The following is a 223,032-nucleotide window of genomic DNA, read 5'->3' on the forward strand; positions in this document are numbered from 1 at the left end:
TTCCCATCTGTGGCTCTCTCATTTTGGGGATTCTGCCTCTCTCTCTCCAGCTGCTGTGATCACTCTGAACTCTGTCCTCTGATTCCTTAGCTGGTATGACTGTGGGTTTCTGTCAAAGTTTTGGCTGCCCTCTCAGGGACTAAAGGGGCCTGGCCTCAGGTGAAAAGCCATAAAAGAATGGAAAATCCACCCACGGATGTTTCCATTTTTCAAATGTGGACTCCCTTCCAGCTTATGCCTAGTTTTAGTTGCTTTCCACTGCCTTCAGAGAGTTATTTTTTAGAGTTTGTCTAGAGTTTATCTGTAGGAGAGTTGGTTCAGTACAAGCTACTGTACCATGTGGAGTGGAATTTGCTGCCCTTCCTTCTGGTTAAACTGTAGGGGCAGGATATTGTGTCTCCCTTTCTCAGGGACCTACAATGTCCATTTCAGTCTCTCTTCTCCTCACATTCTTCTCCCTGCCTGCAGCCTAGGGTTATGTTATGCACTCTGAGAAGTTGGGGAGATTTTTTTCTGCCTCTTTTTTTTTCTTTCTAAATTTTGAGTCCCCTTGGATATTTGAAACTCAAAAGTCCAAGGTTTCAGAACCTCAAAAGCTTTTCTTTGCCCTTTTGCTGAAACTAACATTCCTTGGGCTGTAGATGCCATATGTATGTTTGGTTCCCAAATCAAAGAAAAGGGATAAGATAACAGGAAGTACTGGGATTTGGAAAGTACATCAATATTTCAAAAAAAATTATTCCTCCATATCAGGAATGACACCTATGTTGAGTGATTGTTTGACTGTGGTTTAGTACAAGTGAGACTGAGTGTGTGTGATATTTAGATCAATAGTTGTAAGTATTTAAGCCTTCTTATTTCATTCATTTATTCATTCAAACATGCTTCACTCATTGAAAAAACATTTAGAGACTGCCTATTATTTGTTAGGCCTTGTGCTAGGTACTAATTATGGAATAAAAAGTTGTATTTGTTAAAGACATTTCAGGCATCAGCAAACATTATGGAGAAAGGCATAAGGCAGCCTAGAATTAAATCTTGCCGGCTCTATTGAGCAGACTTGAAGCAATACAGATGCTGTTACTTTAAAGTCATTTGGGATAGTGAAGATAGCACAAAATTTGGATTCAAAAAACTCAAGTTTAAGTCCCAGTTTACCATTTATTAATTGTATTACTTTGGGCCAATCTCTCAATTTCTCTGGGCCCTACATTCATTTTCAATCATTATTAACTGCTGAATGTTGCTAGACTGAAAGCTTTCTCCCAACAGTACCTTTTCCTTCCCCGTTGTATCCTAGCATAGTGTTGGCACACATTAGGTTCTCAATAAATACTTCAACATTAAATGAGCAAGTAAATAATAACTCTTATTGCTTTTTCGATATGGACTTTTCTAGCTGGACATCTTGAGAACTACCAGGATTCCAGGTTAACATGGGAAATGCTCCTCTAATCGGGTTCCTCCTTTGTTCTTCCAGCTCCCAGATATGCTTGTGATGCCTTCCAGAACATCTGATGGATTCTAATAGGCAACAATCAATTAGGATATTGTGCTGCAGAAACAAACGACTTGTAGTCTCAGTGGCTTACAACAGGTCATTTCTTGTTCATGTTCCGTGATCATTACAGGTTTGACGGAGGGCTCAGCTTCTCACAACCATTCATGGACCTAGACTGGGGAGCAGCCACCATATAGAATGTTGCCAGTGGCCTTGCTAGAGAGAAGAGAGAGCTCTGGCAGGTCTTGTCCTAACAATTCAATAAGTGCTGTGGATTGATATACATCACTTCTGCTCACAATTCGTGGGCCAGAACTAGCCATATAGCCTCTCCCAACCACAAGGATCCAGGAAGAGCAATTCTACCATGGGGCCAGAAGGAGAGGACCAGAAATATTGGAGGAACAGCACTGACGATCACCACAGTCCTGCCTTGCAAGGAAGATCCTGAGCTGGTCCACTCAGGCTCATCTAAGGACAGGTCTGATGGGAAATAAGTGGGAGTATCTCTCATACTCCTGGGTCTTCTCACTTCCCTCAGGGTGGCAGGGCCCTACTCTGTCTCAGGTGCTTCACAGCATCCTAGGCTATCAAATGAGGATTGAACTCAAGGAATAAGGGTTAGTCTTTCTGGATGACCCACAGGTGGTGCTCTGGCTGCTCCTGATGGGAGTTCATTTCCAAATGTCAAGCTCCAAGAGTTGTTGTCTGGTTGTATACAAGGTTCCCAAGTTGTTACGGATGGATGATTCTCATCTGAGTAGAGGGATCTGGGTTTCTGAATTCTGACTCTGATCAGTCCCTGAGTCCTGTGAATTGCACCCTATTGACACAGCCCCTCTGTCTCTCCCTCCTTCCCCTGATCCAGTCTGCAACTTCGATCGATTCCTGAGAGGTGTGTGTGTGTGCATGTGTGTGTGTGTGGGGGGGGGGGGATGGCAGTGGGTAGAGGAAGGAAAGGAGATATGATAGGAGACAATGCTTCTACTTGATTTCATATTTTTCCATATCTTTTTCATTTCATATTTGGACCTTGACTATGGAAACCCCCAAACCAAGAATTTGGCTTTTTTTTTCTGGTATTGTCATGGTAACTCTCCCTGGTGGCAAATGATGCCTTCTCTAGCTGTCTAAATTGGTGGGAAGAGGGTTGTTACAGCGTAACAAGAAATACAATGGGGCCCAATAGAATATTACTCAGCCATAAAAAAGAATGAAATAATACCATTTGCGGCAACATGGATCAACCTAGAGATTATCATACTAAGTGAAGTAAGTCAGACAGAGAAAGACAAATATCAAATGTTATTGCTTATAGGTGGGATCAAAAAAAATGATACAAATGAATTTATTTACAAACAGAAACAGATTCATAGACATAGAAAACAAACTTATGGTTACCAAAGGGGAAAGGGGGTGGGGGAGGGATAAATTAGGAGGTTGGAATTAACATATACACACTACTATATATAAAATACATAAACAACAAGGACCTACTGAATAGCACAGGGAGCTATACTCAACATCTTGTAATAATCTATAAGGGAAAAGAATCTGAAAAAGAATATGTATATAACTGAATCACTGTGCTGTATACCTGAAACTAACGTGACATTGTAAATCAACTATAAGTCAATTAAAAAAAAAGTTTAAAAGAAAAAGAAAAAAAAATACAGAGGGGGAAGGGAAATCAGATCAGTTCATATACCAAAATATTATCCCATCATTTATTTAGTGAGTTATTTCCACAATCTCCTTTATTTATTTTTTATTTTTTTATTTTTTTGTGGTAGGCGGGCCTCTCACTGTTGTGGCCTCTCCCGTGTGGAGCACAGGCTCTGGACGCGCAGGCCCAGTGGCCACGGCCCACAGGCCCAGCTGCTCCGCGGCATGTGGGATCCTCCCGGACCAGGGCACAAACCCGTGTCCCCTGCATCGGCAGGCGGACTCTCAACAACTGCGCCACCAGGGAAGCCCCTTTATTTTTTTACATCTGTGGAATATACAGGATTCCTACATATTCTTTTATATATATATATATATTTTTTTCTTTTTTTCTATCTCTGGTAATAAAGTTTGTTCACAAATGCGAGTTGATAGGTGTGTCCCATGAATGGAATAACCAGTGAAGGGGTATGGATGTGGACGGCTTTTGGTAAAGCCAGAGGCTTCCTCAGGCTGCCAACAGCAGTGTGCTTCATACCATATTCCTGCAATTTAGTCTCGCGGCTCTTTGCTCCAGAGAGCAAGTTCTATCTCAGCCACAGGAGGGCCCCTGCTCCCCTGAACTGCCTGTCAGACAGATTGGGAATTCAGAGGTAAAATGAAGAGTGGATTCAGGAACAGAATAAAAATCTTTTTTTTTTTTTTGTATTGGGTTGAATGGAACATTTGGCAATCATCCGAACATTTCCTCAAATTGGTGATGCCTATGGTTGGCATATGCAAAGTATTAGTTTGACTACACTTTGGACAAAATTCCCTGGCCTTGGCCCATCAATGCAAACATACAAAATATCCTGACAAGCTCCCTGCTCCACCCCAATTCACAATCCCACACGGCTGAGGGGGTCACAGGGCATGTTTGGACACTGGCATGAAGGTGCCCTGCTCCATTCTGGACTTGCCAGTGGCGTGTCTGTGAGGCTGTGACCGTCACAGTGCACGCAGGGCAGGGGGCTCCTTTGAAACCACTGGCTCTGGGGCACCTTATAGGAACTCTTATGGGAATGAATGTTACCCTACATGGGGCCAGCTTTCTGCAGCCGTTTATTACAGAGCAGCTGGCCAAACTGTGATCTCACTGTGGCTGCAAACCCACTTAAAATATTAACAGTGATGATAAAGATGAATAATTCCTGTACCTCCAGGGCATATATGAGTTTGCTTATCTCTCCTGTCAGCCCTGAAATGTTGCTGTTCAGCTGCCCGGGAGATGATCTGGTTTTCGTGGTCCTGCAAATAAACAATAAGGTCAGTAGCTCCCAGGTTCTGCAGCTTTTGATGGGTCTGTTTTCTGCAGAAGTTGTTACTGCTCTCTGCAGAATAACAGGCACTGAGCGTTTCTGAGCTAAGCTGGGAGAGAGGGGTTGAGTGAGGTGGGGTGGTGGTGAGGGTGGGAAAGAGGTGGGCAGAATAGAAGGTTAGCTGGGGTTCTCCCTCTCTCCAAGCCTCAGCGAAGCTGGGATGCGGCACAACTGCCCCGGCTGCTGGTACCCATGGCCTTAATCATCTCCAGGGTGGGATGATGCTGCTGAGGCCAAGGGAGAGAATTGCTCCAGCAGGGGGGCCCTCGAACCCAGCTCTTCTAGGAATTGTACAGTCTGGCCACCGCTGCTTCGTATGCTTGCCTGGGCCGGCTTCACTGCTCTCCTTTCTACAGGGGCTGTGAGGGGAACCAGCTTCCCCATTAACTTGGGGCTTGCGTTTTATTGATTGCGAACCCTCGGGATCCCAGTTCTGGGGCCATCTGTGACCTGTCGTGCTGTAATAGCTTGGTTTTCCCCGTGTTCAGCTCCCTCCCCGAGTACTTAGTGTTAAATCATAGGGGGAGGAAGTGTGAGCAGAGGAAAAACAGCACTATTACATGACCCCCGATGAGACCGCTGTGATAGAATTAAAAGCTGCTGCCCTAGGACATTCTAACAGATGACATTGTGAGGTTGCCAAGGTAACCCACCAGGATACAGTTCCAGCATCTTTGGGATTGATGCTGGGTAGGCGAGGTCAGTCAGAGGTGAGGCCCAGCTGCTCAGGGTGTGTCCCCTGGCTGGCCAGTCCATGGCAGTCAAGTGGAAAATCAAGGCTGACCTTTACACAACACGAACGGACCCAACTTGTCTCCTCATCGGCTATTCCAGGTGAAAGAGAATCAGAATACTCCAGGTAATTGTTCAATGTAGGTTACGCAGAGCCGGAAAAGGTCCGGATATGAATGACTCACCCATTCATTCCATATATGTTGATCAAACACCTACTATGTACCAGATAGGAAGCGTCAGAATATCTAGGCGGAAAGGTTGGGAGTTCTAGAAAACCTAAGAGAATGCAGGTCCAAGCAGGGAAAAAAGACATTTAAGACATTTACACATCATTACTACTCAGGAAAAGGTTGAGTGGAAGAAAATAAAAACAATCAGAATAACTTATTAACCCCAAGGACCTGGTGTTAAAAAAAAACATGGGCAAAAATTGTATAGAGCGGAAATCATCTGCTTAAAAGAAGGCAACCTCCTCCTCCAAACACACCAAGTTATGCTGCATGCCCCCCTTTTCCCTTTATCTTCTTTTAAATACTCCGTGTTTACTTTTGAACTACTGGTTAATACCTATAAATGTTATTTTCTTTCTCTCAGGTAAGGATGGGAAAGATTTCAGATGGGCCCTAGCTTGGGATCACTCAAGGCCTTGGGCATATAAATAACAAAGATCCCTCCTTTTGGCCTCATAGGTGGGTGTTCAAAACCATCACTGGCCCCCCCCGCCCCCCCCACTTGTCTCCACATAATACTGTTTGCATCTGGACTTGGGCTGTCACCTGATCTTGTTATTTTCTCCCAGATGGCAAGCCAAGCAGAGGAGAGAGTGGGGGAGATTGGAGGCGGCGGTGGTGAGTGATACCAGCGAGTGGTGGGGTGGAAAGGGAAAGGGGCAAAAAACAAAAACAAAAACAAAATGGTAGTGGGGGGAGAGGGGAGGAACAGAGAACTGGGATGGCTAGGAACAAGCAAACAAGGAAGAAAATCTCTGAGAAACTGTGGTTACAGGAATTCCTGCAAACAAAATAGTGCCTCCTTACCCCCTGGGGGCAGTTATTAGTACCGGAAGGACATCATTAAAACACTGCTGGGGCCTACACCAGCCCTCCATCCTGTGGGCTCCAATGCTTAAGGCCCCCTCTTTGGCCAACCAGAAAATGTAGATGATTAGATTATGTCAGTTGTCTTACTGCAGTCCCCTAATAATAATAGTAATGATAATAATAATATCAACAACAAGAGGATAATAGCTAAGTTATAGAGTGCTTTCCTAAACACTTTACTTGTAAAACCCACCAGAAAAAAGTGCTACTTAACAGAGAAGGAAACAGGAACAGAGCCGTTAAGATCACACAGAAGGTAGATATGGATGAGGGCCTGAGGCCCACCCTGATGACTTGGCTCTAGGGTTCCCGCTATTAACCCTTACACTGTGATTGTGCTTTGTTTAAAAAGCTCCAGGAAGAAAGACTTTTACAATGGGCTCACTGCCTCCCATTTTCCCGTCACTAACAAAGCCCTGGCTTGGCTTTTCATTTATAGAATTGTCTCCTTGGCCGGCCTAAAGCTGCAGGCCAAGATGGTTCCCCAGATCTTCTCAAACCTTCTGGGCGCCTGTAGTAGGTGGGCTAGGGTGTGGCATGAGGACTGTGGCATTGTCCCGCTCCTTAAGCACTGTCTCCCAAGCAATAACGTAGAGCCTGGGGATGGCCCCACCTGTGGAATGGGGAGGATGAATGGTCCACTGTTACTGGTCCTCCCCCGCCCACTCCCGGCCATCAGCGCCTTAGAGGCAGTCACCCTCCAGCACCCAAGCCCAAATTTTGAGGGCTCCGAGTCCCCCACGCGCGCTCCTGACGCACGCAACCTTGGTTACAAGGGGTCGAGAGGGTGGGCGGGGGAGCCACGGACCTCTGCGCCGTGGAGCGGCGAGGGTCACTGGCTGGGGGAAGCCGTGTGCAGCGCGCAGGTTGCCGGCCGCCTGGAGGCGGCGGCGCGGGGCGCGGGGCGCGGAGGGGGCGCGGAGGGGGCGCGGGGCGGGCCAGCTGCTCCCGCGGCGGCTCCCCCGAAGATGCAGCGCAGCATATTTTGCACATGAGTTCAGAGGAAGAGGAAGTGTAGCCGGCGGACGCGCGGCGGCGACGGGGGCGCGTCGGGGCTGAAGCCGGAGCGCGCCGGGCTCAGGGCGCAGCTAGCGGGAGCGCGGCGGCCGCGGGCTCCGCTGAGGGACAGACGCACGGATCGCAGGAGGGACGGACACACGAGCACGCCGCGTCGCCTGCCCCGTCCCCACCCCCTGGCGCCCACGCCTTCCCCGCGCCGCCTCCTCTATATGGCACAAACTTTCCTCCCGGGACGGAACACGCTGTCTCCGGGAGCCCGCGCCCGCGCCTTCTCCTCGGCTTAGTCCAGAACGGTAGGTGGGCGCCTGAAGGATTCGGGATGGAGGCGGGCGCAGGCGGGGCGGGAACCCGGCGGGCAGGGGGAGCCTGGCGGGGCGCCTCCCTGCAGGTTACCGAGGCTGGGCGTGCTTCCCAGGCGCCGGGGCTGCCAGAGGGCCATCCCCGTCCCCTGCACCCCGGCCCGGAATGGATGGGGTCGGGGACAGGATCCATGGGACGCAGCGGTCTTGGGCCAACTTTTTTTTGGGGAAAAAAAAAAAAAATCATCCCTGGCGAGCCATGGGGAGAGGCACCCCAGAGCCTTCTGTTGAGGGTCGTAGGTTCCGCATGCTCCGGGCGCCTAGGAAGGAAGCAGAGGGGAAGCTTCGAGGCTACAGGTGGGTGTAGGACACTGCTGCAGGGGGTCCTCGGCAAAGATCAGGCGGGAGCTGGCCCAGGAATCCAGGTTCAGGAGGGCGCGAGGCCGGGGTGGGCTGGGGTGGAGGCGACTCCCGCTGCCCTCTGCGTGCGCCCCGGGAGGTGCGTTTGTTCCCGGGGCAGCGGTGTTGGACGGGCGGGAGCAGACGTGCCGCGCGTTCAGAGGAAGCGCCGCGGCCAAGGGAGGCTCAGAGCCTCGGGGCGCGGGAAGTCCCCGTCACTGAAAACGGGCATCTCCCCTTCTGTAAAGGGGGTTTCTTCCCTCGTCCTCACCACTTTCCGAGGCCCAAGGGACGCCAGGGTGGCCCTGGGTGAGGGCGGGGTGGTGGCGGCGTTTATTTCAGGAAGCCCCGTTGTCAGGCATGCACACCCCCCTCCTGCGCCAGGGCTCATGCCCTTCACCTAGACTGCCGCTGTCTCTGGCAGCGGGAACCGCGTGGAGGCCAAGGTGCAGTAACCCAGGCGCCCTGCCTCCCTGGTGCTTGCACCTGGCTGCCCTGTGTCGTTGTGGGTGGTCCCCAGGGACGCTGGGTGGTGTCAGTGAGTTTGTTAGGGGGTTTAAGAACAAAAAAGTATTAAAAAAAAAAAAAAAGTCTGGCACCAGTTCCTATGTTTGAGTGACTGCCCTGGTCTCCAGCAACCTGGTTTCCTTCTTGTAATTGGTACAGCTGTTTTCAGATGGTGGGCGCAGTCAGGCGAGGCGTCTTCCAGCCCCTGCCATCGTGTGTCATCTCAGGATAAGTGAGGCCCTGCCAGGAAGGAAGGCAGGCGTAATGTGAGCCACCTCTGGGCCCGTGCGTAGGGCTTGCCCTGCACCCCACGTGTCCCTGGCCACAGGGATTCCTAATTTGTACCTCTGAACAGCTGAATTCCCTACCAAGTTCAAGTGACCCCAGATGTCACCAAACCCCACAGAGGGGTTAAGCAACAAGCTGTTTGGGGCTCTTTGGTGCGTGTGCATGCTAACCTCAGTGAAATCACTTTAACCTCAGAGGGAGCTCTGCATCCTCTTTTGCCTTAAGTGGGGTTTCTGGCCTGACAGCTGTGAGGACACCCCTCTGGCTGCATTTGTATAGCAAGTCGCCGGGTCGCTTTTTCTTTGTTTGTCTTTTGGCTGCATGGACGTGGGACAAATGGAAGAGAGGTGTTGTACCGTTAGCTAATAGATTTGGTGCAGGAACTGAAAGAGAATTAATTGGGAATACGAGTCAGTGAGTTCTTTTTCTCCCTCTTGAGCAGGAATTTTTGGCCTCCATTCAAATAATTGCTTTGTCTGTAGGGAAACAGGCAGAAAATCTTTGGCATGAGTGATGTGAGTTCCTGTAAAGCTACTTGTGTTCTTCCAGTCTTAACTTTTCAGCAGAATCGAAATTATGTGGGCCCATGGCTTGGTGGGCATGGGTGTCTTGCTAAATTTCTAAGTTGGTGGGCTAGGGAGAGGGCCCTGTGACTCTTTCCCCCACCCACCTCCTTTTAAAAAATATAGAAAAGTTGGGGCTTCCCTGGTGACGCAGTGGTTGAGAGTCCGCCTGCCGATGTAGGGGACGCGGGTTCGTGCCCCGGTCTGGGAAGATCCCACATGCCGCGGAGCGGCTGGGCCCGTGAGCCATGGCCGCTGAGCCTGCGCGTCCAGAGCCTGTGCTCTGCAACGGGAGAGGCCACAACAGTGAGAGGCCCGCATACCGCAAAACAAAACAAAACAAAACTATATATATATAAAAGTTGCAAGAACAGTGACCACCCAAATACCCATATCTAGAGTCTATAATTTTACAATATTGGCTTTATTACACATCCGTCCATCTAGTCATCCCTCTATCCATCCATCAGCAACTTATTGTTTTATGCATTTTAAATTAAATGACAGACATTGGTACAGGTCACCTCTAAACGTTTCAGCACACATTTCATTATTTAGAATTCAATATATGTTCATGATTTTCTTAAGGTAAAATTTATACATATGGTGAATTTTTACATACATACATATCTCCATATAGTGAAATGCACAGACCTTGAGGGTAACATTTGCATAACGTTTCGACAGACACCTACACCTGTGTAACCCTCATCTCTATCAAGTAATGTCGCCATCACCCCCAGAAAGTTCCTTCATCCCCATTCCCAGTCAGTCCCTGCCCTCACCCTTTGTTTCTCACGCAAAGTTAGTTTAGCCTGGTCCTGAACTTCATGTAAGTGGAATTCCACTTACAGTATTTATTCCACTTTACAGTATTGTGTAAAGCTTCTTTCAGTCAGCATGTTTTTGAGGTTCACCCATGTTTTATGTACCAGTAATTCGGTCTACTTTATTGCTGAGTTATAGTCCGGTATCTATTTATAATGCAGTTTGTTTATGTATTCCCCTGTTGATGGACACATGAGTTATTTCCAGGTTTGGGGGTATTGTGAATGGAGCTGCTGTGAATATTCGTATACAAGTCTTCCTAGGGACATACGTTGTCATGTCTTGTGGGTAAATGGAGTGGGATTGCTGGGTCATAAAAGAGATGTATGTGAACCTTATGAGAGGCTGCCCGACCTTCTCCCAACATGGTTATACCATTTCACACTCTCGCCAGCAAAGAATACAAATGTGAGATTCCAGATACAACAACTTATCTTCCTAGCCCAAAGTCAAGAGCGTGGTAGACCAGTGTTCTTCTGGGGCCCGAGGGAGCCAGCAATTGGAACATCTGAGACAGTCTGGACCATGCTGTTCATAGCTGGAGGAGCTGAGAGAAATCCCTGACTCTGCCAGTAAATGGGTTTACTCTTAAATTATTGCAGACAGTCAGACAAATATTTTATTTTTAAAGATCTTCAGAGAAGGGAATTCCATAGGGGAACGTCCCCTTGGTTGTGAAAGAAGATCGACTGCTTTCTATATAAAGAAAAGTAAACCCCAAACCCCAAAGAATTCCACTAAACTTCTGCTTCGAAACTCCTGGGGGATTTCTGGCGTAGTGGTCTGGTTGCTGTGAATCTGGTGGAGATTCCCGTTGGATTTCACCGGCTGAGGCAGCTGGCTGTTGAAAGCGGTTGTGTTTGCTTTGTGAGACAGGTCAGATTTGGCTTTTTGAAGGCTGAGAGAACAGCTTTCCTGTTAAAGTGATGTGGCCTGTCAGTGAGAAACATGGCCTGTCAACACCCCTCTTATTGTCCTGGCTGAGAAAATGGGCCGTTCCCTCTCAGGTCCCCTTGCACCTTCGTCCCCGTCTGTGGGCCTGTAGCCAAACCTGGTCTTGGCTGATATAGGAAGTAGGAATGGCGCTTCCTGCTTATGTGAGACCCAGGATGAAGCCTTGACATCTCGCTGAGGTGTCTCACTGAGGTCAGCTGACAAGTGGTACAAAGTCTTAAGACATTGGCCTATGTTTGGGGACTGTTCCCTTCATCCGCCAGCCTAGTACATTGCCTGCCGCAGGGTAGAGGCACAGAATAATTCTCATGGTACCCATCTGGGTGACTGCCTGTCTGGAGGTTGTCCCAGATGTCAGGACCCCAAGACGTATTTTACTAGAGGCCACTTTACTATAGCCCGTGAAACAGGTTCAAAGTGTTAGGAAAACTTTGCCAACTGTAAACTTCCATTCTAGTAGCACCGTTTTTATTTTATTACAGATTTTACTATCGCTGTTGACAAAATTATCATTATAGCTACCCCTTGCCAGGCGCCCATTCTTTGCCAGCCACAGTTAGGCTCGTTACGTGCGTGCTCTGAATCTAATCCTCGTGAGAGGCAAATACTATTATTATCTGCACTTTGGCCTTGAGGAAACTGAAGCTTAGGGAGTTAGGGAACTTGCCCCAAGTTCACATTTTCATGTTTCCTGGACATTAAGGGAAGAGGCTGTGACCTTCTGGTTTCGCAAATGCAGATTCCATCTGCAAGCATAGATTTCCAAATACACGAAGCCGTCGTAGAAGAGAAATGTAAGCTGGATGGGGGATGGAAGTTGGAACAAATGACACACTGGAATCACTTTCTTAAGTCTTTTGCCTTTTTCTTTTTGTTTCAGGCTTTCTGAGATTTGGGGCACCTGGAGCCTGGGTAGAGGTGCTAATTTTGGTGACAATTTAAGATATTATTGGTTGTGATGATTGTAATTTTATCGTAGGGAAAGAAAGACGTGGCCAGCTGTTTGGTTTGAGCGTCTGTCTGTCAGCTCACTTGTGGCTGGGCTGTCCACTACAGTAGCCACTGGCTACATGTGGCTATTTACATTTAAATGTCATGAATTAAAAGGAAATGAAATTTAAAATGCAGTTCCAGTCTCACCGGCCACCTTTCAAGAGCCCTAGAGCCACATGTGGTTATTGGCGAGCGAATTGGACAGAGCAGATGTATTTTCATCCTGGTTGAAAGTTCTGTTTGATGGGGCTACTCTATACTAAGCATTTCTCTTTTGTCCTTCAGTTTAAGAATTGGCCACACTCTTGGCTAAAGCTTAGGCTGTTTTTCACTGACAAAGAGATAAATTTAGCCAGACATTTCTTTTATGTTTATAAAAAGGTTTGTGTGTGTGTGTGATCCTTCCTCCCATTCACATTCAGTTTTTGACATAAATTTGAGTTTCCCTTTTCTCTTGGGCCCCCAAAGGGGCTCTCGTTATTATCGTTGTGTATTTTACCAAGATGCGTTCTCTGAAAAGATCGGTACAGCGGGCAAGCGATGGTCACTGCTTGAGGCCCTGTTAATTTCCTCGCTCTCCAAAGAATTCAGTTCAGCGTTTAAATATGCATTTGTGCGACTTACTCCCTACCTGGGCTGAATTCAGGAAGAAAAAGTGCTCTCAGCGGGGCCAGAACCAAAGAGCTAGAAAATCAGGTCACATTCTATGTGTGATGGCTACCTGCCAAGACTGAGGTGGAGCAGGCATCCTTTGGGGTACCTGGGGGCTTCGTTAGGGGGTTTTCCTGGGTCGGGCCTGCCCCTGTGGTGTCGGGAGCAGCGGAGGGGCCGCTGCGTCGTGTCTGATGGTGCAGGATGGTGACTGAGGGACGTCCCCTTTACGGGGTGTCCACGCTCAGGCTCGGTTCAAAGGAGAGGGGTGCCAGCCCACGGGGGTCAGTGGGGAACCCAGAGCCCCCAGAGCTGGGAAGTCAACATCAGCTATGTTTGATGCTCACCAACTCTCGTGCTACTTTATGAAGCTGTATTGGATGTTTCCACACTTTTTCAACCAGGAAGCCAGCTGCACTTCACTGACAGCGTTCTTTGGCTTTTAAAACAAAACTGTCCCATTGTGTTGTTCCATAGGCAGAGCCCCTGGATGGGCAGCATTTATTCTTTGCAAAGGATTATCAGCTTCCATGTGTGTGTGTGTGTTTGTGGTGTGTGTGTGTGTGTGTGTGTGTGTGTGTGTGTGTGTTGGAAGTCCCAGATTAGTATTTCACCCCGAGGAAATACTTCTGAGGAACCTTCAAGTTTTATGGAATAACTCCCAAATTACTCAGATTTGGAGAAATTTTTGTAATAGACCTTATCCATTAAAGTCAGATGAGAAGAGATTAGGTTAATCACAGACTCTGGTTAATGGAACGTGACCATATCGTGTATTACAAGATTTTGGAAATGCAGAGTACAAGAAATCAGACTGTTCATTTAAACACTTCTTTAATTTGGAGAGGTCTTTGGGGATTTTTCCAGTGTCTTGGGACACTTTATAAGCACCCTTTCGGTGTGGTATAATTATAGCAGGTTAACAGGGATCTTTGTCATGGATAATAAGTAGTACTAGTAATAGTACTAATAATGGTTAACATTTAGACAGCCATTTCTAGGTGCCTGAGCTCTTCTAAGCCCTGTTAAATTAACTTATTTAGTCCTCACCCTGCAAGTGGATTCTGCGGTCATCCCGATTTTATAGTTGAGAACCCTGAGGTTGAGTGGCTCCCTTGACGTCACTCGGCTAGGAAGTAGGGACCCTCGAACTTTAACCGGGCACTCTGGCTCCAGAGTGTCACCAGCCCCTGTGCTGTGCTTTTAAAAAGGCGAACTTGAGAGCAACAGGCAAATATTCCAAAGGCCCTTCCCATCCTTTTCCAGATAATAGGCACCTTTCCTTCTCCGGGAGTCTGTTGATGGAGTAGGTGTTACTGTGCCTCTCTTGGGGCAGGGCATTGGGGTAGTTGTTGTTGAGGATGAAGATGTAACTGCCTTCGAGGAGTTTGCTGCCCCATGGGAAGATGGGGCGGTACCCAAAGCTCCAGAGCTCTCTCCCTTGAGCTGTGGACTGGTCCATCCGGCTGCCCACCCCACCTCCCCTTGGTTGGAGTTAACGCATCCAGGACAAACTCCGGTCTGCTCTGGCCCAACTGCTCCTTTCACGGTGTGCCTGTCTTGGGAGGTGGTCCCTGCAGCTTTACAGGTGCTCAGGCCACAAACCTGAGAGGGGTCTCGGATGCCCTCTTTTTCTCATGCCCTGTCTCCAAACCACTAAGAAATCTCACTTCCTACTTTCAAAACGTATCCAGAATTTGACCTCTGCTCACACCTCATCACCACCTGCTCTCCCTGTTCCCAGGGTCAGAGTGATCTTGTCTTCCTTGGGGCTCGAAACCCTCTGAGGTCTCCCATCTCACTGGGGACAAAGCCAGCGTCCTGACCACGGCCGCCCAGGCTACCCCACCTCCCCAGGCAGGTCCAGGACCTCCCGGCCTGTTTGCACTCGTGGCCACCTGCTCCCTCATCCCAGCGCTCGCCCTGTCACCTTCTGGGGGAGGCCTTCCCTGATCACGCTGTTTTTTTTTTTAAATTGTGCCCTCCCCTGTACTTGCTAATGCCCCTCTCTGCCTTACTTGTCTTTATGTGACATACTTTTTTTTTTTTTTTTTTTTTGCGGTACGCGGGCCTCTCACTGTTGTGGCCTCTCCCGTTGCGGAGCACAGGCTCCGGACGTGCAGGCCCAGCGGCCATGGCTCACGGGCCCAGCCGCTCCGCGGCACGTGGGATCCTCCCGGACCGGGGCAGGAACCCGCGTCCCCCGCATCGGCAGGCGGACTCCCAACCACTGCGCCACCAGGGAAGCCCTATGTGACATACTTTTAAACTTGAACTTCATTCATTATTTTTATGTGTCTGCTCCTGAAAGTAAGGTCCACGAGGGCGGGGTTGTTCTTGTTTTGTTTTGTTTTGGTCTTTGTTTCACTTCGGTATCCCCAGCACTTGGAGCAGTGCCTTGCACCTACTAAGTGCTCAGTGAAGGAGGGCGTGATGGTTAATTTTATGTATCAGGTTGGCTACCACGGGGGTACCCAGTTTTTGGTCAAACAGCAGTCTAGGTGTTGCCATGGGGTATTTTTAAAGATGTGATTAGCATTTGAATCACCCTCCCTAATATGGGCGGGCCTCATCCAACTAGTCCGAGGACTCAGAAGACTGAGGTCTCCTGAGCAGGAAGGAGTTCTGCCTCCAGATGGGCCTGGGGCTCAGCTCTGCACCATCACGTTTTCCCTGGGCCTTTGGCCTCCTGGCCTGTGCTATAGATTTTGGACTTGCCAGCCTCCAAGTCCAAAGACAAGACCTTTAAAACAAATCTGCCCCAACTTCTCTCTCTGTGGATATCTACATAAGGACACATATACGCACAAGAAACCCAGGAGGAAGAACAGGCTTTTGGGGCAGGGTGTTGGGTTCTCTTTGGGGCATATTCATCTGGAAGTGCCTGGAAAGTTCCAGGTGAAGATGTTGGAACGGGTCCGTGGGTGTGTCTGTTGGAGTTGGAGAGCGGTCAGGCTGGGAGGTGAATCTGACAGCTAACGGGGAGATGATGCAGTTATGGAACTTTTTTGAGCCTACGTGCCTCCTTGTATTGGAGGTTCCCAAATTCTGTACTAAGGCACCCCAAGGCACCGCAGCAAGTGGTACTTGCATGTTGGTTGCCACCCTCATTACTAGCCCGAGGTAGTTCACAGGATCAACATCAAAGGCCACCACTTCCTTTTGATGATGTCATATCTTTGCAAAGCTGGATTTGGGGTGGTTGCTAAGAAGATCTTTGTTGAACAGGGGATGAGGGTGGTGGTGTCCAGTGTGATTCTGAGGTTTGAGAAGTTCCCCGGTGCCAAATGGATGCACACATCCCAGTAGTAAGTAATTACGGTAATTTAAGGATGCAGGAAAATTTTTTTTTTCAGTTTGTGTAGTCTGTTCTTTCAAAAGGATGCTAAGTTGTTTATACATAATTATCAATTTGTTTGGACCTGACTACTTAATAAATCGAGCTGTGGGTATTGCTTTTAGCCTGGGGGTGCTGTGAACAAACGTATAGGGACACTGGGGGTGCCATGACCTGAAAAGTGTCAGAGCCTTTGCCCTGTATTGTTCTGGGTATTATATGTAGTGTGTACAGGATAAGGACCAGGGACAGAAAGACAGGGGACAAAGGGACAGGAATGAGGGCTGCACACCAAAAGTTGTATTTCTACAAAAACAAAAGATGTGAGCAAATAAAATATAAGCATTTGTTGATTCAGGGTAGTGGGTACAGAGATGTCTCTTTTTTTAATCCTTATCCATATGCTTGCGGTGGTTGGTAGTGAAAGTAATTTGAAGAGAGAGGCAGAAGGAGGCTGGAGATAGAAATTTGGGGGTGCACTTGTGTTAGGGACGACAACAGAGAGCCTGGGAAGGGAGGGTATGAGGTCCAGCGAGATTCAGGTGATGCAGGGGTGGAACCAAGGGGGTCAGCAAGACCACGTTCTTCTAGACTGTGGTTCTCAGCCCTGGCTAAGCAGCCTAAGAGAGACCCTGGGCCCCTGCGGCCTGGGTGTTAGGAGATTGGAGAGGGTCAGGAGTGGGAAAAGACAGGGTTTGCTCTGAGCGTGTTGATTCTCAATCCTGGATGTCAGTTAGAATCACTTGTGGGGGTGTCTTAAAAATGATGCTTGGGCCCCACCCCAAATGCCTGGGCATCTGGACATCAAAACAGCTGTCCAGGTGATTCCAGTGTGCAGCCAACATTGAGAACCACCGCCATGGCTTTCTCAAGCTTTACTGTGATTCAGACTTTGATGAATTGTGTGTGAAAAGGTGGATTCTGATTAAGTAGGTCCGGGTGGGCTGATCCCAGGAGTGCCATTGCTTCTGGTCTGAGGACCACACTTTGAGTAGCAAGTTCTTCTGAGGGGAGGCTGTTTTATTTAAGGGTGGTTGTGATGGAGGCTAGTGGGAGAGCAGAAAGAAAGGTGGTCTGGATCAGTCTCCACCGAGTGTTTTCCTTTGATAATGTAAATACCCCTCGTATTGCCTTATCTCTTACTGTGTAACATATTACCCCCAAACTTGGCAACTGAAAATAGTAATGAATGTTTATTATCTTGCAGGGCTTCTGTGAGTTAGAAATCCAGAAGCAGCTGAGCTGGGTGGTTCTGACTCAGGGTCTCTCACGAGATTGTGGTCAAGATGCTGGCTAGGCTGAAGGCTGTTCTGGAGCTGAGGGATGCTCCCACTTGAGTGTTGAGTTCATCATGGCTGTTGGTTGGAGGCCTCAGTTCCCTGCCCTGGGGGCTTCTCCATGGGGTTAATAGAGTGTTCTTACAATATGGCAGCGGGCTTCCCCCAGGGACATATCCTACTGACTACACAGGTCAGCCCTGCTCAGTAGAGGAGGGGACCACTGGTGAACGGGAGGATTATTGAGGGATATCTTGCAGGCTGTCTGTGATACATCTTGTTGTCTTCAACTAGGAAATGTAATGCATATGCAACACAGAAAACTTGGAAATATAGAAAACCATAAAGAGAATGTCTCTCATCACTCGTGACCCAGAGGAAAGTTCTGTGAATATCTTTATTTAACCTGCCAGTTAAAAAAAATATGTGGATTTTCATATACAGATACACACATAGACACTTAAAAAAAAGTAGCACCATAATATAACCCCGTTTCATACAGATTGTTCTTTTCCTTGGCATTGAATCAGGAATACTTTACATGGGTCAGTTTTAGTTTTCCTTGGGTTTCTGTCTTAGTTTGTAGGATATCAAGATTTGATGCCATCCGTACAGCTGATTGGATTTTCAAGTTTTCATTTACATTTCTGGGTGGAGAGAGATGTTCTTATCATGTAAAAACTTCTTAATTTGGATCATCAGTTCCTACTTTGGGTGCCTGAATGATGTAATAAACACACTCGAGTCTTTAAATATAGGATTTGAGTGGAGAAATAAAGAATGAGTTTGCCAGCTGATCCAGCATCATTGCGTATAATTGCCCCATCTCTGGTTGCTTGTCATGAGCTGTTGGCAGTTGTTAAAATTAGCTTTACGGTCTGCCTCAGATTAGCAGCAAGTGTGGTAAATGAGGGCTCACTCTTAATGAAACTAATTTGTATTTGAAAATATAACTACATTTATTCCCCATTATTTAAATGTGTGCATGCTAGTTGATAGTAAAAATAAACCTTTAAACTCAGGGATTTTTTTTAAACCCCAGCTGAAAAATAATTGTTTAAGGAGGTGATCTTTTTTTTTTTTTTTTTTTTTTGCGGTACACGGGCCTCTCACTGTTGTGGCCTCTCCCGTTGCGGAGCACAGGCTCCGGACGCGCCGGCTCAGCGGCCATGACTCACGGGCCCAGCCGCTCCGCGGCATGTGGGATCTTCCCAGACCGGGGCACGAACCCGCGTCCCCTGCATCGGCAGGCGGACTCTGAACCACTGCGCCACCAGGGAAGCCCGGAGGTGATCCTTTTTGAAGTGGTTTTCCAGTGTTTTACGTGCATCTGGGGAAGTATTTCAAAACCAGATTAGAACTACTTTAAAATAAAAATTCAAACATTTCAACATTTAAAATGACACAGAACATCGTGCCCCATGGCTGATCAGCTCTTTCTGGAACCAAGTCTATGGGGGTGTGCCCTCTGTTTTATATCACAGCGGTTTTCTCCAAATGCTCTGCACCCCGCCCAGACTTCTAGAACAACCAGCCTCACCGTACCACGTGTATTTCTTCATTGTCTTTCTTCTCCTTCACCTGTGATCTCCTAGAGGGTAGGACCTGGTCTTTCCATTTTTGTATTTCCTAATTGAGGGTGTGACTCAAAAGAGGCCATAATAAATGTTCATTAGATGAATGAATGCACGAACTCGGAACATGAATTCTCTCCCTCATGGAGCTGACAGTTCCTGCATGAAACTGGGCCCACATATACCAAAGACACACCTCCTTCTAGGCTTGATTCAGAAAGAATTGATTTTTCCAGAGTGTCACCAGTTGAGGGATCTTTGCTTCTGGGTCATTTGCAAATGACCTCTCCTTGTAGTGGGTCTCAGAGACCCCCAGTGATGACCTTATTTTCTTCCCTAGTCTGTCTCCAGTCCTACTAATGTTTAGCCAGTTTCTGCTGAAGAGCTGTAAGGATACTTTGGCTCTTTTCCCACTGTCTCACCATAGGAGCGGGGAAAGACCTGTGAAGACCCCTTGGATGGTTTTTCTTGGTGCCTTGATTATAGAGAGACCCATGCACGTGGGTGCAGGGATGTCTTTTGGGAAGATAAAGACGTAAAAAGAAGAAAAAACCCTCCTGTGTGACTGTCGAATAATCAGAGCTGATCCAACCATCACCTCACACATAAAAGAAGTAACCTGGTTTCCATAGGTGTCAATGTGAAGTGACTATAGGAATTTGGAAGGGCAGAGCTATGGGGGTTGGATGGACCATACGAAAGTACTGGAAAAATGTCATCACACACAGGTGATTTTTAGCAAGTGTCCTTTACAAAAACAGACAATAACGAAAGGAGAAATAGCCATGAATAGCACTGCTGGTCATGATTCCCTCCCAGTGAGCTGATGCCCCAGGGTGAGCAGGGGTGGCCGAGCTAAATCCGCGGAATCTCAGCGGGTCTCACCTTCCACGGTGCCTCTCGCGGGTCAGCATCTGGCCACCCTGAGTGTGTTATTCATTAACAGGATCCTGTACTTACCGTGTAACCCAGCGATCCCGCCCCGAGGTATTGCCCTAGAGAAATGAAAACTTAGGTCCACGTCAGAACTTCTACATGAATGTTTACAGCCACTTTTTTTAGAATCGCCCCAAACTGGAAACTCCCCAGGTGTCCTTCCAGCATGAGTGGCTGAAGCAGGCCCCTGACTGCAGGCTTGGCCGAGGAGGCAGCTGGCTGTGGTCATTTGGAGCAAACTTGATGTAGAGGTTACCTGTCGTATGATGAATCACGCCAAAACTTAGGGGCCTAAAGCAGCAACAGCGGTGTGTTTTGCTCAGGGAGGGCCTCTCTTCGGGGCTGCTTGAGCTCCCTCATGGCATGGTGGCTGGGTTCCAAGAGCAGGTGTCCCGAGAGTCAGGCAGTGGATGCTCCCAGTTTCTTAAGGCTCAGGTCCAGAAGCTGGCACTGCATCATCTGACGCTTTCCATAGCAAAGCAGTCACGGAGCCCGGATTCAGGGGAGGTGACATAGGCCCCGCCTCTCGATGGCAGGAGTGTCAAAGGATTTGGGGACCACAGTAAAAAACCATCACAGTTACCGTTTACCTTCTGCCCTACCTTGACCCCCGAGACCCTCCCTGAATGTCTGTGCGGGGCACGTGCAGCTACGCCAGCGCCATCTGCTGGCATCTGGTGAGGCTGTGCCCTTCACTCCTTCCTCCTCCTCCACCTCTCACTGCCCTCCAAGGCCCATATGCAGCCTCTGCCCCAGCTTCTTGTGGGATTCTAATACAACCAGGGTTTGGGAACCTTGCACTGGAAACAGGGAAGTTTACAAAATGTAGATGTAAGGCACTATTATATCTTAGTTTTCCTTCTTTTTTTTTTTTTTTTTTTTGCGGTACGCGGGTCTCTCACTGTTGTGGCCTCTCCCGTTGCGGACGCGCAGGCTCAGCGGCCATGGCTCACGGGCCCAGCCGCTCCGCGGCATGTGGGATCTTCGCGGACCGGGACACGAACCCGTGTCCCCTGCATCGGCAGGCGGACTCTCAACCACTGCGCCACCAGGGAAGCCCCAGTTTTCCTTCTTTTTGTAAGCTAGATTTTGTGACTTGTTTGAGCATAGTAGGGACTGTAACAGACATTTTTGGAGTGATGTAAAAGTCTTTCCTATTTTGACAGGGGTGGGGTTGGTGGAAGAATGCAGGAAGGAACTAGGAGGAAAGCAAATGTGCCAGTAGCAAGCAAGGTAGGGCCCTAACACGAACGAGTAAGAGGAACAAATTCACACTAAGCTTTTGGTGACTGGCAACGGCTTCACCATGATTCCCTTCCCAGAGAGAACTGTGCTTTAGAAGCAGTTGCTTAACCAGGGTTGTATGCCCTAAAATTTGAGACCTCAAGGATTCACTGGTATTACAGTTTTGCACCTGGCTGGTACAGTGTCTGATCACATAGATGATTTCCCAGGGTCTCATTGTGTCCTGTGAGACAAGCACAGTGCCCTTTGGAGTGAACTTGGAACTCAGGTTTGGGATAGTCTGATTAAAACCTTAAATTCAAAGTTATGAATTGGGAGTTTTTCTAATACTTCCTGACATGCCTCCCTGCAACCCCAAATTTGTCTGAGACTATCTTACTCATCTTGATAATCCTCTCCTCCTTTTTTTATGCTGTGCAGGATCCTGTCCTTGAGAGAAGAAATTAAATCATACTAAAGTGTTAGTGGCTACCAGGAGCTTGGCTTGTTGCCCGTCCCAGGGAGATATTTGTGGTTTCAAAGGCAATGCTGAGGTAGGGTGTTCTCAAAGGAATGACTCTCTAATGCTCGAATTTACCTAATAGGATAGCAAGAATGGGAAGATTTTTTTTTTTTTTTTTTTTTTTTTTGCGATACGCGGGCCTCTCACTGTTGTGGCCTCTCCCATTGCGGAGCACAGGCTCTGGACGCGCAGGCTCAGCGGCCATGGCTCACGGGCCCAGCCACTCCGCGGCATGTGGGATCTTCCCGGACCGGGGCACGAACCCGTATCCCCTGCATCGGCAGGCGGACTCTCAACCACTGCGCCACCAGGGAAGCCCAAGAATGGGAAGATTTTTGAGGAAGGGTTTTTTTTCTTGGAGGTCCCCAAATGCTCGGTCCTTTGTAGGGAGGAAGACGAGTGAGTGACTGGTAAGCCTTTGGGTTATTTCCAGTTCTGTTCTGGCAGTGATAGTATTTATCTCACTAGGTTACCTGTTCCCCAGTACTTAGGGGCCTCCCTGTCTGCTTCTGCTTTGCCCCAGTGGATGCCAGGCGGTTTGCTTTCTAGCAGTTAAATATGCAGCCTCTGTGCATATCAGCTATTACATCTGCAGAACTGCAGAGTATTTTACAAGTAATCAGTTCATGCAGATTGCACATAAATCATGTCTGCTCTGGCCCTTTGGACACTAATGTTCTCTTATTAAGGCATAAGTAAGCCTTCCTGTTCTCATCCATCCTTCCAGACTTTTTTTAATTACTGCCAATATAGCCTGGTTGTCGCTTCATCAGCCTGTTCCCTCCCTCCCCGGCCTCGTTGCTTTTGTGCGGTTCATCTTGTTGTTTTGGAGCTGGCCAAGTTGCCGTAGGAAGCTGGGTACCTTGTGAATGGATTGAACCAACGGAAATTCTTATCTCAAAAAGGAAGTGGCCACCACGTTTCTGTTTGTGATATTCTTGACCAGTTAATATATTTGTGAAATACGTTCTGATGGCAGCACCGGTGCCCCAGAGAGGAGGGAACTTAGCCAGGCTCAGTCACAAAAGGGAAACTATCTCCCGCTGAAGTCTGGGGAGTGGATAAAAAGTCGTTTCATGAATGTCATTCTGCCTAAATAAACAGAGAACATTCATTGTTTTTAATCCCCTGGAAGCTCAGCCCACCCTCGTATGCACATCGTATTAACATTTCTCCGTTTTCTTTCCAAACCGCAGCCACGGATCTTTGCTCCGATACACGTGGATTCTGCTTCCAATTTCTGCGGCCCTGCTCTTAGTGTTCAGCCAGTTTTCATTTTGGTCTCAAATGACTCTGAGTCTGGAAGAACCGCTCTGTTCCTGTGGTTTGGTCTAAAACGGAATAAACAGGGACTTTTTAGACGAGGCCTGTAAAAGTACCACCATCTATTTTGAGAGGTGTTTTTTGAATGTAAAATCCTGTCTAAATAATTACCGTTGAGGGTAGAAAGGACTTTGGAAATCGTAACAACTTATTATCCCCTCTTAGAAACCACGGCGGAGCGACATCTCTCTTATTTTTTTTTCAGATGGGCTGACACCATGATGCACTTGTATTGCTTTTCACATCCCATTTTTTAATCATGTATACAGAGTATAGGGGAACTGAGACACTCTGAGGTGTTATTTTCCTCAGATGGGGAGAAAAATGATATAAAACAATATTTTTTTTTAAACATCCTTATTGGAGTATAATTGCTTTACAATGGTGTGTTAGTTTCTGCTTTATAACAAAGTGAATCAGCTATACGTATACATATATCCCCATATCTCCTCCCTCTTGCATCTCCCTCCCTCCCACCCTCCCTATCCCACCCCTCTAGGTGGTCACAAAGCACCGAGCTGATCTCCCTGTGCTATGCGGCTGCTTCCCACTAGCTATCTATTTCACATTTGGTAGCGTATATATGTCCATGCCACTCTCTCACTTCGTCCCAGCTTACCCTTCCCCCTCCACGTGTCCTTAAGTCCATTCTCTACGTCTGCGTCTTTATTCCTGTCCTACCCCTAGGTTCTTCAGAACCTTTTTTTTTTGATTCCATATATATGTGTTAGCATACGGTATTTATTTTTCTCTTTCTGACTTACTTCACTCTGTATGACAGTCTCTAGGTCCATCCACCTACTACAAGTAACTCAATTTTGTTTCTTTTTATGGCTGAGTAGTATTCCATTGTATATATGTGCCACATCTTCTTTATCCATTCATCTGTTGATGGACACTTAGGTTGCTTCCATGTCCTGGTTATTGTAAATAGTGCTGCAGTGAACATTGTGGTACATGACTCTTTTTGAATTATGGTTTTTTCAGGGTATATGCCCAGTAGTGGGATTGTTGGGTCACATGGTAGTTCTATTTTTAGTTTTTTAAGGAACCTCCATGCTGTTCTCCATCAATTCACATTCCCACCAACAGTACAAGAGGGTTCCCTTTTCTCCACACCCTCTCCAGCATTTATTGTTTGTAGATTTTTTGATGATGGCCATTCTGACTGGTGTGAGATGATATCTCATTGTAGTTTTGATTTGCATTTCTCTAATGATTAATGATGTTGAGCATTCTTTCATGTGTTTGTTGGCAGTCTGTATATCTTCTTTGGAGAAATGTCTGTTTAGGTCTTCTGCCCATTTTTGGATTGGGTTGTTTGTTTTTTTTGATATTGAGCTGCATGAGCTGCTTGTATATTTTGGAGATTAATCCTTTGTCAGTTGCTTCGTTTGCAAATATTTTCTCCCATTCTGAGGGTTGTCTTTTCGTTCTGTAAAACAGTATGTTTTTGGTGTTGTTTCAGAATCACAGGCTGGCTGGTAATGGTATCTTATGAGCGAGAGAAAGCAGCCTGAGCGTAGAGCCTCCAGTGTTCAGGTCACGAGTTGAACTGTGCTCTAGATTTCAGCCAGGCTCAAGTCCTTTACGTGTTCTTCAGGGAAATAATGGGGTCGTTTATACTACGGTGTGTAAAAACAACATCACAGGAAGAAGAAAATCATTCCCCCGTTTTTCTCCTTTTGCTGGCAGCTGCTGAAATGGGTTGCGGATTGAACAAGTTAGAGAAACCTGATGACAAACGGCCTGGGAATATCTATTCGACGTTGAAGAGGCCCCAGGTGGAAACCAAGATAGACGTGTCCTATGAGTACCGCTTCCTGGAGTTCACCACCCTGACCGCCGGTGAGGACGGGGTTCAGCCCAAGCCAGGGGTGGGGGGCTTGACAGGGCTTCGGCCCAATCAGCGCTGGAGGGGCTGCCCAGGACACGCTGGGGGGTGGGGGGCTGGAGGCGGGGGGGGGGGGCGTTGGGAGGTGAACTGCAAAGGGTGGGCCTGTTGAGAAGGGCCTGCGCTCAGAAATCCAGATTTTTAGGTGAAATCTTTCATTGTTTTGAAAGCTAGCAACTAATTTACATTGTAACAAATTAAAACCAGGTGTGAGCCAAAGAGTACACTTGGGTGGGTTGCATTTGGCCCTGGGCCCGCTTGTTTACAGACTGTTTCACGACAAGACGCGCGGAAGAGGACAGTCGCCATCTGTCCGCGTGGTCGTCTGCCCATCCACCCAGGTCTCCCTGCCACTTGTCCGCTGGCGTCTTTCGAGACTGCTCGTCCAGCGGGCTTGGCCCTGCCTCACCCCGGTGTCCCAGTGGCCTCCGGGTGACTGGCGAGTGAGGGTCAGTGTTTTCATCCCGAGCATTTGCTGAGCACCGACTGTATACAGAGAGTTGAGGTGGTGCTGTGGGAAAAGCACGCGGCCCGTCCTGGTTTCCAAGACTCGTACACATGGAAAAACTCAGCAGGCTATAACTGTAAGTCGGAAACATGTAAACTATGTTTTCGGAAGAGGAAGAGAACATTCTTCCTTGTGGGAGACCCCTGGAAGCCGTAAGCCCAACCCAGGAGCTTCCTAACACAGACATCTTAAGACTAACTTTCTCCCTGGGCTTCTGTGAATATGTTAATCTTCTAGTAAGAGAAGAGAATTAATGGGAAAAGCCCTCCGAGTCGTGGGTTTGAGCCCTGGCTCTGCCGTGGAGCAGCCGGGCCTGCAGTGTCCTCATTTGTGAAGTGGGCACACACAGACCAGCTTGCAGGGCAGCACTGAGAATCAGGAGAGGCGACACGTGTTCTGAAGCTCTTAGCACGTCCAGCTCCAGCTGGGTTGCTGGCATCACTACCCCAGCTCCCTCCTCCACCGCTTCTGCCCCACCACCTTCGTGCTGAAGCTCCAGGTGCTTTCTGAGCCCCGAGAGGGATGGGCAGCTGGGCGTCTCTGCAGGGGTGGGCCTGGGCACCCCTCACGTCCCCCAAACTGAACCCGGCCTCTTCCTCAGCAGGCTGCTTCCTGCTGGCGCCGTTGATGAATATAATGTCACCGTTGTCCTAAACGGCCAGACTTGACACCTTAGTCATTGTGACCATGTCTCCCCCTCACCCACAATTTCCATTCTGTCACCCAGGCCTCTTAAAACTACTTCCAGAAATGCTAATGAGGTAGCTGATGTAACATGGACAAATCTGAACCTAGAAGCGTTTGGAGTATTTCGTCATCCAGTATTTGCTCAATGAGTATTAGAGCGCTTTCAGTGTGCTGGGCCTCGTAGGATGGTCAAGGAGAAAACCAGAGCATGTGTAGGAGAAAAGATCTGAAGGAAGTATATAACAAGATGGTCGATATTGATTGTTAGGGTGCTGAGATGGTGGGGGAATTCTTTTTCTCTTTTTCATATTTTTGTGCATTGTGGTTACATCTCTTTTATTACTAAGAGGAGTGATTTGTGCCTTTTGCTTTTCTTAGTAATAATTTCCAGGAATATGTCCCGCCCTCTGCCCCCCACTGATTCATCGCTCATTCCCTGAGCTATTTCCCTGACCTTGTTTGTTTCTCTGCTTCCTTGTGCTTGTGCTTCCTTGTCACAGCACCTACATGGCTTGTTTGGATTGAATTACCTTTTGTTTTCCCATTATAAAGTGGATATATGTTCATCATAAAAAGTTAGGAGGGGCTTCCCTGGTGGTCCAGGGGTTAGGACTTCACCCTCCAATGCCGGGGGTGAGGGTTCCATCCCTGGTCAGGGAGCTAAGATCCCACATGCCTCGCAGCCAAAAAACCAAAACATAAAAAATAAAAAAAAAAGCAATATTGTAACAAATTCAATAAAGACTTAAAAAAAAGTTAGGAAAACACTGGAAAAATTCTAGCTGGTCTCCCTGCTTCTCTCCCCTTGTTCCCACCACCCCCAGATCACATCACTCCTCTGCTCAAAACCCTGCCATGACTCCCAGACCCTGAGACACCAGCTTCCCTCTGCCTCAATCTCCCACTGTCCTGCGTGTTCTGTCACTGCGGCCTTGCTGTTTCTCAAATCTCCCAGGCCTCCTCAGGGCCTTTGCACTGCCTGTTCCCTCTGCCTGGAAGTTTTCTCAGATATACCCTGGGTTCAAACCCTTAACCCCCTTCTCTGGGAAACCTCTCTGACTGCCTATTTAAAATTTCACCTCCCCTGACACCCCATCCCTTTCCCCTCTTGATTCTCCTCATAGCGTATGCTGCTGTCAACATGCTTTATATTTCGCTTGTTGTTATTCATTTCCTTGTTTGTTGTTTGCCTTCCTTCAGAAGGTGGAATCCCTTCTCATGAGAGCAGGATTGTGCTTATTTTATCCTTTGCTGTATTGTCGGTGCTTTAAAAAAAAGAAAAAAAAAGAACAGTGCCTGGCACATAATAGATAATCAATAATGTTTGTTGAATGAATCCTCAATGTATATTTTTGTATCCTGCTTTTTTGCATCTTAACATTGTACCATGAGGCACACACCTCGTGGTTCCATATGTTCTGAAAATATGATTTAATGGCCCCTATATGCTTGAATTACTCAGGGTGCTGTAATTTATTTAGGGTCCCCTTTTATTGTTTTATGTTTTGTTTTGTTTTTGCGATACGCGGGCCTCTCACTGTTGTGGCCTCTCCCGTTGCGGAGCACAGGCTCTGGACGCACAGGCTCAGCGGCCATGGCTCACGGGCCCAGCCGCTCCGCGGCATGTGGGATCTTCCCGGACCGGGGCATGAACCCATGTCCCCTGCATCGGCAGGCGGACTCTCAACCACTGCGCCACCAGGGAAGCCCTTTCTGACACTTTTATTCCATGATATATTAAACTCATTTGTGTTTCCTTGAGGGCAGAGACCAAGCCTTTCCCATCTTTCTGTTCATCTTTCTTGTTTATGCTTTCTGGCCGAGAACAGCGTGTCCTAAATAGTTGGGTTCTAGTACACCTTCAAAGTCACTGTTACACCTGCTGATGCGGTTCTCTGGCAGCCTGTCAAGTTTCTTTTCCAGAAGTTCTAATGGGATCATTCATTATTGCTCTAGAGTGGAGCCAACATTTGTTAAGAGCCTACTGTGTGCCAGGTCCCGTGATGGGGCATTAGATCCCTGATCTCATTTTTTTAAACTTTTCAACTTTGCCAAAGTATTATTTAAGCGTACCACACTGCACATCTTTAAAATGTTCAAACCCATGAAGCCGTCACCTCATCAAGATGTAGAACGTTTCCACTGCCCCCAAAGTGTCCTCATGCTCCTTTGGAGTCCCTCCTTTTTTCCAACCCTCTGTCCCCAGACAGCCAGTAATCTGCCTTCTATCACTGATTTTATTTTCTAGAATTTTCTATAAATGGAGTCATGGTGTGTAGTCATTTGGTCTGGCTTCTTCCACTCAGCTTACTTATTTTGAGATTCATGTATGTTGTTTGGTGCGTCAGTGGCTCATTCCTATTTCGTCGCTGAGTAATATTCTATTGAATGGATTTACCACAGTGTGTTTTTCCATTCACCTGCTGATGGACTTTGGGGTCATTTCCAGTTTGGGGCGATTACAAATCAAGTTGCTATGACCATTCGTCTTTTTGTGGTTTCTTATGTCATCTTATCGCCACAGTAACCCAGTGAGGTGTATGGGGACACTCGTTCCTTTTTTGCAGAAGAGGAAATGGACCCTCAGAGAGGTTAAGTAACCTTTCTAAAGATGCAGTGCTAGGAAGTGATTAGGGTGGAATTTGCATATGGATCTCTTGGGCATCTGAGCTCTTGTGCCTTGTAAAGGTGCCAGAGAAATAGGCATTGACACCAGTCAGAACATTCTTGCTAGAAAACTTGTGTTCTAGTGTAGAGACGCATAGGAGTACTCTTCTATAGGGTTTTGGCCATAGGGGATTTTTGAGGAGCACTTGACATGCTTATTTTTCATAGCGAAGGTGGTCATCTGACACGTTAATGAATTTCAGGTTGGGGAAAGGGTGTTGTCCACTTCCACCTGCTGGCCTAGGCAGGAAGGGGACCACGTGCCCTTTAAAACAATCGAGGTCGGAGCCAACATTGTTCTATCTGTCCCTTGCTTAGAGCTCGGTGCTTTTGTGGATGATACTGGGACACGCAGCCTCGCTTGTAGGGCTGGCGGAGGCAAAAAGCAGCGGGAGACTCACAAGTGAAGCATGTAAGCTGGCAAAAATCTCCATTCTGGGTGATTCGATTGGATCTTAAATTTTCAATTAACTCTGGTCGCCGAGGGATGAACCTGCCCTTTGATGGGTTTCATCGCAGACGGAGGCCCAAAAGCATCACAATTTCTGCAAAACGGTGCTTCATTATCCCTCTTCTGTGTGTGTTTTGCCAGCTTCTCTGTGCCAGGCCACTCAGAAGCTACCTGTGTCAGCTCTGTGAGAATCCACTGTGTTTATAACATGCTTGGTGTGGGGACAGTTGGCAGTCAGAGACCTGTAGGATGAAGTTAGTGCCCAGGGCATGATCCTTGCTTGAACTGTCTAGCCCTGCACTGTCTAGTACAGAATTCACCAGCCACATGGTTACTGAAATATAATAATTGATTACCACTGAATAAAATGAAAAATTCAGTGCCTCTGTCACCCTGGCCACACTTCAAGCGCTCAGCACGCACATGTGGCTGGTGGCTACCATACTGGACATCGCAGATGGAGGACACGCCCACCATTGCAGAAGGGTCTGTCGGGCAGTGCTGTTCTAGTTGGTTTTCAAGGGAGGATAACTCTGTGGCAGGTCTGACTCTGTATCCCTAATGCACATTAATGTACCATGTTATTATGAAAGTTTGCCCTTGGGTTCATCACGGACTGTAGGATGACAGCTCATTGATTTCACAGATATTTATTGAATGTTGACCAGAGGCAGATGTTGTGTCCTGAGCACATAAGAGTGAACCAGACAGGAGGTGCTCCCTTGTCTTAGTCAGCTGGGCTGCTGTAACAAAATGCTCCAGACTGGTGGGCTTAAACCACAGATTTTTATTTTCTCATGGATCTGGAGGCTGAAAGTCCAAGATCAGGGGGCCAGCAGGGTTGGGTTCTGGTGAGAGCTCTCTTCCTGGCTTGCAGACGGCCGCCTTCTTGCTGTGTCTTCACGTCTGAGAGAGACAGAGAGAGTCCCTTCTCATGTCTCATTTCTTATAAGGACATTAGTCTTATTGGAGTAGAGCTGCACCCTTATGACATCATTTAACCGTAGTTGCTTCCTTACTCTAAATACAGTCACATTGTGGGTTGGGGCTTCAGCAGTTGAATATTGAAGGGACAATTCAGTCCATAGCACTGGTCTAGCCCACTGGTCTACATGGCTTCGGCATCTTACAGATGAAGAACCAAGTGACTGTAGTACTTGAGGCTAGAGTGCTGGTGATAGAGGGGCTGTGGTGGAAGGTTCCCTTGTTGGAAGATGTGTATGTCAAGGAAGGTTTGAGATCCGCAGGTGGATTTGGAGTTAGCCAGGCAGGAGAATGAAGCTGGGAGCAGGTGATCTTTTCAGGCAAAGGGGACAACCTATGGGAGGGGCCAGAACGTGGAGACAGCATTGCATGTACGGGAAGCTGTAGGTGGTTCAGGTCGGTTGGAGTGTGGCTTTTCAGGGGCCAGGTGACTAAAGGTCTTAGGCCTTGGACTGAGGAGACTAGGCTCTCTCAAGAGCCCTGAAGGATTTTAAGGTGGGGCGAGGGTAGGTGACGTGATCAAATTTATGTTCTGGAAAGCTCGCTCTGGGTTTAGAGTGAAAAAGGATGGCAGGGATAAAACTGGGGGAGAGGAGAGCATTTGGAAACCATTGCAATCATCAGGCAAGGGGTGAAGGTGGCCTCAGCTGAAGGGGTGACAGTAGGGACGAGGGAAGTGAGCGGGGGGGGGGGGAGTCAAGAGAGATCAGGAGGTGATCCCAGGGACTGACTGGCAGGTGAGGGAGTGGGGAGTAGAGGAGGAGGTAGTTCACTGGGCACCTGGATGGCTGGCATGGGGGCCACATGGCTGGATGCTCTGATTCTGTTTTAAAGCAGTTTCTTTTTTAAAAAAATAAATTTATTTATTTATTTATTTTGGCTGTGTTGGGTCTTCAGTGCTGCTCGCGGGTTTTCTCTAGTTGTGGCAAGCTGGGGCTACTCTTCGTTGCGGTGCACGGGCTTCTCATTGCAGTGGCTTCTCTTGCTGCAGAGCACGGGCTCTAGGTGCGTGGGCTTCAGTAGTTGTGGCGTGCGAGCTCAGTAGTTGTGGCTCGCGCGCTGTAGAGAGCAGGCTCAGTAGTTGTGGCGCACGGGCTTAGTTGCTCCGCGGAATGTGGGATCTTCCTGGGCCAGGGCTCAAACCCATGTCCCCTGCATTGGCAGGCGGATTCTTAACCCCTGCGCCACCAGGGAAGTCCAAAAAGCATTTTCAAATAATGATCTCACTCGATCATCCAGGTGGCCCTGAGAGCCAAAGCAAAAGCAATTTTTTTCTCTTTCTTTTTTCAGATGAGGAAATTTCCTTGATATGTAGTAGGTAGTAAGTGGGACCAGAATCCAGTGCTTGTACTGCCTTCACACAGCATTTTTCTTCTGCACGTGAAGGAGAGCTCAGGCCTCCCGAATGGCATAGCAGTATAAAAAATAACTTTATTGGGGTATAACTTATGTACCATAAAATACACCCATATGAAGTGTATGGCTTGATGAGTTTTGGTAAATGTAAACACCCGTGTAATCACCACCACATTCAAGATGTGGAACTTTTCCATCACCCTAGAAGATTCCCTGCCCCCAACACCCGCCCCAGACAACTGCTGATTTGCCTTCTGTCACTCTAGGTTCATCCTGCTTCTTCTCGAGTAACATAGCAATGTAGTCATACAGGGTATATACTTTTGTGTCTGACTTCTTTTTTTTTGCGGTACGCGGGCCTCTGACTGCTGTGGCCTCTCCCGTTGCGGAGCACAGGCTCCGGACGCGCAGGCTCAACGGCCATGGCTCACGGGCCCAGCCGCTCCGCGGCACGTGGGATCTTCCCGGACCGGGGCACGAACCCGTGTCCCCTGCATCGGCAGGCGGACTCTCAACCACTGCGCCACCAGGCAAGCCCTGTGTCTGACTTCTTTAACTCAGCATAATGCTTTTGGGATTCATCCATGCCATTGTATAGATCAAGAGCTCATTCCTTTGTGTTTCTGAGTAATATTCCACTGTCTGGATGTGCCACAATTTTTCAATCATTTTCCTGTTGAACACTTGGGCTGTTTCCAGTTTGGGGCTATTATCAGAAAAGGTGCTATGAACATTTGTAAACAAGTCTTGTGTGGACATATGTTTTCATTTCTATTGGGTAAATACGCAGGAGTGGAATTTCTGGGTTGTTGGGTAAGTGTACGTTTACCGTTATAAGAAACTGCCCAGCTGTTTTCCAAAGTGGTTGTGCCATTTTACATTTCCAGCGGCAGCAGATGAGGGTTGGGAACGTCATTATTTTACATGTGATCATTACAGCTGCTATTTATTAAGCACCTCGTGTTGTGTTAATCAATTTTAAACAAACTAAGGACAGTCTGATGAGGTGGGTGGTATGGAAGGATAATGGAGATCTTGAGTTCGGAGAGGTCACACAAGTGACTTGCCCTAGGCCACCAAGCTGCTGGGTGTGTGTAGCAAACTCCATCATCGAACTGAACAGTAGAGCGTTCACTTTAGGCTGTCTTGATTCCTGAATCGCCTGCAAGTTGTGGTGGGTTTCAACTAAATTGAAGGGCTTCAACATGAAAAAACTGAAAAGTACCTCATGATCCATCGTGTGTCTTCTTCAAGCTCGTCTTCTGTGTCTCCTCTTAAATTCTTCCTTGTGAAACATTCCCATGACACACATTAAAATATCTAGCACCAGTTCACACTGCCACATTTTTAAAATTCCCGTCTATGTGGTTTTCCTGTCTAAGAGGTCTTTGAGAGCGGACCTTTGGGATTTTTTTCTTCGCCATTATGCTGACCAGGCTCATACTTGGATTTTGGCTGCGAGCATTTTAGCCTTAAGCCCTGTATATAAATTTTGGGTGGTTATGAGAATAATACACGGTGACATTAATTATTCAAAACATGTGTATTGTGCAATGAATCATTTAAAGGTCCAGGTTTTACTTCACTTCCAGTCTGGGTAACCTTATCCCTAAACGCGACTGCAGAAGCAGCTGATAATCTTTGTCTCTTTAAGTTGTCCTTTTAATCTCTCTTCCCAACTGGGAGAAAGACTCCGCTAAAAAGATGGATCACAATTTAAGGTCTAAAAACCAACAGATTAAAGTGTTTTGGGGCTAAGAGCTTGGGTGCCTAATGGCTCATTATAAATCCTGGTACTGTTAGCCTGTCTGATTTCATGGTCAAGGGAGGTGATAAGCAAATTCTGAAATACCATCCAAAATAATGTTAACCTCCAGAGAAAGACTGTAGGCCTTTAGAACTAATCCTTTCCTTAAAGCGGTGGTTCTCCAACTTGATGGTGGGTCACAAGCACCTGAAGAGCTCTTTGAAACCCAGAATCCTAAGCTCCAGAATTTCTGATTCATTAGGTCTGGGGCAAGGCCTGGGAATGCATTTGTAGCAAGTTCCCAGGTGATGCTGATACTGCTGGTCTGGGGACCACACTGAGAACCTTCCAGAACCAGATGGACTGCAGATTTCTTTGATCTGAGTGGAGACGGCAGAGAGAAATGGTACTGGTGTGATTTTTAAGTATAAAATAAATTCAATAAATATACACGTACATAATGACCACTCATATTTTATTTCCTTGGAGTAGCTTGCAGTATGTTTAGAAGGACAGCCCATACTCCTAAAACAAAAATACTACCAGTTGGACACAATGATTCTCAAACTTTTTGCTTAAAAGATTCCCATGGCCAGGCTGCACCCCAGACCAGTGAAGTCCCTCTTGGGAAAGTGAGCCAGACCTCAGGGTTTTTTGAAACTTATAGGTGATGCCCTGTGCAGCTGTGGTGCACCCGTGGGCATTTGTGAAGGGCCAGGTGGTCAGTACAAGCCTGGGTACCCCAGCTGGTTACCCTCAGGTGGGTCACATGTACTGAGACTTTGTTTCCCTTCAGCCCTTGGAGCTGTTTGAATCTCCTGCAGGTCACTTCCAGTTCCCTGCAGCCTGGTTTCTTTCTCCAGAGCACTGAGAAGCATGTGACATGGTGTAGTTGGGAAGCCCAGGTACAAACAGTTGTTCTCAAACTGTAGCAACACCAGAATCACCTGGTGGGCTCATTACACCGGATTGCTGAGCCCCTACCTGTGGAATTTGTCATTTGGATGTCTAAGGTGGGGCTCAAGATTTTGCACTTCTAGCAGGTTCCCAGGTGATGCTGCTGTTTGCTGTTGCTCCTACAGGGGACCACACTGAAAACCAATGGGCTAGACCGTGGGCGATAGATTCCCACCCGCAGCCACAGTCATTCTCCTGAGCTGAGTACTCCACATCTCCGCTGTAACTGCATCCCAGCTGTCCCCTGTGGATACCCTGCCTCCCCAGGGTGCCCTAAAACCTTAAATGGTTGTCCGTCAGAAAAGCCAGTCTTTCTAAACTGGCTCCTTCTTCCCCGATCAGTCACCCTGGGAACCTACCCGCTGGTCCTGATGTGGGACCACACGGCCCTCCCTCTTGCCCTGTGTGAACCGCGTCTTATGTGGAGCGCTGCCCTCCCCCCCAGAGCCCCGAGGCTAACTGGGGTCCTCTCTCTTCTTCAAGGTCCTAGAAAAGCTTCACCTCCTCCAGGCTCTCTTCCCCGAGAGCCCAGCCCTTGCGGGTTACCAGCCACTGTGGAGGGGGGCAGGAGGTGGATAGGTTTGGGGGTGAGAGGCTGTGTAGTTGGAAATGAGTGTTTGCAGGGAGGATGCTGGGCTCAGCTGAAGGAAGAGGAGTGAGAGGTGGGTTTAGGGAACGGTTTTGTGCTGGCTAACAGGTGTGCTCCCAGTGGTCTGGGGTCTGCGGACAGCCCCTTCTTGGCCCAGGGACCTTGACTACTGGGTGTCCGTATCCTTCCCTCTCGTCCAAGGGGGAGGTGTAGCCCACCTGGGGGACCGTCGGTATACTGTGGTTTGACCAGCCCCTGCTGGGCATATTAGGGGCCTGTTACACCTCCAACATCTGGATAGGCCTTTGTTTTCATTTACACGGCTCATCACGTCTAGCTTGAAACACTGCACCTTAGAAGCAGGTCTGTAGGCTGCTCTTGGGCCCCAGTGGCCGCGTGGTACAGCCTCCTCCTTGGCGCTTTTCTGGAAGGCTTTGCCTTGATTAGGTCTCTACCACTTCTATTCCCTGCACCCCTTTTCTACTCCTTTGCTGCCCTTGCCTGTCTGACCAGGTCCCATAGAAATGACCTAGATCCTGGGCATATATCCAGAGAAAACTATAATTCGAAAAGATACTTGCACCCCTGTGTTCATTGCAGCACTATTCACGATAGCCAAGACATGGAAACACCCTAAATGTCCATTGACAGAGGAATGGATAAAGAAGATGTGGTACATATATACAATGGAATATTACTCAGCCATAAAAAAGAATGAGATAATGCCATTTGCAGCAACATGGATGGACCTAGAGATTATATACTAAGGTGAAGTAAGTCAGACAGAGAAAGACAAATATCATATGATATCACTTGTATGTGGAATCTTAAAAAAAGACACAAATGAACTTATTTACAAAACAGAAAGAGACTCACAGATGTAGAAAACAAACTTATGGTTACCAAAGGGGAAAGAGCGTGGGGGAAGGATAAATTGGTAATTTGGGATTAACATATACACACTATTATATATAAAATGAATAACCAATAAGGACCTACTTGTATAGCACAGGGAACTATACTCAATATTTTGTAATAACCAATAAGGGAAAAGAATCTGAAAAAGAATATATGTACATATATATAACTGAATCACTGTGCTGTATACCTGAAACTAACATGACATTGTAAATCAACTATACCTCAATAAAAAAAAAAAAGAAATGACTTAGAGTTGACAACCTAGAACGAGTGTTGATGGGCTGAGCTTGAGACTGTGAGGGCGTTGGGGAGGAGTGACACCTGGCTGCAGGTGCCTGCAGGTGTGTGTCCCCCTTTTCGGGGAGAAGCCCTTGGTAGGAAGCTCTGGAAAGGAAGGAAGTGGATTGGGGGATGGGTAGTTATTTGCATTACAGGAGGAGTCTTGGTTTAAAGTGGGTTTCACCATGGGGTTCCTTTAGTGGAGCCTCGAGTGCCCTGAAGTGTTTGTTTTGCCATCCGGAATGAGGTATTTATTACCGCACTAAATATGGTAACTGCAGCTTTAGAACATAACAAGTTCATCTATAACATTTGCAGCTCTTCAGCAGAATCGAATATAAAGTCATTGATGTTGATGGCACATTTCTGCAGGGAAAACAAACAAACAAACCTTGAAGCAAAATGTCAGAAGCCAGGAAGGGGGGGAGGTGGATGGATAGAAGGAAGGCCCAAGGCAGCCCTGATGGTACAGCATAAAGCAGGGAGGGGTCCCCCGTCTGAGTTGGGGGGATGATTTTTTACACCCAAACATTAAGCTCATCCCTGAGGGAGGGTCCTCCTGCTGCAGCCCTTAATCTTAGTGGCAGAAAGGCTTTCTGCTTCTGTGCCCTCTCTTGGTTTGCTGAGGATGCCTGCTGATGACGAGGTGTGCCAGGCGCCTCATATGATGATGATGATGATATTATTATTATTGGTAACAGTAACGACAGTAATGACAGCTAATGAGCCACGCACCATGCTTGGTGTAAGTAAATCCTCAGGGGATCCTGATTTTCGAGATGAGGAAATGAGGCCCAGAGAGGTGACCCAACATGCCCACGGTCACACAGCAAATATGTGATGGGGCTAGAATCAGAACTCAGACTTTCCTTCTTCAAATCCTTCGCTCTTAAGCGGTGTTGGCTGTACCACAGGCCTCTCAGGTACAGCTTTGAGGCTCCGTAGGCTCTGATCTGTCATTCAAAGACCCCAGCTGCGATGGCCCTTCCTTTGACTGAGCCCTGCTCCAGGGAGAACTTACGCGTATGGTTTGGTGACTCATAGCTGGTGGGGATGAAAATAGCAACCAAGGGTGATGCTGTATTAGTTGCTGTACAGACAGGTTAGTCGACCTCGGCTCAAGTAACGCAGCTCTGGCGGTGACTTTCAGTCCTGTGTATAGACGGGGAGGCACAGTCACAGGGCGGTCCTGTGCCAGAATGTTGGTCTCCCTGCTGCCCGGGACCCTCGGGATCTGGGGGTCAGAAACCACGTTAAGATCATGTTGCCCGTAACCTATTAGAATCACCACTGTTCTTATTTGCCACGATCGCGAACGCGGGGTAATAACCCACTGGAGTGGAGCGTTGCCTTCCATTTGTTGCTGGTTTTAAAATTGGGCTGTTTGACCTCTGGCTTGGATTTGGAGGCCAAGTGGCTGTGGATGGCTGCCATGCAGTCCTGGTTTTGTCAGTGTGCCGGGCTCAGAGCTTCTCCTGTGCTGAATATAGGCGCCTCCTTTGCTGAAAATAGTATGGGCCGTAGGTAGGGGAACATTTTTCTTTCCTAGAAAATCGCTGCCTGTGCCTCTAGGCTGCACTGACTTCTGTGAAACCGTCTGTTCCTTCCGATGTAATTTCCAGACTATTAGATTAAACAGTTTCTCCTGCCCCACGTTCAGCTTCTGTTTCCTTTTGCTGTTCATTAATGAATTGTGTGGTGGAGTTTTCATGGACAGGGTGTGTGTATGTTTATTTAATTTCAGTTTGGGCAGTAGCGGTTGTTGGGCCCTGTGAATTTATTTAGTTTCCTGCCCGTGTTTCATTTTTGTTTTTAGTTTCTGTAATTGCTAAGAGTTGGTTGCTTTTTTTCGTTTGTTTCTGAGACTCATGAAAGGAAGTCAGCTGCATGAGTTAGGGGTTGAGGTTCTGGTTGGGAGGTGCGCTAAAAACAGACCCTTCTGTTTTTAAACAGGAGATACAAGGAGTGGTAAGGAAATCGGTTCCCATTAAACATGTCTTATCGCAGATAAGTACACTTTTACAGAGTCTGCGGGGTTTTTTTAAAGATAAATGAGATAATATGTGTGACATGGCTTTAAGCTTTCCTGAGCATAACTACCAAATTCGTCTTCCGTATTGTTGCTTTTGAGAACGCAGCCAAGTCTGCTATTAGTATTTATGTTATTGTTAAATATTCACTAATGGAGGTAATAAGATTAGATTTAAGAGGAAGGAAGGCATTCTTTGCATTCCTTCCTGAATGTAAAAACTCTTCGTGCTCTTTTCCCAGCGACTCCAAATCCAGACCAAGAAACAACACTCAGTCTTGTGTGAAAATGGGCTCAGGGGTGTGTGTGTATGTGCGCAAGCAGTAAATTTCAGCCACTCAAGCCTTCCTTCAGTAAAATGAAATTCCTTGGTGATGACTGTTATCTGTCAAAGCAAAACCAAATTCGTTTTCTATAGGGATTCAGAAAAGCAGCGCTGTGGTCGTGGTCATAACTTTTATCTAATCTGGTTTAAACAGAACAGAAAACAAGTTAATGTTCTATGCACCCTACTAATTATGGTTATTAGTGATATGGCTTCAAAGAAATTTTATAAAGAGGCTGTAGCCAATGTTTGGACTAGCTTTCACTGATGCTTCAGAAGAAAGGAGGCCTGTCGAATTTTTTCTATGAAATATTTTCAAATAGTGTAAAAAGGTAGGTGATTCCGCCTTCAGGTTGCTTGTCACTGTCATTAATTCTAGAGAGTCTTTTCCTCAGTTCTGCGTTTCAGACGTGCCTTAAGCTGTTCCTTGTTTACGGGTCGGATCTCCTGATAAATAGACGTGAGCCCAGCAGTTGGTACTTGCTGGAGTCATCAGCAGCTGAGATTTTTCCCCATTTTGTTGCCTAAACATGCTTGTCAGGTGCATATATATGATTCATTAGGAGGAGGATACATTCATTTGAACAGCCTTATTGGGCCCTCTTAAAAGAGGAAGGGGATGATTTCAGTTGGGCATCTTGGGTGTAAATTCAGAGTTGCTTGGTAAAGCATGAACACAGTAGGACGCCATATGGAGCGTGTGTTCCTGTTGGTGCAGGATCGGTAATATATTCCTAAGGGATCTGGCATGCTTGATGGGTGGACTTTCTTTAATGCAGAAAGCAGTCCCTTCTGACAGGGTTATGCAACGACATCAATTCATTGGATATTTATTGACTACCTAGCTGCTCTTTCTCCGGCTCCAGGCTGGGCATGCAACGGTGAGCAAGGTGGCGAGACCTCTCAATGTAGGAACCAGTGTCTAAATCATCCCCATCCAATGCTATGTCATTCATGTCCTCGCCCAGTGTCTGCGTTCCCTTATCTGGAAACCAGTCCAGCGTGGCCGTAGCCTTAACAGAGTCTGCGTGTTATCTTGGAAAAGCATTTTCCTTGACTCGCCAGGATTTATCTTTGACCTGGCAGGCCCTGCATGGCTGGAGCTTCGTCTGCTGTTTGGTGGGCGCAGGAAAGCCCTGGACGTCTTAGACCGGGTCTGATCCCTGGGCCCACCAACCTGAAGCTTGGAAAACCCCTGGGTTAGTGCCTCAATCAGACCAGCTTCCCAGGGCGGAGGGTCTCGTCTGGGCAGCTTGTGCCTTCAGGCTGAGCTTTGGGAGACTGAACAGGTGCATCCAGGATGCCCTGGGTGTTTGCACCAGGCTTTCAGTCCGTGATGCTTTCTTGGTAAGAAATGGTATGTTGGTCTAGAGTGAGATGAACCTTGTGAAAGAAGAATTACTGCTGCTTCTTCCAATAGCCTGGGCTGAGATAATGCCGGAAACATGACTAGGCGCAGGGAGAAGGGCACTGAGGGTTTTCTGGATGGCCTTTGCTTTATCCCCCAGACGGGTGGCCCAACTCTCCCTGTCTAACCACTGTTTCTTGCCCATCTGGAGACTGTAAGTTCGAACAAAAACGTATTCTTCTTTCTACCTGGTGGTTTCTCACTGTGGACTTCATATAAATGGATTAGACCAAAATAGCTAAAATCTAAGACATCTTTTCTCCTAATACCCTTTATTTTCTTTGCTGTAAATGAGAAGCCAGAGGTGGCTTAAAAGGCAGGTGATGGGGGCTAGTGCCCCAGAGAGGTGAGCCAAACATGGTTGTGTTCTTGAACAGGGCAGAAGCTTAGAGTCCTGGACAGAGCTTGGAGCTGGGAGACAAGTTAATGGAGGTAAAAACAGCTTTAAACTCAACTTTTCTGATTATTGGTTGTGTGATGTTGGGCAGCATGGTAGGTACCCTCCAAGGTGGCCCCCAGTGACCCCTGCCTCCTGGCGTTCATGCCCTTGTATAACCCCCGCCCCTTGGGTGTGGGAGGACCGAGTGACTTGCTTCTAGTGATGCAAGTGATGGGCTGGTACTTCCGAGATTAGGTTATAACAAGATGGTGGCTTGCACCTTGATTCCTCTTGTTCCCTTGCCCACTCCTTCTGAGGAAGCCAGCTGCCATGTTGTAGGCTGCCCAGTGCAGAGGCCTATGTGGCAGGGGACATAGGGAGGCCTCCTGCTAACAGCCAGCGAGGAACCTTGTCCAGCAGCCCTGGAGGACCTGAGTCCCACCAACACCCGTGTACATGAGCTTGGGGGTTGGTCCCCCAACAGACCTCGAGGTCCCTTCCGCCTGAGCTGATGCCCTCATGCCACCTCATGAGAGTCCTTGAGCCAGAGGCACCCAGCTAAGCTGCACCTGGATTCCTGACTCACAGAAACTGAGGTGATAAATGTCTGTTGTTTTAGGCTGCTATGTTTTGGGGTAATTTGCTGCATGTCATTAAATACAGTTAAGTCCCCTACATACGAACGAGTTCCGTTCCGAGAGCGTGTTCGTTAAGTACAACAAAGTTAGCCTAGGTACCCAGCTAACACAATTGGCTATATAGCACTGTACTGTAATAGGTTTATAATACTTTTCACACAAATAATACATAAAAAAATAAAACATTTTTAATCTTACAGTATGGTACCTTGAAAAGTACAGTGTACAGTACGACAGCTGGCATACAGGGGCTGGCATCGAGTGAACAGGCAAGAAGAGTTGCTGGTTGGAGGAGGTGGGAAATGGTAGAGCTGAAGGATCGTCAGCAATAGGGGACGGAGGGCAAGCTGCAGTGTCACTCATGCCTGACGTTGATGGTACAGGTTCTGGTTCCTTGCTGGTCAATTCTGTCTACCCTCTTGAAAAAACGATCCAGTGATGTCTGGGTAGTAGCTCTTTTTTTCTCATCATAGATGACACGGTAGCACTGGGTTGCATTCTGAGCAGCTGCTGCAACCTTCGTGTACCGTTCTACGTTCGGATCCTGTGCCTCAAAAACTAACAGCACCGCCTCAGCTAAAGAAAATCCCCTGCCATTTCCTGTGTCGTGAATCCCTTCGGTTCTTCAGTTACTTCTCCTTCCTCTTGTCTCTCTTCGTCCTTTCTCTGGGCCCCCAATTCCATCAGGTCTTCATTAGTAAGCTCCTCGTGTGGCACAGCAAGGAGTTCAATGAAGCCGTGCTCTTGCAGATCTAGCTCCAGCTTCTCGCTGAGGGTCACTACGTTGCTGGAGACCTCTTTGGACTCCTCATTCACCTTCTCACATCAAATCTCAAAAAATCGTGAACAAACTGCGGGCCATGGTTCTTCCAAACCCCATTCACGGTGACGGCTGTAACCTCACGCCAAGCAAAGTCTGTGTTTTTTTATGATCTTGTTCATGTTCTATTCCTGCCAAAATTGTCGCAAGGCTGTTACTGATTCGTTACTCGCCTTTACTGCCTGACGAAAAGTGTGATGTAAATAATATTTCTTGAAAGTCGCTGTAACTCCCTGGTCCATAGGATGGATGAGCAACATAGTATCTGGTGGCAGATGCACGACTTTGACGTTGGGATGAAAGTTGTCCATGATTGGGGGGTGGCCCACAGCACTGTAGAGCAACAAAAGGATGTTGAATGGGACGTCCTTCTCCAAGCAATATTTCTCCACCTCCGGGATAAAGTGGTGGAAAAACCCGTCCTGGAAATGGCCTTTGTAACCCAGGCTTTTCGGTTACTCTTCCACACAACAGGAAGAAAGCCCTTGGCTATGTTTTTAAGGGCTCTTGGGTTCTCTGAATGGTAAACTAAGAGAGGCTTCAGCTTCATATCGCCGGAAGCATTGCCACCAAACAACAGAGTTAGCCTATGCTTTGCTGCTTTATAGCCTGGTGAGCTTATGTTTGCATCTTTGAAAGCGTGCAACTTGAAGGTTCGTATATAGGGGACTTACTGTAAACTAACACAGGAAGTTTATGTTAAATGTCTTGCTACTGTATGAGAGGCAGCCTTGTGAGTGGTTGAGAGCACAGACTCTTGAGCCAGACTTCAAATTCTGGTTCTGCCACTGATGAGCTGTGTGACTTTGGGAAAGTCACTTAACCCCTCTGTTACGGTTTCCTCATCAGAAAAGGGAAATGTAGTTTTTGCCTTCTAGCCTCTGTATTCTAGGAAGACTAGCTTGAAGCGGGTGGATGAGTTTTAACTGACACAGTCCACACTTTCTGCAACAATGAGTAGAAAGAAGGGACCGCGTTAATAGCTTTTGCGACTCTCTCAAGCCTCTTGGGTGGCTCCCATTGGGCTGAGGGCAGTTTTCCAGAGGAAGGGGCAGCTAACACACAGCACTGGGGGATGGGTGCACGGGTTCCTTAAATAATGACCATCAGGACTTCCCTGGTGGTCCATCGGTTAAGACTCCGCACTCCCAGGGCAGTGGGCTCGGGTTCAATCCCTGGCCAGAGAACTAGATCCCACCTGCCACAACTAAGAGCCTGGTGCAGCCAAGTAAATAAATAAATATTAAAAAAAATAAGGCCATCAACAGGAGTAATGCCCTACAGTGAGTGACCTGCTAGGCCGGAAGCAAAGGACCACTGTTCATTTTTCCATCCTTGTCTTTTCTTTGATGCCATGAGCTGTGTCCATAGCATCTCTAATTTCATGCTGTAGGGCTTGTTGAGCAGAGTGCATCTTTTCTCAAGACTAAATTCTGTGTTTAAGAAAAGCCTTCTGCTTTGCCCACAGTTATTCATCAGTCTAGATGTAAATCAGTCGTTAAGCCTGGCTTCCAGCTGTGAAAGTCAAGATTTGTGACAGCTGAGCCTGTTGATGAAATGCAAATGCCCTGTGGTTACCCTTCAAGGCCCTAGCACTTAGAGAAATTAATGACTGAGAAGGAGTTGGAAGACATGGGTATCCAAAACCATGAACTTGAGAATTGTTCCTCACTGCTGCTGGCATCTGGTCACCCCAGTGACCATGACTACTGGTCAGTAGTAATGAGGTTCACTCTTCCCAAAGGGCCCCAGTTCACTGTAGGCTGTTCACTTGTAGATACAACTGCATTTTTTCTCCCTTTTTTCTTTGTTTCTTTCTCTTTTCCTTCCTTCCCTCCTTCCTTCATCCCTACCCTAAAAATAAGCGTCAATTTTTTGTCTAGGGAAAGAAAAATATATATGTAAATGAGACTAGCTCTCCTCAGTTTTTGAGTTTCTCGTGTCTTCTTTTTTTTTTTAAATAAATTTATTTGTTTATTTTATTTTTGGCTGTATTGGGTCTTCGTTGCTGCGCGTAGGCTTTCTCTAGTTGTGGCGAGCGGGGGCTACTCTTCGTTGCAGTGCGGGGGCTTCCTACTGTGGTGGTCTCTCCCGTTGTGGAGCACGTGCTCTAGGCGTACGGGCCTCAGTAGCTGTGGCTCGTGGGCTCCAGAGCGCAGGCTCAGAAGTTGTGGCGCACGGGCTTAGTTGCTCCGCGGCATGTGGGATCCTCCCGGACCAGGGCTGGAACCCCCGTCCCCTGCATTGGCAGGCAGACTCTCAACCACTGCGCCACCAGGGAAGGCCCTCTCGTGTTTTCTTGCTGTTTTCACTTTCTCTGCTCTCTAGCAGGAAAATAAAATTGCATTCGATTGACATGCTGTCCTGCTGGGAACCCAAGATCTATTACACCATTTCTGTGTCCTCCTGGTTGTGATGAAACGGTGGGAAATCTCTGGCAACCTTAGACGAGATAGGTGCTGGCGGTTCATCCAATATCAGGAAGGACTATAATTTACTCATTATTTTCCCCATTAAAGAAACACTGCTTCAAAGAGTTGAAGCAGCTGATGCCTTGGGAAGATGAGTGTGCTTTAATGGAGATGCCATTAATAATTTTCTTTTATAATGTAATAGTTGCCATTTTTGTGACCAGAAATTTGTTTCAACCCCTGCTTTATGGATGAAAAGTAGGATCAATTAATATTGAGTGATGACAGCCTTCCTGCAGAGAGAAAATGGGAAATCTTGGTGTCGTCATCCGCCTTGTGACTAAGAAATAGCTTTTCTTAATTGTACGGAACAGAGAAACCCAGGGGGATGTAATTCATTTCTCTCTAGCTTGCGATGTAAATTGAAAGTAAGGAAACATAACCACCCACCGGAGTGGGGATGTGAACTCAGCCACTGAACAAGGTCCAACTTGTAGGGTTCGGCGGAGCAAAGAGGACAGCTTCCCCCGTGATGGACCATCTCCATCCACAGCTCCCGTACCGCTGATGGTGTTCTGGAGATTTCTGCCTGGGGGGCTGGCTCCCACATCTTCTTAGGGCTAATTCCTTCCCTCATCCAACTCTCTGCTAAATGCCACCTTCTCCGAGGGACCTTCTCTTACTGTCCTGCCTAAAACGGCCCTTCCCCTTGCTCCATTCACTTTCACCTGCTCCACCACCTGCTTTATCTCCTTTGAGGAACTTGTCACCATCTGAAGTCATACTCTTGTATTGTTTGTTGTTATTTATGGGATCCCCCAACCCTAATGTAGGCTCCCCGAACGGCATGGCATTGCCTTGTTCATTGCTAAGCCTTGGAGCTTTCTTGCTGAGGGCACTTGTTGAATGACTGAATGACTGAATGACCGATTAATGTAAAAATTCCAGGAATGCAGAATAATTTTAAAACTCTTGACTGTGCACAGCAGCCTTCCTTAAAGGTGTATCGTCTCCAGGAAGGTAACACAGTCTGAGCTGATCCTCTGAATGTGGTTTGGTGCCAATTATTCTTGTATATCTCTGCCAATAGCTGGAAGTCCCAGAATGTAACCATGCCACTGACATCATTCCCAAGACCTTCTGGGACGCGTTCTCAGAGGAACCTGTACATCTTCGTGGCAGTGATCACAGTTCCTTATTTGTTCAATGGCTTCTCCTTGCTGGGTTTTAAGCGCCTGGAGGATCGGGGCCATTTCCACCTCATTAACTGCTCTGTCTTCAGCACCACCACTGAGCTCCCTGAGGCTGCCTCGGGAAGTAGTGAGAGACGACGGGAGGGGGTGGGGGGTGGGGAGGGGTTGGAACCAGCTGCCGCTTCCAGGTGAAGTGGTGCAAACTGAAGAGGGAGGTCCCTTCTCCCCTCGCCTGCCGTCCAGTCTCCATCTAGAGCCTGCACTGGCGACTGACCCTGATAGGAAGTCGGCCGGCAAAGGAGAAATGCTGTTTGCAGACTTCTAGTTCACAGCAAAGATCGGGGTCTAGAAGGGGGATTTGGACCTGAGAGATAGCAACGAAATGACCAGCACGGTCCACCCATTCTCATTCTCGGCATCCATGCACCCTTCTGCACATTTTTAACTCCGCGTAATGACAAAACAACTCTGTTTCTATGTAACGAGATGCCACGGCTCTTCACACAAGTGATCTCCCTGTTTCATCATAAAGAGGAGACACAAGGCCCCAGGGGCACAGTGTCCTTCTCTGGGTGATGGGAATTATTTTTCTCATGCGGTCTGCAGGGTACGGAATGTCAGCATTGCTGACATTCAGCATTGCTCAGATATGGATACCGTGACTGTGGGGACTTGGCTTTTGCCCTCAGCCAACACCTCACCTGGCTGGGGTTCATTGCCTGGTGGAATGATCTAGAAATCGAAATCCTTACTGGTTCTCCCCTCCCCCCCCCCCAGTTGCTTTAGTTTTCCATTAATATTTACTCTTGGACATGAAAGTACCAAGAGAAACTCCAGAGACTTTCCTGGGTTCCATTTTTTGGCAACGTCCAATTTCCCCTTGGAAATCGGGATCACTCCCCCCAGTCGGTGCAGTAACTATCTTCTTAGCCTCTGGGTTCTGTGGCATTGGTCATCCAAAATGGCCTAGGGACGGTCGTAACTTCCAGCTCAATGAAACCATTGCTGTGTTGTCTGGTGACAGCTTTCCGTTGGGAACCAAGACCTCCAAACCAGCAGATCCAAAGTTGTGGGACCAGGAAGCAAAAGTTCTACATCCATTAGGTTTTCTTTTCTTTAAGGTTTTTTGTTTTTTGATGTGGACCATTTTTTTTAAAGTCTTTGCTGACTTTGTTACAATATTGCTTCTGTTTTATGTTTTGCTTTTTTTGGCGGCCATGCATGTGGGATCTCCCTGACCAGGGATCGAACCCGAACCCCCTGCATTGGAAGGCGAAGTCTCAACCACTGGGCCGCCAGGGAAGTCCCCATCTATTAGGTTTAAGAGGAGATGAGGCATCCCTGCTCCCAGCCTTGATTGCTGGAAGTAGAACTGATTCAATTTATATTCCTCATCCTGCAGGAGTGAATTCCAACTTGTCTGGATGTCTCCCACCTGGCTCCACAGGGAATGTTGGACCAATACGTGGTTGTTGTTTTTTAACGATGTACAGCATTTTGCATACACAGTGGTGGCTGAGGCTCTTTGGATAACACTGCATCGCATGGTGAATCAGTGGTTTAAAAATTGCATTGGATGGAAGCCTATTTTTTTTTCCTCACCTCTCCTTGAGTGCTTTAAAGTGGCCATCAGACGCCTATAGATGTCCAGTCCAGCATCACTCATCACTGCAGGGCTGGCTGCCTTCCTGGGGGTGTGCTGGCATCTTTCTCATGGCCCCAGGATCAGCCTGTGTTTATCTTGGAGGAAGGGGGCAAGTAGCAGCAGCATTAACTAATTAATCAGACACTGTTTATCAGTCCGTCACCCTGCACGTTGGGGAGTAGCGCTGGTGGAGTGATTAAAAGCGTGGGCTTTGGTGGAGCACAGATCTGAGCCTGAGGCTGCAGACCTAGTGGGAGAGCCGGCTCTCTCATTCGCCCTGTGCCCGGAGTGGGTTCCTTAAGCCCCTCAGGGTCTTACTTTCTTATCTGTAAAATGGTGATATATTCCCCGGGGCTGTTAGAATTGGTTAGAGTCATCAGATACAGCACTGGGTAGCCCCATAGATAAGGCTCAGGAAATGGCAGCCATTTTTTATCACATCAATGCAAAGAAGAGTCCATTAAGAATAGTGTCCAGGAGAACCTGACAGGATATACTGCCCAAGACGGGAAGGATAAAATGATTTTTTGGGGCCTTCCTTCCCTTCCCTGCAAAATGAGGTTGTCCTTGTTGATCCACCTTTAGGATGATGGCAGGTGGTGGTTCACCACCTTGGGTGGGAAACTGCAAGACAAAACAGGTTGGATGTGGTGTAGCCCAGGCCACGAGGACCACAGGCTTCCGAAGAGAAGCTCCCCCTCTGAGGTAGGAGCCTCTGGGTGGGAGAAACTGGTGATGTTTGCTATTAGTAGAGTGCTTGCAGGAATACAGAGTGCCTCTGTGGACCTTATCTTATTTAGTTGTTTGATAATTAGCAGCTGGGTTTATTAATAGGTGTGATAAGCAGATGATCAATTTTTAGAAATCTGGTGCCTTGCAACACCCCACGTTGACCCAGTGTCATGGCATCTTGCCCAGTTTGGGGAGCTGAGGCCTTTTACTCTGGCCAGTGGTGTTGAACTAGCTCTGCTGAAGGAACAGACCGGGGGATTGCATCTGAAGTTATAACGTGTGTGCGTGTGTGTGTGCATGTGTGCACACAGGTGATGGGAAATGGGTGTTATCGACGAGGACATTCATGGCCAACAGTGATTTCCCGGGAATATTTAGGACGGAGAGCAGCCTCCGAGGTCACCCCGCCCAAGGGTGACCCTGTGCGGATAAGGAAACTGAGGCTGTTGGTGGAGAGAGCTCGCCCAGGGCCAGTCAAGCTAGAGGCGCCAGGTTTCTTGGCAACTCCTAGTCTCACCATGGCCCACGTTGGCCGCATTCCTCAGCTTTCGGTCACTGAACATTGTGTTCATTACTTTGGCTTCAGATGGCCCCTCCCGTGTAATTAGGAGAGCAGACCATGGGCCTGCGAAGGTCATCATGTGTTGGGACAAAGCCCACCTCTGATTCAGACAGGAAGTCACATTCACCTGGAGTTGGACACGACACAGTTTGCCTCTGCCTTGCCGAGCTTCCTCACCGAGTCGGGCCGGGTGTCCTTGCAATTCCAGAACGTTCCAGCCGAGTCTCATCCATGCCTCCCGCCATACCCTTGTCAGAAATTCCTGGAACCCTTTGGGCTTCTCCAAGTTCTCCCTCTCCTTTCTGGCCTCAGTTGTTTTGGGTCTTGTTCTGAGAGCTTTTTAAGGATCTAATTTCTCCTCACAAAATGAGGACGGCATGGAGGCTCCTGGCTCTGGGCTGTTACCGCCTGTGTAGATGCTGCCCGCTGCTTCCATATAGTCAGTGTGTCATGAATTCTTGGGTTTCATCTCACAGGGAGGCGGAGGGCTATGTGGGGAAGGGTGTCGCCTCTCTCCTTGGCTCCCTGTCCCAACACCTGTTTGGTTTTTTCTAAAAGGCAAAATCCCAAGTTTCATAAAGAATTATAACACTCCTCATGTCAGGCAAGAAAAAAAAAAGTGACTTTCCTTCCTCAACTCCTAGACAGTTGTTTTTTTACAGCTTAAACTTCTTCGTGCTGTGTCAGCTGTTGGGAAAATGGGAAGGAAAAGAAAAGAAAAACAGTGAGTGCAAGAACCATAAGCACGGGGTGCTCGTTCTTCCCACACCAGAGTCTGCAATGAGATCCTTGAAAAAGATGTTGTCGGTGATCATGTGTGAGGCGAATTCTGAGGCTCCATGTGGGCACTGATGGAAATAATTGAAAAAAAAGGGCACTTATGAACTACTATATATAAAATAGATAAGCAATAAGGTCCTACTGTATGGCACAGGGAACTCCACACAATATCCTGTAGTAAGCCATAATGGAAAAGAATATGAAAAAGAATATATATATATATGTATAACTGAATCACTTTGCTGTATAGCAGAAACTAACACAACATTGTAAATCAACTATACTTCAATAAAAAATTTTTTAAAATTTAAAGAGGGCTTCCCTGGTGGAGCAGTGGTGAAGAGTCTGCCTGCCAATGCAGGGGACGCGGGTTCAAGCCCTGGTCCGGGGGATCCCACATGCCGCAGAGCAACTAAGCCCTTGGGCCACAACTGCTGAGCCTGTGCTCTAGAGCCCGCAAGCCACAACTACTGAAGCCCGTGCTCCTAGAACCCACGTGCTGCAATAAGAGAAGCCACCACAATGAGAAGCCCATGCACCACAACGAAGAGTAGCCCCCGCTCGCCGCAACTAGAGAAAGTCCGCATGCAACAACAAAGACACAATGCAGCCAAAAATAAATGAATTAAATAAATAAATTTTAAAAAAATTTAAAGAAGCAAAATTTTAAAGGCATTCATGTAAATTTCCTAGGCTCACATCTTAATACCTTTCAAATTCAAAGGAAGAAAATGTTTAAAAGTCAAATATTCTACTTTTTAGATATAATTTTTGGATTGAATTTGTGACATGGCAGAGTTGTGCTTTTTATGTGTTTTGCACATTTTAGAATTCTGAAGGAACTTGGAATAACCAAGTTACTGTGCATTTGTGCCTGTTTGAAGAACTTTTATGAAGAAGTGATTTAAAATGGAAGCATGGATCCAGGTGCTACTCCCAGGTCTGTAATCTGCTCCTGGGCAATGCTGGTCAAGGCACCTCCCCTCTCTTACCTCCTGTTTATTGAGCACTTGACTCTGTGCCACGTAAGTCCCTGAATGTGAATTATCACACTAATCCTGTGAGGCAGGTACTCTTATGATCAACAGTTTCCACTCAAAAGAAATGATACAAATGAATTTATTTACAAAACAGAAACAGACTCACAGACTTACAGAACTAAGTTACGGTTACCAGCGGGGAAGGCTGGGAGGAAGGGATAGTTAGGGAGTTTGGGATCGACATGTACCCACTGCTGTATTTAAAATGGATAACCGAGAAGGACCTACTGTATAGCACAGGGGACTCTGCTCAATATTGTGTAACAACCTAAATGGGAAAATGCACAGCGGAATCACTTTGCTGTACATCTGAAACTATCACAACACTGATAATCAACTATACTCCAATGTAAAATAAAAAGTTAAAACAAAACAAAAAAAACATTTTCCAGTTGGAAAGTGAGGTGCAAAGAGGCTACGTAAGCCGTGCAAGGAGACACAGCTTTTATGTCATGAGGCTGACATTTGAGCCCAGGCTGTATGACTTCTGAGCCAACAATGGTAAACCACTGCACACTGTCCCCGCCTTCTGCATAAAATAGGCTACGTATGACATGTGGCTCAGTTTTGCTTTTTAAAAGGATTTGTGGTGGTATATGGGCATTACAGGCTTTGATTTATAACACATTATTATTTGTCTTTGTGATTTATTTAAAAACAGAGTTTTGATCGTAAATTCAGTCCTTGAGTATAACTTGTTCCTTGGAGAAAGGCCGTGCGTATGAAAATGGTTTGCTTTAATGTATGGTTTCTGGGAACAGATGTGAAAATTGGGGGCCACCTGAATTCGTAATGTTAGGTGTAGCATATGCGAAACTTTTCAGAGCTCTTTTTCTTGCCTGACTTTACTGTCAGCTGTGATGTAGGTTCAGCAAATATTGAGTGTATTTACAAAGCTGCTTTAAAATTCTTGTCTAACTTCCAGGTCAGTATGGGATCAGTTTTCATTGATTGTCTTCTTTCTTGAGCATGAGGCACATACTCAATTGATTTTGAAATAACTGTGGATTGTATCCTGGACATTGTAACTGTTATGTCATGGAGACCCTAGATGCTGTTATATTCGTCTGATGAGTATTGATTTTTCTGTTTGTTTGTTTTAGCAGGCAGTTTACTTGATTGGACTTCAACTGTGAACTCTGTTTCTTGGGTGGTGGCTTCAAGTCTCAGTTTGTTCTTTCAGCCTTAATTGGGCTGGTTGGAGAGTACCTGATATGTGCGTGGTCCAGGGGTCAGCCAGAGACATGGACACAGTTTATGCTCAGAATTTGAGACTTCCTCTGTTTTGCTCTCTCTTTTCTGGCATTCCCCCTTCATATTCCAGCAGCAGAAGTACCCCTGGATTCTGTCTTCTGTTTCTCCGAGCCAGTAAGACTGTGGGTTCCTGAGTTTTAGTTGCCCCTGTGGTATAGACCAGGACTTGACCTTGGGCTAAGAGCCGTAAGTAACAAAAACTTGGTGCACTACCTTTCTTCCAAATACCGACTCCCCTTCAGTACCTACCTGCCTTAGCTCACTCTCCAGTGCCCTCAGATGGGGTTTTTTGGTTTTGGGGTTTTATCCAGTGCTTTTGGTTGTCATCTGCAGGAGAGTCAATCTGATAGGAGCTTCCTCAGTCAAACAGAAGAGGAGCTGGAAGGTCAAATGTCAACATCCCCATTTTAATTGGATATTTTTTTTCTTTTTCGTGGTACGCGGGCCTCCCACTGTTGTGGCCTCTCCCACTGCGGAGCGCAGGCTCTGGACGCGCAGGCTCAGCGGCCATGGCTCACGGGCCCAGCCGCTCCACGGCATGTGGGATCTTCCCGGACCGGGGCACGATCCCGTGTCCCCTGCATCGGCAGGCGGACTCTCAACCACTGCGCCACCGGGGAAGCCCAACATCCCCATTTTAAGATGGACAGATGAAAGCACTGAGGGGTTCCATCTCCAAGCTTGTTAATAAGGACTGAATACAAGTTCTTGGGTCTGTAGCCTGGTCGTCTTTCTTCTCTTCTGTCACCTCCCATCTACTTCTCTCCTCATGAGGATTGGCTTAGCAGTTGTCCACTGAAGTTTCCTACTTCAGTGCCATTGGAAAGGTACCAGAGGCCCTGCTGTTGATTCTGATAAACCGATCATTCGTGGAGGGCAGGCACTGTGGTGTGTGGTGGACAAGGTGTGTTTTAGGGTCTCTGATGGATCCAGGTTCATATTTCACTCTGCTGCTTGCTAGCCCCATGATCTCGAGCAGGTTAGCTCACCTCTCTGAGCGCACAGCAACATGGGGTCACTGTCAGGGGGAAATGAGATGACGTATCTGGAGGGCCTGGTACAGAGTAGACCTTCAGGAAATGTCTCTGTGTTGACAGAAAGAGTCCTTGGGCTGTATTTTCTGTGATTCATCGTCCCTTCTCCCCATGGGGCTGGCCTTGACTCTGCAGTCCACGCATTGGTGATGTGAGAGGGGGGAAGAAGGAAAAGCTTCATGTTCAAGGTGAGCAAGCACCTGCCAGGCCCAAGGCCATCCTCGTTGGAAGTCTGGGGGGGGGGGTGGTCTCAGACTCAGGGGTCTGCCCTGAGCTCCCCTCCATGGACCCCGATCCCCCACTCTCCCTGGAGGCACGCTTCCATCCCTCAGTCCCTGGGCTGGGCTCGTGTTGAAGGCTGTACATGTGCCTTTGCAGGGCCTCTCAGCGTTGGCTTGCTTCGCTCTTCCTATGACCAGTGCCCCGTGTTTGTCCCGCTTGGATAAGTGTAACAGCCTTGCAACTGGCTGCTGCTGGCAGCCCCTGCTATTGTGAAATGCTTAGTAATAATGATACTGTCGTGGAGTCTTAACAACAGCATCACAACAGCGACCGCCCGCTTGGATGGCATTTACTACAGGCCAGGCACTGATTGGAACCCTTCGCATATATTAGCTCGTTTAAGCCTCATAACACTCCATCAGCCTTGTACTGTGGTTATACCCATTTTACAGATGAGAAAACTGCCAGAGAGTAGCACAGCTGGGATTTGAACTCAGGTACCCAGCTCTAGAAGCTGTGCCCTCGGCCGCTTTGCTAAACAGATGTGTTTTTTTAACATGTAGCTGGGCGGGTAGCTGGTGGGTAGGGACCCTATTAATCTTTTACTTACTTGGACCTGGAGTAGGCAAGGAACTCAAGGATTCTGCAGGGGCCTGTTGCCAAAGGAACCCCCCCTCAGCGGCCTGCCGTTGGATGTGGTTCAGGCAGGCTGCGGGGTGGGAGGATGGGCCGGCCTCCTGCCAGGGGAGAAGCGGCTGCACGCCAGCCTCGCAGGTCAGCCACAGGAAAGGGAAGCACGTGTACCCTTTTCTGGCTGCGTCTGATTATGTGGCATTTTCTGTCTCCGTTATAAAGATATAATTGCTCCATTGTACTGGGGCTTCGGGGCCTCTTTTAAGTCATCTTTGACGATTGGTGAAAATTGGCTCAGCTGGAATTGGCTTCAGCTAGTCGCAATTTCCTTACCATTTTGAATCCGAGATCTTATTTTAGCCTTATCTTTTTTGTGAGTCAAGTTTTGTTTTGTTTTTAAACCTCAAATGCTGGGTTGTACTTGAAGCAATGCTTCAGCCTTTTTCTCCGCCCCATCACTCTCCTTGGGCTGACCCTGGCATTGAGCATCTAATCGAAAGATAGTAAAGATACAAAAAAACATCTGAAAAGGTTTCTGTGGATTGGAAAAGAAAACACTGTGACGGGGCGTGGGGAATACATTCAACAGCCGTGGGGTGTAGACAGACAGCATCTAAAGGAGCCCTGCTTGTCCACGAGAACTCCATACATCAGAAATTAACAACAGCGAGGGTTTGGAAAATCCTGAAGATAAGTTTCCCAATGAAAAAGATAAAAAGCTTGTCGCCTGAAAGAGAATGAGGTATGAGCCACATACATTCAGCGGACAGAATGTCTAGAAAGCGAAAAGTGTGCTGAGACATCACCCACTGTGGCATAAAGTACATCTCACCCCATTACCATTCCGGGGGCTGGAGTCTCCATATTGATGTTTCTGTGTTTCAAGTAAGCACTTCCTGAATGTTCCAGTCTGTAAGTCTGGCCGGCTTGATTTATGAAGAAATGATGACGATCATGAATGGAAAAGGTTTGCTGAAGAATTAATTGGGGGTTGGTAAGAGTGAGCCTGCTTCTCCCAGCCTCTTGCTCCAAAGTGTTGCTGACGTGCGGGCAGGGAGAGGGCTGAGGGGCGAGATGTTTACAGCGCTTTCCTGTGGGTCAGTCCCTGCTCTGTTTGCTGTGAACAGCTCTCATCCTCCTGGGTTCTGAAGGTGGTTGGTATTTTATTTGAAAATCAGGAATGGGCTTGAGGTCCAGCTCAGAAGGAGAGGAGGGGACGGCTGGTCCCCTAGAAACTGCCTTCTTGATGGTGATGATCAGTGAACAGAAAGGAAGAATCCACTACATTCTTTCTGAACCACCAGTGGGGAAAATGAGAGTCGATGCTGTCAGGGGTCTCTACAAGCTTTGTGATTCAGTCATTTTGGCGGTACTTTTACTATCATAAGTAATTGACTCTAGAGATTTTTATAGATAGTACATCTTTAAAATAGAGTGAAATACTCTAACTTTTTTCATGACAAATTCTGAAGTAAGAATGTGGCCCTCGAGTAGAGCGTTATTCCTTTGCTGGTTCGGATGGCGGGATGATGTGCTTTGAAGGGGTTCCTCACTGCAAGAGCAGAACAGACAAGGCAGAGAGGCTGGAAAGTAAGTTTGGGGAGAGACACAGGAATGTGGAGCCCCGTGTATGCTGTGCTCAGGGGCTGGGGCTCCAGAACTGGGCGTAGGGGAGCCACTGAAGAATTCTGAGCATGAGTGTCACGGAATGCTGGGCTCACCCATGGACACGCGAGCTAAGTTCTGCTTTTGCCTTTCTGTCTCCAGAACATTCTAAGCACTGGGAGAACCAACTTCGGGATCCTGTCAGGGTGGCCTTGAGGGCCCTTCCTTTCTCCCGACTCTGCTTTCCTCACATCTTAGAGGAGTTCGTGTTTCTTTATAAGGATGTGATTCCATTACTTTTATAGATTAATCTTTTTCCTCTCTTACACCTTACTTTGCACTCTCCAGCCATAAGTGCATTTTTCCTGGGAAAATGGGGCTCTCTAGTTGGCAAGAGGCAGACACGCTCAGATCAGCCTTCTGCATAAGATGCAGTGAAACAAAAAAGGCTAGCTGCCCCCGACAGGTATGTGCGTGTGTGCGTATGTGTGTAGATGTGTGTATGTGTAGGTGTGTATGTGTGTGCATGTATGTAGGTGTGTGTACGTGTAGGTGTGTATGTGTGTGTGTATGTATGTAGATGTGTGTATGTGTAGGTGTTTATGTGTATGTGTGTAGGTGTATGTATGTGTAGGTGTGTGTGTGTATGTATAGGTGTGTGTGTATGTGTAGGGGTGTGTGTGTGTACATGTGTGTGAGATAATTTTGGCGATCCTATGATTCTGAAATTTTTAGCATCCATAATTGACATGGGTGCTAAGTTGCACCACTCATTAGATTGTACAGTTTTATTAAAAAGAAGCAAATTACCTTGTATTTGTATTAAGCAGAGCAGGGGAAAAGGAAGATGGCCTTTCTTTCAAGTCATTATTAAGTTTGGAACTGTATCAGAATTTTTTCTGTTTTGTTTTGTTTAATCACACACTGTGTGTGTGTGTGTGTGTGTGTGTGTCCTTGTCCTTCTTAGTTGCCATCTTCTGCTGGGGACATTTTTCCCCCTGGCTCAGGAACTGCCTTGATGAAAGCTTTCAGCAAGCAAATGGATAAAAATTGAACACATTCGTAAGGGATTCTTTTCATTGTTCTGCCTTATATGTTTATTTTGTGAACAACACAATAAAAAAGTCCTGTGAAATATTAAGACTTTCTTACCTCAGAGTGGCATCCTTGACTACTTGCCTTCTTTTATTTGTTTCAGCAGATTTCCAGGGTGACTGCTGAAATTCCCTGAATCTTCCAAAGATAAAAGGGCCTTTCATTGTGTTTGCTGGGACTCCTTTTTCCATATTGGGACTGTCTGGTTTAAAATCATCCCTCTCTCCTTCTTGTGTTAATCTTTAAAAATGATTATAATAAATCATTGTGATAGGAAGCAACTTAGAAAAATGGGGAGGCAGCTGGACTAAAAACCAGGGGATGGATGGATGGATGCAATCTTCTCTTAAAGTTGACTGGTAAGTCACTAAACTGAGCTCCAGTTTCCTGAACCCATATATAACAGGCTGGCAAACTTTTTCTGGAAAGGAAAAGATACTAAATATTTTGGGTTTTGAGGGCAATATGGTCTCTCTCACAGCTGTTCAACTCTGCCCTTGTAGAGTTACAGAATGCAAAAGCAGCCCTACACAATATGTCGACGATAGGTGTGGCAGTGTTCCAATAAAAATGCCCAAAACCTGGCAATGGGCTGGACTTGGCCTGTGGGCCATAGTTTGCCAACCTCTGGTTTCAAAGATTAGAGGAATGAACGTTGCTCTATTTTTTCTTATAGGTTTACAAGGGGGAAGATTAAATATAATGAAAGCACCTTGAAAAATTTAAAGGAGGGATTTCTGTTTCTGGGTAAGATTGAGTAGTTTGAGGCAAACTAATGATCCCAAGAACAACAAGAAAAGCCATATAAAATGTATTTTAAAAAATCATTGTGGGGCTTCCCTGGTGGCGCAGTGGTTGAGAGTCCGCCTGCCGATGCAGGGGACACGGGTTCGTGCCCCGGTCCGGGAAGATCCCACATGCCGCGGAGCGGCTGGGCCCGTGAGTCATGGCCGCTGAGCCTTCGCGTCCGGAGCCTGTGCTCCGCAGTGGGAGAGGCCACAAGAGTGAGAGGCCTGCGTACTGCAAAAAAAAAAAAAAAAAAATCATTGTGTTTAAAGGCATCTGAGAGGTGTTGAAACAATGAGGACCTGTTGGAGGTGGGGGAAGGGTGCTGAGTCTTGGTGCTGAGAAGATAAAGATTAGAGTTCAGGACCGATTTGGAGAGGTTGGGAGGAGTGAGGGCACAGTGAACACACGAGACCCTCAGCTGAGAGCCAAGTCCTAGGGAGAGAGGTAAACCAGCCCCTCACTGGTTCAAGGGATCAGCCCCACCCCACCCCAGCTCCGTCTGCCTAGCGGAAGAAAGGGAGAGCCATCCCCTGAGGAAGATTCATCAGAAGGCTCTTTAATTTTTTTATACGTGATGTCTGATAGTAAGCAGAAGTTATTAGTCATGCCATTGTCACTGAAAAAGCCAAGAGAGAAGCAGATAATAGAAACAGACTCATCATAGGTGATCCAGAATTAAAAAAAAATTTAAATAACTATGATTGATATGTTCAAGAAAAAAAAATTTGGGGACTTCCCTGGTGGTGCAGTGGTTAAGAATCCACCTGCCAATGCAGGGGACACGGGTGCAAGCCCTGGTCTGGAAAGATCCCACGTGCCGTGGAGCAACTAAACCCGTGTGCTACAACTACTGAGGCTGCGCACCACAACTACTGAGCCCGTGCACCACAACTACTGAGCCTGTGCACCACAACTACTGAGCCCACGCACCACGACTACTGAGCCCGTGCAGTGCAACTACTGAAACCCATGCGCCTAGAGCCCGTGCTCTGCAACAAGAGAAGCCACCACAATGAGAAGCCCATGCACCGCAACGAAGAGTAGCCCCCACTCACAGCAACTAGAGAAAGCCCTCACGCAGCAATGAAGACCCAATGCAGCCAGAAATCAATCAATCAAGTTTAAAAAATAAATAAAATTATATAAAAACCTTTTTAGTGGAGAAATCAGATGAAAAGATGGAAAATTTCATCAGAGAATTGGAATTGATAAAGAATCAAATGGAATCAAAGAATCAGTCAAATCTATAAAGAATCTATTCCTGGCAAAAATATCTGAACTTAAGAACAGAAGATCACATATGGCCGAAGACAAAGAGTAAATTGGAAGTTATTCAGACTGAAGTACAGGGAGTTAAAAATGGAGCATACAGAAAAGAACTTGAGAGACAAGTGGGCCACAATGAAAACAATCTAAGATATGTATAATTGGAGTCTCAGAAGGAGAAGGCAAGGACAGAATGGAACAGAAGCAGTATTTGAAGAGCTCATGGCTAAGAATTTCCCCAAACTTGTGAGAGATATCAACCCACAGATTCAAGAACCTGTGCAAACTCCAAGCATAATAAATATAAAGAAAAAAAATAGAGTGCTGAATGGATAAAGATGTTATTAGAAACACACAACACCCTGGCATTTTAGGTTTCTGTTACTGGTGGGTGAGACCCATCAGAGGATGAGACGCCAGCCTCAGGCTTATGTCTTTACCTCCCTGACCCCTCTCCTCCTCCAACCGAACCCGTCTACTCACAGTCCCTTGCATTTTTCCGCTCTCTGCTTTTGTCAAGCTCAACCCGTAACACCAGCCCTTGGCACCTCCCATTTCCAGGCACCCTTACCTCTGGCCTTATCGTTGTCACAGTTAACGTCCTCAAGGCACGTGTAAGGTCAAGTGAGAGCTGTATCCATTAAGGTGCTGTATTAGGTTCCTAAGGCTGCTGTAACAAACTACCCCAAACATGGAGGCTGAAATCAACAGAAATTTATTCTCTCACAGTTCTAGAGGCCGGAAGTCTGAAATCAAGGTGGAGCAGGGCCATACTCCCTCTGGAGTCTCTGGTGTGTGTGTGGGGGGCATCTGTTTCATACTACTTTCAGCTTCTGGGGGCTGACGGCAACCCTTGGCCTGTAGCTGTACCTCTCTGGGCTCTGTCTTCACGTTGCCATCTTCTCTGTGTCTGTGTCCTTTTCTGTGTATCTGTCTTGAAACTCCCTCTGCCTCCTTTTCTAAGGTTGCACGTGATGGCATTTAGGGTCCACCTGGACCATCCAGGAAAAATAAACTCCTCCTGTCAGAGTCCTTAACTTAATCGCCTCTTTTGCCATCTAAGGTAATATTTACAGGTCCTGGGGACTAGGTGGTGGACATCTCTTTTGGGGGCTACCATTGAGCCCATTAAAGGTGATGATGTTGTACTAATAATAGTAATTGCTTAGAAAGGTAATATGTGTCTAGAACTGTACTAAGTGCATTACAGGCATCATCTTCTTTAGTTCTTGAACCACCTGTCTAAGATAGGGGCCATCATTACCACCTTTGTACAGGGGAAAACTCTCAAGCTCAGAGAGGTAAGTACTTGCTAAGGTCACCTTGCAGCTAGTAAGTGGTAGAGCCAGGATTTGAACCCAAGCATTTAGGCTTTGGAACTCCTTCCCTAGCCTTCCCGGTAAGCTGGAGTTCTGGTTGGACTGTTGGTGGCAGCTGGCTTTTAGAGCTTGGGCCCCGGGTGCTACTTTTTAGCTCTAAAATTCTATGATCCTGTGAGTTCTTATCAGAAAAAACAAAAACAAAAAACTCCAAGCCTGGATGATTAAGAATATAACACATTTTAATCTGCCAGGTAATGGAGAAGAATTTGCTTACGCTGCTTACAAACGAAGCTGATGCGAATTTACTGTTGCACGTTTTGATATTTGCTGATGGCGGGGGCGTTCTGGAGTCACCGGCCAAATCTATACCATCTGAGTAAATTGAGGTAATTACTCAGATTATTTAGACCCTGCCTTCCAGATAATGGAGGGAAATGGGCTTATTAATTTGAAGTAGCTAGGCAATTGGGCCTGCCTCCTTTGATAATGTAAACATGGTCCTAGTGTGTAATTGCATAATTGGCTGAAAGGGCTCTATTCTTTCTCTTGAAGCGTCTGCTATTGTCTGTGGCCTGGCCCTTGGGTTACAGCGTGTTAGATTACTACTGACAAACCCCGGTATTTAGCTTGGCTTTCCTAATGAGAAATACATACATATATGTGTATGTGTTTATATACGTGTGTGCATGTATATGTATATTTTTAAATTAAAAATGAGAATATGGGGTATTTTGAAGTTTGACTATTGCTGATAATTCATGTAAGAATTTTAAAGAAATATTTGCTTCCAAGGCAAACGGCCTTCGAGTCTATGTGAGGAGATTGGCCCCGCTTTATAAGAGGTTTTTTCTTTGACTCCCTACCAGAACGTCTGTATTTGAATGTAGCAGAGATTAGGCCTTGTCAAAGATGGTCAAAGGAAAATGACCTTCGGTTTGTTAGCTGCTACCTAATCTTTGCCCAGTGGGGTCTGTGTTGTGGTTTTGCTGTTGGGTCACAGACATTTTTCTCCATCCTTCCTAGGCCTGGTGCTGGCCCCTGTTGTCACAGCAGCTGGGCTGCCTCGGGAGCCTCCGTGGGCCTTTATATATCTCCCTTTCCAGAATGACTGGTGTCTTCTGAGATGGCTTCATTTTTTTTTTTTTTTTTTTTTTCGGTACGTGGGCTTCTCACTGTTGTGGCCTCTCCCGTTGCAGAGCACAGGCTCCAGACACGCAGGCTCAGCGGCCATGGCTCACAGGCCTAGCCACTCCGCGGCATGTGGGATCTTCCCGGACTGGGGCGCGAACCCGTGTCCCCTGAATTGGCAGGCGGACTCTCAACCACTGTGCCACCTGGAAAGCCCGGCTTCATTTTATATTGGGGCTGAGCCTGCTTTGCCTATCATTTTGTTGAGGAAGTCTGGTCTTTCAAGGGTAGGGGCTGCCTTATGAAGGGTAAAATTCTTTGCGGGGGGGTTGGAGGTGGGAGGGAGTGGGCCATGTCACAGCCGTGGAGGCCACCTGTCTCAGATGTTCTGAAGTCATCTGGTTTTAGAAGATTCTTCCTGGTTTCAGACCTTCCATCCTGAATTTTGACTTGGAAAATGAGGCTCACGTGATGTCTGTTCACGTCTCTCATTTGCATAACAGGCCTCTGATATGATACTTCTACCTAAGTCAAAAAAAGAGAAAACTGGGAGGAAAATGTCAGTTAAAACGAAATATTCACCACCCAGCCTTTGACTGAAATGTGCAGCTTGGGTCTTGGCCGATGGTGTCGGGTCTTGGCCGATGGTGTTGGTGATTGACACCATTGATCCGAGTGTTCCATTCCCTGCCTCACTTTGCTTGCCCAGATGTGGTCCAAAGAGTTCAGAGGGCTGTTCAGACAAAACTGGGCTCAGTACATTCAGATGAAATGTCCACCTGGGCTTCCTGAGGTCTTCCCTGTGGGTGTGAGTTTATTTATAACCTGATGGGCCTTGGGGGAAGGAGAAGGGAGGAGAGGGGGAGTCTCCTAAAATGAAAACCAAATACAGTTACTATAAACCTCCCCACGTGCAACTCACCACCAGCCTCCAATAAACGTACAAATATCAAAATAACACACAACAGAAGAAAATAACAATGCAAAAGAGAAACTGAGACAATTTCGGTGTTTTACAGGGCCAGAAAATTCCATGTGATTTACTTCTTCTGCAGTGTATATGTTACATACTGTATTACATTATCTGATTGTAGGTAATATTCGTGTAGATATAGATCACCACTAAAACTCAGAAAAATTCAAACCAAAGCTATGTCCACATACAATGTTGAAATCAGCCAATCCTGTGGAAAATTCAAGCTTTTAAAAACCTCTTGGTTTTAGTTATCTGAGAAGAAAACATCACATTTAATTTTCTTAGTTTTCTGTTTTAGTCTGCAAATGTCAAATAGCTCAAAGTTATAGGAAAAAAAAGAGATGAACTGAATGTATATAAATATTAGAGTTTACTTTTTTCTAGCATTTAAACAAATAATAGTGGTCAACATTTCTGTAATAATATGTTCTTTTTCATCTTTCTTCTATATCATGATACTGACTAGGTCATTATAGATAGAAGTGATAGCTAGTCAGGCAAGTGAATTCTAGAAAAGCTAGAATTTTTAAGAAAATTTTGAGTGTAGATTTGAGTTTGAGTTTTCAGTCTTTTGACATATGGGAAATGAACAATGGTCTTTCACTAGGGCAAAAGACTCTTCATGTAAGCGTTTAGATGTCTGAAATACTTTTTGGGCATTACTCAGTCCTTTTTGGTTCTGTTCATTCAGTAAAAATCGAGGTGTACTGGTTTGTAACTTTACAGAAGCCATGAAGCCGAGCATTATATTTTCAATTTACTCTGCAGATTTTTGTACTTGCAATCTGCTAGAAAAAAAAAAGATGAACAAACTCTCTATGTGTGTAAAATAAAAGTAACTATAGCCTGAGACACTCTTCAAAAGGGACTAAAGTTTATGGAAAGTTGCCATGGTTTTGAGAATTCTTTTGGCTTCTTTGTGCTTTGGGTTTGTTTTGTACGCCTCTGAGTTTTTAGTTGCTGGAATTTGACATCTAAATAAAAGGCTGTTACTATGATATGTAAATAGAATGGGTTGAGATACTTGTCATTATGAATATTGAAAGGGCAATTTACGATTTACAAAGACGGAAAAGCTCAATAAAGATCCGTATTGAAGAGCTGGTGCAATAGGAAAGCTGTAGATAGATGGGCTTCTTGCGAATGAACAGAATTAATGACAATTGAGAGGAAAAATTGACTTCTCTGGTAGAAAGACGTTTTCCAAATGTCAGCAAGAACAGTACTGTCTCCTTTCCTCTGCCCTCACCTGGGCTAAAGGCTCTACAACCTGAGGCCCCAGGACCCACCCTGAGCATAACTGGACCCTAATAGTACAGCAGACAGGTGCTCTGGGGATCTGTTTCCATCCCTGCCCACTAGACTGTGTAAGTAAAAGTCCCCATTGGCCAGACACCTCGTCTGGTTTCTTTTTATCTCCCTGGCACCTAGTACAAGCCTGGCACATAGCAGGTGCTCAGTAAATGTCTATTGAATTAATATGTCTTGATGGCAAAAAATCTTCCTTCTGTAGGAATAATTTATGTATTCATCTTATTCCCTATCCTACGATGAGTCGTAGTTTAATTTTTGCTTCACGTAGCATTTACCATTTTCAATCAGAGGAACTGAAACAAAAAATGAGAATTTTATTAGTTAAAATTCATAGAATTCAGTAACTTCTTTGGTAAGTTTGTAATGCTTATACTTCTGAAGCTTGAGCTTAAAACTGCCTTGAGACTTTTGGGGTACCTTGTATATTGTCAAAGAAGGTTTACTAATAACTGGTGTTTGGTGTGTACTTACTATGTCTTAGGTAGCTAACCCTTTTGCTTTCTATAAAGATCCTGACACATAGATACTGTTGCTGTCCTTTTTTGTGCTTGGGGAGGCAAATGCACCAAGAGATTAAATAACTCACCCCATGCCACCTAGCAAGTGTCCAAGCCAATATCTGAACCCAGGAGATCTCACTGTAGAGGCTGCACTCCTAACCACTAAGGGAACCTGCCTCTGGGAAGGGACTGGCCTGAATGTGGTATTTGTTGAAGGGACTTCATTTACCCAGGCAGGCCTGTCCCTTAGTGGAGACATTGCACAGCCTGTGTAGAAGCAGTACGTCATCTGTACCAGCAGAAGCCATAAAACACATGTGCTGAACTATAAAATATTAAAGAGCCAGTTTTCTTGTCACAGAAAGTTGCACATTTACTTGTTGAAGTTCTCCTAGAGCTGGCATCCGTCATTCTGTAAACGTTTTATGGACGTGCTGGACACAAGGAGCGTTTAGATTTTACGACAGAAATGATTCTTGAAACAGTTGACATCTCTGTGTCAGCCAGAGGCCAGCAGTTCTCAGAGTGTGGTCTGGAAACCCCTGGGAGTTCTTAAGGACAAAATAATAGTGAGATCTTTATTTGCCTTTTTTCGCTCTTATTCTGTCATGTCACTTTTATTCTGTCACGAGTCCACGGTAGAATATTCTAGAGGCTACATGAAATAATTAGCATCATCGCTAATTAACATGTGCTTGGATATTATTGTTTAAAAAAAATCTTAGTTTAGGGCTTCCCTAGTGGCGCAGTGGTTGAGAGTCCGCCTGCCGATGCAGGGGACACGGGTTCGTGCCCCGGTCCGGGAAGATCCCACATGCCGCGGAGCGGCTGGGCCCGTGAGCCATGGCCGCGGAGCCAACAGTGAGAGGTCCGCGTACCGCAAAAAAAAAAAAAAAGAAAAATCTTAGTTTAAAATTTTCTAATATAATAAATTTCACTAGATATAATCCACATAAACAGAAGCTCTTAGGGAGTTTCCCAGAATTTTTTTCTTTTTTTTTTTTTTGCGGTACGTGGGCCTCTCACTGTTGTGGCCTCTCCCGTTGCGGAGCACAGGCTCCGGCCATGGCTCACGGGCCCAGACGCTCCGCTGCATGTGGGATCTTCCTGGACTGGGGCACGAACCCGTGTCCCCTGCATCGGCAGGCGGACTCTCAACCACTGCGCCACCAGGGAAGCCCGCAGAACTTTTAAGACTGAAAGAAAGATTCTTTTTTTTTTTTCCTTAGAGTTTGGTCAATAAATATAATTTATTTATTAATAAATTTATTCCAAATATACCTGAGTTTGCAATCCCTTTGCAATGTGTAAGCAGCTGGGCAAAATGAAATTTGCCTGAGAAAGACAAGCTATTCTTCTCTTTGAGCTACCTCACATCTTTTAGAATATCCTCAAAGCCCTGAGTAACTTATCTCCTGAAAGGAAGGGTATTCTTTCTATCTTCGGTCTCCAAAGATTGGGTCTTCATTCTAACCTACAGAGCGCACAGCCCTCGTTACTGTAATTGTTCATAAGGCAGCCTGCTGAGTGGCAGAGCCCATTTTTCTGTGTGATCAAAACTAAGCTGCATCCCTCCTTCCTGACCTTTCCTCCACTCCACTTGGAGGTTTTGAGAATTAGCGGTTCATAGCTTAAGTGCCCTTAATCAGTTCATCTTACATTACAATGTGAAGTTTCTCTCCTGTTCAGCAGAGAACTTGATTTTCATTTGATATTTGCGACCACAGAATAGTAAGTGGATTCCCAGGAAATTTCATGAAGAGGAATGATAATGCGGAGATGGGGTGGAGAGCGTGGGGATGTTGAGCTAATTGATTAGTTTAGAACCTTCTAATTTCCATGAGGAGTGGAGGGGCCCAATTTGTCTTTCTCCTTCTTGGCATGGTATTCTCACAGATTGTCTGATGTTTCATTATCGTCTTGACAGAACAGCTGATGTCTAATTCCGTTGAGTAGGCTATCCGTTGTGTTTTTGCCATGTGCATTTATTACTTCGTGATTAGATTATTTGGACTCTATTAGTTGATTATCTGAGAGCTGGGGGAGTGAGCTCAGAGGAGAGTGGACCTCTCTGGGCCCTGAATTTTCAGTGTCACGGGTCCTTTGAATATAGCGGACACCTTCTCCCCCAGTGCTAATAGATTGGGCTTTGGGGACCATAAATGCCTGGCGTGAATGTCCTCTCCTAATAAAACTTCTGGGCAGAATGTCCCTTCTTCAGAATTTTCCTCAGCTCTACATACGGCCAGCTTCCTAGTTTCCTGCCTGTCACCACTGGCCCCTCGCCTGGTTCCAGGGTTAATGTGTGCGCTTGTCATCCTGAGGTTTTTATTTTCCCGCCCCTGACCTGTTTATGGAGCATCTTCCCTGTGGGTTTGAAAACGCCCAGTTTCTAGCGTGAGGATTTTCACACCCACACGCAAAGCTCAGGCGAACAAATTGTGTTCATTGGCCAAATAAACGTCCTTGGTGTCCCCTGCCCCCTAAAAATAACATCATTCCTCCAAGCGACAGTTACAGAGAATCATCACAGAGCAAGTTTTTCTCACAACCACACACCACCTGAACAAACCGGGGTGGCTCTGCAAATGCTTCTGCAGCTGCTCCCTTAACCCCACTGGTGCCCGACCACCCGCCTGGAGCCTCCATCACTCGCCCAGACGAGGCCGGGTACCGGAGCGGGGACTTCGCTGGCTGCCAGCCCTCATGTGTCAGCCTGTCTTGCCACCTCTTTGGAGGACCAGGGATCTTGGGGGAGGTGACATGGTGCAGAGGAAGAGGCTGCTTTACCCATCTGTCCTTCCCAGTAACTGACTCTGTATTCGTTCTCTCCTAGTTAGTTGTTTATTCGTTTGCTGAATATTTATTGAATTCTGGTTATCAGCCAGGCAAAGAGGAGGCCAGTTGTGAGGGGACTCAATGGGCAAGACAAAGTTCCAGCCTCTCTGGGGGAGGTGCTTAGAAACTGTGAGAGCTCCGGGGATGTCTGGAGGAAGGCTGAGGGGTAGGCTGAGGAAGCTTCTTCTGGAAAGAGCTGTGAAAGATGATAGGGGTTCTCTAGGCAGACAGGGACAGACAGGGAGAGGAGAGAAGGTAGGCTGGGATCTTGTCGGTCTGCGTGGATTCCCACTTCTGCCACCACGCAGGCATCACTGATCCATTGGGAACTATCTCCTGGCGAGCTCACCCTTTGCCCACAGTCTTTTCCAGAACATGGCTCCTGAAGCCTGTTACACAGTCCTTCTCAAACATGAGGGAGCAAAGGAAGCAAATGGCCCTGGTTGTCCAGATGCAGATCCGACTCAGTAGTTCGGGAAATGGCCCGAGAGTCTGCATTCGTAAGCAAGCCTCCCTCGCCCCGCCCTCAGGTGATCGTGATGCAGGTGTGCTCAGCAGCTGTGTTGAGAAATAGGCCCTTGATCTCCCTGGGTTTACACAGGAGTACATGCCTAAAAGATTCAGTGTATAGTAAACCGTGCAAACTTATTTTTGTTGATAGGTAAAGCAAAGTGAAATTCCAGGCTTTGGTAATTAGAGCCAGGCTTTTCATCTACAAAGAATATCCAGTGGGATTTTCAAAAAACGTGCGGGAATCAGGACAGTTCTTAGTGGGGCGGCCCTGTGCACCGTAGCTGTCCAGCTTGCTGGGCCTTTACCCAAAGTGGCGATGAGCAGAGACAGCCATCCCCTGTGAGGACCACTGGACCAAACGTTGGGGCCATGGGGTTTTTGTGGGGGGAAGATGTGCCAGCCTGTGTTTTTTTACTCAGATAGTTGGTGTGGACAGCGTATGGAGAGCAGCCTGGAGGCATCGTGGAGATCAGGAAGGCTGAGGCGGCGGCAGTGCAGAGGAGGGGGCCTCATAAAGGAGAGTTCAAGAGAGGCTTGATAGGACGCAGCGGCCGATTGGATGTAGAGAGGAGCGAGAGGTAGATGGAGGCATCTGTGTTGTTTCAGATTTCGGTCTCTGTCACCCTCGGCTGTGATGCTGTAAACCAAATGAGAAAATGCAGGAGGCAGGGCAAGTGCTGGGAACATGAACGGGTTTTGTTTTGAACATGTTGAATTTTGATGCCTTGTGGGATTTGCCGATAGAGATTTTTCTGGACCAACTGCAGATGTGGGTCTGGAGCTCAGGAGACGGAGACTTAGGAGTGTGGGCCACATGGAATCGTCAGGAAGGAAATAGTGGTTGGAGCCAAGGAGTGCATGAGGTGTGGTTCAGGTGTGTAATTCCTCCCGGCCAGTTAGGAAAGGGGGTCACGGAGACATGGGCAGCGACGGTCCTGCTGGTATTGGAGACCACGACTCTGTGCTGTGACTCTCTCCAGCAGTCCCCAAATAGTGTGGGTCCGGGAGTGGGAGTGGGGGAGAAGCCTCAGTTTCCCCTTTTGCAAAATGAGAGTCTTTTCCGACTCTAAAGTTCCAACAGTGTGTGTGTGTTTTGAATTGTCGAGAAAAATATGTTACTAGGCATGAACATGAGGAATCTGCAATCTAAATTTGAATAGTATTGAGTGGGCAGAGAAGAAAGGCATCTCAGTAGCTTCAGAAGAAAGAGGGTCCTGGATATTTAACTCATTCTCTTACGAGGCTGTTGGCCCTGCTCAAACCCTCTATTCCTGGACCTCAGCACATGTGTACAGGACTGTTCTGGGGGCCAAGCACTGCCTAGCACCGTAGCGGAAACCCAGTTCTAGGCACTCATTTATCTTAGGGGTTAGTGGCATCACCTTCAACTATAAATGGGGTTTTAAGATATTAACCCAAACCTTTCATTTAGAAAGGATGCTATGTAACCCAGAAGCCTTAAAGTTTTAGAGGTTTTGAACATGTACACTTTTAAAACTTTTATGTCAGGAAAAGACAAACAAAATTGCAATACAGGCACATCTCAGAGGTACTGCGGGCTCAGTTCCAGACGCTACAATAAAGTGAATATCACAATAAAGCAAGTCACAGAAATATTTTGTTTTCCCAGTGTATATAAAAATTATGTTTATACTATAGTCTGTTAAGTGTGCGGAAGCATTATATCTAGACACTGTGTACATCCCTTAATTAAAAAATACTTTATTGCTCGGAATTCCCTGGTGGTCCAGTGGTTAAGAGCGGGGGTTTTTCACTGCTGTGGGCCCAGGTTCAATCCCTGGTGGGGGAACTAAGATCCCATAAGCTGCACGGTGTGGCAAAAAAAACAAAACAAAACTTTATTGTCAAAAAAGTGTTAACCATCCTGTGGCCATGCAGGGTTGCCACAAACCTTCAATTTGTCAAAAATGTAGTACCTGTGAAGGACAGTAAAATGAGGTATGCCCGTATGCATAACAGATAAAGGACTAGTTCCCATCTTAGAGAAAAATCTTACTGCAAATCAGTAAGAAAAAGATAAGCCGGATTATGTGAAAATGGGCAGCAGGAATCTTAACTGAAGAGTATGACATATATAATTGTATATAAAAAGAGTCTCACCTCATTACCAGTTATAGAAATTCAGAATAAAACAACAAGATCATTTTCCACCTATTGGATTTGTAATGTGGGGAAATAGGCATAGATTGGACTGTGAATTGGTCAGACCGTTTCGTAGGGCACTTCGGGAATTCCTATCAAATCTTGAGCCCGTAAAGATATATGAACATGGGCTTTTGGAAAAGCATTAACAGTAATGACACGAGGAGAACAGAGGTGAATGGGGAAACCTCGTTACAGTGGCACCTCGCGCCCCATACCAGGGGATGCTCAAACCAGGTATTGCTCAAACTCTTTGTAGAGGTCCGCCAAGGCACCTGGTGACCTCCTGGCCTTGACCTTTGTCCTCTGCCTGCCCCTCTGCACTGTGGGCAGGAGTCCAGGGACATGGAGAAGATCAGCAACATGTTATTTGCCTTTGCTCACCTGAATTACGTCAGTGCCCACTTTATAAATGTCTTTGAATATCACTGTGCAAATTTAAATTTTAATATTGGATTTGCTTTTAAACAGTTGCTTTACTTTCGTGTGCCATACCCTGAAATGAAGCAAGTTTGGTTTCTGATGGTGATTTATAATCACTAGGTAGCCCTTCCTATTCTTCTGGTTCCCGCATTGTAGATTTCCTGCCTGTGAACATGGTGCACACATCCATGCTGTACTTCTCTTTTCCATCGTGATTACACTGCCAAATTCATTGAAGAAATAAACGCTGCATTTCAAAGAAAGGCTTTGTTGTGATCAGCCTTTCAAGGAAAACACTGATCCAAGCAGCTGACTCTTGATGGAACGGAAACAAAACGCAGAACCTTGGAAGGAGCACCCTGGAGGCCACAGTTGTGCAGAAGCAAGGAGACGGTGCCCGTTGGTTTCTAGGAATCCTTTTGTTCTGAGCCTGCCACACCCGTTACAGTTCTGTGGTACAGTGAAAAGAGCATGATGTGTAGTCCAGGGGTCTTTCAGAGTCCTGATTCTGCTGCTAGGTGTGTGTCTATGGCCAGTTGTTTAATCTCAGGGGACATCAAGTTATGATCTGTAAAATGAGGGGACTGACTGGCTTGGGCAATTAGGGAGACTTCATAGTGTCAAGGTTAAAGGAATAGGCTCTGAATGCCTGGGTTTGAATCTTAGGTCCACCACTTACCAGCTGTGCAACGTTGGGAAAGTTACTCAACCTCTCTGATCCAGAGTTTCCTCATTTTTAAAATGGAGATAATGATAATACATAGCTCAAGGGTGGTTTGATAATTAAATGAGGATGCATGTAAAGCAAATAAAACAATGTCTGGCATAAGATATATGTTCAATGGAAGTTAGCTATCATTGTTATCACTGTTGTTAGTATTATTTCTGAAATACTTCTATCATTGTCACAACCATCATCATCGTCCTCATCGTCTTTAAGGGCTCCTTTAGCTATAAAATCCTTGGAAACCATGGTTCTCAGGAAGGCAGGTTAGAAAGCACTAAAACACTAAGTGGAAAAGAATATGATAGCTGGGGAAGAACAGGCTGTAGGGTCGTCAGATGACAATTGACTTGTACCCAGCCTGACTTTAGCTACGTTTCTCCACTCACAGCTGTCTCTAAACTCCGGGTTGGATGTTTCCTATTCCTTGTCTTACTGAAGGGCTTGGCAATGCTGGCCACTCCCTCATTGTCACAGCTGAGACCAATATTGGTTAGTACATCAAAAAAGTCGGTTTGTACAGAGAATCATTCATATATATGTATATATATATACACATATATATATGTATATATATATATGTAATATGCCTTAAACATTTAATTTAGCATCAAACACAAAAATGTACATTCATGTGCCTGTCTCTTAGATGTGGGGATGTGTTCTTTGACCATGTTTCTGATTAAAGATCTACATTATCTTTTTGTGTTAACCCTCAATATACCATCTAAACTTTTCAATTAAAATTTTTTTTAAGATAGAGGGAGACATTCGATGCACACAAAGCAATCGGAGTATAACATTGTACACTTAAAAGTTACTTCTCCCTTCCTCTCTTATTATTTTCTCTCTCTCATGCACTTTGACAGCCATTTCTCTTAGTAGCTCTCTCTTATGGAATCCTAAGAAACAACTCTCGTTCACTCTATTTCGGTTTGTGTAATGATTGATTAAATTTCCCCTTTATAGCCAGTATAAGTGGCATCGGCAGGCTTGGGACTGGGCCCAGCTGTTGCAGAGGAAGGTCGCAGGTGTGTGGTACAGTCTGCCAGGCCGGGCCTCCTAGAAGGCAGGAGGGCTTTGGCTGACCCGGGGCCCTGGGTCAGAGGGTGATCGCTTATGAAGCTTTCTCTTGCTTCTTCTTCCCTCCTTCTTGGCTTCTCTCCCACGCTCTCCTGGTTTTCTCCCTACCTCTGTGGCTGCTCCTCTGCCCCCTTTGCAGATCTGTCCATCTTCGCTTGGCCACTGAATGTGGAGAGTTTGGCCGTCTCGGCTGTAGGCCTGCTGTTCCCTCTGCGTGGTCTCTCGTCACGAGAGCTTATCTGAGCCCAGGCCCTCAGTGAGCATTTATGCTTAGTAGATGATTCTTGGACTTGTATCCTCAACTCAGAGTTCACCTTCTTCTGAGCTGTAGACCTCATAGCCAGTGGCCTACTTACCATTTCCTTTCAGATGCCACAGAGCTCATTGCAGCCACCATGACCAACACCCAGCAGTGCCTATCACCGCCATCCATTCAGTTCCTGCAGACTGGAGCTCCAGGAGCTGTGTTCGCCATTTCGCTCTCCCTCAGCTCCCAGCCATTTCTTTGGTTTTGTTTTCTTACGGGGGAAAAAAAAAGAAGAAAGAAAGAGACTTGAAAATAGGGTCTCCTAAGAAGGGGAACAGGTACTAGGTTAGTGTTTTTAGTGTTTGTTAATCCTGGGTTCAGAGTACCTGTCCTGTCTCAGGAGCAGTCAGAGGCTGGTTGATGTCTACGTGGTGTTGTTTGGTGAAACTAACTGCCTACGGAAGTCCCTGGATGCAGCAAAGGTATGAGAGACATTCATACCTGACCAGGCTGCTGGCAGACTTCAGGTCATACAGCTAGTGAGGGGTGGCACTGAGATTTCAACTCAGGTAACCCCTGAGCTATGTATTATTATTATCTCCATTTTAAAAATGAGGAACCTCTGGATCAGAGAGGTTCAGTAACTTTCCCAAGGTTGCACAGCTGGTAAGTGGTGGACCCAAGATTCAAACCCAGGCATTCAGAGCCTATGCCTTTAACCTCAACACTGTGAAGTCTCTCTCATTACCTAAGCCAGTCCCCTCATTTTACAGATCATAACATGATGTCTTCAGGGATTAAACAACTGGCTATGGACACAGAGCTAGCAGCAGAATCAGGACTCTAAAAGACTCCTGGACCCCAACCCAGCGCTCTTTCCACTACACCACAGAAGTGCAACCTTGGCCGCTACACCACCCATCTCTGCCTTAGCCAGCTTTGAGGCATCACCAACTTTCTACCCTATAATTCAATTCCAGGTTTCTGTTCTCTGTTTGCATACGTTGTTTAGAATTAGGACAGACTGAACTGCAATGGTAACAAAGTAATAATAATACTCACTTCTTACTAATATGTGGGAATTGAGAATATCATGAAGCCTTCATCCTACCCTCAAAGGAACCAGGCAGGGAATCCCAGGAAGGGAGATGGCTCTGTTACCTAGAAACGTGACCACAGGGATGTTTATTAAGTGCATGAGGGAGAATTTGCATTTCTGGAATGTAACATAAATCATCCAGAAAATCCACTCCACAGCACTTCCAAGGACTTAAAATAGACTGGCAGGTCTAGTGATATTTCTGATATGAATAATCTCAGTCATGATGCTGGCTGGCTGGTGGCCTCTGCAGCTGTTTCCGGTTTTGCCAGAGCAGTGATTTGCAGGTGAGATGCTCAGTTTGAGATTCCCCGCGTGGGAAGAGAGGTGAGATTCGGGAGGGTGTTTGGAGCTGCTGATGGAGTAGGGACAGAGGCTGCAAACCCACTTGCTCCAGAGCAGTGAACACTTTAGGAGCTGGTGTGATTGTGATACTAGGAAGTCTCCAAGAGCAAATATTCAAGGGCTCAGGGACCAAAACGTCGAACGCGAAGATTGTAGGAAGTTTTGCTTTTTTTCCTCCAATTTGGAGTAGTGACAATGAGTAAGAAGGAAAGATTTAATGTGCTTGAAGGCAGGTGACTCACTGATCCCACACTGTAAATATTCTGGCAGCTTTGCCCCATTTCTTGGTGTTAACAGGTTTATTTTGGGAAGAGAAGTGACCTTACTGATGGCTGTGGCTAACGGATGCTTAGTAAGGAGTTAAATTGGCAGTTTAATAAAAGTAGAGCAGGGATCGTGTTTTTTTGGACTGAAATAAGTTTAAAATAAATAAATAAATAAAATAATTAATTAATTTAAAATAAAAGGTTCTAGATCAAGCCTATCCAGTTGAAATATAATGTGAGCCATAGATCTAATTTAAAATAAAATTAGAGAAGGGATCATGTTTTTTGGACTGAAATTAGTTTAAAATAAAAAATTTAAGTAAGTAAATAAATTTAAAACAAGAGGTTCTAGAACAGACCTTGTCCAATAGAAATATAACGTGAGGCATGAATCTAATTTAAAATATTCTAGTAGCCACATTAAAAAAATTCAAATAGGTAAATTAATTTTAACGATATATTTTATGTAACCCAGTATATTCAGAATACTATCATTTCAACATGTGATCTGTAAAACACTCTGAGATATTTCACATTCTTTTCTTTCTACGGAGTCTTTGAAATCTTGTGTGTTTTTCACACTTCCAGCGTATCTCAGTTCACACTAACTGCATTTCAAGTGGAAGAGAGGAAAGAACAAGGGAGGGAGGGAGGAACTGTTAGAGAAAACTTAAGATGCCTTATGAGCACATAGATCCCTATCAGATCCTCACTGGCAATCTCCAAGGCGAAGCTTCCGGGTGGTCCATTTCAGTACGTATCACTGGCCGAATCAGGGAAGTCCTTTTTACTGCCTGGGTAATATCCATCTTTCCCTTCTTGTACAAACTGTCATTGATAGATGGCATTTTTCTGGGTGTCAATACAAATTTTTTTTTTTTTTTACCATGTTTCCTCTCTGTTTTATTATTCTGAAGAATATCTGTTGCCCATTATTCTACTTAATCTCATTCTCAAGCTTTTCCGCTCTTCCACTGAACTACGTGAGAAGGCACCTGGGAGGGACTTATATTCATGCATAGACCCCAGACACCATCAGGGGCCCCCCTTTTAATAGTGGGAACCAAAATGTCTCTTAAAATCAGTCTCCCGAGGCGTCACAGACCCCCATATCTTATATGGCAAAAAATAAACTGGAGAGTGCTGATGACAATTTTGCATGCAAATTATTTAGCAGAGCCCGTGCGTACGATTTTCTATTTCCATGCACCAATTTGGGAGTTTGCGCATGAACGTAGTAATTGTTCACGCAAAGCTGAAAATGCAGGTGCTTGAAGCCTTTTTTAGAGCGTGAGACCTGGCTGGTCCTGTCCTCATTTGAGTTCTGTTGAATCTTTTGTGATGTCATACACGTAAGAATTTTATTTATTAACACACATTTGCATATATGGAACTTTTGGTAAGTTCGTGAATGGTTTATTGACTGTGCCACAGAATACGTGGTGTGTCTCCACTCCAGCAAGGAAAGGAGAATCCACTGATGTGCATTTGTTGGTGTGTCTGGGGATCGTGCCTTTGAACCTACGAGTGGGCTTCCTTTGTGGGTAGAAGTTGTACTAAGCCTGGAGAGAGTGGGATTTATTCTGTCATAAGCACTTAAAACTAGTCTTGTGCATGGTGAATTTTTAGGCTTTCCAACAGTTTCCATAGTATATTATTTTATCGTATTATATTCTGAAATAAAAAATACTCTCCTAAGTAAAGACTTTATTGACATACCAATGTAAAACTCTGTTATAGAGTGGAGACCCTTATGATAATGACTCAGGATAAAAAGAAGTAGTAATATTCTCTTGTGTCCTGTGTAAATGCCAAACTGAAGTGCACTTATGCCATTGGGGCACCAGACTTTTGGGGAAATTCCTTTTTTTTTTCCATTTTATGCTGTTTGGGGTTAAGATGCATAATCTTTGTGCTGTCATTTGGCCGCCTCTGCAAAGTGAAATTTTTTACATTCTTCCTTCGCTTCTGTTGTCATATCAAATTTGATTTTTTTCCAGTGGCAGATTTTCACATTTGGGAATTATTATGACTCATAGCAGCTTTTTTTTTTTCTCCTTGCTGCTCTTGTCTCTCCTGCTCATACCAGAGGGGAGAGAGGAAGGAAGGATGGAGGTGAGGTGTCCTTTCTCCTTGGGTGGCTGAGGTGAAGGGTTGGGTGGCAAGTGCAGGTGACACTGTTGGCTAAAAGAAGGTTTCCTGGAGGTGCCTGGTGGCGGTGGTTGCACAACAGTGTAAATGTACTTCAGGCCATTGAATTGTACCTTAACTGTGGTTAAAATGGTACATTTTTATGTATATTTTACCATGGTTAATAAAAAAAGTTCATCACTGGGTGATGGTTTTCTAGGACTATTTATGGTTTCTTTCATCTTGGTATGGTGGCTAATTTACTTTGGAGCCCAGAGCGGGGACTCAGAGTTAACTACCCACCCCCACCCCGACCCTGAGTAACTGCAGGGGACAGTTTGCATTGGCCTTTCTTTGATGGAAAAAGTACTGGTGCGGTCGTGACTTGTGGCTGTACCAATCAATGGAGAATTGCTTCATTTAACGGTGATTGTTAATGAGGTTTCTCCAGGCACTCTGGGTTGGCCAGCTTGTTGGCGAATAAACCTGGCCCGGGCTCTGGCCTGGCAGAACTTGTTTATTGGGAAGGACAGAAAAAAAAATTAAATGAATAATTTGTATAATTAAAAATAGTGATAAATGTTACAACGAGTGATTGGTAAGTAATCGTAAGAGCAGTGCTGTCCAGTGGAAATATATGTGAGCCCCATATGTGAGTTTAAATTTTCCTGTAGCCACATTTAAAACAGGTAGAAATTCATTTTAGTATATTTTATTTAATCCTCAACTATCCCAAATGTTGTCATTTCAGTGTGTTACCAATATAAAATAACTTCTTTACTTAGGTATTTTACATTCTTGTTTTCATGCTAAGTCTTTGAAATCTCATGTACGTTTTACACGTATGACACATTCAGTTTGGACTAGCCACATTTGCAGCGCTGAAGATTTTCAGTGCTGATTACTTTTATGCAAAGCCTTGAGACTTTATCATGGAAATCCATATAGGGTCTCATTTACATTCTAAATAGTTTCATTTCCATATTGTTTGTACATAGTCATTAGTGGCTGGTCTTTGATGCAATCAGTTTATTGTATTCTCAAAATCAAAAGAGAACTTCAGGAGTGTCAGCTATAGTGCTATCGTGCTTAGTTAGGAAAATGGCATAAAATACTGATAACTAGCTTCCCTTCTGACTCATGCTAAGCTCTTCTTGGATCTGGTGTGGATGAGTTTGGTTAGAAATTCTGAAGACTTGGTGATCCTTCATGTCGTCTCTTCTCTATAAAAAGTACTTTTAAGTGTGTGAAATATTTTATTAATACTCTGGGTTCAGTTTCTAGCTGGTTGCTTTTAATATCGGAATACTCCCACTGTGAGAGCTAAGCAGCGCGGTGCCTGGTGTTTCTTGAAAAGCTTTCCTGATGAATCTTAGCCTGTGTCTTCTCTGACAAAATGGACTGGTGAGGTGGGATGAGCAATCATGCCATCTTTGGAGTTTGATCAATGGGTATCGTCAACAGGGATTATTCAGGCCCTCTCCTTACAAACACCTAGACATTGAATTTTTTATAGTACAATATTGTGTGTGTGTGTAATTCAATGACTGTGTGTGACTCTTTGGAATGACAAGCAAACCAATAACAACTTGACTCTCTGCTCCCCTTTACAACCCCCCTTTTTGTCACAGAGTCTGATAGTCTGATGTTTAACAAGCATCTGTGGACCAGTGGCCTGCATCTTAGGAACTCATTTGATGAGCATCTGTTGCTTTGTCAATTACTGCCTGATTGACCTGTAGGAGCCTAGGTTTATGGAAGCTTCAAAAAGTGCTTTTACTTCTACTGAGATTTCCCTCTTGAGTTTATCCATGATTTAGTTAAGGTGTTAAGAATTGTGTTTTATGAAAGCAGATTGGTGGTTGCCAGAGGCTGGGGGAGAGAGGAATGGGGAATAACTGCTTAATGAATATGCAGTTTCCTCATTTTAGAACTAGACAGAGGTGATGGTTGTATAACATTGCAAATATATTAAATGCCACTGAATAGTTCACTTTTTTTTTTTTTTTGCGGTACGCGGGCCTCTCACTGTTGTGGCCTCTCCCGTTGCGGAGCACAGACTCCGGACACGCAGGCTCAGTGGCCATGGCTCACGGGCCCAGCCGCTTCGCGGCATGTGGGATCCTCCCGGACCGGGGCACGATCCCGTGTCCCCTGCATCGGCAGGCGGACTCTCAACCACTGTGCCACCAGGGAAGCCCAATAGTTCACTTTTAAATGACTGATTTTTTTGTTAGGTGAATTTCACTCCAATTAACAAAATATGAAAGAATAAATAGTGTTTTAATGGTGCGGTCTCCTGAGTCTGGATGTGTGTTTTTTTTTAAGTTTCAGAAACATGGGTTTATTTGATAACAAGATGACAGAAGTCTGAATTTGAAAATCCTAAAATGAAAGTTTTATGCCACAGATTTAGAAATAACACCGAAGACATGGGCTGCAAACCTTATTTAAAAAATCGAATTCCTGAGACTTCCCTGGCGGCCTAATGGTTAAGACTCCACATTTCCACTTCAGGGGCCGCAGGTTCGATCCCTGATCAGGGAACTAAGATCCCGTATGCCGTGTGGCGTGGCCAAAAAAAAAAAAAAAATTGAATTCCTATTTTTTACTTATACAGTGAAAAACCCCACATCGAAAAGTGATTGCTTTTAGCTTTTTGCTAAATTGGATCTACTGCAAAGTCCAGCCAGATTGTTGTTACAGAAATGGTGGCCTTCAAGGAAATTAGAGAAAAAAAGATTTGGTTGAACAGTGTCATTATCAGCTTCACCTGAGAAGGAAATGACCCGGGGGAGATAGTGTCTCTCTGTCCTGTTGGGCTCCCTGGTATTGACAGATCCATTAGTGGTTGTAATTAGAAAAGCAAAGTTGGACTTTGAATAATTAGGTTAAAGTCACAAATGTGCTGGGCAAAATCATAGGAACTGTTGAGGGTCAGCGTGTGTTGCCTGCTGTAGAGACTTGAGTGAGATGTGAGGTCATCGTGCACAGTGCTTTCTTTCTTGTGTTGGAAGCTGGTACTTTCCCTATAATGAAGTTTGAAGTAGCAGAAACATTGCTTTGGCTCTTCTGCAGATGTCTGAAGGGCTTCGTTTCCAGGGAATAAACAGGGCTGCAGAATGTTTCTGCTAAACAAACATAGTCATAGCAAAAACACAATCTCCTTTATCCCAGGAGTGTTAAGAAATATGTGGTTTTGTGGATTATGCTTTTTCCCCTGTTTTCCTTCCTTTCTTTTTAAACTCCTGGAATAATGGTTTATTTATTTATATGGAGTTATTTTCTGAAAGAAAAAAACCCCCACTTATTGCAAAACAAAACCTTTGGACTCTCATGTTACCCAAAATACCTTTCTAGCAGTACTTTCTGTGTTTTTGTTTTTTGTTTTGCGGTATGCGGGCCTCTCACTGTCGTGGCCTCTCCCGCTGTGGAGCACAGGCTCCGGACGTGCAGGCCCAGCGGCCATGGCTCACGGGCCCAGCTGCTGCGCCGCATGTGGGATCCTCCCGGACTGGGGCACGAACCCGTGTCCCCTGCATCGGCAGGCGGACTCCCAACCACTGAGCCACCAGGGAAGCCCACTTTCTGTGTTTTGATTTTTTAAAAAGCCTCTTATTGGTAATTGAATGAGGGAAAAAAGATTTCCAAGGGATTTGAAATATAGTTATGTGGTTCTAACCTCTTTGTTCATGTCTACATCAGTATAGAAGAGGGAGGGATTTGGGATTAACATATACACACTACTATCTATAAAATAGATAACCAACAAGGACCTACTGTATGGCACAGGGAACTATACTTAATATTTTGTAATAACCTATAAGGGAAAAGAATCTGAAAAAGAATATACATATATGTATGTATGTATAACTGCATCACTTTGCTGTACACCTGAAACTAACACAACATTGTAAGTCAACTGACTTCAGTTTTAAAAGAATGTGATATATAGATACAATGCAATATTATTCAGCCTTAAAAAAGAAAGAAATCCTGACGCATGCTGCAACATAGATGAACTCTGAAGAAATTATGCTAAGTGAAATAAACCAGTCACAAAAGGACAAATATATGATTTCCCTGGTATGAGGTACCTCCAGTAGTCAAATTCATAGAGACAGAAAGTAGAAAGGAAATAGAGGCGTGTGTCAGATACCTGCGGACATGTCCTTGAAGCCTTGGATAAGTCGTGATGATGTGGGAATGAGCACACTGGTAAGCTGGTCATTGCCAGACTGGCACTCACATCATCCCTTGGCAGTGCCACCATCAGGGATGGGAAGGGTGTGGGGCATCCATCCTCCCACGTTTATCAAATGCCCCAGCCAGACACTGTGACCTACCAGGTCTTGGCTTTGGGCCACATGGGGTTGAAAATAAAATAGGACTTACTTGCCAAATCTAAAGATCAGGAGAGTTTCTATGAGGATCAAGATTTCTGACTTCTTGAAGGTAAGAATTAGACGTTCTGGCACCAATGGTGCCCATTGGCAGTAACCAGGGCACCCACGTGCCCATTGGCAGTAACCAGGCTAGAAGGACAAGATGCCACCCCTTTGGGGAGGTGGGCCCTCCGTGTTCACTGCTCATCCCCTGGCTCTGTCTCTTGCTTACTTTATCCATCTGGGCCCTGGGGCCCCAGTTCCTGGCCTTGGGATCTGTCCCAGACCTGCTACAGGTCATAGGATGAGACCCAGCCCCTGCCAGGCTGGAGAACTGGGCTTTGCACAGCAGCAGCATGAGTGCCCGTATGGGAGGAAGACAGCTCCCCGGGTGGGAGCACGGAGATGTCCAGCCTGGACCCCCGGCTTGCAGACCGATTGCTGTTAACCAAGTGTATGGAACAAGCAGTTTAGAAAGTGGAGAGAAAAGTGTGACCTTCAAATGGGTGTTGGGCCCTAATGGTGACACTTCCTCAGACTGGAGGGTGACACTGGCCAAGACAGCCCCATCCGTGCCCTCATCTTCAGCGGTGACTTTTATCCTGCTGCACCACCAGCAGATTCTTTTCCTGCCTCCGTTTCCATCTCTCTACCCACCCGAACATGTGGTTGTGCCTTTTTCTCACTTTGGCTCTGGTTTGGGAGGACTCTTTCAGTTCACGTTGGAAACATTTATTGTATTCTCTTCCAATGTCACTTTTTAGTTAGAGACTTGTACCTTAGTCTCCAAATGGAACATGATAACGTCATTGCATTTTAAAGTTGGAAGCTCCTTTTGGAATTGCCTGTCCGGGGTCTTCATTTTTAAAATGAGGGACCCAAGAGATGGGGTGGGAATTATGTGACTTGCCCAAGATTATGTAATTTGTAAACGAAATCAGGCAAATATTACAAAACAAAAATAGTGGAGAGGTCATTCTGATGGGTGGGGTGAGAAATAGACCAAGAGCCCACGATTGGTATGTTCATCCAAACAGATAAGTCATTCCCTTGTTTGTGTTCCTAGTAGTAATACTGGGGGATTGGTCGCTTTGCAAGAACCAGGGTTTCTTTTTAATGTTAAGGTTCAAAAAGAAACGTGAAATTAGGCCTTTAATCGTGTTTACAGTTGGCGCTGTTTTTTTTTTTTTTTATTATAGGATAGTTGAGATTCGTTTTTATTTGTTTTTTAACCAATGAAGCTCAACTTTGATAGCATGCATGCTAAAAATTAAAGCTATAAAATTGCTGAGTTTTGACAGGAGATACATCTTTAGATTTAAAGATAAAAATTTTAAAGGTATTCTGTTTCATTCAGGAAGCATTTAGCTATAAAGTGGTTGATTAATATTTTTAGTGCACTGATTTGGAGCGTGGAGGTGCAGGGCTGTGGACGGGGATGGGGAGGGTTTAATGTCCCAGCACCGAATTGTCATCAGCGACTGCAGCGGACCAGTCTGTCCGCCACTCCCAGCACCACTGAACTCCGCTGTTCGGAGCTTCATCGATTACGCACGCCTCCTTACAAATGTAAGGATCCCGTGTGATCCTCACAACCACTCTCTGATGGAAGACAGGCCCACATTGTCATCTCCGTTTTATACGCGGAAACTGACCGTTCACAGGCTCAGGATTGATGCCAGGGAGGAGCACAGAGCTGATCCTAGAATCCCAAGTCTTCTAAACACGTTAATTGCTTTTATTCATTTTTTAAATTATAGGATCATGCATAAGAGGAAAGAAACATACAAATTATCAAAATCTTGGCACAGGTTTATTTTAGCATAGCAGAAAGAGTCTGAAATACTAGAAACATTTACAAAATACCTACCCGTAGAGACTGACTTTGAGGTCACAGATGCTCTTAATGTACAGTTTTATCAAAGAAGAGGGGATCTTTGTGCCGCGTGGTATTTTTAGGTCTGATGGATATTATAAAATTACCCTCCAGAAGGGCTTACGCTCCTACCAAAAGTTCATGCAGTTTTTTAAATAAAACAGCGTCTGTGACACACACGCTTCTGTTGCTTCGTCATCTGACAGCGCAGGAGACCTGCCCCTGGTTCCCCTGGAGCAGCCTACATACAGGCCCACTCCTGTCATTCGCAGGGCCCCGGACAAGAGGGCAAGAGATGTTGGGCTGGACCGGCACTGGGGTGAGGCAAGTGAGGCAACGTCTTTAAAAAGAGGAGATCAGTAACAGGGCTGTGCCAAGCTTGAGGCAATAGAAAAATCAATAATACAGATGCTGTCCTTAGTAAAATTTTTGATAGTTTGTTCATTATGGACTTTCGGCATTCATGTTCACTTTTTAACATATTTCATTTAATGTTGATTCGTACTGGTTACTGAGTTTTTGATGCTCCTTAAATGTTGCCCCCGCAGCAGTGTCTCCCCACTCGCCTCTCCCTAGTCTCTGTGCCGCCTTGGGCCTGGGGGTGCACACAGACTGGGGGAGAAGCCTGTGCAGACCCCCGCAGTGGGCCTGGGGCTGCCATGGCAGGGACGGCCAGGGTCCTGGCTGTGTGGAGTTGGGGTGCAGGTCACAGGTGGGTGTGTGGCCTTAGATCCTCTAGAGGAAACCCTCTAGAAGGTAGTTCTCAGCCTCTTAATCTCCTCGAGGGCTTGTGAAGCCATAGATGGCTCTGATTCCGATTCAGTAGGTCTGGGGTGGCGCCCAAGGGTCTCCATTTCCAAGGATTTTGGGTGTTGCCTCTGCTGCTGGCCGGTGGGGCAGGCTTGGAGAGGCTGCCCCTCTGGCCCACCGGGTTGCTGTGCCTAGGAGTGTGGACGGGCTCAGCGATCTCTCCAGACTTACCTTCAAGATTTTTTTCTATCTGGCGGCATATGTAGAACGTACTCTTCAAGGCAGAGATTGCATGCTCTCTAGCTTTCCTGACCAGCCTTATCTCTGTCACTGTTATTCATGGCGATTTCTCCAGGATGCTGGACACTTGCTTTAGAATGAATCATTGCTGTAGATTTTTCTTCCTTGTAAATTTCTTGCCTGATGTATGGAAGTGAGGGCTACAGTGGCTGATGTTAAGAGTATTCTTAAGTACCCCTAGATTTTGTTTTTAAGTTTGTTTTAAAGTAACACAGTGTTTTTAAAAATACATTAAAATTTAAAATATTTTTCACATGTAAAGAAGAAAATTAAAATGTCTCATGAACCCTCCACCCAAATGATTGCTGTATTGACGGTAATAGTATTGAAAGTACAAAATAAAGTAAAAGCTACCTTCTCATCCTCACCTCTCTACTCCAGTCTCTCCAATATTGATGTTTTTGTTATTTCTTCCAGAAAAAAATTTTATTCATGTCTATCTATCCTTCGAATTGTTTTATACTAAAGTATCCTACGATAAACACTGTTAGACACACTGTTAGACACCTTGTCTCTTAACTTAGTCATGGGTCTTGGGCACATTTTCATCCTCATGGTTCAGAGGATTCATCATTGGGGTGTCCCAGTGTTGAGCTAGCCCTCCAAAGAAGAACTCCTTGGTTCTAGGTTTTTGCTGTTGTGATGACCCTGTAGTGAATAACTTTGCCCATATATCTTGAGAAACATTTAGGAGTCCAGCCACAGGCATAAAACTCAGTGGCGAGGTTGCTGGACAAAGTGCAAATGCACTTTTAGGATTGACGGAAAATACCACACGGCCCTCCAGAAAGGTTCACCACTGTCAGCCGCCATGAGCATGACTGTTTCTCCAACATTCTTGCCCACAATGGAGATCACAGAAGTAAAAGGAGAAAAAAAACAATTCAAATAGCAATAAAATATAAAATAACTAGGAATAAACTTCACAAGTGTGCAGTATCTATGTGAAGAAAATTTTAATATGCACCCAGGGGACCCCTAAAGAGTCTTGAATAAACAAAAATCATGCAATGTTCTTGGATGGAAACTTGCAGCGTGATGAAAATATCCATTCTCGGGAGGTTGATGTTGTTAACTTTCTGTAAAATATTGTTTGGCTTCAATTTCCAATTCCTGTGGATTAAAAATATAATCAAATAGTGTGAGAGGGAGCAATAAATTAGGAGTTTGGGATTAACATATCCACACTACTATATATAAAATAGATAACCAACAAGGACCTACTGTACAGCACAGGGAACTATATTCAATATCTTGTAATAACCTATAATGGAAAAGAATCTGAAGAAAAACAGATATATATAGATATGTATAACTGAATCACTTTGCTGTACACCTAAAACTAACACAACATCGTAAATTAACTATACTTCAATTTAAAAAATGGTTAAAAAGAAAAAAGTCCATTCTCTCTCAACAGCTGTAATTTGAACATGATCCGATAAAAGTATCAACAAGATTTTTTTTTTTTTTTTTTTTTTTTGCTGTACTTGGGCCTCTCACTGTTGTGGCCTCTCCTGTTGCGGAGCACAAGCTCCGGACGCGCAGGCTCAGCGGCCATGGCTCATGGGCCCAGCTGCTCCGCGGCATGTGGGATCTTCCCGGACCGGGGCACGAACCCATGTCCCCTGCATCGGCAGGCGGACTCTCAACCACTGCACCACCAGGGAAGCCCAAGATTTTTTTTTTGAGGGACAATTTGATGACCTGATTTTAAAGACCATTTGGAAAAACAAATAATTGAGAAGAAACAGAAAGATTCAGAAAATAAACAGGAAGATAGGAAGATTCAGGAAATAACCTGACCAGATTTTAAAACATAATATGAAACTAAAATTGTTAGAATAGTTTAATAGATCATAGTCATAGACTTAAATATACTTAAGAATATAATATATGATAAAGGTGACATCTCAAATCAATGCGGAAAAATGGATAAACTGGGGGTGGGTGGGAAAAGTTGAATTCATATTGCATAAATTCCAAATGGAGCAAAGATTTACATGCAAAAACTGAAATATTACTACAGGAAATCACAAGAGAATTGTTTTATATTCCGGGTCTCTCTGCTATGACATAAAACTCAGAAGCCATTGAAGGCAAGATTGATAAATTCAACTTTATTAAAAAAAATTCTTCATGGCAAAACCCGTGTCATGCAAAGTCAAAAGACAATAATTTGGGAAAGATATTTGCAACTGTTATTACAAATAAGAAATGAATTTCCTAATATATAAAGAGTTCCTACAAATCAATAGACAAAAGACCAATGACCCAGTAGGAAACTAGGCAAAGATTTTGAACAGTTAACAGAAAAGGCAACATAAATAGCATTTAAACATGAGATGTTTAATAAGAAAAAGTACAAATTACATAATGAGAAGTATAAATTATCACCTCACAGGGATCATATTTTTTGTTGTGAGATTAGCCAGGGCGTGGGAAAAGAAATAACCTTTGTACCTCACTGATAAAGGAAAGCCCTTACTGCACTGTGGAGGAGATTTGGCAGTCTCTAAAAAAATTACAATGCATTTATCTTGAGCCCAGCAATTCCACACCTAGGAATTAACTTTTTTAGGTATACCGTACATGAATGCATGTGAAATCATGTAGGAGTGATGTTTTTCATTGCAGTATTACTTATGAAAGCAAAAGTTTGGATAATCTGTGGTACCTCACACAGTGGAACACTTGTGCAGCTGTAAAAAGAATGAGGAAGAGCTCTGTGTACTGCCATGGAATGATCTCCAAGAAAAGGATACTGTTCATTGATAAAAATGGATAAAAAGCTGGGTTGTAACATTATCCTACCATTTGTGTAAAAAAAGTGAGATAGATATATAAACTTATTTGTGCACAGATTCAGCGATTATTAACATATATACAAAAGAAAATGGATAATACTGGTTACCTCTAGGGAAAGAGCCTGAGGGGCGGGGGATTGGGCTGGAAGACTTGTCACTTGAATCTGTTGACTTCTGATATCTTGTCTGCCCTTCTCAAAAAGGTTTTTTTAAACCCCAATTTTAAAATAATTCAATAGGGAGAAAACATTTGTTTTGTTTTGCATAGTTCTAATGTTGAGTTAATTTGAGTGTCCTTTCAAGTATTGATTACCCTTTTATGCTTTTTAGGAAATTGCCTGTTCGTATATTCTGCCCATTTTTCTTGTTTTTGTTCTTGCTTCTGTTTTTTGCCTGTTAAGGAAATTACCCTTTTGTCTTTTTTTTTTTTTTTTTTAACATCTTTATTGGGGTATAATTGCTTTACAATGGTGCGTTAGTCTCTGCTTTATAACAAAGTGAATCAGTCATACATACCCTTTTGTCTTAAGTGGCACAGAAATGTTGTTCCAGTCTGTCTTTGGACTTTGTTTTGCTGCTGCTTTTTGCCACCTGGCAGTTTTACGTTTGTGTGCAGTTGTCATCGTCTTGTGATCCTCCTTCTTCATTTCTTTCTTTTTCATTTTCTGAGGGGGTGGAAGTGACTTTTCCAGTGTGATCTCTGAGAAACTTGCTCTAATTTTTTTTTTTTTTTTTTTTTTTGCGGTACGCGGACCTCTCACCGTTGTGGCCTCTCCCGTTGCGGAGCATAGGCTCCGGACGTGCAGGCTCAGTGGCCATGGCTCACGGGCCCAGCCCCTCCGCGGCATGTGGGATCCTCCCGGACCGGGGCATGAACCCGTGTCCCCTGCATCGGCAGGCGGACTCTCAACCACTGCGCCACCAGGGAAGCCCTGGCTCTAATTTTAAGCCATCCAGTCACCAGTACTTACGGATGAGTTGGAAATTAAGCAGCAGTTTTGTAGGTCCCCTTGAAGACAGTAGTTAAGATGGGAATAGACTCAGGTGACTGAGAGGCAACCTGGAGATTTTCTGCTGAGCTGAGGGGAGAGGGATGTGGATGCGTGGGGTGGCCGGTCTGGGTGGGTCTCTGATGAGCCTCCCCTCTCTCCACTCCCAGCCGAGCTCCCACGGGCCTCGGCCGTGAGGCTGACCTCCCTCCGTGACCTGCCCGCCCAGCTGCTGGAGCTGTACCAGCAGGGCTTCTCGCTGGTGGCCCTGCACCCCTTCGTGCAGGCAACCCATGAGCGGGAGAAGACGCCCCTCGAGAACATCTTCAGGGCCATCCTGATCAAGAAAGCCGACAGGTAAGGCCTCTGAGGGTGGGCGGTTACCTTAGCATCATGAGGGGCCTCATGTGTGTTGAATGAAGAAGGGAGGGGAAAGGAATAGGGTTTGTGGATGTGTGTGTGTGGAGTTTGCATCTGTTCCCAGGGCCTCTGCCCTCTGACAGGTAAGGCCAAACATTAGACAACTAAAGAGTTTCATAGCGTCTTGCAACTGTCCACACCAGACGGCCTAAGTAGAGAATCCACGTTACATCCTTTCCTCCTTCAATTTACTGCATTACACTCAGCTAGAAAACTGTCTCCTTGAGGAGCTGTACTCCCAGAAGAGAGCAGCTAGTGAAAGTATACTACTATTAATCTGCAAAGCATGGCTGGAAGACACACTAATTTTGGTTAGAGGCTGTGTACAAACTTCATAATCTTCCCCCAAACTCCAGAAATACTTGAATATTTTGAACCCATCATACTTTCTGTCAATCACTTGGGAGGAAAAACAAAATTCACTTGAATCAAGTCCTGTAATTGATTTGGTCTTGATTTTGATTTTCAAGGCTTGGATGATGTTTTTCAATGTGGCTTTCCCAAGAATGCTTATTCTTATATTTTTATTGGGTCTAATTAGGAAAAGAGAGGTAGAGATTGGTTTTTCGAAAAGAGCAATATTAATTTTAAATGCTTTTTAAAAAAATGATGAAGGGGCGCAGAGGGATAAACTAGGACCTTGGGATTAACATATACATACTACTATATATCAGTATAATATGGATAACCAACAAGGACCTACTTACCGTATAGCACAGGGAACTAAATGTTTTGTAATAACCTATAAGGGAAAAGAATCTGTAAGAGAATATATATATATATATATGTATGTATATAAATCTGAATCACTTTGCTGTACACCTGAAACTAATACAACATTGTAAATCAACTATACAATAAAAATAAATGAATGAATGAATGAATAAATAAAAACAATGAAGGTGGGATAGAAAGCACATTATGTTTCTGCTGCTCTTGTAAAAATAAAAATTGAAAGCCTGGCAAAGGAAATCAGATCTATCTTTTGGCCAGTTATCGTGGGAGAAATGACAACATGTGCTATATTTTAAAAAGAGAGTAGAGGGGCTTCCCTGGTGGCACAGTGGTTGAGAGTCTGCCTGTCGATGCAGGGGACACAGGTTCGTGCCCCGGTCCAGGAAGATCCCACATGCCGCAGAGCGGCTAGGCCTGTGAGCCATGGCTGCTGAGCCTGCGCGTCCGGAGCCTGTGCTCCGCAGCGGGAGAGGCCACAACAGTGAGAGGCCCGCGTACCGCAAAAAAAAAAAAAAAAAAAAAGAAGAAGGAAGCATGGAGGGTTTTCATGAAAGGGAAGATGCCATTGTCCTTGAGTTTGAGTTCACTCTATCCAGAGTGTCTGGACCACCTGCCTGGATGACGTTAATGAACATTCCAGCTCCTTAATAAGCATATACAGAGGAAGAACTGCTTGGATAACTTGGTGCCAGATCTTTGAAACGGGCCCCCACCCTTTTAAAGGAAGTTGCAAAAGCTTGGTAATTTGCCAAGTATGGTAATGAGAATGGTAATTTGCCATTCTCGTGACAAAAATGACCAACAGAATTTCCCCCACTTCTGTTTAGTATTGCATTATACAATTTTAAAGTTCAGGCATTTTCTCCCCTAGCAAATGCAATAACTGTATGTTTTTGCATCATGAGGAAGAGACCCCATGCTATGAAAAATAAACAAACAAAACCCAGCAGAACATTTTCTGTATCAGTAGGGAGTTGTGTGTTTGTTTTTTTTTAAGTATTGATTTTAATCTAATGTTCATAAGGCAGCCTTTAGAAGCTCACTACCTGGTCTTTTAATTTATTTTTGGCTGCGTTGGGTCTTCGTTGCCGCACACAGGCTTTCTCTAGTTGCAGCGAGCGGGGACTACTCTTCGTTGTGGTGCACGGGCTTCCCATTGCAGTGGCTTCTCTTTGTTGCGGAGCACCGGCTCTACACACCTGGGCTTCAGGAGTTGTGGATCGTGGGCTCTAGAGCGCAGGCTCAGTAGTTGTGGCGCACAGGCTTAGTTGCTCCACGGCATGTGGGATCTTCCTGGACCAGGGCTTGAACCCATGTCCCCTGCATTGGCAGGTGAATTCTTAACCACTGCACCACCAGGGAAGTCCAGTAGGGTTTAAGTAGTAAAAAATGAAACAAAGGAAATCTTGTGTGATTAATTTTTAATATGAGCAGTTGATGGTATTTTTTACCAAGTCTGCCAAAGTTCTGACAGCTATAGATGCTGATAAATGAAATGATTAGCTCTCAAAGAGGAGGTAAATGCCTTGGTTAATATTGTCCAAGTAGACAATATTGAAAGACCTGTACATAAACTGTTTAGGTTACTATCAGTTTAAATCAAGTTCATTAGCAATAATCATCATGGAATGACTACTTGAAACTTGGATATCAACCTTAATGTGTTTGAAAGGTGAACGTAAAGTTTGTAGCAAATAATTAGCCTTTGGGGTCTGCAGTAAGAGCAGAAAAAAAAAAAACCCAGAACCATACAAGCTTGCATTCACTCACTGGCTCATTGAGTCATTTGCAGACATTAAGCTTGTGCTCCTCGTAAGGTATCGTGCTAGGGACTCTACTTGGTGGGAAGGGAGAGGGTGCAGGTGCAAGATTCGACTGCCCGTGGAACCTGCCTTCCAGGCACCTGCAGTTTACCTGAGAAAGTAGGACATCCCTCACGCCATGGGAGTTTGGAAAAAGGAGAAGTCACCTCCTGCTGGAAAGAAAAGCTAGGGAAATGTTTCAGGAGGAAACATTTCTTTCGGCTAGGCGTAGGAGTAATAAGTCTGAAGTGAGAAGAGTTTATTCAAGTCTCACAATGAAATGTTTTCTAGTGAATTTTGAGTAATTTGAGAGCATCATGGACAGTCTAACTGTATCATCAGTTATTCCCAAAGCACAGTGCAGTAATGTTCCTCTGAGGCCTCTGCCAGTTGGATAAATTTCACTTCAATCCATGCAAAATTGCCCGATCCTTTCTTCTGAAAATTTTGATAACTGCCATTCCGTTTTAAGATGGCAGGCCAAACCACACATCTGAGTCAGTTTTTCTTGATCCTAAGTGTGTTCAGTTGAGTCAGTCAGTGGCTTTGAAAACTGACTCAAGAATGAATAGCCGAATATGAGATATTTGGTAAGTGAAAGGGCGATTGTACTTCCTTCTCTCAGGTCTTTCTTAGGAACACAGAGTGATTTGCAACAGACAATGTAGTTGCATTCACCCTGATTTCTAAGTACATTTAAGTTGTGCTTCATTTTCTTCGGGCAGTTTTCCTTAGAACGAGTTGCCAAAGATCTTAAAACTTGATGGCTAAGAGAAGTCAGTTATTAAAATGTCACTCTGATGTTTCATGAGTGTGGATTTAATTCTAGGTCGCTTTATGGTTGTAGCCGTAAGTACAGAAATGCATTGTGCTGCTCTATTTTTCAGCTGTTACAAACTGTCGTTGTTCACACACAGAGCTAGTTCAGGGTGTCATTGATGTGTTTTTTCATCACTAATGGGTTGAAGCCATTTGGGTCCAGGTCCTCTGGAATAATGCCTTATATGGAACAGGGAACCAGGACATTTGTGCCCTCTGTCGACATTCATCAGGTGCCTTTTGGCTTAGGGTCAGGGAGTGGGGCACACAGAGGACCTGCAGCTAATGCAGGGGGTGGGATTCTGAAACCCTGGCGGAGGGTGAAAAACGCGTATAATCAAAGCTGCCCTTGAAAATCTCTTTAATTGCCCGTGAAATGTAATCCTGTAGCATCTCTCTACCCTATGATGCAGGCTTTCCTTCAGGACTAGATCAGATCGGTGTTTCCAACAATGAGCCCCGTGGGGAATAAGTCGGTTTGGGTTTAGTGTGAGTGTTCATTGGAATCACACCTATGGTGGTGAGATGCTTGCATCCAGAGAGGCGTCTGTGGGAACTAAGATAGAGAGAAGAGGATCTCCCCCCTCCCCCTGCCCCGCCCGCCGCTGTCTCACATCCATTCTGGAACACATCTGCCTGAGACTAGAATAACTAGCACCGTTTTAAGTGGTAAACGTTTCCGCCCTTTCAGTTAGATTTTTCTAAGACAAATGAGCAAAGATCACTCTAAAGAGCTCCCAGCTCTCAGGAAACTTATCTGCTAGGAAGATGTAAAGTCTGTATGCAAATTATATGAATGCCCAGCTTCATCTATGGGTCTTGGTTTTTGTCTCTCACCTGGACTGTGTTAATGGGGGCTTCAGAAAAGGAGGCTCTGTGACTCTCATGTGCTCTGGATCTGGACTGATGGGAAGATTTGAACAGGGGCACCAGGGGTGGGAAGGGCCTCCCAGGCAGGGGGACCGGCCCAGGGGAGCCTGGAGCCTGGAAAAGCAGACCACAGATGATGTGGGGTGACTGGAGCGTGAGGCCCAGAGGGAAACGGGGAGAAAAGGCATGAAAAGGGTGAGGGCCTGGGTCACGAGGCCTCTGATGGCTGGGCTAAGGAGTTTGAACTTTATCCTGAAGTCAGTGGGGAACCACTGCAATATTTTTGTTTTGTTTTAGAGGAAAAACCACTGGAAGTGCTGAGTTTCCAAAAGCCTAAGAGGGGAAGAAAACGGAAGCTGAGAAAACATGGCACCTGTCATGGTGGGAGGTGATGGGTAGCTAAAGTCGGTTGTAGTGAGAAGGTGAGGGTATGTGTCCCATAGGAGGAAATATTGGATTTAATGTGTAGCTAGAAAGAGACAGCATGGAGGAAGAGGGAGAATCAAAGTCTAAGTGAGCTTTGGAATCCGAGGGCCTGGGCGGGGTAACTGGAGGGGACAGGGGTGGGGAGGGGAGGGGATGTGTCTGGGTGGGGTTTTCCCAGGCGCAGACCCCAGACGAGGCTTCACATGCAAGTGATTATTAAGGAAGTGCTCCCAGGAGGAATCAGGATCAGGGTCGTGGGGCAGGGAAGGGGAGGTGGCCAGCAAGGGTGGCTGGTCCTCTGGGGAGCAGTGAGTCCACCCTGAGGCTGGGGATCTGGTTCTCACACTCCTGCATCCAGGAGCTGTTGGCCGTGAGCTTCCCCGCACACTTCCAGGTCTGGGGCACATCCAGGTGAAGCGGCTCCAATAGCCAAAGATGACTGCAAATCACGCAGAAGCTGGGGGGACACACAGAACCGGGAGGGGGGATGGGAGGGACCTGGGTGGAAAATGGAAAGCATCCACCGCAGGAGGAGATGAATGGCATCAGTTTGGTCGCATCGTGTTTCGGCCGTTGCTGGTGGCACGTGCCCCTGGGAGGTGTCCCCCGGGGAGCCGGGAGCCAGGAGAGAAGGCCGAGCTGGGGGAGGCTGTGGAAAGCCATGTGAGGCCGGGGTGAGCCCATGAGGACCAGCACACTTCTGTGCTGCTGACCGAACCCCAGCTGCTGTGGTCCTTTGTCTGTACCAGATGCTTCCAGTGATCCTTAGGAGGGATGCAGTGGCCTGCTGAGAGCTGTGCTGAGTTGCTGTCTTCCAAACGGACCATATGCTTGGAGCCTGAGAAGGTTTTCCTCTCTGACTGCACCAGCAAGCTGTTCTCACAAGTGCTTACGAGCAGCACAGAGGCTTAACTGAGTCAACTGGCTGATCAGTGTCAAGTGATGCAGAGACAGACAATTCTGTTGGCTTTTTGCTGTTTTATTTCTAGGAAAGCAAATCTCAGAGTGTTCAGCTTTCCCCCGTGTTTCCCTTCTTAGGGTAGGATTCTGAAACCTTGACGACTCTACCTTTGTCCTAAGACAGGGGCTTACAACGCAGATGCCTACAGGGGCCAGGCTCCTTTAGTGAGGACTCTCGGGTACTGGAGAGCCCATGCCTACCTATCTCTGCTCCGTTGTTGCCAAGTGTTGCCAGATCTTGTACTTTTTTTAAGAAAAGCCAGAAATCTGGATTTTTATGTGAAAACTTCTCTTTTTTTAACCTTTGCCTCGCTTTTTCAAAATAACATTGTGTATCCCTGACCCACCCTACTGGCTGCCATCTTGTAACCTTTAAGATTTCTGTGTGGTGCTTGCTTCGGGGGAGTTCGTCACCCACCCTGTTCTCCTTTCACACACAGCAATCAGCAGACTTCTGACTCTCTTGTCACTGTTTTCCGTATGTCTGCCCACCTCCCCTCCCCCTTGCTAAATCTTCTTTCGTCTTCGGATTCCCATCACTTACTTAGAGTGCCAGGTGCTGAGTAGTGGATCAATAGAATTTTCCTGAATTGAGTGGAATAAAACCGTGCCGTGGAATTTTGCTACCATCTTCCACCAAACGACCATAAATCCATTGAAAGATGGATTTGTCTTTGGTTTACATATCTAACCAGTACCCAAAGTGCATCTTGTTAATGTAGCCACACAGCAGCATGGACCCCAAGTAATGGAACACACACACACACACACACACACACACACACACACACACAAGATCCTTTCATTGCCAAATAGCAGTGATTTGCCACAAGAGTAACATACATTATTTTTCACTCTTTTTTTTTTTTTTCCTTTTTAAAAACCATCCAAAGGATGGCCTTCAAAGGAAGGGAAATCTTTGTGGACCTTAAGTGGAGTACAAATGCATTACCTTGCTGTATGGTCAGGCCAATAAAGATGGCTGTTCTCTCGCTCTCTGTACATCCCCTGCTTGACCAGTACCTGCTTCACCAGTACCTGCTTCACCTATACCTTACTCACAGGAGTGACCTTCTTAAGTACTTGCCCCAGACCCCAGCTAGTGGTGGTTCTTATCAAGGGACAATAAGGGGGTGCCCCTCTGCGGGTTTCCCTGGTAACTGATGAGGCAGCCTGATGTAATCCCCCTATAACTGGTAACCTCCCCTCTCGCTGGGCGTGAAGCCTGCCTTCAGGTTATGTCTGCCTTTGGCCATGCAAGGTAGGGTGTCCCTCCAAGACCTTGCTTCAGACGTGTAAGCTCCCCCATCCATGAAACCACTCATGTCTCTGTTGGTGACTCAGGGCTCTTTCTTCGGTCTTAAGATCTTAAAGCCGGGCAAGTGCAGGCCTTGTAGGCCTGCGGGATGCAGCCCAACGATTGGCTTTTTTTTTATAGCCCACGAGATAACATGAACCTTTTCTCTGGCATTTGAAAAGGGCAGAATTGGGAAAGTACAAAATTATATTGGAACTGAACAGAAAATTCTTTTAAAAATTATAGTCGAAAGTGTCCTCTTTAAGAGGCCTTGTGTCTCTTCATGTCTAATTTCTACCAATTACTTTGACTCTTGGGAGAATTATGGGGCTTCTAGAAAGAGGTTTCATAATTAAATGAAATACACAGGGGCTGGGGGCACCTTCTGGGATGTGCCCTAGAAAACGCTCACACGCGAGGCTGGGCTTCAGCCTGGGGCATCTGATTGTTGGAATCACACGTTGGGAGGAAAAGTAACGCTGGGCCTAGCGGTGATTGACACGTGTTACTGTGGTGGAAAAACCACAGCAGCTGGTTTATTCCCAGAGAGCAGAAACTGAGGAAGGGGGACTCAAAGTGCTTTTCTTAAATCAGGTGGGGAATAAAGGTGTTTGTTTAGCGAGGAGCTTGTTGTTTGGGGTTCGGATTTGGGAAGGGCCCCGCTCTTTGCCCACGGCTGCCCCTAGCTGCTGGCGTGGGAGCATCCTTCTTCAGGTTTCTCAAGCTTCCCGAGGTGTCGGGAGAACTTGATTAGCTCTCCAGGGCTGCCGCCCGCCCCCTGCAGAGCTGTCCAGCCTCACTGAAGATTACCTTAATGTATCCCTATTTTCCAGGTCTCACTCCTGAGTGACACTCTTTTCTGGCGTGTTGAAGTTTCAGGATTCACTGTTAATTATTGTGTTTGCACTTTCTAATCTAATATGCCGGTGTAAAGCCACATTCTCTTGGGGAAAGAGAGTTTTTTCCCATCCACACCCCTAAATGGCTTGCCTACCTATTCTTCTGTCTCTCCAAGTGTCGGTCTTTATCCCAGTGGAGAGAACAGGAAAGCCGTGCGTGGTTCGTGTGAGACCTCATTTCCCTCCCCTGTTTGATAGCTGTCCTCGATTGCCTGTGTCTTTCCCCACATTTTATACTTTATTTATTTTTTTGCCTCCTCTGAGAGAGAGAATTAACATAGTAGTGATTTTCAGTCTTTCTCAGAAGTCATTTGGAATGGCAGAGAACAGCAAGCACATATCCAAAACGCAGCAGCACAAACACTACAGTTCTTTGAAATTTCCTCTTGATCTTAAAACCTGCGCAAATACTACGGTACCATGACATGTCTGTATTTGTTTTTAAATAAAGTAAATAACAGCCCTCTCCTCCCACAATCTTTAAATTAAAATGGACTCTAGAAAGGTTTATTATGTGACATTGCAGGTGTGTTATAGGGACACGTACTGTTAGGAGGGCCATGTGCACACAATATAGGTCATTTGGTTGCACACAATTTTATTTGTTAGATTTTTGTATTTGCACGCCTATTCCGTATTAGATTTAGGAACTCACATTGTCTTCCTGGCAAAGTCTTTTTTGTCTTTACTCTTCTTTGTCAATCAGAGGTAACTTAGATTGTGTCCGTTTCTCAAGCTAAGAAAGATGCAGTGGGCATGACCAGTGCTGGAGCCTGGAAACGACTAGTACTCATTCAATTTTGCATTTTTAGCTATGAATGCAGCGGCAGGTGAGAAATAACTTCCAGATCCATATAAGTACATTGTTAGTGATTGCAGCATTCTTGAGATCTTGATGTAATGATTATCTCTATGATCTATCTAGCTGTTTTCTATAATTTTTTAAATGGTTGAAAGATGGAACCATTTTACAAAGAGGTAAATGCTGTAATGTGATTTAGTGGAGTACATCATTTCATTTGCTTCCTATTCGGCGACCACAGGATGGAACTTAAAATGGCTACAAAGACTTTAAAAACCAAATTAGTGACTCCTATTCATACAACACCTGAGGGCCTGAGAGCACTTTTGCTTCATTTCTGTGTGTGTTAAGTGTTATAATTTTGTCTCACTATGTCCTGATGATGGTTGATTTTTGCCGTTAATATTTGTTGAAAACATTATTATGCATTCAGCCGAGGGTTTAGACTTCCTCTATTTTATAGCTAAAAGGTACTATTATCTTCTGTTATTCCTTGCTTCCATTTTATTTCCTAAGAAAATTAGACTGAAGTAGATACTAATGACTTCTCAGTACTGAAGTGTGGGGCAGGTGAGTGGGAGGGTGTGGTGGGGATGGGACGTTCCATCTTGAGGCTCATGGCTCAGAAATACACCATCTTTCAGCTCAGGGGCCCGGAGCTTATGGAAGGGTCCTCAGAGAATTCCCACAATCCTCTGGGCTTCGCAGTATCAAGGGTCCCCATAGCAAGGCTATGGGACCACAGGCCTGGTTACCCCTAAGCTGGTTTCAGGACATAGGGCTGCCACTGGAAACCAGCTGGAGCCCCCCAAATGGCTCCATTCAGCAGGCTAGCTGGGCCTTGTCAGTTTCTGCACTGAACAGTTGTATGCAGATGATGGTTCTAAGGCCATTCGTGTACTATTTCCCTCTGTTCCCTAAAATCAAAAGCAAAATGTACTAGGTGTCTGTGTCTTCTAAGGTAGTGACCCTTGTAAGAGAGAATGAGGTGAGCACAATCTGTGCTCTGGGGGGATTTATAACAACTTGAAATTTTCATCCTCGACTTCTATAGTTTAAGTCCCCGAAATTGCTCTGTCAGGCAACCTGGATCTTAACAAAAAGGGAACAAAAAGCCCATTTTCCTTGTGAAGAACATTTATATGTTTGCAGGCACTTCTTTTTTGAAAAAAAATTATTTTATTGAAGTATAGTTAATTTATTATATTTATTTCTGCTGTACAGCAAAGTGATTCAGTTATACATAGATATACATTCTTTTTTTATGTTTTAGTATTTATTTTATTATGAGAATTTCAAACATAAAAATAAGCAGACAGAATAATATAATGAAACCCCCCTACCTATCACCCAGCTTCAACAACTGTCAGTTCATGGCCAGTCTTGCTTCATTTGAGCCCCCATCCACTTCTCTCCTTCCTATATATACATACATACATATATATATATATATATATATATATATATATATATATTTATGGCACAGGGAACTATATTCAATATCTTGTAATAGTCTGTAATGGAAAAGAATCTGAAATAACTGAATCACTTTGCCGCACACCCGAAAGTAACACAACACTGCAAATCAAATACACTTATTGTTTGATTTGTAAAAAATATATAATGTTGATCGTTCACTGTATTTTTTCCATTAAACAAATGTTCAAGTTGTCAGTTTTGAAAACAAAAGGTCTCTCTCATTGCCAGGTGACAGGCAGAACTGTTAACAACTGACATAGGATAGACACTAATTAAAAAGAACACAGACCATAAACAAGTAAAATAGCTATAATAAGGCACATGAGCTGAATATAGGTCCCATATATTATCATTTTTGATCATTTTCAAATACTATGTGTATTAGGTCTTCTTTGTGTATTCTTTTTTTTTACATCTTTATTGGAGTATAATTGCTCTACAATGGTGTGTTAGTTTCTGCTTTATAACAAGGTGAATCAGTTATACATATACATATGTTCCCATATCTCTTCCCTCTTGCATCTCCCTCCCTCCCACCCTCCCTATCCCACCCCTCTAGATGGTCACAAAGCACCGAGCTGATCTCCCTATGCTATGTGGCTGCTTCCCACTAGCTATCTACCTTACGTTTGGTAGTGTATATATGTCCATGCCTCTCTCTCGCTTTGTCACAGCTTACCCTTCCCCTCCCCATATCCTCAAGTCCATTTTCTAGTAGGCCTGTGTCTTTATTCCTGTCTTAACCCTAGGTTCTTCATGACATTTTTTACTTTCTTAAATTCCCTATATATGTGTTAGTATACGGTATTTATCTTTCTCTTTCTGACTTACTTCACTCTGTATGACAGACTGTAGGTCCATCCACCTCATTACAAATAGCTCAATTCCGTTTCTTTATATAGCTGAGTAATATTCCATTGTATATATATGCCGCATCTTCTTTATCCATTCATCCGATGATGGACACTTAGGTTGTTTCCATCTCCGGGCTACTGTAAATAGAGCTGCAATGAACACTTTGGTACATGACTCTTTTTGAATTATGGTTTTCTCAGGGTATATGCCCAGTAGTGGGATTGCTGGGTCATATGGTAGTTCTATTTGTAGTTTTTTAAGGAACCTCCATACTGTTCTCCATAGTGGCTGTACCAATTCACATTCCCACCAGCAGTGCAAGAGTGTTCCCTTTTCTCCACACCCTCTCCAGCATTTATTGGTTCTAGATTTTTTGATGATGGCCATTCTGACTGGTGTGAGATGATATATCATTGTAGTTTTGATTTGCATTTCTCTAACGATTAATGATGTTGAGCATTCTTTCATGTGTCTGTTGGCAGTCTGTATATCTTCTTTGGAGAAATGTCTATTTAGGTCTTCTGCCCATTTTTGGATTGGGTTATTTGTTTTTTTGTTATTGAGCTGCATGAGCTGCTTATAAATTTTGGAGATAAATCCTTTGTCAGTTGCTTCATTTGCAAATATTTTCTCCCATTCTGAGGGTTGTCTTTTGGTCTTGTTTATGGTTTCCTTTGCTGTGCAAAAGCTTTGAAGTTTCATTAGGTCCCATTTGTTTATTTTTGTTTTTATTTCCATTTCTCTAGGAGGTGGGTCAAAAAGGATCTTGCTGTGATTTATGTCATGGAGTGTTCTGCCTATGTTTTCCTCTAAGAGTTTGATAGTGTCTGGCCTTACATTTAGGTCTTTAATCCATTTTGAGCTTATTTTTGTGTATGCTGTTAGGGAGTGATCTAATCTCATACTTTTACATGTACCTGTCCAGTTTTCCCAGCACCACTTATTGAAGAGGCTATCCTTTCTCCACTGTACATTCCTGCCTCCTTTATCAAAGATAAGGTGACCATATGTGCGTGGGTTTATCCCTGGGCTTTCTATCCTGTCCCATTGATCTGTCTTTCTGTTTTTGTGCCAGTACCATACCGTCTTGATTACTTTAGCTTTGTAGTATAGTCTGAAGTCAGGGATCCTGATTCCTCCAGCTCCATTTTTTGTTCTCAAGATTGCTTTGGCTATTCGGGGTCTTTTGTGTTTCCATATAAATTGTGAAATTTTTTATTCTAGTTCTGTGAAAAATGCCATTGGTAGTTTGATAGGGATTGCATTGAATCTGTAGATTGCTTTGGGTGGTAGAGTCATTTTCACAATGTTGATTCTGCCAATCCAAGAACATGGTATATCTCTCCATCTACTTGTATCATCTTTAATTTCTTTCATCAATGTCTTATAATTTTCTGCATACAGGTCTTTTGTCTCCTTAGGTAGGTTTATTCCTAGATATTTTATTCTTTTTGTTGCAATGGTAAATGGGAGTGTTTTCTTGATTTCACTTTCAGATTTTCCATCATTAGTGTATAGGAATGCCAGATTTCTGTGCATTCATTTTGTATCCTGCTACTTTACCAAATTCATTGATTAGCTCTAGTAGTTTTCTGGTAGCATCTTTAGGATTCTCTATGTATAATATCATGTCATCTGCAAACAGTGACAGCTTTACTTCTTCTTTTCTGATTTGGATTCCTTTTATTTCCTTTTCTTCTCTGATTGCTCTGGCTAAAACTTCCAAAACTATGTTGAATAAGAGTGGTGAGAGTGGGCAACCTTGTCTTTTTCCTGATCTTAGTGGAAATGCTTTCAGTTTTTCACCATTGAGGATGATGTTGGCTGTGGGTTTGTCATATATGGCCTTTATTATGTTGAGGAAAGTTCCCTCTATGCCTACTTTCTGCAGGGTTTTTATCATAAATGGGTGTTGAATTTTGTCAAAAGCTTTTTCTGCATCTATTGAGATGATCATATGGTTTTTCTCCTTTAATTTGGTAATATGGTGTATCACGTTGGTTGATTTGCGTATATTCAAGAATCCTTGCATTCCTGGAATAAACCCCACTTGATCATGGTGTATGATCCTTTTAATGTGCTGTTGGATTCTGTTTGCTAGTATTTTGTTGAGGATTTGTGCATCTATGTTCATCAGTGATATTGGCCTGTAGTTTTCTTTCTTTGTGACATCCTCGTCTGGTTTTGGTATCAGGTTGATGGTGGCCTTGTAGAATGAGTTCGGGAGTGTTCCTCCCTCTGCTATATTTTGGAAGAGTTTGAGAAGGATAGGTGTTAGCTCTTCTCTAAATGTTTGATAGAATTCGCCTGTGAAGGCATCTGGTCCTGGGCTATGGTTTGTTGGAAGATTTTTAATCAGAGTTTCAATTTCAGTGCTTGTGATTGGTCTGTTCATATTTTCTATTTCTTCCTGATTCAGTCTTGGCAGGTTGTGCTTTTCTAAGAATTTGTCCATTTCTTCCAGGCTGTCCATTTTATTGGCATAGAGTTGCTTGTAGTAATCTCTCATGATCTTTTGTATTTCTGCAGTGTCAGTTGTTATTTCTCCTTTTTCATTTCTAATTCTATTGATTTGAGTCTTCTCCCTTGTTTTCTTGATGAGTCTGGCTAATGGTTTATCAGTTTTGTTTATCTTCTCAAAGAACCAGCTTTTAGTTTTATTGATCTTTGCTATCGTTTCCTTCATTTCTTTTTCATTTATTTCTGATCTGATCTTTATGATTTATTTCCTTTTGCTAACTTTGGGGGGTTTTTGTTCTTTTTTCTCTAATTGCTTTAGGTTCAAGGTTAGGTTGTTTATTCGAGATGTTTCCTGTTTCTTACGGTAGGATTGCATTGCTAAAAACTTCCCTCTTAGAACGGCTTTTGCTGCATCCCATAAGTTTTGGGTCGTCGTGTCTCCATTGTCATTTGTTTCTAGGTATTTTTTTATTTCCTCTTTGATTTCTTCAGTGATCACTTCGTTATTAAGTAGTGTATTGTTTAGCCTCCATGTCTTTGTGTTTTTTACAGATATTTTCCTGTAATTGATATGTAGTCCCATAGTGTTGTTGTCGGAAAAGATACTTGATACAATTTCAATTTTCTTAAATTTACCAAGGCTTGACTTGTGACCCAAGATATGATCTATCCTGGAGAAAGTTCCATGAGCACTTGAGAAAAATGTGTATTCTGTTGTTTTTGGATGGAATGTCGTATAAATATCAATTAAGTCCATCTCGTTTAAAGTATCATTTAAAGCTTGTGTTTCCTTATTTATTTTCATTTTGGATGATCTGTCCATTGATGAAAGTGGGGTGTTAAACTCCCCTACTATGAATGTGTTACTGTCGATTTCCCCTTTTATGGCTGTTAGTATTTGCCTTATGTATTGAGGTGCTCCTATGTTGGTTGCATAAATATTTACAATTGTTATATCTTCTTCTTGGATCGATCCCTTGATCATTATGTAGTGTCCTTCTTTGTCTCTTCTAATAGTCTTTATTTTAAAGTCTATTTTGTCTGATATGAGAATTGCTACTCCAGCTTGCTTTTGGTTTCCATTTGCATGGAATATCTTTTTCCATCCCCTTACTTTCAGTCTGTATGTGTCTCTAGGTCTGAAGTGCGTCTCTTGTAGACAGCATATATATAGGTCTTGTTTTTGTATCCATTCGGCCAATCTGTGTCTTTTGGTTGGAGCATTTAGTCCATTTACATTTAATGTAATTATCGATATGTATGTTCCTATTCCCATTTTCTAAATTGTTTTTGGTTCGTTATTGTAGGTCTTTTCCTTCTATTGTGTTTGTTGTCTAGAGAAGTTCCTTTAGCATTTGTTGTAAAGCTGGTTTGGTGGTGCTGAACTCTCTCAGCTTTTGCTTGTCTCTAAAGGCTTTAATTTCTCCATCAAATCTGAATGAGATCCTTGCTGGATAGAATAATCTTGGTTGCAGGTTTTTCTTCTTTATCACTTTAAATATGTCCTGCCAGTCACTTCTGGCTTGCAGAGTTTCTGCTGAAAGATCAGCTGTTAACCTTATGGGGATTCTCTTGAGTGTTATTTGTTGTTTTTCCCTTGCTGCTTTAATATGTTTTCTTTGTATTTAATTTTTGACAGTTTGATTAATATGTGTCTTGGCGTATTTCTCCTTGGATTTATCCTGTTTGCGACTCTCTGTGCTTCCTGGACTTGATTAACTATTTCCTTTCCCATATTAGGGAAGTTTCAACTATAATCTCTTCAAATATTTTCTCAGTCTGTTTCTTTTTCTCTTCTTTTTCTGGAACCCCTATAATTCGAATGTTAGTGCGTTTATCGTTGTCCCAGAGGTCTCTGAGACTGTCCTCATTTCTTTTCATTCTTTTTTCTTTATTCTGCTCTGCAGTAGTTATTTCCACTATTTTATCTTCCAGGTCACTTGTCCGTTCTTCTGCCTCAGTTATTCTGCTATTGATCCCATCTAGAGTATTTTTAAATTCATTTATTGTGTTGTTCATTGTTGCTTGTTTCATCTTTAGTTCTTCTAGGTCCTTGTTAAATGTTTCTTGCATTTTTTCTATTCTATTTCCAAGATTTTGGATCATCTTTACTATCATTATTCTGAATTCTTTTTCAGGTAGACTGCCTATTTCCTCTTCATTTGTTAGGTCTGGTGGGTTTTTATCTTGCTCCTTCATCTGCTGTGTGTTTCTCTGTCTTCTCATTCTGCTTATCTTACTGTGTTTGGGGTCTCCTTTTTGCAGGCTGAAGGTTTGTAGTTCCTGTTGTTTTTGATGTCTGTCCCCAGTGGCTAAAGTTGGATCAGTGGGTTGTGTATGCTTCCTGGTGGAGGGGACTGGTGCCTGTGTTCTGGTGGATGAGGCTGGATGTTGTCTTTCTGGTGGGCAGGTCCACGTCTGGTGGTGTGGTTTGGGGTGTCTGTGGACTTATTATGATTTTAGGCAGCCTCTCTGTTAATGGGTGGGGTTGTGTTCCTGTCTTCCTAGTTGTTTGGCATAGGGTGTCCCGCACTGTAGCTTGCTGGTCGTTGAGTGAAGCTGGGTGCTGGTGTTGAGATGGAGATCTCTGGGAGATTTTTGCGGTTTGATAGTATGTTGAGCTGGGAGGTCTCCTGTGGACCAGTGTCCTGAAGTTGGCTCTCCCACTTCAGAGGCACAGCACTGACTCCTGGCTGCAGCACCAAGAGCCCTTCATCCACACTGCTCAGAATAAAAGCGAGAAAAAGAAGAAAGAAAGAAAGAAAGAAAGAAAGAAAGGAGGGAGGAGGGAAGGAAGGAAAGAAAGAAAGAAAATAAAGCAAGATAAAATAAAGTTATTAAACTAAAAAATAATTATTAAGAAAAAAAATTAAAAAAAAAAAAGACGGACAGAACCCTAGGACAAATGGTGGAAGCAATGCTATACAGACAAAATCTCACACAGAAGCATACACATACACACTCACAAAAAGAGGAAAAGGGGAAAAAATAATCTTGCTCTCAAAGTCCACCTCCTCAATTTGGGATGATTCGTTGTCTATTCATGTATTCCATAGATGCAGGGTACATCAAGTTGATTGTGGAGCTGCGTCTAAGGCTGCTGGGAGAGATTTTCCATTCTCTTCTTTGTTCTCACAGTTCCCGGGGCTCGGCTTTGGATTTGGCCCCGCCTCTGCGTGTAGGTCTCCGGAGGGCGTGTGTTCTTCGCTCAGACAGGACGGGGTTAAAGGAGCCGCTGATTCGGGGCCTCTGGCTCTCTCAGGCCAGGGGGAGGGGGAGTGCGGGGCGAGCCTGTGGCGGCAGAGGCCGGCGGGACGTTGCACCAGCCTGAGGCGTGCTGTGCGTTCTCCTGGGGAAGTTGTCCCTGGATCCTGGGACCCAGGCAGTGGCGGGCTGCACAGGCTCCCCGGAAGGGGGTGTGTGGATAGTGACCTGTGCTCGCACACAGGCTTTTTGGTGGCAGCAGCAGCAGCCTTAGAGTCTCATGCCCGTCTCTGGGGTCCGCGCTTTTAGCCGCGGCTCACGCCCGTCTCTGGAGCTCCTTTAAGCAGCGCTCTTAATCCCCTCTCCTCGCGCACCAGGAAACAAAGAGGCAAGAAAAAGTCTCTTGCCTCTTCGGCAGGTCCAGACTTTTCCCCAGACTCCCTCCTGGCTAGCTGTGGCACACTAGCCCCCTTCAGGCTGTGTTCACGCCGCCAACCCCAGTCCTCTCCCTGCGTTCTGACCAAAGCCCGAGCGTCAGCTCCCAGTCCCGCCTGCTGTGGCGGTGAGCAGACAAGCCTCTCGGGCTGGTGAGTTCCGGTCGGCACTGATCCTCTGTGCGGGAATCTCTCCGCTTTGCCCTCCGCACCCTGGTTGCTGTGCTCTCTCCCGCTGCTCCGAAGCATCCCCTTCCACCACCCGCAGTCTCTGCCCGCGAAGGGACTTCCTAGTGTGTGGAAACCTTTCCTCCTTCACGGCTCCCTCCCACTGGTGCAGGTCCCATCCCTATCCTTTTGTCTCTGTTTATTCTTTTTTCTTTTGCCCTACCCAGGTACGTGGGGACTTTCTTGCCTTTTGGGAGGTCTGAGGTCTTCTGCCAGCGTTCAGTAGGTGTTCTGTAGGAGTTTTTCCACGTGTAGATGTATATCTGGTGTATCTGTGGTGAAGAAGGTGATCTCCACATCTTACTCTTACGCCATCTTCCCCTCCTTTCTCCATTCTGTTTTTCATATTCTTTTCCATTATGGTTTATCCCAGGATATTGAATATAGTTCCCTGTGCTATAGAGTAGGGCCTTGTTGTTTATCCATCCTATATATAATAGTTTACATCTGTTAATCCCAAACTCCCACTCCATCCCTCCCCCACCCCCCTCCCCCTTGGCAACCACAAGTCTGTTCTCTATGTCTGTGAGTCTGCTCTGTTTTGTAGATAAGTTCATTAGTGTCATATTGACATTTTAGACTCACAGGCACTTCTTAATATGATTTACCATTTATGTTATTGGCCATAATAGCTACCATTTATTTATTGCTGCGGCCAGAGTCCCTGCTCTTTGCTTCATGGTGTGCCTTGTCTTTCCTCTTGAAAGCCAAGATGAAGAAAACGGTACTTCCTTCAGAGTCACCCTTCTGATGGCATGGAGGAGCCAGGTTTCTCATCAGGATCCTTCTACTTCTAACACTGTTCCTCTTTAACTTTGTAATCATTAGGGTTAGGGTTTGGGTAGGATTTCTCAGCCTACGTAGTTTCTCAACTGTTGACATTTTGGGCCAGGGACCGTCCTGTGAGTTGTAGCATATTTGGCAGCATTCCTGGCCTCTGCCCACTTGATGCCAATAGCAAACACCGCCCCCCTTCCCGCCCTTGCAGTTGTGGCAATCAGAAATGTTTCCAGATGTTATGAAATGCCCCTGAACAGGCAAAACTGCTGCCCCTAGTTGAGAACCACTGGATTAGCGTTAGGGTGTGAGGTAAGGGGTCTAACTGTATTTTCTTCTACCTTTGTCAACAGCATTTATTGTATTAACCTAACTTGGTGAATGAAATGCCACCTTTATCATAGGTTGGATTTCTGCATACACCCTAATTTATTCCCGATTCTTTATTGTTCCTTCGATCTATTGATTGATTTTTGTGCTAATCCCATGCTATTTTGATTACAATAAATTACAATAAATTTGTAGTGTATATTAATATCTAGCCAAGCACTATGTTTTTCAGGATCTTGGCAACTTTGGCATATTGATTTTTCCATATATAGTCTATAGTCTAAAGTTATTTTCTTCAGTTCCCAGTAAACCCTGTTGAAATTGTGATTTCACTTACATACTAATCTGAGAAGAATTTCTACCAGGTGTTTTTAAGATCATAGAGTTCAATATTATTGTTGGAAGTACATTTTTTATTCTAGAGCTTTGTGATTATTCTGAAAATTCTATGCACCATCTAGACCAGTGGTTACCAAAGGTGGTAGACATACCACATACCTAGGTTGAAAGAGAATTGAAGCTTCTGTGTATGTTTATTTATACTGAAAAATTAGGAGAGAAATTATGCATTACCAATATTTAGCATTCAGGTTGAAGGTGATGCCCTGTCTGGGTGTAGATGTCTGAGGGCCCCTGTCTGTATGAAGCGGGGTGTGATGGCGGGAATCCTGGAGGAGACTGGGGTCAGAGGAAACTTTTGCAGCTGAGAACCCAGGGAAGTGGATTTGTGGATTATTTTTTGTAGTTTTAACTAAGTTTAGCCCTGATGAAATATACACATGGCTTAAAAAATTCCTGTAAATTCACTGCAGATTGAAGAGAACACAGAACACCAGTAATATAAATGTGAAACTCTCCTCCCTCACCCCTCCCTTATCTTGTTCTTTGTCCTTGGAGCACCATGTCTCTCTCTCTATCTCTATCTCTCTCTCTGTCTCTCTCTCTCTCTCTCTCTCTCTCTCTCACACACACACACACACACACACACACAAACACACACACACAACTGGCCACATCGATCCTTCTCTCACTGTGTGTAAGAGCTTTCTTGGTGACATAAAAAAATCGATGCCTGCCTGTTCCAATCTGACAAAAGATGGCCAAAGAATTTTAGACTCATCAAGAAGACATTTTGCAATGTGGATTTACTTCCACGATTGTTAACAGTGAATCTCATTTCAAGTGTATATTATGCCTTGGAATATTAATTACTAATAATAGGGACCTATTGCGACTACACTTTTTAAATATTGCTTATTTAATCTGTTTCTCGTCTTCTAAATGCATTGTTTTCTAACATAGGTAAGATGTTGGTACAGTAGTACTCAGGAGACTTTTACTTGAGGGTTTTATGATCAGAAGCTTTGGAGACCACCATTCACGAGGCTTCCAGGTCACACTGGTGGTTCCCGAAGCAGTTCCAGTCTTTACCTTGGTCTGTGCACTGGCAGCCTCAGCATCACCTGGCAGCCTCTTAGAAATGCAGATCCCAGGCCCCACCCACATCTGCTGACTCCGAATTTGCATTTTAACAGGATCCCAGGGGATCTATGTGCACATCAAAGTTTCAGAACAGAGCTAAGCTGCGCTTTTCTATTAGGGAGACACTAGGCATATATTATCAATGAAAATTAATTAAAATTAAATAGTATTAAGCATTCATTCCCTCAGTGGCAGTCGCCACATTTTAGGTGCTCAGTAGCAACATCTGGGTAGTGGCTACTGCGTTCGGCAGTGCAGAGATGGAACATGTCCATCGTCTAACTCAGCAGGTTGGAGGATGCGGGTAGGAAGACCCAGAAAAGAAGGAAACGGTGAGCAAACTTGAATTGGGATGTGTGCCTTAGCCGTAAATAAAGAAGAGACTTCCTGTCACTCTGCTGGACGTGGCTGGTGAGAGTCTTAGGAAGGGCATTCACGTGTGTGGCTACTGCTGTTACTTTTGTTTGCAGATAATGTGACTTTTCTGAACCAGTAAGTACCAGGCAGTAAGTACTGCCTTTATTCAGTGTTATCTTTGTGAAAAAATAATATTTATGCATCAGTACTACTAGTCGTCATTTCCACATGTTTCAGAGTCCGCGAGGAGCCTCGCAGGGTTCATGAGAAAGCAGGACACTGCCCCAAGTCCGATTTCATGTGGCGGTGGTCCCCTTTGCTGTAGTCCGGTGTGGTGGGGATTGAATTTCTCTCACAGCTACATTATACAGGGACCACTGGGGGTAAAACTTGTTTTTCTTGCCTTTTAAGGTTAAAGGTGAACTTCTTGTGTTGTGCAAGTCACTGATGGCTTATCTACCAGAGAGCCGGCTCCAGCAGTAAAGAGTGAGGCAGGATGTGGCAAGATTTCTCTAGCATAAATAGCAGCCATGGCTCGTTAGGGGCCCATGATGCCTTGCACCCGCTTTGCAGTGCACAGCTCCCTGGGAGAGAGTGTGGTTAGAGTATCATGTGCACATCTCCCCCATCATCTCTGGAATGTTCCAGGGGATACCAAACCCTTATCCACAGATGGGATGCATGTCTGTTGGTGAAAAAAGAAGGGAGAAGAAAGACCAGTGACCCATCTACGAGTTGTTTCCTTCTCTCTGCTTCCTACTTCAGCACTCCCCTGATAAACGCTGTAATTAGGTGCTTTATTGAAAGATTCACTAGGATTTGTTTACTTGGCTTTTTTCTTCTTCCAGCATTTCTCAAGCTTCACTATTAGGGGAAACTTTTGACTCCAGCAGCCTCATTTTGGTTTTGTAGATTTGGTTCACTTTGCAAAGAGGAGGTCACAGAGATTATTGGAACCTTTTCCCCGTTGATCTGAGAGCATCTTTGGGGAGCAGCAGTTTATGCCCCTCCCCCAACCCAACCACCAGCACCTGCAGGGACAATACACACCTCAACTCTCTCTCCCATCCATCCACTTCCTCTACAGAAATCTTAGCTCTCATTTCTGCTCTCCTAAAATGTTCTTCCAACTCTTCCTCCATCATACGCAATGCTGCTTGCTTAATCTTCCTAAAATCTGTACTTCCATATCTTCTTTTATCTAAGACCATTCATGACTCCCCTTTACCTCAGAAAGAAGGCCAGTCCCGTCCTGTAGCGACACACCCCTGTCCTTTCTTTCCAACCCCATTTCTCACTTTCTGCTCCAGGCAGCACTGCAGAGCCCACATCACAGATCTATTCCAACAGCAAATTCACCCATACATTCGCCAGGCTCGTGTTTACTGATCCAGCTGAATTAGCATAAACAAACCTCGCCTTCACCTATCTTTTACCAAACTGACCTATTCATTATTTCCACCATGTAACTCATGCTTTTTTTCCATCTAGATCCTTCCTAATTTCTGTTCTCAGTGCCTGGAATGTCATTTTATCCATTGTCCCATGACTAATTTCCACACAGCTTCAAAGACTCTGCTTACATGCTCTTTGCTTTTTAAAACACCCTGATCCCTGACTGTGGAAGCAACTGAACTTTCATAGCTCTTCTCTATGGTTAGAATAAATAGCAGTGTTGGGTAGTTACATGCCCATAGACTCTAAGTTTCTTTTTTTTTTTTATTATTGAAGTGTAGTTGATTTACAAAATTATATGTTTTGGGTGTACAGTGTAGTGATTCACAATTTTTAATTAAAGGTTATGCTCCATTTATAATTATTATAAAATATTGGCCATATTCCCTGTGTTGTACCATAACTCCTTGTAGCTTATTTTGTACCCAATAGTTTGTACCTCTGAAGCCCCTCTGCCTATGTTGCCCCTCCCCCTTTCCCTCTCCCCACTGGTAACCACTAGTTGGTTCTCCATATCTGGGGGTCTGTTTCTTTTTTGTTATATTCACCAATTTGTTTTATTTTTTAGAGTCCACATTTAAGCGGTAACATGCAGTATTTTTCTTTGACATTTCACTAAGGAAAATATGAGACTGTAAGTTTCTCGAGAGGATGTAACTCCAGCCCTTCCTGTGGTCAGTGGTCAAGCAAGTGATAAGCTCATGAAACTAGAAAAAGCCTTCTTTTCCTTTCGTGGACAGATCTTTCTCAGATGTGTAGTTCATTTTCCTCCCTACTACTCCTTTAAAACAACAACAACAACAACACACCATTCTGATCATTCTACTTGAACCTGGCGTTGCCTTGAGGGAAAAATCTGAAAATTCCGTCCTGTTTCCCAGAGATACAGGATTTGCTTCTGTCAACTGACATTTAGTGATTTTTTTTTTCTCTCGTTGGAGAAATGCCTAGTAATCTAAGTTCGTGTTTGTCACCATTTCTTTCTGATTGTTCCTCAATGAAGCAAAAATAGCCCTACTGATGAACTGCACATTCTCTCTCGTTTCTTTTCATAACTCAAGTTCAAACTGTGCTTTGTGTCCTGGGAAAAAGAAGATGTTGCTTCAACTCATGATCTTTGAAGCTATCTAAGGGATTAATGAGTTGGAGTGAGATCTGTTACATGTTTATTATTTAAAAGAAGTGTGTATGATAGTTTTTATTAACATGTTTATTGTTTAAAAGGATAGTTTATAGTAGACTCTAATCAGGCATCTGCTTTTTAGTGGCCTGATTTCAGCTCTGTCCATGAGACCAAAATAGGTATTCAGCTTACTGCTTGACATTTCATCTGAATAATTTGAGGATTAACCCTTCATGACTGTAACTCATAAAGCATTACAGTGTTTGCTTGCAAACATGTTTTTTTAATGGCTTAGAAAAGGGTTCTGTCCCAGCCACTGTGAGATCAGGCAGGGTCAGTGTCGATGTCCTGACCACGGTCATGGGGAGTGAGGAGGGGAAGAATCTGCCAGGTCATTACAATGGGTGAAATATCGGACTTGGGTTTAGGGTTAGTTATTCTGATGATGATACAGTTGGATAATCTGTTCGCTCTTATCTCTTGCCTGGCGTCCAGCCTCTGTGACTCACATTGGAGCCTTGTGTATGGAACCCAGAGGCCAGGGACTGATGGCCCAGAGGTCAGATTCAGTCCCAAAGATGTTGGATTACATAATAGTAATAAACATCGTTTGGAGCCAAAATTAGACATTTGCGCCACCAAAAAACATGGTGTAATGACTCCTTTAAAAAGTTAGAAGATTTGGCAACCCCGGCCTGGAGTTTCTAGTAATGGTTGGGTTAGAAACTGCCCAGCTCACCATGGTTTCCACTGCTCCCATTGGCTCCCCAGTACGGGGGTGACTCGGCCATGCCACTTGACATCACCTGTGCACTGGGACTTTTCCCCTGGTGGGTCAAGTTTCTCCATAGCCACATCGCTCTCAGACATGGGAATGTGGAAGGGAGTCAGACAGGACTCTGTGTTTGGAGAAAAATAGGAGAGAGCATATTTCTTGGTGGACATGAAGACCATTTCTGTATCTTTTATATGAGAACAAAGTGATCGGGTTATGTCTTTTCGTCGAAAAATATCCTCTTTCACTCAGTGTTTGTGGACCTTTGAGTTTGCTTGCCTTGGTTTGACCTTCTGACTCTCCAGCTGCCTGGGGAATGACCACGCAACCCTTGGCAGCTGTGGCAGTGGTGACATGAGGAGTTTGTGCACAGTTTTTATGACAGCTGATGTTTGTGTCTGAGTAATGAGGGCGACGTGACACGGAATAGGTGGTGTTTTATTATGGTCTTAAACAGCTCTGATGTCTGGGGCCAATCGTGTTGACCTCTGAGGTACTTTGGCATGTGGGCTCTTTGCTGCCCTGCCCTACGGTTAGGAAAGGTTTGTGCACAAATGCGCAGCGTCTGAATCTGCTCTCGTGTGTTTGTTTGAGAAGCTTTATCTAAATTTTCCTGCATGTTCATGTTCAGTTTTGGCCCAAGTCCCATTTATATGGTGTCACAGGAGCAAGGACTGTTTGGGATGATGAAGAAGTTCCGGAGATGGTTGGTGGTGACGCTTGCACAACATTGTGAATGTACTTAATGACACTGAATGTATGCTTAGAAATGGCTAAAATGGTCAATGGTATGTTATGTATATCTTAGCACAATAAAACATAAGAAGAGTGAGGAAACCAAGAAGCGGGAAGTATTTTTGAGTTTTTCTAACTAAAAGAGGCACAGATAGAGTTGTCCATTCTTATATTTCCTTAAGGTCTGGTCCTTTTTCTGGGAGGTTTGTCTTCTTCTGAGGGGCTAGGAGTCTACATTGTTGGTCTCTGCAAGTCCTTCTTTCCGTGTTTCCTCTTTTCCTTGGACGTGCTCAGTTACGGCCAAGGAAAATCTCCAGGAGAGCAGCCGCTGCAACACAGCCCACCTAGACTGTCGTTCTCCACTCTGGTTGCCCATTAGAATCACTGGGGAGTTTCTAGAGCCCCTTGGCCCAGGCCGTACCACAGACCAATTAAATCAAAATTTGTGGGAGCTCACCGAGTGATTCCAAGGTTGAATGCAGCCAGGGTGGAGAATGCCTGACGGGACACCCGGTCTGATGCACAGAGCCCAGGGTTTGCTTGTTGGCTTGGTCCAGTGCCTAAAGTTAGGGCACATCAAGGGAGATTATTCTTTTGTCCCCCAAACCCAATTATCTCAGTCATTGCCTTCATGTGATTTGAGGGGTCTCTTACATAAACAGTATAGTCAGGCAGGGGTGTTGGTGTAGCTTAGGACTAGAAACACTTACTCTGAGAATAAATATTACAGAATCAAAACAAACAAACAGGGCTTCCCTGGTGGCGCAGTGGTTGAGAGTCCGCCTGCCGATGCAGGGGACGCGGGTTCGTGCCCCGGTCCGGGAAGATCCCACATGCCGCGGAGCGGCTGGGCCCGTGAGCCATGGCCGCTGAGCCTGCGCGTCCGGAGCCTGTGCTCCGCAATGAGAGAGGCCACGACAGTGAGAGTCCCACGTACCGCAAAAACAAAAACAAAAACCCCAAAAAACATACACATCAGAGATCTTTTTAGTTAATGCTCCCTCCAGGCCATTTCTGAGAAATGACCCAGCAGCACGGAGATGGTTTTTTTTCAAGGAGCCAAGCTACTCGGAACCCAAATCAGCAGATTGATTTGACAGTCAGCCCATGTAACAGGATAGTCATATATAATATTAAATGTGAACTGATTTCTTCGTACCTTTTTCTGTAGGGTGGATTAAATCCAGTTTCTCTCTTGGGATTTCAAGAGGATAAGTAAATTGAGGGGAAGATTGTAAATATGTTAATTGAAGCAATGGACAGGGTGGCTCCTACCCTCCCCTAGACATGCTTCCTTGATTTGATCCAGGACCGCACGTTCCCTTGGTTTTCTCTCTTCCCCCATGGTTGCTCTTTCTTTGTCTCCTTGGCTGCTTTCTCCTCTTTTCTCCCCACCGTCTTCATGGTGGAGGGTCCCCAAGCTCAGTCCTTGACTCTTCTCTCTATATATTGATTGAGATCTCATTCAGTCTCATGCTTTGAATACCATGTGGCAGCTGATGACTCCCAGATTCACATCTCCAGCCCTCTCTCCTGAAGTCCAGACTCGAATATACATTCAGCTCTCTACCAGATATCTCTCCTTGGCCATCTGCTGGATAATGTCAAACTCAGTACCTGGGAAGCCGAATTACTGATCTTCTCCCCAAGCCTGTGACCACTCCCGCCCCAGCCTTCCCCATCATAGTTGTGGCAACATCATCCACTCTCTCGGTGGCTGGAGCAAAAATCCTTGGAGCCATCCTCATCTGCTTTCTTCCTTTCACACCTCACAACCTGTTCTGTTCATAAGGAAGTCTTGAAGGTTCTACCTTGAAAGTATCCAGAATCCACCACTTCCCAGCGCTGCTACGCTGCTACCAGCCCCCTTGGGGTCACCATCACCTCCCGCCTGGACCACTGGGTTAGTCTCTTAGCTTCCCCCTACAGCCAGAAGGCTCCTTTTAAAATAAACATGTACCCACTTCTATATATAAAACGGATAACCAACAAGGACCTACTGTGGAGCACAGGGAACTCTACACAATATTTTGTAGTAACCTATAAGGGAAAAGAATCTGAAAGAGTTATTTATATATATATATATAATTATAACTGAATCACTGTGCTATACACCTGAAACTAACACAATATTGTAAATCAACTATACTTCTATAAAAATAAAATAAATAGATGGTGTCACTTCTCTGTTCAACAAGGGCTTCCCCTATCGTTCTGAGTAAGAGCCACTGTCTTCACCGTGGCCTGTAAGTTCTACACTGTCTGGCTCCCCTTTGGCTCTCCGACCTCATCTCCTGCCCCTGGTTCACTGAGCTCCAGCCACAGGGCTGTTTTGTACCATCTCACCTTAGGACCTTTGCCCTGGCCGTTCCTCTGCCTGGAAGCTTCTTTCCTGGCTGTGAGCACGGTCACCTCCCGTAGATCTTTATTACAAGTGTCGCCTTCTCAGTGAGGCTGCCCTGACCACCCTCATAAAAACTGCAGCTTCCCACCGCTCGTGATTCTCTACACCTTGCTGTTTCTTTTTTCTTTAACGCTTACCACCGTTGAACATACTCTCTGTGCTGAGTATTTCTTGTTTATTGCCTGTCTCCCTCCACCAGGTTGTGAGCTCCGTGAGAGCAGAGATTTTGTCTCTTTTGATGCTAAAGAAGAGTGTCTGGCACAAGGTAGTAGTGTGATCAATATTCGTTGAATGCATGAGTAATTAGGAACTATGAAAAGGGCTAGGAATGCACATACAGACGATAGAAGTAGATCAGCAGCTGCTAATACTCGTTGAGCCCGGACTTCTTGCCATGCCCTATGCTAAGGGCTTTATGCTTTTGTCTTATTTAATCCTTACAAGGATGCCAAGGGATAGCTACTCATAATATTCCCATTTGACCGTGAAAGAATGTTTAAATAAATTGTCCAAAGGCACACAGCTGGGAAATGATCCACCTCTAGTTAGGTTTAGGACCTGCAGCCCCTAACTAATAAATCTAGAGGAAATTATGGAGGGGAGGTATGCAGGGAGACAGGGAAGCATATTTCATTGTTAGCAATGCTCTTCTCAGAGTGTCTGTATTTAATCTCAGTGTATTTACTGTTAATTTTTAGATAAGGGAGGCTTTGGCAGGTAGTTAATCCTACATCTCCAGAAGTGCATTCTGTGTCCCTCTTTTTTTTTATTGTTTAGACCCAGATCTTTCTGTCCCTTCTGGAAGTGGAAGCCAGTGGGCTTCAGTCCAGGTGGATGTTTGGTGGTTTCCAGTATCCCTTTCCAGGACAACACAAGGACATGTCCTTTGGGGAAACATAAGTGGTGTTTCCTCTATCCCACAGGAGGGTGCAGATCCCTGCTCAGCCGGTGACGCATCTTAAGGATTCTTAGGAACTTGACTGACTGCAGGACATCTACTCCCCTGTGCTGTGGTCCCTCGGGGGCCAGGCCATGGCTCCTGGACTCACTTCTATGGCATGTCTGCTTCTTGATGCCAGGGTGGTCCTTGCCCTCTGGGACATGAAACACTCATCATCCGTCAGAGGCTCTTCTCAGGTGTCTGGCTGGATCTTGGGGCCTGAGCCTAGACCCAGCCACCAGTAGGAGGCCTGGTCTGAGCATGAAGCTGCCGTGTCTTCCTGCTCGGTAACTGCATGAGTTTTCTACTCTCTGTAATAAATGACCACAAGTTTACTGGTTCCAACAACATACATTTACGATCTCAGTTTCTGTAGCTTTTCTGGGCTCTCTGCTTCAGGTCTCATCAGGCTGCGGTGGAAGTATTGGCTGGGGCTGCAGTCTCATCAGGGGCTTGACTGGGGAAAGGTCTGCTCCCAAGCTCCATTTGGTGGTGGGCAGAATTCATCTCCTGGGGCTGAGATCTCTGTTTCTTGATGGCTGTCATCCAGGGACTGCCCACACGGTGCCCTGGCAGCCTGGCAGCCAACAAGGGCAGGGTCTAGCTCTCATCTGCTAAGGTGGAGTCTTATGGTGTCACGTCATCACGAGAGGGCTCTCCTGTCCCTTTGCCTGGTTCTTTTGATTAGAAGCACGTCACAGGCCCTGCCCCCACTCAGGGGGAGAGACTCTACAAAGGCATGAACACCAGAAAAGGAAGGTCACTGGGGGTCACCTTAGAGCAACCACAGTCACTGCCCTCCCTCCACCCAACCTCCCCCCAGTGCTGAGAAGCCCAGATGCTCCCCCTGGCAGCCCTGTAGGCAAGCTTCAAGCTTTTGTGGATCTGATACTGTTTTTCACAGGGCTGCTGGCAGGGAGGGGCTTTCTGTGTGACTGTGCCACCCACCCAGCTCTGGCCTCACCCCTCACAGAGTGCTGACTTGAGGGCTTGGGCATCTGTCCTCGGAGTAGTCAGGGGTCCTTGCCATACCCCTCCCCTGCAGCCGCTCTTCAGTGATCCAACCCTTTCATTTTAAACTGTGGAGGTAATTCCTGTAAGGCAGGGGAGACCTTTAGGTACTCACCTGTTCCTCCAATATGCATGGCTTTGCTTTCAAGTGACCATAGGCCAAGATGTGAGTGTTCATGTTTCATCTAGAAAATTTGTAATAATGCCTATTTTTGTCCACCGTTTGTGCTTCTTTCAGTTCAGATGTAACTGAGTTAATTATCTGATGAAATGAACCAGAGCTTGCTTTCCTCCTCAGAGTACTTCTCGTTCTAGAAGCAAAGCTGAGAGTTATTAGATCCTGTACTAACAATTATCCCTTGTGCGTCTAGCGAGTTTGGCCTGTGAGTTGTTTAAAGACAGACCCGTCTTCCCTCCATTCATTTTATGGGTGTTTTACAGAGTGGATACAGTGTTGACTTATTTTATTTTATTGTTGTGGTTTCTTATTGAAGGATTCTTTTTTTTAATTGAAGTACAGTTGATTTATAATGTTGTGCCCCAGAGCAACTAAGCCCATGCACCACAACTACTGAGCCTGCGCTCTAGAGCCAGCAAGCCACAACTACTGAGCCCGCGAGCCACAACTACTGAAGCCCGCATACCTAGAGCCCGCGCACCACAACAAAGAGTAGCCCCCGCTCACTACAAATACAGAAAGCCTGTGTGCAGCAACGAAGACCCAACACAGCCAAATATAAATAAATACATTTATAAAAAAACAAAACAAAAAAATAAAATAAAATGTCAGTGGGTATTTATAAATAACCTTGTACAGTCTGGTGTTAGTCCCTGTGTGACAGCAGTGGGGATTTCACATCCTATTTTCCTCTTTCTATTCCTGTCTTTGTTGTCTGAGATGCCACACGATGCATATGACAGTATCTCGACTAAGTCTTCTCTTTCAAAAGTCTGGAATCTTCTGCTTTAGTTCCTCTTAGCATGTCTTTTGTTTAGGGTGGGGAGAGAGTAAGAACATGGGGGAAAAAGGGAGAACATGAGTCTAATCTCTGAGGAAGTTTTTAGGCGAGAAGGCTGAGGTTCAGAATTGGTTGATTCTTTTGGAATTAGTTTATTCCAGTTTGGCCAGTTTGGAATCAGTTGATCCTTTTACATTTCAGAAGTATGCACCTCAGTCCCTACCCCTGAAAGGATATGTTAGAGAGAAAAATAAAATAAATTATTGACATTTGCTCACCCAATCACAGTTGCACACCTGGGGAAAGCCAAATCCTCTTTAATTTTTCCACTTTTGAATTTCGTGTGAATCATACTCAGATGGTTAATGGCAGCATAAATTGCTTTGAATGATATATGACTCCTAGAAATTCATCTTTAAAATATTATAGCAAATAGGCATTCAGAAGCTATTTATTTGGTGGGATATACGTGTCTCAGGAATTCAGTATGAAGGCACCCGTCCTGGCTACACCTGCTCTCACAGGGGCTGCAGGGGCCCCTCCTCGGTGGGGACCCTCCTAAGTTGGCTGGGAGGGCCCTGCTCTGCCCTCGGCAGTGGAGAGTTGCTGTACACGTGGTGTGAGCCCTGGAGAGCCCGGCCCTGGTCTCCAAGTCCCCCTTCCCACGAGGAAAGGGCACGGTCTGCCGGCCCTTGACTGATGTCCACTTCCTGTTGTCTGACGTCCGGCAGGGCCAGCCAGTCACCTTCAATTTCTGACAACCATGTGGCTCCCAGGAGTCCCTCAGCCCCATAGTGTCACCCAGGGGTCCTTCAAAGGAGTGACACGGAGTGGTGGGATTTCCTTCTGGTGACCACTTGCTGCTGGTTGTCCCAAGTGCACCCAGCATTGAGTCACGTGCACATCTATATGAGGGGGATGGGGAAGCAGCCCCACCCCCTGGTCGGGGGGCAGTGATGCAGGGCAGGGCACGCTGGACGCCTCCGTCTCGACCGCAAGGTGTTCGGTGTTTGCTTCAGACAGCCCTTCACGTCCGCTCTCGTCCCAGGATTTCTACTTCAGTTGCCTTATATTCTTTTCTTCATGCATCTTTAGTTTTGATAGATTTTGCCGGATTGCCCTCTGTAGGGGTTGAACCCTTTAAAAGTCTTTTAAGGGCTTCCCTGGTGGCGCAGAGGTTGAGAGTCCGCCTGCCGATGCAGGGGACACGGGTTTGTGCCCCGGTCTGGGAAGATCCCACATGCCGCAGAGCGGCTGGGCCCGTGAGCCATGGCCGCTGAGCCTGCGTGTCCGGGGCCTGTGCTCCGCAACGGGAGAGGCCACAACAGTGAGAGGCCCGCGTACCGCAAAAAAAAAAAAAAGTCTTTTAAAAATTAATTTTTAATTTTCTAAGTGATACGTGAATATATTCTCTTCCAAAAAAGTGAAAAAATTAGAGATACAGCCAAAGTCACTTTTGATCACCAGCACCATCCCCGCCAGATTCCCACACTGGCCCTCACCATCCCCCCAGAGGCCACTGCTATTACTGGTTTGCCAGTGGGAAATATACATTACTGGAGTGTGTGTGTGTGTGTGTGTGTGTGTGTTTGTGTTGTTTAAGGTATAAACCTTATTGTACTAAACCCATCATTCTATAATGATGTGTTTTCCTTGATGATATGTCTTGGAGGTCTTTCCATGAAGTATTAATAGGTCCCTCTATATTATTTGAGTTGTTAACCATAAATTACTTTTTCAGAACTGCCTTTTTGACAGTTACTTTCAGGAAAGAAATTAGGATTTCATTCAACACCCAGTGATTCTTTTTTTTTTTAATATGTGTATAGTGCAAAATCTTAACTTGTGTGTGTGTGTGTGTTTCTCTTTTCAGATCTCAGAACACTGATCTTCACAATGAAGGCTACATCTTGGAATTAGATTGCTATTCTTCCCTAGACCACCTGACAGACCAAAAAATCATCCCAGAGTTCATTAAGAAGGTGAGTGCTGCAGTCAGGATGCAATTGAACGGGCTCGCTGAGCGCTTGCCTGAGTGAATGGCTGGGGGCTGGCTGAGGGCAGGTGGGCTGCACTCCCCAGGCCTGTTCTGACCTGGGACTTTGGGTGGCCTCGTGGGGGGCAGTCCATTCCCACTCAGGCTGGCCTTGGCTCTGGAACAAGGTGGCTTCCCCTCCTCCCAGGATGGCAGACCCTGTGTTTTTAGGGCTGGAGTGGCGTTAACAGCTGACAGGCCTGCCGGCCCACTGCCAGCACCCCCTTCAAATCCTCAGGGTGGTGTGAGCCCCTCAGATCCCACCTTCCACTCCCCCTGTGGGTCTTCATTGTCACGAGCCCCCCTTCTTTCCTAGAGCGGGAGCGTGCCACAGTCCGGTGACCACTGGCATGCGATCATAGCAGGGAAAATTGCCTCGTTGCAGGGGGTTCATTTTCTGCCCTGAAATATGTCTGGTTTTGAACTTCTCTTTGAGCCATATGAGGTTTCCTGCCTAATTTCAGGGTGAGCTGAGTTTCAATACGCTGACGTTTACTGCCGGAGGAATGTCCTTGCCCAAACTGGGGCTAAGTTCATCGCTTAATGCTGGCCTTGTCCTCCCCTTCCCAGTCTCCCAAAATAATTGGCAGTTCCCCCCGCCCCATCATGTAGAGGTGATTGTGGTTTGTCTGAAATCCAGTCAATCAGTGAATTCTTTAATAAATATTGTTGGCTGTTGTCAGGCCAGAAATAGTACTAGGTGCTGGCACGCAGAGAACAAAATAGCCGTGGTCCCTGCCCTCGTGTCCTCACAGTGAAGGCTCTTCTGAACCCGAGTCATGAGCATGACTGGGAGGGAAGCAGCAGACAGACAGGGTGTGGTGTGGGAATCGGGGAGGCGCCTCGGGCTGAGACAGTAGGATTAGGCCTGATGGGGCTGCAGTGGGCGGGTTGGGGTCCCTCTGAACAGAGGGAGCAGCATGTGTGAGGGCCTGAGGGGAATGAAAAGAAGGTCAGAGGACCTTTGGCAAGAAAGGGGCCATGAGGGGTGGAAGGAAGGGCCAGGACTCGGCTGTGAAAGCAACAGGAGGCCGTGGAGAGAAGTTCTGTAGAAAAGTGGAATTGAATGGTCCCTTTAAACAACCAGTGATTCTATTTTTTTTTTTTTTTTTTTGGTTCACTCTCTGCCTCCCTCTCTTCAACATTTGTGGAGTGTTCAGGCTCTACAAGGCCCTGGGAATAACCACTCGGGTATGATGGGAGCCGAGACCCATAGCCCAGGGTCTCGGGTGACCTATTAGGTCAGACATTTGGGTAATTTTACGCGGGCGATGGAGACGCTTTCTGCTATGGTAGAATTCAGATCATTTTTAAGAAGTGGGAGGAAAAGCAGTTTCAGTTCACACATGCCTAAGCCTGAGAACATGGGTGCTTTCATAACTCAGAGGGATGTCTGTATAAATAGGGCCATCTTCTTTGGATTGCTGCAAATAAAATGTTCTCATAAACTTGGTAGGGGCATTCTAGAGGTGGGATTTACTCTGTGATCTGAGCACTGGGGAAAAATAGTTGTAGAAATGGTTTTGTAATTAGACTCAGATGCTTGGAATATTTGAGGGGCGGGTTGGTAAGATGAGGGCATCGGCTCTGGCCATACTATCAAACAGGCTCTTTTAAAAACATGTGATTTGGCGCTTTTGTCTTAACCAAACCAGATCACTGCGGGACTGACCCATTGCCTTGTGGCCATATCAGGTCGTAAACAGCCTGCTGAGTGGACACTCAGATGCCGTGTGTCTGCAGTGCCTGCAGTGCAGGTGGGCGTCTGTCCCACAGAGGACAGAACCTCAGAGTTATGGTTTATATGCCCTGAAGGACATCAGCCACTTTTGTGTTAACTTTTACTTTTATCCCAACATTCTTTTCCCCCCACTGATTGTGTGTGTACACATGGCAGTATCTCATGATTTATTCAATAATTGGTTAAATCGATCATTGACACCTGCTCATTCTATGTATGTATAAGAATTCTGTTTTTAACATTAAAAAAATTATTTTTTTTATTGAGGTATAGTTGATTTACAATGTCGTGTTAGTTTCAGGTGTACAGCACAGCAATTCAGTTATAAATATGTATATGTATATATACATGCATACATATATACGCACACACACACATATATTCTTTTTCATATGCTTTTCCTTTATACATTATTACAAAATATTGAGATAGTTCCCTGTGCTGTACAGTTGGTCCTTGTTGTTTATCTGTTTCATATATAGTAGTGTATTTATGTTATTCCCAAACTCCTAATTTATCCCTCTCCCAACCTCTCTTTGCCTTTGGTAACCATAAGTTTGTTTTCTGTGTCTGTGGGTCTATTTCTGTTTTGGAAATAAGTTCACCTGTATCTTTTGGTTAGATTCCACATATAAGTGACATATGATATTTATCTTTCTCTGTCTGGCTGACTTCACTTAGTATGATAGTCTCCATGCGATTCTGTTTTTAACATTTTGAAGAGGATACAGTTTAAAGCCCACTGTGCCATCCTGCCTCTGCCTGTGCAGCAGGCACAGGGTGCCTCTGCCCCCCTGGTTTTCAAATACAAATGACTGGGTTCAGGCAGACTAGACAACTTGCATACTCAGGTAGCACTGAGATTTCTGAGCCAGAATTGGTCTCCAGATGTGTATCTCGGAGTCTCTCACCTCTTTTTCTCTCAGTAGAGACATAGTTCATGGTTGTGGTCAGCAGAGCGGAAGGGAAGCTCCCCACTCTGGAGAACCCAGGTGTTGAGGTGGCCTGGCCATGTGGCCCTGCCCTGTCGGTCCATGGCTGGGGGCTCCACCTGGGAGGATCTAGTGTTTCTGGCTGTCACTGCTGGCTGTGGCTCTAGTTCTAGGCCAGTGGCCATGACAACCAGGAGAAGAGGTACAAAATGCTGGGACCGGGCCCCCTTCCCTTTGCTCCCCTTTTCTGTTGTTGGACATGATTTCTGGAGAAAATACCACCTCTGGTGCAAAGAGGAGAGGAATGGGGGCCTCTCTGCAAGGTCAACAGCTGTTGCAGCTGATGGCTGAATTGCACACGTGTGTACATTTTCCTGTCATCCCACGAGTCGAAGACTACAGGAGTTCCCTGGGAAGAAAGACAGGAAAAATTATTTTGTGTATTTTTAGTAAATATTTAATGAATAGCTTGGTCCCTATATATATATATGTATGTGTGTGTGTGTGTGTGTGTGTGTGTGTGTGTGTGTGTGTGTGTATAACAAGTGGTGACACCTGTTAATTGCCATTTACTTAGACCAAGATGAAGCTGTGTCACTGCAGCTACTGCCTACAGCCATTCCTTTTTTATCTGGGTCATTATTTTGTGTGAAATAATGGCTCCCGTCCCTATGACAAGTAGATCCATCTTACGATGAGACGGTAATTAACTCATTTTGTCACATCCAGGATAAGCTCATATTCTTCTCTGCACAGTAGCATTAAACTCAAAGTGATTAGAATTTTTCTTTTCTTCAGAACAATGCCTCCGTGTTGTTTTGCCACCAAATGTTTTAAATTAGCAGAACCTTTGGTTAGAGGACATGGTTGGAGGGAGGGAAAGGAGATTTCATTATTTTCCACAATGAGGAAAAATAAAATTATCTGTATCTGTGTCCTGTAAAATTAGCCGAAGATGCCGTAATTCACAGCCCCCCTCCATCACGATTTCACACGGAGGGTGAAGGGAGCTGTATGAAAAAGATGCCTCTCTTCCTTTCCGTGTGGCCTAATGATGTTCTGAGCACTCTGGCGGATCAAATTAAACCTGGGCTACTGCACTGTGTTCTTCCCCCTGGTATCCTGCTGTGCTCCATCCAACTGACCCTTTATGGAAATTATTTATTAGGGCCCACAGAACATTTAAGATACAGTTTTATGGGCAGACTTGGAGAGAATACATTTTCCAAGCCCTAGAACCGGATGCTCGAGAGACAGTTGCAAGGCTGGGAGCACTTCGGTGCTGCCTCTGTTCCTTTTCGACAAAGGTGCAGCCTGCCAGGTGACTCCCAGAGCCTGTTTCGCGTGGCTGGTGTGTTTGTGGGACCCTTTGGAATTTCTGTTCTCCAGAGCTCCCAGAGGATTGTAAAGAAGACAGGGTGATATAGAATGAAGAGTCTACACGTGCGTCTTCGAATGACTTTACGTTCTTTGGAGCTTCTTGGGAAAGTGTCTGGATGTTTCGAAAGCACTTTAAAGTTTGCCGAGTCACGGCACACATTTTCTGGTTGGTGCCGCACAGCATTTCCGTTCCGGGGGCCACGCTGGCAGTGATGTCTCCCTTCTAGACCGGAGGAGACAGCTCAGAGAGGACGGGGGCTTTGCCAGGGGCTGCGACTGAAGAGCGATGAGGCCTGGCCTGGCCTGCCATGGGGTGCGGGGGGGTGGGATGGCCCCAGCAGGTGCCCGTGGAGCTGGGGAGGAGGGTCTGGGGAGGGTCTGTGGCCTGGGAAGGCTGTGGAGACGTGAGCTATAGGATGGGGGCTCTGAGCAGCGAGCGATGGGCGCTGGAGGAGGTGGAGGGGCCTGGTGGACAGTGCTGTTTCTGGTGTGGACAGGAGCATGGAGGAAAGGCTCAAGGCTGAGAAAGAGCCATGTCCTGATTGGCTGGAGTTTAGGATGGACAGTGGGAGGAGGAAGGCTGTTCTGGGCACCGTTCTTTTGGTTACGTGAAAGGGAGCCCTACTCAAGCCAGCTCAGGTGAATCGGGGGTGAGGTTCCTTCCTCTAAAGATGCAGGAAATGGCCTGGAGTCTCAGGCTCCAGGAGCTCCAGGAGCAAGAATTCCCCTGGGGCAGGAATACAAGGAAAAAAAAAAAAAGATGATTTGGTCTCTGTCTGTATTACGTGCTGCTGGCGCCTATTTATGCATATATAGGTTAATTTGAATTTTAAATGGGATTTTACTCCACAGAGGGAATCCCTCTAGATGCCAGGCAGACCCTGTGCTGAAGGGCTGTTACAAGCACTATACTCTTAACCCTCATCTCTGCCTTCTGAAGCCTTATCCCCATTTTACAGGTGAAGAACCTGAGGCACAGAGAAGCTATGCAGTTTGCCCAAAGTTACACCTGGGACAGGGAGGACTGGGGTTGGAACCCAGCCTGTCTGGTCCAGGGGCCTCACTCCTGACCACTGGGCCCTGCCGCCACTTCTGCGGAGCCCTCAGGAGCTGGGAGGGAGCCGTCCAAGCCAGAAGGCTGGGTTGGGCATGGGAGGCAGTTGGGTGTAACCGTGTCTGGTATGTGGGGACAGATTTCAGAGCAAGTCCAAGGCCTCCCCTGAGTGGAGTCTGGGGCTCCAGGCCTGGCTGCCCAGGGGAGAAAGCCACGCACCCCCCTGCCATTGTCTGGGCGAGACTGCAGGGCCTCACCTTCAGACCCTCAGCTCTGGGCTCTCACTTTCTCAGATTAACTCCTTTTATGATGGACCTGAAGGACCTACTTAGCACTAGGTTTTGGTTTTCACTGGACCACGGAGCCTTGGGAATGAAGACATCGAGGCAGACCCCTGCGAGGTTCTGTGTGGGGAAGCTCGGAAACTCAGTGGCCTGGATTAAACTACAGGCATTGCCCTTCAGAAAACCAAACGATGCTGCTTCCATCTTGTCCTAAAGAAGAGAACCCGACAGGTATTTCAAATCTCAATGTCTCCTTTTAATGAAACAGAATATCTCAAATCCCCAGGATTCTGAAACTTTGCCTGTGGTATCTAAATGACTCATCGTTTATTCCGGCTAATTGTTGAGTATTCGGGGCTTCATTTCTCCAAGTGCTGTGCAGGGTCTAATTTTAATTAGTGCGAGATGCCGACTGAGAGTGAAAGGGAAATTATGTTAAAAAGGCTTCCCTTTCCTCACTGCACCCTCATCTACTCTCAAACCAAGGGAATCGTGACATTTTTTAAAAGGCTGCCCTGGTAGGGCTGGGGGAGAGGTTAAGGGAAAGTGGAGTGTGGTTCTAGCAGTGAGGGTAGCCTCGGCGTGGAGGGAAGTGGCTCAGGGCTGGGGCTGGACGGAGAAGGGGCTGAGGCACTGCCGGGGGATGGGGTGTCCTGTTCCCTGTTATGTCTCCGGAACTTAATACATATTTGTCGAGTGACTGAACAAATTAAAAGAGAAATGCAGAGGAAGAATCATTAAGACTTTGTGTCACAGAGGAGGGAGGGGAGCCTAACGTGACACTCAGGGGACTGAAGTGTCAGGCGGGGTCATTTGCAAGGATGGGGAGAAACACACAGCCCGAGGGGCCGTTTGGGGGAGAGAGGTGATGAGGCTGGTGATGGGCATGTTTGGGACCGAGGGGCCAGTGGGACCCTCTGGGAAACATTCCAGAAGGCAGGTATGGTTACACTGGAGCTTGGGAGGAGGCGGAGAATGGGGACGTAGTTGAGGGGCAGGTGAGATGGTGCAGAAGTGATTCAGGGGGTTGTCTGGGGGGCACATGCCCATCTCAAGGGCCTCAGCCCATTGCTGCCTCGTGGAAAATACAGACCCAGGATCCTAAGGTCTTCTGTTGCTTGGCTGGCTCGTTGGCTGACTTTGTTCTAGAGAAGTGGATAACGTTTTTTACTTTCTTATTGGGAAGTCTTGGTTTCTCAATGTAAGCAGATAGATCCATCAGAGAACTGCAAGATCTAGACCAGATTCTCTTATTCTCAGATTCTCTGTGGTGAAGGACCAGATTTTGTTTGTTTTGTTCTTTTCCAGTTCATTAAGGAGGGATGCTTTTGTAAAATACAGTGAAACATGGTGGCAACGTTGAAGAGCTAGAAAAGTATATAAATGCTTTCTCTTGTTTTGTGTACCTACTTGTCACAAACTGGTAACAGAAAGTTGGTGGACCAGCAGTGGGCCGAGGACCACATTTTGAGTAGCCCCTGGCTAAGATGGCGGAGACGTGGACAGGGTGAACTCATGATGGGAGAGCTCACTCATTCCTGCAGAGGGAGAGAGGAGAGAGCTCTGGGGAGGATCCAGAGAAGGAGAAAAAGAAATGGCTTTTAAAAGAAGCACGGGGAGAAAGGGAAGAGCGTGATGTTCCAGAATCTGCGGGAAGAGACCAGGGAATACCGTAACAGCAGGAAAGAGGTCAAGTTGGAACCCACTGCGGGTGGGAGGTCACCCACTGGGTTTGACCACTGGAGGCCACTGGTAAATCTCACAAGAGCAATTTTTAAGGGATGGGGCAGGCAGAGACCCCTCACATTCTGGGTTTAAGAATACGTAAGTATAGATAGAGGCTAAGACAGGGTACAGGTCGAAGGAATTCTTGTTAGTTTGTTTTGAATAGGAGAATTGAGCATCTTTAAAAGCTGAAAGGTACTGATAGAGAAGGAAAAGTTAACGGAAGTTAGAGGCGATAAAAAGCAGAGGCAGGGGCTTCCCTGGTGGTGCAGTAGTTGAGAGTTCGCCTGCCGATGCAGGGGACACGGGTTCGTGCCCCGGTCCGGGAAGATCCCACATGCCACGAAGCGGCTGAGCCCGTGAGCCATGGCCGCTGAGCCTGCGCGTCCAGAGCCTGTGCTCCGCAACGGGAGAGGCCACAACAGTGAGAGGCCCGCGTACAGAAAAAAAAAAAAAAAAAAAGCAGAGGCAGGTCCAGGGTGGGGTGATCTGCACATGTGGGATGGGACACCCTCTCCCTTGAGGCCGGGGTAGGAGGCAGGAGGGCCTCACAGGCTTAGACGCTCACAGTGGAGGGAACAATGCAGGAGCTGCTGCCTGGAGGCCTGTTTGCTTATAAAGTTCCTTTTCTGCTCTTTTCCCTGGCCTGTGAGCTCCCTGTTCTGTCCTGAGAGGTTAGCTGAAGTTAATTTGATCCTGAGGGGAGGGAGGGCGTTGTGTGCTTGTCTTGATCACTCCGCCCAAAACGAGACAAACTCTTCTGCTTCGTTTTTTGCCCTGTGCGTGAACTTAAGACCCAGTACCGGTGGCCAAGGTTCACCCATGTTTCTGTGACCAGACCTTTGAGGTGTTGTCTGGAGAGGCCTTAGCCAGTCCAGGTACCGTCCCTGGTCACAGGAGGCTTACAGCCCAGCTGAGAGCAGGTAGTCACAGGGTGGAGGTCTCATCACAAAGGGTATGTGCTCCGGAGTGGAACATGGTGAGGGGCCCTGACCCAGGCAGGCAGTGGGAGGAGAGGGTGGTGCACTAAGAAGTGGGGTTTGCACTGAGATCTGAGGGTTAAACAGGTGAGAAAGAGTGGAGGTAGTGGGACCTGGAAGGACTTGGTAAAAGGCCAGGAGGTGGGGGGGGCATGTTTCGTCAGAGGAACGGGATGGAGGCCGTTTTTTTTTTTTTTTTTTTTTTTTTGCGGTACACGGGCCTCTCACTGTTGTGGCCTCTCCCGTTGCGGAGCACAGGCTCCGGACGCGCAGGCTCAGCGGCCATGGCTCACAGGCCCAGCCGCTCCGCGGCATGTGGGATCCTCCCGGACCGGGGCACAAACCCGTGTCCCCTGCATCAGCAGGCAAACTCTCAACCACTGCGCCACCAGGGAAGCCCACAGAGGCCGTTTTGACTTGACCGCAGAGATTGGAGGGTGAGGCTGGAGAGTCAGGACTCATGTGTGCAGGGCCCACAGGCCAGCAGCAGGATTTGGGTTTTTCTCCCAAATGCAGTGGAAAGCCGCTGGGGGGGCGGCTTTTAGGAGGAGCTAGAGAATGATACCAGATTTACATTTTGGAAAGATCAGAACGGCTGCGGGGTAGAGACTGGATGGGGGGCAGGGTGGGTGCAGTTAGGATCCTGTTGGAGTGTCTCTTTGTAGATGGTTAGGTTGTAGCTTAGCTGTCAGAACAGCATCATGGTGGAGATGTGGTTGGATTAAAGGACTGCGGAGCCAGGGGGATCACCAGGGCTGTTTACGGATCGAATAACGGCATGGTAGGGAGGGAGGGACCAGGCTGGTCTGGCCTGTGCTGCTGAAGGAATGGAGGCCTCTGCTGAGATAAGAAAGTCTGTGGGACAGGCCATCGTTTCTGTGGTCCAGGAGCTCAGGGCAGTGGTCTGGGCTGGAGATACCGGCTGGTAGATGGTGAATGGTGCCATGGCCATGATGAAATCACTTAGGAAGGAAGGGAGGGTGTGAAGGAAGAGGGCCTCCATCGGAACCCAGAGGAATTGCAGCATTCACTGCTGGGCAGAGAAAAGAGGCAGAAAGTGAGTGGCTAGAGAGGTCCAAGGGAAACTCGGGGAGGGCGGGTGACGGAAGCTGAGGGTGCTTCAGCAGGGGAGGGCTTGTCAACACTGTTGGTGCTTCTGAGACTAAAAATAAGAAATAGCCATTGGTGGGATGGCCATGAGGTCATTGGTGATCTCCATGGAAGCTATTGCTGTGGCCCTTCCCCTCCCGGTACATACTTTACAAGGCCTGATCCAAAAAGCCTTTGGGTTATAATTAAAAACCACTGCCCGGGGCTTCCACGGTGGTGCAGTGGTTGAGAGTTTGCCTGCTGATGCAGGGGACACGGGTTCGTGCCCTGGTCCGGGAGGATCCCACATGCCGCGGAGCGGCTGGGCCCGTGAGCCATGGCCGCTGAGCCTGCACGTCCGGAGCCTGTGCTCGGCAACGGGAGAGGCCACAACAGTGAGAGGCCCGTGTACCGCAAAAAACAAAAACAAACAAAAAAAAACCCACTGCCCTATACACTGTAGAACTCACGTGTGTTCCTGTGTTATGCCCAGGATGGTTCTGAGACTGTTGTTTCGTTTGTTTGTTTTACTTTTAAATTTAAGCTGTTCTTTCTTTCTTTCCACGGGCTTGCTGAATTATCTTCATTATTCTCCTTAATGTAATTTTTTATTAAGCAACTGAATTTTAATATCTGACTTGAGGATTAGAACTTGACCATGTAAAGCATTGTGATTTTATGTAATTTTTAGCATTTGGATCACATGTCACATAAAATAAAATAACAGAACTTGTTATCAAAAAATCAACTTGGGATTTTTAAAAGTGGCATTTAGATGCTCACAGAACAGAGTGGCCTGTTGCTGAGTCTGTGGGCAGCCTGTGGCCGTCAGCCTGCCTTCCTTTGTGGTCTCTGCAGAGAAATTGCCCCAAATCCAAGGAATCAGAAACTCTTCTGGAGGCTGGTGGAGAAGACAAAACACTGGAGGGGAAACAGAAAGTAAACCGGAGCGAGGTGGCAGGTCTGTGCCCAAGAATACTATGTTCTAGAGAGAAATTAGGCCTGGGCATCAGGCTGTCCTCTCAGGAGGACAACCCTCCTGGGTTGCTTTTGGCACCTTGGGAAGGCTACTCTCTCCTCCATCCCCACTTGTTGGTGGGAGGTTGGAGGTGCCAGGGCTCACGTGACTTCACCTGAGGCCAGGTGTTTGGGTGGGCTGTAGGCCAGCCTGGGAGCTCCTGTAGGTGAGGGACAGATGTCTGCTTCTCCAGGACAGCACTGTGGCCTGGGGGCACCTGAGATGTACTTGGCTTCCATAGCTGCTGAAATAGGCCCCAGAGGGAGTCTGCGACAGACAAGGTGGGATAAAGCAGGTTCTGGCTCCCGTTGCCTCTGAACTGTGCTTACAACAGACAGTTGTGTTCCTTTTGGGCTGAGGGTGAAGCCAAAAGGGCTGAAGATCTGAGTGATTTCCTGCGAAGCCAGCACTTCTTGATGTGTGCTCTTCCTGCAATGTTCCTTGGAAAAAGAGGTTCTGGGGACTTGATTAAGAATCCGCCTGCCAATGCAGGGGACACGGGTTCAATCCCTGGTCTGGGAAGGTCCCACATGCCACGGAGCAACTAAGCCTGTGTGCCACAACTACTGAGCCTGCGCTCTAGAGCCCGCGAGCCACAACTACTGAGCCTACGTGCCACAACTACTGAAGCCTGTGCGCCTAGAGCCCATGCTCTGAAACAAGAGAAGCCACTGCAATGAGAAGCCCGTGCACTGAAACAAAGAGTAGCCGCCACTCGCCACAACTAGAGAAAGGCTGCATTTAGCAATGAAGACCCAACACAGCCATAAATAAATAAATAAAAATAGGTTCTGCAGTCCAGAATGTTTGGGAAACAGGCAGGGTGCAAGCCCTCTTGACGGTCATGATGCTCCTTAGAAGAGTCAAGGCTCTGACAAGGTCTGCAGTAAGAAGCCTGCTTACTTAGCTTAGCTCAGCGTTTCTCAAAGGTCATTTAAGAACTTTCCCCTTGTCTCTTCTCCTCCCCAAACACCTGTTTATATCGTGGAGCATACTGGGGAAAATGCACCAAGTCAACGAGGAACTCATGGAACACTTACAAACCATGGACAATCACAGGTGGTCAGCAGGTGGCAGGGCCGTCTTCTCCCTTTTTACAGTGGGTCCCTAATACTGATTGCCTCCCCACCACACAGAATTGCCATAAGCCCACATGAGTGGAGTACTTGACTGTATTTTCTTGGTTCCGCTAAAACAAGTCTTTCGGTCCCGACTCTTGGGGTAACTGTGTTTCCTAATCCTCACCCAGACCTCCAATGGAGGGCGATTAAAGCTCCCTCCTCTCTTTTGTCACCCCAGAAAGATACGTGCTTGGCACCTCTGTCATCCCTCTGCTCCTTTAATAACAGACATAGCAATCTCCTAACACATCGTCAGCAAAAACTAGGTCCTTGGGTCTGGTGACAGCTGTGGAATCGTCGATAGCGTTTGCTCTGCTGTCTGGGTCAGTTCCAGTTTATCTGACCTTGGTCTCTTGGACTTTTACTCCCCTTTTCTACTTTTCCCCATTCCCCCAACCTGGCCCTGGACTTCTTCTACCATAGTTGTTAATCAGATCTTCAAATATATTGGCTTTTCCAGCTTTGATTCTCATTCTTTTATCTCTTCCCTTTGGTCCCTAATCAAAAGTGGCGTTTTCAAACTATTATATATAGAATGGATAAACAACAAGGTCCTACTGTAGAGCATAGGGAACTATGTTCAATATCCTGTGATAAACCATAATGGAAAAGAACATAAAAAGAATGTATATGTCTATATAACTGAATCACTCTGCTATACAGCAGAAATTAGCACAACATTGTAAATCAACTATTCTTCAATAAAATCTTTTAAAAAGTGGCATTTTATTCCTTAGTTGCGCTGTCCAATAAAAATATAATTTGAGCCCCTGTGTCATTTCAAATTCGCTAGTAGCCCTGTTAAAAAAATAAAAGCAAAGGTGAAATTAATTTTAGTAATATACTTCGTTTAACCTAATGGATCCAAAATATTATGTTTTCAATGTGTAATGAGATATTTTATTTTATTTCTTTACCAACGAAATCTTGGAAATGCGGTATCTATTTTATACTTGTATCACGTCTCCATTTGGATGCCAAATTTTCAGTAAAGTGAAGTGGCCTACAAAATAAAGTTGTGTTTAACAGAAAAATAGTTTATGCAGCTTCGGTTTTTAAATTTAGTTTAAATTCATTAAAATTCAATACAATTAAGAATTCAGCTCCTTAGTTGCACCACCCACATTGCCCATGCTTGATGGCCATGTGTGGCTGGTGGCTACTGTCTGGGACAGCATAGTTCTGTAGGATTCATTTATTTAAACAATTTTCAGTTCTCCGTGTTTTCTAAATTGACAGAAAATATGTGTGATTTTGAGTCTTGTCAGCCACAAGAAGAAGCATTTATTAGACAACTGAAAGAAAATTTTCCTCATGGAAAGATCCAAAAAATACGTTGGGGTCAACTTTACTATATAACCTTTGAGGAATATATTTGAAATACATCTCCTTTAGAATATTAATTATTAATTTAGTTCTTCATGCATACTTTAAATTATCTAAAAACACATAAATTTGGAAATAGTGCTTTCCCCGCCCCATGTTTACATTTCGTGAAACAATTTTGTTCCAACCCTTTTCATGCATCTTTGCCCTTAGTGTCTCTGTCATCACCAGAGGGACTTCTGGGAGTTTCTAACACAGGTTTCAAGATCATCGTGTTTACTTTCATCCAAATTGTGTGGAATTTGGCACTCTTAAAATTCATGAATGATGCTATCACTGGAAACTCTATCCTAAGTCCTAAGTGCCCATTCATTTGACATTAGGATAGTTTTTTCTTATCCAGCTCATACGTGAATGAGAAATCACCATAATGCAACCACTTACTCTGCGTAGCTCTTTTAAAATCTCTTTATTAAAAATAACATAATTACAGGTGAGTGCATAAATCGTAAGTGAGTTTGCACAAAATGTACTCACCTGGGTACCAGCACCCAGGTCAAGAAACAGAACAGCTCAGGGAACCACCAATGGCCACTCCCATCACCCCGCCTCCTTCTCCTCCCCAAAGGTAGCCTCTGTCTAGTTTCTAACACCAAAGGTTAGCTTAGCCGGGTTTTGAACTTTATGTAAGTGTAATCTTTGTAAATGGCGTCTTTTGCTCAACACTCTGTCTGTGAGATTCATCCAGGTCCCAGTAGCACATTTGCATTCGTGCATAGAATTCCTTGCAGTGTTTTGAAAAGCGATCTTTAAGAAGCATGCTTACTACAGCTCCCCCCAAATTTTGTTTCACGCTATAGGAATTGCTTTAAGCTTTTGCTGAATGTATTTACCTCCTTTTAAAAACTCAAATGCATCAGATGACTTCAGTAAACGTCCCAAATAAGCTTTGACTGGTGTGCTTTCCCGTCGGTATTTGTCGTTCAAAATAAAGTGACAGAGAGTCCTTGCCTTGTGAGAGACTTTGTAAAAGTCTGTAAATGTGTGAACTAACTCCCTCTTTCCTGAGAAATAATATTTGCGGGGGGGTGGGTGGGTGGGTGGGTAAAACCCAGGGGATATCCAGGTTACATCCTGGAGATGCAGCGTGGGATTTTGTATGCACTGTGTATTTCCCCTTTCAGTTCACTGTGAATCGGGTCACCAAGTTGTGGTTATTGAATTTGGTCTAACCCTTGGCAGGGGACATCACTTTTATGACCCATCTTCCCCCCGAGATACTTGCGTGCCTACTCCCTCCCTTCCTTCACATCTTCGCTCGAGTTCGCTTTCTCAGCACCCTGCCCATCATTTTATTTATTATTGAAGTATAGTTGATTTACAACATTGTGTTAGTTTCAGGTGTACAACAAAGTGATTCAGTTATATATATAACTGAATATAATATATACTATATATATTCAGTTATATATATATGTAGATATATGTATATTCTTTTTCAGATTCTTTTCCCATATAGGTTATTATAAAATATTGAGTATAGTTCCCTGTGCTGTTCAGTAGGTCCTTGTTGGTTATCTATTTTATATATAGCAGTGTGTATCTGTTTAAAGAGCACCTTAGCCCCTGCCCTCCCCACCCTAGTTATTCCCTTCACTCTCTCTCTCTTGTATCTGTACCTCTTTTGCCTCTGAAGATACTTTACTATTTTTACTTAATTATTATGTTTATTATTTTCCATGTCCTTTTTTCCGTGCCGGGAAGAGCGGGGGTCATATATTACAGGGGTCCCCAACCCCCGGGGCAGCAGCTGGTTAGGAACCGTGCCACACAGCAGGAGGTGAGCGCCTGGGCGAGTGAGCGAAGCCTCATCTGCCGCTCCCCATTGCTCCCCATTGCTCGCATTACCGCCTGAGCCATCCCTCCCCCCGCCCCCGCCACGAAACCGGCCCCTGGTGCCAGAAAGGTTGGGGACCGCTGATATAGTAGATGCGCAATGAATATTTAGGCAATGACGGAGAGAGACCCCGTGGATTCCCAAGGCTTGAAAGGTGTCAGAACTGTATAGGGACAGAGGTTTTTGGAGGTGAGGCAGGGAACACCAAGGTGACGGACACTCACGTGTTTTCTCCTTCCTGTCACTTGCGGTCGCTTTTGTCTGTGCTTGGGGGGTGGTCGAAACTTGTTGAGTCAGCCCTCCCTGGAAGTGACTTGGGAGGGTTATAATGTCACCCGATTCCCCTTCATTCTTCCCACCAGACGTGTTTACAAATATGGAATTTGCTGTTCTCACCAGGGAAGTTTCCAAAGTGGCATGTATGGCATGCAAAAAATATATGTCTTTTATGGGAGGGGAACATGTTGTGAGCGCTAATTATGTGCTGTCAGTGAACACATGTGGTAGCTGACAGGTTTACAGCCCGGTTGAACTTTCCCATCTGGGTTGTTTGGAGGTTCTGAGCATCCCTGCTCAGTGAGACCTCCTGCCTGCTGCTATGTCTGGGATCTAGCACAGATAGCGAGTGTGGGAATTGGGCCTGACCTCTTGGCACGTGGAGGGTGGAGCGTCTCGTCTGAGAGATGGAGTTTATCCTGGCGGGTGGCTCTTTCCCCCAAACTGGAAGGTTTCAGTTTTATTGCTGGAGATTATGTGGAATCTTTTTGGAGGGTTTTGAGAGCCGGTGTGACAGGGTTACAACCCATGTAAGGTTTTCCCCTCTTCTGCTTTTGGGAGAATTCCCGTTCAAAGAGCCCGATCCCATTAGGACCAGTTAGCAGTGTTGAGGATGGCTTGGGGAGGGGGTAGGGAGGAGCTGCTTATCAAGTACTCAATTCCTGAAACCAACTTGCCTCTTCCAGGAGAAATCTGGAACTTTAAAAGCCCAGTTCCAGAATTGTCCCCTGATTCCACTAAAGGAAACCTACTGCTTAACGAATCATGGGCCGGCATTTAGGAGGGACACATCATTTTCGCAAATTTTTGGTTCTCTTATGTGTCAAATGAGTTTTTGCACATCCGTCATCTTGAATATTCTGTGATTGTGTGGTCAACCTGACTTTTAAATTATTTCTCCCTCATTATCAAAAAAAATTATTGATTAATTCTGGTTTTTAATGGTGGCGTGCTGAATTTTAGTGCCACGTGCCCTCATTTTGTGAATCTTGCTGGGCACATCTTAATATTCCCTGTGTTCTTCATCTAGTAAATCAATGTTTGTTGACTGACAATGATTTTTGTCTTCCCCCTTAACTAATTGTGATTGGAGTTCGGTACAAGAGCTATTATTTTCTTTTTTTAAAGCTAAAAGTAAATATTGCCTTTTAACACTCCAATGGAAAAAAAAATCTGTTGTAAGGAAAATCTAAATGATTCACTTAACACTTCTTAAGTGTTTAAAGGACTGAAAAATAAGATAGATGACCATTTTGTGAGTGGTGCTGTAATCTGTAGAAGTATGTTTGGAACAATGGCCCACATATTCTAATAACTATTATAAACCTAGCCTAAGCAATAAGAGAAAATAGGCTAAACCAAGGTTTCCCATCTAATTAATTACTTCCCAGTCTGTGTGTCCATTCTGTTAGCCTTATAGCAGCATTCCTAGGTGCTGAAAAGGTCGCTGTGGAGGATGGCTAGTAGGGATGTTATTGTTTGGGATAGCAGGGATGTTATTGGTGCGGTAGTAGAGAGCTTGCTTTTTTCCAGCTTTATTGAGATATAACTGACAAATAACATTGCGTAAGTTTAAGGTGTACAACGTGATGATTTGAGATATTGTTAAATGACTACCACGTTAATCCAAAGTTACCATTTCCCACGTGTGCTGAAAATATTAACATTTACTCCTTTAGCAAATTTCAATTATACAACACATACAGTATTGTTAACTACAGTCATCAGGGTGTCCATTGCATCCTCAGAATGTATTCATCTTACAACTGGAAGTTCGTACCCTTTGACCAACATGTCCCTATTTCCCCTGCCCCCCTAGCTCCTGGTAAGCACCATTCTACTCTACGTTTCTTTGAGTTGCCGTTTTTAGATTCTACATATGAGTGACATTATCCAGTACTTGCCTTTCTCTGTCTGACTTATTTCACTTAGCACAATGCCTTCCAGGTCCATCCATGTTGTTGCAAGTGGCAGGATCGGCTTCTTTTTCGTGGTTGAATAATGTTCCATTGTACACACATACCACCCTTCCTTTAAGTAGGGACGTTATCGTTGGCAGTGATAGGGATGCTATTGGTGGGGTGATAAGGACGTTATTGAGCGCAGTATACCTGAAGAGACGGAAAAACTTTAAAACAAAGTGTTTAAATATATTCTTGGTAGAAATAAATTTAGCTTTTGATGGAACTCTTCATCGTTCAGTTGGGGTGGAAACTTTATTTCAAAGACTTCCCATTTTGAATGAGAGATGCTCTTGGCACTCTGACCTCTGAGACACTCCCCGGAGGGCAAGGGAAGATTCTCTTTATGACACCTTAAGAATGCAGATGGATTTTTTCCCGAAGCCTCAAGCACAGGGTTTCTCGGTGACTCTTTCTGAGTCTGATGGTGCCTGGGAACGTGGGCATCGTCCTGTGGCGTTCCTAAATAGTAAGACATAATCACTAATGCATGTGCTGCGCGTTTGTAACATGTGATAAACAAGAACCGAGCCTCCGTGTGCCTACGGTTTTGCTCAGCCACTTAATAATGTAAGGCACGCTGCGGGGGCCGTGCTCACCTCCGGGAGCCCGCCTGTGCCACCAGTTCAGATGCATCATCACAAACTGAGAGGCTAATTACAAATTACTCTTACCTCTTTATTAAAGCAGGTCCCTAGAGGCCCACTCCCTGGAAGTGTTTGTGTTATCCTTGTTTACATTTCCACATGTTTGAGAGCGCTCCTCACAGCATCCTTTATAAAGATTGTGGATTTTACTTTAAGAAAGTACTGCAGTCTGGTATCTTCCCATAGGTATGAATTAGTGAGGCTTAATGTATTTTAAGAGAATGTCTATTGCTCTGTAACAAACCACCCCAAAACATAGTGGTTTACAGTGACACCATTCATTGATTTTGCTCACAAATGTGCAACTTGGGCAGGACTTGGCAAGGCAGCTAATCTTTGCTCTACATGGTATCCTCTGGTCAGTGGCTGGGGAATCCACTTGCAAGATGGTGCACCCAGGGCTTCCCTGGTGGCTCAGTGGTTGAGAGTCCGCCTGCCGATGCAGGGGACACGGGTTCATGCCCCGGTCCGGGAGGATCCCACATGCCGCAGAGCGGCTGGGCCCATGAGCCATGGCCGCTGAGCCTGCGCATCCGGAGCCTGTGCTCTGCAACGGGAGAGGCCACAACAGTGAGAGGCCCGCGTACCGCAAAAAAAAAAAAAAAAAAAAGAAGATGGTGCACCCACACTGCTGGCGAGTAGTTGCTGGCTACAGGCCTCTCCACAGACTGCTTGGGCTTCCTCAAAACATGGCTGGGTTCTTCGCCCAAAACAAGGTGGAAGTTCGTGGAAATTTTATGACCAGGCCTCAAAAGTTGCATAGTCTCCTTTTCACTTTACTCATTGGTCAAGGGCCATACTGGTCCAAGGAGACACATATAGATTCCACCTCTTGTCGGGGGAGTGACAAGGTTCCAGCCTGTCATGTGGGGTGAAGGATATCTTTGGAAAATACAACCTGCCACAGACATGAATTCAGACATGCTATGTTCATTTACTAGGGGAGAACTTTGAGACCATTTGGCGCTCATATGGAATACAGAAAAAATAAAAATAAAGGCAAGAAGTGGAAATAAGGAGTTGAGTATTGAATATAAGGGTTATTGGGTATTGGAAATCATCTTTAAGTGTAATTCTCAACAGTTGTAAATGGAAAGTCCTCTCCCCCCAAAAACAACCACCCTATTTGTTACGCAAAGAGATCACATATCTTCCCGAGATCTGAAACTCTCAGATCATTTTCATCTTCTAGAAAAACCATCCCAGGGTTCTCCAGGGTATTTACAAAAAGAACAATAAAACATTCATTTCTTTAGCACACTGTAATGGGAACCATCCCCAAGTACTTAGTTTCACTGCTCTGTTTACTGTGAGGGTTTCAAATGCCATTAGGACTGTGTTATATTTTTGCTGGTCTGGAGTCATGGGGACAGAAAAGGTTTTTTTTTTTTTTTTTTTTTAACTAAGGGTTAAAACTAGGACAGCATTTGTCCAACAGCGCCAGCTCAACATTTTGTTAAAGTGCCTTTCATTAATGTTCTGGAGGCCTGTGTAAGTCAGGCAGTGGTGGGGGAAAAAAAAAAGTCATGGATTCTGGATGTTAACGCAGCAATGTGGTGCGAAGGGAAACATCTGCTCCTGATTAAACTTCTTTAAACTCAGGTTCTTTTGCCTCAGTCACTTAACTGTGGTGCTGAGATTTGAGTTCCATGAAGACTCTCAAACACATTTTCCAGAACATTACCAGGAATCTTAATAAGCCCTTGAGGTTCTTTGCCCCCAAGCTTATAATTCCAGGGTCACTGCTATTACCAAAGGATAAAATTGGGGCTGTCAGCATCAGCAGTTCCAGGATTCTAGATTCTAGCTGGTTCTTTTTTTCTTTTCTTTTCTTTTCTTCTCTTTTTTCTTTTCCTTCCCTTCCGTTCCCTTCCGTTCCCTTCCCTTCCCTCCCCTCCCCTCCCCTCCCCTGCTATCCCCTGCCCTCCCCTCTCCTTTCCTTCCCTTTTCTTTTCTTCCCTTTTCTTTTCCTCCCCTCCCCCCTCCCCTCCCCTCCCCTCCCCTCCCCCCTTCCCTCCTCTTTTCTTTTCTTTTCTTTTCTTTTCTGGAAATGCACTGTCTTAGGCAGTGCCTTTTGAAAGAAGGCCCAGTGGAATGCCCAGTTATGAGGCATTTTTTTACTGTGATGACAAGTACTGATATTAACAAATTGTTTGCCTCTGCATATTTTCCTTCTTCTGAGGGGAAGACTGACCTGGTTTGTTACGAGATGAACTGGAAACCCAAGGACTGCCAGGTACCTGCAGCCTCAGTTTTCTTCACTGTTAAAAATGATACAAGTAGCGAACAATGTGCACACTTCACAATCTCAAATGAGTGTATTTGTAAAACATTATTGGCCCCAGATGGATATTTCCTGAAACTGTAGACTCATAGAAGTTTCCTTTCAGAAGTAACCTCAGATTCTGCAAATTTGATCTCCTGACTATTCACTCCTTGCATAAACATTTACTGAGTACTTACCAGGGACCAGGAACTGTTTCAGATGCTGGGGACAAAGCGGGGGACAACACAGACAACACTCCTGCCCTCACGGAGCTCTCATTCAACTGGGAAAGATAGATAATAGTTTAGAAATGTGGAAATAAGTGATACGATGAAAGTTAAACAAAGAGATGTGCTGAAGAGTGACCGGGTGACCATTTTTTAGGTTGGGATGTCAGTGAAGGCCATATGGGAAGAGGGCACCCTGGTGACAAAGAGAAACCAGTCGTGGGGAGGGGAGGGAAACAGCATCCCAAACAGAGGAAGCTGCAGATGCTGAGGCCTCAGATGGGAACGGACTTGGAGTATAAAATAGCGAAGGAGGAGGAAGTGAAGGAGGAGTGGGGTAGGTCTCACGGGGAAAGACAGGACAGGAGAGCTGGCAGAGGGGGCGGAAGGACTGCAGGACAGCCGAGTCCACTGCCGGTCTAGATGGAAAACCCTGAGCTGTTCTTTTTGTGACCGTGAGTGGACTGGAGGGACTTGAACTTTGTGGGAGGGGCTAGCCAGAGAAAGCCAAGGATGTAAGGGCAGGAGGGATGGCTGGCGGAGGGAGCGGGTCCCATGCTGGACAGGGAGGGGTGAGGAGAGCTGTCACCCGTGTGTTTGGTACTTTTTAAAAGCAGCTTTCTCGGTCCTCACTGCTGGTCGCGTGTAACGAAGTGACCCTGTGTCTGGGTTAGCTTGGACAGTTCTAGCTCATGCCTGTCGTCACAGACTAATTATTGATAGCTTCACCTTTTGCTTTCAAAAGTGTCAAACTGTTTAAAGTTTGCACGACAGTTTACCAATGTTTCAACACACCGGAATCTCGTGGTGTATCACCTTGTAGTCCTGGACTGCCATGTCTACTCTGGGTCTCCCGTCTACCTCGCCCATCCTTCCCCATGGCAGGTGTAAGCTCTTCTGTCCTCTCCCATGAGCCCTGCGGTGACTCCCGGGCCCCCAGCCACTCTCTTTGCCTGCCTCCTTTTACCCTCCTCCCCCATCCATACCACATCCTGTGGAAAGATTAATTTTGCTTGGAAAAGGGCTGATTATGTCACTGCTGCCAGAAACCGTGATGGCATCTCATTGCCTCCAGAAAAGAAGTCCAGACTCCAGATTCAACACTCTCCAAGATCAAGCCCTGGTATTTCACAGTATGGCTTAGAGTATAGGACATACTATAGTAAATACACGCTGTATAACAGGTGGGAATATGGACTCTGAAGCCAGGCTGACTACGTTTGAATCCTACCTGCCGTTTGCTAGCTGTGTGCCCTTGGGCAAGCTGTGCAACCTCTCTGTGTCTCAGTTTTCTGATCTGTAACATGGGGATAAGAAAGAAAATCTACTGTTATTGTTACAAAAGGATGAAATGAGTTAATCCACGCAAAGCCCTTAGAAGAGCTTTGGGCACATGGTAAGCTCTCGGTAGATGGAAGCTACTGTGATTATGGATTTTTGGTGCAGGACGTTTGTCCTTCTCTGCATAACTTAGGACACCTTCTTACCTCTTTGCCTTTGCTAGCCTTGTTCCTTCTTGGATTCTTTCCCCCAAACCATTCCGTATGCACATATTCTACCTGTGGGTCAGGTTATTTTACCAACCATGGATTTCAGCAGCCACAAGACTGACAAACCGTGAAGTCTGTTGCACATCCCTCGACTTTCCCATGCGACTCTGATGAAAGTCTCTTTAAATGCTTTGCTGACATAAGCTTTTGAGGTTGATTTCTCCATTTTCTTTGTGGGTGTGCGCTGGCCTTAGCGGAAGCCTGGGGGCATCTTGTAGCCTTGGTGGGAGATGCAGATCCTTCTGAGGTCCTGTGACTTGAAGGTCCCTCAGTTTTCCTGCCTGGATGATGCCACGGTCTTTGCTTTTGCTCCAAGATCCTCTTCTGAGCACGTCCATGCAAAGTTCTGCTGATGGGCAGACATTGAGGGAGATCAGGGATTTGCAGGGATCGTGCGAATCTGCCAGAGGTGACCCCTGTCTGCCCCAGCTCATGACTCTCTGTTGTGTCCTCCTGATCTGGGTGCCTCTGCTCTGTGTAGGGGAAAGCTTGGGGGTTGGACACTGACTCCAGAAAATATTCCTAAGAAATAATCTTCAATTTTACCTCAATAAAGCTGAGAAAAGAAATCTTGAGCAGACCTGATGGAGATAAAGATAGCCCGAGAAAAGGAGAAGAATGCTGCATCTCTGCAGACAAAATAACCTGGAGCACTGACACAGGTTCCACTTTGACCAAAACATATCAACACTGTTGTGATCGGTATGGCCTTACTTGCTCAGTTTTGCTCAGCTTAAGTATCGGTTACCTTATATTCTCTTCTTCGCGTTAGTACACGTGGGTACTGAACAAATTTCAACTTTTATTTCCCATCAGATGATGTATCTACATGACAGATATTAAATATGTATTTCTTCTGCCCTGAAATTCCTTTTCTTCTGGAAGCTTCTTTGTTCCCACAATCCAGCTATGTGAATTCCATAGGAGCTACCCTAACAATGGCCAGAGATGATTGGCCCAGAAGTGGACACCTGACCTAAGCTGAGCCAATCAGAGCCCTTCCCTGAGATCTTTTACTTGCGTGTAGCCAGGAAGTTTTGACATTCTATCTCCAGTGGCTAAGCTATGAGCAGAAAAACTTAGAAGTTGGCAATGGCCATAGTTTCTGCCACATGGAGAAAATTGGTCCTGGAAGAGAAAGAAGAATGATGCTAACAAATAAAGAAAAGTAGGGACAAAACCTAGAGCAAGTTTCCTGACAGTGCTGGAGATGCTGGTCCCAGGTCTTCCTAAGATCCTGCTCTGGCCCTACCCTGCTGGCACTTGCTCTTTGAGACACAATTGGATTGCTCCCCACAGATAGGTCTCTCCTTGTTCACCTCTCTTTTGCATCTCTGATTTAGACTTTTGACATTAGGTTGGGATCTTCTGGTGGGTTGGTTTTCACGGGGCTTTAGAAATTAGTTGAAGGTCTTTGAGGGAGCTTAACAGCACACCCCCTCTTAGTTCTATTGATTTCCCATGAACTACATTTCCAGTGAACAGTGAAATTATAGGCGCAATCTGAGTGAGAGAACCGAATCAGTTAACACAGGTAAGGAAGGCCAGTAAAACTCCTTTTGTCAGGGCTACCTTCCCTGAACCACCAAAGGATGGATTTGTTCTCTGCTCCTACCCCAGTGTTGGACCCCATCTCTTCCTTTTGCTTTTAAGGGAGTTTACAGTTTTCCAAGTTCTTCCATCATTTCCCAAGCTTCCCACCAAATCACTCCTAATAGCAGAGGAGAATAAAATAGTACCTCTTCCTTCAACCTCAGCCTTGCCAGGGACTTAAGGGGGCAAACGGTGCTCCCTCAAACTGAGCATAGGCAGGTTGAGAAGGAGAGATCACATGGACTCTTCAGAGTCTCTGAGTTGCCCCTTGAGTTAGATCAACACATATTAAACTCAAGGCGTCAGGGATAGTGCCTATTTGCCTCCCCAGCACCTAGTGCCCAGCACATAGTAAATATTGAGTAAGTAGTTAGTGAATGAATAAATGGGTATTATTATCCCCATTTTATAGATTAAGAAACTGAAGCTCAGATAAATCAACTGAGTTGACCAGTAACATAGCTAGTGAATGGCAGGGTTGAGTCCAAAGCTTTAGGTCTCAGACTTCTTGTCTAGGGCTCATTCTGAGACCTCTCAGTCACTGAAAGAGAAAACCACAACACCAGAGGTCTACATGATCTTTCCTTGTGGCCTCATAACGGAGCTGACACACAGCAGCACTTGGTCAAAGTTTCAATTCCTGAGGCAAACTGTTAACACGTCAGAACTAAAGGCAGCTTCAGACTTGAGCTAAAACCCATGTTATTTTTGAACCTCCGTTTTCAGAAAGCTGGTACAAGAGTTTAGGCGACAGAAGATGAGAAGGGTTGTGTGTGTGTGATAAAATATTCACCGTAAAGACTCATGTGTAACCGTGCAACCCAGAACAGCATTTTTGCACCTGTTCTTGACATATGGTCCATGCCTCTGTTTGTAGGTTCCCTATGTATGTCATGGATCCCCAAAGGCTTTAAAATGTCAGCTGTCATGAAATGGTGGCCCATGAGTTATGAGGAGGGTCACAGTGGGCATTGGTCTGGTCTAGGGTCCATTTGGGATGTTTGTGTGTGTGTCTTGGTCTTGACCCTATATTATATGCATCTGCAGTCATTACTGAAAGCTCTGTTTCCACTGCTCAGTATTTCATATGGTTTATTGTGCCCCACAACAGCACTGTCTATCCAGTAGAACTTTCTGTGACGATGGAAATGTTCTATATTTGCACCAAATGTTCTATATTTGCATCCAATACTGTAGTCACCAGCCACAGAGGCTATCGAATACTTGAAATGTGGCTGGTGTGACTGAGGAATTGAATTTTTAATTTTATTTGAATAATTTAAGTTTAAATAGACATACTTGGCTAGTCCATGTTGGATAGTATAGCTCCATATTTTTAAGAGGTCAGTAAGTTTCTGATTCCTAGCACTAATTAGCTCATTATTTATAGGGATTCCAGTAAGTTCATCCTAAAGTTAGAAACTGCTTATAACTTATAGAAATTAAATCTAACAGTTACAGATTTAATTCTTTCACCTCAAAATATGGTGGGGAGATTTCTTTCACCTGGGCAGTGGTGACTGCTCTCCACCTTCGTGTACACTTCGGCCTCTCCCTGGGACCTTTAATCAACACCAGATTGAGTCCTTCTTTGTTCCTGTTTGGAGCACATTTCTCTCCCTGCCTTTTGGGAGCTCTTAGCCACGCCTTCCTTTCACACCCACTCCGCTTGGAATTTGGGGACCTCTAGCAGCCTGCCCTGTGTGGTCTCCTTTCCCTCACTCCCTTCACCTGCTTTTCTCCTCTATGACATTTCTCCAGAGAAACAACTCATAGGGTTATCTATCTGTCTATCTGTCTGTCTATATCATGAGACTGGAATTGAGATTGATTTATTTTAAGGAATTGGCTCATGTGATTGTGAGAGCTGGCCAGTCCCAAATCTGCAGGGCCATTTGGCAGGCTAGAGGTTCGGGTGAGAGTGATGTTGCAGCCTTGAGTCTGAAGGTTGAAAACTCAGGCAGATTGTCTGGAGGCAGAATTCCTTCTTCTTTGGAAGATCTCACTCTTTGCTCTTAAGGCCTTCAACTGATTGGGTGAGGCCTACCCACATTATGGAGGGTGATTTGCTTTACTTAAAGTCAATGGACTGTAGATGTTAATCACATCTAAAAATACCTTTACCGCAATTTCTAGGCCAGTGTTGACAACTGGTCATCGTAGTTTATCCAGGTTGACACATAAAATGAACCATGACACCTTCTTCATTAGATTCAGACCAGATTGTCCTGGACTCCCTCTAACCCTTCACCTATGCCATCTCATATGGCCTGTGGGTAGTCCAGTTCCTACTGACCCGTCAGCAGGAGTCTTTTCTGCTCCTTTTCCTGTGTTACTTATGTCTTTCATTTTTCCCAAACTCAACCCATGTCCCATTTCTCCCTAGCTGGTTTTACCCTAGTTGATAAATGTACTCTAAACAAATATGTGTATAAGACCAGACAAAGTATATATTTGCACTCAGACGCAGCAGCATGGTATTCATTTTGAAAGTAGGGTAACAGACAGGATGTCCTAGAGTATCAGGAACTATCCCAATGTCATGCTGTTATCTTTAATCAAAATGATTCTTGAAATATATAACCAAAGATGACATCATTTGCCAATGCATTGAGCCTTTATAGAAATAAGGTTTTCAAAAAGAAAAAATAAATCTTTTTCACATCATGATCTCTGGTTTTAGGTTGGGAAAATATAGTTACCATTGAATTTGTTCTTACTCCAGTTGAATGAAGTCTTGGGTCAGTTGAAAACATTAATTTTTGATGCCTAAACCAGCAATTGTTACTCCTTTAAGTGTTGGGGGTGGGATGGTTTTTAAATGCAGCAAACATGAGAAAAGGTGGATGAGGGTGTATTTCAGTTTAAACTCGTATCCGACTGGGCATCTTGGCACGGGTTGGATTGTGTAATGTGGAAGAGCGCTGTCCTGAGGGCGCACCAGTTTGCATTAAGACACTCAGAGTCAGATCTGGGCTTTGCCATGATCTAATCACAGATGTTAGAGAAACTCTTTGGGCATGCGTGTGACAGTCTGTGGGGAATTCCTTACCCAAAGTGGCTTGGATATTCAGGATTTGATCTTCTGTATGGATTCGATTCCACCATCTTGAAGACCTGGTGTAGCTTGAAGTAATGGTGGTGTCCAGCCGCTGATGAGCCCCTGAAAGTAAAGGGATCTGAGATGTCTGGAGAATGGGGGAGGGATTCCAGAGACATCGTGGGATAAATCTGGCAGGATGTGGTGAGCAGTTACACAGGGTTACAGAAAGGGAAGAACTGAAGAAGATGCCTTTACTCCAGTGTGAGGGACAAGGTCCACAGTAGACCCATCAGCTGTGATCATTGGTCATGTAGGTCTGAGCTCCAGAGGAAAGTCAGGACTGGAAAGTCCAAATTTGGGAATTATTAACATATGACTAGTGGCTAAGTCCAGGTGAGTAGCGGAGGTTCCCATGGGGAGTTTGGGGTGAGGAGAGCTGGTGGCCAGGGATGAACCCTGATGAACACCATCTAGTGCCCACCTTTCTGATGTGTGTGAGACTTGCTTAATGAAGGTTAGGAATGAATAAATGAATACATGAGTGAACGAGAAACAAACAGGATTCAGTTTGACAAACATAGTCAAGTGACATTACAAAAACGAAAAGAAAGTCCCCGTTCTAGGATAAGGTAGAAAACCAAAGGCGTCAGGGCCCCGAGGGTCTAGCCAAATACTGATCTTTATAAAATCTAAATGCGGGTCTTCTAGTTAAAAAAGACTACTCACCCTTTCTCGTAAACAATTTGGCAGCCTGTACCAAGCCTTTGAAAAGCTGATATCCCTTGACCCATTAATTCCACTTCCAGGAATCCACCCCAAGGAAGTAAATAGAGCTGCAGACAAAGATTTGTGCATGAAGGTGTTTCATATTCTTGAGACACACTTTCCCTGGAAGGTTTGAAATGGGGAGGGGGGAGCATCTTTACCATTTAACTTGAGCATCTTTTTAAGTTTTGATACTGTGCGGTACTAGGTGCAGGATACCACATTTTCATTAATGTTTAAGATAAAAGATGAGCATTCAAAGAAATCTTGTGCTTTGCCCTCAGACCCTCGACCCTCACCTCCTCTGTCTCAAGAGTTACTATGGGGCTTCCCTGGTGGCGCGGTGGTTGAGAGTCCGCCTGCCAATGCAGGGGATACGGGTTCGTGCCCCGGTCTGGGAGGATCCCACATGCCGCGGAGCGGCTGGGCCCGTGAGCCATGGCCGCTGGGCCTGCGCGTCCGGAGCCTGTGCCCCGCAGCGGGAGAGGCCACAACGGTGAGAGGCCCGTGTACCGCAAAAAAAAAAAAAAAGAGTTACTATGGTGCGAAAGTTAGGGACCTGTTGCTGTGGGGTGAAGTCAGAGCCTTTGTTGGCTTGGTATTCTGTGACATCGATGGTGTGGCCCTTGTGATTTCCAGTCCAGCCTCATTTCTGCGCACTCCTGGCTTCTCATGTCATGTTCCAGAAATGTTTCTAGAAATTTCTTCAATACTCAGGCTGTTGCACACCATCAAGCCTTTGCCCGTGATGATCCGTCCATCTCTTTACCTGCACTGCCCTGTCCCTTTTTTTCACCCATCTGGTGAACTCCTATTCATCCTTCAAAGCCTCCCGCAGATTGGGTCCCCTAATAGGATTTGTTTAGCACGATATTTTGGGGAAAAAATTGAATTTGAATGTTGTCGGTGAGGCATGCACATTCCAGCTCTGCCACACCCCTCACGTCTTCTAGTTGTATTGCAGTCTTACTCCATTTCGTTTATTACAGCCCTGACCTGTGAGAAACATCTCAGTGTCCCCTTCAGGCAGAAGTAATCTATACCTTTCTATACCTTTATATTCATTATTGCGCTTAGCACCCTCTATGAGAAATTTCTGGAATATTTACTTTTTTCAATTATAAAGGTAATATGCATGCTTATTAGATAAATTTTGAAAAATTACACACAAATATTATACAGCTGTCATACTGTGTCTAAAAAGTGTAGAATCTTGATTTTTTTATATAACATTATAATATAAGCATTATTGTGCCATGTTAGTATAATATTCTTAAAGTCTGTTTACAATAATTGGCTGAATCTTTTGAGAGTCAGGACTCCCATTTTGTATCCCCCAGAACCTAAGTGTGATGTTGGTTTGAGCCAGTATAGGGACGTAATAAATGTTTGTTGGAGTCTAGGGCTGAAAAATCAATTGGTCTCCATCCCTACCTTCTAGGAGCTCATTCTGGGAGAGGAGACACATTTCCACTCATTATGTAATGTATTCATTCATTCATTCATTCAACAGATACTTATTGATCACCTCCTATATGTCAGACAAATTACTAGCTCGTTATGCTTCTCTCTTCTTGACCAGGAGTCTTTCCTTATTTCGTTTGGGACTGTGAAATCCCTTGCATTTCTCTTTTCGCTTGTGCTGCCAGGAAGCTCAGAGCTATGCTTTGTACACATTACCTTCCCTCAACCTAAGGCTCTTTGGTATAATTATCTCCTCAGTCTTTTCTTTTAAAACTTTTGTGACCTGTGTGTTGTTTTAGAAGCTTTCCAAAACAATTTCTAAGAGTAGATAGGTATCACAGATTAATGGGTAAAAAATGAATTTTCAGGATGGAAAGGATGACTTTAAGTTTTTTTTTTTTTAAGTTTTGAAGCATGAATTGAGCCAACCATGGGCATTTGTGTGGGCACATACATATCCAAGAACTGGATGCTTTGACATGTATCCACTTGACCTTGTACTTAAGAGAATGAACTTGGGCCCAAGCCAGACCTGGCTTTGAACCTGGCTACCCACAGCTTGCTTTATGACTTTAATGTCTCTGGGCCTTAGTGTCCTCATCTGAAATGAGGATCGTGATACCATGCAGGGTCATTCAAGGGTTAAGCAAAACAATTTATATGAAGCGCATAGCGTAGGGCTTGACACATAGTAGGTCTGTGATAGATGACAATTAATACTGTTGTTATCATTACATCTAGCACAGGCTAGACCTTACAGAAAGACTGGGCTGTACATTCGTGGAGCTGCTCCAGGCCATTTTCTAGAATGGCCAGTGTTGAACTAAAATGACCTCCTGTTTTAAGTTAGGGTGGGTCATCCGGGGAGGACTGCCAAGGCTTGCTTCTCCTTTAGAGAGTAGCTCCGTGCTGGTATTTCTTACTAATTCTCAAATGACAGGAGATGATCACTGCAGAAGCCTCGAGATTTTCTGAGGTCATTCACTTGGGGGTTGGTGACTAAGACTCACAGAGCTCTGAGGTCTCCACCTCCTGATTTATTTGTAAAGTGACTTCAGCCTTCTTGCCCAGAAAGTCCCCTAAAGCCCATCTTCTAGTTTGGGCCAGCTCTTCTTGATTTTATTCAGCTATTACTTTCAGTTTGTTTTTCCCTTATGACTATTACAGTCAGTTGCCTGGGGTTTATTTTAGGGAGGGGAGCGTTCACGGGGTACAGAGCTCAGTGTGGCCATCCGTCCCCCATCTTGAGGCTTAGGAGGTGAGAAGGTGCCACCTGTTACCTGGACTGGATGGTGGGTGCAGCGTCATGGGTTGGCCCAAAGTGATGCCCGTGGGCTGGGTGTGGACTGATATCCTCAGATGTCCCCTCTTGCGGGGCTGCGTGTGTCAGCTTTCGCGCGGTGGTGATTCTCCCCACCTCTGCCCTTCTCTGCCAAAACAATTGTTTCAGAGAGGAAGCTCTTTGGGTCATAAAATGTCATCTGGTAGTTAGTATATGGTTATATAGACGTATTGAGTTATATAGTAGCCTGATGAGCAGGAAGTAGGTGATTCATCAGAAAAAAAAAATAACAAGAAAATAAACTCTTACCAAAATGAACTTCCTCTTTCAGCCACTCTTTGTTCCAGCTCATCCTTTTAGAACCTTCTTCCAGCTTCTTAGAAAACAATTGTCAATCGGGACTAACACAGTGTTTCAAAGAGAGGCCGTTGCAGCCCTTCATAGCCAAATGCATTATTTTTCCATAGTTTAAAAAAAAATAAGCCCCACACTCTCTGTCTCCAGTTGGGCCAGGGTTGGGGTGTGGGCGCTGCCTTGAAGACACGGAACCTTTGGCAGCTCGAGAGACTTCATGTTCAAACAGAAATGTCCTCCAAGGCCTCCCTGAGGTATTTCGTTGCCCCTTTGCTAGAACATCCCATTCACTTGTTTTCCTTCGTTCTGTTTGCCTCACAGATCCAGGAGGCTGCGAGTCGGGGCCTGAAATTCGTCGGGGTCATACCTCAGTACCACTGCCCTGGGCACTCGGCAGGTGGCAGCCCCCCAGCGGATGCGCGGGATGCGACAGAGGAGCCTGGCAGGTGTGTGGCTACGGAGAACCTGGGGGCTGCCGACGCTCCGGTGGGGATGGACAGAAGCCCAGAGCCCGGCCAGGGCCCGAGAGGGGAGGCGCCCACCGCCCAGCAGCCCGGCTCGCCCTCGGGAGCCGGGGTTGGCACAGAATCCCCTCCATGCGGGGTGAGCGAGACTCTGGATGGACCGGATGGGGACCCACTGGAAGGGCATGGAGAGCCACTCTCGGGAAGTAAGTATGTCAGTGCTGGGACTCTGACCCGCTGAGAGAGAGGCTGCTAGCTTGTCAGTAATCCCCTTGGCATTTTAGGAAAACGAATGGAACTAGAGTGTAGAGGGAGCGGGCCATCAAACAGGAGAAACTGTCAAGCTGTTTTCTGGGCCTCCTGACTGTCTCCTGCCTGAAGCTGTGACTTCCAGGGGTGTGGAGGGGAAGCGGGGGCGGGGCAGGGGGGCAGAACCACATGACGTTGACTCGTAGTTGCTCCAGATGGTCACGTGTGAAGTAGATTCTAGAACGGGAGGTCGTTTCTCCCGCACGCTCTTGCACTGCCCCTGAGTTACCCCGTGTGAACACAGGAAGTATGAACTTTGCTGGGCACCAGTGCAGAAAGCAGCCTCCACTTTTGGACCCCTTGTTTTGAATATCTGCCCCAAGAAGGAAATCAAGAAAGCCAGCTGAGGACAAGTTGTGCAGGAAGCTGGTGATTCAGCTCACCCAGCTGTAAACAGCCAGATCTCAGGGAGTTGTATAGTTGACAGATGAGCACCGTGGAAAGAACACTGCCAAGGAGAGGCCACCAGTAAGCGACTCCGCTGAATCACACTGTAACGGCCGTCGGAACACGCCCTTTAGGTTGGGGATTTCAACTAGCAACACAACAGGGGTGATGATAGCCAACGTTTATTAATACTTCCTGTGGACCGGGCGCTGGGTCAGCAAGCTTTCCTATGACTGTCTCTTCATTTTTCCTATGATGTGGGTGAGCTCTTGCATCATGGCCCATTTTACAGCTGAGTAAACTGAGGTTCAGAGAGTCCATCTGTTGCCCAGGCTGGAAATAGATCTGATGTGTGAGCCCAGGCCTGCTCTCTGCCTGGTCTTTCCTGTGTGGTACTCAGACAGACGAACAAGGTTTACTGAGGCCCTCAGTCTACAGGGAGCTAAGTTTCTCTTCATTTCCCCGTGATTCCCTTTCGTCTTCCTTCTCCGGGAAATCTAGCCTCGAGCCATTTCCTGAGAGCCAGGCCCTCGTGTGAGCTGCGTGGCCTCTTCTAGCCTTTGGGAGGTGACAAGTGACAAGACTGACAGGAGGTGGCCATAGGTCTTACGAAGCCTTTCTCTTTAGGCCTTCCTGGATCATCTCGCTGGTTAATGTTACTATTTACTTACTAATTCTTGAAGTTAGCCTCTTAGAGATGACGAGGAACTATTTCTACTTTGAGAATAGAAAAGAGGGTGAGGGGCTTCCCTGGCGGTCCAGTGGTTAAGACTCTGCGCTTCCGCTCCAGGGGGATGCAGGTTCTATCCCTGGTCGGGGAACTGAGATCCCTCAGGCCGCGCGGTGCAGCCAGAGAAGAGGGTGAAATAGTTTTTCTTGTTATGTCAGTAGTTCCTGGAAAGAAAATTGTGGGCTGGTTAATTCTGGGGCTTGTTTGCAAAGTTGACCTTGGAGGGGGGGTTGGCAGCAGCCTCAGTTCTGAGAGAGATTAGGACTGTTTCATGAAAGCCTTGATCCTTCTTAAATATGTGCTGAAGTAGAGGCTCATTTGGGGGACTTCTGCTCCCACAGAATAGCTGAGAGCACGTTTGGGTCCTGTGGGTACCTCCCAAGGAACAGCCCAGTCTTATTTCAGAATCCCCCATCTCTGCGTGGCCGTCAGGCTGAATCCCAAGAAGGAGGACTGGCCTCCTTGGAGCCCCTCTGTTGTACCATCTCAGGCCCTGGGAGGGTGAGGGCTCAGGGCATCACAGGCCCCCGGAGAGAGGGCAGGGAGCAGAGGGCTTAAGAACCACGCCTCTCGAGCAAGATACCCTCCTGTGCCTCAGCTCCTTGCCCTGTAAAATAGGGATTAAAAAAAAAAGTTTCTTGGGCTTCCGCCTGCCGATGCAGGGGACACGGGTTCGTGCCCCGGTCCGGGAAGATCCCACATGCCGCGGAGCGGCTGGGCCCGTGAGTCATGGCCGCTGAGCCTGCGCGTCCGGAGCCTGTGCTCCACAATGGGAGAGGCCACAGCAGTGAGAGGCCCGCGTACCGTAAAAAAAAAAAAAAAAAAAAAAAGTTTCTTGTAGAAAGGTGAAAGGAGAGATGCATTTAAAGCACTCCTAAGTGGCGGTTCTCATGACTGGGGTACAGGCTCTGTCGTCCTGACCATTGCCCCCACCTCTGCACAGAACCCTGCCTTGGAGAAAGGGGGCTCTTGATACTGAGGGTCCCCTCAGGAGTTTTCAGATATTCCTTGTTCCAGAATCCACTTTTCTCCAAGATTCCTTCCAGACTTCCTGCCTCCTGGGGTTGAGTTCACTGGGGAGACTTGTCCTGGGACCCTCCGCCCCAGGTCCCTCCTGCTGTCCTGTGACTGTTCCCTCGATCACTCAGACACTCCCCCCATCGCTGGGCACACAGAGACCACCCCCGCCCCCCGTGATACCCCAAGTGTCTTGGCCTGCATCTCGTTTCCTCAAGTCCCTGTTCTCTATGAGAAAATCAGTTCCTGCTGAGGAATAGCAGGTTAGGGTGTGTCTGGAAGTGGTCAGCCTAACAGAGCATGAGAACTCCAGCTGTGAGGGGCTTGTAGTGCCACCCAACCCCCAGTCTTGCTTGGGAGGCAGCTGTGTGTGTCCGTCGTCTGCTCATGAGCCTGGCACTGATCTCTCTGCGCAGGAGGCCACAGGTCTCACTGTTACCCTTTATTTCTCTTTTGGTGGAATAAATGAATCTTTGGATCTTTTCCATCAGTCAGTGAACACACAGGGGTTACGAGTGCACAGGCGTGGCCTTGCAGGGGCTGGACAGTCGTCATGGTGACAGCCCTCTGAGTGAACTGTTCTGAGCTCTCCCTGTGTGTCTTGAGTATGCTTCACAACAGCTTTGTGACAGAAGATGCTATTACTACCCCCTATCACAGATAAGGACAGTCGCCTGCGTGCCCTCATAGAGTTAAATGTTATCTCCTAGTCTGAGCGTTAGTTGAGCAACCATAGTTTCTCCCAGAAGGCCGGCCGGCTGTCCAGGGACCCTGTCCCCATTCATAGCCCTCAATTGACCCCAGCTTCTCTCCTAATCGTTTTCCGGGGAAGTCTTTCCTTCCCTGGGAAGTCCATGCACCATCACCCACCCCGTCCCCAATGCCCCCTCCCCGCTGCTCACTCAGCTTTCACCTCCCTTTCTCTCAGGGCCCCCTAAGGAGGGTGAAGTGTTTTTACTCCTCTCTCTGCCAGGTGGGCTTAAATAGGCAATCACAGCAAGACAATTAAAAAAAAATCCAGAGGGAGCCTCCCTCCTTCCCCCTCCCTTTCCTCCTTTAATTTGTTTCCTTTATAGGAGCCTGGGGGAGCTGGTGCGGCAGAGGCCGCTCAGGAGGGCTGCCAGTGAGCTCTCATCTGGAAACAGGGCAGGCCGCCCCTCCCCCTCCCCACGGGCTGCAGGGACCGCTCTGGTCCAGGGGTTCTGCTCCCCATGCCCACCTGGGTTTCTTCCTGCTCGTCCTAGGGGATTTCCTGTAGGTTTGAGGTCAGGCTGTGCAGACATCACCTGAGCCTTGCTGCAAGCTGCTTCCCTTCTCACATCTAGCTTGCCCCAGCCTCTTGGTGAAATGCAGAGCACCTGGGAAGGACAGGCCCGCGTTCCCATGCCACGTTCTCCATGCACTTCTGTGCTGGGGGGCAGCTTCCTTCATTCCCCGCAGACAGGCCAGTGCACGGCAAGGTTAGGGAGGTGTCGCAGGACGGACCCCTGGCACTTCTCTCCTGGCCTCCAGCATTCCCATCTTGTCTCTGTCGCTGAAACTTGAGCAGGAGAAACAAGGAGGCCACACAGGTTCACGCAAAGTCAGCTGGTTCTCACTGGCACCGAAATAATAATGCAAAATCTTCCAAGAGTTACCCTTCCTACCTGCACCTGCTCCCTTAAAATGCCTACAGACGCAGCCAGGAACCCGAGCCGGGGATTGAGGTGACCTCTGGAGGGGGATTCTATTCAGCAGGGCTCCTTGGCAGGCAGCTTCTTCTGGGGGGATGCCCCCTGAGCCTGCCCTTCCTCCCTGGGCCTTGTCCTCCCGTCCCGGAGCCCCCAGAATAGTTCTACCCTGTGGTTCTGTCCCCCACCCCCAATCTGCCACCATCTTCCTGGCCTTTCACTCAGTCCACTAACAAATAGCTATTGAACACCTCCCTGCCCGCCTCCACCCCCCACATGCACATCGTCATTGTCAGCCCCCGCTTTCCATGCGCCGATGAAATTAGCCTCGTGTTAGATTTGGAACACAGCCCAGCATTGGGGGTTTGGAAGAGTCGTGGCTTTGCCACTTACCAGCTTGTGATTCTGGGGATCCACTTAAGGCTTCTGGGCATAGAAGGGACACCGTTCCCCCGTGGAGGCTGGGGTCATGTGAGATGATGGCGGTGGTGGTGGCCCTCATTAATACATTCCCGTCCTGTGAGCCGCTGACATCCCTACAAGTGGGCCCCGTGGATTGCTGTGCAGACAGCGGGTCCCACACTTGGCCTGGCAAGCAGGCCTCCCCCAGACCCAGAGGTGCCTGAAGCAGCCTCCTCCCAGATGCAGGGATCTGGCTGGGCCTGAGGCCCTTCTGCCCTCTCTTCCTCCAGAGACAGTCACAGCCTCGCCTTCGCAATGACACCTTTCACCTTAGCTCCCCTGCCGTGACCTCAGCAGACCCGAGGTCCCACCCAGCCTGGCTCCCAGGCCAAGTCTGATGCCCACTTGTCCCTTCCAACTTGCCAGCCTCCTTCTCCCACTCTGGCCCTGGGGGCCCCATGCTTTCAGCCAGACTCTGAACCCTTTCTTTCCTGCAGCCTGGAGGTCCCCTGGGATGCCAGGACCCACCTGCTACCTGCAAGTTACCACCGCTCTGGGGCTGCAGCTGCAGACAGACTGCAGGCTTCCGTCCCGTGCCTAAGTCCCTACTTCCTGGCACCTGCCTCAGAACCGGGCGTCTACCTTCTTCCTCCTTGTTCCCGAGGAGCTTGGCAAGGCCTGAGCGGACCTGGTGGGCAGGCCGGCAGCGCCCAGCTGGCCCCGCCTCCAGGCCCACGTGCCCTCCTCCCCCTGTCCACCTAGCTCCTTGCCCTTGCCTGGCTCAGGTCAATCCAGCAGACACAGGTGTGGCACCTGCCATGTCTTCTGGACTACCACCTTTTCTGGACACAAAGGATCTAAATGACACAAGGCAAGCCCCCCGCGCCCCCCACCCCCACCCCATGTCAGGGGAACACAGCAAGACAACGAGACAGAAATAGAAGTGCAAGACAGAACAGTCTCGAAGCTCCTTGGGTACCCTGCCAGGCCAGTCCTGCGGCCATTCTCAGAAACAATGCCTTCCCCCTCCTTTGGGACTTTCTGTCCCATGTCTGGAAAAATCTTCCAGCTGGGGTCATGGCAGAGTCACAGAGCAGCTAAGAAAATGTAAACAGATTTGGTCTTCTTTTTGGAATCCCTGGTGACTGCTCCTGTGAGGATATGTATTGGAGAGTCAGAATATTAAAACATCAAAGGGCATCGTTTGGGGACAGTTTTTCTTGGCTGGTTTCCATGTGAGTAGAAAGACGATTGTGGCCAAGGAGGCAGCGGGACAGAGGAGTTTACTGAAGGCTTGGGCATCTGGAAGCAGGTTTCTTCCAATATTTCACTGCTGCTCATGCTTTGGAGGCTCTCGATTCCAACAGCCTTTCCTTTTCCTTCCTGAAAAATTTATTTCTGGCTCTGGCTTTGGTCCTCCTCCCTGGGGAGGATCCAGACGGAAGGCAGGGGGCGCTGTCGGCACCCCACCATCCACCTTTGTCTCCCCGCTCTGTCTCCCCCTGCCCTGCCCCGCCCCCAAGCATGCTTCTTCTCCTTCTGCCTTCCCTTGTTCTGTTTCATCATGTGTGTGGGAAAGTTGTGGTTTTGTCTTGCCATGTGACTGGGGATCCTTCTGTGTGATCAAGTGTTGTCATGTAGTTTTGGACTTGGGCCACTTCTCAGTTCCCCACTCATCCTCCCGTGCAGAGGCTGTGATTTCTTTTTCTCTTTGTTGATAATTCGTATGCATTTGTGCTTGACCGTAGCAGACCATGGGGACTGGTGCTCTGGCCCATCTTGGGGTCACCTGAGGACAGCTTTCCTAGCCTCTGCCTGGGCAGATGTCCCAGGGAATGAACACCTCAGGAGTGGCCTCCATCCCTGAGGACAAATGCCCGGCTTCCTTGCCCCTCATAGAGCAATATGGGGTGTGCGTATATGGTGTGTCAGGTCCCCAGGTGCCGTGACAGTAACCCGCTCATCAATGCAGCCTTCCTTGGCTTTCAGCTCTTCTCTGTTTCTCGTCCCTGCTCTCTCGCTCTGTTTCCTGGAATTACTTCCCAAATGAACGACTTGCACCCAAAAGCTTACAGGGTCTGATTTTGAAGCAATTGAAATGCAGTCAAGGACTCGCTAAAGCATGACTTACCCTCTTTTGCCTTTAGTAGCTGCAAGTCTTATTTGAACCACTGGCACCTTGGACTGGAAAACACCCAATCACTTCCTGTCCCACCCCCACCCCCCCAGCTCTAATCCATTGCTTGATTTCCCTCCTTTACAAACCTTCTGTGCTGTCTGCATGACCCCATTCCTAAAGTGTGTATCTGAAAGTCACGAAATAGTCTAGGGATTGCTAGCTCCATATACCAAGACCTAATTTCTCCTGCGAAAGCACTTACTGGCTGGATTGTAGATGGCTTCCTGAGTCAAGTAAGCGGACCCAGAAAGGTAATTTGGGCTGGAGATGATGAACAGGCCAGCGGTGGTTGTTGAAGATCCAGGTGGCCGTTTGTGAAGATGGGGACCCCTCCTTCCTAACTGGCTCTACCCCATGGATAGCTTGAAAAGGCCTCCCTGTCGGCTTCACCGTTGCTGACGACAAAGTCTGTGGCCCCGCAATGCTCCCCAGAGGTCTCTGCTGGTGCTTGCTCAGTTGGGGCTGTGGAAAGCCTTCCTTTGTCCCAGAATACAGTCGCCCTGTGAGATAATTTGAGGTGCTACGTGGATGGACATTCTTGGTGTGAACGTGCCTCATCTTTCACTCCTGTTTACGGCAAACGGTAGTGTTTTCCCTTATGGTCGTGAAGCAGAGTTTCCTGTTTAAGTGCACTTATTTAGATAAAGCAGAGTGAGTCCATCTTAAAAAGTAATGTACTCGGATCCTGGAAAAATTGTGAAATACTGAAATATGGGATGCAGTGTCCCAGAATGTGAGTCTAGGCGGTATCTCCTGCAAGGAGCGTGGAATGTCCTTTGTCCTTTTTGCTGATGTTAACCATTGTTTATGACCTTTAAAATATTTCTTCGGAAGAAGGGTGGGGACTTTCTTATTATCCAAATAGATATTTTTGGAAACCAAAGCATATTCCTGACTAGCCCGTGTAAGCAAAGCTTTTTAAACTGGGTGAACTCTGATTGCTTGACTAAATGAGTAACGCAAAAATAGACCTCCAGACTTCGATTGAAATTCCAGGTATTTGCTTCCGGAGGCTGACACTGCTCACTCACGGCCAGTACCGTGTGTCGCAGGAGGCGAGGGTCAGCTGCCGGGTGTAGTGAGTATTGATTTTTAAAGAACGGAGCTATAAATGAAGGCACGGGAAGCAGAGCCTCACTCTCAGGGCCTGCTTGGCTGTTTGAGCGACCTACCACTCCAGGCAGGAACCTGCATTTACTGGAATGTATTTATTTTTACATATCAATGATGTATTTTTGATGGACTTGATTAAGTATTATGGGTCTGGCCCCAGGAAACACCACTGCGGTTTATAAATAGTTCAGGGATGTACAAAGTTCCAGGAATTACAGCAGTATTTCTGTCTTTATGTGCCCCTGTGCATTTACTTTTTTTTTTTTTAAGACCAGCTCTCGCCCCAAAACATGTCTGCTTTTTCTTCTAAAACACACCTTTGTATGAATTTCTAGAAATGTCTACTGTGTCCTTCTCTCAAACACCTAACCGTACAAATGAATCCCAGCTAACAGCTATATGCCAGATTCAAAACCTAAGTCCTGTCGACTAAAAAATGCACAACATGAGAGTTGCTAGTTTGTTTTATTGGGGGCAAAATGAGGACTCTAGCCTGGGAGACAGCGTTTCAGATAGTTCTGAGAAACTGCTCCAGAGAGGTGGGGGGAAGGGCAGTGTTAGACATGATTTTAGTGAAGGGGGACCTGCAGTGGAGCACACATGTTGGCAGAGGCTGGCTGCTAGTCACGAGAGCAGGTGTCACTGTTAATGATTTTCTAGATACGAGGAGATGCAAGAATTGGGCTCATAATGTCTTCTCCTGAAAATATCTGACTATCTAAGGGCTTGATCTGCCAGTTTTTCTCAGAGCACAGAGGGCCTCCTTCCTGATCTCCACCCTGAACGCCTTTCAGGGTGTGTTGAGGTCGGTGGCTGCAGTGGCTAGTGACCTCATCCTTGTAGAGGCAGATGCCAAGTGCCACTTTTTTGTTGGCAGTCACCTTAGGACTCAACCTTTGAGGTCCATGTCACTTTTAAGGCACCCTAACTTACTGCTTAGAATCGGGGTTTTTTTGTTTGTTTTTTTTTAATTAAAAGAAATTCTTTTTGGCCACACCACGTGGCACGTGAGATCTTAGTTCCCCAGCCAGGGGTCAAACCCACGCCTCCTGCAGTGGATGCACGGAGTCTTAACCACTGGACCACCAGGGAAGTCTCCGGAATCAGGTTTTATTATTAGGTAACAGTGCAACCTAACAGAACTTTGGCCTTTGATATCGCCTCTTCAGGCTCCTGAGAGATCCCGTCAGGCCCAGTGAGGCAGTATGTCCCCATCTGACCTCTTCTCTCCCTACTCTCTTTACAAATCCCAACAGAAATGGAGATTTTCGCCCTTTTCAACAAACCGAAGGGCCATCAGAAGTGCCGGCAATACTATCCCGTCACCATTCCCCTCCGGGTCTCCAGGAATGGCCAGACGGTGAGCAGTTTGGATGCCAATTGGCTGGAGCACATGAGCGACCACTTCCGGAAGGGCGGCGTCCTGGTGAACTCGGTCTTCTCCCTCGGCTTGGTCCACGGTAGGGAAGGCACAGCCCACCCCTCGGGGGGCCCTTCTGAACTCTGCTGCTTCCTCCTCCTCAGAGCCTGCCCTATTCAGAAAGCTCTGTGGCGGGTCCGCATGCTGCGTCTGATTTCTGATGAACACATCTAGAGGAATCTTCCATAAAGCTCACCAGCCATGTTCTGCCGACCCCTGCAGGAGTCAGCCAGGTCTATTCTAACATGACAGAGAAGGGGGAGCAATTCTGTTTCATTGATGATGGTGGCCTCAATCTAGGTTGCTTTTAAAACCTTTTCAAAAGGTTTTCCCAGGGTTTGTTAATTACCCCCAGGATCATGCCACTCCCAAAGTACAAATTGTTTGTAGACACCGTTATAGTTTGAAGCAACCATAGCAGCATCTTGGAATTCACTGCAGAGAAGCGAATTGGTTTCTGTAAGCTCCATGGGGATACGCACTGCTCCTGGGTCTCTCGGCACCCAGTGGCCCTGCCAGTAATGGATTCCCTCCGGGGGGTTGCTGCCTGGGTAGCGCTATGGGTGTCAGCTTTTCTAAGGCAGAGAGAAAGTTTGCCCAAAGTGGGGAGACGTGTCACAGGCAAAGAAAGTGTTTTCAAGTTAACACGAAGGCAAGCTGAGTTGCTAGGGGCATCGAAACTGGGAGACAATTTGGGGAGTAGGGCCAACCTGCCAGCGTGTGTGCACGCTGAGGGCTGCCAGCCAGCAGGATCCCGAAGTAAGTGAAACGTAAAGTAACACCAAATCCGATGATCCCAGCAAAACGTGGCAGGGGGCACTGACAGCCCTGCGTCTTGGTCGTTGAGCAGTTTTCTCTCTAAAAATTAGCAGCGTCAGGAACAGGGTTTGGATGCTATATTACTTGCGACCCTTGAGATGCTAACAAGCATCCTTGGAAGAGACATCAGTCTTAATTCTGAATGTACATACGTGCAGTCATCCAAAACCTTAGAACATTGTACAGTGCGAGCCCCTTGTCCCTATCTTAGTAGCAATATCTAATGTTAGTATGTTCATATAGTAGCAGCAGGCATTGTACGGTATCGTGGGCCACGACTATTTGTGGATGGGTGAAGGACATAAGAAAGGTGACGGGCGGTCTTGTAGAACTCGCTGTGTTGACGGGGCTGTTCTGTATGTGTGCTGTCCGGTATGGTAGCCACCAGCCATCAGTGGCCACTGACCACTGGAGATGTGGTAAGTATGACTGAGGAACTTAATTTTTATTTTATTTAATTTTCATTAATTTAAATATCAATAGCCACGTGCAGCTCATAGCTAGTGTATTGGACAGTGCAGTTCTAGAGTATATTTTCATTAATACAACTAAGGAAGAGTCAGTTCCACTCCCTGGCGGCAAGGTCAGTAAACTCCCTCTGCTCCAGGAGGCTTTCCCTGGGTGCCTGCAGAGTTCTTGGAAGCCAGGGGTCGTCCCGGCCTATTGAAGATGCACCGTCCAACACCAGGGTGTGTGCTAGGGCCAGATGTTTACAGCCCTCGTCATTAGCATTAGGGGGGCCAGGGAGGAACCCTCCACCCCCTGCTTCCTGCAGGGACACCCCGTTGCCCGTCTTCGGGTGTGGCAACAACAGCTCCTTTTATCTCCTCTTGGGCCCAGAGGGCCTCCCTGTGACTGCATATCTCCCTGGGAAACTGATGTTAGTTGCACTAACATCTTAAAGATAGGTAGGGAGGCGCTGGACATGGCAGCCACCGAGGCAGCCACGGGTCATGTCCCCACCTTGGGAGAACTGGGGTTTCAAAGGGGAAGTTTTCTCTCTTGCCTGCGCGTGTCAGAGGCGAGCTGAGCCCCAAGAGAGGACACCTTGAACTTGAAAGTTCACGCTGCCGTTCGTCGTCTGTCTAGCCATTCTGCCTTTGGCAACCAAGGCTCCGTTACCACCTCCACTCCTCCCCCAATCCCGTTCTCCAACCTTGAGTCCAAAAACACAGCTAATGTGTACAGTCTTGCTTCAGATTTGACTGGAGTGTTGGAAATGCTGTTATATCCTCCCTTGGCTTTAGCTGCATGAAATCCAGCCTTCCTGCCTTGAAGACAGAACATGAAATATTCCCTGGCAAGTGCAGCCGAGCAGCCTGCGCTGAGCCTGTGACGGCTCCACGGCAGGGCTGCCCACACGTCGGGCTGCCCCGTGGCTGCACATCCCTGTCCCGGTGACGGCTGCAAAATCCTCAGAACAAAATGCATCTGAACCCACTCAAAATTCAAATGCGATTTCACCCTGACGTTTCTGATAGGAGGGAGCGTGTGACCTGGGAGAAGGGCTTACTGGGTTAGCGCATTTCTGCTCTAGGAAAGCCCAGGCTTTCCGTTGACAGGGAGGAAACATGCATATGTTCTTTTCCCAGAATTTAAAAAAAAAAAAAAGCAAGCTAATCATCATTATAAAAAGAACCTATTTCTAGTAGGTTAATTAGTGTCCTTACAAATAAACCTGGCAGAGCTAGGAGCACATCTTTAAGCTGTTTGCCATCTGGAAAAACATCAGTCTTCTTAACTAGACATTTGTGCTTCAGAATATTTTCCACAGGGTCATAAAATGCATGAGAACTTTGTCCCATAAGCAAGGTGTTGTTTAGCCCGAATAATCCAGTGAAGATTCCATCTTCTGTTTTTGAGTCTTTACCTCCCAGGACATGGAAAGGCTTGTACCATCCTCGAGTCGGGCTTCTGCTCGTGGCCTCCTGGTGTCCCTCCTGAGAATGCCCAGGTGTCCTGGGCTGGGGAGGCTGTGGCCTTGGGGTCTGGTAAACTTCAGGCATAGATGAAAGGGCAGCAGAATGGTGGGAACATGCCCTTAGCGGCTCCTGTGTGCTGGTCCTCGGCCAAGCAGCTCACACAGCAACTCCTCTGATCCCCATGGCTGAGTGGGGTGGGTACTGTCGTTACGTCTGTGGAGACCGAGACACAGAGCACTGAAGTCATTGCCACGGTGCCCAGCTGCTAAGTGGCAAGAAAGTGGTTGGAAGAAAGAAGGGTGTGGGTGGGGAAAAGGGACTCGAGGAGAGAAAAGAGGTTTGAGGTTTGAAAGGAGGTTTAGGCCCCCTGCTGGACCCCTGGGGAGGGGAGAGCTGAAAGTCACCCTTAGGGAAGTAGCAGGACCTGGTGGCAGACAGCAGCGTGGATGAGCCCAGGGGATGCTCAGACAGCAGGATGGATGGACGTACAGAAACACTGCAGCCAGTGAGATGAAAGCCAGAATCTATGCTTCCCAAGGGTGGGAAAGGCCGGGCAGGGAGACCCTCTGCTGAGCCGGCTGCCGCTGAGGACTCGGGTGGGTACCAGGAGTCTGGGGTAAGGGCGAGGCGGAGCTGGCTGCCCACCTTCTGAAGCTTGTTTTCCCACCAAGGGTTTCCAGGCCTGCAGAGTCCCTGCTGCCATCACTGGCCACCACCAGCTGTCTTTGCCCTGGTCTCACCCCCCTTGTCCCCCTGGCTCCGTCCTTGCTCTGCATCCCTCTTGGTCTACCCTTTGCCCACCCCCCTTTCCCCACCTTGCTCTGCCCTTGACCTTGCCCTTGGCCCTGTCCTAGCCCTCCCCCTCCCTCTCCCTGCCCCCGGCCCTCCCCCTCCCCTCACCCCACCCTCCCCCTCTCCTAGCCGGGCAGTCCTTCCGCCTCTGGCAACAGCATCTCTATTCAGCCCACGTTCACAGGTCTTCCACTGTTTCCGAAATGTCCTTTGCAGCAAGTAGTGCAAACCAGAATCCAGTCCAGCAACAGGCACTGCATACGGTGACCACGTCCTTACTGCTCCTGTACCTGGAAGAGTCGTTCTTCATGACCCTGACTGCTTGAAATAAACCTATTAGCCTCTTAGAATGCCCTGTGTTCTGGATTTGTCCGGCCAGGGCCTCATAATGTTATTTTGTTTCTCCAGCCTCTGTTTCCTATAAACTGGAATTTAGTTCTAAGGCCTCGATAAATGAAGCCCGTAGGTCTGGGATACATTCCAGATGCTGTTGTGTTTGACGAGCTGTGTCACATCAGGAGACGCATTGTACCTAGGAGTCCCTCCTTTCCTACCTCTTTAAAGATTAGTTTTTCCTGAAGACTCTCTCTGATGCCCCAGCTTCACGTCCATCCAAATAACATTTGGTATTTACACCACATTTTTGATGCCTGACATAAACCAGATTACCTTGTATTTGCAAAATACATAGGTAAAAAACATGTACGTATTTTAAATAAAATACACGTAGGGACACATATTTTAGGCAGACATGTTTGCAGGCCCTTGGGCAAGGGCCTGCTTCCTATGCTTCTTAGTGTCCCAGTGTCTGTCCACCGTGTACTGTATACAGGAGGCAACCAATAAAGGTTTCCGGATGCTGCACAGTAATGCGTAGTGCTGGGGGGAGCTGGTGTTGGGGTGTGCATCACCAGACCCCTGCAGACTGGGGGAGCAAGGGAGGATGAGGTTGCAGGAAGTTCACGGCCACTCCCTTGTCCGACCGCAGGCTCCAGGCACGTTGGCCTAGTGGTTGCAGGCGTAGCTTCTATTTCAGAGGAGCCGCTGAATAACATAAGGGGTAAATTTCACTTACACCATGAAATGCATTTTCTCTTCTATCCATGGCACGTCTTTTAAGTAAATTTTTTCCTGCAGTATAGCACACGTACAGAAACCAAGACAGATCCTAAGGGTCCAGCTCAGTGGGTTTTCACAAGGCGAGCACACCCACGTAACCAGCGCCAGATCAAGAAACAGCATCCCAGCCCCATCAGAGTCCCACTCACGACCTCACAATGCCTCTCCCCCAGGGCGACCACAGTCCTGACTGGAAGCGTCACAGGTGGGGTGTGAACTTTATGTGGGTGGAGTCTGCCCTTGTTTGGCTTCTTTCCATTTGGCTTCTCCTTGTTAGATCCATCCACATTTTTACACGTCACTGCAGATCATTTTTTCTCGCTGCTGTGTGCTGTCCCTTGTGTTGATAGATACAGCTTATCCATTGACACACATATTTTTGTTCTTTCTTTGCCCCATGCAGGAAAGCATGGCCTCTGCACGGATTTGGCCCCAAACAGAAGCTGTAAGGCCATCTCACTGCAACCCCACTGAGATGCCACAAAACACGAGGGCAGGGAGAGCTGCCTAGTGGTCAGAGCACGCCTGCTCCATGAGGCTGGGCGCCTAGGCTGCTCATCCCCCGCCTGGAGCACAGCCCCTGGCACATCCTCGTGGTAGCAAAATAAAATATCTGTCACCTGTTGAAAGAGCATAGGCTTTGGAGTCACACAAACTACGTTTCAGGTCGAGATAGGCCCTTGTATGTGCTTGAATGTGGACAAATGGTTTCATGCCTATAGCTTCCTTCCATCTTCTCACCACTTAGAGGGAATGATAACCTCGCAGAACTTGCGGCGGGGGGAGGCATTCAACGAGAAGCCATGAATGTGCCTGGCAGAGGGCCTCATAGCTGGCAAGCACAGAATCAGGGCGTTTCCTCCCCATCTGGTCATCTGGTCTGATAAATGACACTGAAGTTACAGGCTGCCCCTAACTGTAACTTATTCACTGCTTCAAACAGGGACTGCAGGAAGGAAGGCAGGCCGAGAGCAGAAGTGAGGGCTGCAGAAGCAAGAGAAGCAGCAGGCCTGCTCCACTCTTGATAATGTCAGCAGATTAGCTGTGGGGTGATGGGGGAGCTGCACACACCATTGTCCGATCGGTTGCGTGTGGCTGCGCGTCCCTATAACATGGGCGATTATGGCTATGCAGTTGGTACAGGCCACTCCTGGAGCCAAGGTGGTGCCGTGAGTGCCATGCTGGTGGGGAAAAGGGGTTTCAGGGGGCCAAGGACATCTGTTATGCCAGTGACGCCAGTGTGGGCATTTAAACCATCCTAGCCTGTAAAAGGAGAACAGTAACATTTTCTAGTAGACCACATGCATCGACCCCTTATGTCGATGGCGTGTGCATTTCACGCTGGACTTGGGAGAGGTGAGCACCTAGGGTGAGCCTGAAGGGTAGCTTGCTAGATGGAGTCTTCGTGTCCCAGAGGCTGCAGGGGAAGAGCAGTTTTCTCATAGAATTTACCTCTTGGGCTAATCGGGCAAATCTTTTCTCACATCCTTCTTGTAAAGCATAAGCTTGGAAAGTTAAGGTGTCCTTTTGCCAAAAGACCGGCATCAAATATTTATACAATGCCAGGGCAAATAGCTTTCTGTGCACAGTAGGGAAGCATCTTTACTTTAATAAAAAAATGCAGTGATAATGGAATGTTTTCCATAGATGGAGGATGATTTAACCTTTTTGCATGGGGAGCTGCACTCTGAGAGAGACCTATTTATACCAGCTCGGAGCACACTACAGCGAGGCTGAACTAGGAAGGTGATGAAGAGGTGGGTGGTGGATGAGGCCGTCAAAACAAGGGGTTCTTTAAAAGCCCAGCTGTCTGCTGGCTGTGGTTCATTGACTTTTTTGCTGTTACAGATGACCAAATTTTGACAGCCATTCTGAACTTGCTGTGTAGTGAAGTGGGTGAATCAGCAGTCTGGATTCTGAAGAGCTGAGCAGCGGGCTGAGACGCTGCAGGCAGGACTGAGTTAGGACGATGGTAAATAAGGACCTGGCTTGTTCCTGCTTCACGCCCCCAAGCCTGGACCACACAGCCCTCCTCCCAGGCTTGTGACTTGGAGCGAAGGAGGGGATGCCAGGCAGGGGGTAGGAAAGAAAGTTGGATGAGCTGCACTGTCTCCTTCCCCAAGTGGACCTCAACTCTATCTATATCGTGCTGAGCACTCTAATACTTAGAGCATGTGGTGGGCGCATTGAAAGGGCTTAGAGGCTTACCAGTAAGGAGATCTGTAGGTAGAGACTTTGGAAATGGGGTATACCATATTTTTGTAGAAGCCTTGAAGAAATGTGTGCTGTGATCATAGGCTACTGAAGGATCAGTGAGTATCTTCTGGTCCCAAGCATCACCAGGTCAGGACTTGGGAAAGCTTTATTCAAAGGGGTTCCGTAGGGCATCCCTACTGTGGCAGGGGCTCCAGCTGGACCTGTGTTACCCAGAACTTGGTAAGTGAGCTGGACTATAGTCCGTGCTTGTCCTGGAGCCCAAAATATTTAAATGTGGTTCAGCCAGAGAGCAGTTCTGTCCTTCCTCGGTCACCTTAGTAAAATGTCTTTTAGGAGGACATTGAACAAACACTTGGGGGAAACTTTTTAGCAGAGCAGATGAGAGAGGCAAGCTTAGCACTTTTGCCAAGGCTGATTGGTAACAGACTCTCGGTATAGGAAACAAATACAAAAATGGAGGATAGTATTGATGAACCCACAGGGATCTTATTTAAAATGGAGTTTTGTCTTGTCCGTAGGAAGAATATCAGGATGAGGCTGCTGTGCTCCAGGAATTCCCCTCAGAGCTGTGGTTTGTTCAGTTGGTCAGGCCCCTCTATCATTCTGGAATAATCAAGAATATTCCCCAGGCTAAGTGAAGTACACTGGTCTCAGATTTCTTAAGTTTCAGTTGGGCATTGTAACAGTCAGATATTGCCAGGATGATGCTGTGTAACAAACCACTCCAGAGCTCACTGGCTTAAAACAGTAATAATTTATTCTCTCATATGTGTAGGTTGCCTGGAGCAACTTCTTTGAGGCAGCTGGGCCCACTCTCAGGTCTATGGATCAGCGGATCTAGGCTAAGCTCCACCGGGGCAGCTCTGTTCCAACAGGCTAGCTGGGGCATGTGCTCTCAAAGTGGTGACACAGATGTGAGATCAAGTTCAACCACGCCAGTGCTTTGCAAGCTCCTGCTTGTGTCACACCCGCTAAGATCCCACTGGCCAAGTGAGTCACATGGATAAGCCCCTGGTTGGCTTATCTCCCCACCATTGTCTTAGTCTTGAATTTCTTCTCATGATTCTGCTGCTTGTCTGGTCCTTGGTGACCCCTCATTCACTCTTCGTTTCTATTCAAGCTGTGTCCTCTACCTTGAACTCTCAAACCCCGCAGACCTGGCTTGCAGTTAGTTCATATCTCTACTCAAAGTGGGGGGAACTACCCTGAGCACTTCTTTCAGAAACAGCCGTGCCATCGCCTCTACCTCCATGCAACACCCTGCCCCGCCCCAGCCCACTTTATATTCTCATAGCATTTATACCCTGGGACATTATGTTTTCTCCCCCTGCAGGGCAGGGGAAGCTCCATGGGGGCGGGGTCTTCATTTGTCACCAGTGATCACAAGAGTATCTGGCACATAATGAGTGCCAGGGTGCTCAGAATAGACTGAAAGAGGTAGGGTTTCTGAGTCAAAGAGGATGGACTTTTGTGTTTCAGTCTTTTGAGACATTGTTAAGTTGTTCTCTGGAAAGGTCGTGCAGTTAAAATTCCCTTCAGCCCTGGAAGCTTTTTATTTATTTATTTATTTATTTATTTATGGCCATGTTGGGTCTTCGTTGCTGCTCATGGGCTTTCTCTAGTTGCGGCAAGCAGGGGCTACTCTTTGTTGTGGTGCACGGCTTCTCATTGCGGTGGCTTCTCTTGCTGTGGAGCATGGGCTCTAGGCACACGGGCTTCAGTAGTTGTGGCATGCGGGCTCAGTAGTTGTGGCTTGCGGGCTCTAGAGCACAGGCTCAGCAGTTGTGGCGCACGGGCTTAGTCGCTCCGCGGCATGTGGGATCCTCCCAGACCAGGGCTCGAACCCATGTCCCCTGCATTGGCAGGCGGATTCTTAACCACTGCGCCACCAGGGAAGTCCTGGAAACTTTTTACATTCAATAAAGAGTGTTAAACGTAGCCATTTATTTATTACTTATTTTTGTGGTTGCAAATAATTTTCTCATTCTGATGGCTTTTTGACTAGCTTGTGAGGTCTGTTGGAAGACAGAAGCTGAAGGTTGCTATATGTTTCCATCTGTCTGTCTTTTTGTAACTTCTGGAAAGCGCTGGCAGTTCCTGAGCTCCAGTGTGACTCAGGGGGCTTTCTGTGTTTGTCTCCCTTTCCTTCCTGATGAAGAAAAGATCACATTATTGTGTGAATTGTCCTTTATATCACTAAACATATTTTTATGTCTGTTGCCATAACAACACACCACAGACTGGTTGGCTTGAACAATAGACATTTATTTTCTCATAGATCAGGAGGCTGGACGTCCATGATCAGGGAGTTGGCAAATTCGGTTTCTGGTGAGGCCTCCTTTCCTGACTTGCAGATGGCCACCTTCTCTGTGTCCTTCTATGGGCTTTCCTCTGTGCAAGGTTAGGGGTTAGGGTGGGTGATGCTCTAGTGTCTCTTCCTCTTCTTGTAAGGACATCAGTCCTGTTGGACTAGGGCCCACACTTATGACCTCATTGAACCTTAATTACCCCTGGAAAGGATCTATTTCCAAATGTACTCACTTTGGAGGTTAGAGTTTCAACATATGAATCGGGGGTGGGGGGTGGGGACAGAGTTCAGTCCAGCACAGTGCGACTGAGCAGTGATTTGTAGAATACTGACCAGGAGGAATTCTCTGTCTACAACCCCCTTTCACAGACAAGAAACCAAACCCCTCAAAGGGTCAGATCCCTTTTCCGATAGAGCATGGGCCCAAACCACCTGCTTCTGAGTCCATTCGTCTGTTTCCACAGTCCCTCATCTAAGTGAATCTAGGGTATTAACTTAAAAAGTGCCTCCTTGAAAGTCTTCTTCAGGGGCAAGGACCCTGTTGTGTTTTTCTTGACATCTTCATTGCCTGAGACAGTTCTGAATCATGCTATGTTTGATGTAGGTTTGTTGAATTATACGGAACTTTACCATTAACTATAGCAGTGCCCAGGGAAACATTTTCAATGGTAAATCATTTTGAAAAATTCTCCCTTCCCCCAAATTTCACCTCCTGACAAGAGCTGCGTGAAGTGTCCCATGTACTGCACCCATGTCACACAAATGTCGAGGAATCAGCGCATCTGAACTGTGTCTGCAAGCCCAGAGCGCTGCGTTGCATCTATCCCCACTTCAAAATAATTTCTCTCACCTCAATATAGTTTTCTTCTAAAAACTGTCTCTAAGTGACTGCATTTCCCCCGAATAAGTTCTCCCCAGTGCATTCTGACGTTGGAGCATGAAAAGGAAGGTAAACGCATGAAATCAAATGGTGATTGCTAACAATGAAATTTGGGCTCATAAAATCAAGGATATTATTCAAAACTGCGAGGTAAATTAGTCTCATTCATTCTGATGGGGCTAGACTCTGTGGTTGTGTATGCCTTCTTTAATTAACATGCTGAAAAGATGTTCTGATTGGGATTATTAATGAATGCAGTGAAAATTTTTGCTGCTTGTAAGGCTTCTGCCACAGACGGTTTACAGCAACCTCCCTCCACCCCACCCCGCCTTTTCTTTTTCCACAGATTCCTTACACGGCTTGACAGATGGAGTATTCATCTTTGAAGCAGTTTCCACAGAAGATAGCAAAACCATGCAGGGCTACGATGCTATTGTAGTGGAACAATGGACGGTTCTGGACGTAAGTGCTGGGATTGGCAGTGGTGCTTTTCTTGTTTGGACAGTGATTGTTTTACCCGCCTGCTCCTCTGAGTGTGGCTGCTGCTGGACGTCGCTTTCCTCTGAACGGCAGTTGGACCTCCATACACCCTGTGAGGACCCCTTTCGTCCTTTGGTGCCCCTCCTATGCCACCCCCAGTTGGGGGATGGGCCCCACTTTTCCCTTTCTGTAGAAAAAACACATTGTGTGTGCCGGGTAGAAAAGATTCTTCTCTCATTAATTCGAAAGCGCTAAGTGACATAAGTGAGGCAAACGCATAGTTTGTGGCCCCCATAATAATTAGAGCATCGTCGTTATTGGAGCTAGACTGTATGGCCCCCTCTGACAGGGGGCCATAGAAATTTATATGCCAGAAGAAATTTATATGCATCTGCGCTCTTAACCTTCACAATAAGTCTGAGTACTGTGATTGCTCCCATTTTACAGATGAGGAAACTGAGGCACGGGGAGGTTAGAACCCTGGCCCGTTAAGTGTAGAAGGCGGTCTTTGAGAAGCATTGACCCGCAAGGCCACCACATTGCTGTGGGCAGAGGAATTCCTCAAGCTGTGTTGCGCTGGGATTTGGGGAGGGGAGAGCTGATTTCTTTCTGAGGTTTGCTGGTGTGTATTTTAAAGGCATTTCTGCAACTGTTGAAACATGGACTTTATAGACCAGTCTCTTGTCCACCCAGCATCTGGCATGTTTGAAGATAGGGGACTGATTTCTGAATGCTCTCAAGTTGGCCCTAGAAGGACACAGGGTTGGCGTCGCTCCGAGGGGCCCTGCCAGACAGGGGGGGTCTCTGTGCCAGAGGAGGACGGATGAGGAAGCAGCTCTTGTGCAGAGTGCGGGGCACTGGGACCTGCCACACCCTTGTGCCCTTTGGCACTGCAGCCTGTGGCCAGTACCCCGCCTGGAACTGGGGTGGAGCGCTCCACGGGCACTGTTGCTTAGCCTCTGAGCCTTCAGCCGTTCTGAGGAGGCCTGATGTGGGGAGCAGGGGTGCGGGGGACAGCCTGCATCTGAGTAGGGATGGGAAATAGCTGCCTGCAAATGTGACAGAATAGAGTCCACAGAAAAACTGTAATAATCAGAAACAGGAATTCCAAAATCACAGCATCCACGGCCAGTTAGGTTGGGGGCCAGGGGTCCTGCAGGCATAAGTAGTGAGGAAGGTAAGGAGGTAGGTGATGACCTGCTTTGCCGTCAGGCTCCGCCAGTGAGTCCCGCCCGCCATCGGTGCCAGTGAGCCTCCGTGCCCCTAACTGGAAACGGGGTGCAGAGGAAGTGAGGCTCTGTCGAAAATGCAGAGTCCAATGTGGGCAGGTCATGTCCCCCCTGGGGACCCTAAACTTCCACAACTGTAAGATGGGGCGGTCCGTTCACCCAGCCTGCCACGTGTGGTAGATGCAGGATCTCAGGGACCCCATCCGGACAAGCTCATGCTGGCTGCCCTGCACCCACGAGCTGCAGCACTCGGTTTGCTCTGTGATACAGGGCTGTATCAGCAAGCGATGCGTGGCTGCACCAGAAACACGTTGAGTGATTTTGCACATGCGATCGGCCACGGGCCATGGGGACGTGTATAAAATCCCTTGCTGTCTGCACATTAAAGTGGCTGTGAAAGGCAGGCTTTGTGGTTTCCTCAATAAAGATGGTTTGATGGCAATGATCCAAAATTGCCTGAGAAAGTGGTTCTCAAAGTGTGGTCCCAGGACCAGTAGCAGCAGCACCTGGAAGTTGTTAGAGATGCAGATGCTTGGGCCCCACCCTGGACCTACTGAATGGGAAGCACTGCAGGTGGGCCCAGCCATCTGGGTTTTAACAGGCTCTCTAGGTGGTTCTGAAGCTTCCTCGGATTTAAAAACTAGTGTCTGAAAGAACGGTACAGATGCCACTTTCCCCAGATGTCTATGGTCGTGTGATATTTGATGAAAAGGGTGATAGGAAAAGCACCCCAATGATTCATCTTTCTTCAGCCTTTGAAATATTGAAATTTTAAAATGTGACCTTGATGCGTAACTGGAGGGAACGCCTACTATCTAAAAAGTCTGTGGGAGGGAATTCCCCGGTGGTCCAGTGGCTAAGACCCTGCACTCCCAGTGCAGGGGGCCCGGGTTCCATCCCTGGTTGGGGAACTAGATCTCACATGCATGCCGCAACTAAAAAGATCCCGCGTGCTGCAACTAAGACCCGGCACGGCCAAACAAATAAATATATTAGAAAATAAAATGTCTGCGGGAGGGAGATAATGGTTACAAACTCAAGTAAGGACACAGTTGTCATTTTGTGCCCCTGTCAATTTTTTAAATTGTTATTTTTTTAAATTGAAGTATAGTTGATTCACAGTGTTGTGTTAGTTTCAGGTGTACATCAAAGTGATTCCGTTTTTTATATATATGTATATATATATAAAGTATGTAGAATATATAAAGTATGTATATATATATATATATACACACACATATATATATATATTCTACATACTTTATATATTCTTTTTCATATTCTTCTCCCTTATAGGCTACTACAGAATACTGCGTATAGTTCCCTGTGCTCTACAGTAGGTCCTTGTTGGTTACTTATTTTATATATAGTAGTGTGTATATGTTAATCGCAAACTCCTAATTTATCCCTCCCCACCTTTCCCCTTTGATAACCATAAATTTGTTGTCTATGTCTGTGGGTCTATTTCAGTTTTGTATTTAAAGTTATTTATATCTTTTTTTAAGATTCTACATGTAAGTGATATCATATGATATTTGTCTTTCTCTGTCTCACTTACTATGATCATCTCTAGGTCCATCCATGTTGCTGCAAATGGCATTACTTCATTCTTTTTTATGGCTGAGTAATATTCCATTGTATATATACACCACGTCTTCTTTATCCATTCATCTGTCAATGGATGTTCATCTTTGTTTCCCAAGGCATCCAGTAAATGCTTCCTGAATTGGGTTGAAAGCCTTTCGGTTCAAATCGAGCTTGTGTCTATCTGGAAAGCTTTTTAAAAGACACATGTCCAGGCTTTCCCCCCAAGTTTCCTATTCAGCCCACTGTGAGAATCAATCCCTGCCTTAGAGGAGCCATGTATATGCAGCTGTTACCAGCACAGCCCAGCAGGGTCCAGTCTGGGGTGGGCTTGCCCCTGGCCCAGCAATTGGAAGAGCTCTGTCCGACCCCTGCTCCGACCCACAGACAGCTGCTCCTCTGCACGTGCCTCTGGCTGTGCAGGGGGGTATCTACCTCCCTCACCTCTATCCCCGAGACCATCTCCTTCCTCTTCTCCCCACCCTTATGGCCTCTGGGGAAGGCCTTTCCTGTTCAAGCCCTGGGCAGCTCCCTCTTGGCTTGTGGTTGATCCTGCTTTTCTAGCAGCCACTTTCCTCCCGGAGCCTCCCAGGGCTCTGACCACCAAGTATCTCGGACCAGCTTTTTGTCTTTTCTCACAGTTGGGACTGACTTGTCCCTTTTCTGCCCCTTTACTCCTCTGCCCGTTAATATCCTCAACCTCTGTGTGCAGATGTGCCAGTCTAATTCGGCCACATCTTCCTGGCTTTCCTCTCCCCCCGCACCCCAGACCACACGCACACATACAGACACACACACTTTCACAACAACCTACCTGGCTCTTTACACCTCGGCAAACAGTGCGGTATGTTGGAAAGAGAATGTGGATTCTCGAATCTGGCCTGGATAGGCATCTTGCTCTCTTGTTTCTTGCTGAGTGTATGAAAAGGAAACCACCCCCTCTTTGCTTTTCCATTTTTCAATTGTATAAATGGAGACACGGGTAACAACCTCTCGAAGTCAATGAGAATGAAAAGAGATAATGTATTTAAAAGTTGTGAATGTCGTACTTGGCATAGAGTAAGTAAATACTGTTTTCTTGTATCGGTCACCCAGGATCATCAATTGGAAAGATCCTCTGCCTATTGCATTGATCTTGTTCCAAAAGCCCAGAGGAGGCTGGGCTAGGGAACATGTGGAGTCAAGTGCAAATAATTGCATTTTTCTCAGTTGGAAACCTATGGCCTAAAATTAAAGGCAATTGTGAATGGGATGAAAGTCCATCCATAGGGCATTTATGACAGGTATTTGGCTTATGCTCTATGAGCTTACAATCTAGAGTGTGACCAGAAAGGGTGATTCTTTGAAATGAAAGGGGGAAGCTACATAGACGGATAGGTGAAGAGGAAGAGAGAGGCAGAGAAAGGGACCGTCCTCTTCTCTCTGTCTGCACGTCCCTCAGCCTGACCGCGCAATGGACTTGGAGGATGCCACCAGGAGCTTGTGAGCCATAGAGCCTCTCTATCCTCATCCCGCTCCCTGGACTGTCTTCTAGCTCACAAGTGCTTCCTGTGAAATTTGCCACCAGAACTGAACATAAGACAGTAGGGAAAGCGCTTTGAGTAGATGCAGTTGTCTTGGGAGCTGGTGGGTTAACTGAAAAAGTCAGTGAAAAAGAACCAAAGAAAATCATATTCAGAGGGAAGGATTGGGAGTTTGGGATTAGCACATGCAAACTATTTTTTTTTTTTAATTTCAAATACATATATAATTTTTCCAAGTCTCCAAATATTTTTTTCTGTTAGTTTCTGCTCTATAACAAAGTGAATCAGCTCTACATATACATACATCCCCATATCTCCTCCCTCTTGCGTCTCCTTCCCACCCTCCCTATCCCACCCCTCTAGGTGGTCACAAAGCACCGAGCTGATCTCCCTGTGCTATGTGGCTGTTTCCCACTAGCTATCTATTTTACATTTGGTAGTGTATATATGTCCATGCCACTCTCTCACTTCATCCCAGCTTACCCTTCCCCCTCCCCGTGTCCTCAAGTCCATTCTCTACGTCTGCATCTTTATTCCTGTCCTGCCCCTAGGTTCCTCAGAACCTTCTTTTTTGTTTTTTGTTTTTTTTTAGATTCCATACATACGTGTTAGCATATGGTATTTGTTTTTCTCTTTCTGACTCACTTCATTCTGTATGAAAGGCTCTAGGTCCATCCACCTCACTACAACTCAATTTCATTTCTTTTTATGGCTGCATAATATTCCATTGTATATATGTGCTATATCTTCTTTATCCATTCATCTGTCAGTGGGCACTTAGGTTGCTTCCATGTCCTGGCTTTTGTAAATAGAGCTGCAGTGAACATTGTGGTACATGACTCTTTTTGAATTATAGTTTTCTCAGGGTATATGCCCAATAGTGGGATCACTGGGTCATATGGTAGTTCTATTTTTAGTTTTTTAAGTAATCTCCTACTGTTCTCCATAGTGGCTGTATCAATTTACCTTCCTACCAACAGCACAAGAGTGTTCCCTTTTCTCCACACCCTCTCCAGCACTTATTGTTTGTAGATTTTTTGATGATGGCCATTCTGACTGATGTGAGGTGAAAACTCATTGTAGTTTTGATTTGCATTTCTCTAATGATTAGTGATGTTGAGCATCCTTTCATGTGTTTGTTGGCAATCTGTGTATCTTCTTTGGAGAAATGTCTATTTAGGCCTTCTGCCCATTTTTGGATTGGGTTTTTTTTTTGTTATTGAGCTGCATGAGTTGCTTATAAATTTTGGAGATTAATCCTCTGTCAGTTGCTTCATTTGCAAATATTTTCTCCCATTCCAAGGGTTGTCTTTTCGTCTTGTTTCTGCTTTCCTTTGCTGTGCAAAAGCTTTTAAGTTTCACTAGGTCCCATATGTTTATTTTTGTTTTTATTTCCATTTCTCTAGGAGGTGGGTCAAAAAGGATCTTGCTGTGATTGATGTCATAGAGTGTTCTGCCTATGTTTTCCTCTAAGAGTTTTATAGTGTCTAGCCTTACATTTAGGTCTTTAATCCATTTTAAGTTTATTTTTGTGTATGGTGTTAGGGAGTGTTCTAATTTCATTCTTTTACATGTAGCTGTCCAGTTTTCCCAGCACAACTTATTGAAGAGACTGTCTTTTCTCCACTGTATATTCTTGCCTTCTTTATCAAAAATAAGGTGACCATATGTGCATGGGTTTATCTCTGGGCTCTCTATCCTGCTCCATTGATCTACACTTCTGTTTTTGTGCCAGTACCATACTGTCTTGATTACTGTAGCTTTGTAGTATAGTCTGAAGTCCAGGAGCCTGATTCCTCCAGCTCCATTTTTCTTTCTCAAGATTGCTTTGGCTATTCGGGTCTTTTGTGTTTCCATACAAATTGTGAAATTTTTTTGTTCTAGTTCTGTGAAAAATGCCATTGGTAGTTTGATAGGGATTACACTGAATCTGTAGATTGCTTTGGGTAGTATAGTCATTTTCACAACGTTGATTCTTCCAATCCAAGAACATGGTATATCTCTCCATCTGTTTGAATCATCTTTAATTTCTTTCATCAGTGTCTTATAGTTTTCTGCATATAGGTCTTTTGTCTCCTTTGGTAGCTTTATTCCTATGTATCTTATTCTTTTTGTTTCAGTGGTAAATGGGAGTGTTTCCTTAATTTCTCTTTCAGATTTTTCATCATTAGTGTATAGGAATGCAAGAGATTTCTGTGCATTCATTTTGTATCCTGCTACTTTACCAAATTCATTGATTAGCTCTAGTAGTTTTCTGGTAGCAACTTTAGGAATCTCTATGTATAATATCATGTCATCTGCAAACAGTGACAGCTTTAATTCTTCTTTTCTGATTTGGATTCCTTTTATTTCTTTTTCTTCTCTGATTTCTGTGGCTAAAACTTCCAAAACTATGTTGAATAATAGTGGTGAGAGTGTGCAACCTTGTCTTGTTCCTGATCTTAGAAGGAATGGTTTCAGTTTTTCACCATTGAGAACGATGTTGGCTGTGGGTTTGTCATATATGGCCTTTATTATGTTGAGCTAAGTTCCCTCTATGCCTACTTTCTGGAGAGTTTTTATCATAAATCGGTGTTGAATTTTGTCAAAAGCTTTTTCTGCATCTATTGAGTGATCATATGGTTTTTATCCTTCAATCTGATAATATGGTGTATCACATTGATTGATTTGTGTATATTGAAGAATCCTTGCCTTCCTGGGATAAACCCCACTTGATCATGGTGTATGATCCTTTTAATGTGCTGTTGGATTCTGTTTGCTAGTATTTTGTTGAGGATTTGTGCATCTATGTTCATCTATGATATTGGCCTGTAGTTTTCTTTCTTTGTGACATCTTAGTCTGGTTTTGGTATCAGGGTGATGGTGGCCTTGTAGAATGATTTTGGAAGTGTTCTTCCATCTGCTATATTTTGGAAGAGTTTGAGAAGGAAAGGTGTTAGCTCTTCTCTAAATGTCTTATAGAATTCGCCTGTGAAGCCATCTGGTCCTGGGCTTTTGTTTGTTGGAAGACTTTTAATCACAGTTTCAATTTTAGTGCTTGTGATTGGTCTGTTTATATTTTCTATTTCTTCAAGGTTCAGTCTCGAAGGTTGTGCTTTTCTAAGGATTTGTCCATTTCTTCCAGGTTGTCTGTTTTATTGGCATATAATTGCTTGTAGTAACCTCTCATGATCCTTTGTATTTCTGCAGTGTCAGTTGTTACTTCTCCTTTTTCATTTCTAATTCTATTGATTTGAGTCTTCTCTTTCTTTTTCGTGATGAGTCTGGCTAATGGATTATCAATTTTGTTTAACTTCTCAAAGAACCAGGTTTTAGTTTTATTGATCTTGGCTTTTGTTTCCTTCAGTTCTTTTTCATTGATTTCTGATCTAATCTTTATGATTTCTTTCCTTCTGCTAACTTTGGGGTTTTTTTGTTCCCCTCTCTCTAATTGCTTTAGGTGTAAGGTTAGGTTGTTTATTTGAGATATTTCTTGTTTCTTGAGGTAGGATTGTATTGCTATAAACTTCCCTCTTAGAACTGCTTTTGCTGCATCCCATAGGTTTTGGGTCATCATGCTTTCATTGTCATTTGTTTCTAGGCATTTTTTGATTTCTTCAGTGATCGCTTGGTTATTAAGTAGTGTATTGTTTAGCCTCCATGTTTTTGTATTTTTTACAGATTTTTTCCTGTAATTGATATCTAGTCTCATAGCGTTGTGGTCAGAAAAGATATTTGATACGATTTCAATTTTCTTAAGTTTACCAAGGCTTGATTTGTGACCCAAGATATGATCTATCCTGGAGAATGTTCCATTAGCACTGGAGAAGAAAGTGTATTCTGTTGTTTTTGGATGGAATGTCCTATAAATATCAATTAAGTCCATCTTGTATAAAGTATCATTTAAAGGTTTTGTTTCCTTATTTGTTTTCATTTTGGATGATCTGTTCTTTGGTGTAAGTGGGATGTTAAAGTCCCCTACTATGATTGTGTTACCGTTGATTTCCCATTTTATGGCTGTTAGCATTTGCCTTATGTATTGAGGTGCTCCTATGTTGCGTGCATAAATATTTACAATTGTTATATCTTCTTCTTGGATCGATCCCTTGATCATTATGTAGTGTCCTTCTTTGTCTCTTCTAATAGTGTTTATTTTAAAGTCTATTTTGTCTAATATGAGAATTGCCACTCCAGCTTTCTTTTGATTTCCATTTGCATGGAATAACTTTTTCCATTCCCTCACTTTCAGTCTGTATGTGTCCCTAGGTCTGAAGTGGGTCTCTTGTAGACAGCAAATATATGGGTCTTGTTTTTGTATCCATTCAGCCAGTCTGTGTCTTTTGGTTAGAGCATTTAATCCATTTACATTTAAGGTAGTTATGGATATGTATGTTCCTATTACCGTTTTCTTAATTGTTTTGGTTTGTTATTGTAGGTCTTTTCCTTGTCTTGTGTTTCCTGCCTAGAGAAGTTCTTTAGCATTTGTTGTAAAGCTGGTTTGGTGGTGCTGAATTCTCTTAGCTTTTGCTTGTCTGTAAAGGTTTTAATTTGTCCATCAAATCTTAATGAGATCCTTGCTGGGTAGAGTAATCTTGGTTGTAGGTTTTTCCCTTTCATCAGTTTAAATATGTCCTGCCACTCCCTTCTGGCTTGCAGAGTTTCTGCGGAAAGATCAGCTGTTAACCTTATGGGGATTCCCTTGTATGTTATTTGTTGTTTTTCACTTGATGCTTTTAATTTTTTCTTTGTATTTAATTTTTGATAGTTTGATCAATATGTGTCTTGGCATGTTTCACCTTGGATTTATGCTGTATGGGATTCTCTGTGCTTCCTGGACTTGATTGAATATTTCCTTTCCCATATTAGGGAAGTTTTCAACTATAATCTCTTCAAATATTTTCTCAGTCCCTTTCTTTTTCTCTTCTTCTTCTGGGACTCCTATAATTTGAATGTTGGTGCATTTAATGTTGCCCCAGAGGTCTCTGAGACTGTCCTCAATTCTTTTCATTCTTTTTTCTTTATTTTGCTCTGTGGTAGTTATTTCCACTATTTTATCTTCCAGGTCACTTATCTGTTCTTCTGCCTCAGTTATTCTGCTATTGATTCCTCCTAGAGTATTTTTAATTTCCTTTATGGTGTTGTTCATCATTGTTTGTTTGCTCTTTAGTTCTTCTTGGTCCTTGTTAAACGTTTCTTGTATTTTCTCCATTCTGTTTCCAAGATTTGGGATTATGTTTACTATCATTACTCTGAATTCTTTTTCAGGTAGACTGCCTATTTCCTCTTCATTTGTTTGGTCTGGTGGGTTTTTACCCTGCTTCTTCGTCTGCTGTGTGTTTCTCTGTCTTCTCATTTTGCTTAACTTACTGTGTTTGGGGTCTCCTTTTTGCAGGCTGAAGGTTTGTAGTTTCCGTTGTTTTTGGTGCCTGCCCAGTGGCTAAGGTTGGTTCAGTGGGTTTTGTAGGCTTCCTGGTGGAGGGAACTGGTGCCTGTGTTCTGCTGGATGAGGCTGGGTCTTGTCTTTCTGGTGGGCAGGTCCACGTCTGGTGGTGTGTTTTGGGGTGTCTGTGGACTTATTATGATTTTAGGCAGCCTCTCTGCTAATGGGTGGGGTTGGGTTCCTGTCTTGCTGGTTGTTTGGCATAGGGTGTCCCGCACTGTAGCTTGCTGGTCATTGAGTGGAGCTGGGTCATAACATTGAGATGGGGATCTCTGGGAGAGCTTTCACCATTTGATATTGTGTGGAGCTGGGAGGTCTCTGGTGGACCAACGTCCTGAACTCGGCTCTCCCACCTCAGAGGCACAGGACTGACGCCTGGCCGGAGCACCAAGACCCTGTCAGCCACATGGCTCAGAAGAAAAGGGAGAAAAAAAGAAGGATAGAAAAAAAAAAGAAAATAAATAAAATAAAAATAAAGTTATTAAAATAAAAATAAATCATTAAAAATAATTAAAAAGTAATAAAAAAAGAAAGAAGAGAGCAACCACACCAAAAAACAAATCCACCCATAACAAGCACTAAAAACTATACAAAAATAAAAAAAATTTTAAAAAAAGGACAGACAGAACCCTAAGACAAATGGTAAAAGCAAAGCTATACAGACAAAATCACACAAAGAAGCATACACATGCACACTCACAAAAAGAGAAAAAGGAAAAAAATATATATATCTTTTGGGAAGTCTGAGTTCTTCTGCCAGTGTTCAGTAAGTGTTCTGTAGGAGTTGTTCCACGTGTAGATGTATTTCTGATGTATTTGTGCGGAGGAAGGTGATCTCTGTGTCTCACTCCTCCACCATCTTGAAGGTATCCCTCACCACAAGTTCAGATGCAAACTATTATATACAGGATGAATAAACAACAAGGTCCTACTTTATAACCCAGGGAACTATATTCAATATCCTGTGATAAACCATAATGGAAAAGAATATACATATGTATAACTGAGTCACTTTGCTGTACAGCAGAAATTAACACAACACTGTACATCAACTATACTTCAATTACATTTTTTAAAAAGAGAAAAAAGCATATTCACATCTTACACATTTTAGTATAAAATATGTAATTACACATTCCATGTGCCAATCTTTTTGAGTTTGGGGTCTGCTGATTAGAATCCCACTTCATTCTTCTTTTATCAACCAAAGTGTGCAGTCGCTGATGGCCAGTGTTAGTGTCTGTAAAGTGTAGCAAAGGGATTTGACTGCAGAATCCTTCTGTTTTCATGATTTTTTTTCCTGGTCTTTTCCAGCCCCCTCCACCCCGCCAGACAGTGGCCACAGTTGTTATTTTTAAGCAACTGTCCTTTGTCAGGTCTCTTCAAAGCATTCTATCTAGTTTTCCTAGAAACAACTTCTTTGCACTTCCTATCCATTTTAAATAATTTAAATTAAGACATGTAGCTGTGATCATGGGTCTAACTGACCTGGACAGGTATGGGAGCACGGAAGACTTACCCTGGAAGTGCTCACCTGCACAGCATCCTGGGATCCGAAGGGCATCGTGAAGAGCAGCCCACTACCTGCAAGGACCTGGTCTCGCTACAGCTGGACCTGGGCTTCTGCTAGTGCAGCTGGAGATTGAATGAACTTTGGGGGCACCTGTTACAGCCTGTGAACACCCACAGTTCTCATCCCGTGACGCTGTTGTCAGGTGTTGTCTCCATCCTCCACCTGTGTGTTCAGTCTGCTGTTGAATCGCCTCCCATTGGTTTCTGCCCATTTTTCCAGCCTGCTGAGACATTTGTGATCATGACAGTATCATCTTGCGTCTGGGGGAATCGTCCCAGCCCTGGCTTCTCTGAGCATTTCCTACATAGGGTTGCTTCTGTCTGATCCAGTGTCCAACGGGTGGATGGAGGACACGGTCCTTTGGCATGCTGTGGGAATCTCTCCCTCAGGCCCTAATGTGGCCCCAGCCCCGTCTGCAGAGGTTTCAGATGGCCCTGTCATTCCACCCAGCGGTCACTGTCTTGTCCCTGAAGGACTTATGAGAGGCTTGGTAAGAGGCATCTCTGTAATTGGAACCCACTCTGGGGTACACTCCACCCCACCTGTCCCACAACCCTATCTAACAACTCGTATGTCCCTCTTTGTCTGCATGGACATCCGCAGCCTTCTGGGCATCAATCTTCTGTTTCCAAGGACTCCTGACCATCCACGTAACGGTCCACACTGGGATCTGCCAGGGAGTAACGTCAATGTCTGCGGTGACTAGAATTCACCACCTTCTGCTCCTACAAGGGAGCCAATATTTGTTCCTTTTAAACCATCTGGCATTTTTTTTCATTGCCACAATTTCTCCAAGATAATTATTTTGGTTCTGATAGCATAGCCTTTAGTGCCAAAGATAGCAGGTCTCTGCCTTGTTCCTGTGGTACAGAGGATTTTCCCATGGATGGTCACTGCCGTGAAAGGTCCAGGCCCACCCTCCCAGGTGGTAACGCCACTCCTTCCGACCCAGAGCAAACCGCAGCTCAGATGAGTCTGCCAGTGGCTGGGACAACAGAATGTCTATTCTCCCAGCTTTCACTTTGATCAAGTTCCTCCTTGCATCTACCTTTGATAGTGACATGCCAGTGTGCTGAGCACCTTTTCCTTAAAATGGAATTCTTCTCGGCTTGATGAATTTTAAATTCGTCATTTAAAAAATTGAGGTTTGCTTGGGAGGGCAGGTTGCCAACCTCCATGAAAAATGTTCAATGCCTACCCCTACCCACCCCTACGCAAGTCCACACCTCACGTCCATCTCTTTTGGAGAAACAGAGGCATGTTCACAAGAATGCTGATGCCAGGACATGGTGTCAGCATTATTAGTAACAGGAAAAAGGAAACAAGGTGTGCGTCCATCAGTAGCAGAAGGGTTAAATAGTGGATGGTGCATCCTTACTATGCATGCAGTCATTCTGTACAGACTGACACGGAAGGAACTCCATGAAATGTTATCCAGTGGGGAAACAAGGTGCAGAAGAACCGTGATGGTTAATTTTATGGGACAACCTGGCCAGGCTGTGATACCCAGTTGTTTGGTCAAACACCAGTCTAGATGTTGCAGTGAAGGTGTTTTTTAGTTGCGATTAACATTCAAATCAGTAGACTTTGAGCAAAGCAGATGACTAACCCTCCATAATGCGAATGGGCTTCATCCAGTCAGCTGAGACATCAAGAGAGGGCCAGCCCTGCAGACATTGAACTTGCCAGCCCCCCAGTCGCATGAGTCAATTCCTCCAAATCAATCCATCTATCTATCAATCTCTCTCTGTCTCTGTCTCTTTGTCGCTATCTACCTATCTGTCTAAAAATCTGTCTCTCTGTTCTCTATCCATTCTGTTGGTTCTCTCTCTCAGGAGAACCCTGACCAGTACAGAGATACCCTCACCAGTGTGATGCCATTAATGGGGAAAAAAACTTCACAGAATAATATGATGTATATTGTGTGGGAATATGTAAATGTAGAAAAAGGCCTGGAAGAGCGGCCACCAAGCTGATGATGGTGGCTACATGTGACTTGGCATGGAAGGGTGGAAGGCAGCTTTATCTGGAATATTTTCATTTTTATGTAGAGAAATATTCATTTTACTTGGGTAATTAAAAGTTAGTTTTTAGATGATAGCTAGTTCTGTCTCCCCATAGCCTTTCTTCTCTTAGGTTTTAGGTGTATTTATTTTCTCCTTGTGGAAAAGAAAGTAAAGTAGGAGTTGAGTAATTCCACTTTCTGTTGTCTTCCACATTTGTTTTTTCTTATACAACTTCTTGTTTTGAACATAATTTTTTATTGAAGTATAGTTCATTTACAATGTTTTAGGTGTACAGCAAAGTGATTCAGTTATATATATATTCTTTTTCAGAGTCTTTTCCATCATAGGTCATTACAAGATATTGAATGTAGTTCCCTGTGCTATACAGTAGGCCCTTGATGTTTATCCATTTTATATATAGTAATGTGTATCTGCTAATCCCAAACTCTTCATTTATCCCTTCCCCACTTTCCCCTTTGGTAACCGTAAGTTTGTTTTCTACGTCTGTGGGTCTATTTCTGTTTTGTCAATAAGTTCATTTGAATCATTTTTTAGATTCCACATATAAGTGATGTCATATGTGGTGGTCATGGGTATCAATCAGCATGCTTTTCACTGTCAAGGCAGAGTATCCACCTGGCAGTGGCTTGAACAGTAGGGATTTGTCATCGCATCTCACCAGGCAGCAAGTCTGGAGGAAGGTGGGGGGTTGCAGCGTCATCTTTTTCAGCGGCTTGAGGACATCACCAGGGACCCGGGGACTGTCACCTTCCACATCCCGGTCCTCAGTTTGTCTGCTAGGTCTCCCCTCAGGACCCTAATCCCAAGGTGGCTGCAGAGTTCCTAAGCATCTCATGGGAACATAATGACAGTTGGAAAGAAGAGGGCATTTCCTGCCATGTGCCCTTTATTATTAGCAAGTAAGACCTTTCCCAGGAACTCCCAAGCAGAGTTTCCCTTCTGTCCCATTGGCTGGGTCACAGACCCACGTCACTGTCAAGATCATGGTGAGCTGGACTGGAGAGGGTGTCAGCCAGGAAGGCGGACCTGGGCTATTGGCCTTGGCAACCAACAGTTGGCCACTGAGTGGGACAGAAAGCAGGGATGCTCCTAGAAGTATTTTAAGGAAGACTAAACTTGGACTTGGTGACAGCTCAGAGAGTGGGATGACAAAGGAAGAATTTGACTTTTACTCTCTATCTGCACTCTTTTTCTTCCATAAACTCAGTGGTCCTGTTTTCTCAGATTCCCATATTTCACCTCCTATGCAAAATTTAGTCATACAAGTAAGTTAAGCCTTTTAAAAATTTATTCAACAAATAAATATTGAGTTCCTACTGTGTGTCAGCCACTGTGAAAACATGATGAATGGATTCAATCCAGGCAGGGAGGATTGATTCCTTTAACTGGGGGGAGGAAGTGCAGTCATTAAAAATGAATGCTCACCCCCTGGTCTTTCCACACCCGTAAATAACTTCTCTTCCTTGTCAGGCTTCCTGAGGGGTGGTGAGAGGCCCTAAATCACCAGGAACCTTTTAAGGCTGATGAGAGGGGAGAGGCAAGTGTGTGGTCTGGTGAAGACCATGGGGCAAGGCGAATTTAGAGCCTGGCTGCAGAGGAAGAGAGAGTGAAGGAAATCATCACGCTTTCAGAATCATGGGACAAATGCATTTTTTAAACAGTAGTAGGCTTTAAAACATCCAGTGCATGACAAAAAAGAGGCAACCCTCAATGTGATAAGAAGGGCTTTATCTTTAGGTTTTCCCAATGTGTTTGGGATTAGAAGGGTGGTGGATGATTCTATAAGAGTTTTAAACACACACACACAATTTATTGTCTTCCAGTTTCTGGAGGTCAGAAGTCAGGGTGAGCTCAACTGGGTCCTCTCCTTTGGGTCTCATAAGGCTGAAATCAGGGCTTGTCAGGGCTGTGTTCCTTATTGGAGGCTCTGGGGGAAGAATCTGCTCCCAAGCTCATCCAGGTTGTTGACCAAATCCAGCTCCTTGTGGTTGCAGGACTGAGGTCCTTGCTTCCTTGCTGGCTGCCAGCCAAGGGCTGGTTTTGCTCCTGAGAACTGCCTGCATTCCTTCTCATGACCCCTATAATAATTTTTTAAATGCATAGACAGCCTGGGAGCCACAGGTGAGGACAGGGCAAATGGTTCTGCAAGAACTTAGTATATTAAATCAGTGAGTATGGAGGGTTGGAGGATGTTCTTGTAGTTAAGTGATCATTCATCACCCTTCCTTGGAATTTGTCCTTTTTAAATTCACTTGGCAAGAACTTTAGTAAGATGAAATGCAAAGGAAGGGCCTGCTTCCTTTGGAACTGCTTAAGTAGTTCCTTTGGAACTGCTTAACACTAAGTATGAACATCTTTAATTGGATGGGGGTCTTTCTTCGTGGGCCCTGTGATGCCATCCTGTGCCTTGTCCTGTTTCATGTCATTTTCAGTGCCTCGTGAAGAGACCTAGATGATGGGGGACCTGTGGGAGGCCGTGGAGTATACTGGATGGCCGTCAAGATCCAAAGAACAGGGATGCTCTTGGGCTCCACAAAAACATTTCAGTTGGGCATGGTGTGGGTGGGGGAGGGAAGAATTGAGGGAATCGTTGAGAGCGGGGAGTGGGGAAGATTCTGGACAACCCACCCACATCAGTGGGAACCAGAGCTGCTTTTTCTGAATCTATCTGCTTTTACATATTGGGCTTCTAAGTTAGATTACATTGATGTTTGTGGAAAGCCTCCCACTACTTTTTAAAAAACAGAAAAGAAACAAAACAAGAAGCCTTGAAAATTACTTATCTAATCCAGCTTCTTTTCTGAGTAGGTTTCCCTGATTTCTTAAACTCCTTCCAATCTCATTATCTACTAGTTTATCAATGTTAGGTCAAAACCAGCCCAATAAAATGTAATGGGATACATTTAAATATAAAAAAATCAATTGTATTTAAGTGCAAAAAAATCAATAACACAGCATGGAGAATACCTGATTTGAAAGCAATTGTAATGAATAAGTTTAATTCAGGTGAACAGTGTACCGACTACTCCTCTCCAAATACTCCAAATGCTCTGAGCTGTGACCAAGTGGGGTTTTCCAGATCACACCCTGGTTACTTGTCCCTCCATTTGTGTTCTCTCCTGCTCTCTGCTGAGTCCCTCCTCGACATTTGAGGTCCTTGCCCTTCCTGGCCCAACTCTTTGTGACATCATCTTTGATGCTGTTGGCTGGATTTGCACTCCCTTCCTTTCAGCACTTTTGGCACCATGTTCCACCTTCCTTAGAGCTATTCAATTTTTTTTAATTTATTTTATCGAAATATAGTTGATTTACAATGTTGTGTGATTTTCTACTGTACAGCAAAGTGATTCAGTTATACGTATATATGTCTACTCTTTTTCATATTCTTTTCCATTATGGTTTATCACAGGATACTGAATATAGTTCCCTGTGCTATACGGTAGGACCTTGTTGTCTATCCATTCTATATATAATAGGTTGCATCTGCTAACCCCAAACTCCCAATCCATCCCTCCCTTCCTACCCCCTCCCCCTTGGCAACCACAAGTCTGTTGTTCTCTATGTCTGTGAGTCTATTTTTGTATCATAGATGTTTATTTGTTTCATAACTTAGATTCTTGTCTTTCTATGTCTGGCCTACCGCACTTAGTATGATAATCTCTAGGTCCATCCATGGTGCTGCAAATGACATTATTTCATTCTTTTTTATGGCTGAGTAATATTCCATTGTATATATATATATATATATATATATATATATATATATATATATATATATATATATATCACTTCTTCTTTATCCATTCATCTGTCCGTGTATGTTTAGGTTGCTTCCATGTCTTGGCAATTATTGTAAATAGTGCTGCTGTGAACAGTGGGGTGCCTATATCTTTTCAAATTATAGTTTTGTCTGGATGTATGCCCAGGAGTGGCATTGCTGGATCCTATGGCCTAGAGTTATTTAATTTTTTAATTGCTCTGTGAACTCCTCGAGTCAGGGACTAGCTGTTTCTAATGTTCATGTTCCCTGGATCCAAATTAATTCCTTTCGTGTTACCAGTTTCATCAAACACTGGTTGGGTGGATATGAAACAACATGAGATTATTGCTATGGGTAAAAGATAACGGGCCATAGTATGAAATGCACACAGGAGGTGCTTATCTTCTGTTTTCCAGTGTGATACCGGTTGACTGGGAGTCTTATGTCTACCACACTGCTGTATTTGACGAGAAACACAGACGGACTGGGGGGTGGACAGCGATGGAGGACATGCCTGGAAATGGTTGAAAACAAGTGGGTGTGTTTATTTTGGAGGAGGAACAAACAAGGGCAATCAGGAAGCTGGTTCCATATCTTCGAAGGGCAAACCTCTGATAAAGGGGATAGACTCTGTTTTCCTTAGTTGCAAGGGGAAAACCAGGATCTTTTGGAGAGTTTTGTGGAACCATCTGGCAGTGGAAGTAGGTGGGGCATGAGGCTGTCAACTCCCAGGTATCAGGGTGATTCACATATTCAGTTTACCATCTCTCAGGGGTGATGGAGGTGGCCTTCCTGTTCTGGGCAGGAAGCACTAGAAAAGTGCTTCCCAAACCTTGTTGATCCTCAGAATCACCTGGGGATTTGATACGAATACACATTCCCCAGCACCAGCCCTGGCAGTCAGTAGGTCTGGGCGTGGAGATTAGGGATCTGCATGTTAAAAATCCAACCAGGAGCCACTGAACAGAGAAACACCCTGATTGCTTCCAGCTTTAATAAGCTGGGACGCATGGGTCAACTATTGCTTTTAAGTCAGTGACCTCTTTGAGGCAAAATTATTAAACATCCTCTTCAGCTATGGTGGAAGGGGGGATTCACTTGGCAAATTAGACAAGAAGGCTCAGAAGCTAGTCTAATGAGGCCAAGACATCTGTTCTTAAATTTTTATAACTTTTTTTTCTTATTGCAAAAGTGATGCATGGACAGTTCCTCAAAATGTTAAGCATAGGTACCATATGACCAACCCAGTAATTTTACTCTAAGGCACATATCCAAGAGAAATAATAGTAGCATTATTCATAATATCCAAAAAGTAGAGACAATCCGAATGCCCATCAAGTGTTGAATAAATAAAATATGTACAATGGAATATTATTCAGCAATAAAAAGGAATGGAGTACTAATACATGCTACAACACAGATGAACCTTGAAAACATTATGTTAAAATGAAAGAAGCCAGGTACAAAAGACAACATATTGTATGATTCCATTTATATGAAATGTCCAGATTAGGCACATCTATAGAAAGTAGATTGGTGGTTGCCTAGGGGTGAGGGTGGGGGCAAAAAGAGTGACTGTTAATGGGGACAAGAATTTGGGGGGAGGTGATGAAAACGTTCTAAATTTGTACTTTGGTGATGGTTGCATAACTCTGTGAATATATTAAAAACCATTGAATTGTGTACTATATATAAACAGGTGAATTTTTAGATATGTCAATTATTCTTAAGGTGTTTTTAAAAATTGATACATGTAATTGAAGACAATACATGTAATTGAAGACAGTTTAGAAAATACAAATAAGGAAAAGAAAGCAAAAATCATCCCACTTTCATCATAACTGAGAAGATAGTCGCATATTGGTGTGTATTCTAGTATGTATTCTGTCTGTATATAGACAGAAAAATATATTTGCATATATTTTTTAAAAATGGGATTATTTTGTTCACACTCTTTCTATCTCATCATTTTAAATGGCTGTAGAATATTGGTATATGAGCCATCGTATTTTAATTTATTTAATTAGTTTTCTATTGGTAGATTTTAGATGGTTTCCATTTTTTGCTCTTGTACATCATGAATATTCTCTAGCTTTATCATTGTGCTTCATATCACATTTTGGCTTAAAGGTCCATACTTTTTAAAGCTAGCTATTTTATATCCCATGGAAACAAGTTTTACTTTTGATTTCACCTCAAAAATGCTTGATGCTGTCCAGAAGGGGACATGGGTCAAGAATGTGAGGATCATCACAAAGACATCACCCTATTTAAAACCGATTTAGGGCTTCCCTGGTGACGCAGTGGTTGAGAGTCCACCTGCTGATGCAGGGGACACAGGTTCGTGCCCCGGTCTGGGAAGATCCCACATGCTGCGGAGCGGCTGGGCCCGTGAGCCATGGCCGCTGAGCCTGCGCGTCCAGAGCCTGTGCTCCGCAACGGAAGAGGCCACAATAGTGAGAGGCCCGCGTACCGCAAAAAAAAAAACAAAAAACGATTTAGGCTACAAAATTGTGCAGAGTCACCCTCCCATATGAAGACAAAGTCACACTGAAAGAAGCAGGTAGACTTGTCTCTATTAAATGGTAGATGTTTTGTTTTCCAGTCTGTATCAGTTAGTTCTTGCTGTATAACAAACCATTACAAACTTCACAGCTTCAAATGACTGTTTATTGAGCTCATGATTCTTTGGGTCAGCTAAGCAGTTCTTCTGCTCTGAAGCAGTTTAGCTGACCTCTCCTGGGCTCTCTCACACATCAGGTGACGGCCAGAGGATCCAGGGTTGGCCTCACTCACGTGTCTGACAGTTGGCTGGCTGTTGGCTGGGGCCAGAAGGGCCTGTGTATCTTAACATCTAGTAGGCTCGCCCAGACTTCTTCACAGGAGGAAAGTCACAGGGTGCCTGAGAGCCCCAGTGTGACAGCTTACTTATTTCATGCTTTGGTTTGCATCATATTTGTTAATAGCCTATTGATTTGTTAATATCCTGTTAATAGTAAAGAAGGTCACAAAACCAAGCTCAGATTCAAGAGGTGGTGAGATAGATATTATCTCCTGGTAGGACCATCTGCACCAAAGTGCAGAGGCACAAATGCAGGATGGGGATGGATTTGTGTGTGGCCAGTTTAATAATTTTACCAATCTTTGCTAAAGCATCCAGTAGCCTTAGTGGTTGGTGACCAATGTGGTTCTGCTTTTAATTTTCATTCATGAATATACTTCCAACTTCCACATACAGAAAGGTCAGAAGGATGGTACCACAACATCCTGACAGATTAACTCCCATTTTTAATGGTAAACTCACGTCTCATTAGTGTTGGATGTGATTTACAGCAATTTTGATGAGATTTTGAGCATATAAGACAGCGGTGGCAGAACCTACCCCAGCAATGCTAGGGAAGGTGCGTTCATTCATTGACTCATTTTGTGCCAGACACTTCCCTAGTTGCTTGGGATTCATTGAGAATAAGACAGACCCCTTGCTTTGTGGAGAATGCATTCCAGTGAAGGAGATAGTAGTAAATAGATAAGCTAATCAGTGTTAAGAAGTGATCAGTATGATGAAGTGATAGTGCAGGGGACGGGGGAAATAGGGGGGTTTTCTTCAAGACCCCACGTAGAGTTGGCTGATCTCACTGAGGCCGTTTTCATTTTCTTGACCTTGGTTTTCTGTTCATCAGCTCCTCCTTTGGTGGGTCACAACCCAGATGCTGATGGAAACCCAACAGTGCGTCTGTGACAGGCTCTGGTGCATCTATCTCCAGGCTGTAGTGGAGCAGGCAACCAGAGAGAATGGAAGAACCCTGGTGACAGGGGAGCTGACAGTCAGAGGTCTGACGTGTCCTGAAGGCTGGATATTCCCGCTAGTGGTTCCCAGCACCTCGGAAGCCCTAGTAGAAGTCCCCTTACCAGGAGCAGGGTCCTCAGAGGACACACTGAGGGACTCGTGCAACATAATTTGGCTTGAGGGAGAGGGTCCAGTTAGCATCCTGGTAACCATGGCAACAAGAGGCTAACAATTGGGTCACCACCGAGAGAATATTGACCAGAGAGAATACTGACCGAACGCTGAAGTGGGACCGTGGCCCCTTGAATTTACCAGATGGAGAAAGTCGGGGAGGGAAAATGTGTTGTGCTGAATGTTCTACAACGTTACTATCTTTTCCGAGTGACTGTGCTTTGTGGCTCCGAGTGCTGCTGGGCCAGCGACAGTGGGATAACCCTTAACTTCCATTGCCGCTTCTGCTGGGATTTTGAAGCAGCCTTTGTTCAGGGACATCATCTGGGCTAACGCTTTATGATTATTGGTAAGCAGTCAGGAATCCACTGTAGTGGAAGGTGATAACTTTGATGTAGTTTTAAGTTCGAGAGTTTTTGCTGACACACGTCCCCACCCCCTCCCCACTCCAGAGTAAATCCCTTTTAATTATATACTGTGGGAAAGCTCCTTTTAAATCCTCTTTTTTCTAGGTTGTAGATACGGGAAAAAATAAGAAAGGCTAAAACTATGATCATCTCCTGTTGTCTAAAGACAAAGTGACAGATCCCATTTATTCCCAGAAAGTCTAATTTCCTCTCACTCCTCAAAGCAAGCGGAAGGGACTTGGCAAGTCCCTGGACGGCGAAAATGTTTCTTGTTTAATTGTTATCAGACCAAGCTGTTTCCAAGTCTGCCTGCCGGAGAGGCTGCGCTCACCCCGATGCGTTCAGTGTGTGTGTGAAATGTCAGCTTCTGGAGGTTGCAAGGCTCGCGCTCTCCCACTATGAGGTCCCGCAGAGCAGCCCGCAGGATGTCACGGCTTTGAGTCGCTTAACTGTTTACGCTCAGCACGGCAGCAGCATCTTCGCCTACTAATGGTCAGAGTCTGCCCCCGCCGTGCCCCCTTAACCTCGAAACGTCCAGCATCTTTGCCTGCAGCGTAATCTGGGAGCCCTTGGCTGTCATGCACCTGGCGTGGTTCTCTCTGTCGAGCAGGCGCCTGTCAGCAGGCAGCTCTGATGCGTGCATGCATCTCCTGTCCCTCCGCCCCATAACCCCTAACCCCTCTCCCGAAGCTGCACATCCCAGGACCAAATCACCTACCCGGCCTAGAATCTAGAAGAGTGATATCTTGCACTGCAGGTTTGGTTTTCCTGCCAGCTGGGCATGCGTGGTACTCTGGGAGGAGCCCGGACAGCATCTCGAGCGAGCACGCTCTCCCCCTGTGTGGGTTTTTAATCTCTCCCTCCCAGGGTATGCTGGTGGCAGTGTTGGGCCTCACGGTAGCTTGTTGTAAGTGAGACTTCAGGGCTGCGATGCCATGCCGGGTCACAGTGTATCTGGCATGTAGGAGATGAGGGCGTGGTGTGCCAGCTTTGAGAGCGGTGAGAAATTAGAAACCCCGAGCTCCATTCAGTAGTAGCTATTACATTCTATTTCTCTCTTATCAGATTAGGTGACTTTCACTCCGATTTCCCTCCTAGAGGTTTGCTGGGTTATTTGGCTCTCCCTAGAATAATCATAATCTATCAGCTTCTGCTGTGGAATAAGGCACCCCGAAGCTTAGCGAATTGAAATAACCAGCTTTATGGTTGTAGTGAGTGCACAGGTCAGCTGGGTGATTCTGCTGATCTGGGCTAAGCTCCTCTAACCTCAGCAGGGCTCCTCTAACCTCACTCTGCTTCTGTGTCACTGGCTGGTCGACTGGCGTCTCGCTGGTCCAAGATGGCGTCTCTCACGTCTGCTAGTTGCTTGGGCCACATGACTCTCATCACCCAACAGGCCAGCCTGGGCTTGTCCTTGGTTCCCTGAGAGCAGATAGAAGCAGCAAGGTCACTCGCGGCCTAGGCTTAGAACTATGATGTCACATCTACCATATCTGTTGGTCAGAGCAAGACACAAGCCCAGCCTGAACTCAAGGGGTGGAGAAGTGGACTCTGCCTCTTTATGGGAGGAGCTGCAGAATGCCGTAAAGAGGCCTAGAGGCAGGGAAGTAATCATTGAGGCCATTTTTTGCGAACAGTGTATCTCGAATAATAATAACAGTCATTATTATTATTTTGTTGGGCTCTCAATAGGGCTGCAGAGTTTGTTGCCTTTCTCGCATGGGAGAGAAAATCAGGCAAAGATGTGAATTAACCAGCAGGGGTGGGTAAATAGTCCTAGAAAAGAAGCTTTCCACACACTGCATGTATTTTCCTCTGCCCCCTTTTCTATATCTGAGAGCTAAGCTTTTTTTTTTTAAAACGTATTCTCTTTGAACGTTATGAAAGCCGAAGTTGTCTAAAATGAGACGGAAGGCTTTCTTAGGCTCTATTATGTTGGCCTAATTACATATCAGCAAAATGTTTTTCTGGGGCATTGTGTGTAAAACAAAGAGGAAAACATCTCCAGCCGGCCCCAGCATCCTTGCCCCTCCCTCTGCTGGCAGAGGCAGTGGTCCTGCAGGAGGCCTGTGGGGGGATGGGGGCCAGGAAGGCAGGGCTGCTGCAGCTGCCACTGGCCTCAGATGGATTTGCCCTTTCCCCAGAGAGGACGAGTGGCACAGCCTCCCTTCCTCTCTCCTTCCCTCCAGCACACCTCATGGTGGCTTGCACCTGGGGAGGGACTGTATGTTTGCTCTCCCCACCCCCTGGACCGGGATCTCCTACAGCAGGAGAAGAGGCTCACACATCTTCGCTTCCCAGGTGTGTGGCACAGAACCAGGTTGGCTGGATGTGGAGAGTCATAAGTGAATAGTGGTACCTGGTAGAGCCGTGCCCTTGGCGATACTGAAGGGCTCAGTGGAGTTTTCTGCAAGACCGCCGCAGTGTTACAGCCCCTACTTTCCAGTTGATAAATGAAGACGAAATGTTCCTTCTTTCCAGCTTGGCATTCCCCTCTCCTGCCCTGCCCTTGCATCTCTACTTTCTATCACCTGAGAGCATGACTCTTATCTTCCCTGTGTGCCGTCATGGCCAGGGTCTCCGCTGGCCATGGCAACGTCAAGGCAGACCCCAGGTTTCCTGAGGACGTGTTTATGTGCCAGCCACTTCCCTCCTGAAGCATCCTGGCTGTGGTCTCCTGAGACCTCCCGGTCTATCCAGAGATGGTTTTTCAGGCTCCGTGATGCTTGCCCTCTCAAGACATCAGATGGTGTGGATCTTTCTTCTTAAACGTGTTTCCTACCCTGGGCTGCCCTCCAGCCAGTTCCTCCCAGTTCAGGGCTCTTTATCATCTTCTGCTCTCCCCTCCCCAGGAGACCCAGTCCTCAGCCAGCCTCACCCCTCCTTGAGTTGTTCTCCGCCCGTATTGGCCAATGCCCCCAAGTCTTCATTTTCATCTAACCTTTCCCTGGCTTTAGACTGTGTATGAGTGCCCTGTTGCTGCTGTAACAAATTACTACAAACTTAGTGACTGAAAACAGCACAAATTTATTCTCTTAACAGTTCTGGAGGCCAAAAATCCAAACTGGGTCGTAAGGGATTATAATCAAGGGGTTGGCAGAGTTGCATTCTTTCTGGGAGAATCTGTTCCTTGCTTTCAACTTCTAGAGGCCAACCTGCTGGTGGCCAAGCACCCTGCCCTCTGTTCCCATCCTCACCTCTCCTTACCTGACTCTGACCCGCCTCCTGCCTCCCATCTAAGGACCCTTTTGATCACATTGAACACACCTGGTTCATCTCCCCATCCCATGATCCTTAACTTCATCAATCCGCCGGATCCCTTTTACCATAGAAGACAGCCTCTTCCCAGGCCCCAGGATTTAGGACGTAGACATATTTGGGGGGAGTGAGTGGGCATTTTCCTTTCTACCATAGGAATCATTCCCTCTCATTGTGGTCCTTGTCCCATATGCCTTGGTTCAATACATGAGCAGCCATTACCCATTATGTTGTTATGCAGCATTATTTATTTAACAAGCCCAACACTGATTGACACAGGTGGTGTCCAGTGTTTTGCCATTGTGAACAGTTCTCCAGTGAATAACTCTGTACATTTGTCATTTTTTTATATACAGGATCCATTCCCAGAAGTGCGGTTGTTGGGTCAGAGGGTAAATGTATTTGTAATTTTGAGAGATACTGTCAAATTGTTCTCCCTGAGGTTGAATCTGTCCTCCTGCCAGCCATGTATGAGAATACTTGCCTCCCCACAGCCTTGTCAGCTAAGTAGTTCTCAAACTTTGGGGTTTTTCCAATATGAGAGGTGAAACTATGATATCACAGGGTAGTTTTGATTTGCACTTCTCTTATTGTGAGATTTAGTATATTTTCCTCTGGTTTATGGCCATTAGAATTTCCTTTGCTGTGACTCTCTTCCTAGCCTCATCCCATCTTAAAATTTGGATTACTGGATTTCTTTTCTTATCAATTTTTAGGAGCTACTTTTTTGACTGTAATTTGAGCTACAAATAGTTTCCCATCTTGTCATTTGTCTCTTGCCTTTGCATAGCTTGTCGTTTGTCACGCAGTAGGGGTTTTATGTCACCAAATTTATGATTTTTTCTTTATGTTTTCTGGATTCTAAGATGTTTAGAAATGGCTTCCAGTAGGCCCTTTAAAAATTAATAAAATTGTGTTAAATGTGGGGAGTTGGACATAGGTAGCTATTTCTTCTCTCTTCTGAAAAATCCCAGTGAACTGATACTAAAAGAATGATAGATTTATTTGTAAATTTATTTGTAATCCCCAAATCAGTACTCTTGGTGCTTTCACAGTCACTTGCAGATGTATGCTTAGTGGCAAAAAAAAAATTATGTTGCTGACATGCATGTTCCCAGCTAAGCTTTCTCATTTCAGCTGTCATGCTGTAAACAAGTGTCCTGTTCCCATTTCACTTAGTGCCACATTTTTCACATGCTTGTGCTTTTTGTTGGTGATTTCACTGTATAAAGTTGCCCCCAAGCATAGTGGTGCAGTACTGTCCTGTGTTCCTAAGAACAGGAAGGCTGAGATGTGCCTTATGGGGCAAATATGTGTGTTAGGTAAGCTTTGTTCAGGCGTGAGTTACAAATCTGACCAGAGGCTAACAGGAAGCTAACCCTGTATTTCCCCAGGAACAGTGGTTCAGTATCTGCTAATTCAGTGTTTGTGGCAACATTATAGAACAGAACTCCAACAAATAATGAAAAATGACTTTAGATGATAGATAGATAGATGGATAGAGACATAGGTAGGTAGGTAAGTAGGTATGTGGATGGATGGATAGGAAGATAGATGATAGATAGATAGAGACATAGAGACAGATAGGCATGTAGATAGGTGGATGGATAGATACCCACAAGAACAAAAAGATTGGAAGAAGAGAAAGTAGAAGATGTGTGATTTCAACAGATTTTTAGAAGATGGAAGGTGCGTGGAGGAAGGCTGATTAATTTAGCAAAGTCGAGGAAGCGGCACCTGGGTGTGGAAGGGATCCTGAGGAAAGCTCTGGTCTTCAAAGCCTAAATCACTGCAGGATGGTGGGAGGTGAACTTCAGAGCTGAAAACTGGGGCATTGTGGTGAAGTCCTTACACAGTGTGGTAAGATCCCTGGCTCCAACCTCTGTCTTGTGCAACCTGGTGACTGCGGAGATAATTCAAGGATCAGACGAAACGACTTATAGAATATATGTATCCGTGAAACAAAACCAAGATGGTATAAAAAAGAAATGCTCAAAAGAGAAGAAAGAGCTTTGGGGTCTGAAAATAGGGCACCAGAACATTTTAAAACATACAAAAAGACTGGAAAACAAAATAAAGGACATCTTTCAGAAGGTAAAATTTTTAAAAAGTAAGAAAACAGGGGGAAAGAAAGGTAATAAAATTAACATATCAGTCCTACGTTTCGACTAATAGGAAGTCCAGAAAGAAAGAAGACAGAAATGGAAGAGAGAAAAATTATCAAAACATAAAAGAAAACCAAAACACTTTTCAGAGCCAAAGGACAAGAATCCTTTGAGTGCAGAGCCATTGAGTGTACAGCCCTTTAAGTAAACACACACACACACACACACACACGAAGGCATGTTGTGAAATTCTGGAACTTCATGGGGAAAAATATCCTAAAATCTTCCAAAGCAGCACAACAGATTACACTCAAAGTATTGGTAATCCAAGTAGATATCACAATAGCAATACTGACATCTAGAAGCTAGTGGAGCAATACTTCTAAAGTGTTAAAGGAGAAACAGATTTCAGCCTACACTTCTGTACCCAAACTTAGTTAAAAGTGAAGACAAAGACATTTTTAGGAGTTCGGGGATGCAAATAACTTCCAGGGCATTGTTTCCTAGGGAGCCACTAGAGGATATGCTCCAGCAAAATGAGGAGGAAATCAAAACAGAGAAGACACCAGCCATAGACAGTAGTGGAGGGAGAACACAGTTCTGGGGAGCATCCACACCAGATTGAAGCAAGCGTACAGAAAGTTCCAGAAATTATGTCTCCAAGTGGAAAAAAGTAGAACTAATATATTTAGGTACATGGGATAGTTATTGATGGGCAGGAAGAAGAAGTGTTGGAACATGTGGAATGAATTAGTGATGGTTTCATGTACAACCACACAGATGAAATAAACTGAGGCCACAGTTAACTCCAGGAAAAATAAAGGACTTAATAATAAATATATTTAAATATTTAATATAAATAATATTATAATTATAATATAATAATTATTATATTTTATATATTTTATATATTTATTTTATATTTAATTATAATAATAAATATATTTAATATAAATATATTTAAATAAATATATTAATATTTAAATTAATAATAAATATATTTTTAAAAAAAAGAAGGTGTGGTCACAGTACATTACTTGACCCAGCAATATTTGCAATAACACAAACACAGACTTTTGATTTAATTAAAATTATATTCTAACCATTTGGGGCATCAGGAAGGAGAAAGTAAGAAATGTGAATGGGAGCTCTAAGCCTTCATTTCCCATGGTAGGAAATCAATAGATACCTAAAATTGATAAGTAAGGAAATCGTTTATAAACAGGCCCTGCCAATTAGTGTTAGGCATTAGTGCTTCGGTAGCAATCTTACAAAAGACTCTTGCAGGCCTCTGGCTTCACATGCCCTCTCCGGGAAGGGAAGGGAAAGGAAGGGAAGCACCCAGCTGGTGGTTGTCTCCAATCATTGTTTCAGGTGTGGAGACCAGCCCAGAAGTCCTGCATACTTTTCAGACATGGAAATTGAATTCCTCTCTTCATTCACAGTCATGAATAAGGAGCAAAGTATCATCTTTTAAGCTGTTTTTCTCCCAGATTCTTCCAGAATGGAAACAAGGAGAAGAAAAGAAGAGCACACTGCCATCAGGATACAAACTTTCTCACTGGACCAATGTGTTACCTCCTAATATTCCCCTGCACAAAGGATCTTTGAAAGGATCAAAAGACACACGCATTTCTTAGCAAACTCTACGTCGTGTTGTTCTGTTTTGGGAGGGTAAGGGAAAGTTGTGTCGGATGCCTGTGTCTTTAGTGGATTTGCAACCACGGAGAAATTACAGGGAACAAAGGAAAAAGAGCCATAAATACAAATGAATCCCTTTTATACAAGTCAAAGAACCACAGGACATGCTTCATTTTTTTTTTAACACTCCAGGTGTGATCAGAGATTACGTATCCACACAGGAGAGTGGAGAGTTAATTAAAATTTTTGCACCTGTTCCCAGAAAGAAATGTCTTTTCGTTTGATAAGCGGGCTGGCTTTGGAGTGCTGTTTGTGCTTTTCTCTCCTCACTGGAGTGTCACAGAAAAGCAGATCAAAGAGAGCCTTCCATCCGATGCGTTTCCGACCACCTTTCTCAGCTAATGGACTTGAAAGCCTCTTCCACTGACTGCATGGAGTTCATGTCATATTTTAGAAATGTCGTCTTCTGACTGTGTTGATAATATGCAAACCGGCTTTGATAGGTGCTTGTGGAAAACCACATTAACCGTTAATTAAATCAAGACCAGCCCAGAGGGTTGGAGTGGGAGAGTCTGGCAGAATGAAACACCTCACCCCCTACCATTTGTATTTTACTTTTCAACCCGTCCTGTGACAGCCGGCTGGGAACACTTGTGATTGAACTCTCAGCTCTCTCAAGCAGGGTCATGTTTTGCTGTGTTTTCGCTTCTTCCTTTTAGTCTTTATGATTCTGTACCCTCTGGCTGACATCCCCTACCTTGAGGGGAAAAGCTGTCGGGGAGAAATCCTGCCGTCTTTCTCTTTAAGATGGTGAATGAGGGGAATAAAATAGAGCAAAGCAGAAGCAGCCCTTCGAGGCCTGTCTGGGCAGGCGGGTCAGGCGGCCTCAGGGGTGCCCATTGTCCCGCCGTGCTGGGTACCCGAGGAGAAAACCCGGCCGGGGCACAGGCACCAATAAAAGGACTCCATCCTGCCACTCAGGGCTTTGTGAGCACCACGCTTGTCCTGGTTGCCATGGCGACTGTCTGTGGCTGGTTTGTCAGAGTGCTTGATAAAGTGGGAAGGTTATTCTTGGTAGACCGAAGTAATCTTAACCTTGCAGAGCTTGAGTGTGGATGGACCATTTTCTCTCTCTTCTCTTTAAATCAGGAATGCAGGGATGGGGGCACGGGTTCTCAGGATAAAGCTGCCACAGCAGGTGGTGAGGGCCCTGCCCAGCACAAGGGACACTGGCCGTAACTGGTGGAAGGGAGGTCCCGTGTGTCCGGGGACCAGCAGAGACAGGGGTGGCTGGGTCATCCGCTGCCGCCTCTGGCCTGAATGGGGGCTTCAGGGACGGGGCCAGAGTGGGGTTGCCTGTCCCTCTCCCGTCAGTTGGTTGTATTTGTACCTGTCTCTCCTCTCTTTTCCTTTTCTTCCTGCTCTCCTCCTTCATTAACTCCCCTTCCTCTCCTCCTTCCCTTGCCCCTTGCCCACCCACCCCCCTTCTTTTGTCCCCCACCTTCTCCCCTTCCCCCCTCCATTGCTTTCTGCTGAGCCAGTATTAGTAACAGAGCAGAGCCTTTCAAAGTCCCCCGACTTCTCCCCTCCTGGAGGATGAAAGGAAAGGTAACAGCTTTCCTTTCGAGGAAATTCAAAAGTTAACAGCTGATCATTTCTGGCCACAAAATTGCAGACTTTTTTCTGTCATCCGTAGAAATCTAATTGATTATCTAGGCAGTACTTTTCAGACTTAGCTGCATCTCAACTACTGGAAGCACTCTTTAAAAAATATAGAGCTACCGTATTATCCAGCAGTTCCACTCCTGGGTATGTATCCGAAGAAGAGAAAACACCAATTAGAAAAGATACATGCACCCCAGTGTTCATAGCAGCATTATTTATCATTGCTAAGATACAGAAGGAACCCAAGTGTCCATCAATAGATGAATGGATAAAGAAGATGTGGTACATATATACAATGGAATACTATGCAGCCATAAAAAGAATGAAATAATGCCATTTGCAGCAACACGGATGGACCTGGGGGTGTTATGCTTATTAGTGAAATAAGTCAGACAGAGAAAGACAGATACTTTATGTTTCCACTTATGTGTGGGATCTAAAAAGTACAATGAATGACTATAACAAATCAGAAACAGACTCACAGATATAGAGAACAAACTGGTGGTTATCAGTGGGGAGAGGGAAGGGGGGAGGGGCACGATAGGTAAAGGGGATTAAGAGGTACAAACTACTATGCATAAAATAGATAAGATACAAGGATGCAATGTACAGCACAGGGAATATTATTTTATAATAACTTTATATGGAGTATAATCTATAAAAATATTGAATCACTATGGGGTATGCCTGAAATTAATATAACATTGTAACTCAACAGCACTTCAATTAAGAAAAGAAAAAAAAACAGACCCATGGGTCCCACCCCCAGAGTTTCTGATTGTGCAGGTCTGGGTGGGGTCCCAAGACTCTATTTCTAACAAGTTCCCAGGTGATGCTGCTGGCTCGGGGACCACACTTTGAGAACCACTGACATAGGCCAAGACTTTATATAGTTGAGGCTCCCCGAGAGTATGTTGGTTGCCCGGTAACCACGCTGGGATGGATGCCCAGTGATAGGAGTGTTAAAAGCCTTTGGGAGAAGCAGGGCTGGTTGTTCCCTCATCTCTCTTCTGGCCCCTGGTTCTGTCCCCAAAAGGCCTCCAGCGGGATAACCCCTCACCGTGGGCGGTCCCCTCTGAGCAGCGCCGCTTCCCGGGGGATCCTCTTCTCAGCGCTCCAGGCCCCTCACGGTCTGCCATTTGTCTGTGCTGAGGCCCCCCCTGGAATGCCTCTTCCCCAGCTCCGCCTGTCCATCTCCACCCAGCCTCTGAGCCCCAGGAAGCCTGCCCTGACCACAATCGCACCATCTTTTTGCTAACAGTCCAGCCTCATGGCCCTGCCAGTGGGCTGTTTTGTATTTCGGTCACATGCGTGTTTGTGCCGTGGCCTCTGCTGGACTGAACTCCAGCAGCAGGACTGTGCCTTCGTTCACCTCCAGCCCACCTGGGCTCCAGGTTACTTGCTGAATGAGTCCTGTGGCGGCCTCCGCTGGAAGGACTCTACACACATGTCAGCAGTGTTTGAAGCCATTACCAGGAGCTGACCGAGCAGAGAGTGGGTGCAGAGTCTACGCAGGGAGGGCTGGGGCTGGAGTCGGAAGTTAGCCTGCCTCTCGAGAAAGCAGGATGTGAGGCCCGGGCTGGCGGCTTCACAATGGGATTGTCTCCCTGTGGGGGCAGGACTGAGTTTTTAAATTGAAAGGCAAACGTCAGTCCCCTCCCCCCGCTCCTCCCTGATTCCAAATGAAACAGCTTTCATCTACTCCTTTACGGCAGGATGTGTAACACAGGTGAAGCTCCCTGTTTGTGTGCACGTGCAGGGTGTGTGTGTGTGTGTGTGTGTGTGTGTGTGTTGCCGCTGTGGCTGGATGCAGATGACTCGATCGTTTGTCAAATGTAATTTAACTCCCCACAAGATGCTCTGAAACCATCCAAGCAGCGGGTGTTGTCATGGGCTTAGGTACGTCTTGGAGGAGAAGTGATGGTGTTTCTTCAGTGAAACTCACAGGAGGCTATTTGTCCAGACAAGAATAAAACAAAATGAATGGATCAACCCTTTGGCTCTGTCTCTTTGCCGACTGCACAGACTGAGTCGGGGCTGGAAAGAAGTCCCATGTTGGCAGTTGGGCTCCAAGCTCTTGGAGCTGGAGTAGGGCCCCAGGCTACAGGGCATCCCGCCCCTTTCTGCTTTGTTGGGTTGGTGGATTGGACGGTCCCCTCTCCGTCCCTCAGACGTCATGGGCTTGAGGCAGCTGCAGCCCTGACTGTGGCCTTTCTCCCCAGGGTGTCGAGGTGCAGACAGACTACGTGCCCCTGCTGAACTCTCTGGCCGCCTACGGCTGGCAACTCACCTGTGTGCTGCCAACTCCTGTCGTCAAGACAACGAGGTAACAATAACCATCATTACTGTTATGAACACTTGCACTGTTCCCCATAAGCTCTTCCTTGCGTAACTTATTGAATCCCTGTGAGTCTGGTGCTGTTACATCAGTTCTCTACCTGGGAAACGGCAGGGTCAGGATTTCAGTCTTAACTACCCCCCCACCCGGAGCACCCCTCTTCCCACGTGGGGAGCTGGGCTAGGCAGGCACGTTGCTGGCACGCATGCAAAGTCTCATCTCGGCCTCAAAAAATCCTGTGAGGTGAGGTGGGATTTTTTTGGTTGTATTTAACCGATTTTATAGCTGAGGAAAGTGTGGCCGGGGAGGTTGAAGCACTAGCCCAAGGTCATGGAGCTGGTCAGTAGCCCCACCAAGGGGACGTGAGGCCCTGGAGTCTCAGCCCCGGCTGTGGCCCTCCCTACGATTTCACATTCATGGTCGTTTGTCCACCCTCAGCTCTGCCTGCCGTCCCTTGAGCCCGTGGGCTTATCCTAGTCTTACCAACCCTAAAAGCCCTTCCATCTGTCTTTTGGGTTTGCTATCAAGCTGGTCCTTCTAACTACCTGTGGGGTGGTAAGCATAGATGTGGTTCCCATTTTACAGATGAAGAAACTGAGGCTCAGAGAGGCTCCATCACATACCCAAGGCCACACAGCCAGCAAGTGGCAGAACCCGCGACTAGACCCTCAGTCTACAACGGGCCACCTCTTTGCTGACCTCTGGGGGTGCCCCCTCCCATGGCCCTCAGCCCCACGCTACCTGAGTCCTGCTGCGTGCTCACGCCCGCAGGTGATGGACGGCCTGAGGCAAGCCTAGTAACCCGGGGGACAGCAGGCGGTGCAGCCCCAGAGCACAGACAGAGGCGGGAGTGTGGGCGCCCATCAGTGCCTCTCCTGGGCCCTCATCACGTCCCCCACCCCCCGGGTCTGTGCAGCTGCAGGAGCCAGTCTGCAGCCGCCCTTGGGCCCTGCGCCACCGGGAGATTTCCGTACTGCTTCTTGGCCAAGATTTCTGTGGGCACAGGGTGGTGCCGTGGAGGGGAAGGAACTCCGGGTTTGTGACCCAGAGCTTGAACCCAAGTCCTGAGTCAGCCGATTGCTGTCTACCTTGGTCAAGTCCACGTAGCTTCTTTGAGCCAGTTTCCTAGTCCATGCAACTAAGAATGCTGCCTGCCTTCCGTTCCAGAGGACAAGAGCCCCCCTGAGAATGTATTTGAACGTGAAGCCCCCGCTGGCTCTGTGCTCGCAGCCCGGAGGGTAGGGACGGTCTCTCTGTCTCAAGCAGTCCCACCTTCTAAATAAACCTCCATGATCCTCCACCTTCCTGGCCTTAAATGACCCTTGCGGTGGAGTGGAGAGTACACAGACCGGGCAGAATCCCCGCTGTGTGACCCCCGGCCTGCTCCTTGACCAAGCTGAGCTGTCCTGTCCTGTCCCATTGGTGTAAGTAGGGGTCCCATTGTTTGGAGCGCCGGGTGCAATCGCCCAGCCCGGCCGGAGCACAAAATAGAAAATGCTAGTGTCCTCTACCTCCTTTCCCTCCAGCACCCCATGTAGTGACACATCACCTCAGCAGAGAAGACGTTTGCCAACTAGAGGTTTAAGAAAGTGATCCGAAGGCACGGGCTTCGCGGTGGCCAGAAAACAATGATCCCCATCACAATATTTCTAGCAGCTTTAAAGGCAGCTCCTTGAGAGCCTGCCTTCCTGGGAGGAAGGCACACCCCCTGTGCCATAAAAATGAATAGTGCCCCAGCCCGTTCGTTAATGCCAGTTCCCGCTGCTCACAAGGGTGACTCAGGGTGGTGGCCGGGACCTGTACGCAGCCAGGCCCTCTGCCCAAGCTCCTGTAATCGCTCAGGTCCTCACTGGCCACCCATCCCAGGCCAACCAGGTCCCTCCTCGGCCTCATTCCCAGACTTGGAAGAGGCCTCCACCCTCTGATATTCACTGAGGCCACTTTGTCAGCATTTGGCCAAGATGGTAGCTGTCATTTCACATCACGGGAAAGGGGGTTTTCAGCCAGGAAGCTGCCTTTCAAGGATGCACACAGAGCTTTAGTTGGGCCCCTGCGATAGCAAGCAAGGGTGGGTGGCCTGGGGGTGGGAAGGTGGGGGGCTTCTTGACCTCCGACCTCTCACTCTCGGGCGGCCACCTTCCTTCCCACGGGCAGCCGGCCTGGATGAAGTTCAGGACGGCGGCCTCCATGTGAGGTGCGGGGCTCCTCTAGGTATAAAGGACTCATTCTCAGCTCTGCCTGTGTTACAGGGAGGGGAACGTATCCACCAAGCAGATTGTCTTTCTTCAGAGACCGTGTCTACCTCAGAAAATCAAGAAGAAGGAATCAAAGGTGAGCGACCTCGGATGCTTTGTTTCGCTTGCTCTGTTTTGCTCACCAGAGCCCGGGGACACCTGAGCCCCTCGGCGACATGAGTCACATCCGGGGCGTTGAGGGCGCCGGGGGGCCTTGTCGCTGGTCTCCTCCTGCGAGGATGCCCAAGCCACCAGCATTCACCAGGCTGAAGGGGGAGTGGGAAGGCAGCTGCAGTGTGACTCGGGCTGGGATGGCTGAGCTCACGCCCAGCTTCTCTGTATCTCTTAATCTCGTTACAAGCTGGTTGACGCCCTGCCCTGCCCTGCCCGGGGTCCCTTGGGACATCAGAAGTCTGGGGAGCTTGGCAGAGAGAACCTGCCAGACCACCTTCCCCACAGGCCCTGCCCTGCAGGTCTGAGTGGCAGTGGCTGGTACAGACAGAGGGCATCTCCCCTGTGGAGTGAGTCCTCAGGCCAGGCTGTCCTGGGATGGCCAGGGGCCTTCCCCCTCTCCCTGGACGTCACGTGAACTGTCCCAGAAACACAGTGGCACTGAGAGACGTGGCCGTTCTGAGTTTTTCCCGTGTTTCCTGAGACTGAGGCCAAGTCCTCCCCTTGTGTGACATGATTCCGATGCCTCACACCCCCGTGTTCACGGTCACTCGGGAAGAGTCGAGGGAACCTGCCAAGCCCCTGGAGCCAGCTGGCTCCCCCTGTGACGGACAAGGCCACACTGTGGGGCAGAGCCCACCGGACCCGCCCGTCCCCTCGCCGGGCACCATCCCCGAGCTCCCCACCCGCGGTTCCTCATGTTCTTGGGACACGGAGCCCGGACAGCAGCACCAAGCAAGTGAACAGATTGGAGCAGCCCCTCTGCAGCCAACAAATCCGAGGTGGGGGCCGCTGGTGGGAGGAACGCCAAGGAAGTAGCTCCGGAGCCAGCTGGGGTGCAGTGCAGAGGAAGGGCTCTCCAAGCTCGGAGATGCCAGGGTGACAGGTGACAGCAGCAGAGGACCAGAGGCAGCCACCGAAGCCACCATTGCCCACCAGGAGCAGCTAGCCACCAGTTGGAAGACGGATGGCCCCGGGCTGCCACCAGCCACGGCTCTGCCTGGGCTGTGGAGCCGCGTGCATTCACGCAGGGACATTCTAGCAGCACCGCCGAGGTCTCCTGCCAGACGCCAGGCAAAGCCCGGCTTTTGCCCTGACGAGGAGGGCGTGGTGCTGCCTTTTCCTGCCAGCGCGTCCTGGTTGTGGTGCCAGCAGATCCCAAAGGACAGACAGGTGGCTTGATCCTGGTGAAGGCTGCGCATCTCACCCAGGGGACAAGCCAGTGGAAACCCGAGGGCAGGGGGACGTTAGGGGTAGAGCTTTAAGGCTGCTGTAAGAAAGTAGAACAGCGTACCTCAGGGGAAATCCAGGGAGGTGGGAGTCAGCCTTTTCTGGTCGGTAGAGACGTCCACCCCCAGTGAGCTGCACGAACCCGGGCAGACCTGCTCATTCCAGGGCTTGGGGTGACAAGCACTGTCCTCTGTGTGACCTGGGGAGGCCACCTCACTGTTACAGCCCCAGATGGGGGGACTGTAGCATCCCATCACCCCCGTCATCCACTCCTCGCTCAGCTGACGGGTCATCGTCCTGCTCCCAGGAGACGGTGCCCCCCCCCCCCTTGGCCATGGCTCCATCCTCACCGTGCCCTAGACCCCGCGTCACTGACACCGTTCATGCCCTCCATCGCTCGAAGCACCGTTTTCTCTCGGCTGTCCCACCACTCTCGCCTGGTTTCCCACCTAGTTCCTCATTTCTAGCCCCGTTTCTCCCCATTTTCTCTCACCTCTTCCTTAGAAAATCTCATCCACCCCCAGAGTCAGAAAATCTCACTCACCACCTGTGTCAACGAGTCTTACCTCTGCATGTTCAGCCCTGGCTTCTCCCCTGGGACCCCAGCTTCACCTGCCCTGCGGCTACTCGTGACCTTGCCCTTTCCCGCACCGGCCGTCACCCCACCCCCCGACCTTAGAGGAACAGCGCTTCCATGGCCCAGAGGCTCCCGCACACCTAGAGGTCGCCCTCGGTGCTTCCATCTCCTTCCCACCATATTCAGTCTGTCCTTAAGGCACATCTGTTTTAGGTCCTAGACACTCTGGAACCCCCTCTTCTCTCCATCACCACCAGCCTGGACTACTCCGATCTCCTGATGATAGGTGTCCCCTTCAGATATGTTCTCCACTCAGAGCCAAAGTGAACTTTCAAAAAAAGTAAATTGAATCGTGTCACTCCACTGCTTAAAATGGTTCTAAAGCTTTGGGTTTTTCTTAAGATAAAGAGGGAAGCCTGTACGGCGGTCCACACGGCCCTGTGGGATCGGGCCCCCATCTTCTGCATTCCAGCCACTCTGGCCTTCATGCGTGTCCATGCCCCCTCGCTGCCACAGGGCCTTTGCTTGGGCAGTTCCTCTGCCCCAGATGTTCTCTTCCTTTGTATTTTTTGGGGATGGTGTTCTCTCCTTTTAGACCAAGCCAGGCTCCTCTGTGATTCACTGGGAAGAGCCACGTTCCTCTCCTCTCCGTTTCTAATTATTTGGGATCAATCCTCCACCAGTAGAATCAGACGTTCATTCTGTGAGAACAGACCCTTTTGGTCCTCACTGTTGTATGCCCAGTGCCTGGCTTTTAGTTAGTACTCAACAAATACTTGCTGGATCAATGAGTGAATAATCAAACTTCTGAGCCCGGGACATGCACAGTATGTCTAGCACTGAAATTTCAGACAAGAGATTGCAAGATTCAAACATCAAGGCTGCAGCATATTTAGTCCTCTTCAATCAGCCAAGTGGACAAAAGCCTCCAGTCAAGACCTTTCACTGTTTGAAAGAAACCTCTCTGGGTACCTCTGAGTGTGGCTTTCAAAGCCAATAGTAACCTCCTTGGAAGGTAACAGGTGATTTCTACGACACGGGAGAAGTCTGCCTTCCCACTAAATTACTTGAAGTGGAGGCAGATACGGATGGTTTCTTAATGTGTGAATGAAATCACCAGCCCTGCTGACGTGGAGCTCTGGACACACACGCTGCTGTAAAGCGGAGGATTTTTCCTTTTCTGCACGCACTTCTGGCATGGACCGCTAGTCGGGGTTTTTCTCAGTTTAGGTACCGGCAGTACACTCACGTGCCACACACACACCCGGCTCAGGAAGGCCCATCCACCCTGCTCAACTTGCAGCTGCTGGTTGGGTTCAGAGACTCGCCCTGGAACTGCTCAGGCTGTGGATGCTACAGTTCTCCCCTCAGAGCCTGCGCACGGAAAGCTCTACCGCCTCGGATCTGAAATACAGTCGACCCTTGAACAACGTGGAGGTTAATCCGAGTGTAATTTGTAGTGGGCCCTCCGTATCCAAGGTTCACTGACCCGAGGATGCAACCAACCACTGACCGAACAGCACTGTAGTTTTTACCCTTGCCAACCATCCACGTGTAAGTGGACCTGCATCGTCCAAGGGCCAAGTGTAGTTTTGGTTGTTCCGTAAAGACTGTGACTGTGTGACTTTGGGCGAGTTACTTAACCCCTCTGAACCTCTACCTGCTCATCATAATAATGGTGGTAACAATGCCTAATGAGCGTACCGCTTTGGGGATTCAGGGAAATGGGAAAGCTTGTCCCAGTGTGAGACACTCAGAACATTTAGCTTTTAGATTATATAGAGCCTGAGTTTGGGCCACTGCTACTTCCCTGCTTCATGAGAATGCTCCCTTCAAAAGGAGAGAAGGAAAGAAGAAGGCTCCAGCCAGAGCCTCCGGGTGACCTGGCTGCAGCACCGGGACAGCTGTGGTGGCTTGGGGACCCCGGGCAGCTTGGGGAGTCAGTGACATCACCACTCCCTGTCTGAGGACACAGAAAACGGTGCAGTCCTCGAAGACATTTGGCCTGGCAGATTTTTCTGGGATGACTCCGAAGGACAGAAAAACATTGGCTGGAGTAGTTCCCATCCAGCTCGGCATGGACAGTCCCAAATCTTTCTCTGCCCAGCAGCCCAGGCAGGGTCCTGGAGAAAGTGGCTGGTGTGCCCGCCACAGGCCCTTTCCAGTCTGTGTCCTTCTGTCGTATTATATCAGGAGATCAATGCAGTGTCCTCTACAGGAAACTGGATATGGCCAGGTACCCGAGGAACCATGAGTCTGTTGTTTATTTATAGCAAGAGCAGCCTCTGAGAGGACATCGGGTTTGCATTAGAAAATAGCCAGGGTCCAGGATGGAGTCTGGCACAGGTAGAATGGGCACAGCTATACACCGCCCACCCACAGAGGGTGCTGTGCCCATCCACTACGGTGTGGGTTGGCCCCCGGGGTGTGCACCCAGACCTGGGGGCAGGGGCAGCTCTTTTGGAGATGAATAACTTGCCCAAAGACAGACAGCTAACGAATGCCAGAACCGAGGTTTGAACCGGGGTCTTAGCCACCACACTACGTGTAATGCTTTGGTGTCTTAGCATTTAGGGCCTTTCAGCCGAAGCAATCTCCCCAGTTTTTTGGCAAAAGTAAAACTTCCTCTAGCTTCTCTGAGAGTTGACTGCCTCTCAGATCGCTATATATAGGCCCGTTTGACTGGCCTTTTTCTAAGAACATGCAAAATGCAGAGGGTCTGTTTGGAGGCATCCATTAAAAAAAAAAAAAAGGCTCTTCCATTTGGGCTGGGATTAAAATGCAGCAGCTTCTGCACACGACAAGGCAGCAGTTATGAAGCATGATTGCATGGTACCCAAGAGCTGGTACCCAAGAGCCATGCAGGGCTGGCACTGGAGGCTGCAGCATCTGTGCTGAGGTCAGAGGTCCTGGTCCTGCACTGGTTTTTAGGGGGCCCCAAGATGCCTGCTTGGCAGTGTCTACTGAAGTGGGTGCCTTTGGATTGGGGTCTGAGGCACCACTTCACCTGCAGAGGGGGTCCATTGTTGCAAACTCATGGCTTGGGTGGAAGAAACCCAAACTACCCCCAGAGGGAAGTCCATCAGCCATCGTACAAGAGAACCCCCAAAAAGGAGTGCCCTGGGGAAACCCAGCCAACACTGTAGGTGAACTCATTTGGGATTTGCAGGGAGGGCGGGTGGAGGAAGACAGGATCAATGTTAAATCCTAACCTCAGCACGCACTTCACTCTTTTTCCTCTTCTTTGATGGAATATTCAAATTTACCAGTCTTGTCCAAAAGGGGCTCAACACATGAACCCCAGGTTTTGTTCAGCCTCGGAGCCCTGAGTGTGTTTAGGCAGATGTCTTATTTGAGGAAGTAGACTTCTACCACTGAAAACGCCACAAAGTTGGCAGATTTTTAAGAATTTACATAGCACATTTTTGCTTCTTCCTAGCAAAGTACTCAGATTTATCTATGCATGGTAGAGCCTTAGGAAATGGTTTTCCGCTGATGGTGCAGCTGCCCTCCTGGGCTCCCCTCTCTAGCCTCGCCAGGAGTCGTTCGAACGGACGGCTCCCTTTATCTTTCTTTCAGTCACAGAATGGCTTAGATTTAAGTCCATATTTGGTGAAACCAGTGTGCTGCGACTCAAGTGGAAAGAAATGAAACGGAAGAAAGAAGTGGAACTTCAAGCGCAACCACGTGTCCCTGGGGCCCGGAGCTGCACCTGCGGGGTGGCCGAGGCCCTTGCCCGGGGTCCAGGCCCCCGATTCTCTTCCCAGCAAGACCCGTCTCTCCCCGGGGCCTCCTGACTCCAGTCCTCCCCCACCCAGCACTCTCGGGGCTTCGCTCTTGTTCTCCGTGCCTCTCACAGCTGGGCCTGGCACGTCCCCAGGACCCTGTGGCTGGTGTCACCCCAGGTGTGCAGCACGCAGCTCCCGGCCTCTGACTCTGAGCACCGGGGACCGGGGCCCCAGGATGGCAGGGCTCAGAGGGGCCTTTGCTCAGGAAGACTGGGGGACCCCTTATGTTTGGGGAGTGGAAGAAGGCCACAGTTCTCGCTGCGTTGTTACCCAGGAGTGCATCCCTCTTTTGTAAACACAGGGACCCATTTCTCCGAGTCTTCCTTTACTACCCTTCACGTTTCTGTGTCTGCTGCGGCTCATTCGCCCGGATTTATTCCAAGCACACAGGCTCCCAAACTGTCTTCCTCCAGAGCAGCTCCTGCTGTCAGCAGACTCAGCAGGACTTTGAATTTTTCCCCCTCTTTTCTCCCTCAAATTAATTTCTTTTTCTGGAGATCAGCCAGACCTGATGTGTGGATGCACCAGTAACTCCTCACTAAGCCCCAAGCTGTGTTTTGACTCTTAAAATTCCAGGACCGGCTCCCCTGAAACAGGGAGCTTGGCCAGCTTGGCCGGGCTCTGCCGTCCTTCCATTCATCCATCTCACAAAAGGTTTTGAGCACCTTCTCTGTGCCAGGCTCCATGCTGTATCCCAGGGATGCAGGGGTGCAGAGGACAGATGGCATCCCTGACCTTCTGGACTCACATCTTGTGTCAGTAATGGTAACGGCAGACACACTGGTGTATTGTGTGCTGGGCACAGTGCTAAGCCTGCTGTGTGGATTATTGCATCATTGAATCGAAATAAATACCCTCTAAGGCAGAGTTTGGCAAACTACGGCTCTCAGGCCGAATCCGGCCCACTGCCTGTTTTTGTAGATAAAGCTTTATTGGAACACAGTCATGCCCGTTTGCTCACGTGTTACCCATGACTGCTTTTGTGCTATGGCAGAGTTGAATGGCTGCAACAGAGAACATAAGGCTGCAAAGCCTGAAATAGTTATTACCTGCCTCTGTACAGAAAAAGTTATCGACCCTGATTTAAGTTAGGGTTACTGCCCCCATTGTATAGATGAGAACACAGGCCAGTCTGGGGTGGGGGCGGTGGACGCTTCACGTGGGCGGTCTCCCTCCACGGCTTTGATGTGACCCCGTCCTTGCCCAGCTCTGTTGCTGACTGTGCGCTTGATCCTCTCTGAGCTCCATAGACTTCCCTGTCCCACAGGGAAATGCAGGTGGGGCTCCCTGGGAAGCAGCATCTGAGATGGATTTGGATGCGGTTTTAGGGGGAGTGCCCTTGGGAATAACACCTGTTGGGGAAGGAGGGCACAGGAGTGGGCAGAGGGAGATGTTGGGCTGTGATCGTAGCTCTGGAGCAGGGATGGTCTTTTAGAGTTGCCCAGAGTTGGAAACAGGAGGATGGGCCGTTGTCCATGCCTGGACCAGTCATTGGTCGTAGCTTGCCCCCAGAAGGGAGTGAGACCTTTGGGGAGGTGGCCGGACTCAGAGAGGAGCTTGGCTGGGGGCGGTCAGCCTGCCCATCCTACAGGGGGACCTGAGCACCCGGGTTCAGTGCCCTTCTGGCTGGGGTGATCTGATGAGGCGGTGACCAGTGCGTGGTATCTGTAGCTGCTCAGAGTGGAAAGGAGTGGCCGGAGCCCTGGCACTTAGGAAGAACAGGCCCGTGTCCCCTCACCCATCCTGGTCCTCCAAACGATAGGATTTCAGCATCTTCTTTCCCAGGCCTTTGGTATGGGGCCAGCTGAAAGAAATACCCCTCGTCCCCTACAAAACCCTGGAATCCACGTCTAAAATACACGCCACGGCAGGATCGGCGGGCTCTGGGTGGGTGTGACGTTTGGGCTGTGATTCGGTTTGGTGCCAGGAATGCCCTGCTCCGGGAATACCGGGCATTGCGTCTTGCTGCCAGAAGTGACGTGGGCGTGAATGCAAACAGACATCCAGGGGAAGCTCTAGATTCACAGTGGATGCATGTATTTATCCCCATCGTCTCTGGTTTCTAGTTTCAGTGGCGATTCTCCCGAGACGAAATGCACAACAGGCAGATGAGGAAATCCAGAGGTAAACTCGGTGCCAGAGAAAAGCAGCAGGCAGAGGAAAATGAGAGGAATCCAGAAGACCAGCTCCCCGAAGCCGGAGACGTGGAAAACCATGTGCCGGGGCTGCAGCAGGAGGACTGGGCCTCCGTCGGGGTGAAGGTCCCTGTGCAGGCGGAGGTCCCGGGAGAAAAGCTGTGTCCTGACGGCCAGCTCTGGGTGGAGGCTGGGGCCGTGCAGAACGGTCCCTTCGGCCACAGCCCCGCCCCGGCAGGGGGCTGCACTGGGCACCCCAGTCCTGATCCTAGAGAGGATGCCGGGGAGGGGGATGCTGAGGAGGTGGCTGCAGAGCCCGCAGCAGCAGAGGACAACTGAGGCGCAGCAGGTGGTGCTGAGGCGTGAAGAGCTGGCAGACCTGGGGCACGGTGCCAGCTGGGCTGGGGGCTGATGTGCCCTGGTGTCACATGTTACCCTTCGGCTTGGCTTGCCCTCTCCTTGCGAGCTTACCTGAGCCCTCCGAGGAGGAGCTGGCTCCCTGACAGTGTTGGTTTCTGCACATCCATTTGAAATGTGTCGTAAGGCCCTGGTGTTAGAACACAAGAGGACAGGTTACTTCCAGACATGCGGGCTGGAGGCCCAGCCCCGGCTCCACACCACTCCTCCAGGGAGGGACTGGGCCGTCCAGTGCCTGTGCCCACCCCCACCCAGAGCCTCCAGGGGGCCTTCGGGCCAAATCCCCGGGCCTCCCTGTCTACAAGTCAAGGCCGAGTTGTTCATCCCCACACCCCGAGATGGCCGTGTCCAGCCCGTGCTGTCTGCTGCAGCTACTTGGTGATTGTAACAACCCCTGGTGCCCAGTCGGGCTGCCTTTCTCCATCTAACCCCCCCGGACCTTGCTGCTTTGGCAAAGAAAATTAACATTGGGAGGGGAGGTGCCCCACCTCCTGGCTTTTCTCCAAGTGTTCCCATAGATACTGGTAATCTGAAAATGAAGAGGTAATTCTGTGTGTGTACCCACTCTTGCAGAATGTCCAAGAAAGTATTCTGTGTTAGTGTTAATGCCAAAAATTTTTTTAAAGATTTTGTATTCAGCACATCACATGAACACACATTCTTTCTGTCATTTCAAGGCAAACCGACTGGCGGCGAGCCCTTGTTACGTGCTATTTTAATCATGTGTCATTAGCCAAGTCACTTCCCATGTATGCTATGATGTGTTTATATCGTCCAGAATGTGGCTTTAAGTAGATGCAGCTGGCAAACCTTGGAGAGAGTGTCAACCGTCTTGACCAACATCCTGTCTCTTCTCTTTCTTGTTTAGTTACTTAAAGCAATAAATCATCTATGAGTTTAGTGCACTGTGAGTATTGAGTATTTATCATGTTGCAGCGACAAGTCCTATAGCCTCGTGTCCCCTATTCACGCTTCCTAAGTTTCTAACTCCTGGCAGCAGCTGGATGGCTTTGGAGTAGAGATCAAAGCTTCTGTGGAAGCAGCGGAGCCAGCTGAGCATGCTCTGCTTTCTCGTCATTTGTAGAAAGAAGACAAAAAGCGGGATTCAGGTGCCACCAGGTAAGTCAGGGCACGGCCATCTCCCAGCACCCCGGGGTGGTGGAGACAAGTACCTTTTTAAAACAAGAAGCCCCACGTCAATTTCTAAGCATGTCTCCAAGCTTTTAAGTAAATTATTTAATGAGGTAAGTCTTTTACCTGCTTGCAAATTTGCTAAAATAAAACACATTTTAATATATTTTTATAGGGCAGAATTGAAAACCCTTACACAGCCACATTGTACAGTCGTTTTCCTTTTGATTTTTGAGCAAACTTCACACCCAAGCCCCAGAGCTTACAGAAAGGCTGAAGGCTCTGTTCGAAAAGAAGATAGGGTTTTTTTTTTTTCCAGTTATACATGTATATGTATTTTTCAGATTCTTTTTCCTTATAGATTATTACAAAATATTGAGTAGTTCCCTGTACTATACAGTAGGACCTCGTTGGTTATCTATTTTATACATAGTAGTGTGTATATGTTAATCCCAAACTCCTAATTGATCCCTCCCTTCCTCCTTCCCCTTCAGTAGCCCTAAGTTTGTTTTCTACGTGGGTCTACTTCTGCTTTGTATATAAGTTTATTTGTATCATTTTTAAAAAGAGTCCACATATAAGCGGTATCATATGATATTTGTTTTTCTCTATCTGACCTACCTCATTTAGTATGATAATCTCTAGGTCCATCCATGTTGCTGCAAATGGCATTATTTTATTCTTTTTTATGGTTGAGTAGTATTCCATTGTATATATGTACCATATTTTCTTGATCCTTTCATCTGTCAGTGGACATTTAGGTTGCTTCCATGTCCTGGCTATTGTAAATAGTGCTGCAATGAACATTGGGGTACACGTATCCTTTCGTATTATGGTTTTCTCCAGATATATGCCAGGAGTGGGATTGCAGGATCATATGGTAGCCTTATTTTTAGTTTTTTAAGGGACCTCCATACTGTTCCTCATAGCGGCTGTACCAATTTACTTTCCCATGAACAGTGTAGGAGGGTTCCTTCTTCTCCACACCCGCTCCAGCATTTATTTGTAGACTTTTTGATGATGGCCATTCTGACTGGCGTGAGGTGATACCTCATTGTAGTTTGGGTTTGGATTTCTCTAACAATTAGCAACATTGAGCATCTTTTCATGTGCGTTTGGCCATCTGTATGTCTTATTTGGAGAATTGTCTGTTTAGGTCTGCTCATACTTTTAGTTGGGTTGTTTGGTTTTTGTTTTGGTTTTTTTTTTTTTGATATTGAGCTGTATGAGCTGTCTGTTTATTTTGGAAATGAATCCCTTGTCAGTAGCATCATTTGCAAATATTTTCTCCCATTCTGTAGGTTGTCTTTTCATTTTATTTATGGTTTCCTTTGCTGTGTAAAAGCTTTTAAGTTTAATTAGGTCCCATTTGTTTATTTTTGTTTTTATTTCCATTACGCTAGGAGACGGATCCAAAAAGATATTGCTGCGATTTATGTCAAAGGGGGTCCTGCCTATGTTTTCTGCTAGGAGTTTTATAGTATCTGGTCTTATTTAGGTCTTTAATCCATTTTGAGTTTATTTTTGTGCATGGTGTTAAAGAATGTTCTAATTTCATTTTTACATGTAGCTGTCCAGTTTTCCCAGCACCACTTTTCGAAGAGACTGTCTTTTCTCCATTGTATATTCTTGCCTCCTTTGTGGTAGATTAATTGACCATAGGTGAATGGGTTTATTTTAGTCCTGTTCCATTGATCTATATTTGTTTTTGTGCCAGTACCACACTGTTTTGATGACTGTAGCTTTGTAGTATAGTCTGAAGTCAGAAAGCCTGGTTCCTCCAGCTCTGCTTTTCTTTCTCAAGATTGCTTTGAGAAGGTAAAGGACTATGTACATATGTTTTCATACAAATTAAAAAAAAATTTTGTTCTAGTTCTGTAATTTGATAGGGATTGTGTTGAATCTGTAGATTGGCTTGAGTAGTATGGTTATTTTGACAATATCGATTCTTCCAGTCTAAGAACACGGTATATCTTTCCATCTGTTTGTGTCATTTTCAGTTTCTTTCATCAGCATCTTATAGTTTTCCAACTACAGGTCTTTTGCCTCCTTAGGCATGTTTATTTCTAGGTATTTTAAGACAGTTTTTAAAAAATAGATAGTTTTAAAGAAGATGGTTTTTTTAAAGTTATTTTAAAATGACATTTTCCACAATTATACTCAGAAACATCTATATAGTATTTTGATTTAATACAAATATTACCTCTTGGCCCATATCTTAAAGGATCATGACTCTTGAAAAACAGGCTCCACAGCAGCAGGCTGGGACAAGAACCACGCCCATCTCTCAACTCTGAAAAGCACAGAAGCCCAGCTGCACCCTTCAGGTGGATGCCTTGCATCACCCAGAGTTGGATATATTTTTCAATAAGCAGACTGTGGGTGGTTTCCTTGGGGAGTGGCCTGGGCCTTGGGATTTGTAAAACCCCCCAGAATTCTATGGTGCAGCCAAGGGTGAGACCCACGGCCGCAGGACAGCCATGAGTTGCATCACAGCTTGTTCCGTGTGAAATGAGATGCTGGTTACAAAAAATAAATAAGCCCCTAAATCCCAGTCCCTACATCCTGCACGTCCCTTTTAAGTGTGGGGATTCCTGAAGGAAATTTTACTTTGCTGTGGTTGCCAACGGGGAAAAAGGCTATCGTTGGCACTGACAAGGCCCCGGTGACCAAAGTTGCAAAGACTTGCAGGGTTTGGCGTGAGGCTTGTGCATGTGGTCATTAGTCTCTGGGGCTGCAGCTGTCACAGTGGGTCTGGAAGGAATGGGGCGTTTTCAGGGGTGATCAGGTTATGGAGGTGGGGACCCAACTAGCTGCCCTAGGCACTGTGGCCACCACTGTGCAGCCCAATGGGCTGTTATAAAGCATAGTGGACCCCATCCTAACAGAAACATTGTAATAACGTTTAGAGTCTTAAAGTTAGTGGCCTATAAGTAACAAAACACTGACCATCAGTCCAATCCTTGTCTGAATTTTTTCAGACTTCTAACTGGATCCTACTTTAGAGTTATGCTTGATGGGACTGGCTTCAAGAAAACATGAGAAGGAGACATTCTAATTCATTTCTTATGAAGCATGTTTTATCTGTAATCTAAACATATTAATCACGGCCCATTCTAAACCACAAATCATCCTAGTTCAGGACAAGCTCTCAAAGCAATCAGTGGGCTATTATTAGTAGTAGGAATACGCTGACGCAAAGCTCACCACCCACACCCAGTGCAGGGCCGTGCTGGCCCTGGGGACTGTCCTGCTGGGCTCCCCTGAGCAGGCCGAGAGCAGCAGATGGGATTAAAGATGACGTGAGAGGGCTGGTGAGGGGACGGGCTGGAGGCAGCTGGGCATGACCCCTGCTTCCCGCAGCCCTGCTGCAGGTGCTGGCACCACGTGGGCAGCACGGGGCGGCCTCCCAGGGGAGTCCGGGTTTCCCGTACCTGCCCCAGAGTGACGGCATCCCGTCAGATCCAAGGTCAGGACCCAACGAACCTTCGCCTGTGTTTCTGAGGTAGCTGTCCCCAGAAGAGGAAGTAAGGTGGTATTCCCCACGGGTTCCCGTTGCCTGGCGTCGCTTCTGCAGCCAGACCAAAGCTCACGGGCCATAGGCCACTGGGCCCTGCACCCGGCAGGCGCTGGCTTCCCCAGCCCCTGTGCCTTCACGTGGGCACGAGGGGCCAGATCTCTCACTCCCCAGACCTGTGGCTTTAGCTCCTATCCACTGTGCTGGGTGCTGGGGAGATGGAGCCGATCCTGGCTCCCTTGGAGCTCACAGCAGACGCCCAGCAGTTGCGCAGGAGTGGTAACTGCACTAACATGGGCCGTGGAGAAGCTCAGGGGGCCGTGAAGGCGGGCGTGGGGCGGAGGGTGCAGCCCGCTGGGGAGGCTTTGTGGAGGAGGTCAGCGTTGAGGCTGAGACCTGAAGGCCAAGGTCGGGGGAGCTGTCCCCGGGGAGGCAGCGTGCCTGGTGGCTAAGGGCATGGATGCTGGGGCCATGCTGCTGGCTAGAAGCCTCACTCCAGTCCCAGGCATGAGGCCTTGGGCAAGTTACCCCTGTGTGATACGGGGATGATAGCTGTGAGAATCAAACGAATGCATGTAAAGTGCTTGGAGACTGGCTGGCACACAGTAGGTGCTACATAAATGTCAGTGTGGAGGAGGAGTCTGAGGGCGGGCTCTGAAGACTCTGCAGTGGACTGGAGAATGAAGAGGGGCTGAAACTACCAGTCACACCAGAACCAAGCAAGCATTGTCATTGTCAAAGGCATTTCCTCGGAATAATGAACACTCCGGGGTTTCCCTGGTGGCGCAGTGGTTGAGAGTCCGCCTGCCAATGCAGGGGACACGGGTTCGAGCCCTGGTCTGGGAGGATCCCACATGCTGCGGAGCAACTGGGCCCATGAGCCACAACTACTGAGCCTGTGCTCCGCAACAAGAGAGGCCGCGACAGTGAGAGGCCCGCGCACCGCGATGAAGAGTGGCCCCCGCTCACCGCAACTAGAGAAAGCCCTCGCACAGAAACGAAGACCCAACACAGCCAAAATAAATAAATTAATTAATAAACTCCTACCTCCAACATCTTCTTTAAAAACAAAAAAAGAATAATGAACACTCTGGGGATCCTGCCCTGTCCTGTTTAGGACCTTCCTAGAACCTCTCTCATGGATTCGTTTTCAGGATTTGAACCACTAATCTCAACATTATTCTACAAAGTCATTGAAATGTAAATCTTGATCCTTTCCTTAAGACCCAGAGAACATATCTTTAATTTGGGGAGAGAGGAGTTGTTGCGAACCAGAAGCAGCTGGCTGGGGAGACATCACAGGTGAGGGGTGTGGTTGCATAATGGGAACTATTTATCCTGGGTCTGGGGGCAGAGCCTAAGTTCTGCCCCGAAACGATTCTAATGGTGATGCTGTCAATTACAGCCATGGCTGGCAACTGTGTCTTAGAAATGGGGTAAAGGGATTCATTCAATCCAAAGATGGTTTAAAAACACAGACCCCATGTTGGCTGACTGGTGAAAGAAGAAAAGTATTCCACCCTCTAACTAATGCAGTCAAATCTACACTTCCATAGTTAAATGTGTTGCTCACTAGTCATCAAACCCAATATGGCTTTGGATTTTTCTGCTGCCTCTAAGTAACATAAAGGCTCGGTGATGGTAAGAAATAGACTTCACTTTTCAGAGTGAGTATTAAAATGCTTCTTGTAATGGACCTGTGTCCGTGAACCTTCAGTGCTAGGTACCATCTATCTTGTTGACTTTTCAACGAAAATAACAAGAAACTCATCTTGGAAGGAAAGACAACCAGCAAGCTTGCCAGTTTCTGGAATCACAAAATGCCTAAGTTGCTAACTGTCTAAAACTTCCCTTTCTTGAAGCTAGGGAACTATCAATTCACCCCCTGTCTCAGTCCAGCCCATCTGGAGCCCCAATAGGCAAATGTTGTCAGTTTTCTTTCTTATTAATGGTGATTCCACCATTTCTCTTGAGCCCCAACTCCAGAATTTAATCACTGGTAGAGTGCAAAAGCCCTCTACATCAAACCAAACTTTTCCCTTGCTTCAGTCCAAGGCAATTTCTTTTCCTTCTGTCAACACTGGAGATGCAAACAATAGTCACTGCAACAATTAATCAAATATCTGAAGACAGTTAAGACACTCCTTGCTCATCGCTCATCAGAACGGCCAACCTCAACCGCCCCTTGATCCCTAAGGCCCGGTTTTCCATCATGAAATTGTAGGATGGTAAAGCTGAAAGGGACTTAAGCTGCACATTCCTACCTACTTGACAGACGAGAGCAGGTTACGGAGAAAGGTGGGGTGAGTCACGCAGGAAGCAAGGTCTCTGGATGCCGGGCACCATGTTCTTTCCATTAGACCACACAGCCAACCACACTCTCATTCCGTGTTTCTTCTCTCTAGGCGCCTTACAACAGAGAGGCTTAGCGGGATTTAAAAATCTCACCAACTGAGGGGCTTCCCTGGTGGCACAGTGGTTGAGAGTCCGTCTGCCGATGCAGGCGACACGGGTTCGTGCCCCGGTCTGGGAGGATCCCAGGTGCCGTGGAGCGGCTGGGCCTGTGAGCCCTGGCCGCTGAGCCTGCGCATCCGGAGCCTGTGCTCCGCAGTGGGAGAGGCCACAACAGTGAGAGGCCTGTGTACCGCAAATAATAATAATAATAATAATAAAATCTCACCAACTGGAATGCTCTGGTGATGGGGTGTTCTGGTTAGTTGAGTCTCTCTCAAAAGATGGAGGAGAGCCCACCCTTTAGCGGCAGGGAGGATTTGGGAAAAAGCCCAAGGCGGAGTCTGTGGAGAGGAAAGTCCTCCAAGAGGAGAGGAAGGAGGCTGAGTCCCACACGTCTGGCTTTGTCACTCCCAGCCACGGGCAAGCCATCTAACCACTCTCCCTCACTTCCCCTGTAGGTAAATGGGACAGCATTGTTCACACTGCCTACTTCACAGAAATGTTGTAATTTACTGAGACAAAACAAACTACTTGTCAAATGCCAAGTACTTCTGTAGTGTTCAGTTGATACTGGAGCGCCCACCAAAATCCAGACCACCATAGAATTCAGGTTAACCCCAGAGCTTCTACTCCCCGTCACTCCCCCTTTAAAACTTTACCTGTGAAACTGAAGTTATATTGCTATGGATAAAACCTATTTGTGTTTAAATAACCTGAAGATGAAAAACATGTGGTAAAGAAATGACAGAATATACTAAAAAGCTTGAGTAATGAAAACAGTGTGATTTCAGAGCAGAAACAAATAAGTAGACTTAGGAAACAGTAGTGAGGGGACTCAGTATGTGATAAAGGAGGCATTTCAAATCAAGGGGAAAAGTGTGATGAACGGTGCTAAGCAACTGGAGAGCCATATGGAAAAAGTCGGACCCCTATCCCTCATCCAGCACAAAATTAATTCCCAGTGGATTAAAGACCTGCAAAAGTATCAGAAGAAAGTATATCCACAAAAACCAAGGGAAAAGACTGACATATTTGATTATATATAAATTTAAAATTCTGGTATAAATTATAAAAAACAGAATTCAGGGACAAGTAATAGACTGGGAAAAATATCTGCAATACACGTAACAAAGGATTAACATTCATTCTATAAGGAGTTACAAATCAGATATCAAGATGGACAGAAAACGTGAACACACCATTCTCCAAAGAAGAAAGAGAAGTAGCTAAAACACTCAAGGAGAAAAAAAATGCTAGAGAGCAATCAGGAAATAAGTTTAAAAAAAAAGCAACTTTCACCTAACTGACTAGGAAAAACAGTTTAAAGACTTAGAATATCTAGTATTAGCCAGAAGGTAGGGGAATGGGTACTTTCATACTCCATTAGACTATAAATCGATTAGGAATTTTATAAAGCAGTTTGACCATACCAGTCAACTTTTGATCCAGAAATGACAATTCTAGCAATTGTACAGGATTATGTGCATAAAAACCAAATGAACAAGTTTGTTCACTGCAAATTGTAACAGCCCCAAACTGGGAACAATCTAGATGTCATTCATAGACATATGGTAAAGTACATTCTGATATATATCCATAACTTGAAGTGTGTTAAAAGAATGAAATCCACAAGCACACATATTTCATATGTATTCCATGTTAATGCACTGTAAACTGTCTAAAAGAATACCCAGCACGATTTTTACACAGAAGTTCGTTCTAGGTGAGGGAGTGGCACGGGGAGGTGGTGGTGGGGACTTCAGCTTTTTATTTTACATGCTTTTGTATTATTTGATTTTTCACAATCATATTGATTAAAAAGAAATGGACAGAATCTTGGTACACTCGAGCACAGCAAAATGAGACACGGGGATGAGAATGGAAGAGACCAGCTTAGGCTAACGGGCCCCTGCAGGGTTTGTAAGAGCTCAGATTGGATCAAGCTACTCAACATCCAGGGCAGTCTGGGTTCCTAAGCACAAAGCATTTTAAAACGCACGCCTTGATTTGATGGTGGGTTAGGAGGTATCTTTAAATGTCATCTCCATGCTTGCTGCATATGTGCATATTAGGAAAGAGTAATATTAAAGACAAGACATCTCACTACTTCTCTAAGATGAGAGCAGTATACTTCCTTGAGTTTCATTTAAAATAAAATGAAATAACAGCTCTCAGGTTGAATTATCAGGATATGATCGTCTACAATAAGCAGGAATGAAGGAAATTGCTGTTCTCCATTCAGAAAGTTAAAAAAAATCTCAGACGGAGGCACGTGAGACTGGATGCTGTTTGACAATCAGTGCATGTGTCCACACACTGGTACCTGCACACGCACATGTACCCACTTGCAGCTCTGCATCGCGTAGTAAAAATTCTCCAGAGCACTGTCGCCAGAATGGGTACAACCTTCCCCACTGCCCCCTCCCACCTCCTCATCACTCCAGTGATTCATGCAGTCAGCCACATTCTACACCTCTCTTTCAAGCAGAGTTGCAAAAAAACATTTTTCCCCAAAGCGTTTCCACTTTCAATCATAAAAAAAGTTTCCCAAAGTATTAAACTTGCTCCTCAAAAGAGACTTTGTCTTATACTTTCTTATCTTGAATTTCTAGACAGTGACTGCACATAGTAGGTGCTCAGAAAATAACAGTTAACTAATTTAGCATCCTCTAGAAAAAGCTACCTGGACTCCCACTAAATGATTCTTTCAGAGTTTGGTTTAGTTAATAGTACTGTACCAATTTAACTGTGCTTTTGATTCCTTAGTTTTGATAAACATACCATGTATATGTAAGATGCTGCCACTCGGGGAAGCTGGGAAAAGGTTGTATGGGAACTCTGTACTATCTTTGTAACTCTTCTATAAATCTAAACTTATTTCAAAATAAAGTTTAAAAAACAAACATTAAAAAATGAGTAAATGTTCTTGGATTAGAAGAATTAATATTGTTAAAATTAAATTAAAATGGCCATACTACCCAAAGCAATCTACAGGTTTAATGCGATCCCTATCAAATTACCCATGACATTTTTCACAAAACTAGGACAAATAATCCTAAAACTTATATGGAACCATTAAAGACCAGAATTGACAAAGCAATACTGAAGATAAAGAACAAATCAGGAGGCACAACCTGATTTCAGACAACACTATAAAGCTACAGTAATCAAAACGGCATGGTATTGGCACAAAAACAGACGTATGGCTCAATGGAACAAAATAGAGAGCCCAGAAATAAACTCACACACCAATATACAATGGGAAAAAGACAGTCCCTTTAGCAAGTGGTGTTGGGAAGGTAGGATAGCTGCATGTAAATCAATGAAGTTAGAACACACCTTCACACCATACACAAAAACTCAAAATGGCTTAAATGTAAGACATAACACCATAAAACTCCTAGAAGGAGAACATAAGCAAAACATTCTCTGACATAAATCGTACCAATGTTTTCTTAGGTCAGTCTCCCAAGGCAATAGAAATAGAAGCAAAAATAAACAAATGGGACCTAATTAAACTTAAAAGCTTTTGCACAGCAAAGGAAACCATAAAGAAAACAAAAAGACAACCTACAGACTGGGAGAAAAGATTTGCAAACGATGCTACCAACAAGGGATTAATTTCCAAATTACACAAACAGCTCATACATTTCAATAACAAAAACACAAACTATCCAATTGAAAAATGGGCAGAAGACATAAATAGACATTTCTCCGAAGAAGACATACAGATGGCAAATAGACACATGAAAAGACACTTGTCATTGCTAATCAAAACTACAATGAGGTACCATGTCACATTGGTCAGAATGGCCATCATTAAAAAGTCTACAAACAATAAATGCTGGAGAGGGTGTGGAGAAAAGGGAACCCTATTATTCTGTTGGTGGGAATGTAGATTGGTGCAGCCACTATGAAGAACAGTATGGAGGTTCCTCAAAAAACTAAAAACAGTTACCATATGATCCAGCAATCCCACTCCTGGGAATATATCCGGAGAAAACCGTAATTCAAAAAGATACATGCACCCCTATATTCATAGCAGCACTATTCACAATAGCCAAGACATGGAAACAACCTAAGTGTCCATCGACAGAGGAATGGATAAAGAAGATGTGGTACATATATACAATGGAATACTACTCAGCCATAAAAAAGAATGTTGTTTGCAGCAACATGGATGGACCTAGAGATTATTATACTAAGTGAAGTTGACAGGAAAAGACAAATATCGTATGATATCATTTATATGTGGAATCTAAAATACTACACAAATGAACACATCTACGAAACAGAAACACTCACAGACATAGAGAACAGACCTGTGGTTGCCAAGGGGGGGTGTGGGGGAGGGATGGATTGGGAGTTTGGGGTTAGCAGGTGCAAACTATTATATATAGGATGGATCCACAACGAGGTCCTACTGTACAGAACAGGGAACTATATTCAATATCCTGTGATAAGCCACAATGGAAAAGA

General features: G+C 46.1%; 1 protein-coding gene across 1 annotated transcript; it reads left to right on the plus strand.

The window, feature by feature from the left end:
* The first annotated feature begins 7,409 nt into the window (after window positions 1-7,409).
* On the plus strand, window positions 7,410-212,362 carry RFTN1 (raftlin, lipid raft linker 1). Its single transcript, XM_033431989.2, has 10 exons — window positions 7,410-7,675; window positions 24,754-24,906; window positions 86,307-86,493; window positions 118,048-118,156; window positions 148,506-148,854; window positions 157,712-157,915; window positions 168,279-168,394; window positions 200,784-200,887; window positions 203,149-203,230; window positions 210,966-212,362. The coding sequence occupies exons 2-10, from the start codon at window positions 24,762-24,764 to the stop codon at window positions 211,371-211,373; spliced, it is 1,704 nt and encodes a 567-aa protein (XP_033287880.1). The 5' UTR covers window positions 7,410-7,675; window positions 24,754-24,761; the 3' UTR covers window positions 211,374-212,362.
* Window positions 212,363-223,032: the final 10,670 nt, after the last annotated feature.

Source organism: Orcinus orca, chromosome 5 (genome assembly GCF_937001465.1).
Source record: "Orcinus orca chromosome 5, mOrcOrc1.1, whole genome shotgun sequence".
Classification (NCBI taxonomy): Eukaryota; Metazoa; Chordata; class Mammalia; order Artiodactyla; family Delphinidae; genus Orcinus; species Orcinus orca.

What these genes read in the sequence shown, in the direction of transcription:
- RFTN1 (XM_033431989.2), top strand. Translation starts at nt 24,762, where the DNA reads ATGGGTTGCGGATTGAACAAGTTAGAGAAACCTGATGACAAACGGCCT. An exon ending in CTGATCAAGAAAGCCGACAG is followed by an intron (nt 86,494 to 118,047) that starts GTAAGGCCTCTG and finishes TTCTCTTTTCAG; the next exon opens with ATCTCAGAACACTGATCTTC. An exon ending in TGGAGAGCCACTCTCGGGAA is followed by an intron (nt 148,855 to 157,711) that starts GTAAGTATGTCA and finishes AAATCCCAACAG; the next exon opens with AAATGGAGATTTTCGCCCTT.